The sequence below is a fragment of the Periplaneta americana genome, chromosome 17 (genome assembly GCF_040183065.1).
Source record: "Periplaneta americana isolate PAMFEO1 chromosome 17, P.americana_PAMFEO1_priV1, whole genome shotgun sequence".
NCBI classification, from domain to species: domain Eukaryota; kingdom Metazoa; phylum Arthropoda; class Insecta; order Blattodea; family Blattidae; genus Periplaneta; species Periplaneta americana.
In genome coordinates, this window is record NC_091133.1 from 93,143,403 (window position 1) to 93,431,760 (window position 288,358).

General features: G+C 35.8%; 1 protein-coding gene across 2 annotated transcripts; it reads right to left on the reverse strand.

Moving 5' to 3' along the window:
- Positions 1-15,262: 15,262 nt before the first annotated feature.
- On the reverse strand, positions 15,263-234,366 carry Hr51 (Hormone receptor 51). Of its 2 annotated transcripts, XM_069817157.1 has the most exons (9): positions 234,128-234,333; positions 170,299-170,662; positions 156,526-156,629; positions 144,080-144,142; positions 78,234-78,348; positions 48,401-48,498; positions 22,195-22,433; positions 17,452-17,695; positions 15,660-15,993 (listed from the first exon to the last, which is right to left on the reverse strand). In XM_069817157.1, exons 1-9 carry the CDS (start codon positions 234,213-234,215, stop codon positions 15,755-15,757), a joined length of 1,554 nt encoding a protein of 517 aa, XP_069673258.1. In that variant the 5' UTR covers positions 234,216-234,333; the 3' UTR covers positions 15,660-15,754. The 2 variants fall into 2 exon arrangements, with proteins under 2 accessions (XP_069673259.1, XP_069673258.1); XM_069817158.1 differs by lacking the exon at positions 144,080-144,142 and having other exon boundaries at positions 15,263-15,993; positions 234,128-234,366.
- Positions 234,367-288,358: the final 53,992 nt, after the last annotated feature.

The window sequence follows — 288,358 nt, forward strand, 5'->3', positions numbered from 1 at the left end:
AAACCTTTGCGAGCCTGAAGGCCGCAGGTTCGATTCTCGATGGGACCATGAATTTTTCTCCATTGATATAATTCTTCTGGCCGCACTTTGAGAGTATTTTCTTTGGGAGTAAAAGCGGCAGGTACGTAGGATTAACATCCTTACTGCTATTAGTGCCGTTTGTCTACATAGGCGAGAATCTTAACCTCCCGCTATCCTATGGTCTTCCATGGTCTTTAGTGAAAATAACTTTACCCTATAATAATAATAATAATAATAATAATAATAATAATAATAATAATAATAATAATAATAATAATAATAATAATAACAATAATAATAATAGGCCTAATAGTAATGGTCTATTAATAATAATAATAATAATAATAATAATAATAATAATAATAATAATAATAATAATAATAAACTATAGAGGGTGTTCATATACTTAGGCCCGATTGTATAAACCATTTAATCTTAGATCAGAGGTTAAATTGATCCTTGTTTCAGCTGAACTTGGAATTTTGTGTTATATAAAGTCTAACCTGAGATTAATTTGTCTCAAACTAAAGTCAACTTTGACTGAAGAAATTTCTCCGATTAAGTTAGATGATCCAAGTTCAGTTATTTCTTTTCTGTTTGAAATATACGAGTGACAGATTGTGCAAATAAAATATCCATTATTATTAATATTAATAGATATGTTAGGTACATTTATATATATTTCTTTCAATTTCTTGCCTTAATACACAAACATTCTTATATTTTATAAGGCTCTATCGTGTTCAGCCGTATCAAATAACATAACCTATAATTATATTATGTTTATAACAACCATTAATTATTAATGGATATGATAGGTACATTCATAAATTTTCAATTAACTGTATTACTAAACGAAAATTGTCGTTTTATAAAGTTTTAATATGTTTAGCAGTATCAAACACCATAACATGATAACAACTTGGAGAACAGTCAACCTTCTTCTTATTGTCCGCCATTATTTACATTGCAAAAAAAAAAACAGTGTCTCCAACAGAGTGTAATACGGAAAGTCGCCAGAAAGTAGTTGTAAACTCGCTAGATTTCTCATTATCAACAAAGAAAGATTAAATTTTGTCACTATGGGGTGCTAAAAAGGTCACTAAATCCCTATTTAAGCAATATAAAAGTTAAAAGAAATTGTTGTTGAAAAAGAGTTAAAGTCGCTAGATTGGCAACACTGAACAAATCTGTATAACATGGTCCGCGCATCACGTATTTCACCTGTTTATGCGATGTTGCCAAATCCTTTTCACGTGAACTTAGATTGCATTTGAACCAAGGTAATTTGATCGCAGAAAAGTTTTATGCAATAGAAGAAGTGTCTGAACTCGGTTCACTTTTCGATCTTCGATCAAAGTTGATCTTTAGTCAGGGAGTTTTACACAATTGGGCCTTAGAAAGATTGCCTCTAAGTCCATAGTTGGAATTCTTTTGACTGGGGAAGGTGGTTAGCACGACACCGGATTTTTACCTCCGGTAAGAGTGAAAGTCACATTGGTAATAAACAACATACGAGGTCGAGCAAAATTCGGACCTACGACTGTAGCCTCTAGGCAAGATCAAATCTCCGCCTTTTCCGTGGCTTATAAGCCTAATATTGCAGGCAACAACATGAACAATAACAATATATTCTAAATTGAATTATATTTAAACATGTAAATTAAGGCAATAACATTATTATTTTCACTAAGCTGCAGTCTGTTTAAACGGGATCCGGAATTTTCGTCACTGATTTTTCGTCACCCGGTGATTTCGTCACATATTGCATTTTGCCATTGCAACATTTTGTCACTTATTCACTTTTGTCACCACCATATTTTGTCACCAACTTAATTTCCTCATCACTATTCACCACTACAATTTCCGCTCTTCGAATCGCTTTCCTTGATTATATCTATATAAAATTATAGTATTCAAACAGAGGGACTATCAGAAGAATATCTTGAAGAAGAAAACACCGAACTAAGAAACAGTTTCATTCCTTGATTTCATTGGTCTTTGTACCAGAGAATGATGTAGTTCACGCCTTCGATATTCTCCAAGAAAATCCCTTTCTTCGAATACTTTGAGGATAATTATGTCATGGGTCGTAGACGTGGCAGAGGTAGGCAGCAGTCCATGTTCCCTCCAAATACATGGAATTGTTACATTCGTACCAGGGAAAACCTGCCCAGAACAACAAACACTTGCGAAGTGTGGCATAGACATCTCAGTATTTAAATGGGCAAAGCACATTCCTCCTTTTACCATGTCCTTCAGTTACTATAGGAGGAGGCTGCAAGGATGCATGAGGACATTGAGAAAATTAGAAGCAGGTTAGACTTCACCCAGAAAAAAGAAGAAATATACGTCCTTAAATAACAGATTTGCACGAATTGTCGATAGGTATGAAGCTAACATCTTTGGTTACCTATGTGCCATAGGTCACAACTTCAGTGAAAATTTTGGTTGAAACTCCATAAAAAAGGATGAATGTATTCAATTTTAAAACAATGATAATACAGAGCATTAAAATAATTATATGGTGGTGGTTTTGGACCAGTGGCGGCTCTTGAACTTGTGGATTGGGGGCGCTGCAGTAGATTTTGGTATATATAAATTTCATTTCAATATCCTCCGCAAGGGAAAGTTGAGAAAAATTAATATTCTGTAATTCACACACACTCATGCTTGCACATTTTCACTGGTTAAGTTACGGTACTACGATGTCACACCAAAGCAACACTCGGATATACTGATTGTCAACAATTTTCTAAAACTGGAAAAGAAGTCTCTTTCGTATTTTACATGCTATATCAAAAGGGTTCTACTCGCGCAAACATTTTGAGTTAAGGAGGCTGGATAATAATAAGGCAAAAGAGGATATTAATTTCGTTATATTAACTCGATAAGATTCTACAACAATAAGTATGTGAAGAGAAAATAAACATTTTGTCATTAAGTTTCAAGGGAATAGAAAATCCATTTGACGCAGCATTACAATAGCTGTGTGGGAGGGGAGGAAAGATCTTCCCTTGTAGCTTGGCTCTGCAAGTCACTGCAGCGAAATATGGGTTTTAAACAGCGCCAGTTTCCCTCTGCTTCCCTTCACCTCTCTACCCCCTGACCATGCAAGAGACACTCTCTATGAGCTGTCCCACCCTGCATATCCCAGGACGACTTTGAATGCAGTGTCAATTCCAATACAGTCGATGCACAAAAATATTATGCATCAGATAATAGTACATATTCCTGGCCAGATTAAATATAAAGCAATTTACTTAAGAAAAGCTATAAAAATTATTCTACAAATTAAAATTAAAATTATTTTTATTTTCTTGACAAAGCAGGGAGTGCTGCAGCTCCGCAGCTCCGCAGCTCTTATGGGCGAGCCGCCCCTGTTTTGGACTCATAATAAAAACAGCCTAAATGTAATTTTCTTTATTATTTTGGTGACGAAATCCCCTCAGTATAAAAAGATGACAAAATGTATATAATGACGAAATATCTTCGGTGACAAAATCTCCTCAGTGACAAAAAACATGATGACAAAATGTACTTAATGACCAAAAACTAATGACGAAAAATAAGTGACAAACTATAACGGTGACGAAATTTCCGGTTACGAAATGCTCTAGATCCTGTTTAAACAATTCATGTCTTAAGAATTTACAAGGAAGGGACAGGGAAATTTGGTAGTTATAAATAAGAAATATTATTACAAATAATTAGTGAGAGCAGTGTTATCATTCTGGTAGCACACACGTTTAATATAATATTAACAGACATTTATACAATTAAACATATTATTATAGCAAAAAAGAAGACTAGAATGAGTTACTCTTATTTTGCTCTAAAAATTATACGCTGTATCTCGTGTTTGTAAGTCCTGGACTCAAAATATGTGCACGTGCGACGAAATATATACACTTACATGACACACAGTCTTGGCTCCACTCTCGACTATCACTCGCACACTACTCTACTGGGTTCTCTTCACCAGAATTGAAACACACTTTATTTACAACTGAGAGGTCAAGCAGGCGTTTGCTCCTACATGCAAAATTCAGTTTGCACATCTAGAAATTCAAATCAATATTTTTTATACTGGTGCAACTAAGGCCGTAGGGCCTTCTCTTGTCACCTGAGAAGTAACATAAACTTATTGTTACAGTATTTAAAATAGGAGATCTAAGGAGCGAGACAATTTAACTTTGTAACTCATTCAAGCGTCAATTATTAGTCCACCATCCATGTTCAAGTCCTGACTGATCGAAGTAAATTTGTGTTAAAAAAAATTCGGTGTTAGGGTAGATTTTCTCGAATTACTATTGTCTCTGCCAATATTTCAACCTTTCGTTCATAATCATAAATATAGTCCGAATTTTCATTACTGGGCTCACATTCTCAAATTATTTATTCTGATTTACAGATGAATCTTAGCATTGTAAAACAATTACTCTTGATACTGTGTATTTGAGAAAGCGCAATTAACAGGACAATAAGAAAACCACAATGTTTTTTTTTAGTCAACAGCCCGAAGGCTGGATATAACCTGACAAATGAACTAATAAGGTATCAGTCATGAGGCAACTAAGCCAGAAAATAATGGGTAGGATGGGAACAACAATAATGATAATAATAATAATAATAGTAATAATAGACTAGTAATAATAATAATAATAATAATATTATTATTATTATTATTATTATTATTTAAACTGTGTTGAAATACATAATTTTGTATATTTTAAAGATCGTTGCTCCTAGCACTTATAAAAATCCTACCCATTCAATACATATGAAAAGTTCAGAGCCATAGTGGGCCAAGCGCCATTTATTAAAAACGGAGAAAGCAAGGGTTAAAGTTAAGCGAATGCCATAGTTTAATGAAGATTAATATATCATTCAGTTTTGATGTGTATACTTTATATTACTTGCTATATGTTTCAATTGAATTACGGGAATAAATTCATTTTAACCCTTGTTTTGTACGGTTTTAGTAAATGTCGCTTGGCCCACTAAGGTTCTGGACCCTTCTTATATTCATATTTCTATAAAACGCATACAGTATTTTTACATGTATTTTTTATGTTCAGAGCTAAGACTTATTAAGATTTTATTTTTATTTATAGCAGTAACTACTGCAAGAAAAAGGGTATTTTTTTTACTTGTTATTTACATAAGTTTGGCAGCTTTGTTATTTTTCGTTTGTTTGAGTATATTAGAAGGAATATAAATTTTTAATCTCTCTGTCAGGAAGCGAATTCATTTCATCTGAATTAAAATGATCATATTTGAAATATCATATTTATATAGTACATTTTAGTAAATGTTTGTGCATATTTCAGTCTATGGTTTTGTATATGCAACCGGACTCTGAAGAATCTCTTTCAGCTCTGGTGCAGATATCAATAAAAATCTTATGAGCTCTGTCATTTTCGAAGTAACTAGCCTATATGAATTCCTACAGAGAATATTCCATAGATTAAGTGATCGTAGAAATCCTATAACTGGTGTCGATGCCTGAGTCTTGAGGTACTGTAAGATAACAAACATTTCTGAATTATTATATCTAACTTCGTTGTAGATTAAGGGGCTAACAGAAAATAAATCAGGATATTTAACTTACATTTCAAAATATAAATATATCTGAAGTGTTAAACTTATTTATATTTACTGAGATATATTTATTTTAGGTTTAATTTGCTGTTTGTTTCAATATTTGTAGGATAATAACATCACATCCTAATAAAATGGGGCATTCGAAAACGTCAAAATCGAGTTACAAGTAGAAATATGATGGACTTGATAAATAAGAATATTTAACTATATTCACATATTTAGATGTGGAGCACCATCGGAAATCGAAATATGCAACTTTACAAATGTCATGACAGTCACTATTAAACACCACAAAGACATGCAATTTCAGATTAATTGAAGTCCGATTTAATTTTAATTCAAAGTGAACAGAAAATATGTCAGTTTAAGGGAAGATTGAAGACTGAAAGTACCAAAAATGATATTTATCACTTTTAATTGAATTAAATTTGCCATTTTTTTTCTCATTCAGAATATACAGGATGTAAAAGATAAAAACTTTCAAAATTATATAGACAGTACATATCGGTGTACTGGACAAAATACCTATCTAGTGAAATGTAATCATATCTTATAATTTTATTTTTAAATTGTAAAATACTATGTTTTTAAGATTGATAGTAGTTCCATTATTTGTTTGCATTTAGATTGAACGTAAATGTTATTGCCAATGACCTTGCACGTGCCAATACACAACAGACTAACAAACGACTGCCTCAACGCACATATCGGGCAAAGTACTGTAGTATAAATAATGACTGTCTATTCTCTTTTACAAGAACGTTAGATTCACAAAACACATTTTTTTTCTGGTACGTCCATAACAGTTAAAGAAAAACATCTGATTTTTTTCTTCAGTTATTTATGCTCTACCAATATTTCTTGACAGTTTATATCGTTTACACTCTGTACATAGTTAATTAAAGTTATAATTTATGCCCTTCAAATTGCATGTTCTAAAGAATGTTAGACTACATAGCACTAATAATAAAATTTATCTTTGACTCATTCACACTGCATGTTGAATATTCTGAAAACGTATTATTTTTCGCACGGGAATGTTGAGCATTACAAATATATTTTATTATAATACTAGGAAATTCGAAAGCATAAATATTTTTCACAATGTACATACGTAGGCTATCTGAATAAGATGGGATTTGTGCATTAATCTATTTATTTTTATAGTTTTCTGTGATTGCAGAGTTGTAACAGCACTCCATAAGGGACTAAAATCGTGCGAATGATTTTAGACAAGCACAAAAACATGTTTGACAGGTTTTGTGAAGCGAAGAGCACTCAATTGAAAGTAGGTAAAGTCTGAATAAAGGTGCTGCGAATGTTATACATTGAAAGATTTCACAAAAATCTTGTATATAAGGAAAAATTCACTCCTTAATTTCGAACAGTTCAAATTCCTGACATCACTTGCCCCTTCTCACATTCCTTATAAAAATCACATAAATATTTGTGTATATTCTCTATCTCTAACATAACCATTATGTTTCATCTTGCAACACGATTTTGATATTATCATAGGTCATTATTAGTACCGTATATACGCGAATACTACGCGCATATTTTTTTCCAGAATTTAGCGAAGAAAAACTGGGATGCGCGCATTATTTGAAATAAAGTTGCAACAGCTTCGCCTCAAACACTTTTTTAATTTTCTCTTCTAAAATTAGAGTGCGCGGATTATTCGATGGCATGGAATATTCGCGTATATACGGTATATGTAATTAGAATTATTATAGAGAGTTTACAAACTGCATTTAAAATATACATTTTATTACAGATTATTAAAAATAAGTTTATACATTTTCATGAACTCATAAATTCAATTCTTTCGTTTTATAGTTCAATAGAAGATAATTATACAGTTACAAATTAGTTTAAATGCTACTCAAATCGTTGTTTGAAAAAATTCAGTTATTTAGCTATCATTAATTAAAATCGCTGAGAAGTGTGACACAGAATTGCAGTAGGCCATATGACACAATTGTGCTTGAGGTATCTTACAAATTATTATGAAGTCGTAGATATTTGATTAATATTATGACTTTATGGCACCTATTGCGATCATTTTTAATTTCTTAACCCTTTATTGACGGAAGAATTAACGAACTTCTTAAATCAATAACAACTATTATATACGTCGATTTATATTTATTTTAAAGTCACATTTAAATTTTAATTTAATGTTGTCATCTTGAAAATTGAAACCAAGATATTTCGATTATGCTATAGAGGATTTAAAATTATACATTTTATCATGGCCAGTTGATACAGTTGTGACAATAACTTTCCCAGTCTTCGTTTCTAATGCTATCAAAATGTTAAGTGAATGATACAAATAAATATATTATTATTATTATTTTTTTACATTTTGTGTGTAACTTGCTTTTTTATAGGAGCTTTTCTTCAGATAGGCAGAAATACATAATTTTGTTGTGTAATATTATATTAAAAAAGGTTGTACACATTACATCATAGAAGTGTATTTTAAATTAATTATATAATTAAATTGAAATGAATGCAGTAATTATTCTTTTAATAGATACTTGTAATGATAACAGGCTGATGACATGAGACTATAAGATAAAGATAAAGATGAAGATAGCCTATTGTGTCCCATGAAGGGCAAAGGCCTCCTTAAATAAGGGAAAGCTCTGAGACTATACCCACCAATAATTGTTTTCAATAAATCGAACTTTTTATAAAAATATAAAGAAAATTAAGAATAATTTCAGAATGAGAAATAGCCTACACTTATTACTTCAGATGTTTATTTCCTTGATAAGGATCAAGCAATGATAAAGGCACAAAACAATGACATACAAAAAATAAAATATTTATGAAAACAGCAAATTCCTGAACTTGTGACAAGGAAATACCGCCAGGCAAAATCATTAATTTACGTAGCAAATATGTATTATATTAATATCAATGTAAGTAGCGGATAACAGTTGTAAATCATAATTTAGTTTTGTAGTGCAGGCTTTCACGGCCGGAGTCTATAGATCTAGATTCATTTTCCGGGCTGATAGACCGTGGTCTGTTGGTTGGTTTTCTACCAGACGTTTCGTCTGCAACTGAAGATGTCTGCCGCAGTTGCAGACGAAACGTCTGGTAGAAAACCAACCAACAGACCACGGCCTTTCAGCCCGGAAAATGAATCTAGATCTATAATTTAGTTTATTTGTGAATTTGTGTAAGAACGAAAAGAAGTAAAAAGTAATGTTTATTTGATGAATTTCTGTTTTAAGTAATACTATAGAAATAATATTATCTAAGAAAGAAATAATTTTTTGAAACTTTAAAGAATCTCTTTATGGCGTAAAGTTTTGGATCTTAAGGAAATAAATATTAGATAGTATACTATCCCATTATACCCAATTGCGAAAAAAAACCGCTATTTTAAATGTGGGTTTGTCAAATTATCCACAATCACATTGTTCCAGAATTCCTTTCGTTTGCAGTCACCATAATATTCCCACTGTCAGAGTTCCCCATCTGCTCCAATATCTACCCCAAATATGTTCAATACACAATAACAATGCAAGTATTACCTTTAACAATATAATGCTTTCCTCACACTCTCTTATATTAAGAAGTCTAAAATTGAATAACTTTATCTTCTAACCAACACGTAGTCGCTGCGTATATATTAAAGTCACCATTATAAATGTATGCCAAACTCATTGAGGATAAACAATATACTGTTTCATTTGACACATTTATTATGTAACAGAAAATCTAGACGGGCACTGCCAAAGATGATTTTCAATTAGTTACCGTTTTGTGCACTATAAAAGTTCTAAATGAACTCTTACTATTTTTAAAGTAAAATAATTATATTATCTCTGTATATCTGCCGAATGAATAATTATTATACAGAATGTAAACGATATAAACTGCCAAAACATACCGGCGATAGAGCATAAATTAGTGAACAAGAAATACTAATAAAATTTTTCTGTAACTTTCGTGGTTTCTCTAGGAAAATGTTTTTGGAAACGTTAGTAGACCGTCATTATTTATTTCGGTCCGCCACGTACATTGCAACTGTGATGATATCCTTGTTTACAAATCAGGAGTACTCAGGAGTGGTCATGTTAGCGTATGTTGGACGGAAGGTCATTATTCTACTATCAATCCTAAAAACATTATATTTTCGGAATTAAAAAACAAAAATAGAAGAGAAAATAAAATTTAACTACACATCATGTTTAGTAGACAGAGATGTACAGTATGTATAATGCTGGAAATTTATATCGTTTACATCCTGTATACACGGCACGAAGCAAATTTCGTAGAGTTGTTCAAGAGAAAGGGCTGAACACAAGAGGATCGACGGATAAATAAAAAAAGTCCAAAGACCTTTTCTTTTTGTATGAAGAATGCTGATTACACGTATTTACGTAAACATTTAAAAATAATTTTTGCAGAAACACAATGCAATACTTTCCATATACTTCGTGTAATGAAAAATTAAAATAAGAATAAGAGTGAAAATAGTAGATTTTTTAAATTTACTGAAGCGTATATTGTTCGAGAGTTTAAAGAATGATCAAATCCACAAATAGCTTAGATAATTTTACTAATATAATAGCCTATAGACATAATACTACGAACTTGCATTTGTAACAAAAGAAGAAAATAATAAAATGTAAATACTAAATCATACCTAATTCTAAAGACATAGTTAAAGAAAATGGAGATGTTCTTCGAAAAATTAATGACAGTAACATATATTATTTAATTCATTTTAAAATCGAGAGAGACCCGGGTTTAATTAGTTTATCGTGATGATATTTGCATCACTTTCGCTATAAATTAATTGACATTCAATCATTTTGGACATAAGAAATACTTATGGCAATTATTGTTAATGGACCTGTGCATTGGTTACGACATCATTATAAGATAAAATCCTAACATTATAGATCACTTCTATTTTTCAATGTAATAATTCTCTATTATTAATTTAATTACATAAACATTGTATATAAACGATAACGGAATTAAAACGACTTTTTACGATTTTTACAATTCTTTCATATTGAAGCCTAGACAAACCATGAATATTCATTACTCGCATTTGTGGGTCTTCCACCCACATTGCTATGGAGCAGACGCCTGCTTGGGTACGTGAAATGCAATGGTTTAAACCTTTACTTAACCTAGAATAGGCCTAGCGTGTTATTCTGTTTTACCAGTATATACTTCTTGAAATTAAAATGCTAATTATAAGGTAAAGAAATAAAGTTTTTTTCCATACACTTAGAGGTTATTTGAATCTCTGTTCGTGGTTGTGATACCTGAGTTTCAGGCTCAATGGTAGATAAATGTAATTATAGATCTGGTCTTATCTAAAATACTTATACCTTTATGGATTGGTATTGTGGTTACTTAAAATACAGAGGTTACAAAGAATGGTATTATCTTGCCATGATATATTTTTGTACCTTCTTATTCTATAACAAATTGTGTTTTACACCATTTCTAAATATGTAATAAATTTAAATTTCATGTTCGCTTTATAGCCTGCTTACGGGTGCAATAGTGACCTAACCCACAATTACTTCAAAAGAAAGGGAAATATAGATTGAAGTATTTTACTCATGATAATTTAGTGAATCTCAAAGCAAAGTTGAAATGTGGTAGAGCAGTAGTCGTCAGCACTCGTTGAAACGGGTAAAGGGTAAGAAGTGTACCGCAGTATGCACCATCGTGCAGAAGAGAGAAGGGGGAAGCATACTCGCCAGCAGTAACGGATGCACGCCAGTGCAATATCTTATCCGCGGGTAAGAGACGCTAGCCCGAGGGTGCACTGTGCTGATGACTGCTGTGATAGAGAATACATGTTCAGTATGTTATAAATGGAACTCAGGTGGCCCAAATTTTGTTTCTGGGTTTGTACATTTCTTACAGTAGTTAATTTCGTGATGGAAAACGTTACTGTGTAAGGGGTGCTGGAAGTATCATTTTATGGTCCGTTACTCACAGTTGTGTAGTGTTGCACAATTAGTAGTATCACTACTGAGTAAAATATTTTCATTGCTAAAAATAGAGTAGCAGTGGCATTATTTTACCCGTAACAGCAATGGAATGAGTGAATTCACAGTGCCACCATGTCAAATCCTTTGTATAGTCGGAGATGATAGTCACAAACAATACGACGTCAACGATAACACAGCCATTTTATGTTAAATGTTATGTACAAGAAACAGTGTTAAATTTATACCGGACTTTCATTTCAAAACTTTCCAGTCTAAATAACTGTTTATTTCAATTAAATTTAACTTAAACGAAAACACGTTAATTTAGATATTGTGGAGAGAGTTTAAAATCAGTGTCAATCAGGGATTTAATTCGCACCCTGGTGTTAATTGCATTTTAGGTTTCACTCCTTCACAGGTCTTTGAAATTTCAAATGGCACAGCTATATTACGATACTTAAATCTGAAAGAGTATTCAATTGTTTATACATCTCATTCATTTGTTCTCAGGTTTTTTTGTTTTCTATCGTCGCCTAGCAATCTGGATTGTTGTTATTCTTCGTCCTGGTTGTAGGATGAACAACAGTTTATTTTGGATAATTTCTTAAATGTAATTAATTAAAATTTTATGAAAACCATATATAAATAACATAAATTCAAATTTCGTCATTTTTTTTATACTTTATTATTTTTTAAATTGTTAAAGAATAGGTTTATAATCCACAACCATAACATTCCTTAATATTAGTTTGTGTTATTGTCTGAAAATAACCTGTAATCAACAAGAGTCTTTGTTGTGTTATTCTATTCAGCTCTATTCAATATAATTATGTAAACAACAATACAGGTTGCCAAGCGACGATAGAAAACGAAAGATTTGACAATAAATAAAATAGGTTTGTTCCAGCACGGCTCAGAATCGATTCTGAACCACCTGCTCATGCGCAGTAACTCAATGTGCGTTTCAACAAGACTAGAACTGATTCCGAACAGATACTGAACTCCCATTTTCCTGTTCCAACATGCTTTAGAACTTTTTTTTTTTTTGTAGGTTAACTTTACGACGCTTTGTCAACATCTTAGATTAATTAGCGTCTGAATGAGATGAAGGTGATAATGCCGGTGAAATTAGTCCGGGATCCAGCACCGAAAGCTACCCAGCATTTGCTCATATTGGGTTGAGGGAAAACCCTGGAAAAACCTCTACCAGGTCAATTGTCCCGACCGGAAATCGAACCAGGGCCACCTGGTTTCGCGGTCAGACGCGCTAATCGTTACTCCACAGGTGTGGACTTAAAACGCGTTCGGAACGAGTGAAATTGGTTCTCGATTAAGAGCAGGAACCGGAAATTCTGAACTATTGACACATGCGCAGACGGTCTAACCTGAAGTTATGGTTAAAATGCTTGGAGACTAGTCAGGTTACAATAAAAAATAGTCCATCATGAATGATTTTGAAGGTAATAGCGAAATATTTTACGAAGAATTAAGTTCGAAAGATGAATATAATTGTCATATGAGACGAACTCCGATGACAGTGAAAGAAAAGTCAAGAAACGTTCCAACAACTTAAAATCCCGAACTAGTTCTAACACCGTACACAATTGGCGCATGCGTCGAAAGAAGTTCGTGTTAGTTCGGAATGTGTTCTCAATTGCTGCTGGAACAAACCTAATGACATGTATGAACAATTAAATACTCTTTAAACTTTAAGTATCAGGGGTGCCATTTGAAATTTCAAAGGGGGTGAAGAGTGAAATCTAAAATTAAATTAACACTGGTTTCAAACTTCTACCACAATATCTAAATTGATGTGTTTTTTGTTTAAATTAAATTTAATTGAAATAAATAGTTATTTAGTCTGGGAAGTTTTGAAGTGAAGGCCCTGTAGCCTATAGCTAACATAACAAAACTTTAATTAATCAAAATTTAAAAAAAAAAAAAAAAAAACTTGAGCAGTTATAGCTTTCATATAATACTGTATATCACTGCCTTATTTTCCACAGTGATCTACTTGCAGGAAAATGTACCAATATTTTCTGAAAGTAGATCACTGTTGTATAGAAGTGAAAGTATTTTCTTATTTTGAATATTACCTGAAGGCCTTGAATATTTTCTAACAATTGTTTAATATTTAATATTTTGACAATCAATACATAAAATAAAATATGTCATTCAAAATGTACAGAAATATAAATCTCTATATTTCGGTTAGATCACTATTGCTTCAAGATTCACGGCTTTCCCTTTCCTATCAGTTTTTGTCCTTTCAACTCTCTGCCTTGCTGTACAATGACTGCCTCTATATTTTAATCTATCACATCCAGTTCTCAGTATAGTTACATTTCTTCCATACAATTTTTAATCTGAAGAGAAGGAAAGATACCACGTACTCCTCCAATTTTAATACCATTTATAGTATGTATTGAAACAATCAGAAACATAATTCGACCTGGAACATCTTCAAGACTTCCTGTTGTTTCTTTCATTAGCATTGTAAAAAGTACAATTTACTTCTTTACTGAATAATTCATGACTAGATGAATATATGATTTAAAAGATCATTTTGTGATAAGCACTAAAAACATGTGCCATTTCTCAGTACATTGTAAAAATTTAAATTAATATTTTGTGTGTTGTTAATTTTTGGTTTCCGAAAATTCTAAGAACACCTATCGTTATCATCAAATGTCCTTTATTAATGAAGCAAATGATTGAGGTTATAGACTTCAAGTTTTCTCTTGCCTTTGTCAGCAATTTTGAATGATAAAAACTTTCATTCATTCAATGTTCCCTCCAAGCTGCGCGGGCGACCTACCGCGCAGTTAACGAAGTACCACTACGCACACAGAATTTTTGCCGCGTAATTTAAACTTAATTTCGAAAACGTCGCTGGAAGCACTTCTGAAGTGACGCACAATCAGGTGGCGTAAATTGATCTGTTCATAGTAGTAGCTGTAAAAATTGCAAGAGAGCGTTGCTTTCTTGAGTTTAAAGAAGTAAATTATTGTTACATCATTATTGTATTTATGTTCTTATAACGATGTAGAAAATTACGACCGGAAATACAGTATTCTTCAACAAACTTAATAATGCTTGCTAATTCCGTAATATCACATTCACGGAACCACAACTTTATACTAATTTCGCTACATATTTTCATTATGTTACTATCAGGTATTTTTTTTACAAATTAAATCTAATTTCCTGTGAATTTCAGATATTTCTTTTCTAATTCCACAATCTTAATTGTGCACATTACAAATTAGTTCATACATCATTGGCAACATGTCCTCCGAATATCATGATTGGTTGTTACATATTGAGTAGGTCTAATTGAAGCCATATTCTCGACATACTCAACGTTTACAACTACGAGATCTTATTTATTCATTTATTCTAAATTTCAAAGTTTTCCATAATCTTTTCAATTAAAAAAAATAACCACTTTCATAAACGACTGTCGAGGATTGAACACCAATACAAATATTTTCCTTTTTCTGATTTTTTTAAATAAAAACTAACGTAAGTTACAACAAAATATGTAACCATTCTATTCCAAATAGATACAATTATTTTAATTGCAATATGTGTATAAACTAATCCAAGGGTTTTGATTGTTTTGGTGTCCAATATGATGGGGTAATCTTTGGGATTTGCATTTATTGAGTATAAGTTATAGTTTTAGTCTGGAAAAGCTTGCTTTCCATATTTTTCGACAGTGTTGTTCTTCAAGATTGAAGTATATTTATACACAGTTATGCTAAATTAAATTATTAATTCACCCTATTAATCGACAATACATACCTACAGTTAGTTGAATCTTGATTCAAGAATTGCTTCATATACAGCTGGTCTAGTATTTGCAGCATAGATAAAATATTTCACTTCTCCATGAGTAATTCGGTGTACGAGTAGAAACAATTATTTGTCCACATAACGGCTTTATTTAGCCTCGGTCTGTACACAAATCCGATCCGATATAATCTTGCTGTTTTTCGTAGTATTGTTATGTAACTACAGAAACAGTAAAAATATACTTATTTCAGATGGTTCTTCTCACATTTGGCAACACTGTCATAATATTGCACCTCACAATGTATATTCGTAACGAGACCACACTTTCTCAATGGGATTCATTTTTAATTTTTATACATGTCGCAGAGAACTTTCTCCATCGGCGTGTTGCCGATGGTGCGCTGAAAGAAAATCTGTTCGATGCGGGCCGTTGCGACCTGTCGGAGGAGGGGGAGCATGAGTAGAAGACGGCCGAAGCGCGCGGCCTGTCCAGGGTACTGTCCCCTTGTGTGCTGACCCAGCATCACCTGAGCCTGGTCCTGCAGGTTCTCCACCTGTGCCGGATCCTTCAAGCCTCGCGTCTCTGTAACAATGAATGAATCTGATGACCAGATTATGAACAATTGACCAAAATGGTGGCTTGCATTCCCACTAAAGTTTAGTATAGTGCACAGTCTCGTTTGAAGAGCTGTCTTAGAAGGTAAGAATGACCAGGACAAGTGAACGTAGTCCTATGAGATAGCATGCGCCTTGTAGAATTAGGCCCTAACACTAGGACGGGTAGCCACCCAGATCACACGACCTCATCTGAACTTTAATTTTCTATAAATGTAAATTAGAAAAATATCTTATGATGAGTTGCCAGACCTAACGCGTTGCAAATATTTAATGGAATGTGTTCTACTGTATTTATTCTCTTTTTCTTATTTTTATTGTGTGATAGTGTAAATCGTGTTCATTTATCACTTATTTATCCCACTATGTTGTTTTTTTATTAATCTATTTTTCTTGTGTACATTTTATTCAATTGTCGGTTTCTGGTTTAGCTAATTATGTAAATCCTACTTTGTAATCTAATACTAATATGTATACTAATGTGTTTATTTTTATTTTTACTGTGTACATTTTTTTTATTGAATTATCGGCTTTGTTTTTATGTGATTCGTATTTGATTCTAACAAATTAATATGTATTTCACTATGTTTATTTTTATTTTATGAGGTAAATTTTTATGTAACTACCTCTTTTGATCTCATTATGTACCTAAATTGTGTCAGTATGTAAATACTTAATTCCGATCCAGTTTTATGTTCAACTATGTAAGCAAATTTTAATCCTGGTTGAGTGTAAGAGAAGGCCTTACGGCCTTAACTCTGCCAGGTTAAATAAAGCCATTGTTATTATTATTATTATTATTATTATTATTATTATTATTATTATTATTATTCGATTTTTACTTTTATGGTCACTTGAAAGCTGTCATATATGCAACACCAGTGAATGATGCAGAGGAGCTATTGCAACGTGTTGAAAATGCATGCCAATTAATCAGTATTGACAACATGGTATTTGAGCGAACTCGCCAATCGTGTGTACGTCGTGCTCAGGCATGTGTAAAGAATGGAGGGGGACACAGTGAGCACCTAATTTTGGAACTCATATTTATTGGATTTTGTTTTTTTTATTCGTACTACCACTTCTCAAGATAGGGTATATTATACTTAAAAAAAAACACTCTGTATATTAGTTTACGAAGCTGAATTTTTTAGAAACCGCGGAAAAAAAAACCTGTTAGATAATCAAACCAAGGAGAATTCGAACACACAGCCGAGTGTGGCCTAGATCAGAAGACCAGTTCCTTACCCTCCTATGCTAAGCTCTCGACTGCAATATTTTTATTGCCTTGATTGTCAGCGTGAAGAAAAAAATAGATTACTTTGGTCTTTCAATGTGTTTCTAGAAATACACAGCGTATATATGAACTGCTCTTTCAGCCGCCCCCCTTTGTGGGAGGAGCCACAGGGTCTCGTTGCATACTCACCAGATCGGAAGAGCACGATGGCTTTGAGACATGCGAACTCGGCGGGGTCGACGCCCACCGCCTTGAAGCGCAGCAGCGTGTCGTTGAGGACGCGGATGTCAGAGGCCACCTGACTGTCCTTGCCGTTGGGGACGCCGGCAGCGTGTTCCGACACGGAGAAGAGCGGGCTGGAATCCAACGGCATGCACCACTGCACCGCGTTCAGCAGGAACAGCTCTGCCCACGCCTCCTCCAGCAGGATCACCTGGGACAGCGTCACGTGTAGTGAGTGAGAGAAGCAATGTGACCAATAAGAGAGCGTAAGAAAGAAAAGGAAATACTACAAATGGATATTTATTAATAATGGTTCACAAAAGTACATAAACTTAATAAATTACAATTAACATATAGGTACACGAATAGCAATTATACGCAATAAATATACATTTAATACCTCATTTTCCATCCTATATCTATTTCAATTTATGTTGGCTTTAACTTGCACTTACTTCTAGTTTTAGTGCAAGTTTCAATCAAGCGCGTTTATTTAAAACAAAAAAGAGCTTAAAGCTTATTTACATATTACTTTTTTAATTTTTTAACTCTACAATAAACAAGTGTACATCAATCTTTTCTGTTGCTCTAGTTATCCAGTATTTATGTTTAATTTTTAAGTCTTCTTTTACATAATAACTTATTATTTCAAATAGGTTAGCAGATGTCGACATACTGTAAAGCGGCCGTGGCGAAAATGCGATCGTGCGCCGAGCCACTGTGTAACCTGCAACGTGCATAGCACCTATGGAGGGAGGCGGACACCCGATGGGGAAGTGAAGCAACTGTCTGACTTATTAACAGATTTTCATTTTCCTTATGTCAAGCACTTTAATACAATTTTATACAGTACAAAGCTACAAACTAATGTTTAGTACATGTAACGAAGAAAGAAATGAACAAGAAATCATAGGACACATTATCACAACCTAAAATTAATTGTCTTCAGAATGTCTCTGCGACAGAGTTTCAAAATCAGGAATTATGTCACTTACTGCCAGTCGTAGTTGATCACGAAGGTATTTGTCAGTCGTGATCTAAATTTGGTTTTTACTATTTTCATTGTTGAAAATAATTTTTCACAAACGTAAGTTGTAGCGAACATGGCTTCAAAAGAGCAAGCGAAAGAACGAAGCTGCGGATATTTATTTTTTGGCAAAGATTTGAAAGGTTTAACATTTGTCAAGTCCTTACATCTAGCTTTCATTTAACATCACATTGTAAATCTGTGAGTTGAATTTGAAGATCTAACCGCATTATTCGTACATCTGCTGAAAAAAGATCGACGTACAGGGATGATAATTATGATAATAATAATAACAACAACAACACTTAACCTTTTAATGTTTCATCAGTAACACGTAGTAACTTATGCCGTTTTATGTTATACAACCGTTTTCCTCGTAATACTTGTGAACAAATCATACATTTAATATTCTCATCATATTGTCAGCAAAAAAATTCGTCCTCCCATCCTACTTGAAACTTTCTTTTTGTAGAGGTACATGTTTCGAGAGAGATATTGCGACGATACATCACTCGCAGGTCAGATACAAACACAAATGGAACGGAGTTTGACTCCAATAAGTGAGAGGGTGGGGGTTGAGGGTGGTAGGAAGCAAAGGAAATGCACAGCTATCATTGCGAGCCACAATGTGCTCGTGAGTCACATTTTCGCCACGGCTGCTGTAAAGTCATGAGCCTGAAATAGCTGAATCGGTAAGTTACATTCAATCTGTATGTTAATCTTTACTCTTGCACTATTTTCTTGTCAGCAGAATCGTTTGCGTAACTTCTATGAAGACTACCGCATAAATGTTTAAACACACTTGACAAGTTGCTTACATAGTCAACCTCAATTCAGTTTCATCATTGTATCGCATGCACTCGTAGGAAATAATATAAATAACAGAAAGAAAATAGGAAAAGTAAACATGAAAGGTAGGGAGAAAGAGAGATATTACTGGTATCAATTAATGAGAGGGAAAAATAGCTACAGAAGAAACCGGCAAAGATAAGAAACAAAGGAAATTTAATAAAGATAAAGTAAGGTAGGAAAAAAGCTATTCATATCAATGTTTATTCAGCCGTTAAGAATTACAAAATACGGTACAGGGTTAGTACAAAAGAAATATACATTTTCAATGTTGTACAAAGTGAGCCAATGAAACGGGCGATTTTCAGATTCGTGTCTTTTCGGCTGTTGTCGAATATTTTAATTGTTGCATTTAACAATTTATTCTTCATTCGATAGCATTTATTTATAATGCATCGTTGGACGGGCGAACAATGTGCTTTTTCTATTAAGGCATATTACAAAAATAGTTCTGTGGCCGGGAGGAAAAAGGTCTTAAGTAAAAATTTTATACTTTTTAGGAGAGCAGTAGAAAGATTGAAATTGGTGTCAGTTATAGAGTTATTTTAATTAAGAGGTTTTTCCTGGATATTATTTCTTTATATTTCTCACAAAATAGGTAATGTTGCTCATTTAACAATTTTCTTGATTATTTCCAAAAATAGCCTCACTTAAGCCCTTTTAAGACTAGAACCCAAACTGAGAAGAAGGGACTATTTAAACATAAGATCTTTTTCATGTCAAAATAAATGGGAAATGTAAATTATTAGGAATGCAAAACAGGTCTTAAACAATATAGGACTGCATACCTGCTGCTTAAAGTTTTAAAAGGAAAGGACATCAGTATGTGATAAAATAGCTAAAATACAAGTTAGACCTTTTTAATAGGGAAGCATGGAAAGTAAACATGTGATGTTTGTAAGGAATAAAGTATTAAATATTCATAAGCCCTTTATTCTGTGTGTGCTCGATTCAAAAAGTACTTAGGACATTTGGTAACGCTCTATAAATCCGGTCAGGAGTCTTATTTGACTCTAACCGTTTTACCAGATTGTAGAGAATTGTTTCTGCTTTCAGAATATATAAACATCTTATTTTCACAAAAAAATTGACTTAAGACCTTTTTCCTCTCGGCTACAGAATTATAGTTTCATTGCTGCACAATGGCTATTTCGACGTCTTTACAATATCCATCGCAATGATCCGATACCATCAGCCCATGCAAAAAAAAATCTGGATTCAGAACTTTGAAATAACTGGTTCTGCGTTAAAGAAGAAGTCTCCAGGTAAGCAAAGATCTGTACGTACCCCGGAAAACATCAACGCCGTAAGAGTTGCTATGATATGTAGTCCTAAACGTTCTGCCCGTCGTCATGCTATTTCACTTGGCATGTCAAATACCAGTATACGAAGAATTCTTCATAAGGACTTATAAGCTTACGTGCATCTATACAAAATTCAAGTAGTGCAGACATTAAAAGACTTTTTGCCAACAATTCTTGGATCGAAATGTTAATGAAGTTTTAACAACGAAAATATTCTCGTAACCTTCCGGTTCTTAGCCAGTTGCTCTACCAAGAGAGCTACCCAGCCACATAGGTAGAAAAACTTAACCCCTTGAGACCTGAATTTATATTAAAAACAATTGAAAAAAACTGGTCCCATAATCATTCTGTGGATCCAAAATTCCCAAATCAAGTCTTCACAGAAAATCAAAATTTGGGGACAATTTTGACCCCCGGGTTCCCAAAATTTTAATTATATTTTTAATTCCGTATAGAAATGTTTCAAAAATAATATTATCCGTTTCTATCACATTGAATTTTTCAAAATATTTAAAAGTATCGAAGACATTCCAAAAAATAAAAAAAAAAGAAACAATGTACACTATAATGTACATCAGGCCTGAAGGGGTTAAAGTTAAATTAAAAACTGGAAGGAAAAAACGGAAAATATGATATGTAAAATAAAGAAAGTAAAGAAGAAGGAATAATCTTATGGATGGGTTTAGTTAGCATAAACTCAAGAGAAGAATACAACATTAAAGAATGAATGAAGAGAAATCAATAGTGATACAAAGGATAGAAGAATAACAGGGAGAGAAATTAAGAAGAAACAAGAGGTAAAGAATGCTAGACTTGTTTTTCCTTTGTTTTTATTTATTTTTTTTTTTTTATTTTTTTTTTCTTGCAGCTTGATATGGGAATTTATTGTTAAAATTTTTACATGTTTTTATTTGATCAAAACTGATACAATTTATACCATTACTATTTATTTTGGAAAGAGATTTTATAACCTATATAATTTATATCATTAAGCCTAAGATTTATATTATTTTGTAATAAAATATATTTTTAAAATGATCCCTAACCTCAACGATATCATCGTAATGGAGATTGAAATTAAAAATCCAAAAAAGAAATAAGTTTCAGTTTGTAATCCATCATTTATTGAAATGAATCATATTTTGTCTGCCATTTGTTAATATATTTCTTTTTATTTTTCTCACATTTGCATTAAATTTTTTCCAATACGTCTAATAGTTCCCAAATGTCAGTTTCTCTTTCATATAATACAATGGAAGGGGTAACAAAATTTCACAGCAGAAGCTTTCATGACTTCCTAAATAATATAAATCAAGGTGATTCGAAATCAAAGATTACTAAAAATGTTAATTTCGTCCACTGGGCCGTGCCTCAACGCGATTATCTAGTTCTGGAAACAGGATTAATCTCCTGATCGCGATCGGGACGGTGACACACTACAACCACGATCGTGATTAGGTCGATAATCGCGATTAGTGACTGTAGTCTGTCACTAGTATAATTAGTCTGTATGGAAATATCTAGGTGTACCTGATCTCGGAACGGGAGTCTGGCGAAGGACGGCAAGTTCTTGGCCCACTTGACGGCCATGAACAGCAGCCTCGCAGACGTTTCGTACACCGTCTCCTGGATCGGCGGGTAGATGGCCGCTGGCTCTGTCGGACGTTGCTGTGATGCGATGGACGAGACCGTCGGCGTCGGCGCGGAGCACGTCAGGGGTCGAGGTGTGGGAGGCAGCGTTTCCTCGTTGGTGACGTCTATGCTGTCCTCTGTAAACCAAGGCAGCGTACAGATTTTATGAATAGAAACCGGAACATACTGTGAACTATAGTCATCTTTCATGTGAAACTATTTATGTAACTTAACAATTTGCATATAGGCTACTGCACTCACGTACAGGAGTTATCAAAAGCTACAAACTAGGAAACCGCACCGAAACAAACCCAGGATCTACAGGGACATCATTTTATTTTTACTAACATTTTTAATATCAACCTGGCTATATCTTTGGATTAAAGGTCTAGAACCGGAAACACCGCTTGCTCCCCCTTCCAAGACTGGAGTTCGATGATACTGGCGTAAAATACAAATCACTTTACTAGATACCTATAGGAGCGAAGAAAAGTAGTTCATCCATTTATGTAAACTAGGAAATGTCGCAATTTTGAGTTTGATAATTTTCATTAGGTCTTTGTTTAATCAAAATACAGTACTGTATTAATACTTCGTGTTTTTACTCGCGAATTGAGCTATCCATTCGGACGTATTAATTATGCAGTGTATATTGTACTGTTACAGCACATTAGCGCACAATATAGAGAATGAAGTTAAATTGAAAAATAATCACAATATGGATATTTAAACACATTTTTGAAAATGGTGGCCGTTCATTTCGATACAGGCTTCAGTTCTTTTGTGCCTATTATCGCACTATAGACTAATCCCAATTACCAGTTTCGTCCTTCGTACTAGTAACTCATGTTGAAATAATTCTATACCTACTCTATAAAAGAGTACCTTACGTACTGTAAATTCAATCTTCACTTCTGCCCGATTCGAAAAGATAAAATTACTCAGAAATGCTATCTACTGTCCGTTCAAGTGGTTTTGTCGCAGGGTCGTAGCAAGGCGGGGGAAATAACGTGACAGTTAATTACTTAACGAGGCCCTTTTAAGTTATTTTAAATAGTTGTATAATATTACGTAGACGTCCAATTCCTAACAGAAATTAATGTTTTCAGAAAAAAGTTAAGACAGCCCAGCTACTAGACTTTACAGAGGAGCGAACAGAAGCAGGTGGGGGAAAACGGAATGCGACGTAAGCAAACGGACGACAGCACCTGTGCGAAAATATGATTCAATATTGAAAGCTCTTTCGTCGCTGGAAAACGTGAACATTTTTCTGGAACGCACTATACTCACTAACTCAGTACTGCATACGCGGCCTCGGTTCTGCGTGGAGGACGCTTGGAGTTTACTAGTAGAGGGGGTGGGAGTGAAGTACATTCAAAAACTCAGGTACAATGAAAATTGAAGTAAAAATAAAATGATGTCCCTGTATAAATTATATACTGAAATATGTAAAACAACTTCGAAACAAAGCCAAAGTGAAGTGCAAATTAAGAAGTGAAGGTTCAGATTGTGTAGGATTCCCAGAAACATCAGAAAAAGTACGGACCCTCATCACTGATTATGCATCTTGTCTTTCAACAGATTAAAATAATGCAATTAAATAAAGTTAAATATTGTTATCGACAGCATTTTACTCCCAGAAAGATCGGGTACCGTACTTCATTTGACAAAATATTGGAATTACTTTTGTTCGCTTTACTTTTAGTAGAAACGTATAACCCCATTGTTAAGTATAATTTATATACAGAATAGAAAATTCTGAAGTTATTTTTAAATTATAACCACATTTTTAATTTTAAAATTATAAAAAAAAGAAGGCAAGTAACTTTTGTTCACTAAAAATTATACAGTTACAGCCATCGAAACCGTGCTGATATCCATTATTTGTATTAGGTCTACATCATGTGCAACTCTTGAAGAGTTTTCATTTTCTTTTTCTTGATATTTTATAGCCGTCAACACTTACTATTTGTTTTGCCCTTTTACATTTTTTAATGAAAAAACAATGTTCTGTAAATATTTTCAAAATTCTGTCATGTTTATATTTATATAGGCCTACTTAACAATGTACGTTTCTGCGAACAAGCACTCATAAAATATGACGAATAATTATTTATACATTCACGTATTTTAAAACATCAAATATCAGTAGTGTAGTCGTTAAGGCGCTAGGCTACAAAGCCGAAAGTCGAAAGTTCAATTCCAGGTGGGGTCATGGATTTTTTTAACTGACATAATCCTTCTGGCTGCTTTAAGGTGCTGGGGTCGATTCAGTCTCTAAGATAAATATGTACACGTACAGTAGTACTTACTTACTGACTTTTAAGGAACCCGGAGGTTCATTGCCGCCCTCACATAAGCCGCCCCTATCCTGAGCAAGATTAATCCATTCTCTATCATCATATCCCACCTCCCTCAAATCCAATTATCTTCCCATCTACGTCTCGGCCTCCCTGAAGGTCTTTTTCCCTCCGGCCTCCCAACTAACACACTTGGCCTATATGCATTTCTGGATTCGCCCATACGTGATACATGCCCTGCCCATCTCAAACGTCTGGATTTAATGTTCCTAATTATGTCAGGTGAGAATACAATGCATGCAGTTCTGTGTTGTGTAACTTTCTCCATTCTCCAGTAACTTCATCCCTCTTAGCTCCAAATATTTTCCTAAGCACCTTATTCTCAAACACCCTTAACCTATGTTCCTCTCTCAAAGTGACAGTCCAAGTTTCACAACCATAAAGAACAACCGGTAATATAACTGTTCTAATTTTCACATTTTTTGACAGCAGACTGGATGATAAAAGTTCTCAACCGAATACGTACAGTAGTGGCAAAAATCTCCTATTTGTGTCATGCCGTTCCCATCTAACCTAACCTCGTGTACTCCCACAAAGTCTATTCTATATCTAGCTAGTTCTTTTGCTGCTAATGTTACCCCTCCTGTTCTATATAGACTTGCTGGTAAAATTCATGTTCTGGGAATAATAAGTTAATTAAGCAGTAAAATATCGCTGCAATCGAAAAGTATTGGGAATAAATTTGAATAAGGAGCAAAAAAAGTTTCCTTCCCAGGCAAGATTCGAACCACGAAAGTCTTAGTTACCAGTCTATCGTGCTTTGAGTGAACAAGGCTCTGAAATCAGTTACAAGGGTCGGTCCGGTTTTTTTGTCACTATTGTACATACAGTACATACATACACACATACATACATACATTCATGCATAGGCCTACATGCATACATACATACATACATACATACATACATACATACATACATACATACATACATACATACATACATACATACATACATACATATTTTTCACTCGAAAGGATGAGAGACAACCAGCTATGAAAATGTAGGTCTAAACAAGGCATGACGATCTTATTAGTTCACTTCCGTCGGAAACCGATATAGGCCTACAGAAAATTTCGAGGCGAGTTATTGGTGAAATTATTTTAATCAACGAAGATTCAATATTCTCGCTAAAGAAAAGTTAACTTTACTCCGGGAGGAAGGAAGAGACTTGACAGAGTAAAGTTTAAACACCTAGACATTAATTTTTCTTCTTGCTCCTCTTACAAGTTCAGAACAAGAAGGCTTAGTTACTTTCTTTTATCCTGACAGGAGCTGCCATACCGCAAAATGAAATCACTTTCTTAATTAATTTTAGTTCCATCGGGAGTTGATACCAATTAGTCATTTTAATCTCGCGCATTTTTCCCCCCTCTCTAGGATTGTTCTTTCCCGTGTTTGTATTAATGACAAGTCTAACAAAAACTGTCACAAGAGTTCTCACAACAAAACACGCGGCTTCTGCTACAAAATCAGCTCTAACATCGTCCAAAGCTTTGGGTACTATTAAAAGTTTGTTATGATTTTACTTTAGGGAAATACGTAACGAGGAAAAGCAAAATAAAATCGTAGCCTCTAATCGCAACAATTAATTAACAACTTCATGTGATTTTAAAGTAAAATTGGATTTTCATTTACAAGAAGGCCTATATCAAGCCTTAATGTGTGAAAGTTCAAGGGGACTTGCAAAAATATAATTACTGTGTAACTAATCGGAACTTAACCCTTTGAAGCGCAGTGGTTACAGTACATAACCACCTTTTAAATTTGAGTTTCCTGTCTACTTACAGTGTGATTTTTATTTCAAAACTACTGCACTCCGTTCACTGATCCCTGGTAACTGTAGAAGAATTTTATTTTCCCTATATTTGTGTTGCTCCACTGAGATGGCCGATGTTGTTGTGTATAGTTGGGTGTGGAAGACTCGCTACGTGTTTTTATTTCAGTTGTATGCTAAAATATCACAGTTACGTAAGTTTCTATTTAGTATTATTTGTCTTTCGGTCTTTTAGAACATACTTCAGTAACAAGAGTGTAATTTCTTCGACACATGTGGCGTCAATATAGAAATAATGTGGTGGTTTCAAGACGTAATCACTACGCAAACAGGGTAGTTATGCTTACCATATCCAACAAAATGTTCCATTTTCGTGTCAGCTTATTCATCATGGCTACAAGGAAGAGATGGTTGGTGACAATCACAAAGTGTTTTTGACAACTTTTTCACAAGTTTGAATCTGATGATCTCTAAGGGAGCAAAATATCTATGCATGTGGTGCAGTTAGACATGGGCGTATTGGTTTACCACACGACGAAAGAAGAGACCGCGACATGAAACGTGGTGAGAGTGGGACTGAAACCGGATGGTCTATGGCGAGTCCTTGGCATCAACACCTTTGATTTGATTACCCCCTTTGATTTGATTACCTGGTTGGGTTTTTCCGAGGTTTCCCCCACCGAAAAGGCAAATGCCGGGTAATATTTTGGCGAATCCTCGGACCTCATTTCATCTCACTACATCTCGCCAAAATGTAAAAAAATTGTACAACATTGTAAAAATTGTAGAAAATTACTAAATTGTAAAACTATAAAAATTTGTAAAAATTGTAATTGTAATATTGTAAAATGTTGACATGTTCCACATCTTAAAGCTTCATTGCTCATGTAAGATCTATGGAATAAAATGAATGAATGAATGAATGAGTGATAGCCGTACGTCATATGCTGGAGTGTCCTGGCTCAAGTGGAAGGATAGAAGGTCCATTCTTTTCCTTTCTAATTACCACGCAACACATGTGAAGTGGCACTTTGCCTTAATGAAACCAGAAACTGTTTCCTTTTGTATCATACGCAATAAGTCTGAAGACATTGTGTTCTGCAGTTTTGCATAGCGGTTTTACCATGAAACCACCCATTTTCTGTGTAAAAAATGGAAGTTTTTAAAATTTTAAAAATTTGAGGCACTTCTCTTAGACAAATAAAAGTTTAATTTCATTGCAAACACAATTTTTTATTTCCTTCCCAAATGCGTGCATCAAAGGGTTAAATGCATAATTTCTACCCACAAAAACATTAATCTAATTAAACAACTCATGAAAAAAGTGCTGGATGCAAATTAGATAACAAGAATATTAAGTTCCTAAGATATGTAGAGTCCACACCTGTGGAGTAACGGTCAGCGCGTCTGGCCGCGAAACCAAGTGGCACGGGTTCGAATCCCGGTCGGGGCAAGTTACCTGGTTTTTTCCGGGGTTTTCCCTCAACCCAATACGAGTAAATGCTGGGTAACTTTCAGTGCTGGACCCCGGACTCATTTCACCGGCATTATCACCTTCATTTCATTCAGACGCTAAATAACCTAGATGTTGATACAGCGTCGTAAAATAACCCAATAAAATAAAATAAAAAATAAAAAAGGTACGTAGATGTTTTAAACGGAAATACATATCTTGTAAATCGTAAGATATATCCGTTCGGTAGCAAGCCAGGACAGACAGAATAAGAAATAAAGCTGTGTTGGGAAGAGTGAGTGAAGAAAGAATGATGCTGAAACTGATCAGGAAGAGCAAAAGGAATTGCTTGAGTCATTGACTGAGGAGAAACTGTCTGCTGAAGGATGCACTGGAAGAAATGGTGAACGGAAGAAGAGTTCGGGGCAGAAGAAAATATCACATGATAGACAACATTAAGAAATGTGGATCATGTGCGGACACTAAGAGAAAGGCAGAAACAGGAAAAAGATTGGAGAATGCTGAATTTGCAGTGAAAGACCTGCCCTTGGGCAGAAAACTATGAATAAGAAATTAATTATAGTTTAATTTTCTGAACTATTATTCAAAAATTTTATAGACTTTACAGTGTACTTAAATGAGAGCCACTTTATACGTTGCCACTGATTGGTGCTCTTCGCTAGCAAATATTTTGTCATTCACACGTGAAGCGTAACCGAGCCGCTGTGACTGTCAACGGGCCGATCCTCGCCACCAGCGTCTTAGAAGAGCTTTGGAGTGCTGTAGAGTGAGATAACAAAATAGTGGAACTGTTCACACAACGCAGTATGTAAAGTTCATGAGCCGTGTTAATCGGTACCTCGTCTGAACAACAAAGCAGCGCCACTCGGAAGCTTTTGATATGAAACGGCATTATATGAGCCGTTCAGAACAAAAGTGGTGTAAGTGAAAATTGAGTAATGAGGTTTAAAGTAAAAATTCTGTAAAATACGCGCAAAGTAGCAATTAATATGTCCTTCTTGCTATCCACCGACTACTAATAGTTTAAATAAATTGAATATTAATTGCTAGTTTGCGCTGTATTTTACAGAATGTTTACTTTAACCCTCATTACCCATTTTTGACTTACACCACTTCGTCCCTGAACGGCTCATATTTAACGTAAGATCGAAACAAACAGGAAGTAACTGTTTAAGTGAAAGAATAAAAGAGATGAAAGGTGTACTGATCTATCGTTCCTAATTGTAATGGGATGTAAATGGCAAGCCTACAAACAATTCTACTTAAAGTAATTATTATACAGAGTGATTTATATAGAATTAACTTTTCTCCCGCTTCGAACGGACTCTTTATTCTGTGGAACCAAAAACATCTAGTTTGAATGTCTTTGTGACTGTACGGTTGCATCAAGAAAAGAACTTAAAAACAAAGCTTTCAATTACCGTACCTGAAATGCATTATGAAAGTTCCTTAGTTCATACGAAACGATTACCTTCATAAGGACTTGCAGGTTTCTACGGTCGCCAGTGAATACATCGATATGCCAAAAAGCACGAACGAAGGCTGTAGCAGCAGAAAAAAAGTAACAGGTGTAACTTCTCGACAAGAATGAACTAATGACAGTGGCGGTTCCTCGGGGGAGGGAAGGGAGGAACGTCCTCCTCACATTTTCTTCTTTTGAAAGTAAATACTAAATAAAATATGTGCCTTGAAATTCTAGGAAGATTCGATAATTTTTAAGTTCACAGCTATAAGAAAAACTTGGTTGATCGAGTTTTAAATGACGCGCGCTCATGTGCTGTAGAAAACTGTGAGAAAGATGCGAGATTGTCTGTGTGGAGGAAAGGCACTCCATTCCTCCTCTGCTGCAGTTAACACATATAGACAACAGCGCACTAGCGGCCAGAGAAAGAAGCAGAGTTTTAAAGCAAGTAAATGAACGGAGGGGGAGGAGATCCTCCTCTGAATCAGTCATGGGCGGGAAATAGAAACCGACTGGTCGTGCAGCAAGCTCGCTACCGCTGCCATCTAACCATGGTGGAAACATAGTAAAGGTGTGGGACTGCGCATGCTGTTGCGATAGCGGCCGAGGCGTGTGACGTCATCTTTACTGCAGACAGCGATCGCAGCTCATTGCGTTGAGTACATTTTCTTTAATAAACCTAACTAGACATTAATTACAATACATAATTTGAACTGATTGTTGCCAATATTATTCATATCCTTTTCATTGTGCGTTTAAGTTCATGTACTCTTTAAAAGAGTTATGAATAAAATTTAAAAAAACATATAAAAAATTAACAGTAATAGTTTAAAAGTCGCTCCCTCAAATCTGCCATCCTAGGCAGCTGCTTAGTCTGCCGAGGCCTAAATACGCCCCTAATTGCATGTAGGCTACTGTACCTATTAACTTTCTTTCACTTCAGCGCAACAGGAGCATCCAGCACTAATGTAACAATGGAAAATCGCGGAGCCACTGAGTCTACTGTCACAGAGGAATGCCAAATACTAATACAAAGAATTCAAGAATTAGAAGAGAAGAATTACTCTCTAGAAACGAGGATTAAGGAATTGACAGCTTCCAACAGGAAACATGAAGAAGACAAAAGAATATTACATGAGGATGTAATTTCATTGAAAAACATTAGACAAACAGAAGTTAAATCTAAAGTGGCTGAAATTTTGAAACCATTTTTCACTATTGGGCAAATTGATGCTCTTTTGAATAAAAAGCGTAGGGTGAAATGGTCTGTAGAAGATTACGGTACTGCAATAACACTTCGAAACCTAAGTCCAAAAACATACCGATACTTAAGAACAAAATTAAATTACCCGTTATCTGATTTGTCAACTCTGAGAAAATAGGCAGTAAAACAATTATCGCTTGAGGAAGGGGTACTTCATGATGTCTTAAAATTAAGGAAGGCGAGAGCTACAAATATGTCGGAGTTAGATCGTGTAACAGTATTAGCATTTGATGAAATGTATTTAAATGAGGAGGTTTCTTTTGACAGTAGGGAAGAACAAATAATTGGACCTCATAAGGCAGTGCAGGTTGTTTTTGCACGTGGTTTGTTTGCAAGGTGGAAGCAGCCCGTATACTATAAATATGATCAGACAATGACAAAAGAAATCCTAACAGACATAATTTGCCAGTTAGAAGGCAGTGGTTTTCAAGTTATGGCCACAGTTAGCGATTTAGGTGGAAGTAACAGAAAATTGTGGCATGATTTGAAAATTTTTACCAAACTAAATTGCAGTTTTCCTAATCCAAATGATTTAACTCGAGAAATATTTTTTTTCAGACGCTCCACATTTATTGAAATTACACAGGAATCATTTTCTAGATCATGGTTTCAACTTGAACGGATTGAACATTTCATCAGAACCAATTCATGAACTTTTACGTGCATCCTCGTCCTCTGATACAAAATTAGCTTACAAGTTAACTCCGTTACACTTAAGTGTCCGTGGTACCCAAAGACAAAAAGTTAGTTTGGCAGCACAATTATTTTCCAACAGAGTTGCAAAGGCTTCGAAATGGTGTGGTGAAAACGAGCTGTTGAGATCAAATGAATGGAAATAAACTTCAAAGGCAATAAAATTAACTAATGATTGGTTTGATTTATTTAATACCGTTTCTAAATTCGGTACCCACCGTGCATAGTTACGGAATAAACCTTCAAGATCAGAATATTATACTCTCATACCACAGTTAAAGTAGTAGAAGCAAACAGGAAATTACCTTATCAGGAGGAGATTCTAATAAATAATAAATCATTAACATTGTTGTATGAGGCAATGAGGTACAAGTACAAAATTGAATACATCATCACAAGAAAACTTAACCAAGATCTGGTAGAAAACTTTTTTTTTTCGGAAATTAGAAGCATGGGTAGAACAAACGTTCATCCCTCTGCTTTAGATTTTAAACATAGACTGAAGTGGTACGTACTAGGTCGAAATCCATTATCTCAGTTTTGTGAGAACAAAAACACCTCCGATTTGCTTTCGGAAGAAGAGGCATTAATAGTGGGTCCTAGTACAAGCCAATCAGAAGTCAATGATAATCTGCAGAAAGAACTATGTGCAACGGCAGAATTTCTTAAAGGCATTCTGAAACCGGTTAAATTTACCAACGATCGAGATCCTGAAGAAAATATAGGCCTCCCAGAAAAAATATATGAAATCTCTGCAAGACAGCGGATATCCCAGGAAGGATTAAAATATATTACAGGATATGCTGCATCAAAACATATGGAGCAATACCCGAATCTTGGAATTCCCACAAAATTGTCAACTTCTGCTAATCAAAAAGACTGGATTACTACAGTGTCCCGTGGAAACATAATTCTCCCTTCTAAGGATCTGCAATTGGTTGCCATGCTTGTTGAAGTATATTCTCAGATGTGCACGGAGATTCTGTTTCTCATGAGAAATTTATAATAAAAAAAGACTGTAAATTTGGTTAATTCTGCCATGAAAAACGAAGCAGAAATCAGTTCTCCTCTTCCGCCAGAAGTAATTACGACATTGGTTAGAACAAGAACATTTATTAGAATTAAAGAAATTAATAAAATAATAAAAATGTCTGGAATTTCAAAGAGAAATATTATAAAGAAAATGAAAAAGATTGCATAAGAATAAGTATTTACTTAACAGAGTGGGATTTATAATAGTGAAATTATATTATGTCGTGTGTGGAATAATAAGGTAAATAATGTAGTAGACTATATTATGTCTCCAATAGCCTGAATATATAAAAATATTTGTTTACTATAATGACAAATTATTCCAAGAAATTCATATACATATGTTATTGAAGGTTCAAAAGTATTTGAATTCATGTACAAAATAATGTATGTTATAAATAACTGTATAGATCTAAGTATGTATATATTTATTACACATTGTATTGTAATTATTATAAAACCACGTGTATATTACAGAAGGCAATATTATTAATGACACACTGCCATATCACATTGTTTCTTGAAACTTGAGTTTAATATGTAATAGATCATAATTTTATTACGTTATCATTTCAAGGTAGTTCCTATTGTACTTGAATTCATGTGTAATATAATTTGTGTGATATATGGGCCTAATTTTGTGCATATTTGTAGCATAATGTATTATAATTATTATAAAAGTACGTGTATATTACAGAAGACAATTATTAACGTTGCACTACCATATTACATTATTTCTTGACTCTTGAATTTAATTTATTGTTCACTATTTTATAATGTTATCACTTCAAGATAGACCCTATTATAGCCTATACTGTCAATATTTACTGAATACACAAACCATGAGTTTTATTTATTCATTTAAATCTATGGACGCAGATCTAACCATCAACAATCTGTTATGTTGACTGTGTCATTCGAGTGCGGCCTGCAGTAAAGGTGACGTCATGCGCAGACTGAACGAAAACACGCACAGCTTGTCCCACACCTCTACTATGTTTCCACCATGCATCTAACGATGTTGCATTCAACCGGACTATAACACATCTAGGAGGAGACACAACAAAAACAGTTTTAACGCAACGCTATGAAAGACACCATATAAACTTTTTTTAAATTATAAATCAAAATTATTATTCATTGCACTTCATATAGGCTACTATTCATGGTTTGAAACTTTCGTGGATATTTGAAAGTTAAAGTCGGGTTTATGTAAAACAAAGAGGAAGTAGTTCTACGTAGTTGGCCACTGAAATTCACTTATATTCATTGTTTACTAGACAGGGCAACAGCCAAGTTGTCAGTTTTGTACAAATATATTTGAAACGGAAAGTAGGTACTCCAAACTACATCATTTTTAACATAAAAAATTAATCGGCCACAGGCAGCTTTGAACAATAATGATAGTATGACTTTACAAGAACTGACATTCTTCAAAAGCATATGATACTGAACTTGTAAAATGTACATGTGGCAACACAGACCACGTGGGTGGGTGCAGTGTTCTCGCTTTCCTCAGATTATTTCCCATTCCCATTTCCATTTCCGTAAAACAGTTCCGGTTACGAGTTAGTAGCTAGTCTCTTCCAACACGTGTGATGCTGTAGTGTGCTCGAAAAATGCTACGAGGTTGTGAATTTCCTTGTAATTGTTAATTTGCGCAATTATTCAACAATGAATGGAAGTGAAAACATAATATATTTTGGACAATATAGGAGATTCAGTTTGCAAGAACAGATTATTGCTATACAGAAGGGAAGGCCAACCCCAACACTACCTGGTCTTACATGTATGCATGTAGGCTGATTTGTAGCACGTTTCATTCAAGAAGGTGTCATTTCGTGCTGTTAACTTCTTTCCTCCTCTTGAAAAATATGCAGGAGCCGCCACTGACTAATGAAGCGGTTAGACAGAACTAAGTCGTTCGAATTACGTAACGCTTAGCAGTGTTTATAAAAGAGAAGTTGAAAAAGTCAGAAAATACTCCGTACAAGTTCAAAAGTGCAATGCATCTCGCTACGGCGACCACTTCATTGACAAACTCGCTTCGCTAGATGGCGTGTACGCCAGGCGCTTTCAATGTGTTACATGAGGTGGCAACATCTCCTACTTTACTATTGTGCCGGTTGCAGCCGTTCTAGGCGTTACAAACTAGTCTGAATTTAAAATGTAAGTTGCGGAATATACTGTACGTATAACTCCATTGTTAAGATTATTTTGGAAATCATGATACACTAGAAAATGATATGTTATACAACAGGTTTGCAATGTTCAAGCATTTTCCTTGCACGGATTTTTCTCCTCCATTATTCTCTATTATCTCACTCCTCTTTTTACAAATTCTTCTTCTTCTTCTTCTTCTTCTTCTTCTTCTTCTTCTTCAAGCTGTAGGCTTTAAGCCCGTTGCGGCTCCTTTATTTCTTGTATCCACCTTTTTGCTGGTCGGCCGATATTCCTTTTTCCAGTGGGTACATAGTCAGTGATTATTTTCGGAATTCTATCTTGGCTCATGCGTTGTACGTGTTCCCACCATTTCTGTTTATACTCATCTACAGTTTCTAACAGGCTGTTAACTTTTAAATTGTTTCTTATTTCTTCATTTCTGATGTGATCCAGTCGAGTTACTCCTACTACACTTCGAAGAAATCGCATTTCAGCTGCCTGTAGTCGGCTTCTATCTTTCTCTTTTAAGGTCCAAGTTTCACTCGCATGTAAGCCCGTTGGGATTGCCATAACTTTATATAGTTTTATCTATGTATCTTTCCTAGTTTTATTTCGGAGTGTTCTTCTAATGGTTCCACATATATTATTAAATTTGGCAATTTCATAATCAATATCTTTTTTCATGAGTAGGCTATATGATAGATGGCAGCCAAGGAAGTTAAAAGTATTAACTTGTTGTATGATACAGTCTTCCACTACTACCTTTGATCTCTCCACCCTTTTCCCCATAAATGTCATTACTTTTGTTTTTTCTTTGGAAATAGTTAGATTCATATCTTTCGTAATTTTATATAATTCGAATAGTCCCCTTTGTAACGTATCCTCGTCACTAGCTAATATGACTTGATCATCAGCAAAGAGGAGGTTTTTTAAGAATTTTTTGTTTTTGACGTTTTCTGATATGTTGAACTTCTGCATTTGCAACTTAAATTTCCTCATTGTTTCGTCAATATAAAGATTAAAAAGTGTTGGCGACAAACTGCAGCCCTGTCTTACAAATTCTTTCTGTTGTATTTCTTTAGGCCTACTATTTTTTCCATCCATCATGGGGTCTTCCTCTTTTTCCCCTTCCGTTAGATATCCATTCCAATATTTGCCTCGGTAGTCTGTAGAGCTCCATCATCCTAACAAGTCATATCAATTTAATTGTTTACTATGGACATAATTAATTTATAGAATTTTGATTCGTCATCCTTCTGCTAATTTTCTAATTTCTTATTTTATCTAATTTTCAACATCGCACAGACCTTGTGAGAAAGTCCAGTTCTGTGGATTACAGTTTAGATTTAACTTTTGAATATAATATCCACAATTCTGCTCTATTAAGCTGTCACACTCCTAACTAATGATTAACATATTTTATATTTGTTGTTCTTATCAATGACCTTCCGTTTAAAGCTGACCATGATACGTAATTTTTATTCTTACATAGTTGAATTCCCGACATCCTTAATCAATTCTCCAGTTTCTTCAAACATTACGACATTTACTTATTCATTGCTAATTGTCATATAGTTAGCTTTATCCCTATTTATTTTTCGCCTCAATTATTATAGCCTTCTTTCAATTTTTCCATCATTGTATGTTAAATTATCATATTCATCTTGTTTTACTAACCGATGATCATCTGCAAATAATAATGTACACAGTATTCTCTCTAATCATTACACTCATACCGTTGCATTTCCGCATCCATGTTTATAACATTTTAATATGAATTTAATCCAAAGATGTGCGGAGACAAAGAGGAAGGCAGAAAATAGGAAAGATTGGAGGAAGCTGAGTTTGCAGTGAAAGACCTGCCCTTGGGCAGAATGAATGAATGATGATTTTAACTATTCTTATTTTCTCGAGTTCCCTTACATATGGTAAAATATTCGTAATGACTTACGAACACCACGAATTTAGAAAATGGGCCTAAAATTTATTTTATTTAATAGGCTTACACTCTACATTTCACATGTAAATTTAACGATTTTAACTATCCTTACTTTTCTCGAGTTTCCTTGCATATGATAAAATAGGCCTATTCGTCATTATTTACAAACAATTTAGAAAATGAGCCTAACATTTATTTAATTTAATTCACACTACATTTCACATGCAAATTTAACGATTTTAACTATCCTTACTTTTCTCGAGTTTCCTTACATATGATAAAATATTCGTCATTATTTACAAACAATTTAAAAAATGAGCCTAACATTTATTTTATTTTTAGTCCACATTTTACATGCAAATTTAACAATTTTAACTATCCTTACTTTTCTCGAGTTTCCTTATACATGATAAAATATTCCATTCTGAAGTTCGTAGTTCGAGATGACGCCGTGATCTAGTAGGCTCTGAGGATGGTGCGTGAAGCACTGAAACAGGTGTAAGCCGCACAAATCTTACATAATTAACACGAGTAAGCCCACTAGTTAATCAATTAATGATAAAATATTCGTCATTATTTACAAACAATTTGGAAAATAAGCCTAAAATTTATTTTATTTAATAGCTTGCAGTCCATAAATCAATTTCATTATTTTAAGTACCTCATTCCCTCACGCTCAAACAGTCTATGAAAACAATAGGCCTGCGTAATTAATTAGGAACAATCCGAATTCAAAAAATTATACCAAATTTATTCTCTTTAATACACTTCATGGCATATATAAATTTAATAATTTTCAGGACATCACTTTCGCTCGTACATGTCAATATATTTGTGACTATTTACAAAATAAATAATCCGAATCCCTTTCCGTTTTAACTTCAAATTGTTTATACTACAGTACGTACGTGGCGTTTTTTCAAACGAATTATAGAAAGCTTTAGGGAGGAATGGAATGGGTTCAGAAAGCGAGGTTAATTAAAAGGGAGTGACTCTTTGTTGCAGACGCGTGGTGTGAAGGAACGCGCGAGGGACGAGTGATCGATGCGCGCCGGGTTCAGCCGATCGGCCGGCAGCTCAGCTCAGCGCCCGTCATGTCAATGTCCCGGCTACAGCGGCAGGCCAGCCCTCTTACGACTTCACAGCTCCCACACTGCCAGCTCCACAACTTCTCATATTTAACATACAGTGCATGCAACGCCCAGATTGTTCAGTGACGCAATCAGGTCGATAACCTAAATTATGACGGATAATTACCGGTATAATAATAATAATAATAATAATAATAATAATAATAATCATCATCATCATCGTCATAATCATAATAACTCAATAATAATCATATTATTACTTATTTATGGCTTTTAAGCAACCCAGAGGTTCATTGCCGCCCTCACATAAGTCCGCCATCAGTCCTTATCCTGATCAAGATTAATCCAGTCTCTACCATCATATCCCACCTCCCTCAAATTCGTTTCTATATTAACCTCCCAGTCCACACCTGTGGAGTAACGGTTAGCGCGTCTAGCCGCGAAACCAGGTGGCCCGGGTTCGATTCCCGATCGGGACAAGTTACCTGGTTGAGGTTTTTTCTGGGGTTTTCCCTCAACCCAATATGAACAAATGCTGGGTAACTTTCGGTGTTGGACCCCGGACTCATTTCACCAGCATTATCGCCTTCATCTCATTCAGACGCTAAATAACCTAAGCTGTTGATAAAGCGTCGTAAAATAACCTACTAACCTTAACCTCCCATCTATGTATCGGCCTCCCCAAAGGTCTTTTTCCTTCCGGCCTTCCAACTAACACTCTATATGCATTTCTGGATTCGCCCATACGTGCTATATGCCCTGCCCATCTCAAACATCTGGATTTAATGTTCCTAATTGCGTCAGGTGAAGAATACAATACATGCAGTTCTGCATTGTGTAACTTTCTCCATTCTCCTGTAACTTCATCCCTCTTATCCCCAAATATTTTTCTAAGCACCTTATTCTCAAACACTCTTAACCTCTGTTCCTCTGTGAGAGTCCAAGTTTCACGACTATACATAATAGCCGGTAAATTATCTTTATTATTATTATTATTATTATTATTATTATTATTATTATTATCATTATTATTAGTCTATTATTTTAGACAACGCCGTTTAAGATAAATATAAAATAAATCATTTGCTATTATGATTATGTCTCGTTGCCTAACCAGAACATAGTAAGAAACGGAAATATAAAAATTTGAAATTTATCCTTTGAAGAGGTAGAAAAATAAAATATCTTGAAGCAACAGCAACAAAAACAAATATAATGACACTCGAGAGGAAATTAAAAGCAGAATTAATATGGAAAATGTTTGCTATTATTCGGTTCAAAAGTTCTTTCATCCAGTCTACTTAAAAAAAATGAAGGGATTAGGGAACGGAAGCTAGGGGCGGGTTAGGGATGACCCTTCAGCACGTCGGTCAGACTGAGGCCTATTGTGCACCCCGAATTTGGGATGGATGAGGATGAGGTATACCAGTCCACCGGCCGCATGAGACCCTCACCCGCTCCCCCGCCTTAGTCTCCCGCGTCTATGGAACTCGACTATGAAGTAAGAAAACACTGACAGTTACTTACAACATGGAGGACTGAGCACGGCAGCCAAATATACAAATTATTGTCCGATTCGTCCTAATGATTCTGACTTAGGATAAATAATCTTTGGAAATAACATGACAAAATATAATTTTTTTTTGTGCTTTCAGCCACCCTTTGTCAAGCGATGACCTATATTCCTGAATGTATTTTTTTAATGTACCATTATTATGTTTTGTGTGTCTTGTATTTTATGTTCAGAAATAAATTACATTTTGTTTGAAAAGTTTTTGCTATAATGCAAAATAAAAAACTAATCAATCATCTTTATTTCGAAGTTGCTTCTTTATTAATTTGTTTCTGATTCGTCTTATCAAGTTCTTTCAAATTCGGTGGATTTGTTGTGTCTTTACAGTTAAATGAAAGTACCAAATTTAATCTAATTAATTCATACATTAGTTCCTTAGATATTAATTTGTAGGCCTACTTATTTTAACGATAATTAAATTATGCGTAAATTCAAAACATCCCTGACGGCTTCAGAATTGTTATTGCGAATTAAAATTTTGTATGAGGACTTACATTTCATGATTAAGAAAACTACACATGGATTTTTAAATTCGACCATTGGTTAATGAGATAAAAAAAAGGTTCATAGAATTCCTAATTTTTGCTTGATAATTTTATCTCCCTTTTAAATTTTAAAAATTCATATCATGATAAGTTTCCAGCGAAGAGCTGATTGCATGCACAGGTTTCCGTACAGAGTGTTCTTAAAAAGTTTCATTCAAATCGGAGCAAATGTAAGCCGCTGGGGATATTTTTATTGACCAAAAACGTAGTTTTGAGAAAACGCAATTTTTAGAGGATGTGTTATGTTTAAAAGAGTTGCGCGTAACATTTTAAAAATTGCCGTCAAATTTCTCGAAATGGTGGGCAGAGGCTAAATATACGACAATGTTAAATAAATATATAAGGTAAAGTTTTACATAAAAAGACAAACATATTTATTTCTGCCATTTTGGCCAAAAACTCAGTCTAGTGACCCTTAACATTACAATCTTTAACGATAACATAGCAAGACAACATATTTATACGTTGGTCGATCTTCTAGGTACCTACATTTACACAAGTTCTTGTGATGTATTTGAAATAAGTCATAAATATTCACAGTAGTGGTAATTCACCAAGTTATTGGCTCTACTTAATATACAGAGTGATTCAAGAGGATTTACCGTCACTTACGGAGCTTATTTTCGAAGGCATTCTGAGCAAAAAATTGTCATATAAACATTTGTCCTAATCTCAATATTTCCAGAGTTACATTAATTTGAAGTTGTTAGTGAAAAACCTTTTTTCTTTAGTTTTAAGGGTAAAAACATGTTACAAATAGAGAATAAACTATCCAGAAGTGTCATTTCTTCAATTTCCTAGTGTTCTAAAACCAAAAATATGTTGTTAATTGCTATGTACAGATTTTGTTTTTCAATTTTTAACTAAAAATTAGATGATTCTTACGCACTTATCACAAAAATTGTTACAAATCATACGACTTTAGGAACTTGATTCTTTACAGTTTAATTATTATGAATCCTAATGTACAGTTTTAAAGAATTTACAAGATTGCCGTGATTTGTAACAATTGCTGTAATAAATGCGTAAGGAAATGTAATTTTGTAGTTAAAAATAGAAACAAATTTGTACCATGCAACTATGAGGTTCACAACACAATTTTAGCCTAAGAATATTAGCTAATTAAAGAAATCATACTTCTGAATAGTTCATTGTTTATCTGTAATATTTTTTTACCCTTAAAACTCAAGAATAATGGTATTTTACAAACAACTTTAAATAAGTGTAACTCTAAAAATATTGAGAATAGGACAAATGTTTATATGACATTTTTTGCTGAGAATGTCTTCGGAAATAAGCTCCATAAGGGACGGTAAATCCTCGTGAATCACTCTGTTTAAACAAGCACAATTTTAACATATCCACAGGAATTGTTTTGTTGTAACAGGTTCTTTAACAACGCTCTATCAATAACAAATTATCTAGTGTCTATAGGTTTGATAATAGCGAGATCATATTTTGGCGATATGAATTCGAAAATCCGCTATGATGTTAGCTGACCCTAGAAACGAACCAAACTACTCACAATCTAAATATCACAATAACACCCAACTAAAAGCATAAAGGTTTCACGCAGTTACAGAGATCTTATAAATCCCGTGTCACTTTTTGACGTGTAACGTCTTTATTTGACTTACATTAATAGAAAAAATTAAAGAATTTAGTGGCACGTTTTGTTATGCTGATGCAATTTACAATTTTGTTCCATTCATATAATTATGCAGAGAAGAACTGGAACACAATGAATCACAGATTTCTTTCTTAAAAATAGTTGGACTTAGAACAGTCTGGTTCTCAGCCATCGATATTCTAGTGAGATTTATTTTATTTTATCTGTTTTTTGTTTTATCATTTTTCCCAATAATGCCTATCAAGTTATTTCTATCATGAGAGAAATCGAGCTACTTTTTATCATAATTTTCCTTTTTCTGTATGTGTATCTAAACATTGTGTTTATTATATTCTCCGAATTTTACTATTACTTTTATATGTTATATGATTAACTCTTTCAATTATTTTCTGTAGAACTACTATATTTGGTATATTATTATTATTATTATTATTATTATTATTATTATTATTATTATTATTTACTATACTATACATTAGTGAGATCGAAACTCGAATATGCATCTGTTTGGAACTCTATTACTACTTCTGAGTCGGCAAAACTTTAAAATATTCAAAGGAAATTTATTTCATTATGTTCTTACCGATTCCTGCCTAATAGCTCTGAGTATAACTATGATAAAAAATGCGAGCATTTTAAATGTCGAAGCCTGTATGCCAGACGTCATGATCTCGATTACTTATTCTTATGTAAGGTCCTTAAAGGTGACATTAATTGTCAATCTTTCTTAAACAGTGTCAGCCTTCGTATTCCTATGAAGGACATGAGACATCACAAACTCTTCTATATTGGAAATTCTAAATCTTCCTCGCCGGTCTCCAGATGTATTAAATATGCTAACTTACATGTTGGCGATTTCGATCCATTCAATGTATAGAAGTATTAGAACATGGCAATGTCTTTGCTAATATTAATTGCATTATCTTTCTACACATTTTGGTAATACTTTTGTATGAATCAACTCCTTTCCATAAAATATAATAGTATTAATTCTTGTAAACTAATCATTGTAATCTATGTTCTTTATTTTGTTGTTATCTCTATTATGTAATGTGTACCATAGTTGTTCATTTTATTGCATTATTTGTATCACTGTGCTGGACTTTTATTGGCCTATGGCTGTTGTCCAGCACATAAATATCTATAAATAAATAAATATTATTATTATTATTATTATTATTATTATTATTATTATTATTATTACAATATAGACGTTACATACAATCCTAGAGATTTCCTCAAATTTTCTGTCACTTTTATCTGTGTCTTAGACTCTCTGTACATCAGAATTAAGAATTCTAGAAGGAAAATGTTATCTTCAGCAGGAAACAAAATTTATATAAGAAAGTGTTCCTTTTTGGATTAGGCAGTCTGAGTAAGCCTCCAGCATCAAATTCAATATCTCAGCTCTCGAACGCCGCTGCCTTTTACCATCAAATCGAACCGCGCCCTCTATAGCTGTGCTATACGTATAAAAGCTGCCGACGTCACAAGCGGATTTGGACCCGCTTTCAGAGTCGGAAGTAGAAGCAATATTGAAAGCCAGAGCGAGGCAGAGAGAGACGGAAAACTAATCTGGAGAAGACATTCCAGTCGCGATCATCACAACTCATGACCAAGTGGGACTACACGCTCTGTCCCGGGGAATGAGTGTTCCCATGAAATGATAAACTTGGACTTCGAACGCTAGCGACGATTTCTTTTGTCCGTTATAGTGCTAAATATAACAATGAAAAAAACGTATGACGTGGTCGGCCTTTGTTTCATGTACGTAACTCACCTTCCCACGCAACTAGCTATAAAACCAATGATGAAAAATTGTGTAAAAATAGCACATTGTTGCTAATCTGAGAGCGGCAGATCACAGTCTGGTGAATTTCGCGACCTTTTACCGCCGTTGGGACTTTGTTACCAAATATTTATACAAGAGCTATTCTGCTGACAAATTTTTGTTTCCTTTTTAAAATCTTGTGCTAATTATAAGGTTTCTCTACTATACGATGACGCCAATGTAGATTTAATGTATTTCATTTATTAAAGTGCCAACCAATAGCAGACAATATACGGAATGATAGATTAGAAAAATAAATAATACATATTACCACAAAGCAACTTAGTCCCTTCAGCTTAATAAACTGAGATATTTTCTCACTAAAATGTCTATAATAAATTAGTTTATTATTATTATTATTATTATTATTATTATTATTATTATTATTATTATTATTATTATTATTATTATTATTATTAAATACATTATGGCAACATCAACAGATAAGATACATATTTATGGCACTCTGTGGGAAAAAACCAACACGAAGTAGAATTTATATCAATAATAATATACCAGTATTTATCCTCTGATTGAGGTTCTGGCTGATATGTAAAGAGTCTTCCTATAAGAGTGTCCTACGTTTAACATACAGGGTCATTCACGAGGATTTACCGTCCCTTAAAGAACTCATTTCTGAAGATATTCTGAGCAAAAAAATGTCATATAAATTTTTGTCCTAATCTCAATATTTTCAGAATTAGCTAGACTAATTTGAAGTTGTTTGAAAAATACCATTATTCTCGAGTTTTAAGGGTAAAAGAATATTACAGATAAAGAATGAATTATTCAGGAGTATCATTTCTTTAATTAGCTAGTATTCTCAACCTAAAAATGTGCTATGAATTCCATAGTTACTTCGTACAGAATTTTTTTTCGATTTTTAACTACAAAATTACATTTTCTTACGCGTTTATCACAATAATTGTTACAAATCACGCCGCTCTTGTAAATTCTTTAAGTCTGTACTTTAGGATGCATAATTAAACTGTAAAGAATCAAGTTCTAAAATCGTATGATTTGTAACAATTTTTGTGATAAGTGCGTAAAAATGATGTCATTTTTAGTTAAAAATTGAAAAATAAAATCTGTGCAAAGCAATTAACAACACATTTTTTGCTTCAGAACACTAGCCAATTAAGGAAATGACACTTCTGAATAGTTAATTCTCTATTTGTAACATTTTTTATCCCTAAAACTAAAGAAAAAAGATATTTTACTAACAACTTCAAATAAGTGTAACTTCGAAAATATTGAACTTAGGACAAATGTTTATATGAAATTTTTTTGCTCGGAATGTCTTCGGAAATAAGCTCCGTAAGTGACGGTAAATCCTCGTGAGTCACCCTTTATAACAGCTGCCGTGTTTATCAAGCTATAGCAGTCATATTTTCCCCATGGTTACAGTTGTTGACAAATAATCATGGAACGTTACACCATTCCACAACGCGTAGAAATCATTGAAATTTATTATTAAAAGAAGTCATCCGTTCGTCAAGCATTATGTCAAGTATACGGTGTGCGTAAGATACCGGACTATGATAAGGGATTATTTTTGACCTCAATTGGAAGATATTGATCTCAGAAACGTCTCTTTTCGGCAAGATGGCGCCACGTGTCATACGTTTCACAGAACAGTCGATCTTTTACATAAAGATCTGGATATGAAGTTCCTTGAAATTATTTTGAAAGATCAAGTGAAAATTCATTCATTCATCATTTAAGACAATATGATCCTCATTTCTTTTTTACATGCAAAATGCCAAAATAATGTATTTAATAAATAACAGCAACCATATTGTTACCTACATAATATTGCAATTGTAAATTTGTAATAGTAATTAATGTATTACAGTCTGGTGGATGCTGACTACGAGAATTTTTATATCAATTGTATAATTTTTATGTATCTCAACAATATATACGTTAAAGGCAAAATACATTTATGTCTTGATACTGTTCAATAAAGTGAAACATATGAAGAAGAAAAAAACAGTAGACCTTTTCAGGGAAAAGTTCACAGGCTTCATCATTTCGCGTGGTGGTGATTTAACTGGCACTCGGGTTCATGTGATTTAACGCCGCTGGATTACTTCTTATGAGGTTATGTTAAATAACGGGTTTATGTCAACAAGCAAGAAACAGTTAATGGCCTAAGGAACAATATCATGTGCGTTATTCGTGAAATTGAGCCTGGTTTAAGTTTGTCTGTTATTGAAAATTGGAAGACCCATATACGGGCAACGAAGCCGCGGCGGCCATTTAACTGACGTTCTATTCCATACGTAATGGAATTAAATGTGCTTGAAATAATAGTGATTAAAAAATAAACCCCTTTTGTTTATACAATTTACTTTATTTTAAAATTGTGACGCTCTTATTGGAAGACTCTTTACATCTATTATCAGGCAGTATATCTCACTTGACATATGTATCCAAGAAGAACAATTATTTTATTGTTTGTACGCATCTGAAGTCTGACTAGTGAAATATGTAGCTAGTCGGCATTGTATACAATGGAGGAGGAAAGGAACTGGCCACTCTAACCCATTATTTCCTGGCCTAGTTGCCTCATAAGTGGTGCCTTCTTGGTATCACTTGTGAGGTCCAGACCTGTCTTCGGACAGTTGAATAAACAATAACAATATACTCGAGAGAAGAAATAATTTTTGTTACGTTGGTCAGAATCTGTCCAGGCCTGTTCTTGAAGAAATAGACAAACCAGACAAAACAAACACATACACCAGAACTACAGAAACAAAGAAAAACGCCGACTTATTTATTAAAAATAAGTGAAGCTGCTCCATTTTGGAGTTGCAATGCTTGTACAGCTTACTAACCAATTAATTTAAATTTAATAATAATTTCCATTAAATAATAAGTTAAAGATGTATACAAAAATCTGTCTTATTATTCCATAATGAAATAATAGTGGACTGTTTATTGTCCACGTAATGTGAAAATTTATTACTTTTATGGCATCGATTAAAATGTTTTTACAAATAGAGTTCTACATCTAAACCAAAGTCTTTGAAAAATTGGTAAACAGTATCAGAGCCCGTCCCTCTTGATCCGAAAACTTCAAAACTTCATTAATAAATTTTCTGAACAAGATAGCCTAGCCAAGTTTTTACGTTATGAATAAAGGTGATAATTTTCTTTGGACTGTAATGCTCAATTGAAAGGCTCAGAGCCAAAGGCGGCCAACCCATAATTTTGTATTGTTCATTATTAAGCCTTTTTTCAAAACTACACATCGTTGTTATAGATTCATGATATTTTTTGTATTTATTCAATGTAGACCAATTAAAATAAATTGTGAAACCAATCATTTTTGTCAGGATCCTCTTAATATCAACTCTTATTTACTCATTTTGTAATTGTGGGTTAGTAGCCTTTGGCTTTGAACCCTTCAATTGAAATACTCCGTGCTTACTTTCCGAAATAAAACATATAACATTATCCCCATCAGGTTTCCTCTCGTAAATGACAGATGATACTTTTTGTAATAACACCTTTTCTCTTTCTCTTTTGCTGTATTGCAGTTTCAAAGAAACAAGATAGCAGACCTGACAACCAAACGTATATCCTTTCTTTTGATCCTGTTAGATAGCATGCCAAGTCTCGTAGCGCGTGGATTTGCATAGTTGGACAAACACTTTGAATTGTAGTATAGATCAATCACACGAAACTTGACGTAAATGACAACAGACTTACATCAAAGTCAAACTAAGCGAAATGAAGTCAGCTTTTTTATGACTTTTGTCACACACATGGGGCTCATTTACCCATAATATCTCATAGTATTGCTTTAATATCACGAAGCATACTGCATGCATACATTTTTATTATTAGTTACATCACCTTTAAGAAGGAGTGAGATTGTAGCTTATGTTAGTAGCTAACGCATGTTTAATCGCACAATTAGCCTATCAAGACATTATCTCTATAACATAGTTATAATCATTTTCTCTGTTTTAAATAAAATTCCATAATCTCATCAAGTGATCTACAATCTGCACCACAAAATTATGCAAGAATAAAATAAAATAGGTCTATTTATTTCACAAATGATAAGGGAGCAATTATATACTGTAGGCCTACATTAAAAAATCTTGCATTATGTAAATGAATAATATAACTTTAAACAACTCAAACCCATACACACAAATTTCCTAAATATATTACCAATTTAACCATCATAAACAATAAATCACAGATTAAATGCACATTGCACATAACATATTTCATATGGACTACAAATACAAATTTTCGACAAAAATGTACAAACACATCTTGCAAACGAGTTTTCATTTACAAATAATCACATAAAGTTAATGATTCATATAAGAAACTTAGACACGACTTCCAACTGCGAATGTAAAATTCAAAATAAATTGACGTTTACAAGTAAGTGAAAGCTCGTAGATTGTGTTTTTTAATTCATCTATTTTAATATTCAAGTTTTAATCTTTTATCTTAAATAATTTTATATGATTACATCACAGTTAAAATATCATATATATGAGGTTATTGTATTGAAAACTGTAAGTAGGCTATCTGATGATGCCACAAAGAGTGGCGAAAAAGTTCATACAAGAAATATGAAAACTATGTAATATATAAAGGTTTTACTTTATGATATAATTGATAAGTCATTGACGGAAATCTAACAAACCATTTATTTGAATATTAGCAGCTAAAGTTTAGTATCTGTTTTTATTACAGTAAGGAAGCAAACTTTACGATTTCCATACGAGCTTATGTGTGTATACCATGTATAGCTATGTGTGTATGTTTAATTGTAATTATCTACTTGTAATTCAGATTAAGCTGTTTTTTTCTCAACACGCGTTATAGTAGACATGTTATGTTTTGGAAGTGACCTAGGCCTACTCATATGCAGAATATTATTCTAATTTATTCAGAAGTAGGCAATCATCCCTAGAGAGGTAAAATATCCAACTTCATGCTTTGAAGCATATTGGAGACAGAAGGGTAGAACTCTCATGCTTTCCTAACCTCAGCACTAGAAGGAAGTGCTGTTATCACGTTCATCACCAAGCTCCGGTCGTCTTTACTCGCTGGAAAAGGTTCGTTACTCAATTTTATAGAAGACTCAACGTATTCTAGAGCCTTTCTGCTCTTCCTCGCCTTGGGCTGGACATAAAACCCGTTTTTTATGTGGCTCTACCGACAGAGCCAACACGACTGATTTAAATATCCTATAATAAGTACGAAATGTTCTATAAAAATCTAAGATCACTTACCATCGTCCGCTTCTTGTTTGGGTGGAAGTTCTATGGGTGACGTCAGCATACCAGTGTGGTACCTCGGCGAGAGACCCATAGCGAGGGAAACAGGAGGTCTGGAATAAAACGCCAGAGCATACTCATAGATTTGTATAATGCAATTATTATCATACTTATGAAACTTAGAGTGTATTCGAGAGGTTAATAGGCTTTTCCCGCCATATTTTTAAATGAAGTCATGCAATTTAGCGGAAAATGCAGCAAACTGACGTTTCATAAATTATATTCACTTTAAAATCAAGAACGGCTATATGCGTCGATTTAAACCACTAAAATATTTACAATACATTCGGTGAGTTAAGTAAACGAAAACAATGTGGATGGAGTAAGAAAATATAAAGTTTGCAATGAAATTTGATACTCCATACTAAGGTATGTTGAGGTAAGAAATCACACGGTAAAGGCAAAGTATCATCATCATCATCATCATCATCATCATCAGCAGCAGCAGCAGCAGCAGCAGCAGCAGCACTTCACGGTTTCCTGTTTCGGTCTGTCAACTAGCTGACATAGATTCTTTCCATCTTTTGGAACGTCCAAAATTCTTTCTTCCTGCTGATTTGCATTTAAAAGTATTTAAAGCGGCGGTTTCCAAGAGCCACGGATCCGACGCCACGTGCGTGAAATTCTGTAGACGCTTGCGGTGTAATATAGTGTCGACTGCTTTTTGTAACAACATGTCATTGCGTCGTTGTAAGTCTAAGATGGCTGACAACATGGATCTAGCAGTTATTTCTTTGTTAGAACATGAGTCAGACATAGAGGAAATAATAATAATAATAATAATAATAATAATAATAATAATAATAATAATAATGTATCTATGTAGCCTAAATACATTTACCATTTTCAGCACTGATGTTTTAAATAGTAACATTGTGTTACCTTTAGTACTCTTTGTTTTATCCATGTTAGCCATTAAATTATAGTATTATTATTCTAATCTAGTTATTTACTGTATTGACAGCTGCGATAAGTACACTTTATTGTGTAAAAGAAATATGCTTGTGTTAATTATATCATAATAAACTTGTAGAGATTCAAAGAGTTATCATTATATGACCTCGCATAAAAGGTCTATCTGATTTAATACAAAAATCGATGAAAAAGCAATGTGACAAAAATCCAACTTGAGGTTAATACTATAGATCTGTATTTTATTTTAAATTAATCATCAGCATTTCTGACTACATGAGGAAATATATTTCTTTAGTTTTGTGCCAAATTAAATAGGCAGAATAACCTATCAAAATATGCAATACGCAGTAAATATTAAGTTACAGTAAATATAATAGGTTTTTCTATTTTAATGTCATGTTTTTATAATTATTATTATTATTCGATAAACTATATAAAATTGAGCAATTCCGTTTTAAATGTATCAATGTTTCATCCATATCGTTACTGAACTCAGATGCCATTTTTTAACAATCCCGCTGTCAGATGCCAGTTCAAATGCCGGCTATTCAAGCGATCAGTGACGCAATCTTGTGCAGAATGATTGTCTCATATTATCACTATATCATTTTATCTCAATTTTGACCAGAAATAGACATACAATATCTGTGCCCTAAGCCATCGATATGATAACGTGTCATAAGGTAACATAAGGAAAGGTACACCGGGTAAGGAAAAGTGAAAAGTTAGTTACGAGGTAAAGAACTAAAACGCAGAGTAGAGATAGCATGGAAAGCTTTCTGGGCCCTAAAATTCATTCTATTAGACAAGAAACTAAGCCGAAAAATCAAGATCAAAACACTTGATTCCTGCATCTTCTCATCACTATTATACGGATACCAAACTTGGAACTTGATGGAAACACAAAATAAACGCATTCAAGTTTGTCAAATAAAGATGGAGAGGAAAGTGTTATGATTATCCCTTAAAGACAAAGTACCAAACACCAGGATAAGGGAAATAACCAAATTGGAAGACGTATCCCAACGAGCCACCAACTTGAAATGGGGAGGCAACGTGGCGAGGCTTCAGAACACCAGATGGGCGTACATTTCTACAATGTGGATCCCCCGCATCGCCAAGAGACGACGAGGCAGACCAGGAACAAGATGGGGCGACGCCTTCAAGAAGAAAGCAGAAGCACACTGGACTACTGGGTGTTCATTTCAAAGTGTGTCATGACGTCATTGTTGTGAGTCAGCGATTTGAAGCGAGTTTCAGCTTTTATGTCAGAGAAGTTGCCTATTATTCAAGACGTTCAATCTGAACTTGAGAACGTATACGGTATAACTTGAACGTCGTAGCAACAGATGGAGGTCTGTACGGTCTGTGTGCTACCATAACCTCTTTCGAAGTGTGTTTTGCGCGGGAAAGTCGTACGCAGGATATTTGTTATCATCGGTTGCGTACGGCAACATTCCACACAAATCAAATGCTCCGTGTCCATGTTGACCGTCCAAGTTAATGTCAACAAATACGTAAGTAATCGTCTTAACCCTCTCGCCATATCCCGACAGTAAGAAAAAAACTCACCTCAGTACGTGTTTCAAACAGTTCACATTCCTGCCACTACCGTACGTATCGGTACGTACAGTAGCGTGCAAATTAATCCGAACAACGTAACTACTTATGCAAAAACACTCAAACGGGATAAAAAAAAAAAGGATCTAAGACATACCTCAGTAATCTATGTGGCCTCCCTTGTTCCTAATAACAGCTCTGAGACGATTTGGCATGGATTCCACTACTTTCCCACAAATATTCTTCATTTCTTCATCGCGAAACCATACACCAATGAGGGCAGAAATCACCTTCTCCTTTGTAGAACAATCCATTTTTTGCATTCTTCTTTTGCAAATTGACCACAAGTTCTCAATGGGGTTGATGTCAGGTGAGTTGCCTGGCCAGGGGCGTACCTGAATATTCTTCTTGTTGAAGAATTCTGTAGTTTTTTCGAGACGTATGGCATGGTGCCAGGTCTTGTTGGAACACACCTCTGCCATCCGGAAATGATTTTTGCAGCTGGGGTACGATTCTGGTTTCCAATAAGTGAATATATTTGTCAGAATTCACCATTCCCTTGATAGGTATTAATGCTCCAGGCCCTTCATGTGTAAACCAACCCCAAAACATTACTTTAGGGGGGTATTTGGGTGCTTGTTGGAGATGAGCTGCTGTTACTTTTTCGGATCCTTTCCGTACGTAAGAAACGCGGTGGCCGTGGACCTCGAAATGAGACTCATCGGAAAAAAGTACATTCTTCCAGTCATTCACTGTCCAGTGTTGATGTAATTTTGCCCACATTAAGCGTTTTTTGCACATAACAGGGGTTAGCAGTTGCTTCTTAATAGGCTTACGAGCCCTTCGTCCAGCTTCCAAAAGCCTACGTCGCACTGTTATGACGTGAATATTCGCCCCAGTGGTAGCCATTAACTCGCGGGTTAAGTCGACAGCAGTTAGTCTAGGATTTAATTTACTTTTCCTGACAATTAAACGATCATCTGCAGGTGAAGTCTTCCTTTTCCGGCCATAGTTTCCTTTTTTCTGGGGTGTGATGGATCCAGTCTCCCTGTATCGTTTTATGATCGAATTAACAGTAGCCAAACCGATGTGACATTCTGCAGCAATTTGCCTCTGTGTGATAGAAGAATGCTCTGCTAATGTTATAATTTTAGACCGTTTTCGTGGAGTTGTATCCATTTGTGAAGACGACAGAATGTACACAGGATTGCAGTATTAAGTCTTCAACACAACTGAAATGCTTATAAGTACAAAACGACAGGCAAAATGTCACATATTATAAAAAAAAATAATGACAGACCTTCAACAATGGAATTACACGTACTACAGATGTCAATTAAAGCGGTATGAGCAGCTGTGAGGCCAACAATGACAGAAAATGTAAAAATATGTCGTGTTCGAATTAATTTGCACGCTACTGTACTCTTCAGAATGAACGCCGTACTTGCTAGGCAACTTCTCTGGCACATAGGTAATACGCCTTTGCGGAAGTGTAGGAAGATTGAATTCTCTAGGCTCATCGGCTAGCCACATGACACACTTTGAACTGAACACGCAGTAGTGCTGCACGAGACCGCAGCGGCTTGAGAGACATCCGAAGAAGGAGGCAGGAAGTGCTAAACACGAACACCTAGTGTCCGACCGGGAAGAAGGGTGGAAGTGCGCGAAGTGCGGAGTGACGAACACAATCACACAGTGCCCGATCGCAAAGAAGTGAGAGAAGAATAAAGCAGAGGTGAAGTGCGGAAGTGATCCAGTGACATCCCAAAAGTGAGCGAATCCCAACGAAGCTAACCACTTACGCGGACCAGCGTGAGTCTTACCGAGCTATCTCTCGCAAGAGGAGGCCTTAGCACTTCAGGGACAAATCGGTTGTTCATTCTTTCATTCATTCATTCATTCATTCATTCATTCATTCATTCATTCATTCATTCATTCATTCATTCATTCATTCATTCATTATATAAGGTAATTATATCCTCCTGAGTTCTGAGACATAATTTTGTTGTTTTATTTTTAAAGTTCAATATAATTCTGCACTTCAAAAAAAAGTCACTGACATGAGGAAAAATGTTGAAAAAATTCTGCAGATTACAGTTAAGGCACAAATGCAGCTATATTATACTATACTTCTGGTCTCTGCACCTACATCTTATATCATAATCATGTATGAATTATAGTAGGCCCTATAGTATATCCCTGGGTGGTTGAGTGGTCACACCTCTGACCTGTCACGCAGGCGGCCAGGGTTTGAGTCCCGCTCAGGTCTGGGATTTTTCATTGAAAAATCCATAGTGGCACTTGTGACGGACAAGGTCGCAATTGGGGTTATTTCTCGGGGTTTCCCTTTTTTCCCCATATTAGGCATTTCCATCACTCCGTCACCATTTCTCCATTTCGTCATCATTCCATAGCATTCCCCCATCGCCGGCTGGCGACGCACGAAGGGGGCTGGCCTAGGGACAAGGGGGTTGCCTGCTCGACACCTGGGTACGCAGCGAACCTTAATGTGGTCAGCCGGTGTGGGTTTGAGAATGCACCTAGCTTGAGGGTTAGCGCAATAGACCTTAACAGATAGCAGTGCTGGGCCATAGTGCCCCCCCTCCCGTAAATTTAATTCAATGGTATGGCATATTAGATTAGATTAGATTAGATTAGATTAGATTAGATTAGATTAGATTAGATTAGATTAGATTTATTTATTTAACCTGGTAGAGATAAGGCCGTCAGGCCTTCTCTGCCCCTCTACCAGGGGATTACAACTATAACATGAACAATAAGATTACAATTAATATTAAATTTACAATTACAATTACAATAAAAATTAAAGTACGACAAGAATACCTGATTAATGAAAGCTAGACATTTTATCATATAAGTTAAGAACAAAGAATATTTTTGTATTTACTAAATTACAAATTAAACCTACAATAACAAAATTCTATAGTGATGAAATTACCGGATATTGAGATATTTTGTGGTAGATTAAAAGAACTATTTACAAGAAACCATGTCTGAACGAGTCTCAATTACTGACCAAGTGCCTAGTAAGTTTGCGTTTGAATTCAATTTTATTTCGACAGTCCCTGATGCTAGCAGGTAACGAATTCCAGAGTCTTGGCAGGGCTATTGTGAAAGAGGATGAGTATGAGGAGGTGCGATGGGATGGTATTGTTAGTATTGTTTCATGGCGAGAGCGTGTGTTCAGATTGTGGTGGGAAGAAAGGTAAGTGAAGCGAGACGACAGGTACGAAGGAATAGAAGAGTTCAAGATTTCGAAGAGAAAGAGAAGTGAATGTAAATTTCTTTTCTTATCTAGTTTAAGCCAACCTATTGCTTCCAGGGACTCTAAGGACTCGAGAGGATGTTGTAAAATAAAGAAAAATAAAAATAACATAAAGAGAGAATATTATATAAAATAAGGAAATGTGCACCGGATAAAGAAATATGTTAGCTTATCATTACACATTTTACAGGGAAATATGAAAGAAAATAGCAATAAGAAAAAGTAAGTAAATATGTACCGTGTAGAGAAATGTGATAAAGAAGATAAAAAAGTTACGATAACACAAATAAAGTAAAGAAAGGCAAAATAAGATAAATTTATCTAAAATGAAGTGAAGTAAAAATGGTTAAATTAGGGTGGAGCGTGGAAAAATGACTTGCAAATAGATACATAATATAAAGCAAGATAATATAAAATAGGGTAACTGAGGCAAGATGAGGTCAAGTATGCCAAATAATACATAATAAAATTAAGGTGGAGAAAGTAACGCAAGCAACTGTAATGATATGTAAGATGATGTAACTTTCCATTTAAATAACAGGAGTAATTCAAAGACAATGAGATGATATGTCGATAGTGTAGGAGAGTGGCTAGGGAGATCGAAGTGCTCTTAAGAAACCTCCCCACGGCCGCTTTGTTCGCCACATCTTGTAGATGTCCCAGGGGATAAGCTGTCATCCGATTGCGCTACAGCTGGTTACGCTTCATCCTGGTTGGAACAGTATTCTTTTAAGCACATGTGATGTCTCATTAGTGTGGCGACTATTGACGGATCGAAGGTTAACACTTGGTTAGGCACGAATCGGGGACTGCATTCACGAGAGTCGAGTTATAATGAACTTGCTGCCTACCATTTGATGGTAGCACATCTGTTGAAATGTGGCTTGCGTTGTGATGCTAATGAGCGACTGGGATTTCTGAAAGCCGGGCCATGGAGGGCTTTGCTACAGCGACGAAGAAATTTGCACCGAAGTAGAGCGTAATATGGTGTTACATTACTTACACATTATTATAATATTACAACAACATCTGTATATGACTTCTTTATTATTATTATTATTATTATTATTATTATTATTATTATTATTATTATTATTATTATTAGTATTCACTGACTGCATTTCAAAAAAATATTTTCTGCTACAAGAGAAAAAGAATACTGACTCCAGTTAACTGAAGTGCCCTGAATCCGAATCTGTATTCATGTTTTCTATATTACGTCAGGTTTTTCTGTAATTTTGAAAATAAAAATGAAAAAACGTAACAATTTTCGAAGTTCATGATTTAAAAAGAAAATAAATTCAATACGATAATCTAACTTATATGATTGCTTTTAGGTATTGAAGGTTGTTGAATCCGAGCCTATATTCAGATTTTCTCTATCACGCCTGGTTGTTCTGTAATTTTTGGAATTAAGAACGAAAATCTTTAAAATTTAAACAATAATTTCATAAACGTCAAATGAAGTATATTATTTTTAAAAACATTTTAACGCCGTAATACAACATTTGAGAGTATAAATTAATTATTACACCTTAAATTATTAATAAAAATAATTTTATTAACAATTATTAGCGTAATAAAAATTATTTTATATTTTCATATACATAATACTATATTATTATATCATATAATTAATTGAAATATAAGTAATTTTATTGCACTACTTAAAATATTTCATTTTCACAGAATAAACACACATTTAAGGCTTATACCTACCACTTTCAAGGAATGGCATATAAATAAATGTAGAAATGAAGTGAATTTTTTTTTTCAAATTTCCTAACAATATTAAGCAAGAAAAATGAAATTTAGGGATACTTTATTCATAATTTTTAATTCATGCTGTTTTATAATATTTTAGTGATTCCATTATGTCTAATAAGCTTTAACGTAATAATAATAATAATAATAATAATAATAATAATAATAATAATAATAATAATAGTAATACAATTTATCTAAGGATATATATACTAATTTCAGTATTTAGGCATTTTCATGAATTTCGAAAATAAAAACCGTTGTTTTTAGAAAATTGGAGGTGGTGAAACGAAACTACATATGGGCTTTGTAACTATCCATAGTGGGGAACTGAAAAATATAAAAAGTTTCTCTGTAGCAAAATGATTACATACCAGTGTTATTAGTCTACTATTATTATTACCATTAAGATACATTTTGTTAATGCACTAAAATATTATGCAAAGCGCGGAAAAAGATTTTACAGAGTATTTTGGAGTACAAAGTGGATTCCGAAGTAAGTACGAATATTTTGAGGGCAAGTATCCCTATCAAGGGTCGCAGACAAATCCTCACGGATCTACAGGCATTAAAGCTGCGTTTTTCTTGGCTAGTTAGAGGGAAAGAAAATTATTTTATTATATGAGATGGGTGGTGGTTTGAAGAAGAAGAATTAAGTGCATAAGATGTTATGCTGATGATATGGCGTTTTTAGCAGAAGAAGACATCATACAGGAACTAAATGACACTTGTGAGCTGTATGGGATAAAGATAAATGCAAACAAGACGATGACCATGGTTATTAGAAGAACAAGAAAGAAAAAAAATTGCATCGACCTGGGTGGCGCAGTCGGTATAATGCCGGTCTTCTGTGCCCGAGGTTGCGGGTTCGATCCTGGCCCAGGTCGATGGCATTTAAATGTGCTAAAATTCCACAGGCTCATGTCAGTAGATTTACTGGCATGTAAAAGAATTCCTGCGGGACAAAATTCCAGCATACCGGCGACGCTGTTATAACCTCGGCTGTTGCGAGCATCGTTAAATAAAACACAATTTAAATTTTTAATAAACTTACGAATTCGGAATAAGGCAGTAGAACAAGTAGACAGCTTCAAATACTTAGAATGTGTACTATAAGTAGTAACAAGAGCTGCTGCCAGCATGTGAAACAGAGGATAACAATTGGAAAGGAAGCATTTAATAGAAAAGGAGCATCTTCTGTGGACCTCTCGAAAAAACTATGGAAGAGACTAGTTAAGTGCTTTGTGTGGAGTGTGGCACAAACATAAACATTACGACGAAGCGGAGAGAAAGATTTGAAATGTGGATATGGAGAAGAATGGAATGTGTGAAATGGACAGACAGAATAAGAAATGGGACTGTGCTAGAAAGAGTGTGTGAAGAAAGAATAAGGGATCGGACAACTTTTGATTTGTTCTCTCGAAAAAAGATTGTACTACTTTTGGATTCCTGGAAAGTTAGAATTTGAAGTATCTCCTTTGTCAAATAGTTGTGTTGCTATTGTTGCTACTATTGTTATCATGTGCTTGCGTTACGTGATGTGCAGGCTAGATAGTTATTCTGTAGAATGGAATCTAAAAACTTATAGCTTGTTTTCTCGAGAAAGTTGTAACTACTTTTGGATTCCTGAAAAGAGAGGGCTTGAAATGCCTCAACTTCAATTAAATGTGTTGGTATTGTTGCTACTGGTATCACCATGTACTTAACGTGACGTGATATGTAGATAGTTCTGTTGTTGTGTAAAGCTAGGATCAGGTAATGTTGCTTGCTTTCTCCAGAAGGATTGTGCTACTTCTGGATTCCTGTGAAGCGAAGACTTGAAGTGTCTCATGTACAAATTGTGACTGGTCTAATTAGCACATGTTGTTACTGTGATCATCATATGCTTACGTTACCTAATGTATAGGCTTATATAAGCGTTCTGTAAGATTGGGATCGGACATCTTTTGACTTATTCTCTCGGGAAAGATTGTGCTACTTTTGAATCTCTGGAAAGTTAGAATTTGAAATATCTCCTTTACCAATAGGTATACTACTATTGTTTCTACTATTGTTATCATGTGCTTATGTGACGTGATGTGTAGATAGCCATTCTGTAGTTTGAAATTGAAAATGTATGGTTTGTTTTATCGAAAACGATGGAAATACTTTCGGATTCCTCAAAAAAGAGGACTTAATTGAAATGCCTCCAACTTCATTTAAATGTGTTGGTTTTGTTGTTACTGTTATCATGTACTCAACGTGGAGTGATATACAGACAGTCGTTGTGTAAGACTAGGATCAGACAAAATGGCTAGTTTCCTTCAGAATGATTGTGCTACTTTTGGATTCCTGAATAGAGAGGACTTGAAATGCCTCCAGCTTCAATTAAATGTGTTGGTATTGTTGTTACTGTTATCATCATGTACTCAACGTGACGTGATATACAGACAGTCGTTGTGTAAGACTAGGATCAGACAAAATGGCTAGTTTCCTTCAGAATGGTTGTGCTACTTTTGGATTTCTGGAAAGCGAGGACTTGAGATATCTCCTGCGCCAATTAGATGCGTTCCTATTGTTGTTACTGTTGTCATCATGTACTTAACGTGACGTTATATGCACATAGCCGTTGTGTAAGACTAGGATCAAACAACATGGCTTGTTTTTTTTTTTCAGAAAGATTGTGCTACTTTTGGATTCCTGAAAAGAGAGGACGTGAAATGTCTCCAACTTCAATTAAATGTGTTGGTATTGTTGTTACTGTTGTCATCATGTACTTAACGTGACGTGATATGCACTTAGTCGTTGTGTAAGAGTAGGATCAAACAACATGGCTTGTTTTCTTCAGAAGGATTGTCCTACTTTCGGATTCCTGGGAAGAGAGGACTTGAAATGCCTCCAGATTCAATTAAATGTGTTGGTATTGTTGTTACTGTTATCATCATGTACTTAACGTGACGTGATATGCAGATAGTCGTTGTGTAAGGCTAGGATCAGACAACATGACTCATTTTCTTCAGGATTGTGCTACTTTTGGATTCCTGAAAAGAGAGGACTTGAAATGCCTCCAGCTTCAATTAAATGTGTTGGTATTGTTATTACTGTTATTATCATGTAATTAACGTGACGTGATATGAACATAGTCGTTGTGTAAGGCTAGGATCAGACAACTTGCTTGCTTTCTCCAGAAGGATTGTGCTACTTTTGGATTCCTGAAAAGAGAGGACTTGAAATGCCTCCAGCTTCAATTAAATGTGTTGGTATTGTTGTTACTGTACTTAACGTGACGTGATATGCAGGTAGTCGTTATGTAAGGCTAGGATCAGACAACGTTGCTTGCTTTCTCCAGAAGGATTGTGCTACTTTTGGATTCCTGGAAAGCGAGGACTTGAGGTGTCTCCTGCGCCAATTAGGTGTGTTGCTATTGTTGTTACTATTATTATCATGTGCTTACGTAATTCTAATAATAGCAGCGGGCACGCTGATCCGTGCCTTTGTTCGTCGCGCTACTATGTAATCAGATATGGACAGAAATACAACTTTTCCTTTCAAAAAGACTTTTCACAGGGCCGATACTAAAAATAGAAATGGCTGCTTCTGTGAGGACCAAAGTTCAAACTGCAAGCAGAGCGCTGGGCATGTGATTGGATCGTACCCGTGTGTGCTCTCACGTGAAACGTGGCGCCCGCTATGACGTCAATCCGACACCACGCCGCCGCTTTTTTTTTTAGAACCTCGCTAATGAAGCATCCGTAATTCCGTTAATGGGGAACTTGAGGCATGAACTTCCATAGCGCAACATGTGTTACTTGATTCCAACTGCTTTTTCGTCCAAAATTGCAAAATGACAAATTATTACTTTCGTCTATATTGATTTGCAAATTGATTTACTTGAGTAAAGTTGATAGATTAAGAGTTGCAGTGACAGTGTCCTGACCTAATTACAAAATTAATGACATTTAATTCTTGTTAAAATGACGCTTTTTTTATTGATTATAGCTTTATTTAATTTCCAGATATTTTTCCGTTATATCTTTCGGTATAAAGTAGATAGCCTGTAAGTCTCTATAGCCCTAATGATGTCTGAAGTAATGTATTTTGTATAAACGTTATTTACAAGTTAAATATTTGATTATGTGACAGAGTACCGACATCCAAACTCAGTTGGTATTTCAGATTCACTTTGTAGAAAAAAAAGATTTTAGTGCTTTGTCCTTTCAAAATCTGAATTCACGTGATTACTATGTGTTTTTCTGTCAAAAAATTCAAATTAAAAAATAATTATGCATTTACAGTATAACATATTTTACAAGTGATGTAATACAGTACGTCTGACATAAATTTAAAAATGTTATAATTTTAGGGCGAATCAGCTATACCAGCTGGTGGGATCATCGTCCTAACCACACGATACCCTCGCACTGATTGGGTAATCATTCACCTCTGCTGAGGCATGTGGCTGAGGGCAGTAGTCGGCTGGACGGCAATGGCCCTCTATGGGTTGTCGCACTCAGGATTATTATTATTATTATTATTATTATTATTATTATTATTATTATTATTATTATTATTATTATTATTATCAACATCTTAGGAGCTAAGAAATTGAATGACCAGCCGTGGTATATGCAGCTACTAAGTTGCAGTTTGAACCCGTTAGTCTATTCAAATCCTGCAAGCATCATAATTGATACACTCATTATAGTGTGTTGTTTCTATCGTCTTAAATGTAGGTCATGCGTAGTGAGTGCCGGTACCACTGTATGCTAGTGTTACATCGAAAAAATAAAAATGTTCATCCACTTCAACGTTCATCGGGACTGTGGAATAAAGGAAAAACTGCGTCAACTTTTGTTCGAGTAAAATTACAATGATTCTTAAATATTCAAGAATTTGGTTAGTTGGATCCACGAATTCAACAAAGATGACTACCTACAGTCGCGACGCTGTTATTCCCGACGTGACTCCTCCCTTTGCTTACGTCTTAGGAAGTGAAGGCTATATAAAGTCTAGGTCGGTAGTATCGTTCGCCATTTTTGTTCTTTCGTTGCCGAGCTACCATATGAGGAATCTATTTGCCACACCGTTAAACATTACCATGTCGTAGCTCCTATGGTAATAAATCAAACGCACGGTAATTCAGCAAATAATTGAGCGGCAAATAACGTCTTCGTATCGAAAGAGCCAAAATGGAGGGCGATTATATTAAGTATTTATCGAGCCTTAAGAAATGAATAACGTCTTCATCAGCGAATCACAAGACGCACACGTTTATGTAGCCGACCTGAAACGCGATTGGCTGCCGGAAATTAGAGCGACGGGACTATATATTTAAGTTTAAAATAAGAAAGAATTAGGATTTGTACTATCTAAAAATAACAATATGTACTAACTTCTGATTTCAAATAGAATTATAAATATTTAAATTGGAACAATATAGGCTACTGTCAATCACTTCAGTAGAGAATGTATTTGTGTTCCTTGCTTTCCTATTGTCATATGTTGTCTCAAGTGATGATCTTGAGTTATTTTAACTATTTTATCGAGGATTCTAGCTATTTGTTAATATTTAGTGTGGATTAAAAGTTTCAAAAATGTTATTTTATTTGAATTTACACAAGTAAGGTCATTTAATAACGCTGCATCAACTACTAGGTTATTTATTCGATAGAATTGATGATAGCGAGATGAGGTTGAGAATTCGCCATGAATTACTTGACATTCTCTCTGCAGTTGGTTAGAACCTCAGAAAAATGCAAGCCCGAGCGTAGGTACCGGATTATCATGCAAACGGGCTATCGCCTGAGCTACGTCGGTGACTAACAAACATAACCTACACAAGGAAAATTTCAATTCTTTTTTTAAATATTAATTATGATGATGATAATGATGATGATGATAATAATAATAATAATAATAATAATAATAATAATAATAATAATAATATAAAAGTACATAATAAATAACTTCAGTTGCTGTTATTAATTTTCAAGTCAAACTATGATAAAATAAAGTAGTAAGTTAATGCAGCTGAGTAAGGGTACTTGGCTATGTAAGAAAATATTACAATTGTATGTAAGATTAATATAGCTCGCTCGCCAGTATTAAAGAGTTGGAAATCAATAGGCTATTTTTAGAGTAATAACAAAATTGTAGAGTATATTTTGTGCGTTTTAATGCTATAGGCCTGTATGGCCTTTATAGATCAGCATTTACATTGGGATAAACAAATTTATTTCATGTGTACAAGTATAAGGAAGACAATTTATAAATTCATAATACTTCGAAATTTTATCACTAAGGAGGCATTGAGAATAATATTTTTAGCTTTGGTACAATCATTAATACAATATGGTATAAAAATTGGGGTGGAGTAGCATCATCTGTACTTAATCCATTAATTTTATTACACAGAAGATTAATAAAAATTTGTCTGACCAAAAATATGGATTAGGCCCTACTCAACAAATTTAATTTATACAGATTTTAAAGTATTAACTGTTGGAGAAATTTATAAATATAGTTTACTAACTTACTACCACAGAAATCAAATAAAACATAAATCTAATCGATATGAATATCGTACTCGAAGACAAAAGTCTATTTTTCCATTAATTGAGTCTAAATGTCATATAAGTGCAGCTCTTAAACATGGTGCTAGTTTCGGCCCAATACTTTATAATATAATTACAAATCATTTTCCAAATTTGAAATATTTTAAAATTGAAGCTTTTAAAAAAGAAAGTTATAAAATTATTCATGATATATAATATTAACGAATGTATTTTTTTTACCTTTTATTTCTGTCGACTATATTCATGTTTTTATTGAATATCACTGGCTTCTATCTGATTGTCAATTTATATTAAACGCGTTTTTTCTCTCTTTTTCTCTTTCTTGTTTTTTTTGTGTTATTTATTGGATTGAATTAAGTTACTTACTGTGTTTAGTAAACTGTCCTTGTAAATTTTATGTTATATTATTGGCTAAGACCACACCGTACACGAGCCTGGCTCTTACGGTAATTTAATTTGTACTTACTAACTAGTTAGCTAATTAAATTAATTACTTAATTATTTAATTAAATTTTAGATAACTTATAAATAATTTTCATTTCAGTAACAAACGATGCAGCGATGTATACAATGGAAGACGGAAGAAGGGGAAAGGAACTTGCCACTCTACCTTGTTCTCTCTGGCTTAGTTGGCTCATGAGCGATGAGTTATTGGTGTCACTTATGAGGTTCGAAACTGTCTTCGAGCAGTTAACTAAACAACAACATACATACGGGGCTATGCTCGGGCGTGGATTCGATTCCCGTTATTACCCGTTTGCTTTTTCCAAGGTTTTCTCAAGATACAAAGTGAATTTCAAATAATCACATGGCGAATCCTCGGCTTCATTTCGCCAAACACTATCTCTCTTTCACGCTAAATAAGCTAATAGTCGATTTTTTATTTTTTTATTTCAGTAGGTTATTTTACGACGCTTTATCAACATCTTAGATTATTTAGCGTCTGAATGAGATGAAGGTGATAATGCCGGTGACATGAGTCCGGGGTCCAGCACCGAAAGTTACCCAGCATTTGCTCATATTGGGTTGAGGGAAAACCCCGGAAAAACCTCAACCAGGTAACTTGCCCCGACCGGGAATCGAACCCGGGCCACCTGGTTTCGCGGCCAGACGCGCTAACCGTTACTCCACAGGTGTGGATATAATAGTCGATAGCCTACAACATCGTTACATAACCAACTAAACAAATCCTTAATTATAATTATGCAGAACTCAGAAAAATTAGTTACAGAAAATTAGAGAATAAAAATATATTAGCAAACAAAAAATTCTGATGATAGGAACAAGAGGTCGCAAATTTCGTTACGGCGCTATATGAGTCACTTTTGAAGCTGCATTTGTGAAATATGTTTGTGTCTTGTCAACTCATTTAATATCGGTCGACTTTTTCTTCTGGGGTACAATGAAGGAAGCAACTTTGCGACACACCAGTTACGGAAGAAGAAACCTTAATACAGCGCATTAAGCCTGCAGGAAAAATCATCCAAATCGCTTCTGGAATCTTTCAGAGAGCATCAATTATTGTTATGTTTCTGTATGCATTAAACAATTGCATTTGTTATGCATGCATTCATTCATAGTTCTCTACCCAAGGGCAGGTCTTTCACTGTAAATCCAGCATTCTCCAATCTATCCTATTTTCCGCCTTTCTCTTGGTCTCCTCATAATCAATTATATCTTAATGTTGTTCATTTTCTGATTTCTTTTGTCCCGAACGTTTCTGCCGTTCACCATTCCTTCCAATACACCCTTCAATAAGCAGTTCCTTCTTAGCCAATGATCCAGAAAATTTCTTTTTCTCTTTCTGATCAGTCTTACAGAACGCCTATATTAGGTAACATACGCGTTTCTTCAAAGATACTAATTTTAGCACGCATGTCTATGAGACATTTTTCTTATTTTTATGAATACTACCTCCTCTCAAAATATTAGACCGTTTTTCTTAACATCCTGTATTATATTATTATTATTATTATTATTATTATTATTATTATTATTATTATTATTATTATTATTATTAATACAGTGTTTCATAATCATCATCGTCATATAAGATCTCTTAGGCTTACCAGCTCGTTCCGACTTCAGGACAATTTTAATCGTCTATTAATTTTGACTCGAGTAGCAGCCATCTTTGCGTTACAGTTCAGTATTTGTCTTGGCAATCCTTTTCTTTTAGATTTCGCAGAATGTGTTGGACCCAGTCCTCAATTGATTTTTTATATTTTTCCTTTAACTTTCTTTCTATGTAATTACTAATTACGTAAAATAGTTATAATTATTATGCACGAGATTAAAAGCGTAAACCAGTTGTGATCTTAAGAACTTCATTTCACTAATTTTCTATTTCTAGTTTGTCACATCAGCTTTACATCCTTTTTCCAATTCTGTACATAACTGTATGCTTCTTTACTTACGCTTTGTAACATTTTAGCTTTATTTCTTTTAAATTCGTACATTTGAGATAACAGCGAATACTTTTACTCATATTTTGGAATTTAATCAAATTTTTTGTTACACAAATATTACGAAGAGTGGTGCCATTTCTAATGTACTCAGACTCTACAGCACTCTGATGGATTCTTAAATATATATAGTTATTAAAATTCTGTTTCTGGCGAACGCTCTAAGCCTACAGGATCAGAATCTGTTGTCATAAACTCAATTATTGTTACGTGTGAGTGAATCAAATAAAGCTATTATAGTCCGGATCAGCTTACTTAATACCTGAAGGGTGAAACTTAACTATTTTTTCCCCATTACTATATATGCTAGTGGATTATGGCGATTTTCTAGTTTGCAGGTTGAATTTTCTTATGCCAACTTCGTTTCGAATTTCAGTACTGCAACTGGTAGTGATTTTCTAACTGTTATGTTGGCAGCAGTGACAGCAGTTGTCGGTAGTGCAATTCTAATATTCTAGATTTCTGAGCCGATTACTGGAAGCTAGTGAAAGTTGAACATACTAATAATTAATTAATGTCAGTGTTAACGCTAATACATAATAGTTCATCTTGAATCTTGCGTACAGTACTTTTAACACTTAAACATAAATGATTGATTAAATGGCAAACTTACTAGTGTTAAATTACACAGCCACACATGATTATATAATTTAACACTAGTAAGTTTGCCATTTAATCAATCATTTACATAATAGTTAATTTATGTGTTGCATTGTGGTTACAATTCAATATTATAGTCAGGTAAGTGTATATAAATATAACATACTTGGTGTAATGCATGCCCTTGGGTAATCGATAGAAATACCATTTCAAATTGTAATTAATTTTTTTCTGTTTAGACTTTTATTACAATAATGTCGAAGAGAGGAAACAGGGTGGCAGTGACTCTTCCAAGGAAGAAAGCGTGTGCCATTCAGAGTACGCTTCACGAATATAATATTATAGTTCATATGTAGGCTATAATGAACTGAAAAAAGAAAATACTGAAAAAGAAATTATGCGCACGGAGACAGCAATTATAACTAGAATAGCAAAATTGTTAGATGTAAGTATTCTTAAACATACATTTCAAAGTCGCATTCGGTTTTCGGAATCCGTACTAATCATTTCACGTGATCAAACAAAATACATTTTTAGGTTAGGTCTCGTAAATCGTAAACTGTTTAGTCAAAGCAATGAATTTCATGATGTCAGACAAAATACATTTTAATATTAGATCATATTAATCCACTAACTACCAACATAATGTGCGGGAGGCCCAGGAGGAAAATATACTCTTTCACAAATTTATTGAACCATTTAGAAAACATCTCCCAGCATAAAGATGAGATGTGGTAAATAAGCAAGACTTCGTTATTGTTAATACTATATTATTATTAGACTATTATTATTATTATTATTATTATTATTATTATTATTTATGAGCAAACAAAGCAACTGATTAATTCCACGAAGGTAGAGCATGCCTCCTACTAAGAATCGCGGGCGTAGTTATAACTCTTGGCTTAAAATTTACTTATTTAACAATTTATTTCCTAATAATCTAAGTAAAAACTCACCTGTTTATAAAAATGTAGTTAAAAAGAAACTTACATAATTAATACTAATTTAATTTTACGTCAAACAATTTGGTATTGTGTGTATGAGTAATTCTCAGTATAATTAATTGTCTCTGAATACGGCCAATGACTCCAGTCAAATGCTTCTGCACTGAATTAAATAATTGTCTCTGAAATTCTACAGTTCTGTATTTCTCAGGAAGAACATTTTTCCGATAATAATTATAAAGCCAATATTATTTATTTCTAGTTGAATACAAAAATTAATGTTATGTTTTATGTTTTTTTTTTTTCCTTGACGTTTCATGTGACTGTGCTCAAACTTCCTCAAATTTCAAGGCCCTTCCAGACTATTTTCTTATAAAATTAAAATTAATACCTGATGAATTGTATTATTATTATTATTATTATTATTATTATTATTATTATTATTATTATTATTATTATGGTGTTACGACACTTTTAAGTAAAAATTTTTACCTTCTCAAAAATATCGCTCAATTTTTTCATATACTGAATAATAATCAGTATACTCACACCTCACCCCACAACCAATAAAATTAACCCGATTCTGCTTGTGCGTGTTGTCAGAACAACATACCGACTATCTTGAACCTGAAAGCAAGGTTTTGAGTTGTAAGCTGCCAGTATTGTTGTTTTTACTTGCTTATTTAACGACGCCGTATCAACTATTAGGTTATTTAGCGTCGATGGAATTGGTGTTAGCGAGATGGTTATGGCGAGATGAGACAGGATTCGCCATAGATTACCTGAAATTCGCATTACAGTTGTAAAAACCTAGGAAAAAACTGTAATCAGCTCACGCGGGAATCGAACCCATGCCCTAGCGCAACCCCGGATCAGCAGGCAAACGCACTGTCGCCTGAGCTACGACGGTGGCTTGCCAATGTTACTAATTTTAATTAATGCTATTGTGTTATTACAGTATCTATTTTGCTATTCTATTATTACCTAATCGCTGTTGGTGAGCATACTAATATTAGTAATAAATAAATAAGTAAAGCCACCGGAGTAGCTCAGTCGGCTAAGGCGCTTTCCTGCCGATTAGAAGTTGCGATCGGGCGCGGGTTCGATTCCCGCTGGGGCTGATTACCTGGCTGAGTCTTCTCCGAGGTTTTCCCCAACTATAAGGCAAATGTCAGGTAATCTATGGCAAATTCTCGACCTCATCTCGCCAAATACCATATCGCTATCACCAGTTCCATTGACGTTAAATAACCTAGTAGTTGATATAGCGTCGTTAAATAACCAAGTAAAAATAGGTAAATAAATAAATAAATAAAAAGCAGGCAATTAAATAAATAAAACCAGACAAATAAATAAATAATATTCTCGCTGGATGGACGATATAAACCTTTGAAGTAGGAAAAGTAGAATCTCTGCTAGTGAAATGAGATTCATGCGCAGAACAGCTGGCTATATTAAGTGGGACCATAAAAGAAATGAAGACATCTTAAACGAACTTGAAATGAACTCAATACTAGCATAAATATGTCACTATCAAGATAACTGGTGTCAGCATGTGAGGCGTATGTCTAGGACTAGAATCCCTGTGTAATCGTGCATTATCAACCTAGGGACAGGGGATCAATTGGACGTCCAATGAAGAGATGGGCCGAAAACTTTTGTGGACCGTAACAGTTCCTTCTGCGTCTAAAACCTGAATGGCTGATGGTGATGATGATGATGATGATGATGATGATGATGATGATGATGATGATGATGATGTAGGAAAACGCCATTTGGTATAAAGGGTGTGGCCTAAGATTATTATTATTATTATTATTATTATTATTATTATTATTACTACTACTATTATTATTACTATTACTATTATTATTATTATTATTATTATTATTATTATTATCATCAACCATTTCGAATATCGCAACCAAAGACTTATAGCTGTATAATAGGTCTGTATTACTCATCAGTAATATAACATCACTGTAAACGGTCTTACACATTTGCTGCAGATACGTGATACGTCAACATTAACATTTGTCTTCCATAACTAGCTTATAATAAACACAACCATCACCAAGGAGAATGGGCTGTTACATTCTTTCATTTCCACAAAATTAACCACTAATAGCGAGCACGAGTGTTTTCGCGCCTGATGCATGCACTTAATTTATGGATGGATGGCGTCAACTATTGATTCAGTTGGTCACAGCAGTGTCAAGATAGAGCGACTTTGATGCAACAGTCAGCTTGCCTACTGCGTAGCACAGAAAGAAGAAGGGCCACGCCAGGCGGAAAATGCGGGCTTCAAACAACAACTGGTGTGCATGAAATTACATGAAGCGAGGTCTGTTGATACACGTGTTATGTGTCAAAGATGCCTCCGAGTGCGGAAAACGTTGTTTCACACCAGCACGACCCCGCGACTGCGTTGCCAAAGATCACCCAAACTAGGAATGCGCGGCCGATCCTCTTCTTAACTGTGTCGTGAAATTTAATGCTAGATAGATTCATTGTATACGAATTTCCATATTCATTATATTTCAAAATAATTACAATTTGCAACTGCAAAAATGCTGTCTACTTTCATACCGCCACTGTTACTATCAACATTTCCATCATCAGCATCATAATCATCATCGTTACAGATATCTCAACGCCATAATTCGCAGTTTTATTTATTTATTTTTGGCCGATCGTGTTTTTAACAACCTTACAGATGCTGGTAAGGAAATCAATTTTTATTTATTTACTTAAAAGTAAGAAACTATCAGTGTCGCGCACCACTATGTGTTATGAAGAAATAACTAAATGTCTTATTATACCTGTACGCTTTCTAAATTAATTTCTTGGAGTGGAGATTTGTAAGAAAACAGGAATTAATGTAGATAAGACGTAACCGTGAAAACCATTTTTGACGACTTCCGGTTGTTGCTCTGAGCGCCACTCGTGAACGTGAAAACACCCATTGAGTAAAATACGTATTCAAGCATTAACCTATACCGGTATGCAATTTCTTTACACTGATGTATAATTAATGTGTCACATAGAAACATTTTCTACAGCTATGCTATTTATTTATATTGATTGCGGGAGGAAATTAAACAGAGAATAAATATGGGAAATGCCTGTTATTATTCGGTTGATAAGCTTTTATCATCCAGTCTGCTATCAAAAAATCTGAAAGTTAGAATAATTTATAAAACAGTTATATTACCGGTTGTTCTTTATGATTGTGAAACTTGAACTCTCACTTTGAGAGAGGAACATAGGTTAAGGTGTTTGAGAATAAGGTGCTTAGGAAAATATTTGGGGCTAAGAGGGATGAAGTTAGAGGAGAATGGAGAAAGTTACACAACGCAGAACTGCACGCATTGTATTCTTCACCTGACATAATTAGGAACATTAATTCCAGACGTTTGAGATGGGCAGGGCATGTAGCACGCACGGGCGAATCCAGAAATGCATATAGAGTGTTAGTTGGGAGGCCGGCCGAGACGTAAATGCCAAGATTATTAAAATGGATTTGAGGGAGGTGGGATATGATGATAGAGAGTGGATTAATCTTGCTCAAGATAGGGATCAATGACGGGCTTATGTGAGGGCGGCAATGAACCTTCGGGATCCTTAAAAGCCAGCAAGTAAGTAAAGTATAATTAATGTGTCACCTACCTACTTCTTTGAAGACAAAACTAAACTTTCTATAATTAATTTTATTACAACATTTTCACAATCGTCGCCGAATAATAACAAATGAATAACACCTATCGACAAATACGAAATAATAACAAATGAATGACACTTATCGACAAATAACAAACGGCGATCACACATGAAAATGTTAGCGTCCAAAAACAAACTATTTCTTTAAATTAAAATGATTAATAATAATTTATTTTTTATTAATATCGAAAAAAAATAGTATGTAGGCTAATACATGTGTTAAGTGCACAACATAATCTCGGAAATAGAGAAGACTCGACTTCGTCTCGTTTTCACAAACTTTCCCTAGCAGTTGTCGGCATTTCTTGACTCGCGAGTCAACCCCATAGCACACAAGAAGAGTGGAAGTGCAAGGCATGTAGTCCCTCCCTTACCCTTAGCCATCACTTGTTCATACAAAGTTACGCAGTGTTCAAGTAAACACGACAGGATCAGAATTTCGCGTATGACAGACGAACATCTCTTTGCTCAGTTAAAATTTGCTATATGCAGCTTGACTCCTAATTTTAATGGATTAATTACGTATCCATCTTAATGTTTAAAATGTGTAAAGGATAATAGAAAAAAGAAATCAGAACATATAAAAATTGAAAATACATGAACAAATATAGGGAAAAGTATCCATCAATGAACCAGCTAACGATTTTTTATTTTATCTAACAACGTAAATGCCTTAAAATTCCGTTCATAGGGTTGAACAATTACATTACTAATAAGGAATGATAAAATAAAGTTTCAGGGCTACATCCTATTTATATCTGTTTAAAAATTAACTCATTTAAAATTCGGCTATTGGTTCAATGAATGGACCACAATGTTCCCATGAATGGACCAAAATAAAAATTTTAAAAATATATCAAAATAATGTCAACAAATAACAAATCATAACAATTAAGAAACATGGATTCGATTAATGGATGTTGAAGTTACTTTTAATCCAATTGTAATCGTATTTTGGAACTGAAAATCATGAAAAACACAGTCCTTGTCATTTCAATATTTTGTTTAAGTTTTAGGCTATTTCAAATTAGCTGATACAGTAGGCCTAATTAAAAATGTTAGCATACAACTTTAAATTACATGACAGCAAGATAATGATGTGATTGTACATAAGAAATTATTTTCTGGAATCTAAAATTATTCTTATACTGTAGACAAAACAGTCTTCCTTTTCACACACAAAGTATTTCTTTTGATCCGCCAGACATTTGCACAAGCTTCATGTACCCATTCATATTTCCTTCGATGGTTTTTTCACACATGAAACAAAACTAGGAGTCTCGATTTTGATTGCTTCCTGAAGGGAATTGGTTTCCATGAATAATCCATTTTGAAATGCAGTCCATTCATGGGAACTCCAGCTGGTCCATCCATAGCGATTTCGCCATTTTCTAATCACACTTCAAGAGGGCTGAAGAGGCTATACAAAATTTATGAATACAGAACTAAAAAGGAAGCAGACAGAACGTAGCTTCCAGCTATATATCTCATTTCATAACTTAATATCATTAAGCCAATGTGCTCTGTACTTAAAGTTACTTTAAAATTATAGAAAAAATAACAAAAACATATCTGAGCTTCTTGTTCAGCCCACGTGTTTGCTGCCGCCACCAAAGACAAATCAGGAGTGACATACACGAGGGGGATGCCTTGAGGTGACGTTTCACGCATACGCAATCAATATGACCAAGAATATGGCACTAAAGGTATTTGAAAGGACAAATTACCTATAAAACGAATATCTTGAGAATCCCCATTGAAAGCAACGGTTCGTCGATGGCTACTCTCCCTTATATTGAGATAAACGTAATTGTACATTTTCTTAGTTTGAGCATGTTCACTGTCCGTCTCTGCGCATGTTAAACTTCTAATAGTGAAGGTGTTCCGCGACTTCTCCTCTTATACTTTCCTCAGTCCACCTTCTCCGTTGCTTTGTTTTACGGCCTATATTTATATGACGTCGTCTTTACCGACCACTGGTCTTACTTACTTACTTACTTGCTGGCTTTTAAGGAACCCGGAGGTTCATTGCCGCCCTCACATAAGCCCGCCATTGGTCCCTATCCTCAGCAAGATTAATCCAGTCTCTATCATCATATCCCACATCCCTCAAATCCATTTTAATATTATCTTCCCATCTACGTCTCGGCCTCCCCAAAGTCGTTTTCCTTCCAGCCTCCCAACTAACACTCTATATGCATTTCTGGTTTCGCCCGTACCTTCTACATGCCCTGCCCATCTTAAACGTCTTAATTTAATGTTCCTAATTATGTCAGGTGAAGAATACAATGCGTGCAGTTCTGTGTTGTGTAACTTTCTCCATTCTCCTGTAACTTCATCCCTCTCAACCCCAAATATTTTCCTAAACACCTTATTCTCAAATACCCTTAACCTATGATCCTCTCTCAAAGTGAGAGTCCAAGTTTCACAACCATAAAGAAGAACCGGTAATATAACTGTTTTATAAATTCTAACTTTCAGATTTTTTGACAGCAGACTGGATGATAAAAGCTTCTTAACCGAATAATAACAGGCATTTCCCATATTTATTCTGTGTTTAATTTTCTCCCGAGTATCATTTATATTTGTTACTGTTGCTCCCAGGTATTTGAATTTTTCCACCTCTTGAAAAGATAAATTTCCAATTTTTACATTTCCATTTCGTACAATATTCTCGTCACGAGACATAATCATATACTTTGTCTTTTCGGGATTCACTTCCAAACCTATCTCTTTACTTGCTTCATGTAAAATTCCCGTGTTTTCCCTAATCGTTTGTGGATTTTCTCCTAATATATTCACGTCATACGCATAGACAAGCAATTGATGTAACCCGTTCAATTCCAAATCCTCTCTGTTATCCTGGACTTTCCTAATGGCATACTCTAGAGCAAAGTTAAAAAGAAAGGTGATAGTACATCTCCTTGCTTTAGCCCACAGTGAATTGGAAACGCATCTGACAAAAATTGACCTATATGGACTCTGCTGTACGTTTCACTGAGACACATTTTAATTAATCGAACTAGTTTCTTGGGAATACCAAATTCAATAAGAATATCATATAAAACTTCTCTCTTAACCGAGTCATATGCCTTTTTGAAATCTATTAATAACTGTAGACTACTGATCTACAGTGACTAAATAATTATTATTTTCGACAAATAATTCAGTGTAATCTTTCATAGCGTGCGAGGATTTTGGGTATTTGCACCGTGGTCTAGATGTAGAAATATCCACCGTTCCGGAGCTACTATCCTTGGAAATAGCTCTCGGCAAAGAATTTAACAGATCGGTTAGTCTATTTCCCACCTTCACTCATGATAGAGCCGATATGGAGCTCAGAAACGTTGGATTTCTCTATGTAAAAAACACGCACCACTACAAATAAATCGTTTAAACTCTTTAATATTTCTGCAAAACATCGAGATCTGTTCAATTAGCACGCGCAAACAGAATACAGGTGTGATACGCTACTCTACCGCACAGTGTAAACTGTAAACTGTTCATGCCAGAAGCTCCAAGAGTTTTTTGTACCCATACAATAAACCACAACGCCAGAACAAGTCCACATAATGCATTTGAATATGGAATACACAACTCAAATCCTATTATACCGTCTTATTTTTATTCACCATTACTACGAACGTGTGAGGGTTTTGAATACGCGATATTGAACAATTACAGTCCTGAATTATGTAGTTTTAGGTCACGGTTTGATGTCCAAAATTCCCACCATTTAAATCACTAATGATGCCTTATTAGTCTGTTTACACTAATCAGTCGCCAGTTAAATATAATACTACATTGGTATTTAATTGTGTTAATCGGAATTATACACTATAATTAATTCAATTGTGCAGTTTTAGTTCAGGGCTGTAATAATATCACAGTGCATTACATGCCCATGGTATTGTTAATATCATTGTAATTTAAAAGATAAATCATTAAAATAAATGGGATTTCCAACACGGGTTGTGAAGCGTTGTCTCTTAAATTAGTGTAAAATCATAGCATAACGCAAAATTAAAATTCAATGTAGGTAATTTCTAGGCGAAATATGTGTACAAAATAACAAAGCCGATAAAGGCGGGTGTATCCAACAGGTTTTAGTATTGTTTGATGGAGCTGTTGTTATTAGCTCTAAATTGTTAGGTAAAAAGCACGCTCGGAAGGATTAGAGTTGTTGGTTTACATGGTACAAAGTCCTGTGTGATGCTGTGACGAATATGTACGTGGCTGCTGCGAGACAGTGAACATGGATTGTGCTCCATTTAAAAGTGACTTACTTGTTGTATTCTATTAGTTACCTTCTAATTTTAAAGAGAAATACTCCAACGTTTTGAGAAGGTCTATACTAATGCTGCTGCTGCTACTGCTACTACTATAACCGACCACATGTCGGACTTGGATAATCATCGCATATAGGGCGCACAATGGGCTAATGTAAGCCCGCAGCCCAGACCACATGTCGGACTTGGATAATCATTGCATATAGGGCGCACAATGGACTAATGTAAGCCCGCAGCCCATACCACATGTCGGATATGGACAATCATCGCATATAGGGCGCTCAACGAGCCAATGTAAGCCCGCATCCCCGACCACATGTCGGACATGGACAATCATCGCATATAGGGCTCACAACGGGTCAATGTAAGCCCGCAGCCCAGACCATATGTCGGACTTGGATGTAAGCCCGCAGCCCATACCACATGTCGGACATGGACAATCATCGCATATAGGGCGCACAACGGATCAATGTAAGCCCGCAGCCCAGACCATGTGTCGGACTTGGATAATCATCGCATATAGGGCGCACAATGGACTAATGTAAGCCCGCCGCCCAGATAACATGTCGAAAATGGACAATCATCGCATATAGGGCGCACAACGAGCCAATATAAGCCCGCAGCCCAGACCATATGTCGGATTTGGACAATCATCGGATATAAAGCACACAACGGGCTAATGTAAGCCTAAGCGCAAGAATCTGTCCCGAGTATAATCCTCGAAAAGCTGGTCGAGGTAAGTCGACATAGAAAGAAAACTAATCGCAGACGTATATTGAATCTACACAGTGTGAAAACAGAATATTATACCTTCTGTAAATAAAATGACAGACTCATCTTATGTGTTGAAAAAAAATTACAATAATATTTGTGACTCAAAAGTTACGAAAAATGTGATATTTAATTCAATTATCATTTTTGTATGAAGTCTAATTTTGAACCCGCTAGTCTATTTGTGAAGGATTTAAAGCTGTTTTGAAACACTAATCGTTACAACGGGTAGCGTCCAAATACAGATAGGCTATGCCATACCCGTCTCATATGAAAATTACTCTGATACTGAAATTGATTTTACCAATTAAAATTCAATTACCAATTTGACATTTTAAAGTGACTAATGTATATAATGTAAAATGTAGCAATAACTATTTGGTAGCCAGCAAATAAGATTAGTAATTTACATGAAAGCCAATGGGACAACCGTTTACACTACTAAATGCAAGAAAGTAAACGCGTATCAAAAACAGCCTTCGTTACTTAAGTAAGCCTTAATTTTTTATTTTATCTCAGGTCTGGGCACTATTAACTTAATTAAGGCATTGCAGATTTCCCCTTAAGTCCCCACTCCAAATTCCCGGGCTGAAACGAGTATACAGGAAGAAATCATTACTCATTGACGGATTGTACAAAGCTTTTACGAACTTTCGGCTCTCGATGCTTGCCTGAAATCCACCACTGACGTACAGTGGCTACTGTGTGTTTGTTTATAAGGCAGTGTACGCGAAAAGGAATGAGCGGTAGTTTCAGAGTTCCATTTCATTTCCTCATTGTGCTCAGGCTGTTTCATCTTATACAAAGCAGAGTATTCTGACAAAATATGAAGACGTTAATGCTCCTTTTAATAGCTGTTATTAATAAAAATAATAAATATAGCCTAATTATTTCCAAAAGGAATCACTGTTAGCCTTAAACTATTACGTCATTAACTACCTACATATAATGAACTATTCCATACGTAGGCCTACACATAAAAGAAGAGAAATGAGTGAAACTCAATTTACTATGAGACAGAAAGCAGGAAAGAAGAGATATAAGAAAACAAGAAAAAGGAAAGAACGAAATTATTGATGAAAGAGAGAAAGATAGAAAATAAATATAGAAAGGAAGGAAAGAAGGTAACGAATTAAAAAAGAAAAATGCACTAAATAAGGCGCAAATAAAGGAAGAAAGCAACGGAAAAGAAGGAATGGAGGATGGAAGAAAGGAGAAATATAAATCAAAGAAAAGAAAAGGATAAAAATGAAGAGAAAAAAGAAAAAATGAAAATAAATATAGAGACAAAGAAAGTGAAGTACCAAAGAAAAAAGGGTTGTGACATTTGCTTCGCCTGCCACGTTTGCTTTTCTCTTTTTATCTTTACCCTTTTCCTTTATTTTAGTTTTATTTTTAATTTTATTCCTTTAATTTTATTTAACTTTATTCATTTCGTTTAATTTATTAGTGTTTTTCTTTTTTCTCAATAGAGGGCAGTTAGTTGTAGTCCTCTTTACGTTGCCGGGGGTTCGAGGCTTTCGCTAGCACTTTTTTTCGCTAGCTAGAGCGTAGCGGTTGACTCTAGTTTCTTCCGGGTTTTCGAGGTTAACTGATACGGGTCCATTCATTGGCTCTTTTGAATTACTAACGGTTTTTATATTTTCTTCTTGTGGACTATAACCTGTGTGTGGAGTCTGCTATCAGCCAGCGTAGAAGTAGAGCTCTGCTATCAGCCAGCTTGGGAATTACGTCGACCGGTTACGAGACCTTGTTCTGTATTGGATTTTCTCTGCACTTGTCACACCGTTATTGGTAGTATGACTACTTATAACATTCATCGAGTGACTTTGTTCAACTTTCTATGTGGTATGCTAGAAGAAGATTATTCATGTAAATTGGTGAGAAGTATTGTTTGTTCTGGTGAACTGGTGTGCAAGTGCATTAACTTGGCTTTTGGTGTTTTATCATATATATTATTATAATGTACCAAAGTACATATCATATTTCCATGCAGATATTCTGCGTCATCATACAATGATCATTGTCATATTTATTTATTTTTCTTATCACAAAACAACCTGATAGTTTTCCACCTGGATTTCTCCTAAGACTTAATATACAATTGATCCATGGATGGGTGCGTGATAGTACCCAGGTACGTCGCAGGTTTAAAGAAAGCACAAAGGTAGGAAGAAAGAACAGCAAAAGAAGAAAGAAATAAATAAAAAAGGAAGAAGGAAAAAGAAAGAAAGAGAGGTGAAGAAAACTAGAAATAAAAGGAAGAGGAAAGGGTGACATAATGGATTGAAGAAAAAAGGGAGGAAAATAAATGTACAAAAGAAGGTAACAGAAAACGTACATAAAACGGTGAAAGAACTAAACAAAATGCAAATGAAGGGAGAAAGCAATATGAAGAAGAAACGAAGGGTAAAAGGAAGAGACGAAGAAGAGAAATAAAGAAAACAAAGAGAAAATGGAAGGGTTAAAAATTGATGGGATAATAAAGAAGGAAAATAAATATAAATAAGGAAATCAAGAAACGAAAGGAGAAAAGAATTAAATAAAGCACAAATGGGAGAAGAAAGGAAAGGGAAAAGATAGAAAGAGGATATCGAAAAGAAAAGGAAGTAGGGATGAAAGAATGCGGACAAAAAAGAAAAGAGTGAAGAAAGCACACATTTAGGACCAAAACAACGAGCAAAGAAGAAACGAAGATTTAAAACAGGCTAAAGATAATAAAAATAAATAAGGGAAACAAGAATATAAAAATTAAATGAAGAAAGAAGAAGCAAAGGCCGGTACGAAGGAAGGAAGGAATGACGAAATAAAGATGCAAAAATGTAAACAAATAAAAATAAGAATTAAAAGAAAGAGGTGAAGGAAACTAAGCTTCTAGCAGTAATTTCCAAACAGAAACAAAGACAGTGCTACATACCCAAACACTCCGACAGCGACCGCAGCTTCTCGCAGCGCCCTCTCTTGGTCCATCTCGAGCAGAGCTTCCGGCCGGATCGTGGCAGTGTTACGGGGCTGACGCTCGTTCTGCACAGCTGCGACACACCATCACAACGTCACAATGTTGCCGGTACATTTGTACACATGTTTATTTACTCATAACATCAACCTGTTCGCTACAGAACCGGCGACTTCAACCTGCTATTTATTGAGACAGGTTTTACAAGGACTCTTACATTTTCATTTCCACCAATTCTCTGTAAGCAAACTACACATCTGATGTTTATGCACTAAAGCAGTCATGTCAAACTCAGTGCCACCATAAACCTACACAGGGCACGGTACCAGACTCGGGGCAGATGACGTAATGCAAATGACAATTCAATCACATCTGCTGGTCTAAAGCATAGCATAAATTTTGGCCCTCGGTTGTACAATGCTTTAACTAAATTACACCCAGAACTTCTAACATGTAACCCACTAACATATAACAAGAAAATTAGAAACGTGTTAATATCTTAAATTTGATTAAATAAATTTATAGCCTATGTGTATGAATTAATCAACCTATATTATATTTGTATTCTATAATTTTGAAATATGTGTTAATCCTACTTTTCACGTGCGATATTATTCTTCTCTAGTGTTAATATTATATTATATACTTAATTCCATTGCCGCTGTAATTATATTTTAGTTCCTATTTTATTTTACTTATTTATTTATATTATTATTATTATTATTATTTTTATTTTAATATTATATCTGAACTGCGACCGAGCACGAGCGCTGCTCATTCGGTCTCAAATTTTGTTAATACTACTGTATCTTCTTTTTATATTGCTTGTATTATTTTATTTGTATTTCTCTTTGTTTGTTTTTGTAATTATATTTCTTTATTCTGTATATTTGAATTTAAATAAATTGAAAAATTGAAAAATTTAAACAAATAAATTGAAAATCGTGCCTGATAGTAGGCGTCATATAGGGCCATATCCATAGATTCTTAGCGCGGGCTTCCGGTGGATGATCAGCGAACTAACGTTTTTCGTATTCATAAATCAGTGTTAGCGATATGATATGATATGATATGATATGATATGATATGATATGATATGATATGATATGATATGATATGATATGATATGATATGATATGATATGATATGATATGATATGAACCCCGTACAAGTAACCAGTCGATAGCCAGGGCTAGTTTAGCACGCTCGTAGCGCGAGCTAGCGAAATGTCTATGCATAGCACCCTCAGTGTTCTATGATCGATCACATTGCAGTGTGCGAATGTAAGACCAAGGAACTTCTAAATTTTATCAATATTGATCATCTTCAATAATACGACAGACAGTAGAAGTTGATATGTGGAGAATATTATTCTAAGATTCAGTACAAGTGTAATAATAATAATAATAATAATAATAATAATAATAATAATAATAATACTTATTTAGCCCTACTTACAAATGACTTTTAAAGAACCAGGAGTTTCATTGCCGACCTCACCTAAGCCCGCTATCAGTCCCTATCCTGTGCAAGATTAATCTAGTTTCTACCATCGTATCCCATCTCTCTCAAAAACATTTTAATATTATCCTCACGTCTATGTCTCGGCCTCCCCAAAGGTCTTTTTCCCTCCGGCCTCCCAACTAACACTCTATAGGCATTTCTGGATTCGCCCATACGTGCTACATGCCCTGCCCAACTCAAACGTTTGAATTTAATGTTCCTAATTATGTCAGGTGAAGAATACAATGCGTGCAGTTCGCGTTGAGTAACTTTCTCCATTCTCCTGTAACTTCATTTCTCTTACCCCCAAATATGCTAGACAGCTACTGGTCCCATATAGTGGCCGAAACTTCATCAGGAAATTCCTTCCCCTTCTCCCATGACACTCGTCCAGGGCACAAAGCTACAGAGCAGAATCCATGTTGGTATTAGAAGCCCAATTAGCCTATATGAAAAATTAATTACAGTAACTTAGGAATTATCTACATGAAATTGTATTCCTGCATTTCTATGAATATGGAGAGAAGGAAAAAAAGCACATAGGCCTACAGAAAGAGTAGACTCACTCTAAAAAATATGCTTTGTATGGGTTACACCAGCACGTAAGTTAAACGTCATCCACTTTCGGGAATGAAACTACAGTTATGTTGCTTTGAATGTTTCATTTTTGTTTAGATTTAAAAATGGAGAGTATGATAAAAGAAGTAATTATTGAAGGACATGCAATATACTATTTTCTCTTCACATCAAGCGGCATTCCGAAATTTTATTAGTCTCAGCTCACAACAAATGTTTCACTATGGGTCACTCAAAGTGTATCGTACGTGCCTATTATCACTTTAATATTGCGGAACTCGTGATTACAAATCAAACGATTGGTCTCACAGGCCCGTAGCTACTCTCGATGTCGAGATATCACTGAGAGAGGCCGCGCAGAATCGCTAATTTTGTACAAAAATTGGACATAGCCACACAAGTTACATTCGTTCATAGCGTAACTACAGATAGGCCTAACATTACTATTCGTCTATGGCTCATAGCGTTGTCACAGTAAGCTTTTGAATTTCTGCTATTTATTTTTTACCACGGATCCCGGAATGAGCCCTCATACTCGTACTTGGTGTGGTGAAAGACGTACTCTACGTCAAAAAAGACTCGTATTTGATCACCAAAAATGTTGTTAATCTTCAGGAGATCGAATGTCGAGTGCGATTTTTGGATCTGTTCGTAATTATGCACGTTTCCGTTAATGATGTTTTAATCATGTCACACAAATATCCGCATCTCTTGTTTCATATCCAATACAATGAAAGCTTGAAATTTCGAATTCCATGGCTTTGAGCCCTTTATAAATCTTTATTTCTTTTATAAATTCCACATATTTATTCTCGTTTGAGCCTTTGTGTTTTGTAATAATCGAATTTCTAAACAAATTCTCCGTGACAACGCGGAAAACATCTGACTGTACAATCGTAATAGTTGTACACACAGGGATAATGGAAACAAAGTACGACCGGGCTTAACAGCGACAAATCCTGATGAGTAAGAACGCATGCGTATGGGTGGGACATCATTGGGAGTAACGACATTAAAGCAATCAGGCCGCGTTAGTTTGTTTCGCTTCAGAATTAAACTTATAATATTATCAAAACACGCAATTTCGGTTGTAAAAATGTAAAATAAACTTTGTGGACATGCAATTTAGTACTAGTGCTGCCCACTTCAATGCTTGTATACACAATAATTTCCTTTGTTGTGTGCAATGAAACGCAAGCAATTTACTCTTCATATAGCAGAGTTTGGTTACTTTTACCGCCTCCCACTTTGACACCAAATCCTATTTCCTCTCTTCACATTGAACTATCTGCACATCACAAACTGTTCGCTACTTGAAAACCAAGACTGACGTGATAGGAGATATTTTGTGGGCCTATCAATATTCGCAATAAAAACCGGAAAATATAACGAAATGTAATTCAAAAAGAAAGAAGAGAAAGTATGAAAGTAAAGTACAATAAAGAAAAGTAGAAACACTGAAAGGCACGTAGCGAAAAAGGAGACAAACAAGGAAAATAGATAAAAAACAAAGTGACATGGAAAAATAGGGAAACGGATAGATTAAATAGAAAAGGTAGATATATTACATAAGATCAATAATATTACCGTTAGATTAGATAAGATACATAAGGTTATATAAGATGGGATAATAAAATTACAATAGATAGGTTAGCTAGATAACACAGATAAGACAGGTAGGATTAAGAAAATAAAACTGCCTAGATCAGCATAGGACTACTTGTGTGTATTATACGGGACTCACCTCACCGGCCCTGTGAAGAATGCAAAAGGAATGCATCAAATGTTACTCACCCCAAAGCTACTTGAAACCACGCCCCTAATCGCCAGCTTCCGAACTGATAACGTCTACAGTACAAGCTTCATAAAAACATTAACGAATCACTATACATGTATTAACCTCTGCGGTAGCTGAACGGTCAGACCTTTCCACTACATCCCCACTACCAACTACCCCTGTGATGTTCTCCGGAGAGGGCCGGTGTGTTGAGTCCCACACTGTAACTATGTATGTATGTAGGTATGTAACTGAACGCTGTCATGTGAGAGAAGTAAAAAAGAGAAGGGAAAACTTTTTTTTTGTTTTTCTTTCTCCGATGATTAACGTTCGATGGTCACTAGAATGAAACGGACATATTTTCATGTAACACTGACACAACTCCGTCTTCCGATGCTAATAATTAATAATTATGGTGATTTATAGAAACATATTACAGTGAAACTCTTTTAATTCAATCGATATTAGAGGAGAAAAATTCGATCCGGCGCCGGGATAGAACCCGGGTCCTTGGTTCTACGTACCAATCGCTCTAACCATTGAGCGACGCCGAAGTTCAATTCACAGCACCGGATCGAATCCCTCTCCAGTGTTTTTCCCTTTGTGGCCTGACTCCAAGTTCGACATGTATGTTGGCATTTTATATTAACAGTCTTACTAATAAACCGTGTATAGTTTTTATACTAAATTTATGCAGAGTTGAGACAGAAAACTTTACTAATAAACCATGCAGAAGCGATGGACGTATAAACGGCCTGTAACTATACAATGGGAATTGCTTTGCAGTAGTTATATACACGAAACCCCTTGTTTAAGCGTTGTATATAGAGAAAAAATGGCCGCCCCTCTAACAGCTGTTCGTATCGACTGTCATTTTATGATGATGGTTGCCTAGTAACCAAAGAAGAACAAACCAAAGAGCACAGAATAATTAGAATAATATTACGTAGCTTGTACTCTTTGACCAAATTATAGTATGGTAATTGATTAGAGCCAGTTGTACTATCGATACTTAACACGCCATACTAGAGCGCTCTACTCTACCGGATGCAATAGAGAACTTCAGATATTCTATTATCTTTCGTAACGAAGTAATGACGAAACTATGACGTAGCTGTGTAACAGTTGTACTGTTATGCGCGACGTATGTAGTGATTATTAGTAAGGAATTTACACACGACTTATAAACTAGCTACTCATTGTATAAGTATAAGACAGTTAAACGTCTGTATATAGAGTTTTTATTAGTAAGACCGTAAGTGAACTGCTCTTATACAGGGTCATCATTTTATTTTTACTTGCATTTTTATTGTACCTGCATTTCTGAATGTACTTCACTCTCACCCCTTCACTAATGTCCTTGCTCCCGTCAGACACACAAACTTACGGCCGCTGTTGCATTCGAAGTCTTCAAGCAGTGAAGTAAACACTGCAGTGTATGGTGTGTTTCATAAATATGATTGCGTTTTCTATAGAAAAAAGAACCTATATTAATAATATCGTACTAAAAATTATATTCAAGAAACGATAAATTCAATTTCAGAGAATATGCTTCAAAATGTTTTTAATAATATGCGTACTGAATTGAAGCCTGCACTGTAATGAACGGCAACCATTTTCAGCAACTTGTTTAAAAATTCAGATTAGCTTTTTTTGAATTGAGGTGCTTAGAAACAAAGGAATGCTAGTGACATTTGTAATAACATGAGTTAAGTGCATCCAGTGTAAGCAAAAGTATCTAAAATTTTAGTGGCAAAGGGATATTTTAATCGCATCACACATTAAAATTTAAATAAAAAATTTCACCGATTTTACGTAAGCTTAAATATTTAAACCCCATTTTCTCAAAAGTAACTTAAGTGCACTTACAGCCCTTTACTTATGACCCCCTCAATTTAAATGCACTCTCTATATTGTATGATAACATCAATAATTAATATGCTAAATAAAGTAGACATTATATAACGAACATAGCCGCCTGAAACGTTGAGTTTTTGAAAAAAAAATGTTACTACTCTACTGTATTTTGATAAATTCCGTAAAAGTGATGATCAAACTGAAAATCGTAATATCGTATTTCCCTACAACATAAATGGATACACTACTTTTCTCTCCTCCTATACCTAGTAAAATGATTTGTTTACATATTGCACTAGTAACATCAAACTCCTATAATGGAAGGGGGCAACAGTGTTTCCGAGTATAGCAAGGTTAATGTTAAAAATGTTGGTAAAAATAAAGTGATGTCCCTGTACAAGGAGCGCATTCAATTGAGTGACTTATAATGGCAGTTGACAATATAAAATGTCATCTTACATGTCGAACTTACAAAGGGAAAAACACTGGAGAGGGATTCGATCCGGTGCTGTGGATTGAACTTTGGAGTCGCTCAATGGTTAGAGCGCTTGGTCCTTACAACTAAGGACCGGGTTCAATACCCGACGCCGGAGCGAATTTTTCTCCTCTAATATCAATTGTTACCACAACAGATATATTCTGAAGGACCAAAAATTAATCTTTACGTAGATTCTTCTAATTCAGTTTTCACTAATTCGGAATTCATGATAACAATTCGGACAGTTATGAGTATAATATTCCACACATTGAAGGTAGAAATGAATGAAGATAATAAAAAATGTGGTGATAAATTAAAATGGTTGAATAGGCCTATGAGATGCACTTAGATAGCTACATTAATCGAAGTATCAGGAATTTTATTTTGCCTTAAAAGAATTGAGTCGAGATGTACAGTCTTAGAAAAAAGTTTTACCGCACAGATACTTTATAAGTTCCAGAAAGAAGACAGTGCGCATGATCAAACATAGGCTACAACGAAACAAAACTAATTTTATTACCTCAACTCCTATTCCTACTCTTGTAAACCAGGTCGCTCGTCCTCTGATCGCAGTGGCTACTTATGAGACTATCTCTAATTTTGAGATCTTATGGAATGGAAATATTGTAATCGAAAAATAAAAGAATGCAGATGAAAGTAATATAATTCTAAAAAAGATATTCATTCCTTCTTTCTCTTGTTATTTCTCTGTTATGAACACGGAAGGTAGTGACGATCACAAACCGCCTCCGCTGTCTAGCTTACTACGACCGATACTCCCATCCTGTCCTCACTTTGTGTGTGTAGCGAGTGTATCGGGTAGTATATATATTGCGTCATGAATTTGTGACGTTTTGCGATGTCTGATATAACTGAAGTATGACAAGAAAGGAGTTAGAAAAACAAAAAGAAAGTCACTTCTTTTTGCCTAGAAAACTGCAAACGAGTATTTCCGAGAAAAATCTCGAGAAGGATTTTTTCCATATGAGAAAGTAAAAACGGTATTATAGTTAAAGAGGGTAAATAGAAACACAGTCCGGCCGAGACATCAACTCAGAGTCAGTTAATATTGAACGCTTGCTTCGGAGCAGAAGCATTATCCATTAGTATTCAATTATCGCTCAGCTGAAAAGCGTGAACGAACAAATGGTTGGTTGGTCGGTCGGACGTTAGTTACATATATATATTGTTTCACCGCACGGGACGCGGCCGAGTTCAGTAATTACATGGAATGGACTCTGCGGGAGATTTTACGAACTTGTCTCCCGGGACGTCACCGCCAAATGCCGAGTTACCTTACAAACCCACGTAGCAGACACTGTAGGCTCCCAGCAACAGCTACCGGGCGAAAAAGTGCTCTTACATCAGGGATGGACTGGACTCTCCTAAGTGGCAATTGCTCATTGAACGAGTTACGAACAGTGCTGATTCCATCGTCCCTACACGTAGATAATAAATCAGTTTTGAATTAACCAAGAAAGAAATTCTGAAATGGAGAAGTAACCACTGTTAAAGAACTAGACCTACATTTTGATACGATTTCAATTAATGTTGCAATTTAATATTATTATTAGTTATTTATATAATATGTAGATGAAATTATTGGGGATCATCAGGGTGGTTTTAGGCGTAATAGATCAACTATTGATCAGATTTTTTGTATTCGACAGATATTGGAGAAAAAATGGGAGTATAAGGGTACAGTACATCAGTTATTCATAGATTTCAAAAAGGTGTATGACTAGGTTAAGAGAGAAGTTTTATATAATATTCTCATTGAATTTGGTATTCCCAAGAAACTAGTTCGATTAATTAAAATGTGTCTTAGTGAAACTTACAGCAGAGTCCGTATAGGCCAGTTTCTATCTGATGCTTTTCCAATTCACTGCGGGCTACAGCAGGGAGATGCACTATCACCTTTACTTTTTAACTTCGCTCTAGAATATGCCATTAGGAAAGTTCAGGATAACACAGAGGGTTTGGAGTTGAACGGGTTACATCAGCTTCTTGTCTATGCGGATGACGTGAATATGCTAGAAGAAAATCCACAAACGATTAGGGAAAACGCGGAAATTCTAGTTGAAGCAAGTAAAGCGATAGGGTTGGAAGTAAATTCCGAAAAGACTAGCTAAGTATATGATTATGTCTCGTGACCAGAATATTGTACGAAATGGAACTATAAAAATTGGGGATTTATCTTTCGAAGAGGTGGAAAAATTCAAATATCTTGGAGCAACAGTAACAAATATAAATGACACTCGGGAGGAAATTAAACGCAGAATAAATATGGGAAATGCGTGTTATTATTCGGTTGAGAAGCTTTTGTCATCTAGTCTTCTATCAAAAAATCTGAAAGTTAGAATTTATAAAACAGTTCTATTACCGGTTGTTCTGTATGGTTGTGAAACTTGGACTCTCACTTTGAGAGAGGAACAGAGATTAAGGGTGTTTGAGAATAAGGTTCTTAGGAAAATATATGGGGCTAAGAGGGATGAAGTTACAGGAGAATGGAGAAAGTTACACAACGCAGAGCTGCACGCATTGTATTCTTCACCTGACATAATTAGGAAGATAAAATCCAGACGTTTGAGATGGGCAGGACATATAGCACGTATGGGCTAATCCAGAAATGCTTATAGGGTGTTAGTTGGGAGGCCGGAGAGAAAAAGACCTTTGGGGAGGCCGAGACGTAGGTGGGAAGATAATATTAAAATGGATTTGAGGAAGGTGGGATATGATGGTAGAGGCTGGATTAATCTTGCTCAGGATAGGGACCAATGGCGGGCTTATGTGAGGGCGGCAATGAACCTCCGGGTTCCTTAAAAGCCAGTAAGTAAGTAAGTTATTTATAGACGGCGGAACGTCGTGCAATTGTATGTTTTTATTGATTTGGTATAGGCCTATTGAAAAAGTAAAAGTGGATATTTTCCGATCGTAGTTTTTACGATCGAATGAAGCGAACTTTATTTTGCCTAAATGCATATTTCGAGAGTTTTCCGTTTTAAATGCATATATTTTTATTTCGCATATTTAAATTCATATAGTAACATATTTTCTTGTTTTGTCCGATTTAGTATCTAATTTCAAAATTTCTCTCTGATAAAAATGAGAATAATTTTCAAGAAATATCGGTCTGAATATCAATATTATGTCAAAAATAAAATTATTTAATTACTGTTGAGAACATCAAATTGCTGAGACAATAATGGATAGGTACTTGTCCCTAGTCACGGTCGACTCTAGTAGAAGGTCGGAAGGCGGAAACTTGGCAACATGTGAGTCAGGCATCAGTCTTCTTACGAGTGCGTTCGGAGGAAACACGTATTGTATGCGATTTAAGCTTTGCTTTCGCGTATTGAAGAGTATTTAGTAATTTATGCTACATTTTTTTTTAATTTAGGCATAAAACCAGCCAAGTATAGATTTCTAAAATAGTTCTCAGAAACATTTGAAACAGCAGACGATATAGAACCAGAAAGAAATAAAATGGTAGATGTACCGGTAGCTCAATTTTTTAGAGTTATCCAGGACCCTGATCCTTTTAGTTTTGAAGCTGATACATTCAGCCTTCCGAACATATTATCAGTTTATACCTCTTTCAAGGTATCCTCAAAGTTACTTTGCTCACTTTGCGTTGATTACTTGGTAAGGAAAGAAACCAACAATAAATATATTTATTTTGACACTTTGAATCGAGAATGACTTTACTCTTTCTTCAGATTTTGTACGTTACATTGCAACAATTGCCTACTGCCTTGTAAATGCATTGATGTCAAACAGTGTTAGTGATGAAAACTTTGTAAAATGTGGAAATGAAAAGAAGTTGTTGAAGTTACTCTCAAAAACAGTCTTGTGTAGTGATGCTGGCTTTGTAAACGATATATGCTAATGTGTGATGGAATATGTTGAACTTGCTGATAAAATTCTTTCAGTCATAATGAACATAATTAAACAATAATTATTCTAACGCAAGGAATGATATCATAGCTGCCAGTAAACCAGTTTATGGTAAGAGAAAATTGCAGACATTTTAGAAAAACATGTGAAAAATGTAGGCCTAAACAAGATAAAACATATTTAATATAGTGTATTGTCTATATCTAGACATTTACGACTAGGAATTGTACAGTATGTGTTTCAGTATTGCATGTAATGTAATGGATTAATGTTTTGATAAACAATATAGAACAGCCGTAGGCTATAGAAGTTGGAAATAAGATACAAATATCTAATAATAAAGATAAGACTCCTTTTAAGATATCTACAGTGACTTTTTATAAATTAACATTAATGAAGTTTGAAAAATGTGGCATAGTCTAACTGGATTGATAGATCCATTACTTCTGGCTGAAAACCAAAGTAGACCTATGACCTAAATAAAGTACAATGTAACAAAATGTGTTTAATATTCACGCCTATCAATTGTACATGTTTGAATTTTGTACATAATGTAATAGAATGTATAAATAATATAAAATTATAGCATGTGGGAAATAACGAGAAAAATAAATGAAGACACGACATACGCCTTACGAATCCTTGCATTAAAATACAACAATTTTTACGAGATGAATTTTTTACGAGATGAATTTATTCAAGATTTTAAAAATATATAAAAGGATTTCTTCACTTTATTGCAAATGTACTGTACATACCTATCTACAATCCGTAATGTATTATAGTGACTACTTGTACCACGTATGATTAACTTTTTAACGGTTTTCTTCTGATATTAATATTAAAACATTTTGGTTCTATTGGTGAATTATGGCAGCAGTATCACTGGCAAGAACAGACTACACACTGTTGCCAAGTTGAGCCTTCCGATATTCTACTAGAGTCGACCGTGCTCTAGTCGTTTTCCACTTCAACAAGAGGCTAGCTGTTGTTCTGTGTACAGTAGTGGCAAAAAAAAAAAACCGGACCGACCCTTGTAGGTGATTTCAGAGCCTTGTTCACTCCAGAGCACGATAGACTGGCAACTAAGAAGCAGTGAGTGAAGAAACAATAATGCTGAAACTTACAAGGAAGAAAAAATAAAATTGGCTGGACCACTGGCTAAAAAGAAACTGCCTACTGAAGGATGCACAGAAGGAATGGTGAAAGGAAGAAAAGTTCGGGGCAGAAGAAGATATCAGATGATAGACAACATTAAGATATATGGATCATATGCGGAGATTAAGAGGAAGGCGGAAAGTAGGAAAGACTGCAACATGCTGGGTTTGCAGTGAAAGACCCGCTCTTGAATAGAACACTACGAATGGATGAATATGTCTGGTGCAATCATTTCTAATATCATTCCTCTATTTTCACAAATCATAATTAAAGACTGACACGAATGTCGAAATATAAAATTTTGGTTTACTCATGCACAACAAATGAGTTTAAGAAAAGGGATCCTTCCTGTTCTACCTGAAACATAAATGCTCTTCATTAAGAGCAATGACTAAATCGCTTAGTATTGAGGATGTATGGAATATTTGCAACAAAAAGTAGAAATAATTTAAATTCTGTGAAACATGGAATTCTTGGGCCGTACTGGGCTGATATTTTATTTACATCTCCACCTTATGCAAAAAATAAATCTTGAAAATAAATGTTTAAGACAGATTTAGAGTTCATGTTTGTATTGTGATTTTGATTTTAATTAAGGGCCTATTAATTTTTACTAAAAGTTATTATATTTGATGTGAAACATTTCGGGATAAATTGACTCGTAGATGTAATACGAGTATATGAACAGAATTCGTCCAATAGTTTGGGAAAAATCCCTGTACACAAGCAGACGCAGGTTCAACACTATTTTTTATATCACTGATCCTGAAAACTTTTATACCCACGAAAATAACGAAATCGATTTTCTGTAGCATCCCAACTCTTTCTCTCTTTTTTTTTTTTTCGAATAATGACAGAGTAAAAAGAGTAGAAGAAGAGTAGGCCTACACGTAATTAAAAATGCATTCGAGGTCCGTAATGAAAGTTCTAAGAAAATAATTGTTGAGGTGATATTACGAGACATTCAAGTTTCTGGTGGCATGGTGAACAGCAATCGGATAAACAAATTCAGTAAAGAACCTCACAATATCAAACATCAGAGAGAAAAAATAGCCGTCCACACCTGTGGAATAACGGCTAGCGCGTCTGGCCGCGAAACCATGTTGCCTTGGCCCGGGTTCGATTCCCGGTCGGGGCAAGTTACCTGGTTGAGATTTTTTCCGGGATTTTCCCTCAACCCAATAAGAGCAAATGCTGGGTAACTTTCGGTGCCGGCATTATCTAAGATGTTGATAAAGCGTCGTAAAAATAACCTACTGATAACTCTAGAAATAACAGATGAAATGCATTAGACAGTTGGCTATAATGTCCTGTATAAAGGGAGAGGGAGGCGGCCACTGCATAGCTATAGGCTACGTAGGTACCTTGGAATGGAATTAGAATTTACGGGAGGGGACACGAGTCCCAGCACTGCGACCTGTTATGATCTATTGCGCTAACCCTCTAGCTAGGTGCAGTCCCAAACCTACACCAGCTAACTGCACTAAGGTTCGCTGCTTACCCAGGTTTCGAGCAGGCAACCCTACTCGTCCCTAGGCCAGCCCCCTCTGTGCGTCACCAATCGGCGATGGGGGAATGCTATGGAATGATGACGAAACGGAGAAATAGTGACGGAATGATGTATGTGCCTAATTTGGGGAAAAACGGGAGAATCCCGAGAAAACCCCCGACTGCTACCTTGTCCGCCAGAAGTGACCGGGACTCGAACCCGGGCCGCCTGCGTGACAGGCCGGAGGTTTAACCACTCATCTACCTCAGAGTACGGTACCTTAGAATCTCTCTTTCTTTCTTAGTCGGTTTAGTCTTTTTCCGTCTTACATTGCAGGGTTGGGGATGGAGAATCATAAAACCACACACTAAAGATCTTACAAGTGCGGCCCTCTCTGGTCATGTGATAAGCATGGCACAGGGCCATCACACAGACACCACAAGGCAATCACAATACAACGGAAAAATACCCAGTTACATGGAGAGAAGATCAATTTCTTTCATTGCCCACTCAGGGGAGTAGAACCTCGGATCTCTTGGTCGAGAAGCGCACGCATTATCCACATAGACACAACAGCGAACATACTTTGAATGCAGAATAGAAATAAAGGTTGTTGAAAGAATGAATTTAACAAATACTCTCAACTTATTGTCGTGAGATTTTTTTAACGTGAAGCGATTTTCTGCGTGCTACTCGAGAAAAGCTGTAACCAAAATTGCAACATTGCCACTTATAGGAGTTGCATGAGTGTCGCCTGCAATTCATTCCTTAGTTAAGGAATTGAATTGAATTTAAGGAGGGGGGGGCACAACGACCCAGCACTACGCGCGAAAACAATGCGCCGACCCTCAAGCTATGCGCATTCCCAAACCCACGCTGATCCCTGAGGTGGCTGAGTGGTCAGATCTTCAGCCTGCCATGCAGGCGGCCCGGATTCGAGTCCTAGTCAAGCCTCGGACTTTTCATGAAAAATCCATAGTGACACTTGTAACGGACAAGGTCGCAGTTGAGTTTTTCTAGACATTCTTTCCTTTCCCCACATTAGGCATCTACATCTTCCGTCAACATTCCTCCATTCCATTTGGGAATGCGCTTAGGTTGAGAGTTAGCGTAATAGGTCTTGAAAGGTCGCAGTGCTGGGTCATAGTGCCTTCTCTCGAAATTCAATTCCATTTCATCAGCATTTCTCCATTCTATTTGGGAATGCGCTTAGGTTGAGAGTTAGCGCAATAGATCTTGAAAGGTCGCAGTGTTGGGTCATAGTGCCCCCTCTCAAAATTCCATTCCATTCCATTTCATTAACATTTATCCATTCCATTTGGGAATGCGCTTAGGTTGAGAGTTAGCGCAAAAGATCTTGAAAGGTTGCAGTGCTGGGTCATAGTGCCCTCTCTCAAAATTCCATTCCATTTGGGAATGCACTTAGGTTGAGAGTTAGTACAATAGATCTTGAAAGGTCGCAGTGCTGGGTCATAGTGCCCCCTCTCAAAATTCCATTCCATTTCATTAACATTTATCCATTCCATTTGGGAATGCGCTTAGGTTGAGAGTTAGCGCAAAAAATCTTGAAAGGTCGCAGTGCTGGGTCATAGTGCCCCCCTCTCAAAATTCCATTCCATTTCATTAACATTTATCCATTCCATTTGGGAATGCGCTTAGGTTGAGAGTTAGCGCAAAAGATCTTGAAAGGTCGCAGTGTTGGGTCATAGTGCCCCCCCTCTCGAAATTCGATTCCATTCCAAACCCACACCGGCTGACTACACTAAGGTTCGCTGTAAACTCTGGTTCCTAGCAGACAACCCCACTCGTCTCTAGGCCAGACCCTCCGTGTGTCACCAGCCGGAATACTATGGAATGGGTGGCGGAATGGAGAAATGTTGGCGGAATGATGTAAGTGTCTAATATGGGGAAATGGGAGTACTTCGTGACTACGACTTTGTCCACCATAAGTGTCACTAAGAATTTTTCCTTGAAAACTCTCAGGTCCGACCGGAAATCGAACCCCGACCACCTACACGACAGGCTGAGATTCTGAAAACTCAGCTACACCAAAGGACGGTTAGTTACGGAATTTCATTCATGACTAGGGTATGCTTCTGCTACATCATTGATCAAATGGAATGCACAATCTGTACTTATGAGTTATTATGTTGGCGAATGGATATTTTTTTTTTTTTTTTTTTTTTTTGAAAGGTTGTGTGGACCGCAGCGTTTCCTGAAAGGAATCATCCAGCCATTCGGGCATTCGCGATGTCGTACTTTTATTTAGGCAATTCCAACAGTAACGATGACCTAATAATGTATTTTGATGCTTCTCTATTTCGGTGTTTATATAGTGTAAGTACAAGAGAGGCCAAGAGTTTGTATGTTTCTGTGATTTCTGTATCAGATGGACAATGTTCACGTGAAACTATGTAACGTGTAAATGCTTAACGAAATATTGAACTTAATTTCAATTTAATAAAAATTATTATTCATACACAAATGGAGTAATTAATAAATGCGGGGAATATAAATACAGAGATAGTTAATTTAACATACTTTAATTCCAAAGCATTTAACTGTGGAGCTAGTATACAAATTAATCCAATTCTCTGTAATGACATGTTATTATTCGTTACAAATTGTTGCAAACAACTAGTTGGCGTCATATTGATGTGTGAATCGTTTGAACTATCAATTGCATTGTTATCTTGAAAAAAGGACTCATGGAATGAAGAAGCAATATTGTGAATTAAGTTAACGATAATGTTCCGCTTCCTCGAATGCGTTTGAGTCTAAAGAAACTATCAAAACAGTACAACGTGGTCTGTTGCTGTGACGAGAATCCAAGCCCCCGCATACCGGTAAGGCATCATGTTACAAACACGTTCACGTCTGAGTATTTCTGACAAAGCACATATTATTCATCGCTTTTAAAACGGTGTAGATAACCTATCAAGGATATTTCTGGAGAGTTTAAAGTAATATTTATTTATTTGTTTATTTGTTTACTTATTTTTTATAAATTTATTTATTTATTTATTTATTATTGTATCTTATAGATAGATATATATTCTAAGAAATAAAATTAATTTTTATTAACGTATCGGGTTCACTTTTTATAATGAATAAAAAACGCTTAAATACCCATTCCCGTATGATCGATGTTTTATTGTCCATAATACTCCTTGACTTGCATGATCTTTCTAAATATGATGCTTGCTGATTGCAGGGGACTTGCTTATGTTACATCTAAGTAGATAAACGTTTGCTTTCTCCTATATATCGACGGAGCAGTGTATGAACCAATGAATTAATAAACACATTTAATATTTTGTAGCTTCGTGACGGATATTTCTGTGTAGGTAAGCGAATAGAATATAAAAATTAAACTTTTTTAGACAGAGTACAAGTCGAACGCTGCTAAACCAAATTATTCTGTGACATATTTTAGGAGGGCTTTGCGTGTTGCTGTTACAGGATTGTGTACATTGTTATAATATTAGAATACTTTATTTTATCAACCTTGATTCTGTAAGATTGACATGTTACGTTCTATTTCTACAGGTCGGGTTAATCAAAACTTACAGTTTCCTATGCCAAGTAATCTTATCTAACGGCTGCTCCCGGCGGGGTTGGTATATCAAGCCTAAAAGCGCTATGTATCTGTTTCTATGGTATATTCATGCACTGCTTACTACAGAAAGCTACAGATAGTAGCAATAAATCTAATCTCCTATGAAAACTTATTAACACATTAATTCTTATAACATCTAAAAATGCCACTCTATTATACCTTACTACACTGAATCACACAATACTGAACAATGAAAAATAAAACACAATACAACAAGTAAAATGCCAGGTCTTAATCTTAGCTTCCCATTTCATAGGCTATATACGATCTATTAATACTCAGAAGCTTTTGTCGATCCACTTTTTCCTTATATTTTCCGTTTCTTGACATGCTAATATTACGTGGAACGCAGTCTTCTTCCAAGCCGTAAAGGAAGCAAATACCTTATCTCCTCTAGATTACCTCTCCTGTTTCTCAATTTATAAATCCCTAACCTGCACCAAGCCAAGACTAACCTTACTTCTCTGTTGTTTATTCTTACATATTCTTCCTGTTTCCATGACGTTTTCATGTTCTCATTGTTACTTAATGATCTGAAACTATAAATTTTGACATGGCTCTTGTCTAGTAATTGAGTTACTTCTTTCTTCTATGATCTTACAGATTACGTTTCAATTCATCACCCCAATTTCTTCCCATAACCACTTCAAACCTAATCTATTCGCTTTAAGCTCCAAATGCAGTCAAGCCAGTGAAAGAAATTACAGTAGAATCCCTATTAACCGGCACAAAAGGACCAAGCTACTTCCGGATACGAGATTTTGCCGGATAATTGAATAAATACCGATATATACAAAACAGTTCATATTTCATGGTGGCAAATGTTGAAACTGCAGCCATATGAAGCTTATTTCTTTATCACTTGCTCATAACTGAATAAACATAAAACTGTGTGAATTTTCCTTATTAAAACACATTACACAACACAAATAATGCGTCACTTTTGGGTTAGAATATTCACTGAAAATGAAAGTTCCTGCAAACTTCCTAATGTGGCAATACTGACGGCCCGAACATAACTAAATAAATATAAAATCTGCGTGAATTTACTATATTAAAACACATCACACAACACAAATAATACACAAATTTTAGATTCGAATAAAAATGAAATTTCGTGCGAACTTCCTAGTGTGACAAAACTGACGGCCCAGACTGTGACAATCTGGCAGATTTAAACTTTTTTTTCCCCAGCCAAAAGTGCCGTTGTTTTGGTATTGCCGGTTATTTGGGTGCCGGTTACGAGGGATTTTACTGTATATTATTGAGAATCTCTTTGCTAGAAAATATACCGAAATTAGGGGTTGAACGAAAGGTAGAGTGGTGCGAAAGAAAGCGAGCAAATAAACAGCCGAAAACTGATCCAAATTAGTCTGGAACGTATGCGAGAGCACAGGACAGGGAAAAACGAATTTTCTAATCTCTCTCCTGCAGTTCAGTTACAAAGTATCAACGATTTAGTGAATGTTCCTGCACAGTCGGCACTCAACGAACAATCAACGAGTGCAATGTCAGTGATTCAGAATTAAATCGTAGTCCACCATAAAAAGACTTAGATAAACATAATACAGCGTTTATGCGTGTTAGAATATAATTTTTACTGTTTTCCATTTCCAATATCATATCAGAACGGATTCAGTTCAGCGGTTGTCGTGAGGCAGGATCAGTATTTTCCGTCTCGCAACCAGTCCGCATCTGACAATAGACAAAGCCAGTACGATGATGGACTCGAATGTTCCTGCTGTTTGGAGTGACTGCACAATTGTGAACAGTTCTGCCCCTGACAGGTAGGCAAAATCCATTCAACCCCTTGTTCCACTCCGCGCCACAGCTAGCCGCACGGATGAAACCTTTTCATATGACGTCAAACTTACAATGGCAATAAATGGGAAGGAAAATGGCACGGGGAAATTTTACTGTTGTATTCACGTCATTCTATTTCTGTTAGGACTCAGATTAAATACAATAATAATCACAAAATATCCCACGTCGGTAGACAGGCCACCCGGCGGCGATAGAGATTATCGGCAGCGCGGTCGATTTTTATTTTTATTCTCACAATATACGAAGTAAATAAAGAGAAAATAATCTATTGTGGTGCTTTAAGAAATATATTTCGATAGTTTCGTGGAAATATTCGTTTTCAGCACCTCTGTTATCGAAGAAGTGGTTTCGATTCGAACATGCCGTCTGCTTGAGTAGCCTACAACACCTTATCCTAATAACTTAGTAGGCTGATTTTGTTCTTAAACAGCATTTACAAGCCAATTTATCATGAAATTATCAACAGTAATCTCACTAGAGGTTTTGATTTATCTAGAGAAAATCAAAACTCGAGTGGGATTTAATTGACTATTGCACGATTAGAAGAAAGTATATAAAGATTAGAAGTAACAAAGTACTCCAATACAATAAAATATTAATTGGCTTACGAAAATACAACTGTCTTCAAATGTATTATTGTACTATCTCAACATTACTCTAGATGGCAGTAGTGTTTTATGATTATGTTTTCTTGTTATCAGTTCTGCCAACTATGGAATCATCATTGAACTCTGTGGACTGTTACTAGTCAAGAAGGCTTTGTTGATTCAGTTTCATTTTTATTAAAACATTTGCATTCCACGTTAATCATCCGGATCCCAGTAATCAACGTCACTTGACAGATGATTTTCAATAAATCTTAGTATTAAACAATCTCTGATACGTGACTATCCATAATATCATATAGCAGAAGCAATATCAAACATAACCTAAATAATATAAACAAATGTTAGAAAAGTTTTAATTAGGGATGATGAAATAAACAAGAAACGTTTTAATTAACGATGATGAAATAAAAAATAAACACGAATAATTTTAAAAGAAACAATAATTATTGAAAGTACAATTTTCAAATTTGAATGTTGGTGGTTCAGTTGATGTTATATTGGACGTGTGCGTAAAAGAAATGAACTCGTTGATGTACATGGTGTATCCCTCAACTTATTCAGGATTTCCGAATGGTGCTACTCATATATGACCAGTGATCTTCATTAATTCTTATTCTTGAATACCAATGCGAGTCATATTTGAAAGTGCTGTGCATCGACTGAAGTGGTTTGTAATTTTCTGTTTTTTGACGTCCATACCAGTGCAGTTTGAAATGTTAGCAAACAAAGAAACAAATTCTAGGGTAGTGATAAAAATAAACAAATGCTAGGGACGCGATAAAATTAAACAAATGCTAGGGACGCGATAAAATTGTGCGATAAGCAGCCATGATTGGTTGAAAGACGTCCTTTCGTACTGTTTTATTGGTCTAAAGTAGTGTGACGTAGTAAAAGTGTAATAGTCTACATAAATTAGTAATTTTTATTATAAGATTAATGAATCTTTATTTTAAATTCGACACAAGGGTTACTTAAGAACCGTTTATGTGATTTTTAAAACTTCTATAATTTTTATCCAAAATTTATGAATTTTAAACTACATAAATATGCCTACAATACCATCATCTGTATAAAATGTTGTGCCGTCAGGGCTAATAGTTTTGAAATGATATTTTTAAACATATATTTTATATTGGCGTCACTAAAAAGGCTCCTTGCGACAAAGTTTTCAAAACAATTTAGTTCATATTTGTTCAAAATCTTGAAAATAGTCATGGGAATAAAAATAAATTAGCGCTTTGAGCTCAGTCTAAATAGGGGGACAATATGTTTTTTAATTTCCACGGCATTTTTCAATTCTTTGTTCTTGTTTTAAATAATCGTAACCACAGTTTCTAAAATTATCTAATTTTCATATTTCTGTTTTCAGAAACTTTATCAGTATCTTGTTTTCAAAATTTTAATACTTAAATCATACGCACTAACAACGTAATGAAGCTCTACATTGCGAATGTACAGTACAACAGGAACGGTTGTTTTTTTGCCAGTCCACTGTTTGCGAATGCAATTGACTCTATCCTACAACAAACACTAACGAATAAAAGCTATCGAATAATTTGATTATTCAAAACTATTGAATTGTTCGATAATTAGGAAACAAATTCAATCATTGGGTTTACAAATCAGAGTAAAAAATGAGAACCAAATTAAAACTAGTGAATGAATTATTCTATAGTGATATTATGCTATGGAATAAGTACAATTTAGTCGATAGTTTTTTATCCAGTGGCGGGTACTTGGCTTTGTATTATTCACCCAGCGTAGGCCTACTCATTTTTGAGTGGATCGAGTCCATGTCCAAGAGCAGCTCCACATCAGTAGGTAAACGCTCCTATTGCCTGAGCTGCACCGGTGTCTTTTAATACGATCTTCGGATTAGACTACCTAATATCGGCCTCACAGTTGGGGAAAACATCCAAACACAACCAAGGGCCTTTTTCTAAAAAGGACTACTTTCACAGGCTGACAAGGAATTAAGATACAATTTATTGAGTAAATTTTGTTCCTTAAAATCGTTTGACATTCTTGTCAAGTGACTGTCAATTGTTGAGAAGCTTGACAAATAAGATGGCAGATCACAAAATATCATTATATTTTTATAAAATCAGAGAAGAAAATATAATTAGTTATTTTTTAATGAATCGTCACCAAAAATAACAAAAGAAAAAATTGGAATAAAATTGTTTTGTTGACTCATAGAACAATAATCCAAGCAGTCTTTCGTCTAAATCAGTGGTCGTCAGCACTCGCTGAAATGTGCAATGGGTAAGCGGTGCTGTCCCGTGAGCACTGTCGTGCAACAGGAAGAGATAGAGAGCATACCCGCTAGCAGCTACGGAGTGCACCCTAGTGCATTGCGTTTTCCGTGGGTAAGAGAGAGTAGCCCCAGCGTGCTCTGTGCTGACGACCCCTGGTCTAAATTCATATCCAATTACGATTAAAAACTGTTCCATTTTTGTTGAAGTTAACATGAATCTCTCATTTAATTGATGTGTATTTTTCATACCAAAATAAACATTTTTTTTTCTGTATGTTCCTTCTCTTTTTAGGGTTTTGTGTTACAATTTCCCTTTCAGAATCACTTGACCACATTTATCGGCTACTATTTATCCTTCACTGTTCTGAAAGTTTAGACTTATAGAATGACTAAGTTTGAGAATATGTCATGGATTTGTTAAGATAACCTAAAGGCTATAATCAAGAAAGAGATCTTTTCTTGCCGACAGAGTATGAGAGGTTAAAGTTTCAAACTGTACAGACACTCGGCATTAATGACAGTAGGGATTCAGTCCTACGTGGCCGCAGCTTTTACCCCCAAAGGAATACACTTGGTTCTCATTTCCGCCAGCCGGATCAGCAGGCAAGTACAATGGAACCCCATCATCACTAATAAAATAAAAAAACTGACACTCTACTGCATAGTACGTGCCACGATTGTTACCATATTTCTACCGCTGTGACACCAGGTGGCAGATACCTGCTTCATAGAATCCCTTTGAACTGGACCTGAACCAACGTTTAACAGCTTTTTGCACTGCTTCATCAAATGAAAAGGTTCTCTTCAGGTATCTCTTAAAATCCTCAAAAATTGGGAAATCGCATGGAGATAAGTTTGGTCTGTAAGGGGGATGTGGTGGTGTCTTCCAGAGAAACTTTTGCAGCTATTCTATAGTCTATCTGGCAGTGTGAACTCGAGCATTGTCATAGAGTAAAATCACTTTTCTTGTCAAAAGAACGGGACATTTATTCTTGATGTTTTGTCTAAGATGCCCGAGAGTGTCTGTATAGCTCTGAGCATTGATCATTAAAATTGTTTCCATAATCCCGAAATTCTATTAGCAAAACGTTAATATAACTTTCCCTGCATTTCCTTCCAACTTGAACTTCTTAGGGTGAGGAGATCTGATGTTTTTTAAATTATATGTTAAATCAACGGGGATGTGGCTCAAAATGACGACACCAGAACTCGTCAGTCGTCATAATGCGATGCAAGGACTTATCACCTTCTTTCAGATTCTGTTGGTTGATTCTCACACGTTCGGCTTTCTGTTCAGTAGTTTGAGAGCGTAACACCCACTGCGCGCAAATTTTGTGATATTGTTGGTGTTTGTGGAGAATTTTATGGCTACTTTCATGGTTAACATGCAGTGGAACTAAGTTCGCTTATCTTTACTCTCACATTCTCTCGGACAAGAGCATCAACATGTTCAACTGGAGAGATAGCCTTGAGCGCATGTCCTGATCGTGGATTGTTCTGTAGAGATGTTCGGCCAGAACGAAACCGTACAAATCAATCCTTCATCATCATACAAATCATGCTGGAGCTATCGATTCATTCAAATCACTCAGGAAAATTATCTTCCCTTCTTCTCTTAAGACGTCCCACATTAATTCTTCACAGCTAATATTCCTAGGATGTCTTTTCATACATTGTAGCCATTTTGCGATGGATTTCAGCAGGTGTATGCTATTCCGCAATCAAAAACGTGTTACAGTATGCTTTTCACTTTTGGATGCTTCCATCTTGCACCATTCGCTTTTTATTTTTAATTTACTCGGAGTAACAATTGCAGGTATGCCAACCACACCTACCAATAAAAAGTCTATAGCCACTGTTGCCAATCCTACCCAGTGGAGATTCATCCATGAAGGATATCAGGATGATCCTACAGTTTAATTTCGTGCCTCTGAGGATAGAAAACATTTTAATTATAGATCATGATTTCCCGACGTAGGCCTATTAATTTCCTTTAAGCTTCCACTTTCTGTCGTGAGTTGTCGCCACAGCACAGCTCAGAAATAATTTCCGAGGAACCATCCAAATATCTTACAGCAAACGATATTTCTAACAGTGAAGTTAGCGGGCAGGGGAGGGTACGGAGAGCGGGGTATGGCTTGAGTTTAACCGCGTTTGAGGATATGACAGCGTATCCTAATACTACGACCCTTCTTTCTGAGTGATGGAGACCCTCTCAGAGACTATAATAAGAATTTTCAAGTATCCTTATAGTCTCCTTAAATGCAGTTCATTGGCCATTTTAAAAATAATAGAATAAACGAAATAATAAATGATTTAAAATGGTATAATGTAAAAAATAAAATGAATAAAAACAAAATTACTAAAAATAAATAAAATAAGCTATAATAAATACAAGAATTAACAGGACTTTCAGATGACAGGACAGCCGAAAGAATATCTGAAATTGTATTTGATCATTTAGAAGAATTTAACTGTAGCAAGAAAGTAATTGCGCAAACGTACGGCGGAACATCGGTAAATATCGGGCAGTACAATAGCTTAGGAGCCATCTTCGCAACTAAAAAGGGGAGGAGAATCGAACTTCACTACTAATAAATTGCCAGTTCCAGAATGATGAGTCAAAAACTAACATAGTCCTACTTGCATTTTGCATGCTCTATTATTATTATTATTATTATTATTATTATTATTATTATTATTATTATTATTATTATTATTATCATTATTATTACTAATATTATATTACTATTAATATTAGTTTCTGTCTTGATCATCAGTCGTCAATCTCATATCCTGCATACAAAAAATATCACGAGTAACCACTGATCCTATCCCTAAAGAGAACTCCGGCCGATACTACTGTTGCTCCGTCTTTCATTTGGAGTAACAATTTAATTATGTAAGTTCAGATTCTTTACAACACTATATAATGTATATATCCAATTAAGGGAGGGAAGATACATCTAAGAAATGAGACTTACGTCGAATTCCCTTAAGTGAAAGATAAATCTTACTTTTTTGCCCAGAGTCGAACTGGAATACACTGGACTTGTAAGGGGCCACATCGTCAAGACTGCCGTGTCCTCAATCCGTCACGTACTTGATGATTGTAACATTCGCGGTTTTAATGACGGCCCCGTCACCGCACCAAGCTCACTCATTTGAATACGCGTGACCGAAATGCCTACCCCTCCACACACCATTCGATGCCTGCGGACAGGCCGCACCCCCGGTTACGTGCGGTCGGTCTAATCATTTGTTTGCGTTAGTTAATGATCCTCCATATATATATTTTTTGTAGGAGTGTGAATATTGTGGTGGCTGTCGCCGCACCACTGATCTGGCTCAGGGGCGTCCAACACAGGTCTCAATATTCTTTTAAAATTGAAAAAGTGACACGGGACGAGAGAAAATCCCTATAATTGCGTATAAAGTCTATACAGGATCTAATCACAGTACAATCCAGGGTTCGAACCACAGTCGCATTTGTCGCATTTTGTTACTCGACTTCTATAAATGCAACAAACTTTCAATGTAAATGTGCAAGAATGCGACAACCACATTGGACTTCAGAAACGAAGATGGTAATGGAGAAAATGAAATCAGAGATGTGTTTGAACATAAATTTAAATGAAATGCTAATGGCATAGACAATGTTCAAAAAGGTATTGAGCAATAGATGTTCAGGAATGGATTTCAAAGAGTTGGTACAATTCATGTAAGTTTAGTGAACAATTTCTTTTAGTTGATATATATATATATATATATATATATATATATATATATATATATATATATATATATATATAATTCCATCGTATACTGTAAGTTATGAGCGAATTAGAAACCGCTTTTCAGTAAAAAGAGTTAGCACTCTGCTAACAATAAATCTTCAAGGACCTACTCGTAAAGAATTTCAACGTTTAGAGTCCTCATGAAATAACGTACTTAAAATGTGATGTGAATTCAGTAGTAGGATAATTAATTCTAAACGTACCTACGTGTAATGATTTACTTACATAAGTGTATCTACAGTGTGGTAAGATGGATTGAAAGTAATACAACTCCAACAAAATATTACATAACTTTTTGTTTCTGCATACTTTATTAATTTTATCTTTCTGTAAAATAATTTATAATATTGCACAAGCTTTCTGCAACTTGCACAAATATAATTATACATTTGTGCTTTTTTGTGACAATTATTTATTTTATAGCTTAAACCTTGGTACAATCCCTTTCCGTATTCAAGTCGTCACTTAGGGCCATATTCATAGACATTCTTAGCGCGGGCTTCCGGTGGATGATCAGCGAGCTAACGTTTTTGTATTCATAAACCAGTGTTAGCGATATGATATGATATGATATGAATCCTGTACAAGTAATCAGTCGATAGCCGGGGCTAGTTTAGCACGCTCGTAGCGCGGGCTAGCGAAATGTCTATGCATAGCACCCTTAGTGTTTATCAAGCAAACTGGTGTCGTTTATTCACATTTTTCCAGACATAAATATCTCAGTTTAAGTGACATTAAAATGAGTCTAAATACGCTGAAGACAAGGAGCTATTTGAGTTCCATAATGGAACTGTTCGTTAAGGAATTCGTAAGGAATTAGTACTATTGCACTAATGGTACAAAAATCTTATGTAAGTTACCTACAATATTAGAAATTAGGAGACGCAAACGATGTTTTATACAACAGCAGCGCTATACAAGACCAGGCACTATCACCTTCCTTCTACACCTCACCTCGTACCGTATTCAAAATCTTCCTCTATATTAACAATCGAGTCTTTCAATGCTTTCTTACTATCTATGAGAGATCGATATACGGTACTCTTAATAGCTTTATGGCGGGTACAGAATACTGAACATCCACAATCACACTTCAGCCAGAGCTTTTATCCTCTCTGCCCACCTAATTTTAACTCAAAAGAGAAATTTCCCCAATTTATTTTCTTTGGTAGAGTTTAGAGGCCTATTCCTTTTTTATGTTAAAAAATGTACTAGCCAGCCAAAAATGTCTCAAAAATTTTGTTACCGAACAATTTAGAGCTATATGGATTGCGTCTTCATCTTGTATTTGCCCATTTCCGTGACACCCCTAATCCCGTGATACTATTTTAAAATTGAATATCAGTCAAAGATTTGCCGTTCGATCATAGCACCAGACATCTTTCTCGAAAGAGTGCATCTTTCGCCTACTTTTGAGGCATCGGTAAACTCCATATAAGATACCCAATCCCGTGACATTCAGTGATAAAAAAGTATCACGGAATTAGGCAACTTTACCCTATATCATTCTCTACGTTCCCTTTCATATTCTTGAGCCTCCAAATACCCAATATCCCCAATACTATTCCCGTTCTTTCTTCTCTTCAATTTATTCCCTTTCCCTTTATAAACCGACAACAGAGTCGTCCAAGCGCTAGGAACTCGGATACGAATAGACGAACGTAAAGATTCCGGTAACAGATTCGTCGCAAATGTTAGGAAAAGTGGGACGACATTCTGCAGGAAAAAAGTTTGTTACCTTCAATATAAATAGTGAATGTGTATTGTAAACTACGTTGTGACATGAAAATAATTTTAAAATATTGTATTATAATTAGTCTCTATTACATCTGGTCTCGTGACCAGAATATTCTACGAAATGGAAATATAAAAATTGGAGACTTATCTTTCGAAGAGGTGGAAAAATTCAAATATCTTGGAGCAACAGTAACAAATATAAATGACACTCGGGAGGAAATTAAGCGCAGAATAAATATGGGAAATGCGTGTTATTATTCGGCTGAGAAGCTTTTGTCATCTAGTCTGCTATCAAAAAATCTGAAAGTTCGAATTTATAAAACAGTTATATTACCGGTTGTTCTGTATGGTTGTGAAACTTGGACTCTGACTTTGAGAGAGAAACAGAGATTAAGAGTGTTCGAGAATAAGGTTCTTAGGAACATATTTACGACTAAAAGGGATGAAGTTACAGGAGAATGGAGAAAGTTACACAACGCAGAACTGCATGCATTGTATTTTTTACCTGACATAATTAGGAACATTAAATCCAAACGTTTGAGATGGGCAGGACGTGTAGCACGTATGGGCGAATCCAGAAATGGATGTGGAGTGTTAGTTGGGAGGCCGGAGGGAAAAAGACCTTTAGGGAGGCCGAGACGTAGATGGGATCTGAGGGAGGTGGGATATGATTATAGAGACTGGATTAATCTTGCACAGGATAGGGACCAATGGCAGGCTTATGTGAGGGCGGCAATGAACCTGCGGGTTCCTTAAAAGCCATTTGTAAGTAAGTAAGTAAATATTACATCTATACATTTTCAGCATGAATAATGCTTAGTTTTATACTTTTTCTAAGTACTTTTTGAACCAGGTGCAATTGTTTGTTAAGCCGACTACAGCTGCAAGAATAGTTGCATATTGGTTGCTACATCTTCAATATCATTTCAGTTGGGTATAGTATACTGCATGTTCACTTAACTTCGTGGTTTTGGGACTAAAAATGCACTCTCTAAACCTTAGTGTGAATTATGAGTTGAACCACGAGTTTACAAGAAGTTCATGAGATATTTTCGATGGATAAGTATTCATGTCCGAGAAGTAAATGTTCTCGAATTTGGAAAATAACGAAATTTGTTTGGGGAGGTGTAGGTACAAAAGAATAAAAACTAAATGTTAGATATACTGATAATAATCGAACAAATATTTACTTACTACAGTCGCGACGCTGTTATTCCCGGCGTGACTCCTCCTCTTTGCTTATGTCTTAGGAAGTGAAGGCTCTATAAAGTCTAGGTAGATAGTATCGTTCGCCTTTTTTGTTCTTTCGTTGCCGAACTACCAGACGAGGGATCTATTTGCCGCACCGTTAAACATTATCATGTCGTAGCTCCTATGATAATAAATCAAACGCACTGTAATTGAGCAAATAATTGAGCGGCAAATAACGTCCTCGTGTGCTTTCTACGAACCCAACGAAAGAGCCAAAATGGCGGGCGATTATATTAAGTATTTATCGAGCCTTGGGAAATGCATCAGCGAATCACAAGACGCACACGTTTAAATGTAGCCAACCGGCAACGTGATTGGCTGCCGGAAATTAGAGCGACGGGACTATAACATGTCGATGTTAAACCGACCTCAGTATACAACAGTAGGAATTACGGCTATCTGGCAGTCACTTGTCCACCCCTGTTTCCGAGCGAGGAAAGTTAGGAGTAGAAAGGGATAGATGCTGCGAAAAATTCTGCGAGAGCATCAGAACGGCGTCTTCTTTACCCCCCCAAACATCTCATCATCATTGGGCCTTTATTGTCCTTCCGGTTCGCCGCAACAGTTGCCTTGTTCTGCTGCTTCTCCCCATCATTATTTTATCCTCTAACTTCAATCCTTTCGGGCATATAACAAAGGGAGCCTGAGCAAGGGTTTTAGGAAATGTATGGTTGCTTTAGCATTGACTCAGTCTACATAATTTGAATACGATTTAACGACAAGGAAAGCGACAGACAGGGATATGTAATTAGATTCTTTAGGCGTCATGATACGGGGGTTTCTTTTATGCTGCTCAAATGATTACTCATGTTAGGGCGGCAGGTTGACATTACTGAAGGTGGGACTCGCTCATCGGAGCCGGAAGGCAATTAAAGCTGTCAACTGAGAAGGCAAAGTTCCAACATTTTTACAGCCTAAAGCAGAAAAAGGCGTACCGCAATCCGAAAAGTTAGAGTAGCTGCTTTCCACTCTAGAGATCCGAGTTCAAGTCCCATAAGTAAGTGGAATTTTGGGATGCAAAACGTTTCTCCTATAGGCTGGTTCACAATAAACCGGGAACGGAAACGACGAGAACGAGAACGGAAATAATGTTAAATACATTTATTTTAACATTATTTCCGTTCTCGTTCTCGTTGTCGTTTCCGTTCCCGGTTTGTTGTGAACCAGCCTTAACTCTCTTTTTACAGCCACCGGCATAGATCAGTCGGCTGAGGCGTGGGTTCGATTTTAGCTTCGGTTGAGTACCTGGTTGAATTTTTTGCAAGGTTTTTCCCAATCGTAAAGCAAATGTCAGGTAATCTATAGCGAATCCTCGGCCTCATCTCGTCAAATATCATTTCGCTGTCACCAATCCCATCGACGCTAAAAACCTAGTAGTTTATACAGCGTCGTTAAATAACAAAGTAAAAAACTCTTTTTACGACTACGTAAAACCAGAATCTAGTATACATACAGTCACGAAGCTTGAGGTGAATTTTTGCATTTCTCGCGATACATTGCTCCAAGCTGAGAGTACTGGGAACATTCGCATTGTCTGTGATAAGGCGACAGTAGCGATCCTAGTGGCTAGAAACTAAAGTTCAACTGCCATTGGATCCATATTTCTTACGTACTGAGCTTCGTGACTGTATATGAGCCGTTCAGAGCAAAAGTGGTGTAAGTCAAAAATGGGTAATGAGGGTTAAAGTAAACATTCTGTAAAATACAGCGCAAAGTAGCAATTAATATTCAATTTATTTAAACTATTAGTAATCAGTGGATAGCAAGAAAGACATATTAATTGCTAATTTGAGCTGTATTTTACGGAATTTTTCTTTTAACCTCATTACCCAATTTTGACTTACACCACTTTTGCTCTGAACGGTTCATATACTAGACTGTGATAAAACACTGCTCTGAAAAGAAAACTTTTGTATAAGGTACGGTAATTCTATATGGTTTCGAGCAGGCTTTCTGAAGTTAAATTCCAACTGCGTGGCAACGATGGACAATATTCACTTTATATACTTTTTATATTTTCGACTAGGTTTTACAATTTTAATGAGAGAAAAGCACATCATTTAACCAAAATTTAATATAATAATGTATTTTAATTCCACTCACCAAGATGAACCTCAAGACGAATGAGACATATAGTTAATAACTATAACTATTACAGATGATGTACAAACGATACACATGTTAACAAATGTATGGAAGGGATGTCACGGGTGACAAACCATCTCTTACATTCGATTAAAAAATTTTATCGCAATTTGTTATTGTATTGTCTACACTAGTATGCACTTATACTTTAAACATATCGAATATGCAAATTAACATGTTTTTAATGGATTAATAGATTCTCTGATATAATTTTAATAGTTTATATTTTAATATACACAGAGTATATATATACCACTTATTATAAGTCACATTGAATATCGTTAAAAGATGTGATGGCGATTTATAACATATTGCTTACGTAGTATATTATAAACTAGCACAACGCGAACAAATTAAGTGAACTATGGTATTATTAAATTGTTTGACACACCGAGAAAATTATTTATATTAACAGTAACATGTTAGTAAGACATTTTAATAGTTTTTTATTACTATAAGAGGGCAACGGCTAATTGTCTCTGATCGGGTCAAAAACCCTGATAGAACCGATATTTAACCCACAAGTGAATTTCAGTGAAGTCCGGAAGGCCTAATTAGTCAAGTCCACTCTCCTCACCTCCATCCTGGTGCCCTCTGAGATCTTTTAAGATGCGAAAAAGAGAGTACTTTGCAACCAAGCGGGTAGTTCAAGAACTAACACGACCAATATCGCCAATCACTTTGTCCATTGCCAGAGAGATGGAAATCACCACCAAGCACCGTATTTTCATGGCTGAAGCTTATTTCCGATCTGGAAGGATAATCCAGGGAGAATGTTTTTGAAGTGTTAGTGAAATCAGGATAGAATCAGTGAAATGTGTCGTAGTTCCAGTGCAGTGAGTGAGTTGTCAGCGAAAATGAGTGTAGTGCTGAAAGGTACTTGTGCAGGTATGAACATATCATTCTCGTGGGTTTTAGTTCGAACTTAGAGTTAAGATACAAATTAGATTTACGGTACCGGTACTTTAAATGTTATTTTAAGTGGTCGTGCTTCATTTAATTTGGGATGCGCTCCCTTTTATTATTATTATTATTATTATTATTATTATTATTATTATTATTATTATTATTATTATTATTATTGTTATTAATTTATTATTAATTGTATTTTTATTAATTGTGTTTATTATTGTAATTATTGAGTGTAATTAGTTACCACTGCCACTGCAGTGTGAATACATACATACATACATACATACGTGCGTACATACATACATACATACATACATACATACATACATACATACATACATACATACATACATACATACATACATACAAAATTGTACATATGGCTTTAGGTATACACTTTAGGTATAATGCAGATATTTCACTTTTTTTTAGGTAGGCTATATGATAAAAATTGGCAAAGATAAGATGTACTTCATTTTCATATTATGGAAACATGTAAGATAATTATCAGGAACAGTTGTTATAAGCAAAATATTACAAAATATTGTAATTTTAAATGTAAATTACCCAAGGCATGTATATAGAAATTTCAAGCTTATAAGCAGAGAATTAAAATTAGTTAAGGTGATGCGTAAATTCAACTCTCATATTATGAAAAAGGAAATTGTAGCATAATATTGTAATACCACGTATAAATTGTTCAGTATAATGCATGTAATATTACTATATAATGGGGCATGAAGTTGATTTTTTTTTATTTTATTGGGTTATTTTACGACGCTGTATCAACACCTAGGTTATTTAGCGTCTGAATGATATGAAGGTGATAATGCCGGTGAAATGAGTCCGGGGTCCAGCACCGAAAGTTACCCAGCATTTGCTCGTATTGGGTTGAGGGAAAACCCCGGAAAAAGCCTCAACCAGGTATCTTGCCCCTACCGGGATTCGAACCCGGGCCACCTGGTTTCGCAGTCAGACGCGCTGACCGTTACTCCACAGGCGTGGACGCATGCAGTTGATGTTCTCAATAAAAAATACATACATACATACATACATACATACATACATACATACATACATATATACATACATACAATATCATTACGATGTGGGTCGCTGTGTGAATGAATTTCGCCTCTCTTACCCAGAATTTCAGCAAGTACCCAGAGAAAACATTACAAGAACAGTTAAGAGGTTAGTTGGATGTGTTATAATCAGCTTGTAATTGTCCTACTAAATTCTTTCTTCATAAAGACTTTCCTTATTCCCCTCTTCAGTGATCTGTTATGATCAAATTTCTCTTTCTTACGGTTTTAGCCTTCTCTTTACTCATTTACCGATCGGACAGATAGATATTACGTACGGTATTTATTTAGGCATTTTTATTGTTTGAATACGGTACTGTATTTTGCTTGTCAAAGATACGTCGCGCTCTTTCCCGCGACTGGTTCAGTTACCAGGAAAAAGAAGAGGACTGGACGCTCTAAACTTACAGACGCTACCATGGACATAATACGAGGACGTATTACAGAGAGGCCACGGACATCACTACGTCAGCTCAGTCGAGAGATTGGGTTGTCATGTAGTTCATGTCATACGGCAGTAAAGAAAGTAATGAAGCTCTACTCATACAGTACAAAATAACACGGCTGCATGAGTTGACAGATTCTGATTTGCCAGCCCGAATCAACTTCTGTACTTATTTTTTTGGAACAATTTGAGGCTGCGGACGAACAAGACATGTCGTTTGAGACAACTCTCGTGGTTCAGTAAGCTTCCCACTACGGTACACCTACCACCCCACACCACTCGTAAGACTAACTACAAGTTACCCATCAACGAGACGTCAAAGTCTCAATGAGTAGAAACTCGCTCTGTATTAGTGACGACATTAATTCAAATTGACTGGCGGGAAAGGACGAAAATATTTCATCACACGGTATGTGAATTAATGATGGTGAGGTCCAACGCCGAAAGTTACCCAGCAATTCTGCTTCAATCGGTTGAGAGAAAATCCCGAAAAAAATCCAACAGGTGACTTGTTCCAACCACGATTTGAATCGGGCCCGCCCGTTTCACGATCAGATGCGCTAACCGCTACTCTACAGCGGTGGACATGTATATTACTCTGAAATATTTTTACTAGTTTTAATTATTATTGTAATTATTTTCATTTCTTTTTCCCTTGATATCATATAAACCGTGGAGGTCCGAGGGAAAGGCTTCGAGGTCCGGATCCGGACCGAAGTCCGCCATTTTAGACCCCCTGATCTAGATATTTTGGGCATTATAAGCAGTAACATCAGCTGCTGCCAGGAACTCAAAAGGAGGATAGCAATGGCAAAGGAAACCTTTAATAGAAAAAGGAGCAACTTCTGCGGACCTCTGGAAAAAGAACTAAGGAAGAGACTAGTGAAGTGCTTTGTGTGGAGTGTAGCATTGTATGGATCAGAAACATGGACATTACGACGAAGTGAAGAGAAGCCACTAGAAGCACTTGAAATGTGGATATGGAGAAGAATGGAGCATGTGACATGGACAGACAGAATAAGAAATGAAACTATGTCGGAAAGAGTGAGTGAAGAAAGAATGATGTTGAAACTGATCAGGAAGAGGAAAAGGAATTAGTTGGGTGACTCGCTGAGAATAAACTGGCTACTGAAGGATTCACTGGAAGAAATGGTGAACGGGAGAAGAGTTCGGGGTAGAAGAAGATATCAGATGTAGACGACTTTAAGATGTATGATCATATGAGGAAACGAAGAGGAAGGCAGAAAATAGGAGAAATTGGAGAAAGCTGGGTTTGCAGTGAAAGACTTGCCCTTGGGTATAACACCTAAATGAAAATGAATAGAATTAGGACCAACACTTTGCTCTCACACATTGCAGGCCTCCCTGACCACGTGGTCTGCAAAGATGCAAAGCCACTTCAGAGACGCCAAAGAACAAGTACAAAACACCCAGTTCCGTGGAATGGAGATAAATCTCAGCTCACATTGAGAACCGAACCACGGACCACATGATCGCGAAGAGCAATAAGACTTGCGGAAAACCGTGTTGTTAACGATATTCTATTTTTAAGAACCTTTAAATTTCTCCATCCTTCTAAAAATACTCAATTCCAGAAAAAAAGTCTATGCAGGTTAATTTGTCATTCAGTTTCGTCCTTCATAACTAACATTTATTCCAAAATCTTGTCTGCATTTCTAGTATCGGTATACCTAGCTTTGTCTGTGGTAAAAAGAAACAATGCGAATCTAATTGTTATACAATAAAATTACTCGTATTTCATTATCCTGTCGTCGACTCAAAGAAAATGATCGCAGTGGATAATTGTATTGAATATTACAATTGTTATGAAGATGGTGAATAAATGCAGTTTCTAAATGACGTAATTATGGTTCCGTAACAGCTGTATTATATAACAGCATACGTGACTTTGATAGCACAATTAATGTGCAGCAGCTTTAAGACTAATTTATAAATTTAATTGAAGTCAGACGTGTGATGCAGGAAGCTAATACCCGATAACGAATACTGATGAATAATAGTGAATGTTTTGAAGGGCATATAAGCCTACCTACTTTTTACGTTAGGAAATCATATAAAATGTAAAAACGTTAATAACGATTATGTATGCATGTATTTATTCATACTGCAGTGGGTATATACCCGGTGGCAGTGGTAACTAATTACACTCAATAATGACAATAATAAACTTATTAATTAAAAATACAATTAATAATAATACTAATAATTAATACTAATAATAATAATAATAATAATAAATAATAATAATAATAACAATAATAATAATAACAACAACAACAACAACAGGGAATATACTAAATTAAATGAAACGATCACTTAAAATAACATTTGAAATAAATCTAATTTGTATCTTAAAACTAAGATCGAACTAAAACCCACGAGTATGATATGTTCATATCTGCACAAGTACCTTTCAAATTACACTCATTTCGCTGTCAACTCACTCACTGCAATGGAACTACGACACATTTCACTGATTCTATCCTGATTTCACTAACACTTCAAAAACATTTCACTGTTCAAATACTTTGCACTGCCACTATAAACTATAAAGCTTCACTGACAGGAACACGTTTCACTTACACAGCACACCTCACTGACACGACATACTTCTTCGCTGATACAACACACTTCACTGACACAACATAATTCTTCACTGATACAACACTTCAATAACAAAATATCATTTACATCCTTTACATACTGTGTATAATTACCGTCTATTAGTAAGGTCCTTAAGCCTATTTTTAAATACATTTTTGGTTGTTGGTAAAGCCTTTAGTAAGTCTGCAGGTAAAGCATTCCAGTCCCTGATAGTACGATTGAGAAAAGAAAACTTTCCAGTGTCCGTCCTCTGCCTTCTTTCCCTCAATGAATGGTCGTTCCTTGAAGAGTAATTTGGCGGCTGCAACCTATTTTTTATATTTATTATTTTTGCATATTTTTTATGGAAAACAAAAGGAGAAAAAAGAATGATGGGGCTAGGAATACAAAGAGAAAATCAACCTACTGAAATAGACTGATTTTGACATTGACTATACAGGATGGGAGGGATATACGTGCAAATATTTTGATATTTGTTTAAGAAGAATGCAAGTGAAATAACGTCCTATTTACTTTTTACCTTGCCCTTACAGTGTTTCCATAAATGTGTCACATATTTTACGGTATAATGTTTTATGAATGGTGGTACTATGAAATGCCTGTCAGTTTAGACTATACGCACGTCTTTTGATATCATTACTGTTCTCCAACCGGGAGATCAACCGCGAAGGGAATGTGCTTACTATTGCGTCATCTATTGGAACGAAGTAGATAGATAATATTACCGTTATAACGTCAGTTTAAAAACCATGCTCTCTCCTGCATATGTTATTTCCTGTATGGAGAGATTAAAAGACCAGGAGATTAACAGTGATCTAATTTTGTAACTAGGGTAGTATCAATATGTGTGTATCAATGTTATTGTTTGTGCTGTGAGAGCTAGCCAATACAGACACGAGTATCCACGTGTGTGACCTTATGACATCTTATGACATCAACATTCATTCACAACATTACCCCGTTTCGTCTCATTCCCCAAAGACTTTATCGTGGTTGGAGTACACTATTGTACTCCAGCGTAACAGTTAAGGATGATTAAGGCCCATTCACAATGAAAATTAAACATAACCGTAACATAAACACAGAAGTTTGCGGCCAGGCTACCAAATGGGATCATTCACAATGCTTCACATAAGCATTGACATAAACATTACCGTAAGACGTTGACATGAATGTTTGCGAACTCCAAACTTTCATGCTTATGCTTACGTGATTTTCAAACAGAACACAATCGTGGAGCGCTGAAGTATACGACAGAATATGAGGAAATGGCGTCGTTGTTATGTTTCCATGGTTATCAAGTATGTTTGCTGTTATGTTTATGTCCCCATCGTGAATGATGGTATGACTTCTTGATTTTACCGTCACGCTTACATTCTTAAGTTAACGCTTACGTTATGTTTAATTTTCATTGTGAATGAGCCTTTAAACTTGCAGGAACCTCACTTGACTTAATGGAAGGATTCACTGATGCTGAATTATCCGATATTCATTTAACGTACCTACGTAACAGCAAGAAAATCTGCAATCGTGGAAAGGAAGCTCTGTTGGCTACGATTTCCAAATCGTGGATTCCCAATAGGCTATCGTTCGTTTCTGTGTACCAAAGACTCTATCTCGAACCGAGAATCGTGGATCGCAACGTGACGTAGTTTCCTTCGTAATGTGACAACGTTTCTAAAGAAAATTCTGCTCAGTTAAGAAAATAATATTAACCTTTGTTAACAATAATTGAGAGATTATATTTCGTATGTCTATTTTATTCCAATAACAATTTTTAAATGAGAATTTATTTCAGTTATTTCGTGATAATTTAGAAGTGATAGCGGGAATAGCAGGCAAAATACAAGAATTGTTCATGTCTCAGGTTCGATCATTGCATTTATTTCGAAATTTAAATGTCGGGAGAGTCATTACGGCAGGGGAAAATAGTGCAAGAAGCTATCTTCCTCTCTTCGCGAGTTCAATGTAAAGAAACTATGGCTCATGTAAAATGCGAAAGGAATGATTCAGGACAAAATCTGCCCTTCTCAAATTTTATAAGTTGTTTCACTTACGTTTTAATTTACCCTTTTCAGTCCCATATATATCTGTGTGAGTTTATTTTCCAGATTATTCTAAGTCTTGACTTACAAGCAAACATTCTCATGGTGGCAGATAAATAAAAGTTATTTTTTTCCACCGTGTTAATAATACCAAAATAAGTTCTTATACAAATTTTCGCCACTCGAGCTCAATTACGAGAGCCGCCCAGAAAATAAGTTTCCCTGGGGCCGTTTACGGATAGAAAACACAATTTCATGGAAAAGATTTATTGGAACAGATACAGCAATTGTTGAGCTATTTTTCAACATATTCCCCACCGGAATTGAGACATTTGTCATACCGTGGATCAACAGAGCGATCAAGACGGCTGTCACATACTGGTTCCGATTCCAGGCGGCAGACTTTTACGACACAGGGATACAAAGTTGATCCCATGGTGTAACAAATGTCTCAATTCCGGTGGGGAATATGTTGAAAAATAGCTCAACAACTGTATTTATGTTGCAATAAATATTTCCATGAAATTGTGTTTTTTTCATGTAAATTGACCCAGGGAAACTTACTTTCTGGGCGGCCCTCGTAATTGTGCTCGAGTGACCAAAATTTGTAAAAGCACTAGTGTCGACATTACTAACATAGTTGAATAAAGAAATTAACTTTTATATCTGCCCCCTAAGCACAGAACATGCTGTTATTCTCAATAATTCACAATCTGCACCTCTCGAATCTGGAATCTTCTTCCCGCCAATATTAGAACCTGTCGGACGGTATCATCTTTCAAAATTGAAATGCACAATTACCTAATTCAACAGTCATAGTAAATTACATTCTCTCTTAAATGTAATACTCTTAAGGAATAATTAATCATTTGAGTCTTTTTTCAGACTAGTTTAATGAATTCATTTTCTCGTCATATGTTAAACAGTGTTTACATTTAAGTATCTAAATAATTGTATTTTTACTTAATAAATGGTAGTCCTAAGTAACTATCTTTACATTTCTAATGTATTCAGATTAACTGGTAACTTAGATAAGTTTCAATAACAATATTTCACATTATTATTATTATTATTATTATTATTATTATTATTATTATTATTATTATTATTATTATTATGAGAATGTTTGCATGTTACAACCGTTTGAAAGACACTAAATTCATTAAATCTACAGTATGTGACAAGCAGAGTGACTCTAAATACTCCAGAGTAGTGTCAATATAAATACAACTACCTGCCGAACATTGAAATCTTTCAAATCCAAGTTAGAAAATTATCTTATGACGAGTTGCCAAACTAACTTACTATTATGACAAGTGTTGTATTGCATGTTTCTACGTATTCACATTTTTTATATGTTCTAGTGATATTTAACTTATTTTATATTTTTGTTTTCATATTTTCCGATAATGGTATATCTCTAATGTGATAAGTTGAGCTATATATAATCATAATTTTCCTTACTGTGTGTACTTAAAAATATTGTATTCATTGTATGCTTTGTACTGCACTATTTTATTACTACTATTAGTATTATTATTACTATTATTATTATTATCATTATTATTACTATTCTTATTTTTATCATTATTATTATTATTATTATTATTATTATTATTATCATCATCATCATCATCAAAAATTGTCTTATTTTTTATACTTTGTATGCCTCATTTATTTTGACCTGCTGTTCACATTTTATTATGCTTTTTTCTTTCTTTCTGTATGTTATACAGCATATTATGTCTGATTTCTTCTTACTTGTTGTTTACATTTTATTATTATCTTATTCAGTTTTGTGTGTAAAATTGTAGTGTAGGCCTACTTTGTAAATTTGTAGTGTTTTTTATAACGCAGTTTTTACTCCTGATTGAGTGTTAGAGAAGGCCGTACGGCCTTAACTCTGCCAGGTTAAATAAATTATTATTATTATTATTATTATTATTATTATTATTATTATTAAAACAAAATATGCACGCATTAGGTGTCAAATTTGTTTTATCAGTATTGATCATTTTTTTCATAACTTGTCACTTTCACTTAGGCCGCTTTGAAATCCACTTCTTTTATTTTTAATCGCTCTACACAAATCCCCTCAACACTAAAGTGACTCACGGGCTTACTGTCAAGTTCAAAACCACTCGCGCCATTACGTATGATAAATATTTTTTCCAACTTATAGCTCAAATGGTAGTCTAGATATTTAAACTACGAAATATAAGTTTGTGCGAGATCGTGCATATTTGCTTGGTTTCCGCACAAAACCAATCCGCGGAAAGTCTAAAATTCCACATTCAGTATTCCCAACCTAACACACATAACAATTTCCCTCTTCTTACCGCTTAAGTGACATATTGACTTTACTGCTTTAGGCTTTTAACATATTATTTTTAAAGACGTTCAATATAGTAATAATTATAAATTGGAAACTTACCACTGCAATTTCACCTAAATTGCACTGTTAATTATTGTTTTTAATATTTGCAAAAATTAAGTAAACTCTACAACTCCACTAAAGTTACTGCATTCATGATGCAAATAACATTAAGGAAGCCGTGAAAAAATCAACAAGATTCCTAAACATCTCCTTAACCGGCAAAATTAAACTTGCCGATGTTATTATTGCAATATGTTATATAAATAATATTGTTAAAATATTAAAATGAAAAATAAATCATTACATAACCTTACCGTTTGTTTTAAGTTCGCATTTATAGACGGGGGGGGGGGGGAAGACAGACGTAGGCTATATCACGGCCTGCTGGAGTATAGTAAACACAGAAAACATTTTAAAGCAACAATGTTGAAGATAGATATTTTTGTTTTGCAAATTTGCCGTCATTGAACAGAAACCAAGATGGAGATTTCATTGCAACTAATTAGAAATTCCTCATTCAGGTATGTAATAAACGATCTTCGCACAAAATAATTTACGATACACGAGCGGTATGTTTTCTTTCAATTCTCGGAAATTAAAAAAGCTTTTTCAAACTTTTCCTCGAACATGAAAAATTCAACATACCGCTCTTGTAACGCATATTACTATTATTGTAAACGCAAATTTTACTAATAATATTATTCTTTCATAAGGTTTTAGTGCAATCAATTATAGCCTATCACCAGTGTCAGAGTTTTACGCTAGTGGACATGTGCGCACGTCTTGGAGCATGCAACCACACATGCGATAAGACACGGCAAGATGCAAATGAGGCCGACGGCGAGTTCACGCCTTGCAGCCCCGGCGCCGCGCGATGTATAACGAGGCCAATCACTTTACGGCCGCCACAGCGAAAGGGGGACGTCGAATGGGAGGTCCTCTTAGTAATTAACGGCAGATACATGTAGATGCTGCTTGGTGGTGGAGACAGACTCGTGTAACGGCACGAACTCGCGTGCTCAGACCACGAAACCCTCTCGGGCATCGAGACAACACCAGCATCTCTCTCTCCCACGCTTCCACCCCCCTCCCCGACGTCGTGGAAACCATTTTCCTACAGGATCGTCAAACAAGCAGAATTTTCTCTCCCTCCTCCTCTATCTCGCGTCTTTAGGCAGTTTTCGCTTCGTCCCACAACCCCCAGTCATTTACACGGTAGATTCTCAACGCCATCTGCCTTGCTCTGGATTCTTCGGATCCAACTTCGAGTGTTGATCAAACTGTTCGTCTTGTATGAAACTTGACAAAAGGAGAATAATGGGTCCGTTTCTCCCATCGCCCTCGGGGTTTTCCACAATCTCGGCTTTGTTGCGTCTTTGGAATAGAGTGATGGGGCCTCAAAAATGATGGCAACAACTCGAGTGTAAAGGATACAAGAAACTGAATCCCAGTAACAAATTAGTTTAATTTAGACGTGTCCAATCTTCATGTTTATTCAGGTACACAAAACTCAATAGGCTATCCTTGAAATTATGTAACATTTATCGAGATTATAATACTTCATACCAGGCATCGACATGCCTTTATCTTCGGTAGCATGCAGATAGATGACTAACGTAGGTAACCTATAGCCAACGAGAAGTGTAATGAATACAATAAGTAAAGCTGTCATATCATTAGAGCTATGAAAACAGTTGTCTTTTTATTTAATTATGACCAAATATCTTTCTTCTTTCCTTTTCTGTTGGTCTAACCTCCCCCTTTTCCGTCTTGCACGTCACTAGGACTAGATGGCATTTCGGAAGGCGGTCAGCTGCTACATGCGCCATAGCATTTCTGGTATGTGACGTCACAAACTTGTACAGTAGAACCAATCAGAATCAGTCTATAACAAGTACTTCCAGAGTTCGTTTGTTCAAGTGTGTTTCAATACATTGAATAAGTAAAACTAACATTTACTCTGTGTGTAAGATAAATAAATGGAAGAAGGGACTGCAAAAAGACATGTATTGCACAGGCAGGCGCGGAAAATAGTGTTTAAGGTGTATAATTATTTTAAAAACGTTGACGAGCAAACGCTGCCGGCCATCTTGATGCTGACTGCAACGTTGCCAACGCGTAACAAACGACTGCAGAAGCATGTGGTGTGGGATTGAGAACAGTGCAAAGAATATTGTTAGTGAAGGAAAGAGAGTTTGTTTGGTGTCATGCTTGCAGAAATCAACGGCTAAGGTCATTATTGTCTTTTGATAATTTAAATTCTCTCCTGCACTATTTGTATTGCACGTGCTCGTGAAGTACGATGTGGCAATGTTGTACGCTGCCTTGCCCTCTCTATCTGTCCCTCTCGACGCAAATGCTAGCAGACTACCGCCTTCCGAATATCCGTCGACTCTACTGGTAAAGGAGGGAGAATCACTGAATCACACACTAGACCAACGGTCATCAGCACAGTGCACCCTCGGGCTAGAGTCTCTTACCCGCGAATAAGACATTCCACTGGCGTGCATCCGTGGCTACTGGTGGGTATACTTCCTCCCTCTCCGTTCTGCACGACGGTGCATATTGCGATACACTTCTTACCCGTTACCCATTTCAGCGAGTGCTGACGACCACTGCATTAGACATCTCCCAAGTACGGACCTCCCTGGTCATGGGATGAGCACAGGGCCATCGCAGAGACATCACAGGGCAATCACAAGGCAACGGAAAAACGCCCAGTCTCGTGATCGGAAAATATATTTCTTCCATTGCCCATACCGGGAATAGAATCTCAGACCGCTTTGTTGGGAAACACTAGTACTATCCACATAGCCACAACGACATACATTACCAAATGTTCCGGCACTAAAACTTTTTAATTGGTTATTTTACGACGCTTTATCAACTGCTATGGTTATCTAGTGTCTGAATGAGATGAATGTGATAATGCCAGCGAAATGAGTCCGGAGTCCAGAGTCTTAATGGGTTGAGGGAAAACCCCGAGAAAACCTCAACCAGGTAACTTGTCCCAAGTAGGATTTGAACCCGGATCCGCTCCTTTCATGGTCAGGCATGCTAACCGTTACTCCACAGCCGTGGACACTAAAACCTTTTAACAATTAACTCATGATAAAAATATAATTAGGCCTATATCTCTACAAAAAGTAAGGTCTTAACTAGAAAATTACACGCCGCAAAAGATATTATATATACGCACCTACGAGTAAATACACGAGTAAACTTAAACAAGTAAGTAAATAAATAGTACTACAAACCAATAATTGGACCGAGGATTTGCATTAAAATGTATGTCCTTACTTTACTTACTTACTCATATATCTCGATTTCGAACGACAAATAATTGAATAAGACCAATTTTATTTTCCATATTATGCATATTTCAAGAGTTTCTGTGAAAAATACATATTTTTATTTAATATGGCATATAACTGCTTATTTTGCCATTTTTAACGTATTCCACACATTTTTACTATGAAACTTTAAGAAGTTCTTTGAAGTGAGAGGGATGAAGACTATTGTCACAACAACGTTCAAGGAATTCGTGACTTATGGGGATGATCAAACATTCCAATATGTTTGGTTGTTTGTATGCTAGGATTGAGCCACCCCGCAAAGCAGAAGAAGCGAAACAGCTTATTCACAGTTCAGAAACGGACATCTGTGGGTAGTCTTCTCTTAAGTTCCAGCGAATACTTATACGGGGAGAGCGCTGGTTCGCTTGGTCTAAGGCCACTGAAATTCTGGAGACCAGGGGTGCATCTCTCCTTGACTCCTTGGCGTTATTTGAAGATGCAGAAAAGAAGCATGGAGAAATTCTCTCAAAAATTCATCGCGATGTGCCAGAAAAGTAGTGGTCTAAGTCATTTGCAGAAATTTGGAAACTGTGTTCAAGAGGCAGATTAACTCTGGGCTAAATACTGAGGATCTTACAAGTTACAAGGGTTCCTTTTTTTAGTTTTTCTCTGTTACATCCTGTGATGCTGAATGTATGGGTAAATTTCACTTTACAGGTTTTTATCGATTGAAAAAAAGGCGTTTCTTCCCAAACGAACACCTGGGAAAAACTTATATTGTCGTCTAAACTACTGCAAAAGCACTTGCATTAACATAAGTTACTGTAAGTGAAAATACTTTATACTTATCAAAGTTTTTTTGAAAATAAAAGCATAATTAAAAGACATCTGAATCTCTCATTCAAAGTGCACTAAAGAGTTCTATAGTCAGTTTATTTTTAAATGTTTTGTACATATTCAAGTTCATATTTCTAAGTTTTTTTGTGCATAGTTGCGTTCATATTTTGGAAGATTTTAGTGAATATAAATTTTAGGTCTAGTAATAATATTGGCATACGTTTGATTTCTAAATGTGTGTTTCTGTTTTATTGTTAGCAGAGCTGTAGAGTAAAGAAATGACATTCTGTTTAAATTTCTGTACAGAACATTCATAAAGTTACCCTACTTAATGTTTGGAAATGAACAGTCGTGCTGAATTAGCCTACTAGGGCCTATATGTTATGCTTCTGTGCTTTACACTAAAAACACGGCAGTTACGTAGAACGTTAAGTAATAACGCAAACGTGGTGTAACGCGAAACAATAGCCACATGAAATTGAGTCTTCAAAGGATCTCTACTAAAGACATACTTCCGTTGCAAAACTTATCAGGAATGTACAAATGTATGGCACCGTAAATATCCAAATAAAGACAGCCTGTATTAGTTGGTTTGTGGCATAAGATTTGTGAAGATAGGCAGAGAAGTGGAAGGCCCAAATTACTCACTTCATATTTTCTCCAGAATGTCCAACGACTAAAAATCTCCAACGAAATCATTACAGCGTTAGTAAAAGCAAGTCATCATTCCATTAAGCCAGGAAACTTGAGAACTTACGTGTGGATCGAGTAAAGTAGTACAGGAATTAAGACCATCTGACGCCCTCCGTGTTCCAACTTCACTTCACTTTTGGAGAAAGTCAAGCTACGGATTTTTTCGCCCATCCTTAACCTGGTTTAGAACTCTCAAACACTAGACCAAGGAGGAAAAACACTGTGAATGTAAATTATCTCTAACCCCTATGGTGGCAGAATGGTCATACCTTCGGCCTGCTACGGAAAAAATCCGGGTTCGAGTACCGATCAGGTCTGGGGTTTTCCATTTGAAAAATTTATAATGGCAGTTGTGAAGGATAAAATAAAATTTCAGTTGGAGTTCTTTCTCGTGTTAGGCGTCAGCATTATTCCGTCCAATCTCCATACAGTTATCATTCCACAGCATTCCTCGAACGCCGGCTGGCAACAAACGGAAGGAGCTTGTCTAAGGACGAGGGAGGTTACCTATTCGTAACCTGGGTACTCAGCGAACCTTAGTGTAGTCAGCCAGTGTGTGTTGGGAATGCGCCTACGTACAGGACAAGCGAAATAGGTCGTAGTAACCCAATACTATATATATATATATATATATATATATATAATACAACACGAAAATACGTCACTAAATAACACATAATAACATCAAAAACAAATGCACATGTACGAAATTTAGAAGGCAGAAAAGACATCCCTAGTGAAGTTGAATACATTCAGATCCATCTATTTTCTCGTTCACTGTAATAAACAAAACTAGTATCTCTCTGAATTTCTGTGGTATTTATTGTCATTATGTATGCATTAGTTTCATTTGTGGCCAGAATCGGAAATTCAGTGCCTCCCAATCAATTTGGTCGCCAGTATTGCATAACTAATAGGACGACCCAACTCTTTCACACGTGTAAAATCACAACGAGGGTTTAAATTATTAAATACTTACAACTGCAACACATACGCATGCCATGACATCAAAAATAATGATTAAAAATTATGTTTTTATTCCACTCTGACATCATAATTGTTACACGACGAAACAAATTTATGTAGTTACTAGCATTAAAAAAGCTTTATAGTAAATGCCTCATTAGCAGATGTTATTAATCAAAATTTAGCTGATATGAATACGTGATGCATTGAAGGAATATATTCACCATAGCAATGACATTGTTTAGCATTATTTTAGTCTTTTTTCCTCTTTATCTTAGGTTTTCTGTATTAGTATGTGAATATTAAGACAAACAAATTTTCAAAAAGATGATTAAATGTAACATAGGCCTACATCAATTTCTTCGGGACAATTTTTGCAGTGATAATAATAAATTAATAATAATAATAATAATAATAATAATAATAATAATAATAATAATAATAATAATAATAATAATAATAATAATAATAACCCTCATCATCATCGTAATCGTCCTCATCCTGGATTAAACCTTAATTAGGAAATTCCGAAATAATATATTTACAAATCTTTAAAACTGATCACACTACTGCGTTTAACGTACATTTCTGTGCTCTCTTTTCAGAAGTTTATATTCAAACTACAGAGTGATCTGTTTGGGAAGACATGAAATAAAAACGTGACAAAATGAGAACTGTTGCTATTTAAATAATTTGTACATGCATTCTATAAGAATGGGAGTTTTGGTCAAATTAGACCTTAACGTGCCCACCATTGCGAACACGACACAGTTCATATTTTGAGGTTAATTTTATTCCTCCCATGTGTGGTCTAACGTCTCAGGGATAATAAAACAAAAAATTAATCTTTACGATCTCAGGGGTAACTTTCTCAAAAGCTGAGAAAATCTTTACTCTGAGACCAAGAATATCCCTGGGTCGCTGTGCAAACAACCATTCTTCACGAAACCCCACAGAAAGAAATCGGGTGGTGTCAGGTCTGGGGAATGTGGAGACCATATAATTGAATCTCCTCGACTACACCAGTATGTGGCATATTAAGAGACCCAGATCCTTCAAACGTACGAAACCATAACATTATCAACTTTTAGCCTAACTCAGAACATCATACTCTCGTTGAAATTGCCGTTGAACAGACATTACACTTTCAAATTTATCAAACCACAAGGCACATTTCGCTCGTTGTTGTGCAGTAAACGGCATTTTGTTTATTCGGTCATTGCTGAGTAACTTCTTTTGTTTCTTATGCGGTAACAATGATGTTACAAAACTCCCATGCTTCAGTATCACAATGGAACTGAAAGGAATTCTACAGCACAACCATCATAAATTGAACAGTCATTTCATTTTATGACTTCCCAAACCGATAATGTTTAATGAATATTGTAAATTCATCCTTAGTGAAACAGAAAAAAATTATACTTCAACAATTTTTGTCATTTCTATACCTGTATATATTTTTTATGTTATATATGTGATATTCACAAACCTGTAGGTCTACTTTGTACAACACAGGCTTCAGAAAACACTGTAAAAATTTCATGTAAATAGATTCAGTAGTTTCAAAAAGAAATGCACTTAAGTTTGAAAAATCTTAATTTACGGAAAACTACATCTAAAAAGAAAAGGATGTATCAATTACATGTGCCGTCACATTTAAAAAGACCATTTAAAGTGCTTATCTGCAGAGATACCCCCACAATTATGGTATATACAGGGTGTTTTAGAAACACTTTGACAAATATTCGGGGCATGTTCCTCACACCAAAACGACAGAAAAGTTCATATAAACATATGTCCGAAAATCTTCAGTTTTTTAGTTATTAATGAAAGAACATAATGAAATATCTGTTAGATATTGTCAGCTTGGTAGCAAGTGTTGCAACGTTAATCAATTCAGAAACTCATAACAAATGTTCAAAATGTTCTCCTCTTGCTTCCACACACGCATGCACTCGACGGATCATGGACTCCTCAGTAACATATAGCTAACTAGGATACAATGTGTGCATCAGCAGACTTGTATCGATAACATCATTCGATTATCTAACAAAATGAACGGTTACAAACTTAAATTAAATTGTTGGGTTGTACCTCGAAATGCGTTGAACGTAAACTTTCATTTTTATGAGTTCCTGAATCGATTAAAGTTGCAACACGTGCTACCAAGCTCACAATATCTAACAGATGTTTCATTATGTTCTTTCATTAATAACTAAACAACTAAAGATTTTTAGACATATGTTTATATGAACGTTTTTTCTTGTTTTGGTGTGAGGAACATGCCCCCAATGTTTGTCAAAGTATTTCTGAAACACCCTCTATAGTGTCAAAGAGGAATTTTTGTACTTTTTAAACACAAAATAAAAAATCGGACTTTTCACCCCAAATCATCATCCACTCCCCTTAAAACAATATTAATTGTATTTATTTTACTTATATTTTGTGAGAACAGTGTTATAACACCAATTATGTAACTACCGATATGTTTTCCTAAAAATAAGTCATAAGTAACAATCTTCAATTACTTACTTACTCACTCTCTCACTTACTTACTTACATACTTACTTACTTACTTACTTACTTACTTACTTACTTACTAGCTTTCAAGGAACCCGGAGGTTCATTGCCGCCCACACATAAGCCGTCATTGGTCCCTATCCTGAGCAAGATTAATCCAGTCTCTATCATCATATCCCACCTCCCTCAAATCCATTTTAATATTATCTTCCCATCTACGTCTCGGCCTCCCCAAGCGTCTTTTTCCCTCCGGCCTCCCAACTAACACCCTATATGCATTTCTGGATTCATCCATACGAGCTACATGCCTAGCCCATCTCAAACATCTGGATTTAATGTTCCTAATTATGTCAGGTGAAGAATACAATGCGTGCAATTCTGTGTTGTGTAACTTTCTCCATTCTCCTGTAACTTCATCCCTCTTAGCCCCAAATATTTCCCTAAGCGCCTTATTCTCAAACACCCTTAACCTATGTTCCTCTCTCAAAGTGAGAGTCCAAGTTTCGCAACTATAAAGAACAACCGGTAATATAACTGTTTTATAAATTCTAACTTTTTGTCTATTTTTTGACAGCAGACTGGATGATAAAAGTTTCTCAACCGAATAATAACACGCATTTCCCATATTTATTTTGCGTTTAATTTCCTCCCGAGTGTCATTTATATCTGTTAATGTTGCTCCAAGATATTTTAATTTTTCCACCTCTTCAAAAGATAAATTTCCAATTTTTATATTTCCATTTCGTACAATATTCTGGTCACGAGACATAATCATATACTTTGTCTTTTCGGGATTTACTTCCAAACCTATCTCTTTACTTGCTTCAAATAAAATTCCCGTGTTTTCCCTAATCGTTTGTGGATTTTCTCCTAACATATTCACGTTGTCCGCATAGACAAGCAGGTGCTGTAACCCGTTCAATTCCAAACCCTCTCTGAACAATTTTAAATTAAAAAATGAAAATTAAACAACAATAAAATTTTTAATTATATATATTATCAACAACGATTTCTCTAAAAGTAATTTGTCTATGCCTCCTTCACAAGGAATTAATGACATCATCACGAGATAACACACCTTCATCCCTGTGCCTTAGAGTATCGACATATTTAGTCAACACACCGGCAAGAAATTTATAACAAAACCATAACATAACTAAGATGTCTTGTTATTTTGTACTTAGCTTATTATAAAGTAAAGGAAGATTTCACGCTTGAAAGAATTTCCCCTTCTCTTATATCTTACTGCATGAAGAAGTGGATTTATAGTAAAGTTCACCTGAGTAAATAAGCCAAGCCGCAGGTTGTCTCCCATACAGAAGGCCTAGCAACTTATCTATAAGGAAAACTTATTTCAAAGGATCAAAATGTCTTAGTACAGGCTTTAAACTTCTTCATGCAGAGAACCTATCATCTTTGTACTGGAAAAAGAAACTCCGTATACATATACCGAGGCAATATATAGGTAGGGATGGGTAGTAGGCCTACAATACAGATCTATTGGTTTATAAACGATATGTGTGTCTCTTTTTGTTTCAAATCATACAATCTAATTGTAAATGTCTATTTGATTTCACTCACTCTGACTATACGCATTGTGAACTGAAAGAGTGAATTATCGGTTTACCACGCTTAAATACAAAATTCAAATCCTGACAAGCCAAAATGAGATTTATGGAAGGGTATGTTTCATTAGGATGCTTCCGATTTCTCTACTATGATTATATAATTTTGGAATCCACTATTGTTCATGAAACACAGAATAAATATGGGAAATGCCTGTTATTATTCGGTTGAGAAGCTTTTATCATCCAGTCTACTATCAAAAAATCTGAAAGTTAGAATTTATAAAACAGTTATATTACCGGTTGTTCTGTATGGTTGTGAAACTTGGACTCTCACTTTGATAGACGAACATAGGTTAAGGATGTTTGAGAATAAGGTGCTTCGGAAAATATTTGGGGCTAAGAGGGATGAAGTTACAGGAGAATGGAGAAAGTTACACAACACAGAATTGCACGCATTGTATTCTTCACCTGGCATAATTAGGAACATTAAATCCAGACGTTTGAGATGGGCAGGGCATGTAGCACGTATGAGCGAATCTAGAAATGCATATAGAGTGTTAGTTGGGAGGCCGGAGGGAAATAGACTTTTGGGGAGGCCTAGACATAGATGGGAAGATAATATTAAAATGGATTTGAGGGAGGTGGGATATGATGATAGAGACTGGATTAATCTTGCTCAGGATAGGGACTTATGGCGGGCTTATGTGAGGGCGGCAATGAACCTCCGGGTTCCTTAAAAGCCAGTAAGTAAGTAAGTAAGTACTATTGTTCATAAAATGAAATGAAAAGAACTCCGAAGTCATACCACAGTCTAATATACTATATAGTCACGAAGCTCAATATGTAGGAAATACGCATCCATAGATAGTTGCTAACCACTAGGATCGCTACTATCGCCCCATTACAGACAATACGAAATAGTACCGGCACAGTCTATTGTTCCTAGTACCCTCAACAACTCAAGTTTCGTGATTGTATATACTAGACTATGGTGATACTGGCTCTTATGTTTCCAGAGATGATTATTATCATATTGACGACAGTTTGCAGCAGAACGCCGTAGAGAGCAGTCGCATGTGCACAACGCAATTGAAATGTAGGAGAAATACTGTAGGGGAGATTGACAAAAAAGGTACATAGTGTAATTGGGAATATTTGTGTAAACGTGTAATGCAAGTAATATGTTATTGTAATAATATGTTAATGGTGGCACCGGATACAGAAATGTGAGGTACACTATTACATGTAAAGAAGTGCTGTGACGAAATATATATCATATCATATCATATCATATCATATCATATCATATCATATCATATCATATCATATCATATCATATCATATCATATCATATCATATCATATCATATCATATCATATGGACGACAGACGCAACAAAATATATTCGTACATGAAAAATTGTAATGAATTTGGTGCAATCATTTCAGGTCAATTCGTCTACAGTACCATGTTCAACATATAGAAAGTCCACTACAAAAATATACACCATTAAAACGTTCAATCAAATAAGTCAAAATGCCCAATATGCAGAAATGCCCGCATGCCAAAATGTTCAATATAGGCCTATAGAAATGTCCATAAGTGAAAATGCCCCAAATATAGAAATGTCCATATGCGAAAATGTCCAAAGTATAGAAATGTCCATAAGTGGAATTGTCCAAAATATAAGTTAGAAGTGTCCATAAGTGAAAATGTCCAAAATATAGAAATGTCCATAAGTGAAAAGTCAAAAATATAGAAATGTCCATGAATGAAAATGCCCAAAATATAGAAATGTCCATAAATGGAAATGTCCAAAATATAGAAATGTCCATAAGTGAAAATGTTCAAAATATAGAAATGTTCACAAGTTAAAATATCCAATATCCAAAATTGACGCTGTTGTATTACTCTAACTCCTGTGCAGACATCATTTATTTTTACAAACAATCTCGACTGCAACACGAAATGTTGATTCAACTGAATACAATACGTTTCTATCTACGTCATGCGCCTCGCACTTTCTTGAAACCCGTAGATTAAGAATCCACTGCCTTTGATCAGATTCGAAGCAGTGAACCTCGAATATAACGATGAGCATAGTAAGCTCTTGATCATCGCTGATGACCGTTCTGTGTTTAAATAGCAGTAATTTCTCAGATAGTCCAGTCGATGCGTATTCTATATCAATTAATTCTGAATCCGGATATTAAAAACCCACGCCCAATGTTTCGTTATCAGTCATTAGAGCGAGGTTAGGCTCCGCAGTTTTTTTTATTAACGTGGCCCAACTCGATTCTCAATTATTCTTTCATTATTTTGTAATCAGAGGGTGTAGTGCTTCGTTTCAATTTATACTAACAGCCTCTGTATCGACTCTATCTATATATGGTGACTGGTAAATGTGCATGTGAACGTAATTTGCGAATATTCTGCGTTCATTTTGAAGAGTATACGTGATAGTTGGTCATTGCAAAAATTCTCCGTTTAGGTATTACAACAGTCACGTACATTTAAAAAGCTGGGAGACTAGAAAATATACAGAGCACGTCATTCCCGGATTTTGTCTTTGATTTTACTAAATCAAATCATGGCCAGCTTCACATTTCTGCACGGCTCTGAGGGCTTATAATATAGTCAGATTAGCTTATTTAAGACCCTGAGGATGAAACCTAACCATTTCCCCCATTACTACATATGCTAGTGGACTATGGTGATTTTTCTGGTTTGAAGGTTGAATTTTCTAGCAGTTTTCGGTAGTGCAAATTCTGAAAACTAAAATTGTTCTAGATTTCTGAGCCAGTTACTGGAAGCTACTGAAGTTAATTAATATTAATACTAATAATTAATTAATATCAGTATTATGCCTAATATTAATACACAATAGTTATTTGTGTGTTGCGTTGCGTTGTGGTTACAATTCAAGATTATAGACAGATAAGTGTAAATAAATATAACATACGGTTTGATACATGCACTTGGCTGATCGATGGAAACGCCATTTCACATTTTAATTAATTTCTTTCGTGTTTAGATTTTTATTACAATAATGTCAAAGAGAGGAAATATTATGGCAGTAACTCCTCCAAGAAAGAAAGCGTGTGCCATTTAGAGTATGCTTCAGGAATCTATAGTTCATATGTGACAATCTGCTATCACAGTTTAGTATATATAGTCACGAAGATTGAGTTGTTGAGAGTACTAGGAACAATAGACTGTGCCGGTACTATTTCTCATTGTCTGTGATGAGGCGATAGTAGCGATCCTAGTGGTTAGCAACTATCTATGGATGCATATTCCCTACGTATTGAGCTTCATGACTGTATATATTAGACTGTGCTGCTACCATACACCTTGATGATGACTGTGTGTGTTCTTTATATGAATCACATTGCGACAGATAACTTACCACATAACAAAGTGCAAAAATCGCTCTATTTCTATAAATATAGCGAAGTGTAAAAACTCAACAATATGCACGTTGGTTCGCTCTTCCTTTCATCATATGTATAAGAACTGAAGAAAAAGCTAATGAAGAAGGAGTTATGCGCACGGATACAGCAATTATAACTAGAATAGCAAAATTATTAGGAGTAAGTATGCTTAGACCTAAGTATACATTTCAAAGAGGCATTCAGTTTTCGGAGTTTGTGCAATCATTTTACGTGATCAAACAAAATACATTTTTAGGTTAGGTCTCGTGAATCGTAAACTGTTCAGTCAAAATAATGAATTTCATGTTGGCATACAAAATATATTTTAATATTAGATCATATTAATCTACTAATTAATCTAATTATCAACCTAATGTGCAAGAGGTGAGGAGGAAAATATAGGCCTACATTTTCACAAATTATTGAAGGATTTAGAAAACACCGCCCAACATAAAGATGAGATGTGGTAAATAAGTAAATAAACAAGACATCGTTATTATTAATACTATATTATTATTATTATTATTATTATTATTATTATTACTATTATTATTATTATTATTATTATTATTATTATTATTATTATTATTATTATTATTATTATAAAATATGGCATTGTGATTTTACCTCTTTGATATCTGGTATTAGTTGGCAACACTGAAGACCAAATTAGCCTTTTAGGTACTGTTCTTACGTGATTCCCACTATAACAACATACCAATAAAACGGACCGAAATAGCAGAAATCAGGTTTTCCAGACATGTTACTGTATACACACCCTTCTAATTTACAATATAAATCATATGACTGTAACGTTAATTGCATATTTATAGCATTTTAGTGATTTTAAATCGCCTTGAGTCCACGGCTCTCCTGACGACTGAATAAATTCACGTAATTTCCCTGCATTATAAATAAAATTTACCTCCCTTCGGTATGCAAGAAGATTCTGAAGGGTAACACTGCAGTCTCTCTAATGAGCTTATTGCGTCTTATCGCTGCTATACTTAAGAATTATTTTTAAAATTCAAATAGCTGCGCTTTGGAGATATTGTGACTCAGCTTATTCGTTTGAAGTTTTGGGCTTAAGCCCATTCCAACTTCACCATTAAAATTAATTTCGGAGCGTTTCTGATCATAGAGCATTGAGGACATGACATTATCTCGAGTATCACGTGAACGAGATAGCAATTCACGGAAGATGGCAACTCAACGAATCTAAGTACGCGTCATTGTATCTTAACGAAATATTCCAAGTTCATTTTCACACCCTCGTAATTTGCTAGTTTTTGTATATTTTTTCTTCTGCTGCGGAGATCATTGTGCGTAGTTTGAGGGGAGGTTTCGACATGAAAACATTAACAGTTGCCCTATTAGGATGAAACTTAGCTATAGAGGTGTAACATATTCTTGAAAGAATAGCAATTAAAACAGTTCTCACTATACTAAAACTGTAAACTTCTAAACTTCATGAGCATCAGCTAAAATTATTATTTAAATTACTTCTTATATTATAATATTCGTATTAGAAAATATTGCATCTCCAACCATTGCTAGACAATGAATGAGAACCATGAAATTTTATTCCCTTACTGTAAACAAAATATTTTGTAGACAGTCTTCCTAGAAGTATTTTTTAATTCTGGGCGTAGCAAGCATAAAGTAGTCAACATTTAACGCTAGTGCGAAAAGTAGTTTCAACACTGACTTTCAACTGTGTGCTCTGATTGCCAATTGTTTCCCACTAGATGCACCATGGCAGCAATCACAAAAGTAGGCCTACTTTAAAAATGACTGTTTTGGTTAAGAAACGTAGCCCTACACAAATTAAATAAATTGTTTCAATAACTGTTATATTGATAACTACATGAAACAATTAAGAATTAATTTTAATAATTATAAAAAATCTGCAGTAGAAAACTCTACCATTAACTATCGATATCACCACCTGCCTTTGATGTGATAAAGTTTCACTATTATAATGAGGGGGAATACAGCATTAGAGACGTTGGAAAATAGTCTATATATTAGCACGGATGAACGGCCTCATTTCGCAAACGTAAATAATATTACGGAATGACGCTTCAATAATATAGGCTTACATATAATTACATTTTCATGTCTTTAAATTTCTTTGTGTTTATAATAAATGAAAATGAATGTTTATATTATTTCCTAATGTCATCCATATTCAGTTAAAGTAGTTAACGCTAGATGGCTCTAGTAGTATTTGAAAATAATAATTTTTATTCTTTCTTTACAATTTTGAATAAAATGTGAAGCTATGTAAGTAAAGGTCATGTGACTTTACCCTTATTTTACTTGTACCCTATTCATTATTTATTTATTATTATAGTTACATAATAGCCTTATTAAATATTACGAGACTTTTAATTTCCCTTGGATAAAGTCACTCGCTCTTCTTACTTGTGAATTTATCAAGAAAATGAAAATCTCTTGATAATTGCATAGACGACGGTAGCCGGGCTTTACAAAACAACTAGAAAATGAAATAATTTGAAAGTTCATAAGAAAAAGTTTGTTTTAAAATTGTTAATGCATCAGCATACAGATAATTACTTTAAAAGGGTCAAATTTCAAACGAATCAACAGAGTCTTTGAAAACTGTGGCAGTCCGAAAAAAAATTAAAATATATTCCGAAAGAGTTAAAATATTTAACTTAAAAATGATAAGCTGAAAACAAAGGACTAATTAGACACGCTACGTTAAAATTTGTATTCAATAAACAAACGTAAGGAGTTTAAAGAAATTTTGGCCTGAACAGATGTATTCGTAGATTGCTACAGTTAGTACATGCCTGAAGGATCATTATGATAATGATTCCATTTATGATTTATCATAGTGTTGCTATTGTTGATACTGTCTGATCATCATTTATTCTCTCTTTTAAATTATCAGCGAAGTTATCCATTTGTACTTCAAGGTCAAGCACCATGAAAATGAAAAACAACTGTAGGTAAAAGAGTTCATATTATATAAGTAAGCTACAATTCCAGTAATTGCTTCGTGCGCGGCCTGGCAAATTGCCGTTTCAAAGCTGTTTTATAATAATTAAGGGCCATCTTAACGACATTTAATAAATTGTATTTTTATGTTTTAATAAAGTGTAACGCTTTATAATATTATTACAATGCTGAAAATGAATTTCCGATACAATTTCACCCATCGTTACATTAAATTTATCAATTTTTAACAGTTAGTTGACTTGGATATATACGTTTAATATAATCCCTCATATTCATCTGTTATTAATTACTAATCCCTTGCAAGAACGACAGCATTAATATCAACCTAATTGATTTGAGCGGAATAGGGATTCCGTTCATCTTCCTTAAAAACGATTATGAATATATAGAGTTTACAGCAATCCTCACAGACTAGAGCTTTAGTGGCGCTATTTGCGAGGCTCATTTATATCTCTCGTGGTAATCTATATCGTAATCATCATCAATGTTTACACATTAGATTTTAAACATAAAGTTCCATACACACCGGAGGCTCGAGTTCGAATTTTGGTGAGACGAAATAATCTGCCATCAACTAATCATTCATCATTTCTTTGTGTATTTAATTGGAATTCGTGTTTGAGGAAATAAATATGGTAAAGTAGAGTCAGTTGGACACTTTTCTATTATAAGTACAGGGTGATTCATTTGCGGAGAAATAAAATAAAAACACTGGATTTTAAGAAATTTTATCTATTTTTTTTTTCAGAAATATTATATGAATAGATTTTTAAAATATGGTTGTTTTTGCCCACATCGTACACACAACACAATTCATATCGTCAGCCTAATTCCTCCCATGTGTGATCTAAATCCTCAGGGGTAATTTATTCAAAAGCTGAGATATTTTTTCATTTTATATGGTTTTTCCGATAAGCAAGTTGTAATACTATATTAAATTAACATGAGCCGTCTGTGCTTATCTAATCTATACTAATAATAAATCTATAGTCGAAATTTTTCTGGTAATTTTCGATTTTCCAAAAATAATTGGTCCTAACATATATAATTAACCACCCTGAAACCGAAAATCGCTTTTTTGAAATTTTTGTTTGTATGTATGTCTGTCTGTATGTTTGTTACCTTTTCACGCGATAATGGATGAACGAATATCGATGAAAATTGGAATATAAATTATGTTCGTTGTAACTTAGATTTTAGGCTATATGGCATTCAAAATACATTATTTAAAAGGGGGGTTATAAGGGGGCCTGAATTAAATCAATCGAAATATCTCGCTTATTATTGATTTTTGTGAAAAATGTTATGTAACAAAAGTTTCTTTAAACATAATTTGCGATAAGTTCTATTCCTTCAAAAAATTTGATAGGACTGATATTTAATGAGATAAATGAGTTTTAAAATTAAAATAACTGCCATCTAAGGCCGTATAATGAAATAAAAAAACAAATGACTTCGTCTATAAGGGGCCTTGGACAACAACAATCGAAAGCTATGAAAGATAGCCTACAGAGAATGTTTCTGTGTTTGTATGAAGTAATATCGGAAGCTAAATTAACCGATTTGTATAATTAATTATTATTTCACCATTGCAAAGTGTAGTTTCTCTAGATGGACATAATGCTATAATGTTACTACAGTAACTTCTGATATAATATAATATAATATAATATAATATAATATAATATAATATAATATAATATAATATAATATAATATTATATTATATTATATTATATTATATTATATTATATTATATTATATTATATTATATTATATTATATTATATAATTTAAGTTATTTGAAGGGTTCAGAACCATAGTGGGCCAAACACCATTTACTGAATACGTAGAAAACAAGGGTTAAAATTAAGTTATTACCATAATTCAATGGAAACCTATAACAAGTAAAATAAAGTATACACATTAAATCTAAATGATGTCAATGTTCACTAAACTATGGTTGCATGTAATAAAAATTAGAAACATGTTAAAGGAATTGTCATTGCACCAATGAGTGGTCTCTGGACCAAAATGATCGCATTTTAATTATTTGGATGCAATTTAAATTAAGTAACATATTAAACGATTTAACCTTCTATCAAACACGAATGTTCCTTGGATCAAATGTCCTATTTTAATTATGTAATTACTTTATATTTATTTCTAACGGGTGCAGCGGAGCGCACGGGTACGGCTAGTTTTATATAAATTGATTATAACATGAACGTTTTCGGCATTAGTGTGCCATTTTCAAATGTATGAAAGTTTGCCTAATTACATTTTCAAATAGATGCACATGAACTGTGTAAGTGAGACATATGTGTACCCTTGATGATTTGAACATAACATGTAAAACACTTTTATATATATAATTAAAACACTCAATTGTTACTAACAATTAAAACCTATCAACTAATTTGTTCTTCTGCTATGTTGTCCATTTTTTTTAGAACAATGTGGTTAGCTTGACGTTAATATTTAGTCAAATGCAGTTAGCCAGTCATTAAAATTGTTAAATTACACTGTGATATAAAATGTTAAAATGTTAAAATACTTAATGTTGACCTGTCTTATTCATTGTTATTGCACCAAGGTTCCTTGTTTGATCACAGACGGCTCATATTAATTTAATATAGTATGAGATATTTTTGCTTTCAGATCATCAATATCATTGGGCAGTAAGTTAGTGCAAAGACATCATTCTTCACAAAGATTCTAAAGAAAAAATCGGGTGGTATTAAGTCTGAAGAATGTTAAGTCCATGTAATTGGCGGTCGCACAACCACGTTTAAGATTAAAAAGAATAAATATCCTTGCTTCCTCTCTTGTAAAGCGTTTTGCTTTCTTTGAAGAATTTCTTCAGACAAATCATCAACATACATTCACTCATATTTTTACTTACAAGATCAATCTGGTTTTAATTTAAATGTCTCCGTCATTTATTTGTAGTCTTAACAACAGTACATAAAACATCCGACGATCCGTTACTAATAATAGGCCTATATTTTATTTAGACTTTATAATAAATGAAGGTGTTGTAAAAATCATGTAGGCCTACCGTATGTAACGCTAGAGGTTAAATTAACTTTACATCACTTGTGGTTCCTGATGCAATTTTTAACTCATCATCATCATCATCATCATCATCATCATCATCATCAGTAGTAAAATTGTAAAAAATTCTCAAAAAGAACTATCATAATATTATTAGTGTCATAATATTACCAACCTTTACCCTATGTGTCACTTTCGCATCATTTTTCGTTTAACATGATGCTGACGAAGCATTTACAGCCTCCAAAATTGCATTTTATTTCGTCGACTAGATGGTAAGAATAACGTCTAGTACTCATATGCGACTATGTAATAGGCTAATAAACTTAAAAATCTTGAGTTGGGGTCTCCTAAATACCGAAAACGCTACGTCTAACAAACACACACAGGAATTAATTTCGTACGTTTATGGTTGGCCGACATCTTGCAACTATCCACGCAAGAATCAATCTCCTTTTGAGCTTTCACATTACACCTCACACCATATCGTTTTCCTTCCATGTTCGTAGATCGTCAATAATAGTTGCATTGGTCTAAAACATAACATTAAGAAATTTGACTCTTGTGTCTGAGTTTCGATATAAATGAATTTTCGACTTCCTTATTTAGAAATCCAGACTTGTGAGATTTGTGGAATTTGTCACCCCTTGCTGAGAAACAGCGATCAGATATTTCCACATCAGCTGTTGGAGAGTCCGCCATCTTTCATAGACGCTGTTATGGATCGCAGTGTCCTTACTCCCGTTCCCCGGATCTAATTGCATTGGAACATTTCTTGTGGAAATACAAAGACGTATCGATTAAAACCTAACAACTTGGAAGATCTCATAACGGAATCTGCCACAGATTCATCAGATGGACAGAAATTTCATTATATAGGCCTATAAGCAAGTATAGAACTAACACTCAGAAACGAGACTATAAAATATAACTCAAAGTAATTTTTATAATGTGGTGACTAGATAATGATCTACTATGATAGTGAGCCTTAGACCTTAAGTAGAAGTTAAGAAGAAGATTATAAATTAAAAACAAATATTTTCAAATTCGTTTTATCATTTACCATGACGTGTTTGAAACTCATACGGACCTGAATGTAAATAAAATATACTCGGTCTTATATTTATGAGTGCTGTCTAGAAACTAACTTCCGTTGTCATGTGGTGTGCTAAGTTTTGTCGGTAACGACATTTTTCCTCAGGAATGTAGCCAGCTGCGATCGAATGAAGATCGTGTCGCTACAATTGAAAATCTCGCCAGCTGTGAGATAAGGTCAGTAGTAAGATTTCTCCTAGCAAAAAAACATTAAAGCATTTGAAATCGATCGTCACTTTTACGAAATTTACGGATATTAAGTAGAGAAAAAAAATTCAGTCAATGGAGTGAGGCCATACTCAGCAAAAAGTCAAGAAATTGCCATCTAACTTTCTCTCGCAACGAACTAATGCCCACTGTATTTTGAGAAGAAAAAGAGTACGCCTACTTCCGATGGATTTCATGGAACGTGACATCACAATCAATGCAGGAGTGTATCGTCAGGTAATAAAGAATTTATGGAGGGCCATTCGGCGTTCACGCATGGCTGAAATCACAGATGGGAGACAAGCACAACCTAAAATTTGTGAAACACTATGAAGTCTCAATTTTTTTTTATTTTAATTGTTGAATGTTGTAGTTTCAAGTTGTGTAAAAAGGATGCAACTGCATGGGTGTCACTTAATGATTTAATAACCTTCGTACATAATTGAATCTTAAAATCAAAACGTGGCAACACTGGTTAATACTGTAATACTGTGTAGAGACACGTGACAACTGCAGTATACTGCAGAAGGAAAGCTCAGAGGTTGCCATTGTGTCCAGTGACGTTGATATTAAGAGAATTATGGATAGCGTTGTGAACCCTCCCATATTTCTGGGGGGTCTTCTGTATTTGGCCCTAATTTTTAGCAGACTCTCGGCTCTCGTATTTTCTTCTCTTCGAGTATTTTTCTCCTTACTTTTGAATTATGTAAAAATCATTATTTTACACATTTAATTTTGTCGTAAATGAGGATAATTTATGTAGGCTTATGATGAATGTTGTTGTTATGAAAGTGTATTAAAATATGCAGTGTACGTGGAAGACACTGCTTGCCAGAAGTAAGTTTTCCCTCACCAGTTTAAAATGAAAAAAACTTATTGCTACAAATTTGGGGAAACTGTTGACTTCTGTTCTAAGCATACCATGAAGTAACGTTCATATTAAGTAAGGTCCGAAAGTCTTGTCACCTCCTTGTTTGTATGTTGATGTGCATCCATTTTGAACATGTTTTATTTTATTAATATTTTTCTTAATGCTGCTATTTTATTAATATTTTTCTTAATGCTGCTAGTTTATTTTATTAATATTTTTCTTAAGAAAAATATTAATAAAACAAACTAGCAGCATTTCTCACAAAATAAATGCATAGAAACATGCAGCTACCTCATAAATACTTGCAGTAAAGATTTCATCCAGATTGATTAATATTTGGCATAAGAAAGTTGGTGTTGAATCAACAAAAATGAACCAGAAAAATATATTTGAAAATAAAACGAATATTTATGTAAATTAATATTCTCCTCCGCTACATTCATCTAGTAACTTCAGGGAGCCAACAAAAAGTTGCTAGATTTGTAGTCAGGAATTTTAAAAAAGAATTCTTCGATGAAAAACAATTTCGACAGCTCTTCAAATTCCACGCCCCCTTCCAGCCTTAATTTAAAAAGTGTAAACATACGAGTATTTGTAATCAGAATTGAGCTGAATCCATTTGGGGTATGAAAATATAAATTCTGAATAAGTGAAATAGCTAAAAAAATTTGGAAAAATTTTCATGATTTTCAGTGGAGTCTTCCCTTAAGCTAACCGCGAAAGTTTATAATAAAGTTATTTTTTCAATTACTCAATTGAATATTTGATCAATTTTCTACGTGGAATTTTGACGATTCCTTAGTATCCCGTACTTTCTAAAAAAAAATTAGCAACGCTGGTTATGGACAACAAACAAAGACTTTCATGACATGGAATGAACTATATCAAACAACACTGAATTGGGTCGCGGTCCCCAATTTCCACATGCTTCCTACAGTAGAAAAGAGAATTTTGGAAGTTGTCAGAGAAAAGGAGGAGAGAAGAAGTTTGACTGAAGCCCTCGGCGCCATGCTTCACGTTTCCCTTCAGACTGTGTCGGTCCAACACACAACACGGGGATTACTCACTTGTGGAAGTTTGCAACAATCCCCCCCTCCACCTCTCATCCAACGTCGTAAATTACTTGCGGCTTAGCGTCCTTTCTGGATGCGGCCCTTGCCGTTGAGGCACCAAACTCTGAACAAATAAGGGACGGGGGAAAAAAATCGACACTCGGAATCGAAACCAAACTTCGCGCTCGTCGCTCCCGACTCTATACGAACAACATTTTTGGTCTCTAGATTACCGCTTGGCTTCAAAACACATTAATCAGGATGCTCTCACAACGGTGATATAAATTCTGAGAAAGAGAACCCCATCGAGAATGTGTGGCCGTGTTTATGTGAGCGTTAGCTAAATTGAGTCCGTAATCAATGGTTGCGCGATACTATTACTTCTCAAACAGAATTATTTGTCCTCTCTTTTTTTCGTTAGTAGTACCAGACTCTACAGAAGTTGTCGCACTTTCCTCTAACTTAGACTCAAAAATAAAATCCCTTTCCACTTGAGAATTATGACGCGAGAGACGGCAAGTAAGTCACAAAGATTTATATACAAACATCATAGACTATTTGCACTTTGTGGTTTGTTTAACGACGATTATAACCGTGGAGATTGTTTAGAGTCAGTGGCGTATACAGAGTGGCCAATAAGTCAATTGACCTTAAATGAATTATCGAGCGAGATGGCTCAGTGGTAACGCACTACACTCGCATAAGGTTGCGGGTTTAAACCCCGTGGCTATCCAATCATTGATTTTTTAGCGGTTTCCCTCAGCCACAAAGGCAAATGACGGAATGGAAATTTACATACCATGATACATCACCGCCTTAATCACCATTATCATAATCGTTTAAAATTGAAATCAGTTAAAAATAATACAAGCCACATAATACACTGTGCCCCAAAAGTCATGGTGGGATTTGAGAGGATAATATTTTTTGAATTGATAGAGGTAGAAATGTAATATTGGTGTCAGATAAAAATAAAACTCTCAAAGATGAAGGATCGATAGAACACAGAAAAATTCTCTCCGACACCGGGACTCAAACCCAGGTTTTCAGGTCTACGTGCTGACGCTTTATCCACTAAGCCACACCGGATTCCACCTCCAATGCCGGATCGAATCCCCTCAGTTGAAGTTCTACATCTCAGTTTTCCCTTTGGTGGCCTACCTTCTTGTACTGTGTCACAGAATATGTGACAGTGGCACAAGGCCAACGCACTGACTAAGTGGCCGGGATCCGACGGAATGAGCGCCGTCTTGAATCACAAAGTGATTAGCATATCATATTATTATGATGTACCGAAGTACATGAGGGTTGGCCACCAAGGGGAAAACTGAAAGGTAGAACTTAAACTGAGGGATTTGATCCGGTATCGGAGCTGGAATCCGGAGTAGATTAGTGGATAAAGCGTCAGCACGTAGAGCTGAAAACGCGGGTTCGAGTCCCCGTGTCGGAGAGAATTTTTCTCTGTTCTATCCATCTTATGATAACGTAGAATTCCCGCACATATGTACTTCATATGTACTTCGGTACATCATAATAAAACTCTCAAAGTTTTTCGTCTATAAGTTTGATGTACTGAATAAAAGAAACGACGATAACAATCGAACAAATGCAATAATTTTCATAATTAATTAGGACCGATACAAGATGGATGTCCAAGGAAAAGTGCAATGTGTTTTGTAGCTGGCAAAATTTGAATCTGTGACTCGTGTACTACGTGAATTTCGTCGTGTATTTAACAAAGAACCAACACACGAGAATAACATTCATTGTTGGGATAGACAGTTAAATTGTAAATTATGTTTTATTTAACGACGCTCGCAACTGTCGAGGTTATATCGGCATCGCCGGTGTGCCGGAATTTTGTCGCCACTGAACCTATTGACAAGAAGCACACTTAAATACTATCCACTTAAATGCCATTGACCTGGGCCGGGATCGAACCAGCAACTTCGGGCACAGAAGATCAGCATTCTACCGACTGCGCCACACATGGAGAAAATGAGTATTGGAAGACTATCGACAAATGATGAAACGGTAGAAACCATCCGAAGAGCATTTGTTCAGAGGGATGCTGGGCGGCTACGGCACGGGACAATAGCCTACTGTTGTTAGATGTGTTTTTTTTTTTTTTTCAATTACTCAAGATTCACTCACACACAGGGTGTATAAAAAGGTAAGGTCAATCTTTGGAGGACCTGATTCGCTGCAATATATGTTAATACAGTAGACTCTCGCTAATCCGGTCCTCAGTAATTCGGGCTCTTTCCAATGTACTTCCTATCATTTTTACTTCGTATACACGAGCTGGCCACGTGTGGAACTTTTTAAATTTCGATTTATAAGTGCAAGTCGAGTGGTTTGAGTAGCTTATAAAATTTAATTTAATGACTTTTTAAGCACTCTCAGTAATCCGTCACTCTCGCTAGTCTGGCGCCTCTCTGTGCAAGAAATGGCTGGGATAGCAAATCTACTGTACAATTTTTTTTTCTAATTTGTCCCTGTTTTAGAGTTTCACAAAGATAAGCTTTCCTATGAATGTCATAGGCATACTGTGTAGACCCATTTAGTATTTCATTTCGATACATAATCATGGTAAGTACTTGAATAAGTATCAATTACTCTGATGTATAATTAAAATCTTTCGGAGCAGATGTTGAAAATATCTCCCATTTCTGGTATACAAGCTTAATCTCGCGTTGCAAGTCGTTATCTCCGCTGCAGTTGTGTGAATCTTAGCGACTAGATCATCTTTATTTGAAATCTCAGAACTGTAGTCACGTTCCTTCATGCAGCTCCATAGATAAAACTCCAGTGGTGTCAAGTCTGGAGACCACGCCGGCCAAGAAACAACCGTTCCTAATCATAAGTTGGAGAAACCGAATGTAGACTATAAAAATACAAATGGGTTCACAGACTATGGCAATCAAAGGAACTTTATAATCGTGTAACTCGAAAACGTGGACGAATTCCGAAGTCCTCTGTCACATCCATAACTATTATACACCCTGTATAGCAAGTTATGCCTATTCGCACTACTGAAATTAGTTTGTTCTTATTTTCTAGACTTGTGTTAAATTTGAACATGTGTTCAAACTAACTGGTTTTGTTTAATATGTATTTGATTATTCGTATAGCATGCCACATCTGTTCACTAAAAATTTCATAGCATTTGCAGGAAATCAAAGTAAGAAGCCAACATATCAGCAAACTGGTGTATGGTAGAATATAAAAATAATAAAATTTTTATAAAGTGATAATTAAACTGAAATTTAGAAAACAGGTAACAACAAAAATAATTGTAGTTGCAATATTACGTACATAAAAGGCAGAAAGTTTCAAGACTGACTCTGTATCAGTGGCGTAGCGTAATAAGTTTCCTATAATTTGCCTATAGTTTCGTATAAGAAATAAGGGCGCTGCTTTAATTTACTAGTTTATTCAACGAAGAAATGTCTAAAGTTAATAAATCAATATTAATTTGTCGGTGCTGTTGCAGGAGTGATCATTTTCAATTTAAGAAGTGAGAAGACAACAAACCGAAAGGTTTAACCAGGGAAGCAGTGATGATGATTACGAAGTGATGAATTTTTTTCTAAACAATTTTGTATAATTTCTCATGTTTCCGATTGCAAGCCATGTAAATGCTGAATAAAGACTTTCTAAGAGGATAAATTGAATTTCAATTATCGTCAGTGCTCTGGTTGTTACGGAATGCCACGCTTCGCCACTGCACGGGTTCACCCTCGACCATCTGCCACTGTTACCTGTGTAGTGGCTGGGGTGGCACAGGGTGACGGCAGCGGGCGAGTCGACATAGTCGCGGACATCTGCAGCGATCGGCCAGGACATGGGGACACACAGAATTTTGTCATTATCAAAATGATCCTCTCACTTAACTTTCAAATCTTACATTTGTATCACAATCTAGCAATTTCAACATCGAAAACAAAGATCTTGTTTTGAAAGATCCGGCCCCAATCTCTTAATGTATTTGAGCTCAAGTTCCTGGACAGATATGTATGCCAGAGTGTGTATAATGCAGGTTGAAAACATCGGGCAATTTCTCATAATGCAGTGAAAGGAAATGGTGACAAAACGAACGGGGTTATTCCGATTAAACCTGCCCCAGCATTGTCTTCTTCCACCAAAAATTCCATGTGGACCCACAGAGAGTATTACTGTAGACCTAATTAATAATAGTTAACGAGGACTGAAGGAATGACTATAACATTACTCCAGAAATTGTGATTAGAAACTTAATAACCGAAAGAGATTATTTCCCACTTCATAATACGAGTATGTACTGGTCATAGGGCATATGAGTAACGTAACTGTATTATGACAAATATTCCCAAATAATACTTTCGAGATTTCAGTTAATTTGCGGCATAAATATTCATAGTTAGAATTAAAAAAGAAACAACAGAAAAGAAACTCAATTTAAATTCTACAAGACTATGACAACTCCTTATCTCATGTACAGTCAACGCAGTGGACACTAGGAGAATGTAATCCACAGACGCGCAAAAGTGATCCGTTGTGCCACTGAGCGGTGACGTAATGTCTCCCACGACTGTCGTTCATGACGTTAGTATGACATTGAAGTGACGTGATATGAGTACAGTGATGGACAGGCCGAGAGGAGGATGTTCTACTTCCCACTACTGACTACAGCACGCTTGCGCAACTCAACCGAGTAAGGGGAAATTAGTAGGAGATTTTTCATTAAGTCACAGAGGTAAATGAGATGACTTAAGCTGTTCCCCTCACTCGGGTGAGTTGGGCAATTATGATGTAAACAGTGATGTATTTGGTCACGTATGTTGGGGTAAGAAATAAGTCGGACCCTTCTGAAATTGGCATTTGCCTAAGCAAACTAGGGAAACCACGAAAAACCCAAATCAAGATCGGTCGCCGTATCTCCCGAATGAAAGTCGGGCGTGCCAACTACGAATCAGCCTTGTTCAGCGAAACAAAAATCCAGTCGACAAAAATAAGTTATTGAGATATACAGCATATTATGCACTCCGAAACGGGAAAAATGAAACATAAAGGTCAACAACAGGCATATTTTTTAATATACAATGTAACGAAAGTACATAGTACCTTATTTATATGTCGATTGGAGTGACCATTATTGGCGGAATTGATTAGGCCTACTGTCATATCATAATCTAATATTATATTACAAACCAAAAATAAGAAAGGGAAATGAAAGTCACTTCACAGTCTGACTAATCGAACTATTGTAGATACCCTTCAGGAATTAGGTAAGTGAGATAAGAAAATAAACAATTGGATTAAAAAATTTAAGATGCCAAAAATACATATCTGGTGACAATTAAACAATATTCCCCAGTACCAACTAGTCTTGCAAACTGGGAGTCCCCGACGAAATCTTGCCAATTGGACGTCCTGGAAGATCTTGCAGAATACTTAACAGCACTGGTCGACAATAACTATTTGGTATCATTTAATATCTGTGACATATATTGTGAAATTAATTATACGAATTGAGAGGAGTGGGCTGGCTAGATTTTTGAGGGCTGATCCGAGATTGAGAGGAAAAATACAGAATCTTGAAGACTGGAGGACAATTTTGAAAGAGATTTAATTTCACAATGGAATGCAACACCAGAAGAAGAAGACAATTTTTGAGGATGAAAATAAGTATATTTGTCTTTACTCGGAATCCTTCTAGTCTGTCGTAACTAATTTAGTCTAAAGAAATTACCACGATTCATGTGTTACTATAGTTATTCTTAGAAGTGCCATACACAAAGCTAAGGTGTGCATTTTGTGAGTGCATTTTCAATTATGTTCACGACGGAGACATAGGTTCAGATATTATATTTCTTTTCTCACATGGGGTCTGGTTCCAACTCCATGACTATTTCAACTTCCAAAATAACAGATATGGGAACTATTCTCCCGAACAACCTGATAAATTTCATGGAGTGTCCATCCGTAAGAATGTAACAGTATGGAGTGTCATGAATGGCGAAAGAATCACAGGGTCTATATTATTTTAGGAAACGGCGAATTTTGAAAAGTAGGTCTATATACCTAATCAATATGATTTTAAGCCCTTGTTTTATAGATTTTACCTAAGGTGAACGTAATTTCGCAATTTTTGAAAAATTATTATTCAGTAATATTGTGTGATCTCCTCGTCTTCCTGACCTCATCCGTACAGCTTTTATTTGTGGGTGCATGAAAAAGGATGAGTATACAGAATAAGTCAACATATTTTAGAAGAACTAAAAACTAGCATCCATTTGAAAATTCCCTTCCTTTCTCAGCAGTGAGTGCTGAATACGATGAAAGAGTAATGGAACGGAGAAAAATTCTCTCCGGCGCCGGGATTTGAACCCGGGTTTTCAGCTCTACGTGCTGATGCTTTATCCACTAAGCCACACCGGGTACAACTCCGACGCCGGTTAGAATCGTCTAAGATTAAGCTCCAACTCTTGGGTTCCCTCTAGTGGCCGCCCTCTGCACTGCGTCATAGATGTCTATGAACTTCGGTACATTAAAATAATATATAGAGTGCTGAATAGTTTTTAGACAGGTGACCCGAAAAGTTTTGCAGAAAAAGACGGGTAGGTTCAACAATCCTTTAGGTGAATATACATTTGAACGTCTTTATTCAACGATGTTTTTGATACAGAGTGGAAGATATTCAGTGACAGTGTTTTAGAGATGAATCCTGAACACAGACTATTATAAATAGAAGAGTCATGAACCATTTTGTTCCTTTTGCGCTTATATTTCCCAGAAATAATTATTTTACGTGAAAATTTTTTATTTCATTACCTTTTAGGCTCAACACATTTAGAAATATACATTTTATAAATGTCTTTGTCCCGCGCCGTGGCGTCGTAGTCTAAGGCATCCTGCCTAGGACTCGCGTTACGGAATGCGCGCTGGTTCGAGTCCTCATGGGAGAAGAAATTTTCTCATGAAATTTCGGTCAGTGTATGGGACCGGTGACCATCCAGCATCGTGATGCACTTGGGGAGCTACGACAGGTAGCAAAATCCGGTTACGAAAACCAACTATAACGGCTGGGGGGCTCATCGTGCTAAACACACGATATCTCCATTCTGGTTGGATGATCGACTACCTCTGCTTCGGCATTTGGTCGTGAGGTCAGCAGCCAGCTGGTCGGTCTTGGCCCTTCGTGGGCTATAGCGCCACGGATTATTATTATTATTATTATTATTATTATTATTATTATTATTATTATTATTATTATAAATGTCTTTACATTACAGTTCTCGGTTCCAACTAATAATTTTCCATAACGTTTCCGTTACGTTTATGGATTAAGAGTATTTTAACACTTTAATTATTAATAAATCACTTTAAGTAATGGATATTCGGTAGCACTATTACCAGAAGCGTGCTTTAATCTAATGCCTGACTACCGCAGGAGGTAAGGGCAGTCAGCTCGTGAAAAAGATCTGGTTAAGTTTGAAGTTTGAGCAGTCCAGCAACATCGTCGCTAATGCACTCTACTCGTGATACAGATGTAAGAGGTCAACGAACTCGGTGAGTCTGCGTACGTACGCTGCATTCTGCCGACACGTTGCTACTCGCTCGCTTCGTGCAATGACTTGAATTTAGGAAATTTTAAGATTAAATTTATACGAAAACCGTCCACGCTATTAAAATACGCCAGAAGGATAAATTATTCTTTATTAGATTTCCTATAGATATGGACAAAAATCACGATTCTACTCGCAGTAGTTACCCAATAAGAGATTGTTAAACATTTGAGAAAAAAAAAAAAACATTTTTTTTTTCTGAAAAAAAACTTTGAACTTTCCATCAATATAATATTATCGTTTTTGTTACATATAACATGAGTTAGCCACCGGCATAGCTCTGTCGGCTAAGGCGCTTGCCTACCGATCCGGAGTTGCGTTCGGGCGCGGGTTCGATTCCCGCTTAGGCTGATTACCTGGTTCGGTTTTTTCCGAGGTTTTCCCCAATCGTAAGGCAAATGTCAGGTAATCTATGGCGAATCCTCAGCCTCATCTCGCCAAATATCATCTCGCGATCATCAATCCCATCGACGCTAAATAACCTCGTAGTTGATACAGCGTCGTTAAATAACCAAGTAAAAAAAAACAGGAGTTATTCGCTCTGGAAATCTGCAAGGCTATTTCACTTCCATCCTTTAATTTCAAAAATAAATCATGATCAGAAAAGAACCTAGCTTTTCTAAAAGTCTGAAAACAAATGCACAGATTTCACTTGAAGCGAAGCAATTAATAGGAAAGGAACACGGAAACCGGCGAATTCTCACCCACCTCTATGGTCATGTATCTAGGCAACAGTTCTGTGTACTTTACATATGGTAGTCCAGAGCGTATCTGTTTCTTCGGAGTTGGGGGAGATAAAAAAGACCTGGCGAGGTTCTAAATTAATGCTCTTGCGCTCGCACAAACTGCGTATAAATGACTACGGACAAATAAGAATGTAAATTCGAAGGCGACAAACCTTAAATGTTGGGAACAAACTGGCAACGTATAAATTTTCCTTACAGCTAGTGTAGGCTACATTCTCTGAAAATGTCTCTTATAATGTGTGGGATCGGTCCATCCCAGCAATTCAAATTGTCGCACCGGATTCATTTAAACAGGAGGGAATGACGAAATGAACTACAACTCAACTCCTCTGATGGCCTGACGGTTTCTACAGGGCCTCCGTTTTATGTATAGGGAACTAAAGAAGTGATAGGTAATTTCGTTAGTAGGTGGAAAATATATTTGGTAAAGAAGGCAGACAATTTCAGCCTCTCCTTGTTTAATTTTTGTGTGTAAATAACATTTTAACTATTTATACCACTGATCGCAAAATCTGATCTTGCGATACATGCCCCCTGAACAGGCCTGAACCCAGACGAGCGTAAGTAAGACATCACCACATACCTCTTCTAGCCCTACCTCTTCGCTTAGCTTTGAGTTTAGACCAGTGATGTCAACTGATTCCCATAGGAGCAAGCGCGCGCTTTAGAGCCCAGGAGAGCCTGAGCGCTTTACAGCGGAAAGGAAAGAGACAGACGAAAGAGATAGTATATGCCGCTTGGTCGAGCTATATACAGGGATGGCTAGCACTGATTCAATGGATAAAGGGAAGAGAACTTATTAAAACTGAATCCATGTCAATTTTTAGATTTGTCTGAGAAGTATAAGTGCATTATAAGTTTTAATTTTAATGTTCATTTTTCACAAGTTTGTTTTTGTATTCAAAAGGAATATTTTCTCAACCTTTTTACAGAAAAGTGAAATTTTCAGATATATTTGCTTAGTAGCCTTACAGGTACTAAAACAATTTTTTCGTAAATCTAATAGCCTATATCGTAAATACGTATTACTGAAGATAGTGTATTAAAATGTTTGAAAATATTCTCATGGAAAATGTTTGAAAGGAAATGAATTGACAAAGCAAATACTGTTACATCACAACAAAAGATATGTGCCTATGTGTTGGTAAAACGTCAGCTCTATAGCTTCAGCAGATTTCGAGATAATTTAATATTCTGATAACAGAAAGTTGCGCACCAATATCACCTAAAAGCATAATGCGATAAGAGTTTTATTATGTAAAATTAGTTACAGTTAAAACATATACCTAGACAACTTTGCTTTGTACTATAATATTGTTTTGATTAATTTTATAAGGCTAAAGATACCATCAACATCAATTTCAACTTATCATGTCATATTCAGTGTCCTTCTTTGGGATGTGTTTAATTCATTTAGTACAGTATAGTTGTAGTTATTATAGAAGTTGTGTGAATATTTCTCCTTTATTCTTTATTATGTTATTAACGTTTAAAACACAACTGCAACATTAGGCTAAGAAATAGGTGTTAGTACTTTTGTTTTACAGACAACATAGAAAATAACAAACAGAAAGAAGCCATATAAAAATAACGACATAAAATTTAACGTTCCGTTTGAAGTTTGTGCACCACTGTTTTCTTAATCCAACAGGCTGCTTATTCCTCCTAGCATACCTAGCGCTTAATGCCCGCGCACGACGTCAAGGTCAGAAAAATGCGCTTGCTTTGACATCACTGGTTTAGACAATAGAATATTAGCGGCAGATCTCTTATCTGGAGTGCTGTTTGAAGATTGTATGTGCTATGTAGAGATTAACCTTACACTAGGCCTATGTCGATTTCAAAATCACAAAAACCTCCACGAAAATGTGTATTTAAATATTTTTTTCTGTAATTATAACTAAGAAGAACGTGAAACGTTTGCTGTGCTCTAAAATATCAATATAAGCTTATAAACGGGTGTCAACAGCGGTAATATAACGACGACGACCGTAAAATGGGGGAACTTTGGCAACCAGGTGTAACATTGGCATATGCTGGGGGAACTTTGGTAATATTCGTAAAGGTTAATTTTTGATCCTACAGAATATATCTGTTATGGTAACAATGATTATTACGGGAGAAAAATTCGCTCCGGCGCCGGAGATCGAGCCCGGGTCCTTGGTTCTACGTACCAAGTGTTCTAAACACTAAGCTACGCCGAAGTTCAATGCACAACACCGGATCGAATCATTCTCCTCTGTTTTTCTCTTTGTGGCCTGACTCCAAGTTCGACATATATGTTGACATATATTAAGTCAACTGCCATTATACAAGAGCGTACTCAATTGAGTGACTTGGTGGCCGAGATTCCATAGTAATATGCACTGTTGGGCGAAGAATCTACGGAAAGATTTTAATTTTTGATCGTACAGAATATATATGTTATGGTAACAATGTTATATGTCGACCTGACATGTGATCTGTACCAAAGAGAAAAGAATGTGCTATCAGAAAGAGTTTGTTTCATGATGGTTAATATTATACGAATCTATCGTCACGGAAGTTCATCTCAGACTGAAACCTATCTTTCCCCTCCATACCCATTGCTGGTATAGTTACGGGATATAAGGACAGGTCTTGACTCCTCTACTGTACGTACTGCCAGTGTCTCTCTTCCTGAGCTGTTTCTTTGTGGGGCGAGACGCAGAGAGGAAGAGTGGAAGGTCCTACAAGTACTACCCTGCGTTCAACACATCGCCCTTTTCAGTATTCCTTTCGTTAGCTATGATCTACGCCAGCCATGGGCACAAGAGGGGAATCATAGCGGGCGAATGAAGATCTCCTACCCTTCTCACGAGCCCTGGTGTGTCTCTTATCGAAACGCTCTCATGAATTCGGTCTCGCAGTTATGTTAACCGTGCAGCCGTGCTAATCTAACAGTGGAAAAACATTTAAGTTTTTTTCAGGATACACAATATCGGATATCTTAATTAAGAATTTTTTTAACAAATTCACTATCAGAAAAACATTTGGGAGAATGTGTTATTTCATAGGAAATGACATAACTTGCTTCTAATGCAGGATTGAAATTTGATTTTTCTTCCAATACCACAGGGATGTCGAACAGCGCTCTCAAACTGTGAAACGATTAGTACTGTTTCCTACCGTAGCTGAGCTGAAACGACAGTCAGTCAGCTCGCTGTAGCAGTGTTCTGTACGCAGTGTGTTTATCAACTCTGGCGACTAGTATGGATATGGAACGACGATTCAATAGTGAGTGGACAGATAAATATTTATTTATATTAAAGGACGGAAAGGCACATTGCTTAATATGTAGAAAGGAACTTCGATACATTGGCCATCATAATATTTAAAGGCATTTTAATTCTACACGTCATGCTGAATCTTAAGGATCAGAAAAGTTATCCGGTTTCACTCGTGAAAAGACTGTAGAAGAATTAAAATCAAGATTGATTTCAGAAAACCTTTCATCATCATCGGGTGTTAGTAGAACGAGCTTGTTTCGTGCTAGCTACAAAATTTGTGAAATTATTGCAAAGGCTTCAAAGCTATTTACTGTCGGAGAATTTGTGAAAGACTGTCTCATAGCTGTTGCAAAAGGGATATGTCTGGAATACGTTAATGATTTTAAATCTATGTTTGTCTCGTAATATTGTTGCAGAGCGTATCATAAATGGGAGATAACTTGGAGGAACAACTGATAGCAAGAATGAAAACTTTCACTAATTATTCACTATAGCTGTAGATGAAAGTACCGACCGGAAAGATACGGCGCAGCTAGCTAAAGTATACTGTATATTCATAAGGAGTGTCGATTCAGATTTCAATGTTCATAGAGATCTTGTAGATGTCATTTCACTAAAGGATCGAACTCGAGGAGGAGATATTTTTGAATCTATAACAAAAACTATGAACAAATTTCAAGTCACGCTAAATGTAATTAATTTTATACATCAAAACAGTTTACGTTTCTGAATTTGAAGTTGAACTGCTACAACACATACAGACTAAGTTGATATTTTAAATATGATATTAACAACATTATTATTATTATTATTATTATTATTATTATTATTATTATTATTCATTATTATTATTATTATTCATGATTCATTTATATGATTTCATTAATTCATTTGTAATACATTTTATTTTATTACTATTATATTGATTGTATTTCATCTCATTGCCATTTTCTATCATTCATTCTCATCATCATTTGTTGTTTTGTTTCGTTTTGTACCTGTGCTAAACTGTAATTGGCCTTGTGCTGTTGTTTTGCATATTAATATTCTAAATAAATAAATAAATAAATTATTATTATTATTATTATTATTATTATTATTATTATTATTATTATTATTATTTATTTCCGTCACTAACAAACAACATTTATGGAATGACCTAGTAGATAAAACTCTATTATTATTATTATTATTATTATTATTATTATTATTATTATTATTATTGTCATCATCATCGTAATTCGTCCTCAGGTAGGCTACATTCTTTGTTTATCAGAGTTCATCAAGTGCAAATCTAAACTGAGTTCCTAATCAATTGGTAAGATGTATAATAGTTATCAAAGTACCAGCCGCCGCAGTTTCGCTTTTGTTTACGATCATTCGGCCAGACTGCCTGCTACCTGTGTTCAATCGTTGCACGGTAAGAGAGGAGTGAGGGCTCTGCAGTTCACAGCTCGAGAGCGCTGTTCGACATCCCTGCAATACCACATTAAAATCTTACACCAAGTCCATATACAGTATTTTGTTTTCCTGTCGTCATCTGAGATATAATATAAGCCTGTTATATCTATATTCGAATTAGACTTAAGCATAACATAACGCAGTAAACAGGAATTGCGTGAGAAATAAGTCTATAAAATATACATCTCTTTCAAAACTAGTAAACCGTACTGCCTTCGTGCGTTGTATGCTTTTATATTTTGTAGGCCTAACTGTTTTTACAGTATATATAATGCATTTTATCATGTTTAAATATAATGAAATAAGCATTTTCCGATTCCTTTCGAAACATTCAAAGTCTTCTTTTACCAGAAACGTCCATTTCGAACTCGTACAGTCGTACAGTACACCACAACAGTATTACGGGATGTTCAGGAGTAGTAAACAAACTGCGTTCAGCGCTACGTAACCGAGGAGTGGGGGCTACCTGTCATGCTCCTCTTGGCCCTGAGTGCCCGAATGCCCTTGGCTCCTACGCTCTACGTAAACCGAGATCTATCTGTAACCCATTTTTCGATTTTATCATTTAAAAGGCAACTAGTCGCAGAAGTAACCCAAATTCGCTTTAAAATAAACCTTAAATCACAACTGACGTCAGACGAGCATATAGATCTATCTTACATCTTGCTCCATTCTTAATGATTTGTCGCGTTTATCGTTAAAAGAAAATACCGTTCTACCTCTAAATTTCCTTTGAAATATTCTATATATGCTACGTACCATATTAAAGACGATACCATTAAGTAGGTAAAGTATTGAAACTAACATTAACAAACGTTAAATGTTCTTTGCTTCAGCTCGAATGGAAGTGTTTCTACACACAGGCTGAAATATTTGATTCGTCACATCGAAGGGAGTTGAAAACATTTGTGATACTGTTATTAAACACGCGGGATATAGAATTTTAAGGTATGAAAATAGTGGAATTACTATTAAACACAAGTTTATAGTATATCCGGAGCTCGATATCAAACGAACGCTTTAATAGTAACATAAAGTATTATTAGGATTAAGCCACATAGTACCAACCACATTCGTATTATTAATAACTATATACAACTTCTTAATTAATCATAAGCAGGGAGCGAAACTTGTTGCCCGATGGGAGATAGGCAAGTAGTTTCAGATGAGCTGTGTTCTAGAGTCTCTTTGCTGTGTACAATAGAAGGCGGCTAGGGTCGTGCTCCGTTGAACTACTGTGCCTTAGTTGTTCGCCATTTACTTCCTTTGCGTTGCAGTCGACGAGTGAGTTTCTTTAATTGGTTATTTTACGACTGGAACGAATAACTTACATCATGGACTAGAGACCACAGAATTCCACTTTAATTTCGAAAAAAAAAATCGTGATAAAAATATTATATTTCGCGTTTTATCGCCAATTAGTAGTAAGATAATCGCAATAATTCCGAATAAGTTGGAAAGAGATTGTTACGTGAAAAAATAACACTATATTACGAATTAGACATCAAAATAATGATAAAAAAGGTTTCGTACATCAGTTTATTCAACAGATGCACGTGAAACCGAGAGATATTTCAACACAGCAGGTGTTTTTTTACTTGGTTATTTAACGACGCTGTATCAACTACAAGGTTATTTAGCGTCGATTGAATTGGTGATAGCCATATGATATTTGGCGTGATGAGGCCGAGGAGTCGCCATAGATTACCTGACATTTGCCTTACGGCTGGAGAAAACCTGGGAAAAAGCCCAATCAGGTAATCAGTCCAAGCGGGAATCGAACCCGCGCCCGAGCGCAACTCCGGATCGGCAGGCAAGCACCTTATCCGACCGAGCTACGCCGGTGGTTAACACTTACTCACTTATTTACTTACTGGCTTTTAAGGAACCCGGAGGTTCATTGCCTCCCTCACATAAGCCCGCCATTGGTCCCTATTCTCAGCAAGATTAATCCATTCTCTATCATCATATCTCACCTCCCTCAAATACATTTTAATATTATCCTCCCACCTACGTCTCGGTCTCCCTAAAGGTCTTTTTCCCTCTGGCCTCCCAACTAACACTCTGTATGCATTTCTGGATTCGCCCATACGTGCTACATGCCCTGTCCATCTCAAACGTCTGGATTTAATGTTCCTAATTATGTCAGGTGAAGAATACAATGCGTGCAGTTCTGTGTTGTGTAACTTTCTCCATTCTCCTGTAACTTCATCCCTCTTAGCCCCAAATATTTTCCTAAGCACCTTATTCTCAAACACCCTTAACCTATGTTCCTCTCTCAAAATGAGAGTCCAAGTTTCACAACCATAAAGAACAACCGGTAATATAACTGTTTTATAAATTCTAACTTTCAAATTTTTTGACAGCAGACTGGATGATAAAAGTTTCTCAACCGAATAATAACACGCATTTCCATATTTATTAACACAGCAAGTGTAAATTCAGGATAATTAAACATGAGAGCTTTAACATTGAAAGTGTTGGATGATTGTTTCGAAATTATTTATTTTCCAAAGTGAGAAATACAACGCTGCAATCAGTACTTTTATATCCTTGAAGTAACTCATTGTTTTAACCCTTTCTGTGAGTGCATTAACATTATCAATATTTATCTGTATTTGCTGGGATGAAAAATATATTTAAATTTACAAACAATGAATATGTATCATGAAACTCCTATTTATCAATTTTCTGAATCACTAGTTTATTAACATGCTTAAATAATTTTTATATTTCAGTCTTTAAGTCCAAACTGAAATGGTTGATTAATTTGCTTACCGACTTCCCTACCTTACCAGAAATTACTATATTCATTCTACGCTTCATGTCATTATGCGGAAATCTGTGGTCTCTGCCTATCCCTCTCCACCGCTGACCATGACTACTCACACGCAAGTAAACAAACCCGTACCTATAGTCAAGTAGCAGCAAACCTGTTTCATCGGGCAACAAGTTTCGCTCCCTGATCATAAGTCAATGAAACAGATACCGACATATGAATTTCTTAACTGTCACATATTGCTGAAAGGATCTAATACATTTGATTTAAACACAGCATTTGTTCTACTATGTACTCTTATTGATATATGCTGCTGTGTACATAGGCTACATCTACACATGGATGACAACATGAATCTCGTCTTACCGTCTTTATTCATGCCCATCTGTAGGCACTTCTTGAGTCGGCAGGCTTGGCACTGGTTGCGATGCGCCTTGTCCACGATACAGCGCCCCGTGCCGGCCTGACATCTGGAAGCAGAGAAAAGAACACTCTTTAAGATCCATATACCAATTAATATTTACTTTTATTGTGTTAATATCAATATTGGGTCCGCCGCTGTGGCTCAGAAGTAGCATGCGCGCTGGCCGTTGAAGCGGTCCGTGGTTCCATTCCTGGCGTAATAAATGGAAGAAATGTATCGTTCACCTACGGAACTGGATGATTGTCCGTTGTTCTGTGATGTCTCTGCAGTGTTTCGTCGTACTGTTAACTGCACGTGATGTAGCAGAACAAGCAAGATTTACTCTAAGAACAGTTTCTATCTTTCTCTGTTGAGCATGGGTGGAAGAACATGAGATCCCATCAAAATATCACCAACTATGCCCGGCCCAAACATTGACATTTCCACGCGGTATGCTATTATTTTCATAATATACCGCATCATATAATGTAAGAAGAATTTTATTGTAGAAAAATGGCTTTAAATATTATATTATATTATATTATATTATATTATATTATATTATATTATATTATATTATATTACTTAGGCCCTGCAAATGGCTTTTAAGGAACCCGCAGGTTCATTGTCGCCCACACATAAGCCCGCCATATCGGTCCCTATCCTGTGCAAGATTAATCCACTCTCTATCATCATATCCCACCTCCCTCAAATCCATTTTAATGTTATCTTCCCATCTACGTCTCGGCCTCCCCAAAGGTCTTTTTCCCTACGGCCTCCCAGGTAACACTCTATATGCATTTCTGAATTCGCCCATACGTGGTACATGCCCTGCCCATCTCAAATGTCTGGATTTAATGTTCCTAACTATGTCAGGTGAAGAATAAAATGTGTGCAGTTCTGCGTTGTGTAACTTTCTCCATTCTCCTGTAACTTCATCCCTCTTAGTCCCAAATACCTATTTTCCTAAGAACCTTATTCTCAAACATCCTTAATCTCTGTTCCTCTCTCAAAGTGAGAGTCCAAGTTTCACAACCATACAGGGCAACCGGTAATAGCCTATAACTGTTTTATAAATTCTAACTTTTTGTCTATTTTTTGAGAGCAGACTAGATGAAAAAGCTTCTCAACCGAATAATAACAGCAATTTCCCACATTTATTGTGCGTTTAATTTCCTCTCGAGTGTCATATTATTATATTATATTATATTATATTATATTATATTATATTATATTATATTATATTATATTATATTATATTATATTATATTATATTATATTATATTATATTGTATTATATTATATTATATTATATTATATTATATTATATTATATTATATTATATTATATTATATTATATTATATTATATGCTCGACCATGCCGAAATGTAGTAATTATACACCTGGTAGCAGTCCTTTAATGCATGTCATTAAAGTACACCTATTCATTAAAATTCAGGTTTTCGATTATTCTCGGATATGCAATCGAAAGACAACTAGGGAAAGGTCACGGAGGCTGGAAATCCAATACTGTCGCAGAAAGTTATGTTCTGTTACTATAATAATTAGCGTTAATTGTAAATAATATTCAAATAAATTCAATTTGTCATCTCGGTTTTCAATGTCGAATTCTATTTCAAGGTTATATCAAGATTAATTTTTATCTTACTCTCTAGATTATACCAAGGTCGTCGACATTCGTTTCCCGGAAAAAATCAATACTTTCGCGTCTCCGCACATCTCACAATTTATGAGGTAGGCTATTGCACTCACTCACATAACAATAACATGACTACTTATGAATAATTTCAATTTAGAAAATGGTCGAGCATAAAAAATCGTATGAAACTTGCATATAATGGTAATTAAGACGCTCGTGTGAAAATTATGAAAGTCGCTTGCGCTCGTTTCATAAACATCCTCGCGTCTTAATTACTACCATTATAGGCTCGTTGCATAATGTACTAACATTATATTATATTATATTATATTATATTATATTATATTATATTATATTATATTATATTATATTATATTATATTATATTATATTATATTATATTATATTATATTATATTACAATTAATTAATTTAATTTCTTCCTGTAACCACTACAGGTTGCCGTCGACAAAGAGTACCATGATACAATAGAGTAAAAGCCTTGAGGCTTAGTGATAAATTGTTGTTAGAGTGAAAAATAAAGAATTTGAATTATATTGAAACACATGATGTTAAACGAAGTAACGTCAAGGAGATGCGAATTAGTCATGGTCCATTTGTATGATGCCTGAAAATAGCTATTGAGCCTTTGAGTGCTGCAATTGTTAGATCTCTTAAAATACTTTTATGCAGGCCAAAAGATTTACAGAAGTCGACTAGGAACCGGGGTATGGTACCACGGGCTCCTATCATTAGTCCCGTAATGACGATGGATTCCAGATGGTATTTGTCCTTATAAAAACTGATGGAAGGTTCATATATATATATATATATATATATATTCCTTTTTTCCTCGTGTACTTCTTCTGGCTGGTGTTCGTGCGATTCGAATCTCACAGTAGGGTCTATGATGTAACCTTCAAGAGAGGGAGGTTTAAATGCAATTATATCAATTCTTCGATTACTGCCCTCACTGGATATGCCGTGTACTTCTTCATATACTGAATAACCTTTGTTCCTTAAGGCAGTTGCTATTATAGATCTTACTGTATGATGCCGCGTATTTCGTAGAAGTTCACCGTGTGGACAGGCCCCCAGGACATAGGCAAGGGTTTCAACCTCCCTGTCGCGACGTCGACAGAGGTTACTGCCCGAAGACCTGCCAGGTACACTACGCACAGCTGACACGTTCGCATTCATCTTGATTGCTTCCCTCCACTCACTGCAGGAAAGACCCTTGTGATTCCGGATCCACTTATTGGCCGGGGTATATTGTTGGTATAAGAGCACGCCTTTGCCTTTATGTTTTTTCTGGCTCAAGTTCTCAAACGATTTTTCTCTTAATACTTGCCGTACCTTTCGCGTATCTAAAGTGCCGTACTCGTCCAAAATATTTGCTGATTATATTATATTATATTATATTATATATAGGCCTATATAGCCAATAACACTAGCTCTAAATAGCAGCCGTATTTAAAAGGGACGTTAATGCAAAAACATTGCATAACATAACTTTATTACAGACCAAAATCCCGCTGTGAAATAGCTTTTTCATACGACACAGAGTTTCAAACAATATGTGATCAAATAGATAGCTCGGCGGTGCACAGCGTAAAATAACGATCATATTGAGGCATTACTCGCGCATCCATGTCAGGATATTATACGGCAATACAACATAAGGGCAATATCAAGACCTTGTTATAGTTCCTAGAGGGGGTGAAGTGAACCGAAACCCCTTGGGGGTTTCCTCAAATCCCAAGCCGAGCGAAATTCATCTGCGGGAACGATTGGTTTTAGTCGAGTGGTCTGAGTTTGCTGGCAGGGATTGGTGTGCGATTCAAGGGATGGCGGAAGGCCCGGGGCCGGGGGGGTTCGATAGAGACGGGTGAATGATTCATGACAACAATCAGAAGGCTATTGAGCCCTGCCGAATGGCCACGCTAACCGGATTATGAAAGAGTCCCCCACTCCAGACGAAAAGGATTAAGGGTCCGATTAAATCCGCCAGATAAGCCAACACAAGTTCAAGTCCGGCAGTGATGGAGAGGGTCACAACTAATTGATTCTGGTTTCGCCACGCAGACACATGATGCACTACTTAAAGTGATGGATAACCCCACCATTACCCAATTGTGCTACCAGGGGTAGGGGGGATTGTGAATGACTTCCTGCTATGACAATTAGTACAGGAGTGATCCTATAGCTGTTAGAATAATTGGCTGAAACTAATTTGATATAATTTTCATCACATTCTTTGTGTGTTTGTTGACTATTTTCTTATGTCAGATGTCGTAGAGGAGCAGCTCCTGTCATGATGCATCTTCTATCCACATCCCGCCTAGTTTTTTACTCCGAAGCAAGGCATGAATTAATTAACTAAACCGAAAGGAAAGAGATTTTGCAAATATTATTTATTTTGACACTTGAATATTTATTAATATTTTAGGCATCTACAAGTTTTATTACTATAAGACTTGCATATATATATATATATATATATATATATATATACAGGGTGATTCACGAGGATTTACCGTCCCTTATGGACCTTATTTCCAAAGACATTCTGAGCAAGAAATGTCACATAAACATTTGTCCTAATCTCAATATTTTCAGAATTACACTAATTTCAAGTTGAATACCATTAGCTATTCTTGAGTTTTAAGGGTAAAATAATACTTACTTACTTACAAATGGCTTTTAAGGAACCCGAAGGTTCATTGCCGCCCTCACATCTGCCCGCCATCGGTCCCTATCCTGTGCAAGATTAAACCACTCTCTATCATCATATCCCACCTCCCTCAAATCCATTTTAATATTATCCTCCCATCTACGTCTCGGCCTCCCCAAAGGTCTTTTTCCCTCCGGCCTCCTAACTAACACCCTATATTCATTTCTGGATTCGCCCAAACGTGCTACATGCCCTGCCCATCTCAAACGTCTGGATTTAATATTCCTAATTGTGTCAGGTGAAGAATACAATGCGTGCAGTTCTGTGTTGTGTAACTTTCTCCATTCTCCTGTAACTTCATACCTCTTAGTCCCAAATATTTTCCTAAGAACCTTATTCTCAAACACCCTTAATCTCTGTTCCTCTCTCAAAGTAAGAGTCCAAGTTTCAAAACCATACAGAGCAACCGGTAATATTATTGTTTTATAAATTCCAACTTTCAGATTTTTTGACAGCAGATTAGATGACAAAAGCTTCTCAACTGAATAATAACTCGCATTTCCCATATTTATTCTGCGTTTAATTTCCTCTTGAGTGTCATTTATATTTGTTACTGTTGCTCCAAGAATATGAATTTTTCCACCTCTTCGAAGGATAAATCTCCAAATAATATTACAGATAAAGAATGAATTATTCAGGAGTATCATTTCTTTAATTAGCTAGTATTCCGTAGCTAAAAATGTATTGTGAATTTCATAGTTACTTCGTACAGAATATATATATATATATATATATATATATATATATTTTTTTTTTTTTCGATTTTTAACTACAAAATTACATTTTCTTACGTAATTGTCACAACAATTGTTACAAATAACGCCACTTTTGTAAATTCTTTAAGGCTGTACCTACATTATGTTGCATAATTAACTGTAAAGAATCAAGTTCCTAATGTCGTTCGATTTGTAACAAATTTTGTGATAAGTGTATAAGAGTGATGTCATTTTCAGTTAAAAACTGAAAAACAAAACCTGTACAAAGCAATTAACAAAATATTTTTATCTTCAAAATACTAGCCAACTAAAGAAATGATACTTCTGAATAGTTCATTCTCTATTTGTAATATTCTTTTACCCTTAAAACTAAAGGAAAAAGGTATTTTACTATCAACTTAAAATATATTAGTGTAACTCTGAAAATATTCAAATTAGGACAAATGTTTACATGAAATTTTTTGCTCAGAATGTCTTCGGAAATAACCTCCGTAAGTGACGGTAAATCCTCTTGAATCACCCTGTATATATATTTTGAATATTGGTTATTTTGAATACAAGCTAGGTGTACGTCAATCACATAGCTTCGCTTGATATGGACAGCAAATTACGAGTCAACATTTTAACGCTGCGGTCTCTCCCCGAAGCTCTGGTACGTGTGTGTTTACATTATTGTCTATTGGTGTAATAGTTACATCTGTGTATAAGTCGGTGAGCAACAGGAATAGTACTCATGGAAAAAATTACCACTTGAATTTAATAACAATAATAACGAAGTACATTATCTATGTATTTAAAGTCAGCTTATATGCTATAAAATATAATTTTTCACTACGATTAGGCAAAACTAAAAATTTTCAGGAGCTAGCCCCTTTATTTTCGGGAGCCATCACATTTTGCCCACACTTGAAATGAAAAAACCATTCGAGCTAAGATAAAGATACATTTATTGAAATATATTAAACAATACTAAATATCTATGCAATGCAAATACACGCTCTCACAAATGCTCTGTGCTCTCCACTGAAGCAATATAGTGACAATATTTTGAGATGCGCAACAAATGTAACAATATTAACCTAAGAAGCACGTTCGAATTTCTTCATACAACCGCTTTTGTTAATAGTAGGCTTATGTATTAGTCGTAGTGTCGTAAAATAAATCGAAGTCTTAAAAAATTTGATGGAAGAGAAAGCCTTATGGCCTTAATCCTGTCAGATTAAATAAATACATAAACAAATAAATAAATAAGTAAATAAATAAACAATTCAGACACGACATGAAAAATTTTAGTCGCCATGGCTACATGCTGCCCGGAATTTGTCTATCCCTGATTTTTACAATAAGTAAAACACATTAAGATACTTTAGATTTATTTAAAAGCTTGGAATTCACAAATGAAAAAAAAAAAAACATAAAAGTCAGCGCAAACTTAAAATAAATTAACTTATGAGTCCGTGCTTTAAGAGTCTCTACACATTACGATGAATGACTTGTAAATGTTTTAAGTGTTTCAAATGAAAATTTCCCCCTATTTCTGATAATACACATGTTATTTCTTATTATTTTGCTGGCTACCAAATTCTTCTATTAGAGCACTGATCTCTCCAAGTGTCTAGCTTTGTTATGTTTTCGTATGTACAGCAGCAGTGGCAAAAAAAACCGGACCGACGGAATAATCGAAGTCCCCGAAATGATCCACTGCGCATGCCACGCCCGCATTCACAAGATAGCGAGTAATCTATTGAAATTGTTGTTTCGACTGCTGACGTAGCCCATTTCGAAAGCCATTAGAAAATAAGCTGGTAAAATTTATGTTCACCGAGCGGGCTAGCGGCGTGGTAGAGGGCTGGCCTCGCATTCTGGAGGTCCGGGGTTCGATCCCAGGGGCCGGCAATCCTAACTGAGGTTTTCCATGGTTTCCTCAGTTATTTCCAGGCAAATGCCGGGATTGTACCTCTTGAAAGTCCGGCCATGGACGGCGATCCTTCCCTTAATCCTTTCATAAGTGTGAGTGAATGATGTATAATGTCTTAAATGTTTGTGTTGTATCGGAGGTGGCCCTGGCATTGAGCTGATCCTTCATCCGGGGAGGCCTTCCATGTCCTTGTGGGTCAAAAAGTATGTATGTGATCCATAGATTAATACCTCTCCCGACAGGTCGCGGCCCTGTAAGGCCCGGGTGGCGTGGGTCGTGTAAATGCACCTAGAAGGGAGAGGTTAAACTGAGAGAAAGAAAGAAAGAAATTTATGTTCTGAGAAGTTAATTAAGTAGTAAAATATCGCTGCAATCGAAAAGTATTGGAAATAAATTTGAATAAGGAACATAAAAAAGTTTCCTTCCTAGGCAGGATTCGAATCATTAAAGTCTTAGTTACCAGTCTGTCGTGCTCTGGAGTGAACAAGGCTCTGAAATCAGCTACAAGGGTCGGTCCGGTTTTTTTTTGCCACTACTGTACACTGAACACCAGACCTGAACTGTGTAGTAGAGTCGGGTGTTTCCGATCTATAGGCTACTCCACACATACCAATGCTGTTGCGGGTCGCTTGGAGGCTGTATGTAACAAAACGCAGGGCTCTAATTATGATCTTTGTTCGCGAATCTCTCTGTGTACGTAGTGGGAACTGGACTTTCACTAGGAAAACTGTCCGAAAACAGCTTATGTCTACCAAATTGTTCCACTTAAGCCAGTGGAATTTGAACTGGGACCTCTAGGATATAGAATGTACGCTTACTGATTAAATGCGCCAGATAAGCAAACACAATTGCAAGTCCAGCAGTGATGAAGAGGGTCACAGCTAATTGATTCAGGTTTCGCTATACAGACATATGATACACCACTTAAAGTGATGGATAACCCCACCATTACCCAATTGCCAGTAGGGGGTGTCAGGGATTGTGAATTGACTTCCTGCTATGACAATTAGTATAGGAGTGATCCTCACTGGGGGATACACGTTAGCTGTTAAAATAATTGGCTCAACTAATTTAATCACATTTGATAATATTGTTGCCTATAGTAAACTTCCAGCGCTATGTTAGAAGTGTAGCCTATGACAGCTGTTAATTCGCCACCTTGATGTCTTGTTGGCTCAATCCCAGGGCTCCGGCGAATTGCGGCGGGCAAAGCCAGTATCGAATGGGCTTTTCTCGGAGTTCTCCCGTTTCTCCTCTTAATTATACTAACATTCTCTCGCTTGAAATTATTTTTTTTTGGTATCCCCGTAATATGCCATGAAGGCACTTGGGGTAGAGCCCCATGTTTTCCATGACCTCGGCACTAGAATGCGGTGGTGTGGTCGGCACCACGCTCTGACCGCTTTTTACCCCAGGAAAGACGCGGTACTCAATTTTATAGGAGGCTGAGTGAACCTCAGGGCCGTTCTGAAAGTTTGGTAACGAGAAAAAATCCTTTCACCACCTGGGATCGAACCCCGGACCTTCCAGTCCGTAGCCAGCTGCTCTACCAACTGAGCTACCCGGCCGCCCTTGCTTGAAAATAGAGACGATAAATTCTAGCCTTGAAGTGACTTACGGAATGGGGGCCGGTAACTTAGCGAAGTATTATTTGCACTGTTTTTCTAAAGAGAGTGACAGCACCATATTTTGCTGGAAGAGTGATGATCGTTGATAGAACGCTTGCTTATAATCTCTATTAACGACATTTGTTTTCTAACATTTTTCTGTATTATCACTAGAGTCCTGCGTTTCATTATTTCGAGTACAAGTTAGGTGTACATGGATCATATTAGATTTAATTTTATTTCTGTGACATGCTTTATAATTACTGTATTTATGTCGCTTCTTTTCCTTACACTGTAATTCATGTAGGCCTACATTTGAGCTACTCGGGTAAAGAGAATGTTAAGTGACATTTTCATTATTCATGAAAATAATGTTATGTCACATGCTCTTTCAGTGCTATTTGTCTTTTGTATATGGGACGTTTTATATTGAAGTTTCAAATGTTGGCAATACATGTTAGTGGTACTTGAGCATGTGTTTTTCAAACATTAAATTTCTACTGTTTTCAAAATGTAGTTTTAGTCACTTAACATTGTCTTCACCCTAGCAACTCATTTATAAATGCATGTTCTGATATTCTGATGATGATGATGATGATGATGATGATGATGATGATGATGATGATGATGATGATGATGTATTATTATTATTATTATTATTATTATTATTATAAAGTACCTTTATAAATAGTATTGTTCTAAATAATTGTTTATATGTTACATTTTTACAGCTGAGAAACGATAATACATTACATTCTATCCAACATTATATTTACGTTTTCAAACGAAGGTTTATTTTGTCTCTTGCTGGGTCTGTATCACGTATTACAACAGCTCCATTCGACTGACATAGTAGCCTATGTAAATGACGACAGAGGACTAGGCCTACCTTGTCTGTTGCTTTTTAAACACTATCCTGTGTGCACATAACTTAAGAGATAATGTGCCTCAACTTCGAAATCTAGTTATGACTCCATATTTCAAGGGAGGATTGATAGTCGCTATAAAGAGTTCGCAGTTTAGAAAAAACCATTGGGTATAAAAAAAACGTCTTCTTAAAGGACATCGTCTCTCTTTGCAAAATAGGCCTAACTTAAATAAGTTATTTATGTATTTTCGAATGTACATAAAATAACAGATGTAGGGCCTAAATCTATTTTATTTATTCTGTTATTGAAAATACAAATAAAGTAATATAACTATGTATATTTATAAGTAATATTTTTTTTTAATTTTACTTGGTTATTTAACGACGCTGTATCAGCTACTAGGTTATTTAGCGTGGATGGATTTGATGATAGCGAGATAATATTTGGCGAGATGAGGCCGAGCATTACCTGACATTTGCCTTACGATTGGGGAAAACCTCGGAAAAAACCCAACCAGGTAATCAGCCCAAGCCGGAATCGAAACCGCGCCCGAGCGCAACTCCGGATCGGCAGGCAAGCGCTTAACCGACCGAGCTAGGCCGGTTTTTATAAGTAATATACTGTAAATCTTTTATATTTCAAACAATGCAATTCTTGATGAAAGTATTTAGATTTACTTCTGAAATTTTATATATAGACTACTTTGGAAAATAAGTAAATAAAATATTTTAGTTAGGCCTATACGCAATTACAGTAAGGGGGGGGGGATGTCCACTAAGAAGACGCCACAAAGGGAAACATCGAAGGAGGAAAGTTCGGTCCGGTACTGTGGATTGAATTCGGCGTAGCTCAGTGGTCAGAGCGCTTGGTACGTAGAACCAAGGACCCGGGTTCGATCCCCGGCGCCGGAGCGAATTTTTCTCCTCAAAATATTAATGAAAAAAGTTATTTATGTATTTTCGAATGTACATGAAATAACAGATGTAGGGCCTAAATCTATTTTATTTATTCGGTTATTGAAAATACAAATAAATTAATATAACTATGTATATTTATAAGTAATATTTTTTTATATTACTTGATTATTTAACGACGCTGTATCAACTACGAGGTTATTTAGCGTCGATGGATTTGGTGATAGAGAGATGATATTTGGCGAGATGAGGCCGAGGATTCGCCATAGATTACCTGACATTTGCCTTGCGGTTGGGGAAAACCTCGGAAAAACCCAACCAGGTATCAGCCCAAACAGGAATCGAAACCGCGCCCGAGCGCAACTCCGGATCGGCAGGCAAGCGCCTTAACCGACCGAGCTAGGCCGGTTTTTATAGGTAGGCCTAATATACTGTAAATCTTTTCTATTTCAAACAGGAAATTCTTGATGGAAGTATTTAGATTTACTTGTGTAATTTTATATATAGCCTACGTTGGAAAATACGTAAATAAAGTATTTTAGTTAGGCCTATACGCAATTACAATGAGGGGGGTTGTCCGCTAAGGAGACGCCTAAAGCTGTACCCAATGGTATTTTCTAAACTCCGAACGTTCTAGATCTATATCTGTAAGCTACTTGCTTACAAGCTGTTAAGCCTTGGTTTTTCAACCGAAGCATGCGACATGCGAGGTGCGAGGCCCGCTTCGCACAAATCCGGACTACACGAGAGACAGTGTATAGAAACCACTCACTATCTCTCGTGTAGTCCGGAACTCGCATGCGTCGGTTCTGAAAAACTAAGGCTTTACTGGCTCAAATACAGTATTGCATTAGATACATTCACTTATTAATATTTCATCACTTGTTCTCAGCACTTCCAGTAAAAATCATTATGTTATTCGTTAAAACAAATAAGACACAGTAATTAAATCCAGTCTTCCTCTCCTTCTATCATAAACTGTAGACACTTGCGACGTATGGGATTCGTCGAAGGATTTTCAGTAATCTTCTAGTAAGTGTGCTCGCGTCTCTGCGTCTAAGTCGGGATAAACGAGCGACAGAGTTATTTTGCAGACGATGGTCACATTGAGCTGGTGACGCTTGAACAGTCATTGTAAGAATATTCTTTGGGGATTAAAACTACCGATCTCGTAAAGATGTCGCCGGTAAGAACCAGAGATATCCCTTTGTGAGAAGATAACGTCGGGAAGAGACGTTCTCTGTGTCTCCAAGTGTCGTTAAGGTAATGCAACGATCCAACTGGCCGAAGCATAATTGAGGTTTTATAACCTTCGTGTCTGTCACGAACCTGAGTTCTAAAACAAGCATTAATCATCTTAACCGTAAAATTTATGTAGACCTATCAGTTCAATTTTATAGTGAAATTAAGAACACATCATTTACTTTGTTACAGGAGACGCCCCCTCATCCGTCAAAACAATTCCTATTTTATTTCAGCTTAATAGTTATAATAATAAGAGTTTTAGTCTTCTCCAAAAGAAAGAAAGAAAGAAAGAAAGAAAGAAAGAAAGAAAGGAAAAAAGGAATGAAGGAATAAAGAAAAAAAGAAAAAGAAATAATGTGTTGCTATCTGGACTTTTTCAGGGGGATACTGAAAAATTAATTTAGGTACAACATTCGTGCCTTCTTTTTTATTTTTCTGCATATCTGTGCAACAGTTCACAGCCAACGGCGTAGCTCAGGCCTGATGAAATGGAGCTTCGCTCGAACGTCGGTTCGATTTCCTCTTGGGTTGATTACCTGGTAGGATTATTTCCGAGGTTTTACCCAATTATAAGGAAAATGTAAGGAAATTCATGGTGAATCCTCGGCCTCATCTCGCCAAATATCATGTCGCTATCAGTGGGCTAATACTATTGACTCTAAATAACCTAGCAGTTGATATAGCGTATTAAATAAAGACTAAAAAATGTAACAATTCACATCCTTTATGTAGGTAAATTGAAATAAAATAATATTATATGTCAGACATCCTTGGCATTGGTTGCTTTTTACAACCTACATTGCCATTTCTCCTACCATGAATAAGAGCTGATTTACATTCTCTTCAAACGAATAGATAATGTTATTTTCCAGATTATTAAAATAGTACTAGTTACTTCTTTAATACACACTTTCTAATAATTCACTTAGGTCAATGGGTTGTAATGACCTTCCTTCCAAATACAATACAGTACAATACTATGGTCAAATTATTTAATAGCTTAGGGCATACGTCTAGTGTACCTATATTGTATTAGTAAACCATTGAATGTTTAGAATAAAAATTGAAATGCAATGTTCTTCAACATATATATCGTACGAGGGCATCCGAAAATACATAAATCAATGCATGTTCAAGGTAAAGATATAGGCTACGCCAATATAAGTTAAATAGAGAGCACATTGACATGTCCGGCAAGTAAAGGGCCCAAAGCAATTTTCGCTGGAAACAATACAGGACATGTCCAAGCTAAGAAAGGCATTGACTTCACTTGTTAGCAGAGGTAATTTCCTATATTATCTTAAAAGGACACTTCTTTTTTTGTTCGGGGCCAGTGAATGGACAGGAAAAAATTGGAAAACAAAAATTAAATAAAGAAATTACTAACACCTATTCTTAACATATCAGCCGAAAGCATTCGCAAAATAATATTCCAAAGTGCAATGCATGATCACAGTTGTAAGTCACTGGATTGTATTACAGCTGTTGTTAACAAAATAAACTTTTCAATCCTGTTAATGTCTCACAAGACGTAAAGCAATCAGTTCTAATGCTATTGCGCCATATGCGCCAAAGATAAAATGTTCACTGCAATCTGTCAGTAAAATTTTTGTCAGAAATTTTTTTAGTTTTTTGAAGTCAGACCATTTCCTTGCAAAATATCCCAGGTCTTTCCTCAAACTTTTTCTAAATGTCTCCATTTTTTCATTAAAAAAATACTATAGAAAAACTAGCCTATGATCAAATAAATTTCTTTCCCTACCAATAGCGATGTTTGTCAGGTAAAAGAGAAGGTTAAGCAGAGTAAAAGAACGAAAGAGACAAACGAACAAACAAACAAACTAACAAAGAAGTCGATGAGCCAGGTGGCTGCAAAGCGTCTGCGAATGTGCAACACGATTTTATCAAACACTGGGTTTTGAACCCAATAACGTATCAATTACTTCAAGAAATTCCAAGCGAATAGCGAATATCATGTCTGTTCACCACAATTACTGCATAATCTCCTGGATATCTGAATCAGGTTTCTGTTCTGCATCTGTTTTGGACAAGAGTACACATTACCACGCACGCACCTGTAGTAAAGTTTCCGACGAACACTCCTCTTGAAGAAGCCGCTGCAGCCGTTGCAGGCGAGGATGCCGTAGTGTTTGCCCGAGCTGGTGTCCCCACACACGACGCACGTGAGGCCGAGGGACGCCTTGTTCTTGGAGGCGGAGGGTGGCGACGCAGGGCATGAGACGTGACCGTGGCCGGGGCCCAGCAGGAAGGACGGCGGCGGAGGGGGCGGCGAGCGGTTCACCTGGACGATCGTCTGCTGTGCCGACGGCGGGCACGGCGGGCCCAAGCACAGAGCCAGCGGGTGCGGGCTGGAGGACGCAGCGGGCGAGTAGCACTCCGGAGGCGGAGCTGGGGATGGCACCGACCTTGGCACAGCTTCTGTAACATGCAACAAAACTGCCATGCTTCACCAGTCGTTCCAGGACCCCTTATCTTTTCAATAAATAAATAATTATCAGTATATTAATTACTTTAAGTCGCGAGATTTATTGCCGAAAGCTGGCATGCTGAATCACCGCTAACCGGGCTGTTACTTGCCCATGTCACTTTTCAAACGGTGCGGTAGCAAAACCTGTTTCCAGGCGTACGCATGTTACTTATTAATTTACAGTAATATGAGCACACAACAAAGCAAATGGAAGAATTCACAAATTCAGAACGTAATTTTAGTTGGTTGTTTAACGACGCTGTATCAACTACTAGGTTCTTTAGCGTCGATGGTGTTGATCATAACGAGATGGTATTTGGCGAACTGAGGCCGAGGATTTGCCATAGATTACCTGACATTCGCCTTACGGTTAGGAAAAACCTCGGAAAAACCTAACCAGGTAATCAGCCAAGCGGGAATCGAACTCGCGCCCGAGCTACGCCGGTGGAATTAAGGACATTATGAAGAACTAAATGAAGTGATTCCTTGCTTCTCGTCTTATTTTTAAGCTTGGAAATATCTTCAATTGTAGAGTAGATCTACTATGGTGGAACTCAACCGAGAATTAAATACGATATTGAACACAAAAAATATTTCTAGTGTCTATATACTTTGCGTAAAATTAAGAAGCATGTTGATGCTTTAGGTTTCCTTTGATTTAGTAGATAGAGATTTTGCACAATCATTATAATGTCCTTATAGGCTAATCCTTATAGTAGCTAATGGGATCTCGTCATGTAAATTTATACGTCGCAAAATTTACAAGTAGTAGACTAATCTTAAATGAAACATGGCTATGTATGCCTACATCTTTTTTTAGTGGGTTATTTTACGACGCTGTATCAATATCTCAGGTTATTTAGCGTCTGAATGAAATGAAGGTGAGAATGTCTGTGAAATGAGTCCAGGGTCCAGCCCGATAGTTACCCAGCAGCCTACATCATACCTGTTAACTGTTATATGTAAGAAGTTCGGTGTTTTGTATAATCATTGTAAAGAAGTGTTGTGGGAATGTCAGAGATACCAACCTTTGAAATTCATCCCCTTTTGAAAAAGTCAGATCTAAATCATAGTCTATTATAATTAATTACACGTTATCTGTCAGCGATATAACATTCTTCGTAGCATGTTTTGCATCTAAAAGCTGCTTTCCTGAAAATTTGTTCTTGAAACATAATTTACCTTGATTTTCTGTAGGCCTGTCGCAAGTGATTCTAGTGTTCATGTGTTTAACGTAGGCCTGAATTGTTTTATTCTTTCTCACAACATTGAAAACTCTTTGTCTACAAGATTTACAAACGTAGCCTAATGTTTTATATTTTCGGCCCACTTTGTCCACTTTCATTAACGCAAGATCAGCAATTTTGCTCCAGTTTATGGCCTAAGTTATATAGGCTATTCTAGGATCATTTGCAATGTTTTCAGGAACATTATTAAATTAGTAATGAGGTACAGATAAAATCACGTGAGCACACACTACAAAAGACATGGTTTTCACTAACACGTGAAGCAACTAAACATGGTCATTTCTTTGTGTGACCGTCTAGGTATTTTTGTAACAGCTATTGCTGTCTTCTTACTAGTGGTTGCAATTTGAGATATTACACGCTTGCTTTCATAAAACCAATCACTGAAAATTAAAATACTGAAAATAACAGTATATTTATTCATTCATTCATTCATTCATTCAATGTGTTCTGTTCAAGGGCAGGTCTTTCACTGCAAACCCAGCATTCTCCAGTCTTTGCTATTAAACAGTATATGTAACAGATAAAATCATAACATAAATCACAAATTTCACTCGACTTGTTCACAATTTAACAAACCACGTCACACGCCGACGTAACGTCACAGATTAACCTACTTCCTGGTTTAATAGCAACAGACGAAAGTCATGTTTTCACCCGCTTAGCTACCAAATATCGCACATAGAACTAGAAGCAAGGAGTGTTGACATATTTTGTCTCGTTTTCTATCTACGGAATGAATTTGAATATTATAATTTTTCAATTAGCCTATAGGCTTAGACTCTAAGGCAGTAGTGTCAGAGTTGTAAGCTCCGAAACCGGTTGTGGAGCTAGAGACGTCCAGTCGGAGCGTGAACTTGCTTATGTCTGTGGAAGCACCGGAGCACGAAACGAGTTATAGTGGAGCGCTCCGCTCCGTTTAGGCTGTGTCTGACAACGCTGCTCTAAGGGCATAGACATTCTTAGCGCGGGCTGCCGGTGGATGATCAGCGAACTAACGTTTTTCGTATTCATAAACCGGTGTTAGTGTTATGATATGATATGAATCCTGTACAAGTAACCAGTCGATAGCCCGGGGCTTGTTTAGCAGCTCGTAGCGCGGGCTAGCGAATTGCCTATGGATAGAACCCTTATAGTGTATTGTTTTTCCGTAATAATTTTCCCCTTCACAGTAATTCAGCATAATAATGTAGTGATAACAGAGTAGTTACCTCTCATTGAGGTTCTGGGTGATATATAGGCTATATCTATTATCAGGCAGTACATCTCACTTGGTGATATGTGTCAGAGGAAGAACAATTTTTGCATGCATCTGAAGTCTGATTAGTGGAATATGTAGCGATGTATGCATTGGAGGGGGAAAGGAACTGACCACCCTACCCCATTATCTCCTGGTCTAGTTGCCTCTTGAGTAATGCCTTATTGGTGTTACTTATGAGGTATTCGGACAGTTGACTAAACAACAACAGAGTTGTAGTGGAATTAAAACTGCAGAATGAACAGAAGTAGGCCTACTCGAAAAAATTGTGCTTCACAAACGCTTTGTGCACCACAAATTTAACCAGATTTAACGGGGATCGAATTCCCCTTCCCTTGTTAGAAGCTGTCAACTAAGTTACATCTACGGGCGGGTCCGCGGCATTAAATATCACATAGTAAACACATGTGGCAGGCAACGCATGTAAATCCAGTTAATCCACGAGCTCAGAAATCGATCCTGTTATTCGTATCCTAAACGTTACGAACACAAACCTGCTGCATTATTTAATGCAGAAAGTATTATGATAGAATGTAACTCACATGGGGTCTGCCACCCTGTAGCCACTTGTACATATCTGGTTATTAATAAGTTTAGCATAATAATAGGCACAATACAGCATTGCTTAAAACCAGAAGCGTCAAGATTGCGTTTTAACGTGCCATCTGGTGTCCAAATAAAACCCCTTTCTCCCCCTCTTAATACAAGGGAAGGATATCCACGGGGTAGAACATGTAGACTGAAACTCGCCTTCTAACATAATGGCATGCATAAAGCATCCCAGATCCACCTCTCCCCTGTCTGGTTAGTCGCATAGGTTAAATCTCTGCTCCTTACGTCTCCTAGAAAATGGCTGCTAGTGTTACGGCATTCCCCCTTCTCTTCTCGATCTAACACCACTCCCGCTTTATTGGGGGTGTCAATAGAGTTAGAGCTTGCCGTGACTGACTGCACTGGTCCATCAGCTAGGCAAGGCCTGGACTATCCTTATACAACGTTCCCCCCTCCTATCTTCTTCTCTTACATCGCTTTATTTGCGGTGCATGTGCCAAGATTGGAGGGCAATCGAAAATTAATTATCCCCAATGGGGTCCCAGAGCTACCATTTAATCAAGCCGGAAAGGGGTCGCGCTCCGCCTGCATACCCTCTTCCACCTCTCCGTCTTTCCCTCTTGGTTTTCGGAGTAAGTGCGGGGGGGGGGCAGAGGAGAGTAAGGGCGTTAGGCGGTAATAGATATGCTAATGAAATTTCGCAAATTGCTCCTTTCCTATATATATCTGCAGAGTCGCTCGGTCGCTTCGCTTCTCGTCTCTGCTTGCTGCTAGCTACAAACTTCACTCTCCATTCTGAATCTTCTCCCAACCCACCCCAACACACACAACCTGCCTCGTACCCCTCGCCCCAACTTCTCATCCCCCTTCTTACACTCCTTTTTCCTACCGGGGGTATACTACAAGCAATCCCTTTAAACCCACTACCACCCCCGACCTTCCCCACCCTCCTAACACCCCTAAAATCCTCTCACCCTCTCTGTCTGAAAAAAACCCTCCAGCTTCGTAGGCAGTAGCTCTTCATCCCAACACGGAGAATAAAAATGGGAACAAAAACTGTGGATGCTAGTAAATTTTCCTTACGTACGCTGTTCCCTGCTATCGTTACCTCTGCACGCCCCCTCCATTGTCTCTCCACCCAGAACTAAACAACCAAGAGGCTTATGGAAGCAAAACACACGCACACGACTAATGCGAACCTACAAACAAACGAAGCTATAAAAGAAAAGGAAGCTGTATACAAAAGTACATGCCGGACTGCGCCTTTATTTTATGATACAGTACATATTCCGTGTTCATTAGTCTGTATCTGCTAACGACCTCGCTCGCTCTCTCAGAATGTATTCTGTGAATCGCATTCCTTCCGCATTAATATTAACAGAGTACTTACACTGGACATTGGTAATTATCTGCGCTCTTGGAGTTCCGTATCGTTGTAACATTTCTCTTAAGCAGGTGCGTTGTAACACCATCTTGTTATATAGGGGTACGTCGGGAGAAATTGCTCCCTAAAGGTGTGCTATGGCTGTATCTGTGTTCTCGAATACGGGTAAAGAATTTTATATAACTAAATGCATTCTTTATTTGCAAATATAAGCACTGACATTAAATGGAAACACGTGTAGGGCTATCTATATTTGCTATTTTTAAAATTCTGTATAGGCTACAATAATTAATTTCCCCAAATAACAGTGTTCGCGACGTACTGGGACGCTCATTTAATTAATCTCTTCATCTTATCCAAGCAATGAAACTTAAAAAATAAATTCTTAAAATAGATTTCTAGTTCTATAGTACACGAGTATTGTGTTTTTGATTTCAATTAAAGATATGGGCCTAATAACTGAAGGGGTGAGAATTACATAGGCCTAGTTCTAAGCCACACAGACTAAGTTTTACAGAGAGCGTGTTAAAGGTTAAGGATGCTATTCATAGACATTTCGCCAGCCCGCGCTACGAGCTTGCTAAACTAGCCCCGGCTATCGAGTGATTACTTGTACAGGATTCATATCATATCATATCGCTAACACTGGTTTATGAATACGAAAAACGTTAGTTCGCTGATCATCCACCGGAAGTCAGCGCTAAGAATGTCTATGAATATGGCCCTTGGAGTCCAATGCTATTAGGTGCGGTATCATAATTTCTTCGGCATATACTTACGTCATTTGTTGAGTAACTTTTATAATATTTAAATAATAGACCCTAGCTTCCTCATAGGCCTATGTGTAAGAAATAAACTCGCACAAAACAATTTTTGTTAAAAGTGTGACTTTGCACTAGCTCATTCTCACCCCTTCAATTGTTTATTAAAATTATTACACTTCATGTAAATAAATCCCCGGATAAATTGATTCATAGATATTGCATATGAACTAAATCAATCCAACAGTTTAGATTTAGAATGCATTGCTGTACACAGAGAGACAGACAGAAGACAAAAACTGCTTTTCGAAAAACGTAGCCTACATTTCCGATTTTTTTTTTTTTACAACACAATTCTTTCCTCCTCATACAGAGTCTTTCACAATTATTAGTACAAAGTGCAGGGGTGACTAGAGTATTACTCAACAGAGGCGAGTGGATTTGCGGGCGTAATATGAACTATCGCGATGACATATTACGAACGCAGGAGCAGTACAAGTGGCGCTCCGGGCTGCATGACTCCACTGACCTCGGTCGAGTAATACAATGAAATAAGACAAGAAGTCCTAATAAACATAGATTCTAAATATGATGTCATCACTATTACCATCAACTGAATATACCTCGTAAAAAATGTAAATTATGGTTTATTTAACGACGCTCGCAACTGCAAAGGTTATATCAGCGTCGCCGATGTGCCGGGATTTTGTCCCGCAGGAGTTTTTTTACATACCAGTAAATCTACTGACATGAGCCTGTCGCATTTAAACACACTTAAATGCCATCGACCTCGGCCGGCGTCGAACCCGCAACCTCAAGCAACCCCAGCGTTATACCAACTACGCTAACGAGGGCGATAATATACCTACGGTGTTACTAATAAAAACTCTAGATACAGACGTTTAACTGTCTTATACCTATACAGTGAGTAGCTCGTTTATACGTCGTGTGTAAATTCCTTAATAATATCACTACATACGTCGTGTATAACAGTATAACTGTCACACAGCTACGTCATAGTTTCGTTATTACTTCGTTACGAAAGGTAATAGAATATCTGAGGTTCTCTACTGGATCCGGTAGAGCACTCTAGTGTGGCGTGTTAAGTATCGATAGTACAACTGGCTCTAATCGATTACCACACTATATTTTGGTCAAAGAGTACAAGCTACAGCAATGTTATTCTAATTATTCTGTGCTCTTTGGTTTGTTCTTCTGTGGTTACAAGGCAACCATCATCACAAAATGACAGTCGATACGAACAGCTGTTAGAGGGGCGGCCATTTTTTCTTTATATATAACGCTTAAACAAGGGGTTTCGTGTATATAACTACTGCAAAGCAATTCCCATTGTATAGTTACAGACTGGTTATACATCCATTGCTTATGCATGGTTTATTAGTAAAGTTTTCTGTCTCAACTCTGAGTAAGTCTCGTACAAAAACTATGCACGGTTTATTAGTAAGACCGCTAGTATATTTGCAACTTCATTTCTTATCTGGCAGACTTAATGGTCGTGTGTACCTCCTTTTTTTGCAACACGAGCTACGAGACAAAAATAACAAAGTTCCAACCACTGCAACAATTACATGAAACGAATGCTATTTTTGTCTATGGTACAAACACCACAATAACCTAGTAGTTGATGCAGCGCCGTTGAACAACCTACTATAAAGCACCACAACATAAATTCAGAAATAGTTTCAACATTTTCGAAGTCAGGCGTTTCGTGTTTTATACTTTCATCAATTTGTTTAGCGTCAATTTAATTACTTTGTTTCATGGCGCAGGGTCACCTAGATTCTAGATGACGCACGGGACATGAAAGTAGAAAAAAATAACGAAAGAGAAAACGAGAACGAAGATGAAGAGAAGAGGAAGGAAAATTGGGTGATTAAAAATAAAAAGAGAAGATGAACAAAAGATGTTATTTATAGTCTATATTATGTTCAACAAGAGTAGGCAGGCTGTATTCCGTACACACGAACCACTCCGCAAGCCGCAAAATTAAAACTAGAAGCAATAAATCAGCTCCACGAGCAGAGACACTTTTCCACCGCACTATGTTTCTGTCCGAACCCGGAATCAAGTATTTTCTGTTAAAATGGGAAAGGACTTTTATCACTGCACGTGCCGAAAGCATGAAAAGCAGCGCAAATGATCTGTGTTGAAGCCCCTTTTTATTGACTGCCAGGACCGCTTCTTTCCAGGAGAGGAAACACGCACCCAATAGCACTGGGACATCACGCGAGGACAATAGATGGATGCCACAGCCATTAACAAGGTTACACCACTAGTGCAATCAGGTTAGCCGTGGCTGTCAGCAGCAATAATCAACTGCGACAACAATGGTGCCAGCCTCCACTTGTTAGTGATGGGTCAGTGAACACCAGTAGGGTGGATAGACCAAAGTCACTCCCAGGGGTTTACACCGCACAAATCTGCAACCGTCACAGGACGGGCAACACTGCTAAGAGCAATAGAATTATTGTGTTAATGCAGTGCTTCAAAGTCACAAAGCTGTCATTCAATTATAAGCAATTTCAGCAACATATCTAAGCCTGTCAAAATATTCCTGCAAAGTTAAAATGCGAGTCACCAAATTAATCAACAGAAGTAGATACAGTCAGTAGGCCTAGGTGTAGGCCCATATGTTAGGATTGATTTATACAGAGACATTTTATTTTTACTTCAATTTTTATTGTACCTGAGTTTTTGAATGTATTTCACTAACCCCCCCCCCACTAGTAAACTTCCAATCGTCCTCCACACAGAACCAAGGCCGCGTATGCAATCAAAGTCGCCTTATAGCCAAAGTAAACAGTACTGAGTTACTGAGTAGGCCTATAGTACGTTCCAGAAATGGTTCGCGTTTTCCAGTGACGAAAGAGTTTTCAATAGACCTATTGAATCATATTTTCGCACAGGTACTGTCATCCGTTTGCCTACGTCGCATCCCGGTTTCTCCCACCCGCTTCTCCTCGCCTCTCTGTAAAGGCTAGTGGCTGAGTTGTCTTAGCTTTTTTCTTAAAACATTAATTTCTGTTAGAAATTGGACGTCTACGTAATATTATAAAACTGTTTAAAATAACTTAAATAAAAGGGCCTCGTTAAGTAATTAATTGTCACGTGACTTTCCCCCCTTTCTACAACCCTGCGACAAAACCACTTGGACGGTCAGTAGATAGCATGTCTGAGTAATTTTATCTTTTCAGATCGGGCAGAAGTGAAGTTGAATTTACAGTACGTAAAGTACTCTTTTATAGAATAAGTACAGAATTATTTCAACATGAGTTACTCGTACGAAGGACGAAACTGCTAATTGGAATTAGATGCAATAGTCTACAGTGTGATAATATGCACAAAAGAACTGAAGCCTGTATCGAAATGAACGGCTACCATTTTAAAAAACGTGCTTAAATATCCATATTATGATTATTTTTCAATTTAACTTCATTCTCTGAATTGTACGCTAATGTGCTGTAGGCCTAGACAGTATAGACTAATATAAGCTTACACTGCATAATGAATACGTCCGAATGGATAGCTCAGTTCGTGAGTAAAAACACTTATTGTTAATACAGTAGGCCTACTGTATATTATTTAACAAAAACCTAATGAAAATTATCAAACTCAAAATCGCGATATTTCCTAGTTTACGTAAATGGATGAACTACTTTTCTTCCCTCCTATAGCCTACCTAGTAAAGTGATTTGTTTGTATTTTACGCCAGTATCATCGAACTCCAGTCGTGGAAGGGGGGTAGCAAACGGTGTTTCCGGTTCTCCACCGTTATTCCAAAGGTATAACCAGGTTAATATTAGAAATGTTAGTAAAATAAAATGATGTCCCTGTACAATTAATTGAAACAGAGCGTTGAAAACTTCTATGGGTATGTAGCACTTATGAGAATTTCTGGAAGTTTTGAATAATACATTCTGTTTCATGGATATTTTTTCTTTCTAAAGACCTAGAAGCTACGAAACAATCTTTCGAATAGGTCTACTTTTTACGTAGGCTTTTTCTCTTTTGTACTGTAAGCTTACTTACTGAAGTAAGTAAAGTCAACCCCATGACAGGCCAAATCGCCCCAGAGAGTGGCGAGAGGCTCCCAACTTTACAATCTACATTTAATGGCAGTAGGAATGTCAGTTCTATGTGCGCGCCGACATTACCCCCAAGGAAATGCTCCTGGTACTCATTTCTGCTAGACCCCAGGACTATAGACTAGTGTGGCAGGAAGAATTAGATTAATGGAAAAATCCACGATTCCCATCGGGTATCGAACCTTAAACACGAGGCTATCGCGCGCCCCTCTCGATGTTATGAGTATCGTATACAAAACACGGAACGTGCTTCCTTAGGCGTGTGTCAAATTCGCTTCCGCTGCCTGCACACGTCGACTACATTCTGTCCGGCGCCGTGTATTCACCTTCAATCGACCTCAAACTAATACAAATATACTGATATCACGGCCCTAATTATGAGTGAGTGAAATTCAACAGAAGAAGATCTGAGTAAATAACAGTATTGCTCACATAATCTTCTTAAACCGTATATAACTATATAATGTAACAATGATAAAAAAAATCTTTCTTTATAATAGGCTATTATAACTAATTCGTTTTTAACTACAAAATTACATTTTCTTACGCATTTATCACAACAATTGTTACAAATCGCGCCACACTTGTAAATTTTTCAAGACTGTACATTAGGATGCATAATTAAACTGTAAAGAATCAAGTTCCTAAAGTCGTATGATTTGTAACAATTTTTTGTGATAAGTGCGTAGGTAAGAATGATGTCATTTTTAGTTAAAAATTGAAAAATAAAATCAGTACAAAGCAATTAACAGCACATTTTTAACTTCAGAACAATTAAAGAAATGATACTTCTGAATAGTTCATTCTCTATTTATAATATTTTTTTACCAGTAAAACTAAAGAAAAAAGTTATTTAACTAATAATTTCAAGTTAATGTAACTATGAAAATATTGCGATTAGGATAAATGTTTATATGAAAATTTTTGCTCAGAATTTCTTCGGAAATAAGCTCCGTTAATGGCGGTAAATCCTCCGGAATCACTCTGTATATTGTGTAGGTCTAAATAAGCTATTTCTTAAACAGCGATTAATTAATGGTAGAATTATAATATGATTCACAACATGACATATAAGTTTGATCACGGTAATTTCCGAAAGTATCAACAAGCAGCAGGGAATTATTTTCAGTGCGTCGACAAAAAGTAACTTAAAAGAAAAATTGCTTCATTATTTTGTTTTTAATCATGTCGGAGCACGATGCAATTTGAATTAGTTTTTCACTCAAATTCCAAAATTACCTTTATTTTGCTGGCAACCTTGGGAAAAGTATCCTCCAGCAGCAGCCCCGGGCCGGACAGTACGAATGAGTGGCTGTACGGTCACTCTGCACTAACTTTTTTATCTGCTTCTCTGAAGTTCCTTCCGTATGCCACACTTTGATCGGTGTTGTAAATCTAATTAGATTGCATGGCTTTCATCGATGGTATCACATCGTTGCGAAACGCTCGCATTTCTCTTTATTTCGACATCTTTGTTTCAGTTTTTTACACTAATGACTAGGGTTATTGCCGTCGAAATGCTCAAGAAGTTGATGTCGGTCAGTGGATGGAAAGCAAGGTTCAAGTAGCAATAGTCTTACAGTCTTACTAATAAACCGTGTATAGTTTTTATACGAGACTTATGCGGAGTTAAAACAGAAAACGTTACTAATAAACCGTGAATAAGCTATGGACGTATAAACAGGCTGTAACTATACAATGGGAATTGCTTTGCAGTAGTTATATACACGAAACCCCTTGTTTAAGCGTTGTATATAGGGAAAAAATGGCAGCCCCTCTAACAGCTGTTCGTATCGACTGTCATTTTATGATGATGTTTACCTTGTAACCACAGAAGAACAAACCAAATATCATAGAATTATTAAATTAATATTGCTGTAGCTTGTACTCTTTGACCAAAATGTAGTGTGGTAATCCATTAGAGCCAGTTGTACTATCGATATTTAACACGCCACACTAGAGCGCTCTACCGGATGCAGTAGAGAACCTCAGATATTCTATTACCTTTCGTAACGAAGTAATGACGAAACTATGACGTAGCTGTGTAACAGTTGTACTGTTATACACGACGTATGTAATGATTATTAGTAAGGAATTTACACACGACTTATAAACGAGCTACTCATTGTATAAGTATAAGACAGTTAAACGTCTGTATATAGAGTTTTTATTAGTAAGACCGTTAGTCTCCAGAAACTATTTTTGATGTTGATAAGAAGCGTAATTTTACAGACTGCGCAAAGCAGACGTTAATGGAGTGTGTCTGCTGCGTACATTTTGTAGACCTATTTCGCAGACACGTTCATTCGCAGAATTCTTCTACTTTGGAATGTGTACACAGTTCTTTGAGCTAGCTAATTTAAACTTAAATTATCATAATTAAAGCTCGGAAGTTCCGATCTTTTGTCCCGTGCGCTTGACTGAGGTAACAGACGGCATGGATCCGTATACCTGTGCAGTGATGTCAAAGCAAGCGCATTTTTCTGGCCTTAACGTCGTGCGCGGGCAGCAAGCGCTAAGTATTGAAAGAGGAAGGGTTGTGTATATGAATAAGCAACCTGTTGGATTAAGAAAACAGTGGTGCACAAACTTCAAACGGAACGTGAAATTTTATGTCGTTATTTTTATACGGCTTCTTTCTGTTTAATATTATCTATATTGTCTGTAAAACAAAAGTACTAACACTGATTTCTTAATATTGCACTTGTGTTTTAAATCTTAATAACATAATAGAGAGTTAAGAAGGAATATTCACTTAAATTCCATAGTAGTATAATATTATACTGTATTAAGTGGATGAAACACATCATTCATAAAGAAAGTGATATTCCAAAGAAAAAGACTGAATATGACATGATAAGTTGGAATTTATATTGATGGTATCTTTAGCCTTACAAAAGTAATCAATAAACCAATCAAAACAATATTACAGTACAAAACAAAGTTACCTAGGTGCTGTATATGTTTTAAGTGTAACATTACATAACAAAACTCTTATCGCATTATGCTTTTAAGATGATATTTGTGAGCAACTTCCTATCATCAGAATATTAAATTATTTCCTCGAAATCTGCTGAAGCAATAGAGCTGACATTTTTACAACGCATGGGCACGTATCTTTTGCTTATGATGTAACAGTAGTTGCTTTGTTAATTCATTTCCTTACAAACAATTTCCATGCGAATATTTTCAAAATTTTCAATACACTATCTTCAGTAATACGTATATACGGTATATTAGATTTACGAAAACATTCTGTAAGGCTACTAAATAACTAGGCCTATACCTGAAAATTTCACTTTTTTATACGAAAAGTTGAGAAAATATTTCTTTTGAATAAAAAAATCAAACTTGTGAAAAATTAGCATTAAAATTAAAACTTACATTCTTATAATGCACTTAGGCCTATACTTCTCAGGCAAATCTAAAAATTAACATGAATACAGTTTTAATAAGTTCTCTTCCCTTTATCTATTGAATCAGTGCTGACCATCCCTGAATATAGGTCAACCAAGTGGCATATACCACCTCTTTCGTCTGTCTCTTTCCTTTCCGCTGTAAAGCGCTCAGGCTCTCCTGGGCTCTAAAGCGCGCGCTTGCTCCTGTGGGCATCAGTTAACATGCCTGCCCTAAGTGATCTATGCGACAGGGCCTGGGTAGCATTAATGAATCCGACACTGACCGGCGGGCCATCCTGCCTCAGCTCTTATACAGCCAGGTCCCATTTCAAGAACGAGTAGTCTAATATGCCCCAGGGGCCTGGAGCCCCAAATCCTTCCTGTCTTCGTCGGCGGACAGGTGGGCCATCCTGCCTCAGCCCATGATAAGTCAGGTCCCATTCGCATACGAGTAGCCTGATAAGCCCCAGGCACCTGTAGCCCCAAGCCCTTCCTATATCAGCATCGGGAATCTGTACTAGCCTATTTTTAATATATAGATGAAATGAGGGGGAGGTGGAGAGTGTTGGTGAAATGATAGAGGGAAACGCAATAAATGATACCTAGACCTACATACATGAGTGTTCTACCAGGGTTATGCAGTTGCTTTCGAAACGTCCGGTAATCCTCTTGCCTTCCAGTAAAACTGATTTGCTACCGATTTAAAAACCCGGCGAGACAACCCTCTCTATTTGTGAAACGCATCATAATAGTAGGTGCACATCTATTTAATGGAAATTATAAAACGATATCTCCTCCAACTTACGCAAACCCGCAGGACCGTGCGTACGCAACTCTGCGACACCCTGTACTTTCAGAACGTCAGGAAGGTTTTACCATTGCAAATCATGTCAAGGCATTAATACCAGCTCCGCATTGAGTTCGCCTGCCAGCAAAAGCAACGGATTCAAAACGCAAAACTTTTGCCTCTCTCTTTCTCTTTAGTCTCTCTTGAGAAAGAATCATAAATATTTATTAGAATTCTGATGACATTTTTCTATTAAGCAAATCCTCGCGTTATCCCGGTATTTGATTAGACGCGGGCCGCTGTGTGCTGGATGACAAATGTTATTCTAGTTCCTGTTCCGCCTCCCGACCCATACAACAGAAGGCTTGCAGTCAGTATGAATAACCGTGAGTCAGGGGTGAACAACATATTACAGAACGGTCTGACGTAACATAGAGGAATGTCTGAAAAATTCTACACGTTAAGGAAGAGTTATTTTGTTGAAAATAATATGTTATGGGCCTACGCTTGTAACATATTTTGTGTTTATATTGGTGACCATGAAATTTTTAATGAAGAAGTTTCTATTTTTATTATAATCGCTACATTAACAGAGAGAAAAATTATATGAATTTTTAGGCTTTCACGGTCACTGAGATCAGAAAAGTTGGGCTTTTGGGTACTTCACGGTGTCTTGAAACTTGACATTTCCAACGTTTCGGATTTACTGTCGGTGACTCAGGAGAAGACGAGAGCGGACTGAGGAGGAAGGGATGTGAACAGATAACGTAAGACAACACGTGCAATATTTGTACTGCAGTAAGCGGAAACATTAAGTCTCCTTCTGTTCAACTTAGCTTTAATTTCCATACGCATTGTTACATATGTTTCCTGCACGAGTAATAACCTGGCTACTGGGATGCTTATCTGAGCGATGTTTATAATAATCAGCAGCGATAGTCAAGAAGGTCACATTCTTTCCGCTCGTCTTCTCCTGAGTAACGGACAGTACGTACAGGTTCCATCATCAGGGCAAATATGTAAGTTAAACCAGAGGTGTCGCCTATTCTATTGGGCTCATTACGCCAGGCTCAGTCATCTGGATTAGTTTTTTTTTTTTCATTTCATTTATTGTATTCCATAGATCTTACATTAGCAATGAAGTTTTAAGATATGGAACAAGTCAAAATTTTACAAGATTACAATATAGCGTACACAAATAAAATAAATTATTAATATGAAAATTATTTACTAACAAAGGTATATATAATTACCCCAAAAAATTATAGATATAAAATATACCAATTAATAAAGGAAGATATGCCAATAAAGTATAAAATAAGCCTGAAGTCGTTCAGGTTGGTATCCTCAACCCAAAATTAAAAATAAGGCTGGAATTAATCTACCTTCAAAAAATAAATAAAATGAAAACACTCTTAATCTTCCGAAAGTGCAGTACAATAAAGTATAATAGTTAATATAATCACAACAAATAAAAAAAATACCATAATAATTATAACGAAAAATAGATTCTCTTTTATAACTATTAATACACAAATTCATAATCTCAATAAAATTAAACCAAAAGAAAATTTTATTTTAGTAGATTATTTTACGACGCTTTATCAACATCTTAGGTTATTTAGCGCTGAATGAGATGAAGGTGTTAATGCCGGTGAAATGAGTCCGGGGTCCAGCACCTAAAGTTACCCAGCTCACATTGGGTTGAGGGAAAATCCCGGAAAAAATCTCAACCAGATAACTTGCCCCTACCCGGAATCGAACCCGGGCCACATGATTTCGCGGCCAGACGCGCTAGCCGTTACTCCACAGGTGTGGACTCCAAAAGAAATTTAATCATTACCAAATAAATAATTTAAATTACTCCAAAACATGTGCTCTGGGTTGATGTTGCATCTTCATTTTGGGGATTCTTGAATAAAATTATCAATTCGTTTTACATGGTGTAGCCAATTTAGTTTGTATCCGTTTATTTTTTCTTCTACTGACTCTATTTCTAATTGTTCCAATATTTCTTTATTCCTTTTTCGATCTAAAAGAGTATATCCTGCTGTCTGTCTGAGAAATTGCATTTCCGTTGCTTTGATTCTGCTCATATCTCTTTTCCTTAATATCCAAATCTCACTTCCGTATAAAAGGGAGGGTAATGCTATTATATATTTTTATTCTTGTGGATTTTGTACTAATTTAGCTTTTAACGTATTATTTATTATTCCTAAAATTTGTGTAAATTTGGTGATTTTCTTGCTCGTATCTTTTTCATTTTGATAAGATATTTCACAACCCAGATAATTGAAATTTTGTACTTGTTCTAGGCATTGGTTATTGTGTATTATCTTACTTCTGATTGGATCCTGTCCCAAAAATGCCGTTATTTTTTATTTTTGTGCTGAAATCTCCATCCCAAAATCTGATAATATTTTATTTAATGTATATAATCCTCTTTGTAAGTTACCCTCTGAATTGGAAATTATAACTTGATCGTCTGCAAAGAGCAAGCTATTTAACTTTAAGGTATTGGTTATTATGATTCCTGATGTATAGATTTGGTTCTATTTAGAAACCAGATATAGAAAATATAAATAAAAAACATAATAAAAATATTAATGACTGAATTATTTATCAAGAGTTACCCAATAAACATAAAAGGATAAAAAAATAAACAGATTAAAAATTTTAACATTGTAACATAACATAAGATTGAAAATAATCATTATCATATCTACGAATTATAGAAACCAAAATGGACAAACTCAAAGCACCTTCAGAAACAGAAAATGTTAAAAAGCCATTCTAAAAATAATTCATAATTAAAACCATTTATATAAATGCCCGGCGTAACGAGCCCATCAGAGTAGACGACACCGTTAGTCTTACGTATCTGCTCTGATGATGGAACCTGTAAGTAGCTAAGAAGCGTTGGAAATGTCAAGATACTGCACGGTGAAGTAGTCTACTCAAAAACCTAATTCTGAGGTAAACCTGTTATTTATTATATCTCGTATACTCTGAAGACTTACGGCATGGAAGTAGCTCTCGCATGTTTTCTTGAAATCGGAAAAAGAAGGAGGCAACGTGGTCAGCACCACGCTCCAGCCGTCTTTACACCCATGGAAAGAACCGATAGGAGGTTGAGTGCATCTCGGAGCCGTCCTGGAAGTTATGACGACGATAAAACTGTCGACATCACCTGGTCGCAAACCCGGGGTATTCCAGTCCGCAGTCCGTTGCTCGCTCTCCCAACCGCGCTACTACTGCTCTCCGATTATACAGTATTTTTTCTTCATAATTTCCACGAGCAAGGATATTATTACTCCACCGATGTGGCTATAGATAGCGTGTTCGCTTTCTAACCAAGTGTTCCGTGGTTCGATTTCCGTTGCAGACAATGGAAGAGATTAATTTATCTTCTGTTAATGGGACTCGGTGTTGTCTCAGCGGTGCGCTGCGCCGTGATGACCACACGATCAGAGAGGTCCATAATGTGTGTGTGAATTGAATTGTTAGTCGGTAGAGAAAGAGGAAGTTAAACAGAAGAAAAAAGAAATAACCGATTTCACCAAATGTTTTTAACTTTAATTGTTACTTAAAATCGTTTTAATTGATATTTAAAGGTTCAATGCATTTCACCAACATAAATTGGGCTTTAAACTCTCATTAAACTACATTTAAATTTATTTTCCTCTTGCTGATCAGTTTCAGCATTATTCTTTCCTCATTCACTCTTTCTAGCACAGCTTCATTTCTTAATCTGTCTGTCCATTATACACGATCTATTCTTCTCCATATCCACATTTCAAATACTTCTATTTGTTTATCTTCACTTCGTCGTAATGATCATGTTTCTGCCTTATACAATGCTACACTCCACATGAAGGACTTCACTAGACTATTTCTTAGCTATTTTTGGAGAGGTCCGCAGAATATTATTTATTTATTTAATCTGACAGAATTAAGGCCATAAGGCCTTCTCTTCCATCCTATCAGATAGTTCATATAAATACAAAAAAGAAATACAAACACTGATAAAAATAATACAAATTAAATTAAAGTCCTATAGAGGGTCAACAGAGTCAAAAGAACACTATAGAGCTCTCATCGAGCTAATATAAAAAAAGAAAGAAAACAGAGATAGCAATGATGAGAGTGATAACTGATAATAATAATAATAATAATAATAATAATAATAATAATAATAATAATAATAATAAATACATTACATATTAACTGTCAATTTTACAACAGCATAGTTACAATATTTACTATATATAATGGGTTAAGCCGAAGTTGCGCAACCTGACAGATGTTCAACAAGCAATTCCATGAACTAGAATGTGATTTTTTAATTTAAATTTGAATTCTGACATTGTCCGACAGTCTCTGACATGGTCAGGGAGAGAATTCCAGAGGCGTGGAATCGATATTCTGAAAGATGATGAGTAGAAGGACGTTCTGTGCAGGTGAATAGAGAGAAGGTACATGTTCCGGGTTCGAGGTAGTGAAAGGTAAACAAAACGAGATGCTAGTTAAGAGGGTGTGGAGGTGTGGATGATTTTAAATAGTAATAAGAGAGAGTTGAAGAATCTTCTTTCTTTAAGTGGATTCCAAGACAACAATTCTAATAGATATTTAAAAGTTCTTCTATGAAAATTTAAACTTATGACTATTTTGCGTTAAATAAAAATACAATTAAATTGATTCTTTTTCAAACTTAAGCAGTCGCGCCTAACTTTGTAACATTAAGAGTCGTGCGTTCCTATGGGCTGTTTTTTTTTAGTGGACAATTAAAATATCGCTGTTTTTTATTTATACAACTATATGAAATACTTTAATATCTATGTATAGTAATGGTAATATTTAAATATTGATTCACACGTAATATTCGAAAGTCTATTCACTCCTAATCATCATTTACTTTTTTAACTTCCTTTTCAGACCAATTTCTTGATTTTTCTGTGCACATAGTCACTACTCAACATCCATTGTTATTATTTGTTACACAAGTATGGTCAATTTAGTCACTGCAACTGTTTACAATAGGAGCGCGGGTGTTGGCGTCACACACACCATTTAAACCGTTATTATCTCGAGTACACGAATTCCGATTTCAAACATGTTCACGGTTATTGCTGTCTTACCAATTCTAAGAAATGTACTGAAAGTTTCAGAAGTACAAGCTTACTCAATATGTGGTTAACAGCTTCGTATATGTGACTGGGTGTTGAGATGTTGACAACATCCCGCGTGACTGCTTAACAGTTAAATTGATACCAGATTTCACGTTATTATATTCTACATTCTACTCTACACATTACGTCAGGGGGCCGGACTAAAGTAATGCGAGAAAAAGGAGGGACTCATCGTTAAAAATGTTGAGAAACGCTGGTCTAGAGTCCTACAGGGCGGAGTATGCGAGCACAAAATGACAGGTAAGCCGAGTCCATTATAGATGAGCAGACTACACGCAGCGCTCTCCGAGATTGGAAGTGACCGAGTTTTTAATGTCATGGTCGAACCCAGTGTTGGGTGCGAGTCGGCTGCTCTACTTCTGTAGCAGATGAAAGAAACCTTTATATTTTAATAGCCTCCTAAAGCGGTGAAAGACACAGAGAAAGATCTGCCAGTACTATCGCAAGTAGCAAGAAGTATAGGCATAGTGTGTATTTCAGCAACAACAGCCTTGCGAACGTTGTTTTAGTAAAGGTGATATGTTATTAAAAACCCACCGCATCCAGCTAGACCGAGAACGCGTAAAGCCTTGGTTTTTCTGAACCGACGACGCATGCGACGTGCGAGATGCGAGGCCCGCCTCGCACAAATCAAGACTACACGAGAGATAGTGAGTGGTTTCTATTACTGCGAGATGCGAAGTCTGCATACCTCGCAGGTATAGAAACCACTCATTATCTCTCGTGTAGTCTGGATTTGTGCGAGGCGGGTCTCGCACGTCGCATGCGTCGGTTCAGAAAAACCAAAACTTTAGCGATCTACAAATTATTAACAATTACGAGTATAATTACACAACTCTGTCAGTTTCAAGTCTTGTTTCAGGAGACTAGCCTACATCTATTATAAAACAAAGTGTATATTTCCTTCTTTGAGTGTTTTGATTAATACGATTATCTTCAACCGACAATCACGTTATTAGAATATTACCATCATCATTTATTTAATTCACAAACTTGCTATGCCTTTCTCATAGTTACCTAGTAATAAGTTAAAATAGTGTTACTGTACTTGCCTTTTCCAACTAGTAAGCAATTAAATATACCTAGTCCCTAAGGCCAGCGAATAGGGATTATAAAGAATGGACACCTCGCGTCGGTACCTTTGATGTAGCCGGACTGATTTCAATGACCTTCAAGCCAGCTAAAGCGTGAGATTCTGCTTTCTCCCAAGAGTTGGCGCTGACATCACACCAGCTAGCAGTCGACAAAGCGGAAATATAACACATATAATTAATACATCTAGGTATATTATGTACTCAAATAAAATAAATTGGACCCATAAAATAATAAATCCGTTATTAACTGTAGTGTCTAGACTCTAGAGTTCCTTTATAATGAGAGTTGAGACGTTGACCCCAACAACAATTAAAATATGTAATGATTTGATAGCGCTGAAAATGGAAAAACAAAACTCTTACGAGAAGTAAAACCATATACCTATATTATATTATATACAAATATTAAACTAATTCGATTCTTAATTTTATAATGTATTATATTATTTTATAATATAATTTATGATATCTGAAACATAAAATACTATTATTACAACTAGTTTGTCACTGAGAAATAAGGAAAAGCTGTTACCTTGAATTTATTTGAAGCAAAGTGTTTCTGGATTATGCAATACGGTAGGCGATGTTTGGATCCTGTGTCTCAACTCTATTCTCAATTATTATCTTAGCGTATGCTCGATTACACTAATCTCTAGCGCTTGAAAGTGGAACTATACGCTGGCGCACAGAGAAACAAAACACAGGAAAATTCGCTCAATGTTCATTCTTTATAATCCCTATTCGCTGCTAAGGCTATGTTATTCCATACTAAAGAACAAAAAGAGCGGAATATAATATATTTAATTCTTATAGGCCTACAAAAAAAAAATAAAAACTCCAGGTCCTTAACCCTTAAACTGGCAAAGCTTCATTTCTCACACTAGTTTATTAAACCTTGTCGGACCGTAAAGAAAACAACTATCGCAATGTCCATATTTTAGGCTATACTTATGTTGTACAATATTATAGTACTGTGAAATTTTAATTTACTACCAATTTTTTTCTATTGTTCTATCAAAATTATTGCATATAGCCTATTAACCTGTTGTATCCTATAGGATACTTTGTCAATTTAAGGGTTAACATACATTGTGTCCCAAAAGTCATGGTGGCAGTTTAGTTCACTCTCTCTGTAGGAGTGGTTGTGACTTGTGTTGACGTTAGATTGTCTGTTATTCTTCTGATTGTGTTAGTGAAGTGTTTATATTTAGGAGTGGTTGGTATTTTCATGGTAGAGACTTATTCGAAAAAGACTGATTGCTGAAAGATAAGGAGGCGTTTAGCAAGAAAATTTAATAATGTTACCGTTCCACATAGCAACAGCAGCAAATGACAACTTCTAAACACTTCACTAATATAGTCAGAAGAATAACATGCAATCTAACGTCAACACAACCACTCCTACAGAGAGACTCAACTATACTGAGGAGCGTGCGAAAGATGAATTGCCGTGTGTTGCATGACCTTTGTGTCGGTCGCGCGCCGTCTGGTCGACCTACATTATGTAAGCGAACGCTCTGTATAATGTATTCTTTATTTGAAGATTGGTAAATTAAAAACCCGGCACACTAGCAATCATACAAATTTCCAGACTCTAGACACTCAGGAACTTTTGTTCTTTAAGGAAAATTCTCCGAGTGCCGAGTCCGGGAATCGAACCCGAGACCACTACATCTGGAAGCCAGCATGCTGACCACCAAACCAAGGCGGCAGTCTGACTTCATCTTGTTCGGAAAAACAATGATACTATAAAACTTGTTTTTTTTTTATTGTCCTATTGCAACTAAAATAATTTTCGTATATAATTTTGTGCGAGATCGTGCGTATTTGCTTGGTTTCCGCACAAAACCAACCCGCGGTAAGTCTAAAATTCCACATTCAGTATTCCCAACCGAACACACAACAATTTCCCTCTTCTTACCGCTTAAGTGACATATTGATTTTACTGCTTTAGGCTTTTAACATATTATTTTTAGAGACGTTCAATATAGTAATAATTATAAATTGGAAACTTACCACTGCAATTTCACCTAAATTGCACTGTTAATTATTGTTTTTAAATATTTGCAAAAATTAAGTAAACTCTACAGCTCCACTAAAGTTACTGCATTTCGTGACGCATGTAACATTAAGGAAGCCGTTTGTTTTAAGTTCGCATTTATAGATTGGGGGGGAAAAAAAGACAGACGTATATCACGGCCTGCTGGAGTATAGTAAACACAGAAAACATTTTAAAGCAACAATGTTGAAGATAGATATTTTTGTTTTCCAAATTTGCCGTCATTGAACAGAAACCAAGATGGAGATTTCATTGCAACTAATTAGAAATTCGTCTTTCAGGTATGTAATAAACGAACTTCGCACAAAATAATGTACGATACACGAGCGGTATGTTTTCTTTCAATTCTCGGAAATTAAAAAAGCTCAACTACGTTTCGCTTTTTCAAACTTTTCCTCGAACTTCAACATACCGCTCTTGTAACGCATATTACTATTATATTGTTTTTATTTCATATCTTCCCAAACGTATCAGACTGTATGTTGCTTACATTTTCCCTTTCCTTTAAGGTGGGGAAAAGTTAGTGGAACGCAAAGCTCGTCACTATGACTATGTAGTGCCGTGATTAAAGAGATCACGAAGCTATCTCCCCGACAGATAGGCACAGCTTTAACCTCGCCTCCCGCCATGTAAGTGCGCTGTTCTTTAATAGATGGCACCGCTAGCGCGATGACAAGCTCCAGTGCACACTGGACATTCGCACACGATACTACAAACGCTGTCGACTCTTTGAGCACGGCCGCTGCGAGGACTCGTGCGGCCCGTGACGTACGTCGCTACTACAAAGGCGGCCCCGCGTGCCTGTTTAATTGTTCTGTGCAGCTGCAGCCCTCACGGCGCGCAACGGCGTTTATACAGGCGCTTAAAGTCTGTGATGTTTATTACTTAGCGTTTTATTTATTGGTCTTACCGTGCACGCAGCAGTGAAGGCTCCGCTTTTACGATGCGTGGATTGTGTTCGAATCCTGGCTAAGGCATGAATATTTGTCGGTTTTCAATTCCTTCATGTGTGTTTTCAAAGGAGAACTTTCCACAGCTTCAGATCGAAACCCCCTGCTCGAAAGTATGCACAAGAGTAAATACGAACAGGTGATGTGCACATCAGTTAAACTGTGGAACACAGAAATTGCTCGAAAAAATTGCGTCAAATGTTCCTTTCTACCAGTAATTAAGTAACCTATCTATATATTATGTTTTTCTTCTTTCTAAAAATGGGACATGACATTAGCGCTGAGATGGAAAAACGACTGAATATCACATAGCGTTGAATGCCTGTTGCTGTGGTAACAACGGCCGAATTGCTAAAGTTACAGTTTCTACGTGTCTATACCTCTTTTGGCACCATTTGTTGTGCCTACAATATCAGTATTAATACTCCCCTTTCTTTCAAGATTTAGGAATGAAAATTCGAGGTTGAACACAGAAATTGCTCGAAAAAATAGCGTCAAATATTCCTACCTACCAGTAATTAAGTAACCTATCTATATTATATATATATATATATATATATATATATATATATATATATATTATCTATATTATATTATTGTATGGAATTATAGGATGGGGTAGCTCATTTAAATCCAATTTTAATCCACTTTATTTTTTACAGAAGAAAATAATTAAAATATGTCTTCATAAACCTATTGATTTTCCAACTCAAAACTTGTTTCCAGACTTTAATATACTTAACGTAAGGCAAATTTATTATATTTTATTAATAAAATTCATACATAAAAATCGAAATGATTTTGAATTGTATTCTTATAGTTATGAAACAAAAAGTATGAATTCTTTAAGATTGTTTGAACCAAAATGCAACACTGTTACAGTATTTAATCATAGTAGTAATTTAGGCCCAAGAATATATAACAAATTTATATTTAAATATTCTAATCTTGACAATTCTAATAGTTCTAGTATTAAATTTAAAAAGTTATGTATGGATTTTATAAAAATTGAAAAATTGTATTGTAAATTTAAATTTATATACTATAATTGCACAGTAGACATAAGACAAATTGTATTGTATAATTATTAATTTAAATTCAGGAATCCGCCCCTGAGCACGAGTTCTGCTCTTTCAGGGGCGAGCTAAAGTTTTTCTGTATATATTATATTTTATGTTACGATTATTAGCAAAATAATAAATAAATAAAATAAATAAATATATTATGTTTTTCTTCTTTCTAAAAACTGGACATGACATTAGCGCTGCGGTGGAAAAACAAGTGAATATCACATAGCGTTGAATGTCTGTTGCTATGGTAACAACGGCCGAATTGCTAAAGTTACAGTTCTTACGTGTCTATACCTCTTTTGGCGCCATTTGTTGTGCCTACAATATCAGTATTGATACTCCCCTTTCTTTCAAGATTTAGGAGTGAAAATCCGAAGGGGAACACAGAAATTGCTCGAAAAAATAGCGACAAATGTTCCTTTCTACCAAACATTAAGTAACCTACCTATATATTATGTTTTTCTTCTTTCTAAAAATGGGACATGACATTAGCGCTGCGATGGAAAAACAACTGAATATCACATAGCGTTGAATGCCTGTTGCTATGGTAACATCGGCCGAATTGCTGAAGTTACAGTTTCTACGTGTCTATACCTCTTTTGGCGCCATTTGTTGTGTCCACAATATCAGTATTAATACTGCCTTTTCTTTCAAGATTTAGGAGTGAAAATTCGAGGGGGAGGGGAAATTATGTGATGACTATAATAATATCAGAGGTCGTAAATAATATCAAAGAGTATACTGTTGAAAATCTAATGTAATAAGCTTTAATAAATAATGTTAGTACTAAATAACTATGATCAGTGCTTTGATACTAGTTTCCTCGATTTTCCAATTTTCAACATTTTGTAACATTCAAAATGCTCTAATGAATGCAGTTTTTCTCCTACCTCAGTCAAATTATGCACCCAGGTCCACAAAAGCATGTGAAGTAAACTGATACATGTGTTTTCTTCTGCTATTGAAAGTATTCAAATCACTGTGTTGAGGATGTGATAAGTTTTAAAAAAATTGAAAAATCAAAGACTGGAAGGTAAATATTTATTTTCTCAAAAAGTATTTGGAAAAAACATGAAAAGCATATGTCATATTTTACATACGTCTATCAGGAAGAAATTAAATATAAATTTAAAGAAAAATTATGGTTAGGCTACTTTGAAAATTGGGACAATTATAATTTAGTATTAAAAAAAAAGAACAAAAAAATTAAGTAAAGTAACTGGAATGTCAAAGTGAAAACTGCATTGTCCACATTGTAAGAAATAGGCCTATGTGGTAAAAGTTTCAGATTAATTGGCGTAAAAGTGTAGAAGTTAGAAATTTCACAGATCCATAGTCTTAATGAAATGAGGACATTTAAAAATCCTATAACAGGCCCTATTCTGTGTCAAAAAGCGCTTAATTTTGCCAGTGCACTTGGCGATTCTGTCGGCTACAATCGTGACATTACTTTCACTAAAGTGGTAGCTGGAGAAGAAAAATCATATGCGGTAATCAAATGATGAGTAAATGCTATTTCATAGTATTTAATGTTGTTTTATTATTTATAATATATTCTCTTTTAGAACATAAATTTGGGCAAAATTTCATAACCGCTCAATAGAACAATTATCCAATACAATTGCCTCCGATTCAGAGTTGCGCTCTATTCCTACTTGGGTTGATTACCTGTTTTCCCCAACCGTAAGACGAATGTCAGGTAATCTATAGCGAATCCTCGACTTCATCTCGCCAAATAACCTACCATCTCGCTATCACCAATTCCATCGATGCTAACCACAGTAGTTGATATAGCGTCGTTAAGTAACGAACTAAAAGAAATACAATTTTTTTAGTCCCAAAAAAATTGTTTTATTGAGGCTCAACTGTGTTTTTTTTCATAGTACCAAAATATTCATGAAAAAAAAAATATATCTTCTTCATTTAATTAATCCAATAGTCAACTTTTCACCATTATTATCAAATGATGATTAGCCTGTGCTTTTGCGAGCACCCATTCAATTATACTTTGCTGTCTTTGGAAAGCAGCAGAGGATACGTGAAGCCTAGGCATCCATCGCTCTAAGAACCCAAACACCAACGCGGCCCCATTATCATCGTGACGTAATTGACCGCTTTTCACGGCCAGTGACTTGTAAGTGTGAGTAACGAGGCGCGCTTAGTCACAGGTTGTCTACCCCTAAGGTGCATCGGGGAGCGTGACTGGGGTTGAAGAACACGTGTCGTATGTTGACGCGCACTTGATCCTCCCCATCTCATGTGTGCAGACATGTAAACGGCGACAAATAAGCGAATGAATCATGAGTGGCTAGGGACGCGCAAGGCACTGCACTTTAGCAACAACTTTTATTTATTTTCTTTTCAATCTCTTCAGTCAAGTCAGTCATTCATTCGTTCTTGTCTCCAACCATGTCATTGTCACCATGACTCCAACTGACCGCTTTGCACACGAAGATATTTTACATCTGGTGTTCATTAATCCTTCGTTTGATCACTTTGAATACAAGTTAGGTGTGCGTCGATCATACTAGCTTCGCTTGGTACAGCTACCGTTTCTGGTGTGTGAAATAAGTAATGGGAACGTTAAGAGCTAGTATCTTATCTTTGCCACAAAATGTGGGCAAGAAAGCTGACAATTGTGGTTGGCAGATCGCTGACACTACATCTGTTTAGGAGGTGGTACCACTCTCAGCCGAAGTGGCAACAGATGCCACTGACTTGGCAGTGTGCTCAAGGACACACCCCAGGAACGCGAAGTGTGAGTGTCTTGCCTTTGACGCAGTGGGCAGATTGCTGACGTGACGTGTTGGATGGTACCGTTCTCAGCTGCACTGACAACAAGTGCTCACTGACTGGCTTTTTACTCAAGGACACGCGCCAAAAATGCTGGCACTGGCGGTCTCCCCACACTCTCCGGTAGGACTATGTCCAGGTAGATTTTTATGACTAACGAAAGCGCACCAAAACCTATCAACGAGAAGCGCACACGACTTTGTAGATTTGGACAGCGTTTCACCACAAATGGAAAGCAGAGTTAGCAGTTTTTTTCGACTACATTCTTGAAACCTACGTCGCGGAAGATAGTTCCTATCTTCCTGTACTTTGGGCTTATAAGGGGTTTACACTCTCCTCGCACTACTAATGGAGCCGAATGCTTCCACAAGCATCTCAAGAAGAATTTTATATGTCTAACCCATCACTTCACATAGTCACTGATGTATTAATTTTTAATTTCAGGCTGAAATATATTTAAAATAACAAGGTGACAACAAAAAAGCAGTTCAGGAGAAAGCAACAAATGAAATTCATAAGTATTAGTGAATGTCAGGAGGAGTACGACAGAAAAACATCAGTTGATTAAAGGCGGTCAGTCGACTAAACTTGCCCGTAAACTGAAACCGCAGACATGTGTGTCTACATGACCTATACGATTTTAGTGCACAAAATGTTTAACTAAGTTACATACTGCTAACCCTATAGCCTAGTCTAACTCTATTGGGAATTACAATATTACAATCTTGTCTGTGGTTAGCAGTAGACAGTCCTAAGCTTGTAAGAGTGGGGAGGAAAATGTGCGCTTTTCATGCTTACCCCGGTGCGTTTACGAAATATTTTCAGCTGTATTTTGTTGCATGTTTGTTAGAAAAAATACAATACCTGGTGCGCTTTCAATGTTTTTCGCTCCGGATGGGACCTACTGCGAGTTTACATCTGTTTATTCGTGTACCTGTCTGTATAAGTCGGTGAACAACAGAAATAGTATTAATACACAAAAAAACCCACTTGGATTTAATAACAATAACAACAAAGTTACCTCTGATGGAGTTTCTGGCTGATATGTATTATCTATTATCAAGGCAGTACACCTCACTTGACGATATGTCAGAGGAAGAACAATTGTTTGTATGCATCTGAAGTCTGATTAGTGGAATATGTAGCTAATCGGCGATGTATGCACTGGAGGAGGAAAGAAACTGGCCACCCTACTCCTTTATCTCCTGGCCTAGTTGCCTCATGAGTGATACCTTATTGGTGTTACTTAAGAGGTTCAAACCTGTCTTCGGACAGTTGACTAAACAACAACAATAACAAAGTATTTTTAAAGGCAGCTTATATGCATTAGAACATTATTTTAATACGGAAAGACAAAACTCAAAAATTTTCAGGAGCCAATCTTCATTTCTTTAGGAACCAGGGCATTATGCCCACACATAAGCGAGTACATATTTAGTAGCTAACAAGCAAACATTCAGATGTGGGCAGATAAAAAAGTTAATTTTTTTTTTCCTCCACTATGTTAATAATGTCAAAAGAAGTGCTTATACAAATTTTGGCCACTCGATCGCAATTACGAGGCTGACCAGAAAGTGATTTTCCCTGGGGCCGTTTGCAGAAAAAAAGCACAATTGCATGGAAAAATTTATTGAAATAGATAGATCAATTGTTGCGCTATTTTTCAACATATCCTCCACTGGAATTGAGAAATTTGTCATACCATATAATCAATTTTTGCATCCCTGTGTCGTAGAAATCAGCCGCCTGGGATCGGAACCAGCGTGTGACAGCCGTCTGCACCTCTCTGTCGATCCCATGACGTGAATATCTCAATTCCGGTGGAGAATATGCTGAAAAATAGCTCAACAATGTTGTGTCTGTTCCAATACATTTTTCCAATGAAATTGCGTTTTCTTTCTGTTAACGGCCCCTGGGGAACTTACTTTTTTTACGACCATGCAATTGCGGTCGAGTGGCCAAAATTTGTATAAGCATTTCTTCTGGTATTATTAACATGGTGGAAGAAAAAACTTTAACTTTTTTATCTGCCCCCATCAGAACGTTTGCTTGTAAGCTTAAACTTACTATAAAATTTTATTAATTTATTATTGCTTCAATGTGTTTAATCATTTACACTTATCAGACACCAAACAATAGTAATATACGTTACAAGAGCGGTATGTTGACGTTTCCATGATCGAGGAAAAGATTGAAAAAGCGAAACGTAGTTGAGCTTTTTTAATTTCCGAGAACATGAAAACAAATATACCGCTCGTGTATCGTACATTATTTTGTGCGAAGATCGTTTATTACATACCTGAAAGACGAATTTCTAATTAGTTGCAATGAAATCTCCATCTTGGTTTCTGTTCAATGACGGCAACTTCGGAAAACCAAAATATCTTTCTTCAACATTGTTGCTATAAAATGTTTTCTGTGTTTACTATACTCCAGCAGGCCGTGATATACGTCTGTCTTTTTTTTCTCCCAGTCTATAAATGCGAACTTAAAACAAACGGTAAGGTTATGTAATGATTTCTTTTTCATTTTAATATTTTAACGATATTATTTATATAACATATTGCAGTAATAACATCGGCATCTGGAATCTTGTTGATTTTTTCACGGCTTCCTTAATGTTACTTGTATCAGGAATGCAATAAGTTTTGTGGAGTAGTAGACTTTATTTCATTTTTGCAAATATTTAAAAACAATAATTAACATTGCAATTTAGGTGAAATTGCAGTGGTAAGTTTCCAATTTATAATTATTACTATGTTAAACGTCTCTAAAAATAATATGTTAAAAGCCTAAAGCAGTAAAATGAATGTCACGCTTAAGCGGTAAGAAGAGGGAAATTGTTATGTGTGTTACGTTGGGAATACTGAATGTGGTATTTCACACTTACCGCGTATTGGTTCTGTGCGGAAAACAAGCAAATACGCACGATCTCGCACAAACGTTACTTTGCGTGGTCATTTTCTACCAACTTCTCTTGGAAAGAAAGGCACGCATGTGAAAGAAAACGTACAGGGGCAGTCTCTGTAATTTGTTTCACATTTTACGATAAAGCCAGGGCAATATATTCTCACGACTCTTCCCCCACATTTTGTTTTCTTTCCGTCTGACCTGACGTCCATCAGGGGATTCTCACTGATCTTTTGATACAGTAAGCCTACGCATTTTTTTCCTTGCAAGCTGGCCTTTGTATAAACCACTCACGCACGAGGAAGCCATGTAGATCAATGTATAGGGAGTCGGAACCGATTAACTCTCGGAATTTTAACCGCACCACCAAAGGCCGCACCTGAGACCACTGGCACCTCACCCCACGGCGAGGGGAGCACGAGGCTTGCAGGTGCGACGCCCGCATCAATACCATATTCAATGCATCTATCAGCCCACACGTCCTGCTCTGTGACCAGAGCTGGAATTAAGCACACTGTGACGGACATATTGAGAGCAATGCCTAAGGATATCCAGGCTTCGATTCCCACAAGAGATTAATACCGTGTTTTATCGCATATCCCCATCTCATAACCCCACTTAAAATATTGAAATCAAAATTATACGAGGGTTGTAAATATAGTAGTGGCAATATAGACAGTACGAACATATTATTGAACTTACATGGAAAGTACATTTATGCGAGATCGTGCGTATTTACTTGTTTTCCGCACAGAACCAATACGCGGTAAGTGTGAAATACCACATTCAGTATTCCCAACGTAACACACATAACAATTTCCCTCTTCTTACCGCTTAAGCGTGACATTCATTTTACTGCTTTAGGCTTTTAACATATTATTTTTAGAGACGTTTAACATAGTAATAATTATAAATTGGAAACTTACCACTGCAATTTCACCTAAATTGCAATGTTAATTATTGTTTTTAAATATTTGCAAAAATGAAGTAAAGTCTACTACTCCACGAAACTTATTGCATTCCTGATACAAGTAACATTAAGGAAGCCGTGAAAAAATCAACAAGATTCCAGATGACGATGTTATTACTGCATTATGTTATATGAATAATATTGTTAAAATATTAAAATGAAAAGGAAATCATTACATAACCTTACCGTTTGTTTTAAGTTCGCATTTATAGACTGGGGGAAAAAAAGACAGACGTATATCACGGCCTGCTGGAGTATAGTAAACACAGAAAACATGTTAAAGCAACAATGTTGAAGACAGTTATTTTTGTTTTGCAAATTTGCCGTCATTGAACAGAAACCAAGATGGAGATTTCATTGCAACTAATTAGAAATGCGTCTTTCAGGTATGTAATAAACGATCTTCGCACAAAATAATGTACGATACACGAGCGGTATGTTTTCTTTCAATTCTCGGAAATTAAAAAAGATCAACTACGTTTCGCTTTTTCAAACTTTTCCTCGAACATAAAACTTCAACATACCGCTCTTGTAACGCATATTACTATTATATCCCTTCAATATAATCACAAGCGTGTTTCTGTATATTTTGCCAGATCCGTGATAACCGTTTAATGTCGTTAGCGATGTTGTTTCTGTTGATCTCTCTGATGGACTGCATGAAGCACTGATGCAATATCTGTAAACTTCTTGCCTCTAAGTGGTTCTTTTAACCTTGGAAGCAAGTCGTAGTCACAAAGGCTCATGTCAGGGGAATACGGAGGATGTTCCAATACTTCCCAATCTCATCTCTGTAACATTTCAGCCACTGCTCCTGCGACATGACAACGAGCATTATCATGCAAGATGAAAGATGGATTGTCTCTCAGGAAATGTGAACGTTTGCGCCACATAGCTGTAGGTCTACAGTACGGTTATTTAGTCCTGACAGTCGTCGTAGATGTGCTCCTGGGTCAGGCGAGTCCATTTAGTTACGCCAAGGGGTGTTTGGGTTAGTCACTCGCTTGCCTTCGGAGCGATCGGATGTCATGCGTGAGGTAGAGCAGTATGTTTCCGGTACAATTAAATTGTACTGCATTCCTTTACCGACCGCTCGCCCTTATCTATACTCCGGACCTCTCCCCACTAATCCTATTGCTTCCCATCTTTCGTGTCGCTGAGCAGTCAGGACTAAATAATCGGTCTGTATGTAGGTTGTGTTCGAGAAAATGTTGGTAGGACGCTGCATTGACCTTTTGGCCTTGAGGTACGGCATGGCTAATGATAACACCCTCACTGTCGTATCCCACTATCAGCATGACTTTCACCTTAGAGGGTTCATATCGCACTTTTTTGGGACGTGGTGCCATTCATTAGATTGACGCTTTAGTTCAGGCTCGTATGCCCATGCCCACGTCTCATAAATGGCGACAATACGTTGCAGGAATACGTCCCCTTCGTTGTGGTATCTCTGTAGGTGGAGTTAGTTATTACGTATCGGTACCACTTCTGTGCTTCTGTCAGGTGATGGGGAACCCAGCGTGCTACAATTTTCCGCATATGGAGGTTTTTCTTCAGGATGTACCACACAGTTTGATGACTGAGTCCGATAGTGCATCGTTGCCACAAGCTTCAATCACCGGTATTAGCGTGCATTTCTACCACGGGCTACCTTGATTTTTAATCACGATCGCTGCTTAAGTTTAGTAAACATGCTTTAGAGCAGTTAAAAATAGTGCTCTACATTTAAGTAGCTATGCACAGTAACAATATCTGTTCTCATAGCAACCGGCTTTATCATTCAATACATCGACAATATCTCCAATTACGATCACCAGCTGTCTCGTATCGCATGCGAATGCACATGACCCATTCAAGGCAGTGTTGCCACTACTTCACTTACAACTCATTTCCCTCCCCTCAAACGGCATTAGAATTCCTTTCTATTGCTATCTAACTCCACTAGATGTAACGTTAGAAGGCGTCTATGCAATGTGTGAGTGGATAATCAAAGCATGAGGGCTGTTCACCGAGGAAGTCAACAAAAAATATTTAAAAAAAACTGAATTTGCTGTGCTATTGATGGGTCCGAAGATGGAATGTTGTGGAATAATTAAAATAAACAAGATGAGGTGTTATCTAAATCAGATATGTGTGAGAACACCGATAACAGTGATTAACGACAGAATGTAGGGTAGAAAAGAGAAGAAAATATTAAAGGTCATTCACTGTTTGAGTCATCAGAGCTCTTTCAACTGTTTTAAAGGAACTTATGTAATATATTTTTTGTAGACCACCATTATAAACAATCTTTTTGCACAACCTATTCCAAAGTAGCTATGCCATTTCTGAATTGTTTCAAATGTCCAAAGTTTGTCATTTTTGCACGCAGTGCAAAAACTTTGCACGCTGTTTAAAAAAGGCAAATTTTGCACACTTAAAACAATTTAAATTTAAAAAGAAAGAAAATTAACTAAATTTCAAACATGTTATTCAATACAAAATGCAACATTACTATTCTTTTTTTATTAATTTAGGCCCGGTATTATAAATACGGTTAATCTAAAGATTAAGTTAAACATAAGTTAAACCAAACCGAGAGCTTAACTCAACATATAGTATTATAGAGACTCGGTTAAGTTAAAATGTAGTGGAATACTATTGGTATTATTGCTAGTAAAGAAAATAAGACGATCGTTTCTGCTTGATTATAGACTATTATTGCTGTTGAAATGGCCGACACTCGTGGAGAATCTTCATCGTTGTTCTTCGATAACATAGAGAATATCATAAGAAATCTGTAGAGGATCAATACCGCCTACTTCAATGTGCTTGTCAGATTTAACCTCATATAGTTTCTCAATGTTGGCTACAAACAATATAGAGTCATTTAGGGACATTTCGACACGGTAAGAAAAAATGTTAATTTTGAAACAAATTTATGCCAATTTTATTATAATTTTTTCCTTAATATGTATGGATATGTTTTCGTACATTTCATATATCTGGTGCTAATTTGATCATTTTGTATCACTGTATTTGAAAAAAATACAAATTGGTGCCGAAGTGTCGACTTCTCCCACAATGGGGGAGATTTCGACATAGTATTACAAACATAGGAAACATTTTAAAACTCAAAATTTGCAACACAAATTTTGCTCCTGAAATATATCATAATACTTCTACTCGAGTTGGTCACATGTGAATTTTTCATCGACGCCATTTTCCACATATGCCTCGTGAAACCATTTTTGGTATTCTCCAACTCATTGAACACAAAGTTCTCTAGCAGAGTCATCATAATAATACCCATACACGCGCAAGAATAGGTTTTTTAATTTGTATTATCTGTTAATTCGTCCACCAAAAATAACGCCGAAATATCCAGTTCTATAGGCCTAAAACTGACAAAACTCCGTTGTAGGAGGTTACTAAACCTTTCCGCTGTGCAGGAAGCGGAGTCTGGAGTTTTGTGTTTTTTCACAATATGAGTAGAAAACGAAAATTTTCATGTAACAAAGAAGAAAGAATAATCTATTCTGTTCGCCAAAACGAATTTTTATATTAGTGTTCAAAGCAAAGAATATAGAAATACGAAAAAGAAACAATGTTATTGGAAGGGGTTCTGCGAGGAATTAGTACGATCACATAAATAATATTCACATTTTCAAAATCAATTTAATTTTAATAATTGAACTCTCTTTGTAATTAAATTAAACATCGTATATTTCTCCATCTCAGCATTAAAGAACACTTGATTTTTCCTTGAACCATTTTGTGGTGGCAAGTTTCTATTTGTTTCATACCACCTTATATTAATCGTCAGTGAACTCATGTGTAATAGCATAGACCTACAATTACCTAATTACCTGTACGGCTAAACATTTCCATTTTTTTTTTTTAAGATTTGTGTGCGCGCTCACACGTGTTTTATGAAAAATTATGAAGATTAAAAATTAAAATAAATCGTGTTTGGTGGTCACACATCTTTTAAGAAAACGATTTAGGACTACAATATAACGTGTTTGATCGTCACACAACTTTTATAAAAAAATATTGAAGACTCAAGTATACTGTGTTTGGAAATGACTGAAGACTGAAAATGCCTATAGGCCTACCGTGTGTGTAGTTATCAGCACACACCTTTTATGGAAAAGATTGAAGACTGAACTATACCGTGTTTGGTGATCACACCACTTTTAACAAAAAGATTGAAGACTGAAGTATATCATGTTTGGTGTCATACATCTTTATGGAAAAGATAGAAGACTGAAATATAGGCCTATCGTGTTTAGTGATCACACCCTCTTTTATGGAAATGACTGAAAACTGAAGAATAGCGTGTTTGGTGGCGACACCTCTTTCATGGAATAGGCTAGATTAAAGACTGAAATATGCCGTGTTTGGTGGTCACACTTCTTTTATGAATATGACCGAAAACTGAAGAATAGCGTGTTCTTGGTCACACCTCTTTCATGAAATAGATTGAAGAATGAAATATGCCGTCTTTTATGGAAAAGATTGAGGACTAAAGTACACCATGCTTTGTGGTCACACATATTTTAGGGAAAAGACTGAAGACTGAAATACAGTGTTTGGTGGTCACACATCTTTCATGGAAAAAAAATTGAAGATTGAAGCATACCGTATTTGACTGTCACACAACTCTTATGGAAAAGATTGAGGACTGAAGTATACATTGTTTGGTGGTCACATGTCTTCTTTTCGGAAAAGACTGGAGATTGAAGTATACCATTTTGATATTCAAGCGTCTTTTTGTGGAAAAGATTGTAGACTGAAATATACCACGTTTAGTGGCCACACATCTTTTATGGAAAATACTGAAGACTAAAGTGTACAGTGTTAGGTGGTCACATAAAGATTGAAGATTAACATAGGCCTATATTATGTTTGATATTCACGCTTCTTTTTGTGGAAAAGATTGTAGACTGAAGTACTCCGTGTTTAGTGGTCGCACATCTTTCATAGAAATTATAAAAGACTGAAGTACACAGTGTTTGGTAGTACACATTTTTTTCGGAAAATAGTGTATTCTAGATGAAATATACCTTGTTTGATATTCACGCGTCTTTTGTGGAAAAGATTGAAAACTGAAGTATAGTATGTTTGGTGGTCAAACGTCTTTTATGAAAAAGATTGAAGACTGAAGTAGGTCTATACAATGTTTGGTGATTACATATCTTTTTCCAGAAAAGATTGAAGTAGGCTATTCCATGTTTGATACTCACACGTCTTTTGTGAAAAAGATTGTAGACTGAAGTATTTATATCGTGTTTGATGGTCACACATATTTTATGAAAAAGATTGAAGACTGAAGTAGGTCTATACAGTGTTTGGTGGTTACATATCTTTTTCCAGACAAGATTGAAGTAGGCTATGCCAGTTTGATACTCACGCTTCCTTTGTGAAAAAGATTGTAGACTGAAGTATTCCTATATCATGTTTGATGGTCACACATATTTTATGAAAAAGATTGAAGACTGAAGTAGGTCTATACAGTGTTTGGTGGTTACATATCTTTTTCCAGACAAGATTGAAGTAGGCTATAGACTACCAGTTTGATACTCACGCGTCCTTTGTGAAAAAGATTGTAGACTGAAGTATATCGTATTTGATGATCACACATCTTTTATGTAAAAGATTTAAGACTGAAGTATATAATGTTTGGTGTTTACACATCTTTTACGGAAAAAATACAAGAATTTGATATAGGCCTATCATGTTTGATATTAACATATTCTTATGGAAAAGATTGAAGACTGTAGTATACAATGTTTTGTGTTCACAGTGCATTAATGTGAAGTCACAACGGCCAAGCAAGGCCGCGAAACCAGGTGGCCCGGGTTCGAATCCCGGTCGGGGCAAGTTACCTGGTTGAGGTTTTTTCCGGGGTTTTCCCTAAACCCAATACGAGAAAATGCTGGGTAACTTTCGGTGCTGGACCCCGGACTCATTTCACCGGCATTATCACCTTCATTTCATTCAGAGGCTAAATAACTTAGATGTTGATACAGCGTCGTAAAATAACTCAATAAAATAAAATAAAATAACAATAATAGGCCTAATAATAATAATAATGATGATAATAATAATAATAATAATAATAATAATAATAATAATAATATTTCCTTAACAGACGGGCATTGTCGCCTGTTCCTTCCCCATTTTCGAGAGGAGCATAAACCAATACTTGTCATTAAAAAGTAGCATGATTCCCTTTTTAGGTAGTTAGCATGACGCTAGGGCAAAACTTAAGAAAACAAACAGGAAATAAGAGATAAAGGACACAAAACCATTCCTGTCACTTTCGTACCGGGAATCGAACCTGAGTCCACTATATTTATAGTGAGAAGAACTCTCACTTGATCCACATTGGAGGGCTTTATTAGGTATGTAATTATATAATTATATTCGTATATTATTATACCTTCATTACTGATATTCCAGCAATTATCTGTATTTGTGCCTGTATAAACGACGGAGTAAAATCCATAACCTGGATTATCCCAACGATTAAACTTTTATCTCTATTGGTTGATGCTGCTTTACAAATACATAAGCGTAGGTAGACAAATCCCACAACATGTATCTCATCTTTTTACGAGAGCTTGCTTACACCGCCATGTTTAATTTGAGAGTTTAACTCCTCTGTTATCCAGGATTGTGTGTCTGCATATGCGACTCAATGTTTCCCAACTCGGTGAGAGAGAAAGAGAGGGAGAGATAGCGAGAGGGGGTAAATGACGATGGAGGGGCGAGGGTGCTAAATGTGATCCCTGGGGTAACACAGAAAACTCTCCGTAACGAGCAAATGATGAGGTTAGGTCACGTGATCAGAATTAGTACTGGACCCTGCATGCATTTATATATATAACGTACATACATATCAGGCAGATATAATACATTTGGGATTTAGGTACAGCAGTTTGTGACGAATTGCCGAAACATTGCCTGTCCAGATGCAATCATAACAGTACTGACGAATAATTTATAGGGTTTTCTGTATATCCTAACTGTGGATTATGATGAAACTCATATATGACAGTGAGCCTGAAAGGGGGTGGACGGTGGTGAGGGTGTATTGCACGAATACATTCAAAGGCTTGTGTTGTATGATCATTAGAGTTTTAGGCTTTACATGTAACGGAGGAGGAATTTGTACATAGGATGAAGCTTTTGTATTGAAATCTGCAAATCAATTCCCCTAATAAAATAGGCATGCAAAATTTTGATGTGTGTTTAATTATCCATTTTGATGAATTTCTATGTAGAACTGAAGTTGAAAACAGAATATTTTGTGATCTGTGGCATTAAAAATAGATGCCAACTTATAAAGAACTAAGAGAAAGTATGACTGGAAACTAGAGTTGGATACTCGATACTTTCGATACCTCGATACATGGAAGCATCGAGAGCGATCGATATTTTTGGGAAAAGAAATCTATAACTTTCTTATACCTTTTGGGAAAAGGACTATACTTTTCTGATATTATTTAGTTTATAAGGATTTCTCTTCCTTTCTTTCTGTTTCAGCGATGAATTAGACTTTCATTACATTACATTTAATGGCACCATGTGATATGAAGAGTTCGGAGCCATAGTGGGCCAAACGCCATTTAATTGAAACGGAGAACGCAAGAGTTAAAGTCAAATGAATACCACACTTTAATGAAGATTGACATATCATTTAGTTTTAATGTGCATATTTTATATTACTTGCTGAATGTTTAATTAAATTATAGTACTCACTTCATTTTAACCCTAGTTTTCTCAGTTTTTTAATATATGGCGCTTGGCCCACTATGGCTTTGAACCCTTCATATATCCGCTTCATTTCCGAGTTTTACAGAAATCTGTTGTCTTTTCTACCATCATCATCATCATCATCATCATTATCATCATCACCCCTTCAAGGTTTATATCTTAAGTCTGTTCCAAGCTCATATTTTCTTCCCAACTTTTCCTATGTATTCCAACATTGCAGTATCCTCTGGATTTATAATCTAATATAAATTTTGGATAACTTATCTTCCATCAAGCATTATGACAATATGATTTACGCAGGTATCTCTATAATGTATTACTTGATAAGTAACTTCTTCAATATTTAGTTCGTCTCTGATGTTAAAGTATGTGATCTTGTCTATTAACCTCCATCCTTTCACAACTCTTAGGAATCTCATCTCAGCTGCATCAATTCTTTTCAGATCTCTTCGATTAACTACTAATAATTCACTTCTACAAAGAGAAATTGATAAAGTCATAAAATTATAACATTTCAGTTTGGTTTCTTTCCTTGTTTGGATTTTTTAGACTTCTCCTTATAGTTCCATATATATTTTGATATTTACTTAACTTCATTTCTATAACCATTTCTTTATCATACGAGTACCAAGATAGTACAAAGCCAAGACTTGTTCCAAAACCTGGTCTTCAATTATAATTTTACTTCTAACGGGGTATTTGCCATTATTTCAGTTTTCTTGCCTGAGATTTTTAGATTGTAATTTTAACTTATATTTTTCAGATGGCATAATGCACGTCATAATTTGTTTTCACCCTCATATAGGCTATTAAGGCTATGTCGTCAGCATACAAAACTCAATTCAGATAACATCTTTGTCCAACTCTGCAACCCCTATCAGTGTCTTCTTCCATTGCCGTATTACATCATATTATATATAAGCGTTGAGGAAAGATCGCATCCCTGTTCAAGACTTGTATTTGTTTGTGTTTTTATTATATTTTCATTTTTAGTTTTAATAGAACATGCTGTATTAGTCTACAGGTTCTTATAGCATCAATTAAATGTTCTGCATAACCTCTTTTTTAATAATTCTTCATAGCAAATTTCTGTTTATACAGTCAAATTCTGTATAAATACGAATTTTATATGAGTCACTAAGTTCTACTCCACTCTTTTCTCTATTAGCTGTCTCAAACAGTATTGCCAGATTCACACATCTAAAATCCACATGTACGTAACAACCAAATTCCACACATGACTTTTGAAAAACATCTTTGTGCATTATAATCATGTAAGACATATATATTTTTTTTATTTAATTAATGTACAGTAGGACTACTTACATAGCTTCTGCTTCTAATGCTGACTTTTCTGATGATTTTGCGTCCTGCCTTATGAATAATTTGATGTAACTGCCTCGTCACACACAGACACAAAACACACTGGCACTGTCTGGTAGTTTTTATTGAGTTGAAATAATATATCCTAAACTCGCATGATTTTAATGTACAGCTACATTAGGCGTAGGCATTGAAAACAATGAATCAAAAACACATCACTAAGACTAAACACTTTCTTGTCACGCTGCAGCAAGGTACCTAATATGTCTAAATTATTTCCTCAGTACTACCTAGCTATTATCTAATTTCAAATGTTTGTGTGGAGCATCTTGTTGTTGGAATTGAAACGAATATATCCTCCTTCCTTCTCGATACTCCCTTTTGCATTGACAATTGCAACGATTGTTTCGGTATTTAGTTCATTACGGTGATCTATTTTATAGTCTTTCAGTTCAACTGAGGCATTTTACAATGGAATAATCATTAACAATGAACAAACTTTCTTTAATTCAGGAAAAAACTGAAACTCCAGCACCTTTTTTTAGGTTAAATACTGTTTTCCAATATTCTTCATCTGGCATAGAAGTGTTCAATCAATGGGAAGAATAATTGAGTATTGCATGTGCTCGCCATTATTTGTTAACTTCCGAGCATTGACATTATTTATTAATAATTAGTATCATTTGTTTAAACACAGTGTATATTAAGCAATTTAATGTAAGGTATTAGGAAATATATTTATTAACGTTCGTACATGGAGCATATTAGAGAGAGAGAGAGAGAGCGAGAGAGAGAGAGCGAGAGAGAGAGAGAGAGAGGGAGAGAGAGAGAGAGAGGAAAACCAAACCAGTTACTTTCTCCCCCATCCTTTCAAAATGACCCATACCGATAAAAACTTGTTCTCCAAGTCGACACCACTCCCCTCAAGTTCATTGTCAGGCAGCTGTCAGCGTCCTTAACCGGACTCAGAATTTGAAAGGCCGGGAGAAAGTCGGTAAGGAAAGGGTCAAAAAACTTCAAACAAAATGTCAAAACCCAAGCTACTCCTACAGATTAAGTACGGTTCACAATCAGATAATTCGACCACGGATACGCGAGAGTTAACTGTACCGGTATTTTATATGCACATTTACTTTTAATTAACTAAAAAAATTAGTGAACCTAACTGTGAGAATTCCACACAAAATCCACACAGGGAACCATTCCACACAACATTCCACATAGTAATCAAAATTCCATAAATTTTGTAGAATTCCATACAGTCTGGCAATACTGGTCTCAGAACTAATAGGCCTATGCTATCCACTCATGATCTTTCAGTTCGGAAATCATTTTTATTTTCCAAAAGAAGCATTTTTACTTAATTTTTTTAGTCTATATTTACGATTGCTTGAATAGGCTATATCTTGAAACTAGAGTTGATAATACTGATCCCTTGATAATTGTTAATAAGTCATTAGGTCGATCGCTTTTATTGAAGATAGATATTTCTAGTGATTTCGGAGCTAAAGATACTATGATCGACCCAACATAAAATCCGCTTTTAACATAACAAATATGTAGGGTAAAGTTGCCAATTCCGTGATACGTTTTTTTTACTGAATGTCACGGGGTTAGGTATCTTGCTAGGAAGTTCACCGATGTCTCAAAAGTAGACGAAAAATGCACTCTTTCGAGAAAGATGTCTGGAGTTGTGGTCGAACGGCAAAGCTTTGGCTGACATTTAATTTAAAAAAAGTATCACGGGATTAGGAGTATCACGGAAATAGGCAACTTTACCCTATAACTCCACACACGTGTACAATTAATCCTATTCAATCTGTTTCACAACGCCATTCACTAAAATGTCAGGGTTTGTTTCCATGGATTTGGAAAATACATTTAAAATTAATTCTGTTATTTCATTTTAGTGGTTTTGCACTTGGATGTTTCTGCACTCCTAGATCGCACATTTTTGCAATTACAAATCAATTCGACAAACATAATATATAAATACCCCTATCGGTACTGAATTATTCGTCATGACATTTGTTACGCGTTGCCATAAAAACTTAAACTTACGTTTAAGGACAATTTCACATTATTTTGGCTTAATGCAAAAGTTCGTAGCATTTTTTTTCCCCTGTGATAAAAGTTTTTATTTGAGAAGAATATAAGACAGAAATTAATCTGTAGCATATCATCCTACATTATCTATGACTTCCGCCAACGCTGGGGTAGTTATTCGATTCCGACTCTGAATAAATCTGCTGATTTGGAGTTAAAAAAATCGTCAAACCAAGTTTCTAAAGCATCTTTGTTATCAAAGAGTTCCCTTGAAGATTGCTGGATAGAGAAAGAAAAATATGGAAATCTGAGGGGGCAAGATCGGGACAATATGGGAGATGTGGAATACCTCCAATCCAAGCTCCTGGATAGCTGCTTTCGTCATGTTAGCGGAGTGCAGGCGCACATTATTGTGTTCCAGCAGCACTTGATGCAGACTTCCTGGTCGTTTTTCTTCAATTGCTGCCACAAAGCATCTGAGTTGTTGACAATAAATGCTAGCACTTATGGTTAATTCCAGGGAAGCAATTCGTAGTACACAACGTCTTCTTTATCCCATCAGACGTATAACATCATCTTCTGTTGAGTTATTGGGTTATTTTACGACGCTGTATCAACATCTAGGTTATTTAGCGTCTGAATGATATGAAGGTGATAATGCCGGTGAAATGAGTCCAAGGTCCAGCACCGAAAGTTACCCAACATTTGCTCGTATTGGGTTGAGGGAAAACCCCGGAAAAAAACCTCAACCAGGTAACTTGTCCCGACCGGGATTCGAACCCGGGCCACCTGGTTTCGCAGCCAGACGTGCTGACCGTTACTCCACAGGTGTGGACTCTTCTGTTGATAGACACTAAATTTTACGGAGTGTTGTGTGTTGGAATGACAGAACCATTTCGTTGCAGTGCTTTCTCCGATGGTATTCTCCCCGTACACGACACAAATGTTTCGAGCCGCTTCTGTTGGCTTTGCTCCTCAATTAAACTCAAACAGAAGTCGGAAGTGTTCTTTTTTTCTACTTTACATATGATATATATATGTGTGTGTTAATGTCGTCCATCATCTGATATTTTCTTCTGCCCCAAACTCTTCTCGCCATACACCATTCTTTCCAGTGCATTCTTAAGTAGACAGTTTCTTCTCAGCCAGTGACCCAACCAATTCCTTCTCCTCTTCCTGGTCAGTTTCAGTATCATTCTTTCTTCTCCCACTCTTTCCAATACAGCTTCATTTCTTATTCTGCCTGTTCATTTCACATTCTCCATTATTTCCAAATCCACAATTCAAATGCTTTTTCACATTTCGTGATTAATGAACAATTAATTTTATCTCGAAACGATCCAAGGGCTTAAACCTTACGGAGATACATAATATTACGATGATGGCAATGTGGCCGTGGTGGTAATGGTGTAGTTTACTGATAGACTATCAGAAAATTACTCTTTGTTGGTACTGAAATTAGTTCCTCAATTGATTAAAATTGGATTTGAATGTATATAACAAAGGAAAATCGAACGGTTGTTCGTTTCAATGTATCGCATACAATAATCACACTCTCATCCCGTCTGCTTCGGTGACTTTACAATAAGCAACATAATTGACAAATCGATTTAGTAATGTAGCCTAACCACGGAACTGCTCATAACCACAACCGTTAACATTATCTCGTACATAATCACAGTTCAATAAATTACACTTCTATAATTCCCCATTGTAGGAAGTTCGTAAAAGTATTGTAATGTAGAAATGTATTTGAAGACTATAACGGAAATGTGCGTTTATGGCTCCTCAGATCAATGAAGTGTTTTCGTTTGGCATTATGTTTGTCTAGGCCTATATAGCTTTATAAGCCTATATCGTTTCTTCTCAGCTTTTAGATAGAATTCATTTATAACTTATTTTTGTGATTTAATTTCTTCTTTCATAGATTCATTTGAGATGCTAGAATCTTTCTCGAAAATAACGGAATTTAATTTTCGAAATAAAGAATAAAATTTAATTTACTACAAATTTTCGCCTGATTTAAAGGTTTTTATACGAGTAAATAAAACGATATATTGGAATGTGATTTATTCTCAAAAACTGTATAAATCAAAAATAATTTTTACTCGAAATCAGCTCTAGCAACTAACAAATTCAAGAAGAAAATTAATTCACCGCTGTGGACTAACAGCATGTCTGGCCGTGAAATTAGAGGGACCGGGTTCCAATTCTGGTTGGGAAAAGTTACCTGCTTGAGGTTTTTCCGGGACTTTTCCTCAAAACAATTAAGAGTAAATGCTGAGTAACTTTCGCTGGCATTATCACCTTCATTTCACTCAGACGCCAGATAAACATCGCAGTTGTAAAAAGTCGTAAAATAAACAAATTAAGAAAAGAAGAAGAAAATATGTAAAATAAAGCAAAGTGTGCGAGTGTGCGTATGTGCGCGCGTGTGTGTGTGTATTCTGTAAGAAGTATGGACTGAAAATATATGCAAACAAGATGAAGGAAACTAAAGAAGGTAAACTTGCGAATTCTAGGTAAATGAGGCAGTGCAGGAAGCGGACAGCTTCAGACACTTGGAGTGTACTAAACTTATACGTACGTAGTAACATGAAATGCTGCTAGGAAGTCAAAAAGAAGATAGCAATGGCAAAGGAAGCTTTTAAAAGAAGAAGGAACATTTTCTGTGGCGATCTGGAATAATAATTAAGGAAGAGCCTAGTGAAGTGGTTTGTATGGAGTGTGGCATTGTATGGTGCAGAAATATGGACCATACGATGAAGTGAAGAGAAACGACTAGGAGCATTAGAAATGTGGATATGGAGAAGAATGGAGCGCGTGAAGTGCACAAATAAAATAAGAAACGAAGCTGTGCTAGAAAGAGTGGGTGAAGAAAGAATGATGCTGAAACTGATCAGGAAGAAAAAATAAATTGGCTGGTCCACTGACTGAGAAGAAACTATCTACTGAAGGATGCTCCGAAAGGAATGGTGAACAAGAGGGAAGTTCGGGACAGAAGAGTTTTCAGATGACAGACGACATTAGGACATATGCTGTTCAGTATGCGGAGACTAAGAGGAAGGCGGAAAATATGAAAAATATTTTAAACTGAAAATAGAGACAAATACGATTAGCTTTATTGAAGGTTATCGCAAGCAAGAGTGCCTAAGGAGTGTTCAACCATTCAACCACAATTTTGAGAATCAAATAGGCCTAAGCATTGGACTTAAGCATTGGACTAATATTTAATATATTCACGTATACGGTGCACCATGTAGACATACAATCTGCATGCGTATTAATTTAACGCGCGTTTTCAACCTGTACTTTCATTATTCTCCCCAAATTGCATGCATACGGGCACGGATAGTTGAACCACAGCTCAATACGTAGGAAATATGCATCCATTGACAGTTGAACTTTAGTTGTTAGCCACTAGGATCGCTACTAACGCACAGTCTATTGTTCCTAGTACTCTCAGTTGCTAACCACTCGGGGCATTGTATCGCGAGAAATGCAAAAAATTACTTCAAGCTTCGTGACTGCATGTATTAGACTATGATTGAACTGTGTAGATGCAACTTAAGAAATCTATGCATAAACACAATGAAGAAATAATTTAATCAGTGGGCCATGTTTAAAAATTAGCAGGCTTCTTTTTTTTTAATTTTATTCAGCTTCCTTCAAGTGAAGGTTGCCTAGAAGACAAAGCTTATCAAAAAATTGTTGTTGTTTTTTTTTAGTAAATAGTAGGTACATAATTATAATGAAAAAAAACAATGGAGAAGGAAAAGAAAAGGAAATAACACAATTATAAATAATTGAAGACGACTAAACAAAAGATCATTAATTCCAGAAGAAACAAAATTTCCTAGTACGGTATCTATTTACTATTAGGTGATCACAGTCGTCTATTTAGCACTAGTTTCAAGACCCCACTTAAGTGAGCAGATCGCCATAGGAAAGAGATCAATCTATTTAGGTGTAGATATGGTTTCTTAGGATTTCCCTTCACTTCAAGCAGAGATACTTCAGTGACAAGATTTTGTCCTAGACCAAACTGCTTGCAAAAATGCGCGAATCTTTTTGTGATGGTCACTCTAGCCCCAATCAGTAATCCAATAACTTCGATCGACGTTAGATGATATTTTTCCTTATAATGTGGTATAGTGGAGCCGTATATGTTGCATTTTTCCTGATGTACCTCAGTTGATTTTCGTACATTTCCATCCTTACAGTTGGATCAATTATGAATCCGCTTGTTGATCTTGTCGGGATAGCGATGATGTAAATGCGCCTTGTAGATCCATTTGTGGACAAACCATGGACCTCCTCCTCTACTTGGTAGTCTTTTCCTCGTAGGGCCGATGCTAGGAGGGATCGAATCTTGTGGTGACTACTATTTCTCAGTAGTTCTCCATGAGGACAGGCTCCCAGAATGTAAGCAAGTGTTTCTTTCTCACTCAGACAATGTCGGCAGTGGGTTCCATTCTGAGAGCTACCTGGTAGAGCACGTACTGGACATACATTGGCAGTCACCTTAATAGCGTCTTTCCATTCGCTGCTGGTCAATCCATTCGTTTTAGATAGCCATAAATGATATTCTCTTGTTTTAGAGATTGTCAAAGCCTGCTAATTTATAAACATGATCCATTGATTAAGTTATTTTCCTCATTGTTTTTATACGTAGGTTTCTTACGGCAATGTTAAATCCATATGTCCTATACGCCTATGTAGAAAAATATACGGTACATAACTTAAGCTTTTCCTAATATTAAATTACTGAAATGTTAGGATCTATTATGAAATATAGTTTCAGGGAAAAATTCAGAACGTAAACCTATTTCTAAAAAAGCTTTATGCCGAAGATGAAATTCTCTCTTCTCGCCTGTGTGTGTAACTTATTAGGAATTACGTTTGTCTGAAGTCAATTTATAAAATGGTATAATCTATAATGTAAACGCTTCAATAAGTAAGCTTAAAGTTTCAAAATGCCGATACTGTCAAATGAATCTATTTTGTTAAAAGTCACTGATACTATATTTAACTTTTTATAATCGATGTGAAATTAGATAGGCTTGCATCATAATTTGTATTCTAGCCTACGGCAGTAAACTGCGCTTTTTGTTTAATAAAGGAAATTAGAGCTAATCAATTGATTGAATACCTGGTGTAATGACTGTTCACAATTTTCTGCATCATAGTATAGAAAATGTCATCGCGTGTGCAGCGTGTTTTCATTTAAAAATTAACGAAGCATTGGGACATTCCTATGTGATTACATTTTGTCTGCCTAAAAGCGATGTTTAATAATTTTAATTTCCTGGAATTAATGCGTTGCAACTGAATGCAATGTTTTGCAATTTAACTTTAACCAGTTTATTAAATCTCGATCAAAAAGTATTGATTTATGCATATGATAAAACAAAACTCTCAGCTATTCTGATTAGTTTCTGCAGGTTCTATATGAATGGCATTGTGGATTTTTAAGTATTATAGGTACAACTAAAAGCTCGTGCATACATAGGCCTATAGTTTTCACACTAACCGTCCCATACATATAGACTATATGTTTTTTCAGCATTAAAGATATTTTCGAGCCCGCGATAACGTTAATTTTCTATCGATTGTATTGTATTCAATCAATATTATATATACTCGCTTGGCATACACAATTGAAGTGGTTGGGTCGCTCATGTTGTCGTCTAAAATAATGAATGAAGTAAAAAATACTTCAAATAATGTAATGCTATTTTTTTAGAGGAAACAGATTGGAAATTTTTTCGTAATGAAAATAATAAATAGACCTAAAATTGTTGGAGGAAATCACTGGAGGAAATAAGAATAATTCTGGGATTAGGACGTAAATCATGGTAAGTGACGTTTTAGTGTTTTGAAATTATTAGTAGGTAAACATTTATAGGCCTACATGCATCAGTTCTTATAGTTATCAGGAAAGCAAAATCTGTATACTTCAGCCATCTGTTGAGATGCTAGAAAATTAACTACAGCATTAAACGCAGAATGTAAGATACCATATTATACGCTACATATCTCTTTCTTTAATCAAAATTTCAGTTACCATGTTTTACGTCCGATCCTCTCATTATTCTTAATAGTGAATATAAACTTAACATTTTCATTTTAAATAATTTTCTGCATTTGAAAGTATGTAGGGCTAATAGTAATTTATGTAACTAGTGTATAAGTGTTGGTAATTATTTCATGATTGTTTAAATGAAGATTATAGCCTACACGTGTTACATACAACGTTTTATGCAATAAATGTATAACATTATAAATGTATTTCGTATGTTATTTTTTACGACAGCATTATAAAACAATTAATAAAGAAATAACATCAAATTTTTAATGATGGGTAGTTTGATATCATGGTCTATGAAGAAAGAGGTTGCTATGACAACAATGATGTATTAAATATTATAGCATGGAAAATCGTTTCATAATGTTAACTTTATGGCACAGGTTATAACGTCATAATAGAAGTCATAACGTTTTAGTTGGAATGGTAATATTTTATGGCTCTGGTACAATAATGTGGCATATTATGCACGATTTTCACTAATGTTAATAGTTATTTATGCAAGTAGTGAGATATGAGCATCGTTTCTACAGGAACGAGGCGTAGACCCTAAGCTGTAATCATTTAGGTCCTACATATCGCACTCAGTGCGGTAATGAATGCCAATACCATCGTGATAAGATGATGAATAAGTATCCATTATCAAATCATCGCGAATAAAGACTGTTTATAATGCTAGGATTGCATAAAGTAATATTTATGCATTTGCGCCATTATAATCTCTTCCTAACAAACCAATAGGCTACTTTAAGAACAAGCGATATTAGGCTTCATTTGAGTGAAAAAAAAATGTTATGTTTTATTTAACGACGCTCGCAACTACAGAGGTTATATCAGCGTCGCCAGATGTGCCGGAATTTTGTCCCGCAGGAGTTCTTTTACATGCCAGTAAATCTAGCCTACTGACATGAGCCTGTCGCATTTAAGCACACTTAAATGTCATCGACCTGGCCCAGGATCGAACCCGCAACCTTGGACATAGAAGGCCAGCGCTATACCAACTCGCCAACCAGGTCGACTCAATTGTGTGATGATTTTTAAATAATCATATTGAAAAATATTTTCAATAATTGAAGAAAACAAGAACAAAATACAAGAGAAAAAAGATACAATATTTACTCAAAATATTACATAAGTTCGGTCCTTAAAACTCTCCTGTTACACTCATGAGTATTATTTTTAGGAGTGTGCATTTTACAAGATTTTCCTTGGAGGAGAAAAGAAAAGATTACTTCATGCATACAGTAAAGGTGGAGAAAGAAAAAAGTCTATGCCTGATGCAGCCATTTTTCCCGTCATCTACTCCTGGCTACATAATGATTGGGGAGACTCCTTGTGGAAAAGACTGATGACGTGATGATTCATAATTCTGCTGGTCGCTGAACCACATGCGTAATGATTCCACCTATGTAGCTACAATGTAATATGAGATTCACAAATTGGAAAGGGGTATCAAACAAATGGAGCCAAAAGACCCTTTGAATTACTTAGTATTCGGTCTTAGAAATAAACCTACAGTAGAGATACTTGGTTTTTCTTTTTCTGTTAATTTATATTCCCCATTTTATCTTATTGTAGGAAATATACAACAAGCCTAAGTTTGAAATATGAAGAGATTATCTTGGCACTCTATGTTTCATTATTATTATTATTATTATTATTATTATCATTATTATTAATGTTATTATTGAAACTACCAGGGAATGGAAGAAGTTTTTAAAATTTTACTCATTGAATTTAACCAAATGGGCCTATTTTATAATGATAATGAACTTCATTGGTGAACAAATTGTAATACACAAATTTAATAATGATGTGAAAAAAAATCATGGCGTACATGAAAAGAAAAACAAGATATTATTTGAAAATGTCTATAGCCTAAGTAAAATTAAAATTTTGGCAGTTTCAAGAAATAGGCCTACTCTATAGCCTATATTATTTTTTTTATGGGTAAACCTTAGTAATTTCGTGGCAGTGGTTATTTCATCATATTTTTTTCCTGGCACTTTCGTGAACTAACCAATGGTCTTATGAGATTCAAATTTCCGTCAAGAGATTGCATATGTTGTCCGGTTTCCAGAGACATACAATACAGCTACGCTTTGTGAAGCAGCTACAATAGTTCACGAAAGAGCCAGAAAAAAATATCACGAAATACGCACTACCACGAAATTACCAAGGTTTACTCCTAGCATATAGGCCTATATATAAATACAAACTAATATAAAAAAACAGTTGCCCTTCTAGACCCTTTTAGCTGAGACCGAAACGGATCAAAATGGCCTAATTCCGTGCATTGCGTATGATGATAATGATATCATTATAAGTGTATCTAAACTTGTAATGAAAGAAGACAATTTTCGACTAGTAAATAGGCTATATTTATGGGATTTGATCTACCATATACGTAGTAATTACCCAGATCAAAGTGACAAAATAGAGAAGTTAAACTTCATAATAATGCCATGAAGATAAGATAAGGTCCATTGGAATTTAGGAAACTAATGCACTGGTAGTTCTATAAAGTGTTAGAATATGTTAAAAGTGAACAGCGGGTGGTAACGAATGAAGAAAGAAAAATAATTGGGAAAATAAAATTAAATAGGTCTATTTAAGAAAAGAAGCAGGGTATAGGCTATAACAAAGTATCACAAAATAAACACAGCTATTTGAAAGAAATTGAATACAGCCTATTTAAACTAGATAATAAAATAACAAAAACAGGCCTAGGTCCAGCGAATGGACACTTGGGATGCTATTCATAGACATTTCGCTAGCCCGCGCTACGAGCGTGCTAAACTAGCCCCGGCTATCGACTGGTTACTTGTACAGGATTCATATAATATCATATCGCTAACACTGGTTTAGGAATACGAAAAACTTTAGTTCGCTGATCATCCACCGGAAGCCCGCGCTAAGATTGTCTATGAATACGGCCCTTGGAGACTGACACATAAGCTAACTTAAGCTTATAGGTCTATTAGGAAACTACCAATCGGGTAGAATAAGGTTTGAATGTTCAAAACACGATAAATCGAGCATGTACAATATATATCTTATGTTACTATAAGCAAAGATACCTTCATTATTATTATTATTATTATTATTATTATTATTATTATTATTATTATTATTATTACTACTACTACTACTACTACTACTACTACTACTACTACTACTACTACTACTACTACTACTACTATCATCAATTATTGTTTTACTCCTTTTAATATTCTTATCACATAAGAAAATGTAGGTCTATAAAAGTAATGTAATTTTAATAGACTGTGTTTAGTAGATTATTATTTTATCTAAGTTATCTTCTATATTGTAGGTCTGTGTGTAAAATAAATTACTAACCATGCGATGGTAGGGGTGTAACTTCAAGACGGGAAGGGCCATCATAATGCGCAGGATAAAGAATGTGTTAACAAGTAAACTCGAGTCGTGAGCAGCAACGAATAAAACTACCTCCTCTCCTCCGCGCTCTTGCAAGTGCTTTGAGTTACTGTAGGTAGCAGACATTTTATCGGATGCTATTATGAGACGAAGAAACTCCTACTATAAAAAAGCAATAACATAATCCTTATGAAGAAATGAGTGTCACAAAGGTGTCACACTTTATGCTTCCGCAACAAATCAGATCCTTTATCATGTAGCTAATGATACCGTTTATAGATTATTTTCCACGAAGTTTTCGTATTATTCAAACGCACACCACAACGAAAATTAATATGCATCCAAATAAGAACAATTTCCGTACTCTGGAGTACACACAATAGTAATATGCGTTACAAGAGCGGTATGTTGAAGTTTTCATGTTCGAGGAAAAGTTTGAAAAAGCGAAACGTAGTTGAGCTTTTTTAATTTCCGAGAATTGAAAGAAAACATACCGCTCGTGTATCGTGCATTACTTTGTGCGAAGATCGTTTATTACATACCTGAAAGAGGAATTTATAATTAGTTGCAATGAAATCTCCATCTTGGTTTCAGTTCAATGACGGCAAATTTGCAAAACAAAAATATCTATCTTCAACATTGTTGCTTTAAAATGTTTTCTGTGTTTACCATACTCCAGCAGGCCGTGATATACGTCTGTCTTTTTTTCCCCCCAGTCTATGATGAGTCTGGAATCTTGCTGATTTTTTCACGGCTTCCTTAATGTTACTTGCATCACGAATGCAGTAACTTTAGTGGAGTTGTAGAGTTTACTTAATTTTTGCAAATATTTAAAAACAATAATTAACAGTGCAATTTAGGTGAAATTGCAGTGGTAAGTTTCCAATTAATAATTATTACTATATTGAACGTCTCTAAAAATAATATGTTAAAAGCCTAAAGCAGTAAAATCAATATGTCAATTATTATTAAAGTAGGTTATTTTACGACGCTTTATCAACATCTAAGTTATTTAGCGTCTGAATGAGATGAAGGTGATAATGCCAGTGAAATGAGTCCGGGGTCCAACACCGAAAGTTACCCAGCATTTGCTCATATTGGATTGAGGGAAAACCCCGGAAAAAACCTCAACCAGGTAACTTGCCCCGACCGGATATCGAACCCGGGCCACCTGGTTTCGCGGCTAGAAGTGCTAACCTTTACTCCACAGGTGTGGACAATATGTCAATTAAGCGGTAAGAAGAGGGAAATTGTTATGTGTGTTAGGTTGGGAATACTGAATGTGGAATTTTAGACTTTCCGCGGATTGGTTTTGTGCGGAAACCAAGCAAATACGCACGATATCGCACAAAAGAATTTCTATCATTCATTCATAGTGTTCTGCCCAAGGGCAGGTCTTTCATTGCAAACCCAGCTTTCTTCAATTATTTCTATTTTATATATTTTTCTATATAATTTCAAAATTAGACATCCGAGTTATAAAATATGTGATTTTAGTAGATGGGCCCTGTTATATTTATTAATTTTTCACAAATTTACTCTAGTTAGGTTATAGACCTATAATATAGTTACCTATACGTAAGTAAGCCCGCATTTTAGTCATTTATAATATTACATTTAACTTATATTGTAAAGAAAAGCATGCACTACTACCATAGTAGCTCAGGCGACAGGCGCGTTTTCCTGCTGCTCCGAAGCTGACGAGCAAATATTCTGTTGGGGACAGATAAAAAAGTTAATTTTTTTTCTTCCGCCATGTTAATAATGTCATAAGAAGTGCTTATAGCCTACAAATTTTGGCCACTCGACCGCATTTATGAGGGCCATAAAAATAAGTTCGCTAGGGGTCGTTAACAGAAAAAAAAACACAATTTCATTGGACAAATTTATTGGAACAGACACAGCAATTGTTGAGCTACATTTCAACATATTTTCCAACAGGATTGAAACATTTCTCGTATCATCGGATCGACAGAGATAGAGGTGCAGACGCAGTGAAACGCTGATTCCGATCTGAGGCGGCTGACTTCTACGACACAAAAATTGATCCCATGGTATGACAAATGTCTCAATTCCAGTGGGGGATGTGTTGAAAAATAGCGCAACAATTGCTGTATCTCTTTTAATAAATATTCCCATGTAGTTGTGCTTTTTTCTAGAAACGGCCCCAGGGAAAATCACTTTCTGGACGGCCTCGTAATTGCGGTCGAGTGGCCAAAATTTGTGTAAGTACTTCTTTTGACATTATTAACCTGGTGAAAGAAAAAAATTTAACTTTTTTATCTGCCCTCATCAGAACGTTTGCTTGTGAGCTCGGGCGAGGGTTCGATAATCGCGTGGGCTGATTATCTGGTTTGGTTTTAATGTGAATGCGTCAATAAATTCGGTCCAGTAGACTACATACTAGACTACTTTACCAGAAAGTCGACAGAAACATTTTCAGGCGAGTTTTCACAACATATTATCCCATTGAAGTAAACGGCAATCGACAGACAACGAATCAATGTAGCCTAATTATATGCAGCTTTGAGTTGGAATGGTTATAAGAAAGTACATCGCAGGGGCCAGTCTATGTTATCACTGGGGACGGGCTCACACATTAGGAGGTAATTAGGATCGAATTTATGAAATCCCTTATGTAAAATGTATTGTATTGTAAAAGTTTCTTCCAGCGTTCATAACACGCGAATTAGGCTTACTCGCATTTTTCGTAAAATAATCGCGAATGAGGTAATTCCGACATGCACTCAAGAACTTTAAAATAAATCTGAGGATTAAAATAAAAAAAAACAGGAATTACAATGCGGCGAGAAATGTTGTACTACGTATTCTTCTAATATTTCTCGAGTTTGATCAGTGAACTGTGTTACTAGTCAGCGATGTACGCAATGTAGGGGGATATGAGTAGCCACCCTACCCCATTCTCTCGTGGCTTAGTTGCGATGCCTTATTAGTTTCACCTATGAAGTTCCAATCAGTCTTCGGATTGCTGACTATGAACATACATATTAGGATTATATATTGTAAATAGAAGTAACCTAAGTAGCCCATGCCCACTTGCAGCATGTTCGAGAGTCATGAAACCTTTCTTGTATCGCTGTTTATTGCAAGCGATTTCATTCTACGTTTGCCTTATGTTATCGAGACATTGAGAGCCGTCAATGACATCGAGAGCCGTCATACCAGAAGTGCGTACCAACAAATTTTGAGTTAAGTTATTGAAATATTTTAATGGTACCTACTCGTGATACATATGTAAGAGGTCAACGAACTCGGTGATTCTCGATCGGTGAGCTGCTCTCTGCCAAGACATTCCCACTTGCGCACATCGTGCAATGGCTTCAATTTAGGGGTTTTTTAAATTAAATTTACACGAAAACCGTGCACGCTATTCAAAAACGCCAGAGAAATAAATTAGTCTCTTTATTAGATTTCCTATCGATATGGACAAAACTCGCGATCCTACTCATAATAATATCGAATAAGAGACCGGATCTCTAAACCGATAAATTAAGAGTGGAGGTAGCCTACACCATTGGCCTGCAAAAATTTAGTGAAATTAATTTTTTTGTATATATCTCAGCTAGGTAGGCTACTATAAAATCTAAATGAACAAAATTTTCATGGTTAATATAGGCCTATATAACTTACATTAAACTTTATAAAACACTATTCAGAATATTAACTTATTCATATATATTGAATATATCCGGCTTGATCTCCAGGTCTTGGGGCTGCTGATTTTTTTTTTTTTTTTTTGGAGGGGGGATACATGTTTCAAACCAGACCACACAGACTCTAGGATATGAAGAACAGGACACAGGCAAAGGTTACAGGTTTATTTAAAGCAATGTATGATGAACAACTTCCGGGTAAGAGTGCAACAAACCATAAGGTACCTATGGTCCGTCCCTGAAATCTGCGGAGTAACTTCACGCATATGGGGGCGGAGTTTATCTGTGCTGGAGTGCATTGCGGGTAACATGACATCGAGGCCGCTAAGGGGTAAGATGCTCGTGGTAGAATAGAATTCAGGTTGATAGAAATGAACCCTCACTGTAAGCGAATGTTCGCTTTGTTCAAGCAATGCTTCCCCCAGCGCAGTCATTGACCCCAGCCCTCCCACATACCACTTGCGCAGAGGTCTTGTTTCGTCTTTCTATTCTATAGATCTGGGACAGAACATAGGAGGATCACTTGAAATGTGTAATTAAAAAAAATAATAATAACAACATGCCAATAAATTGTATTATTCAAGCCATATCCTCTGGTACTTTGATATTTCTAAACCTTATATTCACTTTAGAAAAGCGTGTTGAAATTCGTCAGGAACAACTATAGTCGCGACGCTGTTATTCCCGGCGTGACTCCTCCTCTTTGCTTACGTCTTAGGAAGTCAAGGCTCTATAAAGGCTAGGTAGGTAGTATCGTTCGCCATTTTTGTTCTTTCGTTGCTGAGCTACCAGACGAGGGATCTATTTGCCACACCGTTAAACATTATCATGTCGTAGCTCCTATGATAATAAATCAAAAGCACTGTAATTCAGCAAATAATTGAGCGGCAGATAACGTCCTCGTGTGCTTTCTGCGAACGCTAACGAAAGAGCCAAAATGGCGGGCGATTATATATTAAGTATTTATCGAGTCTTAGGAAATGCTTTACATCTTCATCAGCGAATCACAAGACGCACACGCTTAAATATAGCCGACCTGCAACGTGATTGGCTGCCGGAAATTAGAGCGACGGAACTATAGTGGACCCTGTATTTGCAACTCATGCAAATATTTAAGCAATTCAAATTCAAGACAGATTCTCCGATTTAAAAGGTATTACTTGTCACGAATCACACATAATGTTTTCTTCATGGATTGCCATGCAAAAATTTGCCACCAAGCGAAAATAATGAACATTTGTCCAATTCCTATAATTACGGGATTATCAAAATGGCTGTGGTGTTTGTAAATTTGCTGATTAATTTAAACATATTAGCTACAATAATTGTGAGTCGTAATCAAAAATTTAAATTACTGGATTATGAAATCAGGTCAACTAAAATTAAACGTAGTGGTGACAAACTTACTAAAAAAAAGTAGGCAAACATGTTTAGACCTACGTTCACACCTGTGGAGTAACGGTTAGCGCGTCTGACTGCGAAACCAGGTGGCCCGAGTTTGAATTACGATTGGGACAAGTGATTTGTCTGAGGTTTTTTCCAGGATTTCCCCTAAAGCCAAAATGAGCAAATTCTGGATAACTGTCGGTGCTGGACCTCATTTCACCGCCATTATTACCTTCATTTATTCATTCATTCATTCATTCATTCATTCATTCATTCGTTCGGACACTAAATAACCTGAGATGTTGATACAGCGTCGTAAAATAACCCACTATAACTTAATAAAATAATAATAATAATAATAATAATAATAATAATAATAATCGTCATCATCATCATCATAATACATGTTCACAAAACACTGAAGAAATGGAATCGCATGGTGTTATGATCAATGTGAAAAGTGCAGATCTATAGCCTACTACAGTAGTTACATCGTTTGATAAACAAAGCTTTGTTGAAGGACTATCCATCCAAACACTCTGATCAAGGCTGCAGAGTACTGGCAATCGATGAGGGAAGGGGGGGCAGATAGCACACCGACAGTCTCCATCACACATTATCGAGCAATATTTTTCAAGAATACCGAACTTCAATTAAACTTCGTAAAATGGTAGCAATACAAAGAAATCATTCGAAAGGTCGACAAAAGAATTTCACGGCAGGAAAACTGTTCAGGTGGATACTTTTATTTGATCATGAATTAGATGATTTTATTTATTTTTTTATTGTAGTAGGTTATTTTACGACGCTTTATCAACATCTTAGGTTATTTAACGTCTGAATGAGATGAAGGTGATAATGCCGGTGGAATGAGTACGGGGTCCAACACCAAAAGTTACCCAGCATTTGCTCATATTCGGTTGAAGGAAAACCCGGAAAAAATCTCAACCAGGTAACTTGCCACAACCGGGAATCGGACCCGGACCATCTGGTTTCGCGCCCAGACGCGCTAACCGTTACTCCACAGGTGTAGATAATGACATGATTATTCTTTACCTCAGATGAAGAAAATTTGTGACGAACGAACTACGACAAATCTTCACAATGAGGAAAAGTTTGTGACTAAAGCCTCGAGGACCGATTTACAGAGTTCTGCAACATTTATTTTGGAACTTTGCTTATCAAGAATTAATTGTTATTCTATTTTTAAGCTTATTCGGGTTGGGAAAACTGATTCACTTGTAAGTTATAACTAGATTTCTGAATTGTTTATTATTATTTTTGTTATTATTATTATTATTATTATTATTATTATTATTATTATTATTATTATTATTATTATTATTATTAGGCCTACTTAAATCATTCTCCGTGCCTTTGGAAAACAGTAGGCCTACTACGTTACTCTGGTACGTACAGAATAATTAAATTACTTAACTACCATCTTCTGAACTCTTTTTTTTTTAATATTAAATTTCTGTAAATTATCATGGTGAACCAAGAGATTTCTAACAAAAGTGAAGATACCATGGATTTAACAACGCTACTATTTTGTACCATGCATTTTTATCTAATTATTATTATTAAATACAATAAAACGCTCTAAAATTTTAAGTGAAGAAGAGCTGTGAATTCTATAACGCACTTCATAAAATATAAGAAACTTATTCTTATTAAATTTGTAGATTTCTTTTGGATAGATTTTCTATAGTATCTGCATTTCTAGGAATTAGATTCAACCTTTAAATTATGTATAAAATAGGTCTATTGTCATTTCACTAGATTATCAGTGACTATGGATAAAATGATTTTTCAAGATGGTATTTCAGATGGCCATTGTAATTTATTAACTTAAACCTGATTGAAATATTAAGTTACTCTGAAATAAAAAATAGATTAAGCAGGATAATTTATTGTCATTTATTACTAAATTCAAACGTAAATCTAAATTCTAAATTTAAACATCCGAAGTATGCCAAAAAATTATTTAATCGTGTATTTATCACTTGGTCTAAAAGAAGGATGTCGGAACTTGAGTTTATCCCAAAAGAAATGGCATGATTATTACAACTCTTTATTAAGTTTGTTTGTTATATTCTTATAAACTTATATCAGTTTACATCTGACAATATATTTTCATGACTGTCTCAAAAGACCCTAATATAATAAACTTTCGTACCATGTCTTGGTAGTAAGCTGTAGGCGTAACACTGAGTTTAATAATGATTAATAATATGTTGAATTAATGTACGTAACCGATAGTAAAATCCTATTGCATTCACAAAATATAGGCCTAACTATTATTGTCCCTATAAATATGAGTTTAATAAGTAGGCCTACGCAATATTTTACACAGCGAGTAACTTATGTTAGGATAGAATCTAAAATCCAACGCCTATTAATAACATAAAATGGTGACATTCATGTAAATACTACATCAATAATTGACGAAATATATCTGTCTATTACATTAATAGACGTGGATTGAAACTGTAAAATCCTACAAACTGTAAATTATGTTTTATTTAACGACGCTCGCAACTGCCGAGGTTATATCAGCGTCGTCGGTGTATAAATACAACATGATTCTAGGCTGGAAATTTGTGACATTACCTAATGTTTGGACAAAACAGCTTCATCAAACTCGAGCTCTAAGAAATCGACTTAGGATCTAGTAAACTTGTTCTGACAATTTTGGGGAAACTATAGGCTAGGCTGATTCGAGTCCTCATGGGGGAATAAATTTTCTCATGAAATTTCGGCAAGTGTATAGGATCGGTGCTCACCCAGCATCGTGATGCACTTGGGGAGCTACAATAGGTAGCGAAATCCGGTTGCGAAAGCCAGCTATAACGGCTGGGGGGATCACCGTGTCACCGTGCTAACCGCACGATACCTCCATTCTGGTTGGATGATCGTCCACCTCTGCTTAGGCATGTGGACGTGAGACCAGCAGCCGGCTGGTCGGTCTGGGCCCTTCATTGGCTGTAGCATCACCGATTATTATTATTATTATTATTATTATTATTATTATTATTATTATTATTATTATTATTATTATTATTATTATACGCTAACGGCTTTCTTCGTTTAGTTTTACAGCTAACAAAATACTTATTTGATAATCTGAAAAATTATTAAAATTATGACAATGTAGGCCTATAAAATAAATTCTTCTTCTTCTTCTTCTTCACTTCAAGGATTAGGTTCATGTTGAACCTGTTCCGGCGCCCATTTCGCTCTTGGTCTTCCTACATCTCGTCTTCCTTTTGGTTTATATCCCATTGCTAAAGCTGGCAGTCTGTAGTTCGGCATCCTTTGTAGATGTTCACACCACCTTCTGTTATTTCTCTTTAATTTCTCCAGCAATGGTTCCACCTCTAATTTCTTCCGTATATCTATGTTCTTCTTTTTATCTTGTATTGTACATCCTAGTGTACTTCTCATAAATTTCATTTCTGCTACCTGGACTTTTGATTTATCTTTTTCTGTCATTATTCTGGCTTCACTTCCATAAGTTAGCATAGGTACTGCGATTGTATTGAAAAATTTTATCCGTGTATCTTTTCTTGTTTTGTTTTTTAAAGATCTATGGATTGTTCCACAGACATTTCGAAAGTTATTAAGTTTTTTATCCAGGTCTATATCTCTTTCATATGAAATGTAGCAGGTTAAATATTTTAAGTACCTAGGATAAAATAAATTTCGTGCAAATTAACACAGTAATGTATTACATAAAGCCCTGTTAAGAATATGCCTATTCTTACTTTATGAAAGCATTTCCGTCACGCAGCCTATTATTTTGTTCGATTACTCAACTCTTATTATAGCCGTCATAGTGTCTATATTTTATTCACTTAATAACCAAATCTATCTTTAAAATTTAAGATATCGATTATAGAATGGTCTCAATAATAAAAATTACCCATTTTAAAACATGCATTGGAGTAGTGTAATCTTTTGAGCGGTTTTCAGGAGAATTACATTTCATTACGCAATAAATTTGTTGATTATAAAATATGTAGGCCTACATACAGGAATATTAACAATAACCCTACGAAAATTTAATTAAGATATGTAAGATAAATTTCTGTGAATTTAAACAATTTCATTGCTGGGATATATTTCGTGAATAAGTTAAATAAATTTATAAGTTATTTACGGAAACTAAGAAGTTTTCATATTAGCTTTGTCCCCATATTAGCTTTATAAAACTTTTAAAAGTTCTTCCATTCGTGTTCTATATTCCTACACTATTAATGTCGCAGGCCTCAGTCTATAGAAACTATAGCGTCATTTTCTATACTTAATAGGCCTATTCAAAGACATGCTTATAAACTAGACATAAGGCAGTAACTTATTGTTGATTACGTAGTTTAATATAAGTTTAGTGAGAATTTTACGACACTCAAGCAATTTCTTTCGTCTAATATAGTACAACGATAGGCCTAATCTGTTTTAGTTTGGAAAACATAATTTTGTATTAGCCTACATTTTGTGAGATTTTATATTAAACATAGTCTTTCGTTTCATTTCGATTCCGCTAATAATTTTATTAAATTCGCATTTATGAAATAGCAGTCCAGTAACTTAATGAATTTTGTAGGATTTCAGTGTCGGTCTCGGTGGCGCAGTCGGTAGAGGGCTGGCCTTCTATACCCGAGGTTGCGGGTTCGATCCAGGCCTAGGTCGATGGCGTTTAAATGTGCTGAAATGCAACAGGGTCATGTCAGTATATTTACTGGCATGTAAAAGAACTCTTGCGGGACAAAATTCCGGCACACCGACGACGCTGATATAACCTCGGCAGTTTCGAGCGTCGTTAAATAAAACATAATTTACAGTTTGTAGGATTTTACAGTTTCAATCTACGTCTATTAATGTAATAGACAGATATATTTCGTCAATTATTGATGTAGTATTTACATGAATGTCACAATTTTATGTTATTAATAGGCGTTGGATTTTAGATTCTATCCTAACATAAGTTACTCGCTGTGTAAAATATTGCGTAGGCCTACTTATTAAACTCATATTTATAGGAACAATAATAGTTAGGCCTATATTTTGTGAATGCAATAGGATTTTACTGTAGGTTACGTACATTAGTTCAACATATTATTAATCATTACTAAACTCAGTGTTACGCCTACAGCTTACTACCAAGACAGGTTTGTTCGTGTGATAGCCCTACAATTCGGCAAGTATTAAATTCGTAGCTAAAATTAAGAAGACTAATTTAACAGAATGTAATTTAATTTAAACTAATTTAAAACATGTTTGTTCGTAGTACATAGCCCGTCAGTTCTTGAAGTCAAAGTCGTTCCTGTGAGCCATTACATTAATATTTAAGCTGACACTGACAAACGCAATTGCTATATTTATGTTTTAATATGATCTTACAATCTTAAAACATTCATTCGCCTGACATAGGCCTATTCCGTTAATTATTAAGCACGCGATTGGAATAAAAGAGAAAACAACGTTTTTGTTCTTTAAATTTAATAGAATTTATTTTATGATCGTTTGCATCAAATATTATAAGATAATTTAATTTATAAAAATAACAATATCTCGCTTTCATAAATTTAATAAATTACAAACGTCAAAACTATTAGGCCTATATTCGCTGTAAGATATTCCGTCTGTTATTAAATTTGTAAGTTATTAGGAAAAATAATATCTCAGATTTATAAATTTAATTAGCTAGAATAATAGTCTCAAAAGGTGTAGTCTATAGTCTACCTACATCCTACATTAGGCTAATATAAGATATGAATATTCCGCCAAGTATTAAGCTTGTGATTACAAAAATGAAAATGTCTCAGTTTTATGACTTTAACAGATTTGTATTGGACTATCTCGAAACATGGTCTTTCGCGTACAAAATTCCAGCTCTTATTAAAACAAATAACTTTGATAATAGTTTTAGACTGAATTTATTTATCCGAAACACGGTTATTCATTTTCATTATTGAACTGATACAATAATAACAATAATAATAATAATAATAATAATAATAATAATAATAATAATAATAATAATAATAAAGCCTTCAATTTACAAAATACACACGATTTTACTGTCCTAAAACGCATAGCTATTTTCTTCTAATTATTTAACTCGTGTTTACAAAAATGACGTTTCCATTTTATAAATTGCATGACATTTTATGATCTTAAAATACGTTCGTTATTATGATACATTTCGTTAGTGATTGCACTCAGATTTTTGAAGGTCTCTATTTCATAAATTTAAACATTTTTATCAACTTCAAACACTTTCGACAAATTAAACTCGTACTTAAGGAAACTACACTATATTTATTTTATAAAAATAACAATATAGTCTATCCATTTCATAAATTTAATGGCAATTTATGATCTTAAAACACATTCACTATTTTAATTACATTTCATTAGTGATTGTGCGCGGAGATTTAAACGTCTTTATTTCATAAATTTAAAATATTTTTATAAACTTCGAACACTTCGACTATTAAACTCGAACTCAAGGAAACTACAGTGCATTTAACTTATTTATAAAAATGACAATATCTCCATGTTATAGATTTAATGGCATCTTATGAACTTAAAACACATTTTTTATTGCAATAGCCTGTCATTTCGTTAGTGATTATACTCGGGGATTTAAACGTCTTTATTTTTGTTAATTTAAAAGATTTTATGAACTACAAACACTTTCGATTATTAAACTCGTAGTACTTAAGGAAATTACAGTGTAGGCTTACCTAGGCCTATTTATTTTATAAAAATTAGAATTTAAACGTTTCCATTCCATAAGTTTAAAATATTTATGAACTTCAAACACTTACGATTATTAAACTCGTAATGAGAAAACTACAGCATATTTATTTTATAAAAATAACATCTCAATTCTATAGATTTAGTGGCATTTTATGATCTTACAACACGTCCGTTCTTTGTTATATATTCTGTTAGTGACTGCACTCGGAGATTTGCACGTCTTTATTTCATAAATTTAAAAGATTTGTATGAACTTGAAACACTTCTGACTATTAAACCCGTACTTAAGGTAACTACAACATATTTCTTTTATAAATTTGGAATCGAAAGCAACACTTATAAACTAGACTTACTGGGTTGTCGGGACAAGAGCCACAGCGGATCTAGCAAACCTGTTGAGAAGATTTTGGGCGCCGACAGGTGAAATGAAGGCAACTCACCGCGCACGCCGCCGGACTCCGGGTCGAGTGGCGGCTGGGCAGGACCTACTGCTGCAGACGTCGGCGGGGACGCACTTGCGGGCTCCATGCGGCGGTGCGCGGCAGTAGTGGCTCAGCTTCTTGTTCAGCGTCTCCGCATCCAACGGACACTTCTTGCACGTGTAACGTCAAGTGACGGGAGGCTTAATCTCGGCGCGGTGGCTCCTGGCGTAGCTGTTGACGCTGCCTCCACCACCACTAACATCTCGACAAGCGCAGTAGCAGCGTACAAGCCATCAAAACTGAAGGAGCGCACCCGACAGCAAGGGGTGAAGAGTGAGTGAAGGAGGGGGGTTGGAGTAATTGCTCTTACTGATGATGATGACGCTGTGACGCCGGTCGCGGCGGCGGGGGGAGGACGGCGTCGTGTGCGTGACCCGCCAATCAAACCTCCCCCTCCCTCGCGAGAGGGGTCCGGGCGCCCATAACGGGGGCAGGTAAGATTCACAGGAGCGCTGGATCCGAAAGAAACAACGGGTGTGGCTTACTTCATCTTTGTATGTTTGGCGTGTGATTTCACACCCCTCTTTCCAACTACCCCTACTTTTAAAACCACGTAAGTCGAGAAATCTCCTCCTGAGAGAGGGATGCGATCGGGTGGAGAGGAGAAACACCCTTCTGTCGTCCTATCACAAATAATATGATCACGATATTCGCCATTGATTGGTTGACGCTCTTGCCAAGTTCCGACATGCCTTAATCCTATTGGTCGCCTCGTGCTGTCGGCTAAAGCTTGACGTCGTGATCTCATTGGCTCACCGAAAAAGCAGTTTGGTAGCAGGAGGCGGGAATTGAAAGGGATGTACCGGGCTACAGGGTCGCCGAGGGGCGGTTTGGAGGGAGGGGAAGAGGAAATCGCTACGGCCGACGGAGGGAGGGGGGGTAACAGGCTTAATTCTCATTCAAAAAGCTTCCAGCGAGCGACGGAGATGCGAATTCGATCCGGAGATAAAAATAAAGCAAGAAGAAGCAAATCACGGCGCTCGGATTATTTGAATAAGAGACGAGCTCGTTGCAGCAGCGGGTTTAGTGCTTGCCAGCAAGACGACAAGACGCCGCCGATCTGCAGCCCCTTCGACCCTATTTACTGTCTTAGTATATACTTGCCGGCTCGTATACATGGAATTCTTACACGCCGCCGCCTGTATTGATCTTCTCACGGTCCGGTCGGTTTCCTTTTCTCTTACTGGATGTTGAGCACCAAGTCCACGACTCTTATTATTGATGCTGCAGAAGAAGTAGGCTAATAATTCAGATATGCTCCAGTTAACCGTCACTTTTAGTTACGAACTTTCCAAAAGAAAAAAAAGATTTCGTCACGCAGACTACGTCGATATTGGAAATCAAATGAAATTATCAGCCATCAGCGTCATTATTAAAAAATGTCAGCTAGTATAGGCCTATTAGTTTACTTGTGCAGTTTAGATAAATATAACAAATTAATTAATTATGTATTGTTTTTTTTAAATATCTATATCCAAGAAGTGATAATAATTTCAGATCATGTAAAGTGTCAGGCCTAAGTACATTTAAAATAACCAGGGTCGGGTATTTGTGAAGATCGCGAAAATCACGACAAACAAACATACAGTACATTTATACTAATCTTTACTAATTAAATGATTCTGATTAATAATATGTGGATAAAACAGTCGCGACAAATTGCGAAATAGAATTATAATAGCGAAATATGAGCTCATTCGCGAATTATTACCATTGCGCCGTTTTATAGCGAATTTCATATTCTGAGTTTTTTTTCGGATTTTTTTTCACTTGAATTTGTTATAGGCCTACTGTATATCCAAGTAGATTACATTACATAGTATTCCAGGTATTCCGATTACATTAGTGAACTCAAAAGATGGAGAATTCAACATTTCACTAATAATTTGAAAGTGTTAATTTGAGGCCTGCAAGTTCTTTTTGTTTTTAATGAATGTGTGTTAAATACAGTCTCAATCCAAGAAATATTGTCTACTGGCCATACCGCATCTTTACCAGAATCCAATGAACCTTTAATGTTAATTATTAGGAACGTAATATGCATACTGAGTTAATACTCCAGTTCCAAAATAATTGTATTTACCAAAATTCCATTAATCTCTGTCAAGAGTACAAATCAATCTCCGCTGACACCAATATTAAAAAACACAAATGATAAAAGTAATCTCCATAAATACCTGCCCCTGAAAATAACTCAGTGTAAATCGTGCATGGGCCATATTCTAATAAAATTATGAACTATAAAACTACAGTAGAATCCCAATTATCCAGCTCCCTTATTGTCCGTCTCTCGCGTTTTTTTTTTTCTTTTGCTACAGAAATATATATGAAGTAGGCCTACTGTATATTATATTAGCACGTTATTTTTTTCTAGAGAGGGTTATTACAAGACATTGCCCTTAAACAGTAGGCCTATAGTCTATTGTTTGTGTTGTCGTACTGTATAATTTCTATATAAAATGTCTTCCACGGGTATCAAAAGGAACCGTGTTATTCTAAGTATGAAAAAAGTGCAAATAACTGAGTGGTTTGGGGAACGAGAAACTATGGCTCAACTCATAATACGAGATTGGAGTCACAACTGTGTAATTTAATAAAAATCAAGGATGAAGTGTATAAACTATGTAAATGTACAACAAGAGACCACCACTATTCCTACCTTTCCACTGACAGCCATTATACAAGTAGTTTCCTTGCCCCTTAAAAACCCCTTGTTAACCCTTAAATTGTCAAATTATCCTATAGGATACAACAGGCTAATAGGCTATATGCTATAATTTTAATATAGGCTAACAACAATAGAAAAAAATTGGTAGGAAAATTAAAATTTCACAATATTATAGGCTAATATTGTACAACATATAAAATATGGACATTGCGATAACTTAGTTGTTTTCTTTACGGTCCGACAAGGTTTAATAAACTAGTGTGAGAAATGAAGCTTTATCAATTTAAGGGTTAACAACCAGACTTAAACAAGTGAACTTCTGATTCACTACCTAACGTGTTGAATACAAGACCATCGAGGAAATTACTAAAGTGTAAGTATTATTCACCAAATTTACGAAAATCTCTTATGGTACGGATTGTCCGATTTTTTTCGATTGACCGTTTAGCCTACCCTCTTCAGTACTACGGATAATAGAAATTTTACTGTACGTTTAATTTTATAAAAAATAATAATTTAAAGAAACAGGGCAAGACTTTGCTGAGTAGGGCCTAGTCTTTAGACTAGAATAGGAACTACATTTTTATCTAGCCTAGACACCTGTATGTGCAGAAGTGTAGACTATTAAAGACAATAAGCCATTCTTCATTTAAGCTAGGCTCCTAATCAGAATAATTTTATATTAGGCTGACTCTGAATTTTTTATTTTCTTCAGAGTTTTGTTTGAAATTCCTGATTTAAAAATACGACAGGTGAGCCGTTTTCCGATATGGCCTTAATTATGACAGTGGACTCTACTGCTGAAACTTCTAGTCTGAAGCGACAGAGGGCGCTGTTTCTTGAAAAAGTCTTCAACGATTAGGTAGCTACATGATAAACAGATTTGAAGAAGTAGATATACTTCACAGCAGTGGACTAGACTTAGCTGTTTGTAACGACCCTTACGAGTAATAACATATTCTCTCTCTCTCTCTTTTTCACTTGAACACGAAGATAGTAATCACTCTTCGAAATGTTGTAATTTCTTTTCTCATTAAAAGCAATAGGAAATAAATATATTTTGTTATAATAGTAGGTCTAGATGCTATAACGAATTCTCACCACATTAAACTAAACAAAGAATCACGCACAGAGCAATAAACGTGTCAAACTAGCACGACACTAAACTTAACAGAGCACGAAACTGGGTACGGCTGGCGGTGGCCGACTTCGGATTATGCCGGGAATATAATTAGTTCCCTCAATTTCAGTTGTTTCCTATCAGCATAACCAGCGAACACCTGCTACCTATATGTAGGCTCTATTATTTTATTTTCGTGGCTCGACAGTCGACATGACCCTGCAGAGGTAAACGATCATCCAAATAAAACGGAGGTATGGAGTGATCAGCTCGATGATCCCTCCAGCACTCATCGCTGGTTTTCGAAACAGATTTCGCTACCTATTGTAGCTCTCCAAATTCATAAGTTTCAATCAAGAATTTCTGTTAATAGGCCCATTTATAGGCTACCTTGTTTTCTTCTAATTATACTCGTACTAACTTATTGGTATTTTGTTATTAAAAGATCATGCAGGAAGTGTTTAATTTTATTTAGCTTGATGATTATAGTAATAATTATAATGAAAAAAATACATTTAAAATAATTAATTTCACTTACGTAAAGTAGGCGCTTTTGTTCATCAACAGAGACCGGAACTTTGGCAGAATGCCTTTTTAAACGTGTTAAATCTATCTTCATTTTGAAAGTAAATCTGTACGAATTATACCTTTGTGATTGAAACATTAAGTTTTATGTGTTCGCGTAGGCTTCCGCGGTTGGTGTATCTACATGGTGTGTATACACACCATCGCAGTTTTATGTTGCCCTTTTCTGCCTTTTTAAATATAAATGCCTAATTTACCAAATAAATGTTTTTTTTTTGCCTTTATTTGATTATTTATCTATTATTTACTAATTTATTATTAAAAATTGCCTACAGGTAAGTATTTTAATTTATTTCTATACTTAACCGCTACAATGAAAGTGACTTCACCGAATGTATATTATTGTCTTCCAGTCAGTTCATATTCTCTTTGCAACAATGAGTGCTGCCCTGCAAAAATGTAAGTAAGCGTTTTAACTATCGCTTGCGTTTATTTGACAAGGCAACACTGAGTGCGGGTCTAACGTTATTTTTAACGGTTATTTTTCGTTCAGTTTTCATTGCGACGTTGTTGTAGCTAGCAGGAAGGTGCCGAAATTCAGTGTTCCTTTATGCAGTAAATTGCAAAGTTACGTTAATACTTCTGGATCCGACGTATTTTGTACTGACGGTAAAGTACTTACATGCAAAATATGTGAGCAGTTAGTGAACTACGAAAAGAAATATTTCATATCGCATCATATCAGTACAACCAAACACAAAAATGCACTTTCCAAGGCTACTGGGAAGAAGATTTCTTTGCTTCCAACAGTAATTGCAACATCGAGTCGAAAATCTCAATTTGCATTCGACTTATGTAAAGTTTTTCTTGCTGCCGAAATCCCTTTGTGAAAATTACAGAATCCTATAGGCCTATTAAGACAGTTTTTGGAGAAGTAGCCTATAACTTACGAACGAATCTGTGCCTAGCGAGTCAAGTTTGCGAAAATGTTACTTAAGCGAATGTTACGATGACACAATGAAAATCATTAAAGATAAAATTAAAAATAAGAAGATCTGGATTTCTATCGAGGAGTCACCTGATTCTACGGGTCGTTTCATTGCCAATGTCATTGTTGGGCCATTAGATCCTTCAGAAGATGAATCAATGAAACCATTCCTGCTTGCAACACAGTGTCTGGAGAAAGTTAACAATTCAACTATCGCGCAGTTATTCACAAATTCATTACATTTACTGTGGCGTGAAGAAATTCAATACGACAACGTGTTACTTTTCATCAGTGACGCAGCACCATACAGAAAAAGGCTGGAATAACTTTCAAAGTGCTATTTCCAAACATACTTCACGTGATCTGCGTAGCACACGGCTTTCAAAGAGTGTCAAAAGAGATAAGATGCTTGTTTCCGGATGTCGATAATTTGATTTTCAGTATTAAGAAGATCTTTCTGAAAGCCCCATCAAGAATTCTGACATTTAAATCCATTGCACCAAATATACTTCTGTCTCCCAAACCTATTATAACGAGATGGGGGACATGGGTCTTAGCGGCACTTTACTACGCTTCAAATTTCCTGACTATAACTGAGGTGGTGAACGCTCTGGAGGATGAAGCACCTTCAATTGTAGCAGCCAAGAAACTTCTCAATTCTCCGGAAGTGAAAAATAATTTAACTTTCATTGCGGCCGAATTTGATTTCCTGCCACAAGTGATCTGCCAGCTTCAGGAAAGAGAGCAGCCTTTGACGAAGTCAGTGAAAATTGTGGATGATGCGGTGCAAAGAATGAACAGTGTACCTGGGAAACGGGGTTCATTAGTTAGGGAAAATTGTAAAAATGTGTTTTTGAAAAATTGTGATCTTGATAAACTTAGAAACATTTAAGAAATTCTACAAGGTGACAATTCTATTGCAGTTGAAATGGATCCTACAATAATGCTGTGTTTTATATTTGCTCCAATAACCTCTGTCGAAGTTGAGAGGTCATTTTCTCATGTGAAATATGTGTTATCTGACAGGAGGCTCAACATGACACCAAAGCATTTGGTTGTCGTGTGCAACGAATAAGGCATTGCAATACTTACATAGACCTTTTAAAAACATTTTCATTTTTGTGTCAAGTACAACACTAGCATTTTGGTTAAAACTTTGAAGTTCTTTAAAATATGACGATCGAGTTATTGAATAGTGTAATCTAGTAAATAAATTGGTCTTGTGCAAGGTTTTTGTAATTGCCTTTTATTGCGTATTTTGTCTATTTATAATGCCTTTTTGCCTGCCTATTTTAGCTATTTATGATGCCTTTTTGCCTGCCTATTTTAATGATTCATAATGCCTAAACTTCAGGTCTCTGTTCATCGAAATCATACCAGATGCTCAGTGTGATTTCCATTCACTGTAAAACATTCTCCTGCTCTACGTCTTAGGAAATCACATCTTGTTATCCTTTTGACTACTGCATTTTCAATAAGATAGGCCTACTGTATGCTCGATACGAAATTCATACCTACTAGCAGATAGGGATAACATGCTGTTCTTTTCAGTGCCAATTTTAAAGCCATTGTTTCGTACACAATTTCATTTTAGGGCCCTCTTATTCTGAACCACTGCCTGCTGGATCGCATCTTATGGCTGCGTAACTGCCTGCCCATTCCTCTTTCTTAGCATTGAGTTTTGTGTGGAGCATTATTGTGCTGTTTCGACACTAGAGCGCAGCAAATAATTGCCGTTGGTTTGGTTGTGCTAAGTGTGCAGAGTGAATTATAATTTTTAATTTGAAATCTTGGAAGTAATTACAATGTATGTAAGTGAATGTTTATTAATTATATTATTTTTTCTTTGAAATACATTGGAAGTAACAAATACTCGAGTTAAAATACGTTTCACTTAATGTTGTTTCCTAAACAAGATTTTTTGTAGGAGATATAAAACTTGGTGTCCTAAACATAACAATATTAATTATAATATATTTACAATGATGTAGGTTTTCCTATTAAGATCTTAATTAAGCTAATTTCTTGTGACTTTAAATGTAACTTATTTGTCATCCATGGTATTACAGCAACAAGAAGTAGAAAGGATCAGAATGCAATATTTCGTGAAACACACTGAATTATAACTTCATATTTCCAAAAGTATGGCGTAAATTATCTGTTTGCAGTGTTTTACTCAGAATTTCTTTTCGGTGGAGGGGGAAGGATTTTTTTTTAATGAGCGTATAATTTATCACACTTCGAATCAGCGTTTTTATACTGTAGGCCTAGCCTATATGGTGAAGTTACGTTCTGGCAATACTGACCTTAATAAAGCCGTAGGCCTAGTATCCGTATGTGTAACATTTCCATGGATTTGAAGAAACTCCTATTTTACAAGCAGGAAGTTACCACCATACTGTCATTAATTCGAATCGTGATTTTCAATAATCTCTTAGTTCGGTTACAGGAAGCTATATTTCTTCGTAAATATGTTTAAACTTGTTGAAATTTTTTATATCAGTTTCAGGCATTGTTTATTACGTTAATTTATTTTAATAATAATTTTAGTAAATTCCTACAGCAAGCATAATTGTATAATTGTATTTATGTGATACAAAATCGTTAATTAGAATTTGTGTTGGGATGCAGTATTGCCTAGAAAATAATTATGTTTTAAGCTCAGTATTAATATTATTACATAATAGGTATTAAGCACTGTGGAAGGATCCGGATACTCCGGACCATCGTTTCCCTTAGCCCTTGTCTCTTCTGGTACTTCAGGATGTCGTAACAATAGTTATTTAGGGTACTTTGCATATTGTGATAATATTAATAGCGATGGGCACTACCTGCCACCTAGCGGCAAAATAACTTCTTTCATTATTCGCACATAAGCGCTAATTGATCAGGCAGTAAATCCAGCCGTAAAATGCGATCCAGCAGGCAGTGTTTTGAACACATCTCGGAAGATATCAATTTTAGGATCAATGTTCATTATATACTGTAGTCCGACCATCGGATCTGTGCCCCCGTAAGATATGCGAACTGAACCTTAATTCCTTTTCAGCCTCGGCAATTCATTTCTCTCCCTGTATTCCTATTTCTCTCTTTTCTATCCCTCTCTCTTTCTCTCCCCCACTACTCACAATTTTGAGCCTTCTTGCAGGACAGTTTATTTGCACTTGCAGTTTAGTGTTGTCAACTCAAAATGAATACTGTAGCACGGAGTGGTGAAAAAAATATTATTAAGCAAGTAATAGCATTTTGCATAAGTCAATCAGTGTCATTAGACCTACTTAAATTAAATTATGAATAAGTAATAATTAACCTTACAATATTATAAGCAATATTCAAGAGACATGACACTGTTTGACGGAAGTTTGGCAACATCCCTATTCGGCAAAGTTCGTGGCCTGCTGTTTGACGTAGTGGGAGAGAAACGGGTGGAATGGGGTGAGTAGAGGCGTTAACTTTTCCAAGAACGACGACAGCGCTGAAGGGGCATAGATCCGATGGTCTGACAATACTTTTATTTTTCTTTTGATAAATGAGGGATTCGGGAATAAAACATGGTAAGTGACGTTTTAGTGTTTTGAAGTTATTAGGTAGGTGGTGATGGTGGTGGTGGTAGTGGTAAAGATGATGATGATGATGATGATGATGATGATGATATGAATTTATGTTACTCGCTTTGGCTAAGGCTAAAGGAGTTTGAGAAGTTCGCAAAAGGTGGCCCGGCCCGAGTTGAACCTGGTGCCCTGCAGTGCGAATGTTTTGCCAGGCTCGTATCCACATATCACTCAGCAGTCAGACGCAGCAGCGGTCCGTGACAATGACGTACTCGCCCGCGTGTGTCCCAGGGCCCCCATCATGTCCACGTCGCCGGATACAGGCGTCACATCCACGTCACTCGCGTGATGGATGGATCGCCCGCCGGCAGGATTGGATTCCGAATCAATTTGCGATACCGGCTTGATGTTAGAGGCCGTCTCCCTTGGAACTTGGGGAAAAAAGCATTACCCCAGTGCAACAAGTAACAATCCCCGCGTACACACATATGGCATACGTTTCTTTCACATGTCTGCTGCCTCTCAGACGGAATGGTTGTTCAGAATGTTGCACACGTAACGTCTTATTTTTCAATAGTAATACATATTTCAAATGTATTACAGTATTCGGCAACAAAAAACTGACGATATTCGCTACAGAACAAACACTAAGTATGCATGTAGCCTATGTATGTATGTATGTATGTATGTATGTATGTATGTATGTATGTATGTATGTATGTATGTATAGTATGCAGGACAAGTCAAAATGATGGACTCGATTTCAGTAATTTATTGTGTAAAATCTAGTGAACGTATTGTAATGTGAAACGTGTGCTTCGAAGGGTAAATTTTTAAAGTTCAGTTTCCCCGCATTGTTTCCACTTTCGCCCGCAAGGAGTCAGCAGCAGAGCAGTGAAGAAAAATGGTGTTGACTGGAGAATATAAATCCTTCTGCGTGTTTGATTATCACGTAAACAACTCTGTGATTCCCTCAAATTAAATGTCTTCTGTGCCATTTGCCATGGAAAGATTTCTGAACCCTATTTTTTAATGAATGTGACAGGACACGTTTTCCTTGATATGATGCAACGATGGCTTCTCCCCAGCTTGAAGAGGATAGTGCAGACTTTATTCTTTAACTGGATATTGCCCCTACGCATAACAGAGTTCGGGACCATCTCAATATGGCATTGTAACAACGATGGATAGGCCGTACATGTATGAGGGATGCACATCTGCTCGTTGGCCACCTCGTTCTCCAGATTTGACACCATGTGATTTCTTCATGTGGGGTTTGTAAAGGATCATGTTTACGTACCACCACTTCCAACGACACTGGACAACCTGAGCGCCCGCAACACAGCAGCCATTGTTGAGATTGACCGTGACCTGCTACAAAGAGTTTGGTAGAAGATTGACTATCGGCTTGATGTGTGTCATGTTACGCAGGGTGCTGACATAGAACACTTATGATGTTTTGAAGAAAACTTTTAAATTTTATCTTTTGAAGCACAAGTCTAACAATACGATATGTTCATTAGATTTCACACAATAAATTACTGAAATCGGATCCATCGTTTTGACTTACTCTGTATGTATGTATGTATGTATGTATGTATGTATGTATGTATGTATGTATGTATGTAGCCTATGTATGTATGTAGCCTATGCCTATGTATGTATGTATTTAGACCTTGTACGTAGGCCCTGTATGCATGTTTGTAGCCTATGTATGTAAAGTCGACCTGGTTGGCGAGTTGGTATAGCGTTGGCCTTCTATGCCCAAGGTTGCGGGTTCGATCCCGAGCCAGGTCGATGGCATTTAAGTGTGCTTAAATGCGACAGGCTCATGTCAGTAGATTTACTGGCATGTAAAAGAACTCCTGGGGGACAAAATTCCGGCACATCCGGCGACGCTGCAGTTGCGAGCGTCGTTAAATAAAACATAACATTTAGCTACTGTTGAATATAATAATTAGTAATACGAAAGTTGGCAAGCCTATGTTTATGTTGTGTTTAGTTGCTGATTCAACGCCATGGGTACTTATGGCGTTCATCTAATATCAGGTAGAAAACAAGAATAAATGAAAAGATTCGAGTTGATGAAAAGTTTCGATACACACAAGGAATAAACACTACAGTAAGTGAGTGATCATGAGCGCCTTGCTTCAGGCTGACTGCACAGAACGCAGCAACGCGACCCGGTAACAGCAGAGCGGGCGGAGTGAGTGCCTTATAAATGGGCACCAGATGTGAGTGAGGATGAAGTGACGTCACATAGCGCTGCTTGAACCGGGGCTAATCTGAAGGACCTGCTCCTCGCTACCCCCTTAATTTTCCGCGCATTAGGCCCCGTAATTACAAGCTCAGATGTGCCGGAGCGCCGCAGCTCGGGAGACGCCGCGCCGCACCAATATCGCACGGCTAAATTATTAAGCTGAAGACGCGACGCGAGGCCGTCTTACCAGGTGCCTGCTACTCGCGGAAAATATAGACTACAGTCTTGTATAGATATAGTTGGTATTAGGGCAAATATTTATGATAGTTAAAGTAAGATATAGTGAAGAGCGTTAATTGGGAGAGGGAAACTAAAAGGCACCCACTAGTATGAAGTAATGAATAGTGATAAGTATAACAGAAAGCAAAGATAGAAATATAAAGTGGAACTGGGAATAAAGAGTGAGAAGTAATTACAGAAATTTTACAACTTGAAGTAGTAAATTATAGATATTAGGCCCTAGAGAAAAATGGATGGTTAGAGATAAAACAGTGCGATGAAAAAAGTAGGATAGAATTAATAATTGAAGAAGGATATAAAGAGGTAGATAGTATTGTAGATGGCATTTAGAAAGGGCGAATATTAGAATTAGTGCATAAATAATGAGTAATCAAAGGAGTGTAAGATAAGTATTAGGGAAATAGTAGTTAAACATAGGGTACCTTCGGAATAGCAATAAAATGGTAGGAAGAGGTAAATAGAGAGTTATGGTGTGACCTAAATACAGGAATGTGAAGGCATACCATAACGGATAGTTAGTCTACTGATGTTGTTGACAATAAATATCATTATCATATCATATCATACCATATCATATCATATCATATCATATCATATCATATCATATAATGTCATGTCATGTATCGTACCATATATCATATCATATCATATCATATCATATCATATCATTTCATATATCATATCATAACATATATTATATCATATCATATCATATCATATCATATCATATCATACCATATCATATCATATCATATCATATCATATCATATCATATCATATCATATCATATCATATATCATATCATATCGTATCGTATCATATCATACCTATCATAGGCCTATATTTTGTCTGTGTTCAGGCTTAGGCCTACTATATTTTATGTTACAAGTATTAGCAAATACATAAATAAAAATAAAATATCATATCATATCATATAGGCCTATAGCTATAATGGTAGCTCTACTGATAGACTTGCATTGCCTACACAATGATATCGAATTAAATAAAGAGTTAATGAGATAACAGCCCAGCTGCAATGTCAGATGGAAAAATATTTTCATTACCGGTACTAATTTGACAATTTCATGTGTGCCTTACATACATATAAACCTATATATAAGCAGACTCATACATACATATATACATACATACATACATACACACATACATAAATAAATACATTCATACATACATACATACATACATACATACATACATACATACATACATACATACATACATACATACATAGTAAGAGGAGTGTAGTAGGCCTATAGTAGGTTATTTTACGACGCTTTATCAACATCTTAGGTTATTTAGCGTCTGAATGAGATGAAGGTGATAAGTCCGGGGTCCAGCACTGACAGTTACTCAGCATTTGCTCATATTGGGTTGAGGGAAAACCCCGGAAAAAACCTCAACCAGGTAACTTGCGCCGACCGGGATTCGAACCCGGGCCACCTGGTTTCGCGGCCAGACGCGGTAACCGTTACTCCACAGGTGTGGACAAGAGGAGTATAAAGAGAATGTGGAAAATAAAGAGAAGAATGAGAAGATTAATAAAAGTGAGACTGAGAACGAAAGACAAGCATAGGGAACATTAGACCCGGAAGAAAAATACGAAGGATCCCGAGAATACGACATAAGAGGAGTATAGGCCTATAGAGAATGTAGAAAATAAAGAGAAGAATGAGAAGATTAATAAAAGAGCAGTAGACCTATAAAGAGACTGTGAGAAATAACGAGAAGAGTAAGAAGATTAATAAAAGAGCAGTAGACCTATAAAGAGACTGTGAGAAATAACGAGAAGAGTAAGAAGATTAATAAAAGAGCAATAGACCTATAAAGAGACTGTGAGAAATAACGAGAAGAGTAAGAAGATTAATAAAAGAGCAGTAGATCTATAAAGAGACTGTGAGAAATAACGAGAAGAGTAAGAAGATTAATAAAAGAGCAGTAGACCTATAAAGAGACTGTGAGAAATAACGAGAAGAGTAAGAAGATTAATAAAAGAGCAATAGACCTATAAAGAGACTGTGAGAAATAACGAGAAGAGTAAGAAGATTAATAAAAGAGCAGTAGATCTATAAAGAGACTGTGAGAAATAACGAGAAGAGTAAGAAGATTAATAAAAGAGCAGTAGACCTATAAAGAGACTGTGAGAAATAACGAGAAGAGTAAGAAGATTAATAAAAGAGCAGTAGACCTATAAAGAGACTGTGAGAAATAACGAGAAGAGTAAGAAGATTAATAAAAGAGCAGTAGACCTATAAAGAGACTGTGAGAAATAACGAGAAGAGTAAGAAGATTAATAAAGAGCAATAGACCTATAAAGAGACTGTGAGAAATAACGAGAAGAGTAAGAAGATTAATAAAAGAGCAGTAGACCTATAAGGAGACTGTGAGAAATAACGAGAAGAGTAAGAAGATTAATAAAAGAGCAATAGACCTATAAAGAGACTGTGAGAAATAACGAGAAGAGTAAGAAGATTAATAAAAGAGCAGTAGACCTATAAAGAGACTGTGAGAAATAACGAGAAGAGTAAGAAGATTAATAAAGAGCAGTAGACCTATAAAGAGACTGTGAGAAATAACGAGAAGAGTAAGAAGATTAATAAAAGAGCAATAGACCTATAAAGAGACTGTGAGAAATAACGAGAAGAGTAAGAAGATTAATAAAAGAGCAGTAGACCTATAAAGAGACTGTGAGAAATAACGAGAAGAGTAAGAAGATTAATAAAAGAGCAGTAGACCTATAAAGAGACTGTGAGAAATAACGAGAAGAGTAAGAAGATTAATAAAGAGCAGTAGACCTATAAAGAGACTATGAGAAATAACGAGAAGAGTAAGAAGATTAATAAAAGAGCAATAGACCTATAAAGAGACTGTGAGAAATAACGAGAAGAGTAAGAAGATTAATAAAAGAGCAGTAGACCTATAAAGAGACTGTGAGAAATAACGAGAAGAGTAAGAAGATTAATATAAGTCAGACTGAGAACGAACGACAAGCATTAGAAACATTAGAACCGAAAGAAAAATACGAAGTATTTATTTCATTTTATTGGGTTATTTTACGACGCTGTATCAACATCTAGGTTATTTAGCGTCTGAATGATATGAAGGTGATAATGCCGGTGAAATGTGTCCAGGGTCCAACACCGAAAGTTACCCAGCATTTGCTCGTATTGGGTTGAGGGAAAACCCCGGAAAAAACCTCAACCAGATAACTTGCCCAGACCGGGATTCGAACCCGGGCCACCTGATTTCGCGGCCAGTCGCGCTGACCGTTACTCTACAGGTGTGGACAATACGAAGTATCCCAAGGATACGGCGTAAGAAGAGTATAAAGAGAATGTGGAAAGTAAAGAGAAGAATGAGAAGATTAATAAAGATGCACTGAGAGCGAAAGACAAGCATAGGGAACATTAGAACCGGAAGAAAAATAGGCTTTGAAGGATCGCGAGAATACGGCGTAAGAAGAGTATATAGAGAATGTGGAAAATAAAGAGAAGAATGAGAAGATTAATACAAGTGAGAATGGAATTGAAAGACAAGCATAAGGAATATTAGAACCGGAAGAAAAATACGAAGGATACCGAGAATATAACGTATAAGGCTCTTAAAGAGAATGTGGGAAATAAAGAGACGAATGAGAAGATTAATGAAAGAGAGAATAAGAACGAACGACAAGCATAAGGAAAACGAGAAACAGAGAACACGAAGGAGATGGATAACGATATAAGAAAAAAAAATAGGCCTAAGGAGAGTATTGAAAATAAAGAGAATAAGAAGATAAATTAGTGCGAAATAAAAAAGTAGGGAAAATGAGAAACGGGAAAATAATAGGAAGGAGCTGAATAAAGTGACTTATGAGGAAATAAAAAGTAAGAAGAAGAAGATAACTTAAGATAAATTAGACGGAACAAAAGAGAAGCATAAGGATAATAACACACGGGAGAAGAATACGGTGATGAACACTGAGATAAGAGGAGTACTGTATAAGGAGAAAATGAAAAATATCAGGAAAATAAGTGAGACAGAACAAAAAGGACAAGCGCAAGGAAAATGAGAAATCAGAGAGGAAAACAAAGGCGATGTATAATGTAGGTAAGATAAGTATAAGGAGTAAGTGGAAAATGAAAAAAGAATGAGAAGAATAACAACGTGTGACAGAATGATAGGCAAGCGTAAGGAACTTGAGAAACGGAAGAGAATCCGAAGGAGATGAATAATATGACGCAAGAGAAATATGCCTATAAGGGGAATGGGAAACAAAAGAAGAATGCGAGGAAAATGGATAATAAGAAATAAGATAAATGTAAGGAGAAAGTGGAAAACAAAGAGAACAATGAGATTAAGACTAATGAGAATGAAAGAATGACAAGCCAAAATACAATTTGGAAAAGGGATATTTATTTATTTATTTATTTATTTATTTATTTATTTATTTATTTATTTATTTATTTATTTATTTATTTATTTATTTAACCTGGTAGAGATAAGGCCTTCTCTTCTCCTCTACCAGGGGATTACAACTACAATATTAAGAATACAATTACAATTATAATTACAATTAATATTAAATTTACAGATACAATAAAAATCAAAGTACTAAAAGATTACTGATTAATAAAAGCTAGACAGTTTATTGTAAAAGTTAAGAAGAGAGAAGCATTTCTTTTATTGATTAAGTACAAATTAAACCTACTGTACACAGCAAGAAAATGCTTAATAAGCTTGCTTTTGAACACTACTAAATTCCGACAGTCTCTGATGTCACTGGGTAGGGTATTCCAGAAGCGCGAGAGCGAGATTGTGTATGATTATGAATACGATGACGTCTTATGTGTTGGTATGGCTAGTAGGCCTAAGAATTAGAATAATATGGACAGGAGATGGCAAATAGAACGTGTAGAGGAATGAGGATAATACGAAAATAAGGAGAAAATGAGTATAATAAGGAAAATGGCAAATTAAAAAGAAAGGAAGACAAGCATAATGAAACAGGTGAAGAATAGGAAGAATTGCAAGGAGATGTGAGAGATGAGGAAGGTAAGAATACGAAGGAGAAGAACGAAAGACTAAAGATAATGCAATTGTGGAAGGAGAATAAAAGGATACTGTGGAGAGGGGGAAATAGGGCGAAAGAGATGTAGAGTAATTTACATTAAAAAAATGTAGAAAAAAGAAGAAAATCACAAGGGTTACGAAATGAGACTTGAACGAAAGTAAGAAAGAAAGAAAAGAGAAACGAGTATAAGAAAATATGGAAAATGGAGAACAAATTTGGATTTTAAAGATAAAATATTAGCAGTACATGAGTTATGAAGATTTTGAATGGGGAATAAAAAGAGAAAGCAATTAGAAAAGGAAGAAACGTATAGGAAAACGAAAATTAGATAGGAAAAAAGAAAAGTGTAAGTAAACTGGAACGATAAAAACATGAGAAGAAAGTAGAAAAACACAATGTGAGTAATTTGAGTTTGAGTTTGCCATATAAAATCAGTAGAAAGAGATGGAGTTCATCTCACTGACTAATTTAATACTGCAACGGAGAAGTAAGTGAGGCGCCATCGTTTTTGGGTGTCGTGTGTTCTAGACCAGCGTGTAATATAGACGCAGGCAGCTTCGTCGACGTCAGAGCCAGTCTTTATTGTGGTTTATTTGATGGACCCCCCGGGGCTTGGGCAGACCACCACTGAGGACTAAGAATGGACGAGAGAGACGGAGAGGGAATGTCAGAACAACCTGCGGACCCCTCGCTGCGGCAGTTTGTTGTCAAGAGTAATCAGAAGCTGTGTCTGTGTGTGCTGGTATGACTGCAACGCAGACCGTGAAGACTACGTGCTGTGGCGCGTTTGTTCAGCATCTGAGTCACGTCATACCGTGTTATCAAACCTGTACGACCGACACAGCTCTCCTTCACTGTCAGGGCGCGTTACATGATCTAGTCGCTACTGCAATGTCTTAAACACTTATAACAAATTATTTATTTATTTATTTATTTATTTATTTATTTATTTATTTATTTATTTATTTATTTATTTATTTATTTATTCATTTATTTATTTAACATATTGGGTTGGTGCATAAGTTCGTAGCGTTTTTGTTTTTCTGGTGTTGGTGCTCCGGTTGCTATGGATCTATTTATAGAAAAGGAGCATCTTCTGCGGACCTCTGGAAAAAGAACTAAGGAAGAGGTTAGTGAAGTGCTTTCTGTGGAGTGTGGTATTGTATGGGGCAGAAACATGGACATTACGACGAAATGAAGAGAAACGAATAGAAGCATTTGAAGTGTGGATATGGAGAAGAATGGCGCGTGTGAAATGGATAGACAGAATAAGAAATGAAGCTGTGTTGGAAAGAGTGGGTAAAAAAAGAATGATGCTGAAACTGATCAGAAAGAGGAAAAGGAATTGGTTGGGTCACTGGCTGAGAAGAAATTGCTTACTGAAGGATGCACTGGAAGGAATGGTGAACGGGAGAAGAGTTCGGGACAAAAGAAGATATCAGATGATAGACGACATTAAGATATGTGGACTAAGAGGAAAGCAGAAAATAGGAAAGATTGGAGAATGCTGGGTTTGTAGTGAAAGACCTGCCCATGAGCAGAACACTTGTGTATGTATGTATGTATGTTTGTATATTTATGTATGTGTGTATGTATGTAGTTCAATTTTCATTTTTGCAGATAGTGAGTGGAGCCGTGGACGCTATAAAATGGAGTTTCAAGTGGAGAAAATGAAATATTTCCGACATATTCTTCTTTTTGAGTTCAATAGAGGGGCGAAAGCAGCGGAGGCCCCAGAAACATTTGCGCCGTATATGGGGACAATGCTATTTGAGAGTGTACGGCAAGAAAATGGTTGTCTCGTTTTAAGGAAGGTCGTTTTGACATTAGTGACACTCCACGTTCAGGACGACCTTCGGGGTTGTTTGATGAAGACCGTTTAAACACATTAATCCACAATGATCCACGTCAGTGTACCCGAGAACTGGCAAATGTGATAAATTTTGACCTTTTCACCATCTTGCGACATGCGACATTTATTGCCACCAACTGAAACGTCTTGTGCACGCAATCAAAAAAAAAAACACAACCAACAAGACTGCCTGAAGTGATGTTACTCCACGATAACGCTAGTCCGCACTCTGATAACCTGACACAAAACACTATCCAGGAGTTGGGTTGGGAAGTCATTATACACCCACCTTATTCACCTGATCTTGCGCCCTCAGATTTTTACCTTTTATGCTCTTTATCGAACAACCTTCAATGAACTTCCGTTCCGAATGAAAATACGCTTGACGACTTCTTTAACTCAAAACCACGCGATTTCTACAGGCGTGGAATCGAAAACTACTTCAACGTTGGCAGGCTATTGTAAATAGTGAAGGAGAATACAGCCTATTGTTGATGATTAACTTCTCTCTTATGTGTATCTGATGTGTTTAATAAACTTATAAAAGTGTTTTTATTGATTACGTGTTCTCATATTCCACTCGAATTACAAGGCCGTAACATATGCCTACCAATGAGGCGTTAGCATTTATAATTGACGTGTCGGTTTCAACCCCACGTGGAGTCTTAAACAACATTAAGACAAGATTCAAATCATCACTACACAACTCACGAATACATTTCCACATGCATTCGTTAGCTGATACAGTTTTCGATAACAGTAAACAAAAAGCAACTTGAACGTATCCCAATACAGAATATGTATGTACCGGTATAGTATAAACCTGATGAAAGTGTTTTGGTGAAACGTATAATGTTCCATCCGCTAATATATTACGCGCATTATGCTCTAATATCATTCACTGCCGTAAGCTCATCAATTCTTCTATTTGTTATTTCTGATTCCTTCTGCCCGCTTGATGAGTTACTTTTCTTATCAGTCCTCTCTACGCTTCTAGACTTCCTGTTTCGTGATGCACTTCTGTTTACGTGTGGTGTCGATGATGCTCTATTTCCACAAGTCTCTATTTCGTTATTTCTGTTGTTGCAGCAACTTAATAAATCCTCAGTGAATTGATTATTTAAGGCCTCTACGTTAACTATGTTTCCGTTTATCTTCATTTTATCTTTTACTAAAGTTGCCCTCAATCCTTTACCTCGAGCTTCTTTTAATATTGGAATTAGTTTCTTTCTTTTCTCTCTAATTTCTTTTGCAAAGTCATTTTCTATGAATATATTTGTGCCTTTGAGTTGACGCGTATTGGCAATGATGTGCTCTTTGATAAAGTAACTGTTCAATTTCACAATAATTGGTCTTTTTTTCCGTTACCGACTCTATACGCGTTATTAATCGCACTTATGTCCAAGTTTAGACTGAAATACTTAGTTAATAATTCTAACACTACGAAACCAGTATCAATTCCTTTTTCATGATTGCGCTCTTCAACACCATAAATTACAATGTTATTAATTCTACTGTCATTTTCCCATTTTTTAACTATCGATTTTAACACCACCTGCTCTTGGATAACCTCCTTTAACTTCTTTTCCACTTCAGTGTATCTGTTTACTAATGTATCTATATCACTTGCTACTTTGTTTAGTAGAAAACTTGCCTTTAGTCTGTCTTCTCTCGTTTTCTTTCATATAGTTTATCCATTCTCTTTGAAACACTATTACGCGCATTAATACACAGAAACTGCATATTTTGTTCACAAGTAAAAATTACTGCCTTATTTTCGATGTTTACAAAACAGAAGCTGTCGCCTCGATTTGTTAAAATATTTAAACTGTTTAACTGTTCTAATGCCTCATTTACATTGCGAGAGTGAGTGGGCATCTATTTCCTCCGGGCTCTGTACAATGCAAATCGAAGTTTGACTGTCTGCATTCTCTGAACATTAAAAGTATCTGACCTCGATAATTCTGTTCGTATTATTTTACTGGGTTGTAAAGTAATTTCTTCAAACGCTTTTCTTTTACAATTTGCCCGCAAAATATGTGATTCAATAACCCTAGCGCTTTTATTTTAATGATCATGCAAGTCTCTTGACCCCTAATATTTCACTGACTTCTGCATTAGTCTGTAAAATTGCGGTACATTTTTTTTTTTTCCGTGCATCTCCACGAAATATTTCCCGTACTCATTTTACGCTGTTTTCTATATTTGAAATTGTCCTTAACAATGCATTTCACGCCATGTTCTTATAAATGACATTTCACTTTAAATTCACTTCCTATCACAGCCAGCACTTAACTTCCTACAGCAACACTTCCTTTCAACTGTGGTTACAGATCATCGAACCGATCAGATACAGTAAACATCGAACCCCCGCCCATGTTCAGCGCCATCTACACCGAACATCGAACACACATTCATCAGCGCCATCTTCACTAGTACAGAATGGGTTAGAATAAATTTGGTATTTCGTTATCAGATGAATTGTGCGGAATTGTAAATGTTGTTTTTGCGGTATCGGAACAAAATTTTTGACTAGTATAATTTTCGGTTAGGTCTATTTTGCGCATTAGCTATTCAGTCTTCAAAATTGGACACATGTATATATGAACTTTTTTTTCTCACAACAATATCAGGAATCAATTCCTGGACTATTGTGTGATCTTCATGAATCACTATATAGTACGTCCGCTCAAATGAGAGCCACTTGCACCTACCTTGAGCGGGAGGCGTCAGGTGTTTGTCTTGAAGCACGCGGCTGGTCGTTGGTATGCCAGCGCTGTTGACAGATCTAAGTCGGTGCTCCGAGAACAAGTTCATATGGTATTCGGTTTCAGACGAGCACGCAAGTAAAGGTACAGTTAGCTGAGAACAAGGCAGAAGACCGTAAATTTATACTGTGGCTTTTGTGTTCCATACATTATGATTGTATTTATAATGTGGCGTTTTTGGAAAACGGATAGCCTAATAACAATAGTCGTAGGCGTAAATTCACACAATCGCCATTAGGACGTGGTAAGATTGTACAAGAGCAAACAGTGTCAATTATTATTAGTATTTATACGTATTTTAAAGACGATGCTGGTAAGTGCCGGACACCATTGAAAAATACCAGTGCCGCTACAGAAGTGACTCGCGCAACAAAAAACGTAGCCGTCATAGAAAAATATGTATGTAATTGACGAACTATCATCAAAATACGGCCATGTTGTGCTACGACTGCCCCCCCCCTTACCATTGTTGTCTCAATGCCATAGAATTCGTTTGTTCGGAACTGAAGAGAAATCTCCGGTCAGAAAATGCATTGGGAAATAATTCTGTTCAAGAACTATGTGCTTTAATAGCAAATGTGATGGATGACATTAATAATAAAAAGCATTAGGTAAAGTATATCGAACATGTAAAGACAAAAGAAAGTGATTATCGCTCCTTAGAAGCTAGCTTGGAATCTTGTATAATTCATTTAAATAGTGACTCAACGGACTCTGAATAGGAGGTGTTCGTGTTTTAGTTCTGTGTTATAAGACGCACACGAAGATTCACTTCAGTCTTCAGAAGGGAGAGATGGCAACGCAGCGTTGTTTACATGGAACCTGCTCGGAGTCGCGTGTCTACTTGCTCCCTGCGGTAAGTGTGTCCAATTGCACGTTCCAAGTGGCTCTCATTTGAGCGTACGTACTATACATATATTCCTAGTGATAATTTTGCTTTCCCGTAATCATTTTCCCTTTTGCTGTAATGCCGTAACACTGAGGGAAAATTCATAATGGTGGACACATCTGAAGAGGGAACGAATAGTAAGATGGGTGTAATAGGTCAAATGGGTAAATGGATAGATAAACGAAAGAATGGATGAAGAAACAGAGATATGATTGAATAGAAGGACGGAGGATTGGGAAAACGGCCCGAAGAATAAATGGGCAAGGGTAATGGACTGACAAGCGGAAGAGCGAGAGAATGAGGAAATGAATAATCAGAAGAACACAGGGCAGAAGGGCAGACAGACAGAACGATGTATGCTCACTTAAGTTGACATGTGACTGTCAATGAAACTGACTTTTCAGAAACGACTTGGACTTCATCCCTCATGCATCCAACCTTTCATAAAACACTGCAGAGGGGGAGGGGACGAGCGCATGTGTTCTTATCTGCAGCACCACGACGTCCCGCTGGCTGCACATCACCAGCCGGCCTGTTGCTCGCCCGAGGTGCCCCTGCATCTGAAGGGTGCCACCCTGCCGACATCATTACGCGAGGCCACGCTTCAAAATATTGCACTCTAATTGTTTGCATGTCAAATAATTCATTCGCGGTTGCCGCCCATATTACACGTACCACACCATTAAGCCTGTGACATCTTCATTCCTTGTAGCAAATTATTTTATTGTCTTTCAGAGGGCTTGTACACGCAATTATTGAACTATATTCCATTGTATAAGAATATAAATACTAGAGGAACGAATTATTATTATTATTATTATTATTATTATTATTATTATTATTATTATTATTATTATTGTTATTATTATTATTAGGGACGGGAAGTTTATGCTACCTTCTAGGTCCTAAATATGCATACAAATAATTATGCTTAAAAAGGGCTAAAATAGGGTAAGTAAAGGTTATAACGCCATTTAATATTTTATAATTAGATACGTGAAAATATGGTTGGCAGCCCTAGTCGGAGAAGTGTGGTGTTCAGAGCAACATTTTCTTAACGTCTGGAACCAACAATGAAACAGATTTCTGTCTAGTGTGAGTTTAACAACCCAAGAGCCTTTTTGTTGTTAAATGTATACATAGGCTATATACTAACAATAATAATGCAAAAACCACGGTTTCTTTTTATTTTTCTAGTTGTTTAGTATTTTACGTTTTCTGCATATTTTACTATGCGTTTTACGAGCAATTTACATGTCACGTAGAAAACATTTTAACGCGTAACGGCGCAACCCTGGTTGTATTATTATTATTATTATTATTATTATTATTATTATTATTATTATTATTATTATTAGGGCCGGGAAGTTTTTGCTACCTTCTAGGCCCGAAATATGCACACAAATAGTTATGCTTAAAAAAGGGCTAAAATAGGGTAAGTAAAGGTATTAACGTCATCTACTGTAATATTTTATAATTAGATACGTGAAAATCTGGTTGACAGCCCTAGTCGGAGAAGTGTGGTGTTTAGAGCAACATTTCTTAACGTCTGGAACTAACAATGAAACGGATTTCTGTCTAGTGTGATTTTAACAACCAAAGAGCCTTTTTGTTGTTAAATGTATACATATAGACTAACAATAATAATGCAAAAACCACGGTTTCTTTTTATTTTTCTAGTTCTTCACGTAACTTTACGTTTTATACATAGGCCTATTTTACTATGAGTTTTAACAGTAATTTACGTGTCACGTAGAAAACATTTTAACGCGTAATGGCGTAACCCTGGTTGTATTATTATTATTATTATTATTATTATTATTATTATTATTATTATTATTATTATTATTCCTTCATTTGTTTATTGAATACAGACCTATAGAGTAGTATAAAGGGTCTATCTGTACAAGTATGTACAATGAAATTATTGTTTTTTTTTATCTGAATTGGTTTATTGAAGAGCCGTTAGCATGACCTATGATAAGAGAAAATAATAATAAATATGATTCATGCAGAAAGTAAGTAGGTAACTTACTTAAGTCTATCCAGTAAAATAATATTCATTCATTCATTTAGTGTTCTGTCCATGGGCAAGTCTTTCACTGTAAACCCAGCATTCTGCAAACTTTCCTATTTTCTGTCTTCCTCTTTGTCTCCTCATATGATCCATATATCTTAATGTCGTCTATCATCTGATATCTTCTTCTGCCCCGAACTCTTCTCCCGTTCACCATTCCTTTCAGTACATTCCTTTCACTCTTCCCAACACAGCTTCATTTCTTATTCTGTCTGTCCACTTCTGTTTGTCGCTCCGTTCTCCTCCATATTCACATTTCAAATGCTTCTAGTCGCTTCTCTTCTCTTCGTCGTAATGTCCAGGTTTTGCCTCATACAATACCACACTCCATACAAAGCACTTCACTAGTCTCTTCCTCAGTTCTTTTTTCCAGAGGTCCGCAAAAGATGTTCCTTTTTCTATTAAAAGCTTCCTTGGCCATTGCTATTCTGCTTTTGACTTCCTGGCAGCAGCTCATGTTACTGCTTATAGTACACCCCAAGTATTTGAAGCTGTCCACTTGCTCTACTGTCTCATTTAGATTTCTCCGTTTCATTTCATTTGCTACTTATTGTGATTATTTTTCTTCCTATGACCATGGTCTTTGTCTTAACAAAATACTACATCAGTGCAAATGTGTGATCCATTATTAACAAGAGACATCGCACTTCCTTATTAGTGTATTAATTTTTAAGATGCTATTTATTGTGATTAGCTTTGTAATTTTAAGGTCTTACTAATACCTAAAAACTCTTATACAGACGTTTAACTGTCTTATACTTACGCAGTGAATAGCTCATTTATAAGTCGTGTGTAAAATCCTGACAAATGATCATTACATACATCGTATATAATAATACAACTGTTACACAGTTACTTCAGAGTTTTGTCATTCTTTTATTACGAAAGGTAACAGAATAGGCCTAACTGAGATTCTCTATTGCATCCGATAGTGTGCGCTAGTGTGCCGCGCTAAATATCGATAATAGAACTGGGCCTGATCGATTACCACGCTATATTTTGATCAAAGAATAGGCCTACAGATACAGCAGTTTTATTATAATTAGTCTGTGCTCTTTGATTTGTTGTTTTGTGGTTACAAGTCAACCATCATCATAAAATGACAATGATACGAACAGCTGTTAGAGAGGCGGCCATTTTTCTTTATTTATACAACGCTTAAACAGGAGGTTTCGTGTGTATAATATAGCAAAGCAGTTCCCAGTATAGTTACACGCTGCTTATAGGCCTATATCCATCGCTTATGCATGGTTTACTAGTAGTCTAACGTTTTCTGTCCCAACTCGCATAGGCCTAAGTCTCGTAGGCCTATAAAAATTATACACGGTTTAATATTAAGACCGTTAATAATTCATTTAATTTATTAGCCTGACCCAATATTTGTCATGCGATACAGAATAGCTCACAAAATTAAAAATTAAAAATTATATAAATAGGTTTCAAACGAAAGATATTAAGACATATAGAAAAAAATAGAACTTAGTACAATTTAAATTGAGTGTACACCATAAAGATGCTGGCGAAATATCGCTACAGAAAATTTTATTATGGTGGTGACGATGACTTCTTGAAGATCTCTCTTCAGCGTGTATTTTTCCCTCCACTTTACAAAGGTTTTCGGAATGATGCCTCTCGCTCCGAAGAAGAGACCGGTAACTATCATTTTTTCAATGTTGTATTTCACTGATAGGTACTGAATCGAGGGTTCATAGGTTTTATTTTTCTCTTCCTTCACTTCAGTTGGTTGAGTGGCTGAGATTTCAAATCTGATCGTAGGATCAATTATTTCGGCTGTCCGATTATCCGGCCTTACATGCGCACACGATCACCAGCGACTGCTGGATGAATTAATTAAAGAAAGATTTGATCGAGTGTTTACACCTTTCGCATGATCGCATCACAACTTTTTTTAATAAAAGTAAAATAAGTAAAATAGGCCTAAATAAATAAAAAGGTGGTACAAATCTATATTTAGATGAAACAGTCCTCCAGCACGACATCGAATTAGTAAAATTCTTAAATTCCATATTTTTTGTTATCTTTTTATAGGAAATTAACGAAACAAATTCAGTTTCTACAATTTGAACTAGATGAGAAACGACAATTGAAGGCTTCCCCGGAAGAAGGATGTCACACCAAATTCTTGAAACATGTGATGTACGTGAAAAAAAGTAATTTTAAAGAATTTATTCATAACAACAAATTATTGCATTCAATGGTTGAATATGTACTTGTAGACTATCCTTATTTAGTCAAATGGATATGATAGTAAATAGGCCTCTAGGCCTAAAGAAATATGCCCCTGAAATTATTCTTCTTTCTCCTGAAACATGAATTACAGTTTTTTTTGGTAAAGGCTGGTCCACAATAAACCGGGAACGAGAATGAGGAGGCGAAGTGAAGAACGTGAAAATGAAGATTTTTGATTCACAATAAATCAAGAACGAAAACAGCTATGTATATCGATATGCATGTCAATAACGACATATAAAGTTGATATCACTCAGTCTGATATTTGTGTATACTTGACCAATAAAATTCTCTCACGATTACAAGCCAGCCAACACAAACACAGGATAACCAACTTAGAAATTTAAGACACGGAATATTTAAGAATTCAATTCACATAAACACGTATGTAGCATATGGAAAGTAATTCTACTGAATTTCTGCGTTAGTTACAAGCAATGAATGGACAAGATATTATGTCATGGTCTCCTTGCTACAAAATATAAGGCGACCAAATAGCTTTTTGATGACAATAGAATGAATCTAGTAGGCTGTGATCGGAAACGAGAACGGCAAAGTTAAAATTTGACCAACTCTCCGTTCTCGTTCCCGGACTCCGGCAAGCTTCTCCTTAATTGTGAATGCTAAAGGCTCATTCACAATGAAAATTAAACATAACGTAAGCGTTAACTTAAGAATATAAACGTTACGGTAAGAAGTCATACCATCATTCACGATGGGAACATAAACATAACCGCAAACATACTTGGTAACCATGGAAACATAACAACGACGCCATTTCCTCATATCCTGTCGTATACTTCAGCGCTCCACGATTGTGTTCTGTTTGCAAATCACGTAAACATAAGCGTGAAAGTTTGGAGTTTGCAAACTTTCATGTTAAGGTCTTACGGTAATGTTTATGTCAATGCTTATGTGAATCATTGTGAATGATCCCATTTTGTAGCCTGGGCGCAAACTTCTGTGTTTATGTTACGGTTATGTTTAATTTTCATTGTGAATGGACCTTAACATTTAAATACATTTCAAAAAATTTTCCGTTCTCGATCTCGTTGTCGTTTCCGTTCCAGGTTTATTGTGAATCAGCCTTTACATTCTTATTTCGGGGAGGTCTTTAATTAAAGAGGCAAAGTTGTTAACAGTAGCATCTCTGGATTTAGAAAGCGAAGATCCGAGAAAACGTTCCAACATGATCCAGTTCTGTTTCAGTCCCATAGCAGATAGGCCTATTCCACCAAGCATGCGCATAAGACGATACAAGGACCGTATATGAACCGCTTGTTGGAACAAACCTTAATGCTTTTCATCTGAATAAAAGACTTGTCTTAGACCGGAGTTCAGGATGTTGGTCTCAAGTCTAAAGAGCTCGTAAAACCCGATTATTTTGCTGAACGCGCGTGTTAAGCATAGCGCGGCGCGAGCTGGCGGTGCTGACAAATAGTGGCGGTGACAGTCTGGGCGCGGCCGCCTCTCCTCGCCTCCTCCTCCATCATAACCTAATGCTGCGGTAATTGAATTGGAGGCGAACAAAAGAAGAGCAGTACAGTCGCAGAGGTCGCGCAAGACGCAGAGAGCTGCATAACGACGAGACGGCAAGACGCTCGTCCGCGCACTGAAGGATCCGCGTTGCGGGCACAAAAACCAAATCTAGCTGGACGAATGTCGTTTTATCAACAGTAACCTCACTACAGGTTTTGATTTATTCACAGAAAATCAAAACTCGAGTAGGATTTAATTGACTATTACACGATTAGAAGAAAGTATGTACATAAAGATTAGAAGAAATAAAGTACTCTAATACAGTAAAATATTAATTGACTTACTAAAATTCTATTTCACTAATGTTAGTTTCACCAAATCATTTGAACGGAGATACTATTTTCAGTCGACTATAGCCTATATGCCGGAAACAAATGACGATTGCAAAACATGTTTAATAATTTATTTATTTATTTATTCTGGTAGAGTTAAGGCCATGAGGCCTTCTCTTCCACACTACCAGAAGTGAAATAAAGTGAAATACATAATGAAACAATGACAAAAATAATAAAGTCATACTTAAATATAAATATCATTTTCATACACATTAACAAGCTTAAGGCTGGTTCACAATAAACCGGAAACGAGAATCGGAACGAAAACGAAAACGGTAAAATTGTTAAAATATTTGCATTTAATTGTGAGCCCGAGATCGGGAACGGAGAGTTGGCCAAGTTTCAACTTTGGCGTTCACGTTTCCGATTACAGCCCACTAGATTAATTCTATTGCCATCTAAAAGCTATTTTGTCGTCGTATATTTTGTAGCAAGAAGACCGTGACATAACCTATGCATTATTTTGTTCTGCCTGTGCATCATGGAGGAAGTTTTATTTGATGAGATTCTAATATTGAGTGTTGAGGAAAATCCTCACTTTTACGATAAGCGGCGCGCCTCGTATAAAGATGAGAAAATGAAGGAGAATATGTGACTTTCAATAGCTGCATCTTTGAACACCGATCGGAAGCGAATCATATTTTATTACTGTATTGGTTGTATTACACACTACATATTCACGCTTCAATTCAATAACTACTGTTGTGTTCATTTTTGTTCTATTACAAATCTTTCTTCTCTAATTATTTTACGTTATGGTAGACTTAAAATAGGTTGTGATAATAAAGATGCATGGGCATATTTATAGTACCGTACCTAATGAAATGTTTCAGTTGAAATTTCGAAGTTGGTTAACCTGTGTTTATGTTGGCTGCCTTGTACTCATGAGAGAACGCCATTGGTCAATTATACACAAATAACATCAGAATGCGTAACATCGACTTTACATATCGTTATTGACATATATATCGATATGCATCGTCGTCTACGTTCTCTGTTTATTGTGAATCAAAAATTTTCATATTCACGTCCTCTGCTTCTCGTTTTCATTCTGGTTCTCGTTCCCGGTTTATTGTGAACCAGCCTTTACACGGGCTATAATGAAATGTTAACTGAACATGATACATAATTAAGTTATTTACAATTCATATCCTAATTCTACTTTATGATAGGCCTAAATGACAATTTATGTGCACAGAATAACCTCTAAAAATCGGCTAACACTCACAAGTCAATTTCATGAAAAAGTATGTAATTCTTAATTCTTAATTTAAATTGATTAACCGTTCGGCAATCCCTGACATGACGAGGTAAGAAGTTCCATAGGCGACAAACTGACACTGTGGAAGAGGATGAATAGAAAGAGATACGGTGTCGAGGAATGGATAATAAGGCCTGATGTTGATTCCGTGTAGTTTGAAATGTTGGCAAACAAAGAAACAAATGGTAGGGAGGTGATAATACGTAAGAAAGTATATAAAGATTAGAATAAATAAAGTACTCTAATACAATAAAATAGGTATTAATTGACTTACTAAAATTATATTTCAGTAATGTTACCTTCATCAAAATGTTTGAAAGGAGCCGCCATTTTCAGTCCACTATATATGCGGTAAACAAATTACGATCGCAAAGCATGTTTAGTATCGTAAAGAATTTGCAGTTTGAAATGTTGGCAAACAAAGAAAGAAATGCTAGGAAAGTGATAAAAACAAACAAATGCTAGGGAAGCGATAAAATTAAACAAATGCTAGGGAAGAGATAAAATTGTGCGATAAGCAGCCATGATTGGTTGAAAGACGTCCTTTCGTACCGTTTTAATGGTCAAAAGTAGTATGACGTAGTAAAAGTGTAATAGTCAACAGTAATCTCACTAGGGGTTTTGATTTATCTAGAGAAACTCAAAACTCGAGTGGGATTTAATTGACTATTACACGATTGGGAGAAAGTATATAAAGATCAGAAGAAATAAAGTAGGTCTACTCTAATACTATTAATTGACTTATTAAACTTCTATTTCACTAAAGTTAGTTTCACCAAATCGTTTGAACGCAGCCGCCATTTTCAGTCGACTGTCTCTGGGGGGAATAAATGGCGATAGCAAAGCATGTTTTATAGTACCCTAAAGAATTTGGAGTTTGAAATGTTGGCAAACAAATAAACAAATGGTAGGGAGGTGATAAAACATAAGAAAATATATAAAGATTAGAAGAAATAAAGTAGCGTACTCTAATATAATAAAATAGGTAACTTAGACTATTAGCCTAATTGACCTACTAAAATTCTATTTCACTAATGTTAGCTCACCAAAACGTTTGAACGGAGCCGCCATTTTCAGTTGATTATGCGGAAAACAAATGACGATCGCAAAGCATGTTTTATAGTACCGTAAAGAATTTTCAGTTTGAAGTCTTGGCAAACAAGAAAACAAATGCTAGGGAAGTGATAAAAACAAATAAATGCTAGGGAAGTGATAAAACAAACAAATGCTAGGGAAGTGATAAAATTGAAGCGATAAACAGCCATAATTGGTTGAAACACGTCCTTTCCTACTGTTTTAACGTAGTAAAAGTGTAGGACAGTAATCTCACTAGAGGTTTTGATTTATCTAGAGAAAATCAAAATTGGAAGGTAATTAATCTATTACACGATTAGAAGAATGTATAATTATGAAGATTAGAAGAAATAAAGTACTCTAATACAATAAAATATTAAGTTACTTACTAATTGTCTTATGTACTATTTTACCATCTCATCACAACAAATATTCCGTTAGATGGCAGTAGTGTGTTATGATTAGCTGTCCTCTTGTTACCAGTTGTGCCAACTATACAATTTCATTGAACTATATGGACGATTACTAGTGAAGAAGATTTTGTTCATTCAGTTTCATTCCACTTTAATTATCAATATATATTAAACAATCTCTGATAATCTCATACAGCAGAAGCTATAACATAACGTAAATAATATAAAATACATAAATGATAGAAAAGCTTTAAGAGCGACCCGGCCCCCCCCCTCCATCTCTTCCGCAGAGAGCGATCGAAAATTTCACAGTCGTGTACTCTTAGCCATCCTTTTTCGAACTGTTCGCAGTTTCCATTTCGACTCGATTACAACGATGTTTCTGTGTTAGAACCAACTCCCAAATGTTACCTCTAAGGTACGATCATCCTAGACGTAATTTTACGTCAAAATCCAAAACACGAACATGTATCTTCGATAAAGAGAGATGATTTGCATACATAATCTATGGGTAAAGATAAGGACTACTAAATGGCTACGATCGACCATCTCTGGCTATTTGCTAATAGCAATCATGTTCATTTTCAACTGTCTTATAAGTTAGCTAGACTACTAGTACTTCTCCATTCTCTGGCTAACATCAATTCTCATTTCCATTTTCCAGTTCCCAGAGTAGCCAACCTATTCCATCTAGAGACCAAACCACTAATCCTGCCTATAAGTCTGCTAGTGGTTTTCCCAGAGACAAATGTAAGGAATAGCCCAAGAAATTATGGGCGACGATAGTATTCGCTTCACTCGTTTGAGAGCGCGTTGGCCTTAGTGGCAAGAAATAGTTCGCAGAAGTCGCGTTTCGAATACCGACTCAAGGTTTGAGTAAAAATCTTTACAAATAAGAGAAGGCGCTGCTCACAGGATACTAAGGAGGCATCCTGTCTTTTGACTTACGATGTTGTGTTTCGTAATCTAGTCCTTACCGATAGGGTTTTCCCCTTTTTATGTTCTATGTAGTATAGCGGTTCCCAACTTGTGTTTCGCGGAATCAAGGTGTGTTTTCAAACTGTAGGCTACTTTAACTAAGCTTAATTTTATCATGTTCTCTGATTTTTAATAGTTTTCTAGAATATTGTTTTGTTTATCTCAAACTTCAAGCTTTTGAGACAAGCGTCTAACAGGACTGAGTTCGCCTGAGTGACTTCTTTTTGCTTGCAAGTCTTGCGTAGGCCTACCTACATAATATTTTTTAGTTTTTTTTTATTATATGTTGAAGGATGGGTGGAACGGAGAAAAATTCTTTCCGACACCGGGATTTGAACCCAGGTTTTCAGCTCTACGTGCTGACGTTCTATTCACTAAGCCACACCAGATTCCCATTCCTATGCCGGATTGAATCCTCTCAGTTTAAGTTCCACCTCTTAGGTTCCCTCTAGTGGCCAGCCCTCATGCACTGTGTCACATGTGTGGCCGTGGCACAATGTCCAACACATTAATGTGCAGAGGTGCACTCATTACGAGTGGCTAAGTGGCCGGGATCCGACGGAATGAGAGCCGTCTTAAATCACTAAGTGATTATTTTCGCATATCATATATTATTGCGATGTACCGAAGTACATATGATATTTACATGCAGAAATTCTGCGTCATCATATGATGAAGGATGGGTGAAACGGATGACGCAGAATTTCTGCATGGAAATATCATATGTACTTCGGTACATCGTAATAATATTTTTTATTATAATTTTAAGGGTCCAAATTTAATTGTAATTACCGTATAGGATAACACTAAAGCAACGATAAAGAGATTAAACTTGTGGTCTCACTGAGTTGTCAATCAAGAATTCGATTCATTTCCCACTCTCAGCGACTTTCTAGCAACACATGATGATGAACTCTCGTCAGCTACTTTGGAAGTACAATATGCGGCAAAACAAACGACACTGAAATGTTATTTAATTGCGTTGGTACAGTGTGTGTTCAAAATATATACCATCACGTGTCACACATTGTTCGTAACGTTTCTGAAGATTATTGAACATGGCGATGAACAAAGATTTCTGTAAAGACACAAAAAATGACGATATTTTCTCGCGTGATTCGGGAATATTTTTCATCTCTCTTGAAAACTGATTTTTTTCAACATGCCCATATTTAGGCATCTGGAGCCGCGAGAAGGAAGGTACGGGAATGGAGTTCCACGAGAAATTAGGCGATCTCCAAAGTGTCGTTGCAGAAGGACAAGTGACTCTCCCGCGGTGTGGACTGTAGCTCCAACTTGCTGCATTCATTGTCATTGGAGTTGTAAGTTTCTGGCGCGACAAAAACTGCGCAAATCCCGCCGAATGGAGTAATAGTGAGGTCTCTGTAGATAACCTCGTTTACTGTTTTTGGATTCTGTGCAGCATCCTTGACGAAATAAGGACCCAATATTCCATGACCAGATACGGCGCATCAAATCGTAACCCGCCCATTCTGAGATCCTACTCCGTATGACCGGAAATAATGTTCCACGCTAAACAACTTCTCCTCTGTTGTGAGAACCATAATTATTGCAGAAATCAACACAACACTGAATTCCCAATATGTCAAACTGTTATATACAATAACTAAGTACTTCGTTGCTAGGGAAACGTGGACAACAAATGAGCAATAATTTCAGTGTCATTTGTTTTGCCACATACCGTAGCCTATAAAAAGATATGTACCGTGTCCCACTTAGAGGGATCGACAAATAAATGCTCACCACTTAAAACCAGATAAAGATATCGTTGAGATTTACATCTGACAAAATAGAGAAACTGTCCAAGTTTACGCAACAAAGTCTGAAAATAGCTGCATGCGTAACTTTCGTTTGTTTGTTGCTAAAAAAAAGTCTGGCGCCATTTTGTAGGAGAACACGCCATGGTCAACATGTGGACACCACTACAGAAAGTTCAGTGTGTCTATGGCTAGCAGAAGAAAAATCTGTTACGCGAGTACAACGCCGTGTTCGTCATACATGGATAGGTGGATCGGAAGACGAGGACCAATTGCCTGGCCAATCAGGTAACCCGATCTGACCCCCTTAAACTTTTTTTCTGAGGCTTTGTGAAGGGTGCTGTGTACCAAAGAGGCAGAGCTAACACTTTGGAAGAACTGAGACAACGCATCACAAATGCTGCTGCGCTAGTGACGCCACAAATGCTACAGAACAACTGACGGGAGATTGAATATCGTCGTTTAGATGTCTGCAGGGCAATGCAAGGCGCACACATCGAGTTTCATTCAGCATTCTCCGAAACTCGGAGAATTTTTACATCAAGTTATGTAAAAAGTTATGTTAATAAACCATTATTTACACTTGAAATTATCACTTATTTCTCGATCCCTCTAAGCGGGACCCGGTGTATTTATTCATTGACGTTAAAATTAAGGGACTATTAAGGCTGGTTCACAATAAAACGGGAACATAAACGACAACAAGAACGGGAACGGAAATAATGTTAAAATAAATGTATTTAAATGTGAGCATTCACAATAGTTAATTGTGAATGCTCACATTTAAATACATTTATTTTAACAATATTTTCGTTCTCGTTCTCGTTGTCGTTTCCGTTCCCGGTTTATTGTGAACCAGCCTTTATCCTTTCTTCAGTGGAAAAACAAACAATTGAAGAGTGCTATTCCAAAACTCACTCAGTCCATTTCGCCATTTTTATGATTTATACATGTATATGATTTTTGAGACGTCTATCGTATTTTAAGCTTTCTTTCTCCAAAACAAAGCCAATCTTTGCCTAAAAGTTTGCGTTATTGTGCATGTCACTTGAAAACTTGCTCAGTCCGTAGACCGGTGAATAAAAAAAATAGACTGAACGCGTTTGGAGATCAGACTCTTCAATCGTATAAAAAACTCTCTTCTTGGTGACAAATAGGCCTAATACTTTGACCGTCGAAAAAAAAGAGGGAGGGTTTGATAATTACGATTATCTTCTGAATGGAGCCTATTCGTGTTTCTTACAACGTCCCTGTTGCAGAACTCTGATTGCATGCATCACCCATAGGCCTATATCTTGATGTTCTTCGAATTGGAATACAACAATTAATGCCATTTACATTACCATACTTATGTTAGAGTACATTCTCTTTTCTGGTCTTTCTGAAGAACAAATATATAAGTAAACTTAATGTTAAGATAGACTTCCTACTTAAGAACATAACGGCCTACAATCGAGTCGAGAAACATTAACTATCGCACTTATAGTATTACTGTAACTCTAAAAAAACTGATTTAATTTTTCACAGCAAATACATTAACCATCCCACTAATGACTTTACAATGTCTAATTTTTGTTTTAACAAAATTTATCCGAAATTAATGTTTTTTCAAGAAATAACTTGATTTTTATTTTACAATATTTTAATTTTAAGTGTCTAAAGTTTGATATTTATGTGCAACCGAATTTCGAGTGGCTTTATTTTAAAAAATGAAACAGAAATAGCCTGAATGTTTTGCAGCCTATTAGTTTAAATTCCGTTATTCTCACACAGGATGTGAGCCTGTTACACAAATTTCTCTACACAACATGTCACGCAAGTGTCGACTGAAAACTTTAAGTGGCCTATTGTTCAAATGTACAAAGAACTTTAAGATTCCTTTGATGATACAGATCTCTAGTTTTATAGGAATATAGAACCTATAGTAATATATTTTGCAGGACGAGAATCAAAAAATTTTATTTTTTTAAATGTTAAATAACACTGAATGTATGTTTTGTGCGAAATAACACCGAAATTAAGCAATTTTTATGCCGAAATTTAATGTTTATTCACCACAAAATAGGATTACTAGTTATGATCTATAGCCATGTCTGACGTTCATAGGTATCCGACCTACGATTTTATGATCGTGTAAGCGAACTTTCCAACCACGGGATAAGTCGGAACCAAAGATATAATTTTTTTTTTTTTTTTTTTTTTAAATTCGTCAACTTTTGGATACAGTATCGATATCTTGGGTGATCTCCCGACTGTTCCTAATTACTTTTACTTATTGCTGAGAGGTAGTTCATTTATGATGCTGCACTCCCGTCATAACCAGGATGAACAGCGTGAAAACAAATTTGACAGATAACTATGAGAAGAGGAACAAAGGTGTACGATGTCTTGTGTAGTACTGAGGGTTATAAGTTCCTAGTTTTGATACATACACATTTTGGTGGGAATGTGCCTGTTTATAAAATGTTTCAGCGAATCTCCTAATGATAACTGGGATACTTTCTACTTTTAGATCTTGATGTATCTCTTCGTTTCTTGTGTACCACCCGCTGTTATGAATTACACGTAATACTTTATTTTGTACAACTCGAATGGGATCTAATGTTGTCTTAGGTGCGTATCCCCATACTGTAGAACCATACAAAAGCACTGATCTAATCAGCAATTTATAAATTGTCACTTTTTTAGATGTTGACAATGCACGTGTTTTTAAAAGGGGATACAGTTGTACCATTCTTGCTATTGTTTTTGCTCGTGTATTTGCAATGTTGGTATGCCATAACAGACGACTATCCAAATGGATTCCAAGATACTTAACAGAATCCTGAAATTCAAGGGCAGTACCATACAGTGTGAGTTTAGTTTGTGGTGCACTTCGAGTTCTACTGAAAGCTATGACTTGACTCTTCATTGTATTTACAGTTAAGCGCCAATGTTGGAACCATTCTTCTATAAGGTGGACATGCCGTTGAAGTCGACCAATGGCTAGATCGGCATTACGATGTGTAGTGTATGCTAGTGTATCATCTGCATATAAAGCTAACCTGGTGACGTCAGTTTCCGGAAGATCTGAAGTATATGCACAATATAAGTAAGGGCCCAGTACTGAGCCTTGCGGAACTCCTCCTTGAATTTTCTTTTGTCTTGATAAACAGCCGTCTTCCTTAACACAGAAACTTCTGTTCCGAAGAAAATCAGCAATAATATGAATCAGTGCATCAGGAACCTCTGATTGGATTAATTTATAAATTATACCAGTATGCCACACAGAGTCAAATGCACTTTTGACATCGAGAAATATTGCTACGGTAGTAGCTCTGTTGTTGAAACCGATAGTTGTTTGTTCAACAAGACGCAGCAGTTGGTGTGTTGTGGAGAGACCTTGTTGATATGCAGCCTGATAGGGTGGAATAAGGTTTGGTGCACTTTGTAGAAGTCTGGTCATAAGAATTCGTTCAAATACTTTGCCAAGGGCATTAATCAAACTTATTGGTCTGCGATTTGCTGGAACCTTTGGATTTTTCTTTTGTTTGGGAATGGCAGTAATATATGCAAGTTTCCAAGCATCTGGAAAATATCGATGAGCTATACACTGATTGAAAAGCTTGGTAATATACATAAGTGCCTTTCTAGGTAAGTTTTTAAGTTCCATGTTGTTAATTTTATCAGGACCTGGTGCCTTTTTAGGTTTAAGGCGTTTAATAATGGTTTTGACTTCTGACGGGCTCGTTAAACAAATGTACTGGGATACGGGACGCAGTAGGAATGTGCTGACAGTTTCCTCGACATGGCGATAATGTTCAACTAAGCTGTCACATTCATTAGCAGGTTTAAATTGGTTCTCAAAACAATCGGCTATAAGTTCAGCTTTTTCACAAGACTTATAAACTGGGCCATCTTTGCCATGTAAAGGTTGATTTTTAGAGTAGGAATCATGTTTGGTTAACCGTTTGGTGATTGTCCAAATTTTATTTGACTGTCCTGCATCAGCAACATCTTTTTCAAATTTCGAAACTTTGATTTCTAGTGCCATTTTGTGCACTCTATTTTTCATAATGTTATATACGTTTTTGTCAATTTGTGATCTAGTTTTTTGCCAGCGCTTACGAGCTCTCTGTTTAGCCATTCTTAGTAGACGTAAATTCGAGTTTTGATAGAGATAACTTTGTATTGGTTCTTTCTCTAGTGAAGCATATTTTGCTGCTTTCAAAGTATTTTCAAAGATTTTAATTCCTTCATCAATGTCTTCTTTTGTTGTAATCAATGGATTAGCAGAAATTGATTGTGAAATATATCCCCGATAGGACGACCAATCCATGCTGCTTAAGAAAGCTTGAGGAAATAGCCTCTCAGTAGTTGCTCTTTCAATGAGTAAAACAACAGGGTTATGATCAGAGGACAGTTCTTGTAAAGTGTCTATAAACAGGGGTACAGTATTACATCTGAAAAGAAATCCATCAAGTACATCTGGTTTATGATTTGCATTTTGAGGGTAGAAAGTAGGTTTGTTAGGAGCTAAGATTTGATAGCCGTGCTTGTCAGCATGTTTTGAGAGTATGCGACCTCTGGTTGTTGTTACGCGTGAATTCCACTCAATGTTCTTAGCGTTGAAGTCACCGCCAATTATAAAATTATTTGATATACAGGATATTGCATCAAGTTCTGAAACTAAGAAAGGCTTATTTGGAGAGCAATACATCGATCCAATTAAAATGGTTTCGTTATTGTACTGAATTTCAATTGAAGTTATAGATATGTGTGTAAGCTGGGGTGATTGTATTCTGTAGTGTCTAATACAATTTTTAATTAAGATAGCTGTTCCACCAAAAGGGCCATTACTTCCATCAGAGCGATACACTGTATAATTTTTAACGCTGAGTCTCTTATTAGGTGTTAATTGAGTTTCTGTGATTAAAAACACATCTATATCATGCTGATGTAAAAAGTCGTCAAGTACATTTTTATCCCTAGTCACTCCATTGGCATTCCAGGTCACTATTTTTAGTGGCTTGTGTAACTTTTGTCTGGGTTTATTTTGTTCCATTTCCAAACAGACTAGAAACACCATCAATGAACACTGATATTTTATTAAAAATATCATTTTGTTGCTTCACTTGCAAGAAGGTTTGATGTAAACATCTTAAATAATAACTGATATTGAATGTTTTTAAAAAGTTCCACCATTCTCTCAATTCATGAAAAAATTGACTGAAAGATGAACTGTCAGCAAATTGATCTGGTGCCTGTCGAGTATTATTATCGATATTTACCTTTCGGAATCCTTTAATAACTTGTTGAGTGACAGGAAGTGGAGGAAAAGACTGGGCAGAAAGATCTGGCTGCTTCTTATGGGTAGGATTCCTGGTTTTCACTCCATTTACGTAAGCTTGGTAATTTGGGCACTGTCTAAAATTAGCAGGATGATCCCCTTGGCAATTTGCACATTTTGCAGGAATAGAAGTAGGTTTTTGACAAGAATATGATTCATGGTTCTCACCACATTTAACACATCGTGGTTGGATGTGGCATGAATGAGCCTTGTGGCCAAACCCTTGGCACTTGTAACATTGAATCGCCCCTTGCCGGGAGATGTAATCTTCAATTTCCACTCTAAGATGGCAAAGACTGCGTAACTGACGAATATCGGGTTTGTCTTGTAATTGATTTACTGTCAGGACCCAAATTGGCATAGGCAACCATGTCATTAAGCCTGTGTTTTCATCTTGGACTTTTTTCCTTAATTGTCGAACTGACTCAATAGGATAATTTAAACTCCGAAGTTCAGTTAGGATTTCTTCAGACGAGGATTCATTTGGAAGTCCTTTTAGAACAACTTTCAATACTTTTGAAATGTTATAAGGAAAGGTATAGAAATGATATTTTTGGAGAATCAAATAATCTTGTAATTTCTCAAAATCATCTTTTGTTGAAACATATAGTTTCAGACCGACAGGACTAAACTTTCCTTCTGCTAATATTTTAAGCGAGTTCTTCAAAGTTTGTTGCAACTTAAAGTAATCAACTTTACTTGTTACCACAATAGGGGGTGGTGGCTTATGTTTCCGACTTCCATTTTGGGAATTTGCAGATTTTTCTTCTGTGGTGGAAAAATCCATTTGTGATGTAGGTTGTTGACTTATAGAATTATCTATTTCAATTTCTGGATCTTCTAATAGTGGTTGGAAAACATTGTTAGTTTTCACCGGAACTGTAGTTCCCATTTTCTTATACAAACGAGTAGCTGAAGTTCGGGGAAGAACTCCCTTCATTTTACTATGTACTGACTTGAATTTAAATTCATGTATGTCGGCTTCTCTAGCTGAGGACATTTTTCCGACTTTACGCCGTGTTCCAGAAGAGTTATGAACTTCATCAATATGCGAAGAAATGGCATTCTTCTCCAGTTGTGGATTTATAGCAGCATCATAGATGTCTGAATGAACCTGAGCAGTAGTTATAATTTCACTGAAATCACTCGAATTTTCATTAGAAGTCATATTGAATAAACAACACAATGGGTCCGTCTACAGACGGCCCAAAAACGAAGAGAATGTAACTCAAATAAATATAATAATTGTAATTAACACACAAAAATTAAGAACTTGCTTTCAGCACAAATTTTAAATAATCTGAACACTAGTGAAAGTTAAACACAATGCAAGCACTGTACGCAACAAGACGCAGCTACTAACTGACTAGCACTGCTCTCCACCGCGTACCACAGCCAACTGAAAGATATAAAAAATTGAGAAACTTTGGAACAGTTCCGCTAGTTCTCAATAGGTGACACCATTATTGGGACAATTAAAAAAGTGTCAGAGAAAATAATTTTATAGATTAAGCATTAATTATTATCACAATTGACAATATCATCGGTTTCCAGCTACAATCAATTGAGTGGGATGAAAAATTGAATTCCATAATGCGGGAATATTTATCTACAATTGGCAACAGTGACTATTATCTTCGCCATCTATTCATAGAAGCAATAATTAAAGAATCCACATTTACATCAATAAATTATCGATCACTATCGATTAGTCAGATCAGATATCTTTGAACGTCAGTGGACCTTCTTGGAAGAATCTAGTAACAATGTACCCAAACGAAGAAAAACTAACGCCGAATACGTAGATGAGTATAAATAACGAAAATCTGAAACAAAATCACTATAAATATTTACATAAACTCTTCCTGTACGATTTTAATGCCAAGGTGAAGTTGTTTAAATACAAAAATTATTTAACGTTATCCAACATTAACCCTGGAATCTAATCATTTTTTCCACTTCACGCTCAGTATGCCTTGCCGTCAATACAGAGGACATAGTTCGAGTAGTTCTATGGATATCTTTGTGGACGATGTTAATGAGCTTATGTTTTTGGAATACCAAATTCTACTGACAGTCTAATCATATTTGCGGATTAATTTTTCTAAAAAAAATCCGTAAGTAGGCCTATTCTCATGCCTGATGCAAGTGATACATAGTATGGTTGATCTTTAATGCTGGTAGCTCTATTGCAGAAGGACGTTCACAACTTCTTTACCATTTAGGTTACTATTTCGTAACTTTTTTCCAGTTCCAGGAGCTTGTTTAGTTTCTAATAATTCCGAAGGAGCACACATATTTAAAACTTTATTACAGCCAGTTATTGATCGTTTAAAATGAACATTTCCAAGGCAAGAACTAGCTATTAACCTGACATTAAATGCGGTAATCAGTATTTCCTTCTGTGTTTGATTATAACCGAACAAAACTAATGGGAGAAAAAAGACATTAATTATGAGAAAACCTATATTATATTTCCCTTAATGACACAGTAATGAAACAGGTGAAGCGTCATATGATATTAATAATGATATTAAAAATAAATCCGGTAATTTCCAGGCAATATGAGGATGTATTATTCCAAATATGAAGAAAATGATCGTACAGATATAGGCTAAGGTTTAAAATTTTACAGCACCATGGCTGACACAGGCCTATAAGCGAAACATGGACATTTAGTAAACCAGATAGGTTCTATAATTATACTGCAAGAAGCAGAAATGAGATCATGAGCAATGAAATTTTTCAATATAGCCCTACATGGGGAATCAAAAGTAGGCGTCTTATGATTGTATAAACAAGAAAAGTGTCATCATCTACAATTACCAATGTTTGTTTACTTACATTGAAAGATTGGATTGCATTGTTAAAAATCACCTGAGATAAGACATTGCATTATAATTGAAACTCCTAAGTCAAATTAAAAAAAAAATGCGTTTATTAGGCTTGGAGCTCACATATTCAGTTTTCATAGCCCGAACTCCCTTGCAAGGACGTGTTTTCGCGTATTTTTAAAGTTTCTCTTCCCATTTCCCTCCCCTCTTCTCTCTCTCTTTTCATTCATTCATTCATTGCTAATTCCTGTTAGATATACCATTTTGTAGAAAAATACTACAAGTCAAACGGTATTTCTATTGTGACATATGCGCTTGAAAATTAGGTTTCTTGGAGAATGCCCGTAAGTCTGTGACAAGGCTGACACAGAATGAACAAAAGTAGGCTACAGCTTAAGCTGTTGTGTTTGGTAAATGAGTCCGAATTTTGGACTTGTTAGAATATTGTTGTTGTCTTTTGTGTAATGTATTATTGTATTAGATTATTTCATGGAGAACTTTATTATTTCTGTCCTTAGTGATATTTCATATTGGTTAGAGTAAAATTTGTTCACATAAAGCAAAAATTACGAAGTAAGCTTCTAAATACTGGTTTTGAGAATTAAATTCGTATTATTTTTAACAAAATTTTCAATTATTTCATGAAATAAAGAGATTGTTTTGTTAAATCTTTAGAAGTTTTTGAGAAACTCCTTAAGTCAAACATTTTCAAACATGAATATTGAGTCATATTCTATTTTAAAATATTATTTTTCATACATAAATATTTCTTTATGTTTTTACCAACATTTCCCATTTCAAATATTTCAATTCTTAACTCATGCATTTCTTTTAAGCAGTTTTTTGTTTCTCCCCAAAACTTTGCATTTCGTGACTTTTTCTCTAAAAAACGATTAAATTTATTTTTCTATTTCGTGCATTGGTTTGCTATTCATAACAAAACTACCCATGTGATATGTAGTCTACTAGTCAAATTTTGTTTTGTAAATGGTAGGGGAGAGTCGGGTAGTATCGGACATCGGGTAATATCGGACAGTGAGTTTCTTTCATCTACCACACGATGATAGTACCTGATTGACATGGTTACGTTTCTGTGATGTCGCATAGAGAAACGTAACCATGTCATTCAGGTACTACCATATGGTGGTAGATGAAAGAAAAGCACTGTCCGATATTACCCGATGTCCCATACTACCCGACTCTCCCCTATACTGTGTTTTCTATGAAATCCTTGTTTAGAGAAAGTATTTAATAATAATAATAATAATAATAATAATAATAATAATAATAATAATAATAATAATAATAATAATATGTAGAGGTATGGAGGTGTTTAACGGGCGAGATATGGAGAATCCCTCTATGTAATTTGAGTCGTCTATAACCCAACATCACTGCCATCTAACAATTTTTGGGCAAACTGCAAGAAACACCTATTACGACGGACGGTCGATTCAGCGTCACACAAACATGGAAGATGTCCTATTTTTCGAGACGGAGATAATAATGTAAGTGGTCTACGCTTCTCGTCACTAGTGACATCTACGAAACACGCGTGTACAGTCGGGGTGTATGACGACAAGCTAAGAGTCCTGTCATTCAATAAAAAAGATCATCTTCCACTACTTTCGCTATTTTAAGAAGAACGCAATAAGAGTTCTGCTAAGGGCAGGCGGTGAGCCTAATCCGCAGGCGAAGAATAGAAAGCATATTTTCCTCTATCACTGAACACGTAAAAACATCTCAAGGAGTCGCATGGCTTAAGGGCGTATAAACGAACAACATGCTGACGTAGATTTCTGCAGTATAAGTTGCAGCCAAGGTCCAAGTGGGTGGAGAGGGTAAAAAGTAGAATCCGAAAAGAGACGCGGTGGCGGCGGCGGCAGCAGAGAGGGAAATGAGGAGCGTCGCGGTGCTAGGGACGTGCGTGATTGCTAAAAGAAACAAATGAAACACTCTCACTGCCGGAGTCAGGAGAAGCAGCCGAATGTTGATCGAATTATGGGAGGGCGTTCCTTTATAAATTAGGCTTCTATACAAACGGGTAATTCAATTGTGGGACAGTCAAAGAAACATCCATACTAAAACCATAAGCAACATCGTTATTACAGACTCTCTCTATTCAAACTTGTTAACGCTCAGTCCGACGATGAGGACGTTCAAATCGATAAAAGTCTAGTACGTTTATTGTATATCTGAATTTAGCCCGGTCGGACCATAACCCGAAATTCCTTCTGGACATTCGCACCTCAAACCTCTTACTTCTATTCTCTTCCCTCCTCTGTCTCTATATGTTATTTAGGCCTATATTTGCTTGTCTTCCTATCTGGATATACAGTATATTTTCCTATACAGGATTAAGTAATACAGGGACATCATTTTATTTTTTCTTCAATTTTCATTGTACCTGAACTTTTGAATGTATTTCACTCCCACCCCCTCTATTAGTAAACTTCCAACCGTTCTCCACACAGAACCAAGGCTGGGTATGCGGTCATAGCAAGCAGTACTGAGTTAGTGAGTATAGTATGTTCCAGAAATATGTTCGCGTTTTCAAGTGACGAAAGAGCTTTCAATATTGAATAATATTTTCGCACAGGTATTGTCGTCCGTTTGCCTACGTTGCATCCCGGTTTTCCCCACTCGCTTCTGCTCGCCCCTCTATAAAGACTAGTGGCTGGGCTGTCTTAGCTCTTTTCTGAAAATATTAATTTCTGTTAAGAATTGGACGTCTACGTAATATTATACAACTGTTTAAAATAACTTAAATAAAAGGGCCTCGTTAAGTAATTAACTGTCACGTGAGTTCCTCCCTTTCTACGACCCTGTTACATAACCACTTGGAAAGACAGTAGATAACATGTCTGAATAATTTTATCTTTTCGGATTGGGCAGAAGTGAAGATTGAATTTACAGTACGTAAGGTACTCTTTTATAGAGTAGGTACAGAATTATTTGAACATGTACGAAGCCGAAACTTGTAATTGGAATTAGGTACAGTAGTCTAGGCATAGAGTGCCATAATATGCACAAAATAATTGAAGCTTGTATCGAAATAAACGGCCACCATTTTCAAAAATGTGTTTAAATATCCATATTATGATTATTTTCAATTTAACTTCATTCTCTAAATTGTACGCTAATGTGCTGTAGGTAGAATGATACACTGCATAATGAATACGTCCGAATGGATAGCTCAATTCGTAAGTAAAAACACCTATTGTTAATACAGTACTGTATTTTGATTAAACAAAAACCTAATACAAATTAACAAATTGAAAATCGCGATATTTGCTAGTTTACGTAAATGAACTACTTTTCTTCCCTCCTATATCTAGTAAAGTGATTTTTTTTTGTATTTTACACAAGTATCATCGAACTCCAGTCCTGGAAGGGGGTAGCAAACGTCGTTTACGGTTCTCAATCTTTAATCCAAAGGTATAGCCAGGTTAATATTAGAAATGTTAGTAAAATAAAATGATGTCCCTGTATAACTGTTCAGATTTTAACAGATTACTCCTTGTAAAGAGTACAACAAAAAATTATAATATCAAATGAATATTTTTCACAGAAAAAAAAATAATTTTCCCTTAAATCTATCTTTCAGGTAAAGCTCCCTGTGAAGCAGACTTTCATAATATATACATTACTTCAGGTACATTAACAGAAAACTATAATTTCAAGTCATATAGAGTTTGTGTGCACTCGATGTGGATTTCTGGCGTCTTGTCAGCCCACTCGAGTTATGCAGATAAAAAGGGAAAAATTGAGACGGTGTCGGGCGAAGTTCCTGGGTAGCTCAGACGGTAGAGCGTTGGTGCGGTACGCCAAAGGTCCTGGGATCGATACCTGGCCCCGGAATAATTTTTCCCTTGAAATTATATATTTAGCCTAGATCCATTCCTATATGCAGTTACTGAAAAAGTTTATGAATGTTATATAGGTTTAGTTCTCCCTTTCAAAATAGATTTTCTGAAAGAAATCGTAGATGTAAATTAATTTTGTAACGATAATGCTCTTTCTTAATTACCACATGAAGTGAAACATTTGTACATATAACGGAGAACTCAACAGTATTAATTCCTAAACTGCTATTTTTATATCAGTTAAAAGTTTTGGAATATAGGATTAATTGCACCGTTTTACTTTCTGAAGTTATTCGTTTTATAGCCTGTCTACCTTGGTAACTGGTCCAAGAATCTACCAAAAGAATACTATGATCACTGACAGATGGAAAGTATACTTCTTGAAATAACTTGAAGAGGTGATATATATATATATATATATATATATATATATATATATATATATATTATTTTAATGTACCGAAGTACATGATATTTCCATGCAGATATTCTGCGTTATCATATGATGAAAGAGTAATGGAACGGAGAAAAATTCTCTCCGGCGCCGGGATTTGAACCCGGGTTTTCAGCTCTACGTGCTGATGCTTTATCCACTAAGCCACACCGGATACCCACCCCGGCGTCGGACAGAATCGTCTCAGATTAAGGGAACCCAAGAGTTGGAACTTAATCTGAGACGATTCTGTCCGACGCCGGGGTGGGTACCCGGTGTGGCTTAGTGGATAAAGCATCAGCACGTAGATCTGAAAACCCGGGTTCAAATCCCGGCGCCGGAGAGAATTTTTCTCCGTTCCATTACTCTTTCATCATTGAAGAAGTGAGTTTTCATAAGCTGATTTTGAGAGCAATGAATACACATTTGGGGCCTTAAACATTTTCTTATTCACGATGGTAATGGAGATATGAGACTTCTATGAGTGTCAAGCCATTATTTTGAAAAACCAAGGCTAGGCCTTCTCCGGATGTAGAAACTTATAGTGAGATTTCTTATTTGAAATGGAAGGTATGGGAGAAAAATCGCTGTGAAAATTCATTATCACTTGGTGAGCCTTCCTTGTGAGTATAATAAAACTGCAAGTGCATGAATGTTTTTTTTAATAACCTAACGGAAGTTACTTTTCGGATAGCCTTCGTGGTTCGTAATGTTTCACACGGTGAGCGATGGTCGTCGGCATACAGCACAGGTATAACTTAAAAATGGGATTGTATATTTTCTGTTTATGTTTAGTTTATGTCAGTGACAGACTCACCATTTTCTTTTCTGTCGTTTCATTCTTTAAGTAATTTGTTATGTAATATTTTTGTAATTTTGTTTATAATGAAGTTCGAAGCTCTGCGAATATATTTAATTTTAAGCTGTGGTTGAATTTTTGTTTAATGAGGCTGAGGTGAGAGCTTTGATGGTTTCTAAAATACGCAAAAGGACGCACTGGATTGTAAAGTTTGGAAGCCACTATTACAGGATTAAAACACGAGGAATATACGTATATACTGTACTCTGAGACAAAATTACAAACAATACCAGCGTACGTTTCGGACGAAGGGTATAATTTTCCGCTTATATTAATACTTTACAAAATACGGCATGTTCTTCGTATAGCATTATGTTGCCTCATGACGTGCCTATATTTTAACGGGTGAGTTATTTTACCAATATATCGAAAACCTTTGTGTACTCGTTGGTTACTAATAACACTGGACATCCTTTTCAACAAACAGACAATCACATATGCACACAATTTCCATGTGCTTTGTCGTCAGGAAGGTTTAACTCAGAGGAGTAGAAAATGTGTCCTAATAGGCATATGTGAATACAGTCTCTCACATGCAAGTACAGACATAGAGAGCTAAACGCCATATTTTCGTTGTTAACGTAATTTAGGGACGTCTAGCTTTGATTTGCCATGCATGTATTCTAGCCGACACGGGCGAAATGGCCAACAACACGGCACCCAGCCGTTGTAACAGCCCGAAACATACACTGAGGACTTAATATAGATGACAGAGGAGTATAACGGGAGGGGTAGGGCGCAGAGCTGACTATGCATGGTTTACTATAGCCAGTTTTAAATGGTTTGTGCTACATTTCAGGGGTGATTAAAGTTGTGGCCCAACATTTCTCTTACGAAATATTTAGATTTAAGTGCTGTTACCAATTTACGATTTGATACAAGTTTGATTTTTATTGTTTTTTATTCCCGTTATTGCTTTCCAATCTTCCCTTCTATGTTTATTTTTTGTAGATGCATTTTTACATAAAAATATTAACCTACATATCAACGATTTTGTTGGTTATAGATATATTTTTATTTTTTAACAATATACTCAAACTTTATAGCCAAATAAGATAGTACCAGTACAGCTAGAGATTTGTAAGGTATTTCTTTTTATTGTTTCAAGGTAGATTAACCACAAAGCTAGCGCCCGGGTTTCCATACAGGTGGCTCAGGTTCGATCCCCCATCAGGTCGTGAAGAAATTTATAGTGGACAAAGCAAAAGTGGCAGTTTTTATACTCCCGTTTCCCTTTTGCATTACACCAACACTCTCCACGTCTCTATAATTTCATCTATCTTCTGTAATAGTTAAAATACAGGAAGGATATGGGTCTCCCTGACGCTTAGATATCATCAGGTAGTCTACCATACTCATCTGAAGTGAGATCTGATATTGTCAGGGCTGTGGCAGGATGGTCCACCTGTCAGAATAGGATTAACATGCTCATTCAGGCTATCTTTCGGACTTGGACAACGAATCCCGAAAAGACAAGGCAAGCATGTAGGCCTAAGCCTTTCATATGCTGTTTCTCTTTCCATAAAAACGCGCAGTCGTAGTAATTCGAGCAACAATTCCACTACTTTTATCTATGTTGTCATAATTATAGAATTATTCAGAATAGGTACGTAAGTCGGCCTGGTTGGCGCAGTTGTTATAGCACTTGCCTTCTATGCCCGAGGTTGCGGGTTCGATCCCGGGTCAGGTCGATGATATTTAAGTGTGCTTAAATGCGACAGGCTTATGTCAGTAGATTTACTGGTATTAAAGGAACTCCTGCGGGACAAAATTCCGGCACACCGGTGACGCTGATATAACATCGGCAGTTGCAAGCGTCGTTAAATAAAACATAGCATTTCTTTCTTTCAGAATGCGTTCATTACAAATGCAATGTGAACAGAATCTAATTTAAATAAGATTAAATATGTCCATCCTACAAAAATGCATGTTACAAAATTAAATAATCATCATACGAAAGCATAGACAAAATGAAATGACAAAACCTTCTTCTTCTCTTTTTTTTTAAATTTTAATATATAGACCTGTCCGTCTCGGGGCATCATGTTTGCGTCACTTGCGATAGCGCCATAATGTTCTTGAGCCACATTCTGTAGCGCCACAACGTGTTTCCGCCACTAAGTCATATCGATGGCTGAGAACCAGACTGTTCCAAGTCCAATTTTTTATAAGAAAGAAATCTAGGATTCATTGTTCCATGTCCTTGTCAGCATGTATGAATCGAACAAAATTGTAAATATTCCTCTCCATAAGGTTGCTATGAAGCTATTCCAAATTGTTTCATAAAGCTTTGAATATCATGAGCTTAAAATAGCTCTCCTGAAAAAAAAAAATAGTAAAATGGACTTGGAATAGTCTGGTTCTCAGCCATCGATATGTAAATTCAAGAACATTTTTGTTTTATGTTGGTACCACGTTACGATTTAGGACACAATTACCCGAGCCAGTTTCCCATACTACGGAATGGCACACGAATGAAAGTAAGGTGTCGTAAAAAATTGTGCCCTTAAATTTTAACGTCTTAAAACACGTAACTTAATAAAACAAGTTAAATGACGTTTTAACTAGAGGTAGTACTGGTAATTAATATGTGGGTTTTGTTTAAATAGGAAACGTATTTCACAAAAGCAATACGAGAAATTTTGCTTTCTCTGTATTTTTGTATGTAACTTAGTATCAATCTTCAGTTGTTTTTTTTTTTCATATTTGTCTCTTTTTATAGGCTTGCATGTGCATTCCATTAATTTTCAAATAAGTTCCTATATTTGAATGTTTCTTAAAACTGAAATTACCTGTAAAATATCAGGATATGAGGTGTGAAATAAGGCGTTAAATTTTCTATGAAATGCCTCACACGCGTTGGTTGTGTGAATGTTTTTAGACGACTGCTCGGCCCATATTATAGGAGAGAATGCGGCCTCATCAGATAGGCCTATGTATTAATCTACAAAATAGTCGCTCAACTGTTAAATTTTGGGCATGTTGAGTTAATCAATGATATCAAAAACAAAACAATTATTACCTATTTCTTGTGGAGATAAATAGGACAAACCAAAACAATGTGTAAGCCACTTATCAGTGGAGGACGAATTGTCTTTGAATGCTCTTGCTAGGCCAATACTCTACCAACTTAAAAAAAAAAACATATTTAGATAGAATGTCGTTGACGCAAACCCACTCCCCTAATATAGGATATAAATGTATTCCTCAATTACAAACAAAAAAAAATCTGGCCCAAGCGCATTGCACCCGTCCGTCTTCGCCCAATCCACTCTCTCTATTTCTATATAAGCACTAACAAAATGCACAAAAAGCTTTTCTTAATCGGTTATTTAACGACGCTGCATCAACTATAGGTGGAATTAGTAACAGAGAAATACAATTTGAATTCGCCGTGGGATTACCTGTCATTCGCCTTGCAGTTCGGGAAAACCTCGGAAAAAATCCAACCAAGTAACTAGTTTAAGCTACACTGGAACCCAATCCTGAGAGCAACTTCAGATCACGTGTTTCTAGTTGTCCAAAGAAAACGTCGGTTCCTGATCTTATTTGCAAAAGACAGCCTATAAAAGCTTAGGTTGATAGTTTCACTTTAAAAAATATATTTTTTTTTATTTTCGTGCAAAATACATATTCCTACAAAAAACTGCTGTTCTGTTTCATGAAGGGAATCTTAAGAGTCTTTATACATTTTAACAATATTTAAAGTTTTCTATCGCATGTACATGTTGTGTAGAAAAATCTGTGTTAAGTCCCCTATTCTGTGTGCGAATACACACACATACACACATGTATAGGTATTATATATATATATATATATATATATAGGCCTATATATATTAAAAATGACGAATACATCATTCTTCGCCATTCACCCATATGAAGCCAGTTGTGTAAGCCAATTTACCGACAGAATCGTTGCTCAAGTGCTCCATAGAAGGCTAGTCTGCGCTACACCTGCGATGAGATGATGGAGATTTGTGGGGATATCACAGGAGAACCGGAGCTCCCGGAGAAAACCCCTGTATTACCTGGCTTCCCAACATGCCGGGAATTGAACCCAAGACCACATAATTACTCTCTAGCTACTGGACCGCCGATGACTTGGTCAGTTTTACACTTCAGATACATGCGTGTGATACCAGGGTATGTTTGGATGATCAAAACTCGTTTCACACAAAAAGCTGACTTGGTCCTTTTTGATTTCGCCCATTCAATTTTGAGTTACGTCACTATTTTACTGGGAGTGCGATACGCATTCTTTTCTATTCCAGGGATCGTGGAAAAATATATTTCCATGAAAATATCAAAATATATTTTTTTTTCAGCATCACAATACGTATTTCCTCCAATGAAGAAGTAAAAATAGATCTTTAGCGTGAAATTCAATTTAATATTTTATATCCAATAACACCAAAGCTGCACCTTAACCGCTGCATACAACTTGTAGGCAGCCTCAAAACACAACTTTCACTAAGGTCTTAAAAACTGACATATTTTTACTCCATTTAAAAGTAAAAATATTTACGAGCTGTTATTTTTCGAAATTTATTTGTATATTGCACATTACAGTTCATGAAAACTTTACAGAGCATAGCCTATATCTATACTTACTTACTTACTTACAAATGGCTTTTAAGGAACCCGGAGGTTCATTGCCGCCCTCACATAAGCCCGCCATTGGTCCCTATCCTGAGCAAGATTAATCCAGTCTCTATCATCATATCCCACCTCCCTCAAATCCATTTTAATATTATCCTCACATCTACGTCTCGGCCTCCCCAAAGATCTTTTCCCCTCCGGCCTCCCAACCAACACTCTATATGCATTTCTGGATTCGCCCGTACGTGCTGCATATCCTGTCCATCTCAAACGTCTGGATTTAATATCCCTAATCATGTCAGGTGAAGAATACAATGCGTGCAATTCTACGTTGTGTAACTTTCTCCATTCTCCTGTAACTTCATCCCTCTTAGCACCAAATATTTTCCTAAGAACCTTATTCTCAAACACCCTTAACCTCTGTTCCTTTCTGAAAGTGAGAGTCCAAGTTTCACAACCATACAGAACAACCAGTAATATACCTGTAATTGTTTTATAAATTCTAACTTTCAGTTTTTTGAGAGCCGACTGGATAACAAAAGCTTCTCAACAGAATAATAATAGGTACTTCCCATATTTATTCTGCGTTTAATTTCCTCTTTTTCTTCTTCTTCTTCCCTTCAAGTATTAGGCCAAATGGCCTGTTACGATCTCACAGTTGAATTTTCAATCCAGCGCTTCTTTGGACGACCGAGAGATCTCTTCCCGTTTGGACGATAGTGGAGCATGACTTTTGGGATTCTATCTCTATGCATGCGATGCAGATGATTTATCCAGTTGTTCTGATAATGTTTTACGTGATTAATTACAGGTTATAGTTGTAATTCTTTCATTACATCTTCATTGCGTTTGTGTTCCCATCGTATATCCCGCTGTATATCTCATAAATTTCATTTCATTAGCCGTTATTCTGCTTTCGTCTTTCTTCCTCAATGTCCATGCCTCACTGCCGTAACAAAGTACAGGTCTCGCCAAGGTCCTGTAAAGGCGAATTCGAGTATGCCTTTGTACTAGGGAAGGTTTCATAATTGTGTTAATTATTCCCATTGTTTTGGTGTATTTAGAAATTTTCTGTGAAATGTCTACTTCATCGAAAAAAGATAGGCCTAATGTGTATCCAAGATATGTAAAATAATTTATCCTTTCTAACATTTCTGAATCTAAACATATTTTGCTAGGCACAGCGTATTTTCCGCAGAAGGCCATAATTTTAGTTTTTTCTTTATTGATTTTCATATCATATTTAATTCCAATTTTGTTAAAATAAAAAATTGAACGTTGTAATTCATCTTCTGAGGATGCCACCAGAGCTAAATCGTCTGCAAAAAGTAATGAATCTAGTTGTAAATGTCTATTGAGTTGTATGTACATCCATAAGGCAATTGTTTCCATTCTCTAATTATTTGATTCATATACAGTATATAATAAATAGCAACGGTGAAAGGCCGCAGCCTTGTCTTACTCCTGTATGAATTTCTGAATTCCCTCCTGAGTGTTATTTATATTTGTTAGTGTTGCTCCAAAATATTTTAATTTTTCCACTTCTTCAAAGGACAAATTTCCAATTCTTAGAGCATAGCCTGTAGAGGAGAAGATGGAAATATGGGCTAGGACTGGTAATATGGGCTACCTCGTTTTTTTACTGTATATGGTGTTGTTACCTAGCGAAAAAGCTCTAAAACTACATCTCGTGTCCATCAGTCTGCGTGCACAAAGGGATAAGCCAGTTGCCTTTATGGTGTGGATGCGGTGTGTCCTATGTGTTTTTTATCAATTTCAAAGTTTTTGCAGGTATGTAGTTTCAATATTATTGAAAGAAATATAATTCGTTTTAGAAATTACGCTTGATGTGTTGCACTGATGAAGAATAGCTCTATCACATGGCATAAGAGTAATATTTATGTATGACAATTGCCGACATAATCTTAGAAACCTTCATGAGTCGATGCTGCTAATATGGACTACCTTCTTCTTCTTCTTCTTCTTCTTCTTTGGCACTACAGCCCTTGTAGTCTAGCCTTGGCCTCCCTTAGAATTTTTTTCCACTCCTGCCTTACCACAGCCAAAATATGTGTTACCGCTATGTGTCAAATATGGGATAGGTAGCCCATATTACCAGCACATTAACACGTCCCTTTTTTCATTATCGTGATTTGCTTTATTTGTTGCAGAATATTGCCATTTATGTGACACAGGTTTCCTACTTATGTTTCTTTGTTTTTTCCAATTTTATTTTCAAATTTTTGTGGTAGCCCATATTTTGACCCTAGTACCTGTAGAGGACCAGTTCGTCTTACTTTCAAAAAGTAATTATATGCAAATATCTATTGCAACTATTGACCTTTAACACTGGATAAATTGTATATGAATAATTACTCAGTATGTCAATAAAGATTTTCAAGCAATATGCCACACCATTTTCAATTATTATGAGGAAAACAAAATGGTAGCCCATATTTCCACCTTCTCCTCTATAGCTTTATAAATATATAATGTAAATCCGGGCCCTATTGATAGCCGATAGCATGTTTTAAAACTGAATTTATAATCCCACTGAACTATCTAGAAAGCAATGCAGCACGTAGTTTGGGCACCCTTATTTTATGAAATAATGTAAACTCAATGGTGT

Bases quoted from the DNA above. Each gene is read 5' to 3' on its own strand.
- Hr51 (XM_069817157.1), bottom strand. From the start codon at position 234,215: ATGGAGCCCGCAAGTGCGTCCCCGCCGACGTCTGCAGCAGTAGGTCCT. The intron at 156,630-170,298 runs GTGCGTGCGTGG...CTCTGCTTCCAG, and splicing joins CGTCGGAAACTTTACTACAG to ATGTCAGGCCGGCACGGGGC. The intron at 78,349-144,079 runs GTAACAGTGGCA...GGTGTGTCGCAG, and splicing joins CCACCCCAGCCACTACACAG to CTGTGCAGAACGAGCGTCAG.